Here is a 284,843-nt window from a genome sequence, read left to right as displayed (position 1 = left end):
AGGCATTTGCCTCACCTTGTCTCATGGGTGAGCTGGCCCTGCCACCCTCTTAACTTGCCCAGAGGCATTCTACATTTATGCAGGCTTATATCATGGGCATGTGCCCCAAGTCTTTTAAGCTGACCTCAGCTGCAGGACAGAGCTATGTCGCATATCTCTGTACATTACTTCCCTATATACAGGAACTACTTTTGCCAGGATGTTCAGAACAACTTGTCTCGTCTCCTTGGTGGGCAGAGCAATTCACACGAGGCATGTAACTCCTTGTGTGGTACAAAGTCCCAGCAAATGTGAGATGCATTCTTTTAATCTCGTAAGCGCAGTCAAACAACTCTGGAAACAGCCAGGCTCTTAAAACTGATCACTGTTTGACACTTCTGGTAACAACTGATCACTCTTTTTGTTGTACCTTTTTCTCCCAGCCACCCTTGTGGAAGAGGGACTCTTCCAGTAGAGGGCAATCCCAGGTGTTGAGATTTGCAGGTAGCTTAGAATGAGATGAACTGGTATATACTCCTGCCCATCTCACAACCTTACCTGTAGCCTCCAGTACAAAGGCAGGAATACCCATTTGGCTCATCAAAGCACTTGGCGTTGTTCTGGCAGCGATGGTCTAGGCAGTCGTCATAGTCTACACTGCAATTATCTCCCACAAAGCCGGGCATGCATTCACACCTGTAGGCAGGGACAGGGAGAAGCCACTCACTGGCTGTAGCTGCATCCCTTTCCTATCCACTTTAGAAGTCTATTGCACTTCCCCTGGTTTGCTGTAGGTTTAAATTTTTCTGCTTCCCCCCATGCCACCATGGTAGCTGCTAAATCACTCACTTGGGCCCATCAGGGGTAACCCTGCACACGGCATCATGCTGGCAGGGGCTAAGCTCCAGGGAGCAGACATCCATTAGCTGCTCACAGTAAGTCCCTGCAGGAAGGAGAGAAAAGTAGAGAGAAGCAGGCTCAGGCCCCATGTCCCCCAGGCCCAGTCTGCATTTGGCTGAACCAGCTCCCCCAAGGAAAGGGCAGGGAAGGGAAGGAACGAGGAAGAACAACCTTTGCTGTCCCATCACTTGCATTTGTGCAACAGAATCAACAACTTATGGGAGGGTTTCTATATTTCAAACAGTGAAAATCTGGACCCGCAAAGTTATTGAGCTTTTCTTAGTTTGCCCAAAGTTGTTGAGCTTTCACATGAAGTTTTTAAGTTAGTTTTTAAGAAAATCAGCAAAAACGACACTGCCATCATGGGCTGCCATACGTCCAGATTTTCCCGGACAACTTAGCGGGATGTACTACAATATTCCGGATATGTCCAGGAAATTCCAGACGTATGGCAACCCTATCTTATGGGCAGCCCACTAGAAGCACTGTGAGATAAGGTATGGCAAACTTCCATTCATACAATAGATGCCAAACTACTTTGAGGGGTGGTTTTTCTTTTGACAATACATTTTATGAAATAATTTAAAATTAAATATTTATAGTCTCATGCTTCAGCCCAGAATGCTGTTATTTGTATCTAACTCCCAAACCCATGACTCAGTATTCAACCAGGGTATAGGTGGATCTCATTCTATTGTTCAGGGAAAGACACTATTGTTCCCGGGCTAGATACTAACCTGGCAGGGAAGTGGGAACTACTACTTGGGAAGCTAGAGTTAGTTTTTAAAAAATGCATTGGGGTATCTTCAGGTATTGGTGGAGAAGAGGTGCTACCACTAAAGTAAAAAAAGTAAATGTTGGGCACTGTAGTCAGATCCTTAGGATAAACCTGCCTCTGGCACTGACCAGCTTATAAGTTTGTGCTTTGCTACCTTAGCTCTCTTCTGCTTCTCTTCACGTGCATCCGCCTCCATTACAAGCCTGGCCCTACCTGTGAAGAACGGAAGGCATAAGCATGTGTAATTGCTGGATCCATTAATGCATGTGGCACCGTTCTTGCAATTGTTATTGTTGCAGTTGTTGGTCCTTAGACTGCAGGTTGGACCTTCAAATCCATCCACGCAGGAACACCTGTCAAAAGGGAAATGAGGGTTGTTTAACAAACGGAGAGGCTAGAAACTGCTCGCTTTGGAGCATTTCAGGGGTTTTGTGGGCAGTTTTCCTTTATCATTCTCGAAAAGAGCCCAAAGAAGCGCGAAAGGAAGTCAGGGCTTTGCCAGAAGAACATTCAATGCTCCGCCAATGGTTCTCAATATTGCACTGTCTTGAACTTGAGACACTTTCATCTCTGATTGGTAGGATGTAGATGGATCCACTTTGGAGGCCACTCGACATAGAAGGGGTTAAAGAGATTATTGTTTCCAGGAGAGTTCTGGGGCAGACACCCTTGGAGCATAGCTGTCAACGTTTCCCTTTTTTAAAGGGAAATTCCCTTATTCTGAATAGGATTCCTCGCAAGAAAAGGGAAAAGTTGACAGCTATGACTTGGAGGGGCTTTAAGTTGAGTAGTGGAACAGGCAGGAGAGGGGAGGGGTTAAAGAAGAAGAAGGAAAGAGGACCCTTGGGATGGGCAAGAAAAAGAAACAGATGTGAGAAGTCAGAGGATATGCCACTCAACATTAAATGTGCCTAAATGTTTGTTTAAGTATTGTCACTTAACTGTTTCTTGCTACTCAGAAGTGGTTTCGGGTGTGTTTAATGTATTTTTCTCTGGTTGTTGAATTTTTTATATAAACCACCCTGAAATCCATTTTCATGAAGGGCGGTATACAACTATTTTAAATAAAAACGTAAACCAGCAAACAGGCAAATAAAACCAATTTTCAAAGCTATACCTATGGCTGCATTTGCATGCCCAAGGTAGATCAGTGTGTGTGCTGTATCTACAGTTCTATGCACATAATACATGTGGTGCTATGTATGCATGCATGTGCCTGGTTGTGTACTGCGTGGGTCTGAACTTGATATTCATTTACGTGCACCATGTCACATCTGTGCACACATCAGGAAAGAGACGCATTGCATTCACATATATTTGTGTGTTGGGGGGGGTTGCTGTACTAAAAGCACAGGTGAGTGTGTGCTGCATATGCTGTCATTTCCATTTATACTGCCTGTAGCCTATTTAGCTGGAAGAGGAATCAGAGGTGGAAGAACTGATGACCTTCCGTCTCTGGCATATTGAATTGCTCTGCAGGCTGAGGGTCCTGATATCCTTTCCTGGAGGGCTCATCTCCCTGCCTACTACCTTTCCCCAAAGGCAGAATCTAGTCTGGCATGTGCAGGCAAACAGCTTTGTCAACCCCCAAAGGACATTATGTGCTGGCTTTGAAGATGCTGGGTTGTTATGGTGACGGGATGAGAGGCCATTTAGCATCTTGGCAATTTGGGTACACAGAAAGGGCTAGGGCCCCATTCTCTCTCTACTGCCTGTGGTTTATTTTCAGCCACTAATTATGGTCTGTTTCCCAGAAAGCCACCCACACTGTACTCTGGAGAGTGAAGTGGGGAGGAGCCCTGTGCATTGAGGTCCAACTGCAAACCAGAGCTATAGCTCCCCAAGAGGCTGTATATGTCTTAAAAGGTTTCCCCTGCCGGGTCCCAACCCATTTTTACAGAAAGAAACTGACTACGGCTTCCAGGATTAGTGATTGTGGTGGTGGACAATCTTGGTGGAGGGTAAAGAGTGCCTTTTTGCACAGTATCAACAGAATGCTTCCCAATTCCCCCCCCCCAAATCTGTTACAAAGCACCCCTAAAAACATCCAGCTTTTGTTATGATGGCCTGCACCTCAGAAGGACGTTGGATTTAGTCTGGAGAGGCCTCAAGAGAGACTCCATTACAGAAAGCCAAGCTCACATGTTCCAAGCAAGCTGAGCTGCACAAGCCCCTGGCAAATTCATTGTCTCCTTTCACTGTAAATCTCTGCCATTCCTCCCTTATAATTTGTAAATTTAGAAGTAAACGAAAGAGCACCATAAACAAGGATATGGCCACCAAAATATCACTCTCACGATTACTAATCAAGAAGTTTTGATCGCCTGAGGCTCTTGTCTGCAGAGTCCAAAAGATACGTTAATCTCTTTTCTCCACCTCATATAAGCAGCAGATTAAGATGCATTTGTAAGAAGCCATTTTGCAAACATCTTAGACACCATTTTAATTTCTTTACATTCATTCACTGCCAGGAAGACAGGTTTTGCCTTCTTTGCTTTTATGCTAATTTTTAAGCCCAAGGTAAGCATAAAAAATGATGCTTTTTGCCTTAACAATTAGGAATCCTTTGGATATCAAAGAGACCTCCCTCATCTCTCTCTGCCCAGTAACATCCCTGTGGACTCCCACTTCTCCTCCTCCTCCTCTCCCCTTTTTTTACTGCTGAAGAGGTGCTCTCATCTCCACCACATACCACCAAAGCCTCACAGAACAAGGTATGAAACTCTCTCAAGCCCATCAGCCGGCCAACCCACACTCCCCTTCCCCCTATTTTCTCCTTTCAAGCCCCATCAGGTTCCTCTTTCTTAGGGAGACCTGCTCTCTTTATTCTCCTTATCATGCCCCACACTCTTCCTTTTGCTTTCTTCTAATTCTTGCCCTAAACTCTTCCCCAAAGTCCCTACCGAAATCTTTACCATTTCCCCCCATTTGAGAACCTGAGCAGCCACTCACGTGAAGCTGGCTTCACTGCCTTCGTGAGACAGGCAGGTCCCACCATTCTCACAGGGCCTGCTGGAGCAGCCATCCACAGAGAGTTCACAGTTTTGGCCCTGGAATAAGACAAGGCGAAGTAGCAGCCACAATACAAAGAACAAATGATAAAGCTCTGGCCAGGACGTGAGGTTTCTCAGTCTCAGGTCCTTGCTCATCAGCCATAAAAGAACAAAATAATAATAATAGGAATTGCTGCCTATACATAATGCAGGCTGTCCTTTTTGGGTTTGCTTGTTTTCGCCACCAGGATTTCCTTTATAGCTATGAGTCAAGAGCTGCCTTCCCAACCAAGCGTCCTCTGTAAGTTTTGAAGTTCAGTTTCCATCATGATCAGGGACAATGGGCACGCTAGTGCAAAACATCTGGCGAACGTTCAGATGAAACAGCCAGTTCCACATTCCCCACTCCCACCCCCAGAAATAGTGGCAGCTCTAGGTCCAATCAGTAGGGACTGAGAGTGTATCTCGCCCATTCCTGATGGCAGTGATAAACTAGGCTGGTTGTCAAACTGGAGAATGGGTTCCTTCCACCATGTCTTGGTCCTTCTCTGAGCCTTTTTCTTTTGGTTGACACAAGCTGTCAGAGGCTATGGTCCCCAAAGCAGGGAGAAAGCCCAATCCTTCCCTTTGTCAATGATCTCTTCACCCTCCCTAGTCACCCCTCTCCTCCTCCCCATCCCTCTTCTCACCTTGTAGCCACTGGAGCAGATACAGCGGTAAGAGTCCAAAGGGTCTTGTTGACATGTGCCCCTGTTTTGACAAGGACTGGAGAGGCAGGGGTTACACTTGGCCTGGATGATGAGGGGAGGAGGCCCTGCATAGATGAAAGAAACCAGACAACTAGGAATTGGGGTCAGAGCCAAAGAATCACTGAACGGGAGGGAGGATTTCCACACATCCTCCTGTGAAGACTGTCCCCCTTCTTGGCCAGAATCTTTTGCAAGGCACTTGCCAGAAACATAGAGGAGATCGCAAACGGATTAATGGTGGAGCTGAATATATATTAACAGATGGAGGAGTTCTGAAAGGAGAGCCTGCCCACCCCACTCCGTGGCACAAAGCCAGGTTGTGCTTACTTGTTTTTCTTCTTTAAATAGTAGGCCCTATAGCTCAGTGCTGGGACACATGCGTTGCATGCAGAATTTCCTAGGTTCAATCCCTGGCTCCTTCAGTTTTTAAAAAGGGGGGGCTGGGTGGCAACTGATGGGAAAGACCTTTGGACAATGAACAAACAGTCCAATGGGGTTTGACATATAGAGAGGCCAGGAACAAGCTGGAAGATGCGAACAGTTGGAGTGCTCCTATATAGACACTCTTACCACGTCAGCTAGGATGGATTTGTCTCTAGTGACTCAGCTGGATGAGAAGGCTATGGAAGGAGGAGGCAACATAGCCTCCAGCCTGTGTCCTTCCTCCAGGTTTTCCTTCACCAAGACACTCATCTTACCTTCTCAACACTATGGACCAAACATGATAGGAGTAGCACATGTGTGGGCAATGTGGTGCAACACAGAAGTTGCACAAGCCTCACCACAGTTCCAATCACTAGCATAAAGCTCTTCCTTTCATCTCCCCCCTCCTCGCACATTAACAACCCTCATGCTCCCTCACTATGTGCCTCATGCTCAACCAACAGGCCCAAGCCCTATAGTACTTGGAGTTACCCAAACTGTTCACCTGACCTGCCTTGGAGCTAAGGTGCCTCAACCTCGGTCCCAGTTTGGTTGGGAAAGGGAAGAGGGCCAAAGAGCAACTGGGCAGGGTAGGGTGGACCAGAAAGAGCCATTGTTTGGACAAAGCTGCTCTACAAAATGAATAAAGTATAAAGTATCCTATAAAGTATCTATTCACTTACCTAGGCACTCAAACTTCTTGGCAGGAGTGGTGAGCAGCAGTTTGCCCTCCATATCCGCAGGGCCAGCACAGCGGGCAATGCCAGGCTCTTTGTAGCCAGTTTTGACCCAGCCTGAGAGCCAGCGCATGTGGCAATCACAGTGCAGTGGGTTGGCACCGATGGCTCTGTGAAGCAGGGAGAACCAGAATCTCTACATAACTCCTTAAGGTCTGGAGGGGGACTGTCATTCATTGCATTTGATCTCTCTGGCTGCCTCTAGTGGCCCTGGAACTGATTAATAAGTAAGGTTTCTATTTTCAGACTCTGAAACTGCCCTCATAGAGCAACATAGCTGCAATCTGAGGTAGTCTCTCTCTTTCTTCTTACTGTTCTTAAAGGTATGATTCACACATGCTGGCTTGCAACTTGCTATCTCAGTTCCTGACAACATCACTCAATACGATGCAGCTAAATGTGCAAATTGCGGCCACCGAAATGCAGGGTGTTGGTACCACTCATCACTTCAGGGTGCGGGTGCTGAGTGATGAACACACATAGAGGTAGTCCCTAGGGTTGCCGCCTTGCCTAGAGATGCTGCTTATTAGCATATCTAAAATCTTTTCAGATGTATGTAAATTGAGAAACAATTTACTCTGAAGACTGAAATTGCTCTGCAGGCTGAGGGTCCTGTGAGGGGAAAAACCCTAAACAAAAAACATACCCCAGTCTTCCCCCAAATGTACCTTTCCCCATCCTTCTCCTTAGACTCTAACCCAGGTAGAGTCTGTTGCAGTGCTTTATAGTTCTGAGCATTGGGGTGCTGGTCTACGCTGGTTTCTCCTGCATTATTCTGAAGTGCAGTAGAAGACAAGAGGCACAACGCAACTTCCTCCCCAACTTCCTTCCCCCACCCCACCCACAGTCAACTGGGTATTAAGAGCCAGTACAGCCTGGTGTGTGTGTGTGTGTGTGTGTGTGTGCGCGCACACGCATGCTAACTCCTTTACCTTACTTAAGAGGTGCAAACTACAGGACTGCAAGCTTGGTTACTGCCTCCTGATAAAAGGTGCCAGGAGGAACTTCAGCAACATTGCAAGAAAGCAGAATCAGACTAGTTCCTGCTGCTGTTCAGCATGCAGAGCACACTACGTCTGCCATCATGTCAGCCAAGGCAGCCATCACACCAAAATCAAAATAGGCTTTACCCCTGCCTAGCATCATTCTCTGACCTGGTGGATAAACAACGGGAAACAAAGGATGCTTTCTAGCTTTTGCCTTCCAAGTACTGTCCCACAGAGCATCAGGTAGTAGCGCCAAGCTGGGATTCTCATGCAAGAGGAAAGACTGGGTGTTCAAACTGATGCAACTACTCACAGGTGAGATAGGGAGATGACATCAGCAAATATCCCCTCAGGAAGTGTAGCAATATCATTTCCATGGAGCGACCTGTGCACAAAACACAAGCAGCATTTTCAGTATCCTGGACTGCGGGACCCACCTGTCTTACCTGTTGTGATGGACCCTTTAAGAAGGTTAGGGGAGCATGATCTGCCTAAAACCAGGGAAGTCAGGAACTGGGGTTTATAGACTTAAACTCCTTCCCCCTATACCATCTGCATCATATGTCAAGCACTGGATTACGAACCCGCGGACTTATGATAGACTGCCTCCTCTGTGCCCAGATGATGTGTGGCTGAGCCCTAACTGGCCAAAGAAACAAGGAGAGCAAAGTGGATGTCCATATGACACATAACACACACAAACTAAGAAAGTGGAGGGTTCCTCAGCCCATTGTTCTCCCTCCACTACCAATTGCCTGGCTGCTCACTTCTTAAAGTAACAGTTTCCCAGGAATTAGGCCAAAGTCAGACTCCAGTGAGGGGATTCTCCTTGAACAGGGGCAGAGGGGAATACAGGAACACAAGGTACCTACAGCAGCCGTAGTGAACGGAGACCCTCAAAGGCCAGGGGAGGGATACACTGCAGGGCATTGTAGCTGAGGATCCTGAGGGATGGGGGAGAGAAGGAAGAGTTTGAATCATCACACATTCCTTAAAAAAACCCCAGCCCACATACTGTCTGATATCCCTCCTCTAGCCCCTTATTAGTTAAAGGAAGGAAAGTTTCTTCCCTCCTGCTCCCTGTGCCCATCAAAAATGCTTCTCCTGCAAGTGGGGTGGGTGGCCTCCCTAAAATTGGACTCAGTTCCTAAGGTAAGCTAATGTAAGAAAATTCACAGAAGGAAACCCTCCTGGCCTTTCCTCCCCCAGCAAACCTCTGTGCCCAAACCCCCATTGTTCAGGAGACACCCCCACCAAGCCTACTGACAGGCTTTTTGCCGGGCACAGTAGGGGGGGGGGGACAGGAAAATTTCCTTCTCTGAAGTTCCCTAAGTTAGCACACCTTAGGAGCCAAGCCATTGTTTCTTTCAAGATTCTCTAATGGGCAACTCACATAAACTGGGGCACAGTGTGTTCTTGGGTTATGGTTAGATTCCACTCAATGATGATGCTAACAACCCATGAAATTCATACTCTCTCCAGATTCGTCAAGTAGTTGGCATGAGTCTAAAATTGCAACTTTGATGGCAACACAGAAAATAATAGGGTCTGCTGGCCAATGAAGGATTTTTACTTTCTACATTACTTCTATTCAACTCAGTTCAACTATTCAGTTCAACTTTTTTTTTTTTTTAATGGCTAGGTGTCTTTCAATTAAATAGCAGTGGCATTCTATTTACTGCTAAGATGATTTTAAATATATTATCAATCAACAATATGTGTCACCAGCCCCCTTTCAATTGGGATGACTGAAATCCCACTAAAATCCTGTAATTTCAAGGCTCTGGCTGCCAGAAAACAATTTAATTGTATTTATTGACTGAAGTGTTCAGTCATATATTTGTCTTTTAAATGAAAATAAGTTTCTAGCCCTTCTGGTTGACCCTTAAGCTTGGAACTCAGAAACTGAACACCACAGTCAATAGAACAGAAAGAAACCTCCTAACCTAACGTTTATGATGATGTAGCAGCTTTAGGATTTATAAGCTAATATCAGGATGGGAACAGACGAGTACATGTGTATGGGTCACATGGATTTAAGCAAATTCCAGATTATAAGTAGTTGTTGTCACAGAACACCTTGTAGACAAGAATGAATTGCAGGAGGCATGCATTCCTGTTTAGTTAGCTGGAACCAGCAACTGCCACCCCATCAATTGATGTTCTCTTTGGCCCGGCAGTAGACCCCAGGGATCAATGGCATTTCTACCCTGCTTTGCACAGTATAAGCCAGTATACTGTAACATCAGTCATTTAAAAAGGCATTTCTCTCCCTGTAGAGGAGGCCTCTTTTTGCTGGAGGCAGTAGGACATCCTCCCTTTCTGATCTGCTGTTCAAATGCTGTATTGGGCACTCACAGAGTGGTGAGCTGGCTCATATTGGTGAAGGATGAGTTGCTGAGAGAGCTGATCTTGTTGTTGCTCAGATCCCTGTAAGACAAAAGCACTGTGCAAGCTCACATCACATTTAACTCTCTCTTCCTATAGAACAGACCCTCCAAGTGTCCCTATTTTCCAGGGAAGTCACTGATTTAGAGAAGCCATCCTGGTTTCTGAATTGATCCCAGAATGTCCTGCTTTTCCTTAGGATATCCCTATTTTCATTGGAGAAATGTTGGAGGGTATATGGAGTTATCCAACCTCCAAGCCACTGGAAGGCAATCCTGTACAGGGAAGATTTTTTTTTAAAAATTAATGTTTTATTATTAAATGTATGTTGGAAGCTGCCCAGAGTGCTGGGGCAACCCAATAAGATGTGTGGGGTAAAAATAGTAAAATAATCATTATGGAATGGGATGTCCTTATTTCCATTGGAGAAAACAGGGATGGAACAATTCTGTCCTTCCCAGATTTCTGCATTCAAACTCTACAGTCTTTTGCATATCTAAGGACACTCTCATGTGAACAGTGGCTCCACAGACTGAACATCCAGCAGATACAGCCCTGGTGGCACCTTCAAATCTGCCTTCTCCTTTGGCAACAGCTCTGGGCCGATGACTGCATGATGTCAGCTAATTCTTCTAATCTCTCCTCTGTCTGGTGCTCTAGAAAGGAATCTTGATAAACTGTATCATGTAGGAAGAAGGAAATCTAGCAGTGCACATGCTCTGAAGGCCAGGGAAAGCCACAAGATGACCTGCAGAGCATGGAGTGAATCTTGGAGTCAGTGTACTTAAGACTTAGACTCAGCTGCATTTCAACAGCCAGCAAATAAAATAAACTGTGAAGGGTCCTTTGGCAATAAACAAACATTTGAGATGAAAAGTCAGTGAGGTGGGGTCAATGGGGCAGGGGAAAAGGCTATCATTCAGAAAATTCCAGGAACCACATATGAGAGAGATGCCAGAAGGGTAATCTACCTCTTTGGGAACTGAAATCAGTTCCTAAAGGACTCACAGTGCCTTAGCAGAAAAGCAAAGCTATTCTAATGTCCAGGGAAACCAAAGTAAATAGAGAGATGGATGAACTCCAAATCCCAAGTCAGATGGACTGATGGCATTTTTAGAATTATTTACTTCACCCAATATCCTGAGCTGAGTTAACTGCACCTTGCTCAAGAGAATCCAGCTTTTTTAGTTGTACGGCATTTGCATTTTAGCCTCTTTTGGGAATCTGACCCCATAACCAAGGCAACTAAAATCTAAAAACATTTAATAGTTAATTTTCTTGCCTTACACCTCTCACCTCCTCTTCAGCTGTACAAGCTAATATGTTAAGCATAATTTTATGTAATTCAGAATGGGTCCTATGCCTCCCCTCAAATTCTCCCTTAGGCAAAAATTATTTCTTATCCTCCATGCTAGCTTCTTTGACTATGCTCTTGTTGTTTTTCAGAAGCTTCTCTGCTTCCATTTAGCTCTATGGTATGTGTGTGTTTTAATGAAAAGACTTTTTTGCATTTTGATGGAAGAACCAGGTGGGAGATACAACATCTGGGTGCCACTTGGCCTTTCTGAACCTGCTTTATTCTCTTTATTCTGAAAACAGAATGGTCACCTGATTCCACAAAGATCTCCTGTACCCCCAACCAGCCCCTCTGTACTGGTCAAAGGCTGATATCATGTGAGCCAAATCAGTTGATCAGTGTCCACTAAGGTACGAGTTGCACCACTCCCCACCTAGGCCTGGTCTAAAAATTTCCACAGACATGCTGCACAAATGTCTGAGAAAAGGCCACAGCCCATCTCCTGCCTCTCTGAAAAAAGACTATGGCAAGCTCTCGGGGACCCACGCGAGGCCACTTCTTCTCAGATACTTACACCAGCTGTAGGTAACGGAAGGTGGAGAGCTGTCCAGGAACCAGGGTGAATTGGTTGCCATCCAAGTAGCTGCAAGGACAATGTAGGATGCATCAGAGGTCACAGCAGCAATTCAGGAGAGGACTGTTAAACTTCCAACAATGGTGTTCAAAGGGCTCTAAACCTAGAAGCTATAACTAGGAATAAGCACTGCCCCTGCTCCTCTGTTAATGGTGCCAGCTAAGGGAGAACCATCTGAGTTATCTTGTACTTGCAAATGCCTGTATTTCTAACAGGGTGGCATACGGGCTCTCCTAAATCTGAAACTATGTTTGTCTCAGGCTGCCTTGCTTTCTTCCAGTTTTCCAGATGTTTGATTCTAGGGTATCAACGCTGGGTATCAACATTGGATTCATTAACGCTGCAGAGTAATATAACAGTACTACAGGCCCCTTCCACCTGCCACAGAACTCACTCCCCTAAATAAAAAATCCCTTCAGAGTTCAGTGGCTTCCAGTTTTGAACCCACAGAGAATGTGGCATGCACTGGATCAGTGTTTAGCTTTTGAGGATGATCTGCAGAACAGTGCAAGGTGTAAAGCTGCATGCCCCTCACTTGGCTGTTCCCAGCCCCTTCATCCATGGGTGCAACTTGCCAGTTCCCACATTGCCCCTTCTTCCCGGATGCAGCGTCAGCAGAAGGGCCCAGGCAGCATTACTCACAGCTCTGTGACGTTCTTGGGGATCCCTTTGGGGAGGGATTTCAGGTGCTTGTTGCTGCAGCGAACAACAGTGTCTAGGCAAGTGCACTCCTGGGGACACTGAGGGCGTGGGAAGCAGCTTGTCTCCTCCTGACCTGCCAAGGCACAAGCCAAAGGGTTCACAGTGGAAAGAGACAGCATGGTGATGGAATAGGAGATCTTGAAAGCAGACATTATCCTATGTTTCTCCAGGGAAATCTAGATTTCAGTCTGCCCTTATATCACCATTATAAAGTGTCCCACTTTATCAAAGGGCCAAAGGCATCAGCAGCAATTAGAACTGAGAATATTAATCAACTGGTGTGATTAATTCATTGCAAATAAAACGCAGCTCTTAATTGGAAAGAGTGTGAAAGGTCCCTTTGACATCTATGTCCTCCTATTGATTTACACAAGGGTTTCAATTCTCAGAAGCACATGGGAAAAGCTATGGAGCTGTTAATTCCCCCCCCCCCCACAGCAGCCACCCCTACACACCCTGCATAGATGCACCATATCAGAAGCTGCTGTTTGGACCAGGGCCAACGGCTTAAGATGATTTGCTAGACAGTTAATGATTTACCTATTTGGTAAAGTGGCGCTGTGTTAAACATCTCCAAAAATATTTCCTGCATTAAGATACTGTACTTATTTATACTGAGTGGTTAAATAGCTGATTAAATTGCCTTGCTTTTAACCAATTAATTGACTTTGGGGGGGGACACACCTTGAGACCACTCCTAACCATGGCAGCACAGCCCCTTACATAAGTGGGGACCTGCTGCATCCTTGACAAGATTTGTGCTATGTTTCAGTTTATGTCTAGTTTGAAGCCACCAGGCAATACAAAAACTGCTAGGCATGTCCATGTAATTGCTGCTGAGCTTGACCAGTGCCCATGCTGGGACAACAAAAAAGGCCATGCCAACTGAGGAGACAGTACGAGAAGAAGAAGATTGCAAGACATACATGCATACACACACACACACACACACACACACACACACACACACCCTAAATCTCCCACAACTTTTCAGAATGGGGCGACCACATCATTTCATTAGTGGCTGCAGTCTTCTTTGCCCTTTACAGCAGCCTTTGGGTTTCTCCCACTTCAGCTGATCTGTGTGAGGAAACTCATTTCCATGTGTGAACTGCTACTGCAAGATTTGAGGGCCAAGGCACTTTCCACACACTGTGCAGCCTGGGCTAATGGACATTCAGCGTTTTCAAAATCTGGCTTAATACATGGCATTCCCATTTTCCGTAATGACTTCCTGTGTGCCCTCTGTTGGTTTAAATTCATATTACAACAACTCTGGACAGGGAAAAGGGTTGGACATTTATGGCTTAATGGGAGTATCAACCTCGTTCAACCACAACAGCCTTCCCAACTGGTCTGCTAGTGGAAACTCAAATAGGGCCTTATGTGGGTCTGTGGGGAGATACACCTGCTATACAATCATAGTCTCAGTTTGCTTAATTGCTCCCTCCCCATCCTCCTCATCCCCACTGAGAGCCTGTGAGTTACCTTCCTCACACCTGAAGTCGGGGAAGGCCACATCCTGCAGTGGGATTTGGCGTAGGAAGTCCGGATTATTGCAGCGGGGGTTCCCAGTCACAATCTTCCTCCTACGAAGCCAGTCGCCCAACCAGGCCAGGCGGCAATTGCAGTTGAAGGGGTTAGCCAGCAGGTTCCTGGGTGGGAGGGGTACAGGAGGGAGATAAATAAACTGGGCAAACACAGGAAAATCTAGCAAAGGCTTGTAGGCAGGTAGGGCTCAATCACCTTCTCCCTTTCAAGACATAGGCCAGACAGTCTACGTTTGCAGGAAGCTGATTTATTCTAAGCCAAACCCTCTGATCTGCTTAGCTCAGTTTTGTCTACAATACTGGTAGCACCCCTCCAAAGTCTTAGGGACAGATTTTTCCCAATACTGCTACATAGGAGCGCTTTTGAGAGGCCAAGGATTAAAGTAGGGACCTGCTGTATAGAAAGTGTGGGTTCTACTCCTGAGCTATGGATCCTCCCTACAATCAAGGTGGGGTAGCAGAGTGGCCTACACCGTGCAGACAGCTCTCACCAAGGGATAGAGGACTGAGCGTGTTCACGGGTTAGTTAATAGGTTAGAATTTCCCTGCCTCGCAACTCACAGCGTGGAGAGTGACTGCAACGTGTCAAAAGCCCCAGGTGCGATGGTGCTGATCTGATTGTCGTACAGCGAGAGGAGGCGGACATTGCGCAGTCCCGTGAAGCTGTCGTTGTGGATGCAGTTGATGCGGTTGTTCCTCAGCATCCTGGAAGGAAGACAGAGAATGGGAAGAAGCCCGTTCTACAAACTACCCATTGAAAGCCAAAGGAGCCTGACAGCATTCTCCACCCTGCTACTCCTCCTGCATACTGACAACCCACCGCTGCTGCTCTCTCCTATCTTCCCTACCCCAGTTAGGCCAACAACCCCAGTTAGGCCAACTTACAGGGTCCGCAGCCCATCGAGGCCCCGGAACATGGCGCTGCGCACTGACTCCAGCTGGTTAACCGTCAGGTGTAACTCACTGACTGAAGCTGCCCCTTCAAAGGCTCCATCCTCAATCTCTGACACTTTGTTGTTGCTCAGGTTTCTGGGAAAGCAAGGAACATGAAGTGATAGTAGAACACAGGAGCATGCAGAAAGTTTTCTCAACTCAGTGCGCAGCCTACAAGGAGCATTTCTCTCCAACAGAGACAAATGAAGAATATTTGTAGTAGTTCCAACAGCGCTGGTTTTATTTTGCTCTCTTTAATTCTTCTGCAACCTGCGCCTGCTGCACCCACTTTGAATGTATGCCATATGTTTAGTTTTAAGCCTTTGACTTCCTCTAAAAAAATTGTTTCTGCTTCTGAAGGCCCATCGTGTAGCCCCTGGCAGTCTCGATCAGAATCTTCTCCCTCCTGTGCCTGCTGTTTGCACTGAAAGGAAAGCTCCCACTGATGTCAATGGAAGCTTTATTCTCCTTGTAAACAGCAGTTGAGGTGGCAGGGGGGCAATTCCAGCACTGGGTCAAAGCTCCCCTCACTCCACACCATTGTCCTGAGCTGGCTGGCCCCCCTATGCCAGCTGTTCAACTTTTAAAAATCAACTATGCAACACCAAGCAATGTGGCAAAGGTCACCTCTAGTTTGGCCTTTCCATTCTAGGCATACATGTCAGCCTCTTGCATTAGAAATATCTGGCTCCTGTTGGAATACTGCTGCACTCTAAGCCCTGTTCATATTGCCGCCTCCTTTTCCCCAGATCTTGTGTGCACAAGAGGTCTTTGGAGTATCTCCTCTGCTATGAGAACCCCTTACCCACATACTCACATTTTCTTTAAGTGTGGGAGCTTCTTAAAGATGCCTGTGGCCTCCAGCACTGTGATCTCATTGTTGTTCAGCCGCCTGCAACAGAAATAAAGGATTGTAAGCATACAGCTCGGAAAGCAAAGCAGTGAATAAAATAAAATATATGTGTATTCTAGGCCCATCTCTGAAAACTAACTTTGCATTGCTTAACACATTCTTTCCACTCTGTTCTGAGTTAATCCCTGTGTATAAAAATGTGCATATATTTATCAGAATATAAAGCGTAATGCGAATGGATTGTTCTGCCAGGAGTAAGTATGTGGCTTTGAAAGCCAATACACACCAGCTTTCTAAATCAAGCATCTGCAGCAGAAAGCCACTTGTCCGCATGAACAATGTGCCCTTTTCCTACACACAGATAATTTCAAAGAATTGAATATAGAATAGAAATAGAAGGTGAAATGGCCCAATGAAAGACTCAGTACTGGATAGGGCCAAGGGCCATTCCACTGTGCTTGCATGGAAAATAAATGATTCATATAAAAGGCTTCAGATACCCATTTAGTACACAATATGGGATGCTGGGTGCAGTGCAGTGCACTACAGAAGGGAGAGGCACTGGAATGAAAAACGCACCAGAAATAGAAGTTCTAAGCTTTGTCAGTGCGTAAGATGAACACTGGGTACAGAAGTTAGGAATCTTAGATGAGTGGCTGAGGCAACCCAGTCAGATGGGTGGGGAATAATAATAATAATAATAATAATAATAATAATAATAATAATAATAGAAGAAGAAGAAGAAGAAGAATTGGACATACTGCAGTGATTCAAAGTATGAATTAAGTATGAGGAGAAAAAACATTTAGACAACAAGGAGTTTCCCCCTCACTTCTATTTTCACCTTAAGAAAAAGAACTGCGAGTTTCATAGATTCATGGTTAGCGCAAGTATGTAGGGAACCTTTTAACCCTTACCTCCACTGTCAGAGGCAGCATTCTTCCAAATACCAGTCACTGGGAATTACAAGTGGGAAGAGCACTGTTGTGTCAGATCCTGCTTGCAAGCTTCCCATAGGCCACTGTGAGAACAGAATGCTGGACTAAATGGACATTTGGCCTGATACAACAGGGCTCTTCATATGTTTGTTGGGCTTTATAGAGTTAAAATGAAATCCTGCTTCACAGATGGCAGGCAGACCCAGTCTGGGTGGTCAGGTGTACCTCAGCAGGGGGAGCCAATCAGCAAGTAGGTCCTTCCATCTCACTGCTTGATGGGGGAGGGCAAACCCAAAAACCATAGAGAATGCCTCCGTGTCCCTGCCACAGAGATCAGTCCTCAAAACACCAGCAACCCTACAATAGCAACATTTGCTATCTACAACTGTGTAAATAAAGCCACACGGAAAGCAAATAGGAGTACTCGGTTTTTGATAGTGAGGAAGGAAGTATGGTTCTTAGATATGGCCAAAGCATGATGACTTACAGTTCAGCTGTGGCTTGAGGGAGGCGCTCTGGGATCTTTGTCAGCTTCAGGTTGGAACACTCGACCACGTTGGCTTCACAGCGGCACTTGGGGGGGCAGACAACGTCACTGTGACATTCACTGTTCAACTGGTAATCTTCTGTACCTGCCACCAAGAGAAAGCAATGAGAAAGTGTGCACACAGAGGTGTGTGTGAATACTTGGGACTGTTGCATAAGCATATTGTGGAAGGGGATTCCTTCTTTCTGGGGGCATGAGGCCTCACTCTTCTCCCAACATTCCTGCTCACCCAGTCCCAGACCTTCTCCTGTTGAAGGGATCTTCTACCATGGCTGCTTGAATGTGAGTAGAAGCCACCAGGCATCTGGGAGCTCTGCTTTATCAGGGATCCCAGTTGAATGCAGAACTCATAAATAAAAATATATAAATCCGCTGGCCAGAATAATTAAGCCAGAAATTTCTGTACATAGAGTAAGGCTCCAATAAGTGGCACCACCATCAAGTAGACAGAAGCAGTGGAGACTTGACAGATTGAAATTGGCTGTGGACCACCTGTGGCCTATTGAGTTTGCCACTCCTGTGCTACAGCAAATGGAGAAGGTAGATATAAAAGACAGAGACTGGTTGATCTTGTTCTGAGCCTCTGGAAGGACACAGTGCCTGCAAACAGTCCATGCCACCACTGCTGGATCTAATGCAAGCCATTAAAAATACATCGTAACAGCAATCCTGCAAGGCTGCAACCTCATTCTGCCAGTAGTGCAAACATACACATGCAACTCACGTGCAAATTCTAGCATCTCCATACTGGCTCCCTTACCTGGAATGAAATACTGTTCTTTGGCTGTGAACAGAAATATGCAGTGTTAATCTGAATGTAGCAAACTTAAGATATTAAAGGCTGTGCTGCTCATACCTTCCTCAAACATGTATGAACGAGTATATATACTGCAGCGTGTGAAATTAAAACAGAATGCATATTTCTATCCAGATACATATGCTTAGAAATGACATCATGCATATTAACTTAATATGTATTTCTGATGAAAAATAGACAAATACACCACCAGCCATCAATGTGTGCACAAGATGTAAGAGTTAATTTTTAAAATAAGGGAACAGAAACACTGCAGTTGTTTCAGTTGGGGGGGGGGAATGTTTCTACAATATCTCCCCCTAGATTTCACTGGGGTGCTAATGTCAGAATCCCTGAATAAGTATGTAATGAACTGCAGGGGAACATCCAATATCTGCTCTGTCCTGATCCCCAAATCTATACACAGCCCTACAGAAGAAGATCATTCATACGGGAGCAGCGGAATTTCTTGCTCTTGATCTGTCCGATGCGCTTGTTGGCGAGGCGGCGGGGGCTGGCACAACGAGCACCACTTGTTTCAATAGGATTGGCACGCAAGAAGTCTGCCAGCCACTTCAGGTTGCAGTCGCAAATAAAGGGGTTCTGGGCCAGATGGCTGTAGAGGGAAAGAAACAAGAGCAGCTTGAATTTCAGAGTTGTTCTGATGGCTGCTGTCAGAGCAACCTTAAATCTAGCAACCAAGATGCTGCTTCTAGCTGGCATAATGCTGAATGCTCTTGTAGGCACCCCGAAGGCAAAGTGGTCCATTTCCTTGTGACCTCACTTTGGTGCCAGGATGTTGGGCTCTGCCAATGGCCCTGGGCCAGCCTCTACACTCTAGGGCAGTCTTCCCCAACTTGGTGCCCTTCAGATGTTTTTGGAACAACTTCCTCAGCCCCAGTCAAGTTATGGGCAACCACGTTTGGAAGACAGGCAGTTAAGGAAGGCCGGTCTTGAACATGGTTGCAAAGGCATGGCCTTGCAAGGCTTTTTGCTCTCTTTCTAGAGCTCTGACCCTGTGGTAATCTCCTGCCTTGGCCACGGAATCTTACCTGCCTTCTCAGTGGGACCCCAGTTCTCCAAGGGCATTTCCTCCCTTCCTCCCACAGAACCCTGTTCTCATTGGACATATCGTCAGAGAAGCCAGCACTCACAGAGTCTGGATGGCTCGCAAGGTGGCAAAGGTGCCCTTGGCCAAGGTCTGGATCTTGTTGTCGTACAGCGAGAGCAGCGACAGGTTCTGCAGGTCAGCAAAGGCATCTGCCCGGATGCAGTTGATCTTGTTGGCATTCAGGAGCCTGGAGTGAAGGAGCACAAAACACCATATCAGAGTGCGTGTGTGTGCACGTTGTGATGGTCGTAGTGGTAGTGGCTATCACACACACAAAAAATATTCTTGGCCATTGCTCACAGCAGGGGATTCCGCAGATCCCACCCACTCAACTAACACCCAGCATGTTACTCACACAGCCTAGACCAAGTGATAATAGGTCAGAGAACAAAATGGCCACAAAGAAGACAGGTGAGGAGAGAGGATATCCACAACCCTTCCCTGAATCTGAGGTGGACAGAAGGAAGGATAGTATAGATCAGGGGTCGGCAAGGTTTACCTCGCCTGGGATGGTTCACTCCTGTGGAGATTGCTCCATGGACCAGATCGTGCCTGCGCAGATGCGATTTTCGGCATCTGAATCTGCACAGACGCGATTTCCGGCACAGCAGAAGCAAGTCCCCACTCTGCACTGCTCCAGTTTAGTGCAGTGCACAGGGACTCACTGAGTGGGCAGCTCAGTTCAGGGGCGGCTCATGGGCTGTTTAAACGACCCCTGTGGGCCGCTTGTGGCACATGGGCCGCAAGTTGCTGACCCCTGGTATAGATGAGGAATATAGGCAGATGAGGAGGGAAGCAAAGATTAAAGCTGGGGAGAAGACAGTAACTCTAGATGGGATTGTGGAGTAGAAAGACACAGGGGACAGTGAAGCAGGCTGTGTGGAAGATGAAGGCAGGGAAGAAGAAAAGGCTTGTTAAGTAGTAAGGAGAGTTGCAGGTTCCAGGGAAGAGATAAAGGGCTGTCAGGTTTGCACAGAAGTATGCTGAAATTGTATGGGAGCCAGATGTGAGGTCTGGAGCCCCTTTGCCATCTGAATCAAGGTTTCCACACTGCCACTCGCCCCCTGCTATAGTGATGTCCAAATGGCCCTCTAGCTATCCCTCTCACTTGTGCTTACAGTAGTTGCAGTGCATACAAGCCCCCGAATACCCCTTTGGGCAGCTCTGTGATCTTGTTCCCGTACAAGACTCTGGAAAAGAAACAAAACCAGTGCTTGAATTAGTAGTGTTTCTCAGTGGTTAAGTCCTGATGTGCCTTGAGGAAAGAGGCCATCTTGAACAACTGAACCAAGGCTCACCCTTCATACATAGCGATTGTAACGATAATGAGACTGTGAGGTGCCAGCTGGCTTATGATGCCAGCATCAGGGAATCTGGATTCAAATGTGATTTAAGTCCCCACTGAGGCCCAGTTCGTATATGCAAATGGCCATATGCAGCCACTTGAAACAGCCAGGTAGGCGCAGCTCCACATGGCAAGCTGCCTGTGTCAAGTGCGTAGCTGTCAACGTTTCCCTTTTTTAAAGGGAAATTCCCTTATTCCGAATAGGATTCCTCGCAAGAAAAGGGAAAAATTGACAGCTATGGTCAAGTGGCTCCCTGCAAGGTTGCAGCAGTTTCGCTCATTCCATTGCAAACCTTCGCAAGAGAAGGGTTGAAATGGTGAGGCTGAAATCGCCACAGGACCATAGAGAGCTGCTTCATGCAAACACTCGCCATCTGGAGCTGTGCCTGCAAAATTGCATTTCAAAAGACAACCATGACACATATTGCTCTTTGGAATGGAGCCACATTAACTTGCTGGTGCAGTGGATGGTGGGGGAGTGTGGTGGGTGGGGCAATACACATGCTAACATTATCAGCAGCACCTGGGAATTAGAAAGGCCAAGCAATATGTTGGCCAAGGGGGCTGTGAGTTGGAATTGGCATATTCAGGAAGCCACAGCACATAGCCAGTGGTAGAGCTAGGTGCGCGGAGCTTGTGCAAGGACATTCTCATGCTGCATGCAAGCGGCATTTCACTTCCCCACCTAGACTAATGTCTGCCATGCTTGCTCCCACTGAGGGTACTCACAGAGAGTTGAGTGAGCGCAGGCCTTGGAAGGCATCAGGCGCAATCTCCAAGATCTGGTTGTTGCTCAGGTCTCTGAAAGGCAAAGACAAAGTTAACGCTCCTATGCATGTAGTCACAGCTCCTTCCTTTTCTGAAGGTGCCTCTCCCACCTTGTGTTCTTTACAGAGTATAATAAAGGCTTCACTCCTGTTCCTTAGCAGGACTGAGATGAAGGTGCACATCAGCCAATACAGCTCTGGGCTCCCTCGAGTACACCTTGCAATGCAACACCTGCTTCCCCTCTGCCCATATCACGTCTAGACAGAAGGTATTGCCTTAGGCCTGCACAGACTATGTGTCCATCAAGCCCAGCATTGTTCACTCTGGCTGAAGACACTCACATCCTTCGTAGCTTCTTATAAGATGAGAAGGCTCCAGGTGGGATAGACTTGATGCCATTCAGTTCTAAGCGTCTGCATGGGAAACAGAACACAAGAAAGCAAATCAGCTTGACTGCACCATGGGAGTAACTGAAGTGCCGTCTCTTCCAACAAGGATGCCACAGAGATCAGGCAGGAGGTAGTCCCCAAGAGTAGGCAGACAGCTGTATTCCTGGATAGTTCACTTTGGCACATCTCCCCCAGTTCTCTGGAAGCAGAAATCTCTGATCCTGGTACAGCTTTTAGCCACAAAAGGGACTGGCAAAAACTAGAGTCATCTCCGCATAAGGGAGGAGTGGTGAAGCTTTATGGACCAGTGGACCACATCTTTATCTCCCCCTACCCTTGTGGGCCAACTTCAACAGTCAGTAGGGCCACCCATATGCCAGTCACCTGACACATAATGGCATCAGGTGATCGACACCTGTCAAAGCTTTGCACAGCACTTCCCAAATGCCCAAACCAGGTGATTGTCAGATGTTTGGGAAAGCACTGTGCAGAGTGCTTTGCTAGTCACATGCTTGGTGCTTGGGAAATGCTGGACACACGCCTCTCAAAGTGCTTTGTGCTTCGTTTCCCAGACACATGGCAACTGGCTGATTGTGGGGTGTTTGGAAAGCCCCTTTCAGTCATGCCCTGTCCTCACATCATGCATATGGCTTGAGTGAAATGGCTTGGCAGGCCAAATCTGGTCCATGGGCCAGAGGTTCCCCACCCCTGACAGAAGGTCACAGTTGAGAATTGCCCTATGGTGCTCCTTAGGCAACAATATATTCCCTGTTCCAATACCAGCTGAATCAATACTAGCCAAAGGAGACAGGATCACCCAAGCAGAGTAGATGTGATTAGGAAGGGTGCTAGTGCTCAGGTCCCACCACCCCCTGCCTTCCCACCATGTTCCTAGTATCCACTCACATCTCAGTCATGGTCTCAGGCAAGTTGGCAGGGATGGCTGTCAGCCCCTTGCCGCGACAGTCCACAATGCCATTGCTGCAGGTGCACATGGCGGGACAGGAACCTGATGAAAAGCTGCAGATTTGGGTCCTGGTAGCATCCATCTGGCCTGCAGAGAAGAATGCAGAAGCTTAGTGCATCCTCTTTGCATAGGGCTTGCAACCCACGGCACTGCAGGGCATCCCTAGCCCTGCCTACCTGTTCTTTGCTTGTGGAACATTGTGGTCTCTTGGGGTTTTGGAATGTGTACTTTCTTCAGGGCAGCTAGAGAGCCTTTGGGCCACAGCACGCCCTCCTCTCAGCCCCTCTCCACAGATGTTTACACGTAGAGATAAATACATATGCAGGCATATACATATGCAGAACTGCTACACAGGTTGATAGTTCAAATCAGCAGAGACAAGAAACGGACAGTGTGATGGGGAGGGCAAGTGCACAAATGAGCATGAGACAGAAAGGGCAGCATGGTGCACCATTTCACAACGCTGAGGAGGAAAACTGCATAAAGAGTACAGGCTGGTGCAGGGAGCAAGCGGGCATCTTTCAAGATGGCAGCTTGCAGCACTAATGGTTTGATAGCTTCACACTGTCAGAAATAGAAAAATGCAGGATAAAAGGAGACAACGCTTTTAAAAGAATTTCTGTAGAATGAAAAGCAATTTCTGCAGTCCAGGCTGCAGTCATGCAACCACCATGGCCTGCACACGAGACACAAGAGCTCCCGAAACTAATGTGTCGTGGTAAGAGGGTCTGTGTTCATTTGAGAGACCAATGGTCTCTTGTGGCAGGTTTCACTAACCCTTTGGTTCCAGGGCTGATATGCCTTGAATCTGAAGGCAGAAGGGGCCTCTTTCTGGTGATTCTGGGGGTCTGCAAAGCTCCCTGGAACCCCATAGATGCCACTCACCTGAACAGCTGAATTCATTCTTCTGAATCTCTGCAACATTGAGGCCACGGAGGGCAGCAGGGCCGGCACACTGTGTGAAGAGCCCAATTGTGGGGCGCTGGCGCAGCCACTGGGAAAGCCAACCCAAATGGCAATCGCAGAAGAGCTGGTTGGAGTGCAAGCGGCTGTAGGGACCCAGGGGAGGAAAGGTTGGGGGGGGGAGAGAAACATCAATCACTGTCTTTCCACAGCTACCTCTTGAGACACCTGCATAGATACTGTAGGTAAAGCCATTTCTAGAGAGACAGACTTAGGTTTACTGAGCTGGAATGAAAATGTGGGGACATTTCCTGGGAAGGAGAGTCCAGTCCAATAGGGATCTGAAGCTGTGGGATTTGGGCCTTAGTACTCTGCATTCTGGGATACGGGTGGCACTGTGGTGTAAACCACTGAGCCTTGGGCTTGTCAATCAGAATGTTGGTGGTTCGAATCCCTGCGACGGGGAGAACTCCTGCCAACCTAGCAGTTCGAAAGCATGTCAAAGTGCAAGTAGATAAATAGGTACTGCTCCGGTGGGAAAGTTAACGGCATTTCCGTGCACTGCTCTGGTTTCGCCAGAAGCGGCTTAGTCATGCTGGCCACATGACCCGGAAAAACTGTCTATGGACAAATGCCGGCTCCCTCGGCCAGTAAAGCAAGATGAGCGCCGCAACCCCAGAGTTGTTTGTGACTGGACTTAACTGTCAGGGGTCATTTACCTTTACCTCTTTTTTTACTCTGCATTCCATGGACTGGATTGCTCTCACCCAGTGTCCTGCCCACCACATTAATGCCACCCCTTTCTGTCCCATGATACACCTTGTCATTAAAGGAACCAACAACTCTATGAACAGAGCTGTGGCTCTTTCTGCCATTGGGGGCAGCACCCCACATCTTCATAGGGCCCCAGGTTTTTGGGATCCTGGGCACAGGGTTAGGCATTACCTACTATGAAAACACCAGTGCCAAGAAGGGAGATCTGCAGGACCTAAAAGTGAAAAGTTGCCACCAGGATTCCTTGTATGGACTGGTAGCTCCCAGCCCACCATGCTTTATGAAATGTCCAGTCTGCGGTCTTCCACCCCACCCCCAATCCCACCCCGCCCTTGGGCTGCTTCATCATGTGCTCACAAGGTGCGCAGTTTGGGCATATGGTTGAAGCTGGAGATGGGGATGGTGCTGATGTTGTTGTTGTTCAAAGTCCTGCAGGAAGGAGGAAGAGGAAGAGCATCAGTGAACACTGGAGAGAAACATCTTGTCCTTTCATCTGGCTGTGTGTGCAGTGTACACACAAACAAACAATGCTCACAGAGTGGCATGTGACACTTCTCAGATTGACAGCACATCTTATTTTCAAAATCATTTGCAGCATGGGAGAAGCAAGGGCCAGTTCTAACACACCCCTACAACAGAGGATCTTAGAATGACAGATCAACAGGTAAATTTTAGGGCACCCCTTAGCAAGAAAAGTTACATTGACTAATAGGCCAGCTTCCCCAGGATTGCATGCATATTACCTTCATCTGACCCAACACTCCCCTCAAGCTTGGGAGGAAGGCCCCGCTGACATTAGTAAGCTCAGGACCAGGCTCCAGTGGTTTGCACAAGGGGAGCTACTGGGCTTTGGGTTGTCACTTGATCACTTTTGAAACCAGACCAGGTATAATGTTATTTGTTTTGCTTTGTTTTCACCACTGGGATTTTAAAACCCCTCTTAAGCTACAATCCTATGCACAATTGCATAGTAATATGGTAGGGCAATTATTACTAATTATTACTGTTGTTGTTGTTGTATTGATTTATCACCCGCCCTTTGAAAACAATTTAAAATTCAACATTAAAAACAGTTCAAAACAAATTAAATACTGAAGCTAAAGTGACCTATCAACACTTCTCTAGGGAGGGTATCCCATAAAGTAGGGGCCACCACTGAGAAGGCACTGGTTCCTGGTTCCCACCAATCTAAATGATCTCAAATGCAGGCCAACAAGTAGGGCTTCTGATATCCACCTTAAAGCAAAGGTAGGTTCATACAGGCACAGCTTCTCCTTCTAATAACTTAGCCCCAAACCAATGAGGGCTCTAAAGGTGGAAAACAGCACTTTCAGTTCTGCTGGGAAGCACTGCGACTGATACAGAATCGGTGTAATGCCAAAAGACCTCCATCCTTCTGGGGAGATGGAATGCTACCTGGACCCTGTATGTTACCAGCATGGGTGGGAATCTCAGGATATACACTCTAAGTTAAAAACATTTCTGATGTGGCCTGGTGCCTACAAATGAATAGTGGCCAGGAGTGGGGTGTTGAAGGGGATAAGGCTATGGCCACCTGAGCCAGCAGATCATACACCAGTGATAAAGCTATAGAGAAAAACAGACTCTTTGCCCACATTTAGGGGTGGGCACTGTTTCTTGTGAAGAGTTAGCCCTAACCCCAGGGTGCTTCCAGACCACCCTCCCATCAACTGAGCTGAATTCTACTACAGTCATGCTTCTCTAGGCAGGCTCTCCATCCAGCCCGATGGGACAAACCTTCTACAGAGCCCTCCCAGAGACACTTACAAAACTTCCAGGCCACGGAGAGCACGGAAGGCCCCTTCCTCAATGCAGCTGATGTGGTTCTTGTCCAGTTGTCTGAGTGATGAAAGAGGAGATTAATATACCTGTTCTCAATAGCTGCGCTGGCAGACCAATATCTAGGAATCTCGACACAAAGACCAATCTGCTGCACTCAATGAAAGGAGAAGAAATGCTGGAGGACTTTGTGGTATGCATAAGTAGCACTGGAGAACGGCAAGTAGCCAAGAGGAGGAGAGGGATAGGTATGGGTGGGTGGGAAATATGATTTGGGGCACAACAGGCACTGCAATGTATCTGTGAGAAACGTTCCCACTGCTATTATCCTATTAGTATTTGCTGTTGTAGAAGGAACTTTTGAGATCTTCCTCTACACAGTTGCTAGCCCTATGACCTCAATATGTGCATGCATGAAACATAATGCCAATTTCTCCAGGCCAATGTGGCATGCTGTGCTTCCCTATCCACTGCCCTGCTGGGCCTGGTCACTCACAGGTTCTTGAGATCAGTAGCTCCACGAAACGCCTTCCTGGGAACAGCCAGAAGGAGGTTCTCGCTCAAGTCCCTGCAGATGATAATTTTAAGAGAGCCATCTGTCAGTGGAGAGACAATGAAGTACGGGGGGTTGGCAAGGTAGTGAGGCATCAGGTTATGAGGACTAGCAGGGGAATACTAAGCAGCAATGAATAAATATTCTGCACATGCTCAGATGCATGACCACCCTTATTGTTTTATATGCACCAGAGTGAGCTCTGGCACTGAAGAGGTGCTGTGTGTGGCCCAAAATACTGCTCTTTTCACCAAACACCCCCCCAGGACACTGGCACAGCAAACAGCATTATATTCTGTGCCCCTTTCATATAATGAGTGGTTCATCTCATGCCACTTCTGTCATGGCAGCAAGATGAGATGACTGATTGTGGTTTGAATACCTTAAGCAATTTAAATAAGAATGCATGTTTTCAAACATCCAGTGTCCACCTGATTTACGGCAAGGTACAAAAGCAACCCAGTAGTCCATTTTAAAAATAGCAAAGGAGGTGACCTAATGGACAATGAAGATGCATATTCCAGTCTCTGGCATCTGCATGCAAGAAACAAGGTGAGTCACACCGCGGTCTTATCAGATGCAAAACCTCTTCCAGCTCTTCATTCCACAGCATGCCTCATCCAGTATCCCTGCTGGCCCCTTGTATCTCACCAAGAGTCATGAAGGGGCTGAGAGAAGGGAGTGGACAGTTGACACTTGCCTTTCCCAACCCTGGGAGTAGAGGCATCCTCAGAACAGAAATGCCCAGTGACTGCTGATTTATTAACAAAGATACTTGCCAATTCTATGCATCACACACACACACACACACACACACACACACACACACACAGAGTACCTGAGTGGAAACTTAAAAGAGCACAAGCTGTGATGGTTTTTAATTGCCTTGCTGCCATTTCCTAACTTCCAAATTGTTTTGTGCAAGCCTGTAATGGCTGATGCTTATCAGTGAGGTGCCTTCTGATAAATTTCTGTATCATGAGACTAACACACACACACATGTGCACACACGCTATTGTGGACACAAACACACAGCCTGCTCCACCACCCTTGCAAACCTTTTTTGAAAATAACAGCTGCAATCTAAGAGCAGGAAGAAAGTAGGATTGCCACAGTACAGCTCAATCCTAACCAGGAGAGGGCAGCAGAAGCTCTTTCATTGCTGACTGATGTCACCTCTTCAATCTGTTACCTTTGAGACAGAACAGCGGTTCTTCAGACTTGACACATAGCATTGGGGAAAGGAAGTATGCATGACATCCTGGTTTCTTCTCCACACTTCTGCTAACAACCAACCTCTCCAGCTAAGTGGCATCATTAAAAACCCTCCACTGTTTATAATGAGTGTCCAACACTCCTTTAGACTGGACGTTGCAGCGGCTGTGCAACTTTTGCCCGCAGAGCCATGTTTCTCTCAGAGGACGTGTTTTGGAAGCAACTTTCTTCAGCCTCCCTCCCTCTGGCCCACACCCCAAGATCCCACTACAGTGGTACCTCTGGTTGTGAACAGGATCTGTTCCGGAGCCCCGTTCGCAACCCGAGCAGAATGCAACCCGCATCTGTGCGTGCGCGGGTCGCGATTGGCTGCTTCTGCACATGCGTGTGACGTCATTTTGAGTGTCTGCGCATGCGCGAGTGGCGAAACCCAGAAGTAACCCTTTCCGGTACTTCCGGGTTGCCGTGGGACGCAACCTGAAAACGCTCAACCTGAAGCAAACGCAACACGAGGTATTTTTTTAAAATTTATTTAATCACTTTTTCGATACAAAAAAACCACAAAAAACTACAACAAAAACCATAATAACAATAATAACACAATTTGACAATTCAGATTTAAATACACTGATATACTTATGACTGCCCCCTTTTAACAATATTTTCCCACCTCTCTCTCCGCCCCCACTTCCCTCCACTATCCACCTTATCACTTCAATATTCATTCCAGATTTCTTCATATTTATCCATTCTTAATTTGTGTCGGCATACAATTCGTTCATATGTAGCTAATCTGTCCATATTATCAATCCATGTGCTCAATGGAATCTTTTTGCGGCTCTTCCAATTCATCAATAAAGGTGTGTTTTTTTGCTTGTAATATAGCACGGTACATCCATTAAAAAAAAAAAATTTAATGACTGTACTCCTTTTCTAAGGAGCATGAGATGAAAAGGCTTAGAGCTGAGAATATGTTCATCTTCGTATTCCTCTCCAATTCATCTCTGAAACATCTCTCTAACCCAGGCACTGTGGGGTTATCAGAGGCTTGACAACTTCCTGGTAATATGTGAATGTTGGGGGCGACCAAAACATTTCCAAAGATTGACACATTTATTTATCTATTCATTCAGTTTATTCCACATGCGAATGGTGTATGCTATAAAGAGGCAATTTATTATTAGGAGGTGCTAAAAATAGCACTAGGGTTTTCATATGATGGGATCCCTCACCAATCTCTATGTAGCAGCAGCAGCAGCAGCAGCAGAGACCATGGTGGGGCCTTCCAACAGTTCAATTGCTGCTGCCAACTGGGAGAGGTGAGGCAGTGAGGAGGCTGACGTGGTGCAATCACATCAGCTGTGCCAACCTAGTCCTACTGCTTTGGAGCCAATCTGGGGTTTGGACCACACCACCTGGTAAGCAGCAACAACAATTCAGCTATCGGGAGGTGAGCATCACTGCCCGACCACACCATCTGCCTTTGATATATAGATCTATTTACCTAGGCAATTTAAAAAAGAAAATAAAATCCAGGCTCCATTATCACTTTTCTAAATTTCTTTCAGGATCACCTTAATGGCAATTTTTGACAACTAGCTAGTGAGAAGTGTTTGTTAAACTTATTCCCATGTATTCCCTAAGGGGAATTGTCCCCCCCCCCCATTTTTTTTATTGATTTTCACAAAATTATAGACAAACAGACAAATACACAAACAAACAAACATAAATCATAGCCGTATTAAAATTACACTTATTAACATGGTTAAGTGACTTCCTCGCTTCCCCTTGGTTGAGTTTCCATGCATATCCTTTTAACAGCTTTCCAAACCTAAGGGGAATTGTTTCTAGGGTCTCATATGTCTGATTCACATGTGATGTTTAACATTAACCATAGTTAAAAAAACAAAAACAAACCATAGTTAAAGCTGTTTTGCCACTTTACAACTGCAGATCTGTAGCTTTTGGGACACAATAGCTCCTTAACCATATTTAAGACAGAGGTCTAAGATCACATACAGGACTAAGCTGTGGGTAATTTTAACTAAGGTAAATTTAACTAAGGCTAAAACTACAAACTTTGGTTAAGAAGTGGCCTTAAACCATCAATGAAGCGACTGGACTAGGTTCACACATAACACTAAGCCATGGCTTAATAAACCATTGTCTAATAAATCATGAATTAGCATTGTATATGAACTGGCGCCCATTCACACAATCCTATAAAACATCCATTAGGTGCATTTGGCCCGAGGCACTTGAAAATCCAAGGAAAGAACCTTTGGGAACAGGGAGCCAACATTTCTCCTTTGAAAGAGTGCATGATCACAGAACTGTTAGAACAACTATGCCCTTGTGAAAATGCCAAAGCACAAATAACATTCCCATCTAATGAGGACTTTCAGAGTTCTAGACAACTCAACATTCTGTGTTGTATTGAAAGTTTTTAAAACCCTAGTTCTTCAGAAAGTAGGAGTTCCAATCGCTTCATCCTCAGAATTAAAAATCTGGGAATATTAGAGATTATTAGGAACTTCAAATCTTTCTATAACATTGTTACCACAAATGACTTGGTTGGAGTCCACCAGCTCTTCACAGTGACTGATTCTATCGCTATTTTTATTCACTTTTGGTTCTTTTCTTCTCCATAGTCTGGTCTGTCCCCAATCAATAGGACTAGCAACCTGCTGCACAGATGTTGAGCCAGAGCATACTTTGGAGTAATGTAACCTTCCACCCTCCCTGCCTTTGGAGAGTTCATATTCACACTCCTCTCTTCAGGGAGGCAGCTGCCCTAGAGGTGAGTGGAAATAATGGAGAAAATCACCCTGTTCTCTCCCTCTTGTACAAGTATGGACCTGTTTTCATTCAGTATCACAGTAACTCCAAGGAACATTAAGCTGCCAGTTTCCCCGACACAAATTGCTCCAGTCTTGATGAATGACAGTTTGTAGCAACAGCTTTGTCTGGCTTTAGAGGAACGTTCTGACCATTACTTGCACCATCCTGCCATCCATTTATGCTGAGTCAGATAAATCGAGACCCCCAAGAAAAGCAGCCTTATGAAGGATCATCTCTTAGTGAGTGAAAACTAGGGGACCCCATAACCAGTATGCATACAACAAAGTATGTTTCAAGCAATGCAAATTCTGGTAGGACTACAGAGCAGGGCAAATATCTCCCAGGCTCTTCATCTGACTTTGAACTAAATGCCCTTTAATAGCAACACAAATAGAATATGAGGTTCATAAAACTAAAGTGCTTATGTTACTTTTTACTGCTCAATGTTAAATAGGCAATAAACAGGGGTGGGGGGTGGGGGGGTTCCACATGTGATGGGAATGCTCAGTTTGGACAAGGGTGTTTCAAGACATCTCTTCCATTCTACTGCAAATAATTCCAACAGACCCCCAAGTCACCCTTTTGTTTATATTTCCTGATACAACGTGATGTGCAAAGACTTAAACCACTTTGTCCAGAAAACATGCTGATTTCCTTTAATTACCTCTGCATTTAGTTTAGAAAAGGTTAGCTCATCTCTTTCACCCAATGACTCCTTTAAAACAGGCATGACCACCAGCCTCTCCAGGGCAATCTGACCCAATTTCCAGTTTCAGCTGTGGTCGCATCCCATCACTAAACAAATCATGACACAGAGAGTGTTTTCCCGGCTAGTCTGCACCCTTAACATTGCACCCTCTCTTTTGTCTTTGCCTCAGCCATCCCTCCTCCCCTGTGTGCCTTGGACATGAGCCACTTGGAGGGATCCCTCGCTGGGATTGGTGCCTCGATTATGGGAGCAAGCGAGGCCTCCCAGTGCGAGATCCTGGCCAGCACTCAGCAAGTAACTAAAGCCAAACTGTCTGACATCCATAGGACACAGCTTTCCCAGTGGGGAGCCCACTCAGGCAGACAAGCCAAGCACTTAATCTCCTGCCCTATGGGCCAGGCTGAGCCTGGTGCAAGCAGGGGGTGCAATGGTATTATGAGGCTCTCATTCTCTTGGCTAATCCCAACTTCACACTTTAACCTGATTGAGGCGTGTTTGGCTTGCCAGCCCCTCGCGCTGTTTGAGGGGATTAGGGTTCGCCTCAGCGGGATGGTAATTGCTTCCTACTGCTCCAGACCATCTTGCCCAGCCTTTAGCCATGCCATGGAAAATCCTGTCTTCATTGCCCAGTCACCAGTGGGGAAATAATGAACCTGCAGTGCAGAATTTGCTCCCCAGACTCCCCGCTTCCATCCATACCATAAGGAGGTATGAGGCACATATATATTGCACCCACAGAGGAAGGATCTGCCAGTTTGTCATGCCTGGATTGTGTCTGCTGCATGCTGTATGTTGGTGACACTCAACTCTATCTCTCTTTTCCATCTTCCAATCCAAGAGAGGTTCCTTAGCTTGTCACACTGGGAAGGAGGAGGTCAAGCAAAGTGAGGCTGAATCAGAGAAATACAGAGGTCCTGTGGGATGGAAGACTGACTGCTCTGGAAGGAGGTTTGGAGCTGGTTCTCAATGGGGTGGCGCTCCCGTGAAAGACTAGGTACACAGTACAGAAGCACTCCTGGACTTGGTGTGACCTATGTATGCTTAGGTGGTACTGGTAGATAGGGGTGCATTCTTCGGCTGATATGCCAACTGCAGCCTTATCTGGATAGGCCTAACTCAGCCCAAACATTCTGTGCCCTGCTCACATCCAGGCTTGACAAGTGCATTGTGATCTTTGTGGGACTGCCCTTTGAAACTTAAGTTTTGATAGGGATAAGAATGTCAGCTTCAGTAATATCTTTACCATACCAGCCACACTGGCTTCTGTGACATTTCTGAGTTGAATTTAAATGGCTAGATTTCATCTTTAAACTCTTAAGTGGTTTGAGGGACCACCTGCACCCATCATCAGGCTGCCCACACACCAAGATGTGCAATGGCGGCTCTCATCATGCACCCACCTCCTACATTAGTGAGGTTGGTGGCCGTGAGATGGAGGGCCTTTTCCGTAGTGGCCCCACAGTTTTGCAATGCCCTCCCAGAGGGTCCAGAGAGGGCTGCCATTCATTAAGCTATCTGGAAGTCTTTAAACACATATGTCCTGCTTAGCCTGTTATTGATCAATGCCTTCTGGCTTGGATTGTGGGTTTCTAGTGCTGTGAAAAGTGTTTTAACCGACAGTCTGAGTATGTTGATTGATTTTTAACAAGGATTGAAGGTTGCAATTTTTTTGTTTTGTTGATATTTTGCAAACTTTCATTTGTATACCACTTTGTCCAGAAATATCAGCTAGGAAGTATATAAATAAAATCATGACCAGCCCATTCTCTGTGGAAACATTGAATTCAGAAGAGATAAGCAACCTTACAGATATATAGGGATGGCATGGAAGTTTTAAAACACAAAACTTTTGCCCCTTTACACCACCCTTTCTAAACAGCCACCACAGCGCCTGGACACAGTTCTCTTGCTAACAAATGAGGAGATACCAACAACCGCATTCCTGATGTTCAGCCTCTAAAAACTTCCAGACTGCCAAAGTGATTGCCTGTGTGCACATGACTGTGTCTTTCCCTCTCACTCCCACCTCCATTTCCACCTCTCTTTATCGCCTTCTAGTTATCTCCTTTGCTCCGTTCAGATCTGCTTCTCCTAGAAGACAGAATTAAATTGGAATTCTGATTCCTTATTAGAGTCTACTGTCAGCCTCATTTTCCTCTGGAGACTACATAGATAAGTGCTGGGCTCTCTCACACCACCGTGCTATAAGTTAAATGGCATTAACCCTTCAGCCAAGTGCAGGTTCTACAGATGAAAGCTTGTTGGTGTGACATTCACTAGGCAGGCTTCCTGAGGAGTGTTCTTGCTTTAATTTATCCATGTCACATAAGTCCTGAGCCAGTTGCAATCAACTCCTGGTGCTAAGCCTAAGCCTTTCCCGGCAAACAGAGGTTTTCTGGGACTGAACATGGTGGCTCCCAGACCTATGGTGTACCGGGCCCAGCTTGAAAGCTGCTCTGACATCTGCTGCCACACCTCCAGAGCCTTCCAGATCTGTCTCTATCCCAGCCATCCCTGACCTGGCAGTCTGTGATGTCCTGTGGTGCACTAGACTCCAGCTGCATCTTGCCAGGGTTGGGAGCAGAAGAAACTCCTATGGGGCCAAGAAGGCCCACTAGATTTTAAATGGCACCACAGCCACGCCCACCAAGCTGGTCACCAGCACCACCAACACAGCATGCATCCTTCAAACACCTCACCCCCATCCGTCCCTGTTGCTTGTGGGCAGTAATTAGCACCAAAGTGGCCTTGGATCCAGCCCCTGGGAGTGGCGCTTCCACAGCTGCTGGCCTTGCTGTGCCTGCTGGAGGCATGCAGACAACAGCCAGGAGGCAGGTAGGATCAGCCGACAGCCAGCGGGTGGTGAAAATGGATCGCATTTCCCAGGGGAATACCCTGCACTTGTGCCAAAGGGAAGCACACTTGCAACTCTGCTCCCCTTTGACACACTTATTTAGATTCAAAGCAGAAATCTACACCTGTGGGTTAAGAACATTGCACAAAGCATACTGGATGGCATAGAATCAACACCAGTTGTTTTGTTTTGTTCTGGCCTGCCATGGGATGGCAGGCTCTTGGAGGGCATGTTAAGGATGCCACCCATTGTATCGAACTGACAACACAGACTCTGGAGGTGACATGGCAACACTTTAAAGGTAGAAAGAACCCCCCCCCCCCCAAGGATTTTAAGCATCACGGTATTCTGAATGGGCCTTTAAAAAAAGTAATCTCCCTCTTTCTCCCCCCAAAACACATTCAAAACTGCAGGCCAGCAGGCAGGTACTTGTAAATTCAAATGCAATTTACTGCAGCAGCAGTTGCCTCCTTCCTCTCCCGCTGTGACTGGAAAGCTGAAATGTATTTAGCCCCCTGCATGCAAATGAGATACTCTGGCCAATTCAATCTCTGTGGGATGGAATATCAGGGAAGGATCCTCAGACCTTCACCCATGTATCCCTCCCTCCCCCCGCCATCACTGCTCCATCTAGAAATTAGATGAGAGAGCCTGAGAGTCACAGACAATAAGGGTTCAAATCTGTTTAATGTCTTAAAGAGAAGGGTGCAATGGAATTAGTGCATTGGCAGATACCTTCCCAGGGAGAAGAAATTGAGCACTAAAGAGCGAAGGAAGCACAACAAGAACTGACAGCTGGGAGGTGAAGCATGACACATCCCACTTGGGAACAACAATGGTTATGAATTGGATTAAGCACTGGAATAAGCTGCCCAGGGAAGGGATGCATTTACCATCACTCCTAGGTTGCAAAGCAAAACCAGGAGCTTTCCTAGAGGTGACACGTGTAGCCAAAGACAAGGTTTTTTTTAAAAAAAATATAAAAATAGAATGGGCTTAGTGTTAACAAGAGGAAATTCCCTGGCCTGTGCCAGAAGGGTGGGTGAGAGAAACCCTTCTCATCTTGCAATTCTGTCTTTGTGTTTTGAGACAGCGTTTTGTATATTAATTTGGTTTGTTGTTGCTGTTTTCTAACCCAAGGACAGCTACGTTTTACAGTGTCAGGCTTAGAGGCAAACTTCAAACATCCAGACTGAGCATAGACAATACTGGCTCTGGAATTTGTAGAGGAAGACATTTGCAACAAGCCCTTTGATCATGATTCTAATCAATTCAGGGCTTCCTGGCAGACAGGATACTGCAAGGAATTTGATGGGTTTCACATATTCTCCCATTTCCTGGTTCCCAGATTTGATAAAACCCTACATATTAAGTTTTCTCTGTAATTTGAAATGGTGCAGAAACACACTTGATTTGCTTCCAAAATAACAGGACTCAAGAGATCACTAACTATATACAACCCCCCGCCCACCCCCGCCGTGTGTTCCATGAAGGAACAGCTAATAGGGCGACTGGATCGCACAATACCAGAAGCTATACAGAGCAGATTCAGATGTGACAGAAATGCAAAGAAAATAGGAAGCCTCTGCACCTTGTGCTTCTGAGGCAAGACCAAGACGTGTTTGCATGCTGCTTATTGTACCAAGGTCTTAAGAACACCCACTACAATAGGTGGGGGAAAAGTCCAATACCAGCTGCAGGGAAAAGAAGCAGCACTTTAGTTTCTGTGACCCAGAAGAAATGTCACAGCTAGGCAGTGCTGCACGACAGGTTTAATCCAATATAAGGAATGTCTGAAATTCTTTGCAGGAACTTTATCCACCTCCCTGACCCTGACTGCACGTACAGCCACCAACTAAATTCCAGGTGAATAAACAATGAGTTTCACTTCTCCAAACACAGAACTGCTGTTAGGGACTATGGTTACTGACCATATTATTAAGGAGCAGGAGCTGTCAGAATGGTAAATGTGAGGCCTAAGAAGAGTGCCATGTTCTAATGGAAATCAATAGAGCAATTAGCAACTTCATTAGGAATGAAAACCTCAGAGAGGATAACTTGCTTTTAAAATTTCTGTGTTACTTCTCAACATGGATTTTCAGAAATTCACAGGCCTGCTCATCTATGTGTGGTGTGAAACGTGAAGCATAGGCTGTGGATGTGGCTGCCACCAGGTCTTTCAGGGATGTTTGCATGAAGTGTACCTAAAGTCTGCCCTCTTGCTCACCAGGATCTCATTTTTCATTAAGGATAACATTTAAACCATTGGCTTCTCATGACCTGCCACAGTGCCAAGAAGTTTTCTCACTACATTCTCAACAAAGCCCAATGCACCTTGTCCCTCTGTTTTTTCATCTTGCCAAGAGAGGCAATGTGAGTGGACATGTCCTACCAGGGCCACTGAGACTCATTGCAAACTGTCTGGATCACAAGATTTATAAAATTAGCACACAGAGCAGTTCCTGGTTTCAATCATTTCTCGTTTTCTCCCCAGGGCACAAGTGAGAGCTACTTACAGAAATCAATGGAGAAATCCAGAATTTCAGTGCAGCTGTGACAGAAGACCAACGTGCCACCTCCTAAACAAAAGAGGTACTGCTAACGTACTGCTCTTTATTGCAGTGTTTGGAGGGAGCCATCCTTGCACTTGGGGCCAGGGTAACAGAGGTGACACCTACAGTGGTACATGAACTATCCTGCAATGGGTCTGCCCCATCCAAATCCCATCTGACATGTATCCTTCCTGGTGCATCCAAATCTGGAACAGAAAGTGTCACTGGTGAGTGATTGAGAGAGAGGAAGTAGTGAGCCCATTTGATGCACCTGAAAAAACACCCTAATTTTCCTTTCCATCTACTGCTCCCCTTGCAGCATTTCTCAACATAGGCTGTTACCGGCATAAGACTTCCACCACTGCTACCACTTTGCTCCCCATATGTTAACTTATTATATATTTATATCTTGCGTTTACACCCCCACTTTCCTCCAAGGAGCTCATGGTTTCTTCCTCCCCAATTTACCCTCACAACAGTCCTGCGAGGTGGGCTGCCTAAGATACTGTCCAAGGTTACCCAAAGAGTTTCATGGGGACTGGGGGTTTGAACGCTGGCCTCCCAGGTCCTAGTCCAACGCTCGAACTACTGTGCCACACGGGCACATATGAAACAGTCTTATCCTGAGTCAGACCATTGGTCTGCCTAGCTCAGCATTTCATACTCTTGGCCAGCAGTGCTCTTCAGGATCTCAGAAAGAGGTCGTTCCCAGCCTGCTTCCTGAAACCCTTTAGCTGATTCTGTGTTCAGGACCTTCTGTATGCAAAGCATGCGCTTGAGCCATGGCCCCTCAAAAATTCAGCGCTGTCTTTCCTGACTCCTCACTGCCAATAATCACAGCCATCCATTACTGGGCAGCTGCTGCCACTGCCAATTATGTGCTGAGTAAATCAATGGGCTGTAATTGCACTATTAAGATCTCATTACGCCCCTGACTCTGCAGCCCCAGCAGCTTGCACTGCGCTGTGACAATTTGGCTCCCACTGCCAAGCGGCCACAGCTGCTGACTCAATTGTTTTTTTGTGGTTTGTTTTTTTTTTACCCACTTCTGGCCACCACATTATAAAGATACAAACAAACTGGAAAGGATTCATACTAAAGAAACAAGGACAAATAAAGGGTTTATAGAACGCACAACCTATAAAGGGGAAATAGGACCGGCCACATTTAGCTTACAGAAGAGATGGGGACAAGAGGCACTGTCAAATATCTTAAAAGGTGTCTTATTAAAAGAAATATGGTTTACCAGGGACTGGTTTCATCTTGCTCACGTGATGCAAGGTTAGCTTGAACGACAAGGGAAATATGACTCTGGAGACAGATTCATAGAACTGTTGCCTTCTCTTCCGCACCACCATCACAGTAAATTGTATTCTTCTAATCGTGAAGATCTACTTGGAATAAGGTTTCTTGAAGGACACCCTCCTGTTGGGATCCCAGACAATGAGGCTCCAAAGCCCAGCGCTTGGTGGTCACTTGGCACAACCAAGTCCTTGGTGGACTACCACCACCAAGGGACTGAAAAAGGCTTCCACTCTGGGAAGTGCTCACTATGGGAAAAAGGGGGCGGGTGATTCCCAGAGTTGCTGTGCTTTCTGCCTCTGATTGGTGTTGTTGCTAATTAACTAATTACCCCCTTATCTAAATATCTTGGGAACAGCCATTTAATTATGGTTCTGAGTCATCATGGATATCAAGATCTCTCTCACTCTCTTTGTTTGGGTGTAAATGACTTTCTACATATCTCAATCCATCCATGTGTTTCTGTCTATCCATTTCTGGTGCAGGAGAGGTGAACACAGCACCTCCCATTGGAGATAAGCAGATCGCTTGTTGTAAAGCCAGTTTGGCAATAGAGGGTGCTTCCAGACAGGAGTTTATTGCGAAATGGGTACTGTCATGCATACAAGTCTTTTTTGTGTGATGTCCACATAAAGTTGTAATCATTAAAATACCAACTCATACTTTATTTTTTACACTTAATCTAGATTTCCCCTTATCACATAAAATCCTACAAGTAAAAAAATAACCTGTTATATATCTTCCATCATTGTTGCTGGCAGTTGCTGGGAATCGCAAGTGGGGAAAGTCCTGTTTTGAGGTTCCCATTGGCATCTGTCTGGTCATTGTAAGAAAAGGCTCCTGGATTGGATAGACTATTGGTCTGATCCAGCAGGCTATTCACTGGTGTGTAAGCTCATTCATGTGTTTGTTGTTGTTTAGGTGGACAATTTGTCACAATAACGGTGCTGTTTTCGTAAGCAGACTTTAGCACTACACCCCCTTACTTCCATCTGCTCTTCACCTGAACAGAATAATCATTTTGTTTCTGGTGGCCCAAATGATATTTCCATCAGTTCCTACATGCTGAAAGCATTCTCGAATGTTAACAACCCAGTTAGAGGAGCCATTCTCTCATGATCCCCACACAGTACATGTGGGGAATTACCTTGGAGGCTAGAATGGCAGTACATACATTCGGCTTTCAATAATAATAATAATGATGATGATGACAATTAAGTCTTTCGCAACAATCCCCCTTTGTCAGTCTTGTGCAAGTCTTAGTCAGGTAATTTTCACTTTTGCATAAGACCGCAGTATTAAAAATTAATAAACAAACACAGGAAAATTGATATTGCCCTCCCTCACTTCATTTTGCCCATTGTGAAACGTGGTAACTAAAGTTTTGGCTGTTGGGCTCTTGCACACTTCTTGCAGATTTTTTTTTTTTTAAAGGGACACATGCACAGATTCAGAAATACCTATGTATGCACAAGAGCCCAGATATATCCCACGAAGCACCACCCACTGGTATAGACAGCAACAGCATAATATCAATTGCTATCTATGACTTTGGGACAAAAAAAGGAATGTGTGGAAGTGCCAAACATGCTACAATGCAGTGCATACAGTGCAAGCTACAGTGCCAAACATGCACAAATTGAATCTGAACCACCCACTTTTGATAGAAGGCTCCCATCTAGAAGCACCCCTAGATTCAGTGCTATGGATCATGCCTTAGGCCTGGAAGGCTTTGCACCTAACAGAATCCTCATTTGCCTGACCTTCGCCATCAAAGGGGAAGTGATAACCTGCACTGCTCCAGAATGGGCTCCAGGAGGCACTGTGCCTCAAGAAGACCAAATAACTTTGCACTCTGTGGTTATGCATAATAAGTTTCATCATTGTCTCTTCTTCCAGCCGGATAGGATGGCTGGCACTAGGCATGTCCCTGTCAGCATGGAGCTCCTTGTTTTTATAGACACTCATCCAAGGTGAAAATGAGAAAGCTATGGTCTCTTTCTTCCGTGCTGGTGCTAGTTCCCACAGGGGACTTTTCAGGGATGGTGTTGTGCTCAGAGTTCATTTTACTCCCACTGTGATGGCTTTACTTCGCTAATGAGTGTGAAGTGGGCATTCTCACCTGTGCAGATCTGAGAAAGGTGAAGATAAAGCTAAGCCAAGCTGAGAATTGAGTGCTGTTTGTACTGGGATTCTGCAGTCAGCCCACTAAGAGGCAGAGAGGCACAGGCCTGCAACACTCACTTTATAATCTATTCAGTGTGTTATACAGGCTTGGCTGAATCCTATGGTTTGCAAAAGTACACCCCCCCCCCAATATCTTCAAGGAAAAAACCCTGTGGTGGGGGGAATCCTTCCCCCACAAAAGCCCAATAAGTAATGAGAGTGCTCAGTAACCGCAGAATGCTGACTTACTATTAAGCAGGTGAAATGGAGGGTGGGAAAGGGAATGGATTGGGTTATTGTGGCACTGGCTGGCTGGCTGGAAGAGTGAACAGGAGGAGCAGGATACAGGTCCCACTCATGCAATTCTGTGACTACACTTGCAACATCAGATCACACAGCAACAGAAGACCACAATATCTTTCACTGCAAGCCTATGTCATTCTTATCTTACAATGTGTTATTACGGACTGAGCACAAAGCTCGGGATTTTTCAGGGCATTAATAAAAATTACCAGAATGCACATTTTGTACAAATGAGTTCAGAAACTGCAAATTCTGTCCATAAATTGCTAATTTAGTCACATAAATTAAACATGAGAAATTTTGAACATGTTTAAATTCTCATGTATACGATGGCCCCGCGTTTGAAAATGCCTCCTTTTCAAACTATTGAATTGTTAAGGCTGTAGACGACAAGTGCATTTTCAAGTACACCCAAGTAGGAAATAAGTGGGGCCTGTGGGATGGCTGGGTCAGTGGAATCAGGTTTCTCAACATCATGAAAGCAGAATTTAAATTTGGCTAGGAAGATGGGGAGGGGGAGTTAATGGGTGTTATAATTAGGAATTTGTGGCTTTTGGACATTGGCAGTCGTGTGTGTGTGTGTGTGTGTGACAGATGCAGGGCGTTGCAGGGTGGGGGGAATTGAGTGCAGGATGCAACACAATACAGTTTCTTATCAGCAACAACAAAGATTGGTGGGTAGCTCTATTTGTAGCCTGAATCAGCTGTATGGTGTGCAGCAACCTGACAATGTAACCTGAGAACAAGACGACCTGCATCAGATAACTTTGTCCTCCTTCACCTTGCGGGGACAGTTCCTTTTATGATCCCTCACATCATACAATAGTTGGGACAGAAGAGAGAGAACTGAAATGCACTATAAATGTGAAAGAGAGGCCTTGCTATTAAAATGGTTACCTTCATTGCTTTACTCATATCCAACCTCTGATTAAAACACTCCAGACAAATGTTTTAGATGTGATGAGTTTCTGATTTGCACACAATCTATGCATATCATACAGTTTAAGGAAAGACTCCATTCACCTTCTGCATTACCATCAATGGAAGTCAGCTCAATTTTTTTTAAAGGAAGCCTTCATTTGCACAAAAACCAGAGATTGCACTGAGAATCTCTAGGACCCAATGGAAGAGACACCTTCTCAGAATGAATATCCTGAGAAATGAAAGCCTGGTGGGTTTATTTTTATCAGTTTTGACTGAAGCTGGTTTTCTGTTGACATTTATACTCCTTCCTCATTATCGGCTCCCTGCCTTCCCACAGCCAAGATGAAAGTGAGGAATGAGATTTCTGAATGGTGGGGCCTTGGGTGCAAAAACCTGCACGGAGAAAATGTGTGCCAAATCAACCACACTTACACACACACACACACACACACACACGGAATAAGTGTCTAGGTAATTGCTTGGGTGCAGAGAGGGGTTGCAGGGGACAGTGCTTAGAACTTCTGAAATCAGTGTTAAAAGGTCAGGTATCAAAAGAAACAAAAGCGTGTCCTCCTGCAGAAACTGTATCCTACAATGCCTTTATTCTCCATGTGTTTCTCGTCTTCAGGGTCCTGAGGGACTGTTCTGGAGTGAGTGTCAGAGGACAGGAGCAATTAGACAGTTGGGCACAAGAGTTCCTCCCTTCACTATTACCAGCCCAGGTACGTAAAGAAATGGGGACAATAAAAGATGAAGAGGACACAAGCACATCAGGACCAACTCTCTACTTTCACAACTAGGCTGTCAGCCAGTTCCTGTACTAACAAAAGGGCAAATTATACATTACATGCAAATGCACATAACAACTGCTTTATTAAATGCACAGCAGCAATTTTGAGCAAAGGCATCAGGGTGCTTATATTCTTCTCTGCTTGGCAGCTTTCATGATCTGGAAACTCTACAGGGGGAAAAGGAAGCTAAGGGAAGGAGATTTTTAGTGGAAAAATTAAGCACTCCTTCACAACTGCTGCTCAAAAACTGCAGCTTCCCAGATGCAGTCACGTGGAACATGAATGGCTTCCTAGAAAGAGAGGAGGCCAGCCATGTCTCTCTCCAAATAATTGTAGCGCATGTTACCAGCATCCCAAGGAACGGGCACTAGGCATTTGAATAAGAGCTGGCATTGCATCTCCTGCCAAGCAGACAGCAGTTGGCAGGCTCAGCATCATTTCTTTGAGACTAGTATCATAGCCTCCAGTCATAGGGTAGGTGGCAGCAGTTCAGACCTTGGTATTAGCATGTCCAGTCAGTGCCCGGGTCTCTGCCACCCAGACAGCCAGACAGCGACCAGCCTTTAGTTAACCAAACAATGATCAAAACACTTCCATGTAAGCCCTTACTCTGCTTTCCCCACTACGGCTTGCTATGAGACACACATCACTTTGGACATTTCCTGAGCTACAATAACCACAAAAAAATGCCTTGCTCATGTCACAAAAACTGCTCCTGATTCCTTCTTATTCCTTTGCAATAATCATTCTACAAGTGGCTCCAGTGAAGAGCAGCAGGAAAAGATCAGGAAAGCTAGATGAGCCCATTTCATAGTCACATTTAGTGGTTGCTTCAACAGGAGCTGCCCAGTTCCCTGTGTGTGCAAGACACCACTGGAACTAATAGACGACATCTCTATTCTGTACTCTGTATTCTGTTCCATGCCTGTTGGGATATCAAACATCCCAACAGGCATGGAAGTAAAGAAGAACTCTGCATTCAACATGGGAGCAATGGAAAAAGCAGGCAGGCAGCTAACAAATATATGGCAAGCAATGCAAACCCATGACACAGAAGAAAGGTCATCTGCAGCACAGATATGATCTGAATATCTGAAGGACTCTGATGAATCCAACACTCATGGGGGGGGTAGGATTGCTTCAAACATGAAACGATTTCAGCACCAACAGCACTTCCATCTAGGAGAAAGCATGCAACCCTTGTAAAGACATGAGACGACTGCATATATGTGGCAATAAGAGGCAACAAGTCAGTGAGTATCAGTGGCCAGGAGGGAAGAGCAATGTAGACTGTTGCCCTCACATGTTGTTTGTGGCTTCCTAGAGGCATCTAGTTGGTTGCTGTGGAAATTTATTTATTTATATTTTTCCTCACCAAAGCAACTTACATATTATTGCCATAAGAAATCAACAAGAATGTCAAGGCAGGAGCAGTGGGGCAGAATGCTGGATTAAATAGATCTGTGGTATGTTCTTAGGGTACATGCAACATGTGCTTTCAATGTAGACAAACATTTTTGTTTGAAACAGGCCTCAGATCAGGGATAGGCCATTCTGTGGGCATTCAGTAGCTGTGGAATTCCCAACTCCCATCAGCCCCAGCCAGCATGACCAGGGTTCAGGGATTATGGTGCAACTATATCTGGAGGACTATAGGTTCATGATTCCAGCACCCTACAGCCAGTGCACATAAGTTGTGAAAATGTGTGTGGGTGTGCAATGTGAAAACAAAAAGACTAAGGACACACACACACCTCTACATCAACCAAACTGGTGTAAGTTATCATTTTATCAAAGGAACTCTGGGAATTGTAGTTTTAGTTGAGTTCTCTTTATAGATCACTCACTCCTTCACAGAACAAGTGATGCTGTAACTGGAGAGATGCCCTGATTCATAGGCAAAATTTCTCATTTCTTTTAACTCCTTTAAATATTGATGTGCATGTATTGTACACTTTTGCCACTTTAATTCTCTCTCATTAAAAGTTCATTTCTTAGTGTCCACTTTGGGTGAGAAGAAGGGAAGTTCCACGTCACGACCTAGGAATACTTGGTGTTCTCGCATCACCATAAGATGCTACTATAAGGCGCCCAGTGTGAATGCACACCAGCCCCACAGACATGCAAGACCCAGCTGGTAGGAAGTGGAATACATGCATAGAAATGAGGAAGGGATTCTGCTTTGGGCACCCGCCAGGCATTCATTATGTTCCTGGGTATGAAATCAACAATGTCTAATTAGCAAACACATTTCCTGCCTGGCGCTCAGAGAGCTGTATGCTAATTAAATATTGCAAGGATCTCAAGGCATTTCTGACACTGCGTTAGATACGGCAGGCTCAGCAAACTAGCCCCTTGTCCACTGACACTGCAGCAAGGAAAGCATGTCTTTTTGGCTGGGTGAGCAATCTTCATACATCTCTCTTTTCAGACAGGAAGCAGGGCCCCATCTGCCTTCTTGCAGCCATTTATTAGGGTTGGAGATTCATCAAGGGACAGAAAGTGATCAGCTCGAAACACTACCACATTACACACACACACACACACACACACACACACAGAGTGTTGTAGCCCTGACACAGCCCAGTGAGCTAAGCAAACACAGTGAACTGCTTGGAGTTTGATTCCTGGCCTCAAGCACTGCATGACTATTCTCTGAGGCACAGCAAGGAAGGAGCTGTGAGTGCACCTCAGAGAGCACAGGCGGTTGTCTTTTAGCCTAGCAAGAAAAGAGGTGCCACATGAAACCACTGCAGGTTTACTGTTGTCTGGTACACAAAAGGACCTCTTGGGTTATCACTCACCTCATAGTTCAGACATGCAAACAGGCAATATATGCACATGTGGTGATGCTTTTGACCACTCTAGTTCCAAAGTTTTGTAGCAGAAAGCTGCACTGAGGGAAGCAAGGCAGAAGCATCAGTGAGGTTGGTGGGGGACTGGGAGGTAGGAGAGGTACCCCCTCCTTATTACCCTTCTAGCCTGGCTTTTCAGCAGGGAGCAGAGAATCAGTGCTGAGAAAGAATGCAGTGTAATTGCCTGCAAAGTGATAGGGCTGTGGAAGTGAACCTGGAAGTGGCAGCCTTTGAAAAGCTAAGCTGTTTCATCTCTCGGCACTTCTTCCCTCTCCTTGTCAGGCCCAGGCGAGATAATAAAAAGGCCACGAGGGTTTGAAATTCACACTTCAAAGTCAATATTGGAATAGTCTTGCCCTGTGCTGCCTGCCAGATTTGAGGCAGAGTGAGACTGAAGAAAAGGGGGGGGGGGTGATGGCGGATGGGGACGAGGAAAGAATTAGGCTCTCTGGCCTTTGTGCTGCAATCAATCTCTCGCAGTTTTCCTTCTTTTTGCTGCCAGAGATTGCAGTTTGCTCTGGGCTCCAGCTGCCCCCTCACCCCACCACACACTGCAATTAATGGCTATCCAGGCCAATCTCCTGTATAAGATTTTTAATAGGAAATGCACCATTAAATTCAACGGCATTGCATGTAGTCAAAGCCTGCAGTCACCTTTGCTCCAGCACAGCAAAGCAGAAGCGAGTGGTGGAATAGCCCCAGGGAGCAATTGTCACAGTCGTTAACTATAACTACCTTTATACATTTATCAGTGGTGCCCTGAGTATCGTACGGAACGGTGTGTATGACATGGTCTTTCTCCGTAAGGGTCATATAATATCTGCAATAGACCAAAAGGGCAGGAATGGAGGAAGGCCAATACTATCCATGAGGATGGTCCAAGGGTGGCTCAGATGGCGGAGAAAGAGCAAACGCAGCTCCCCTTCCCAGGTTGTACAGGCAGCAGGGACTAAAATCCTCACACTTCTGACCATGCAGATACATTCACAAAAGCACAGCAATATTAGTACTGTACTTAGCGATGAAGACAAACACATCCAAACCAATTCAGAATAGGCACCTCCATTTAGACTTGCATCTTGCTTATCCAAAGTAGCAAGTTGGCTCCAGTCACATCAAAGTCGAACCATGAAAACACCAACATCAGTTAGGCCATGGCTTCAGTGGCATCAGGGATGGGGGATCTGACACCAGATCTCACTTCAGAGCACTGCCAGAGAGGATATCCAGTCTATGACTCCTGGGATGCCCTCCGAGGGTCATAAGGTTGTGCCACTGAGTTCCATTGTGTGACATTTGAAGGTGGCTGGGTCATGTCTTTTTTACTACCGTACATCGCATTGAGATGATTGCATAGAAGGCAATTAACAAAGCAATAATAAATTATTACTTTTTTCCTTTCATGCCTTTGTCCAGATGATATACATAAGCAAGGTTATTTTTTTCCACAAAGCTGGAATATACCATCCTACCTCCAATTACCATTGTGTAACTCTATATAGCATAACTCATTGGTAGGCAAACTAAGGCCGAATTGGGCCGGATCTGGCCCAATCGCCTTCTAAATCCAGCCCGCTGACAGTCTGGGAATCAGCGTGTTTTTACATGAGTAGAATGTGTGCTTTTATTTAAAATGCAAATTGGGTTATTTGTGGGGCATAGGAATTCATTCTTCCCCTCCCCCCAAAAATATAGTCCACCCCCCCCCAAGGTCTGAGGGACAGTGGACCGGCCCCCTGCTGAAAAAGTTTGCTGACCATAACTGATCGTGGAAGAATGATCAAAATATTCTGGTAGGCATTTCACGAAGCTGCTACAATACCCTGCAGTGAAAACACGGCACACAATACCTTTCCCCCAATGCTCACATCCCATTTCAGACATGCATATATATTGTCACTTAGAAAATAATATTCTAATGAGGCCTGTCTTCAGGGCCAACCTCAATTCTCCCGCTGCCTCCAGAACACACATGTCTCCTTTGCTTATCTACATATTGCTGAGTTTAGGGAGGCAGAACTGCTTTCAGCTACCAGTTTCTACACACTTTGGGGAACCAGGGACACTTCACGTTTAAATATTTACCATCTACTGCATTTTTAAACAACCATAACATTTACACACATTTCAAGAACCACAAAGGCTGGTTTAGATTCTGGAATTCATGGTTATGTACAGAGCAGAGCTGTGAGATTTTGAGCCCAGCCTGCTGGAAACATGGTCAGCACATGAGTGTGCACTGAGGACAGGTCCAACTCCTTTCCCTCTATCCAAAATGTATCAGAAATGAAACAAACGCCCCAGTGCCATCCTGGTACTCACCAGGAAGTTAATAACTCAGCAATTCAGGGGCCTCACATTGGTGGTAGGAACTTGGAAACTATAGGCTCTACCTCTGGTGGCTGATAATAATCCATAGGCCAGGCGTGGGGGACCTTTGGTCCTCCAGCTGTGGCTAAACCACAACTCCCATCAGCCCCAGCAAGCATAGCCAATGGCCAGGGATGATGAGAGTTGCAGTTCAGCAACAGCTGGAGGGCCAAAGATTCTGCACACCAGCTGCAGGCTTTTGGACTGCCCTTGGGAAGTTTTCAGAATTAAGACTCAGAAAGGGAACAAGGAATGACAGGCTTTTGGCTAGCACAAGTCCCAGCGGCGTAGCGTGGGTTGTCAGCACCCGGGGCAAGGCAAGTAATTTGCGCCCCCTAACCCGGGGCAAGGCAAGTAATTTGCGCCCCTAACCCCTAACCTGCCGCCGCTGCCAGCTTCTTGCTGCTGCCTGGGCCGGGTATTCACAGTTCTACAAATCTTTGGCGCTGGCTTGCTCCATTAGTTTAACTTGGGGGGGGGGGGTGAGAGAGAGATTGCAATCGTGCTATGTGCACCGAGAGGGGGGGCACGGTTGTAACGCAGTGGGGGGGGGGGAGAGAAGAAGAGAAACTAGCAGGAGAACCTTGATTTCCCTCTGCAGCTCTGTGGGGAAGGAGGGCGCAGACTGGGCTCCTTCCTCGCCACAAGATCCCTCGGCTGGCCGGGCCCAGGCCCCGCGGGGCTCCTCCGCGCTCCCCTCTCCCGGCCGGCAGCGCCTGCAAAGGCTGCGGGTTCCGCTGCTCCTCCGTCTCTCTTTCCACTGGTAGCGAGAGCGGGTGGGAGGAGGCCACCCGGGAGCCGGAAATGGGCGCCAAATAAGGAGAGCGGGGGCCTGGATCCTGGCCTTGTTTGGCGTTTCCCCTCGGCCGGTCGCCCAGCCATGCCCGCGGCGGCGGCGAGGCGATGCCCGCGCAGGGGGGCGCCCACCCCTCGGCCCCCGCCCGGCACTGCCGCCCCAGCACCTGCCCGCTCCTCCCAAGGGGCCTCCTCTCCCTCCCGCCTCTTCGCAGCAGTCCTCGCGGGGCGGACAGGCTCGACTCTCCCCTCCCTCTTGCGCCCCATCCCGCGCCCGATCCTGGCCAGGCTCCGGCTCCGGACCTCCTTGCTAGCGCCTGCTACTCCCCCTGGTCACCCAGCCCGACCCCTCCTCCCAAAGGAGCTGAGCCCCGAGGCTCTTCGGCGACTCTGGAGGTGGCGAGTGCGCCCCCCCAGATGTTGCGCCCGGTGCGGCCGGCACCCCTTGCACCCCCCACGCTACGCCACTGACAAGTCCACAATGGGCTTGATATTGATACACTGGAGGCAGAGCCAGTGAAGGTATATTTGCACTTGCAGCCTGGGACTTATTTTTATCTGTGTGGTGCTCCCTACCACTTGGGGGTGGGGGGAAAGGATTTAATTACATTGTAATAGTCGCTGTAATTGTAAGGTCATTGTAATAATTCATCCAGGGCTGCTTTCTGAGTTGTGCAGTCTCCAGAGTCATATTACAGGAACTAGTAGAGTTTACCTCTTCCAGAAGCACATACATTGGTGTAGAGAAGGTAGCATGAAACTCTTAATCTCAGGGTTGTGGGTTCAAGCCCCAAGTTGGGCAAAAGATTCCTGCATTGCAGGGGGTTGGACTAGATTACCTTTGTGGTGCCTTCCAACTTTACAATTCTATGATTATATATGTACAAAAGCAGCACACTAGCAGATTCCCTGAGGAATTGCTCCTTCAGACTAGGGAAAAAGCATTTCCACTAGTTGCTGGCTTTCCCTTGGATTCTGAGCCAAATGTGGGCCAACCCATACACGGATGATTGGAATGCCTGCTGGATCTGTCCCTGGATCTGTGCCTTCTTCAAGGCCAGTGGCTGGCCAATACAACCCTTGTATGGGTGGGTGTGTGGGTGTGTGTGTGTGTGTGTGTGTGTGTAGGGGATGGACTGCCCAGAGTTCAAACCAGACGCCTAGTATCATCCATGTTTAGGGAAGTTTTTAATGTATGGCATCTTAGTGTATTTTTGGTCTTTGTGGAAGCCGCCCAGGGTGGCTGGGGAAACCCAGCCAGATGGGCGGGGTACAAATAAATTATGATGATGATGATGATGATGATGATGATGAAACAGCAAGTAGATCTACGTATTCCAAGCTTTGTGAATTCCTGAACTGACATGCAAAGACCTACTATTCCATTTTTCAATTTTTTTACCAGGAGTTGAGGGTTTTATCCACACAACAGCCCTGTGGGGTAGGTTAGAGGTGACAAACATCCAAAGTCATCATTTCAAACTGGGCCTAATTTACAAAGAAGAGACAGACCACAAACCAGACACAGCCTTCTGCTAGGAAATGGCTTTTACTAATAATGAACTCCGCCCACCAACACATCTCCAGAAGGCAAGGTGTTGACCCTTAGCTACTGCAGACAGGAGATCTGAACCCAGGCCTGCCCACTCCTAGCCTGGCACACTAATCACCATACCATGTTGGTTCCTATCCTATGGAAGTGCTTATTCTGACCAAGCCCTGTATTATGACACCACACTCAAGTGAGACACCTGATCCAAACACAGGGATACTGCGTTACAATAGCTTTTGTTGCAGCTGAGCACCAGTGAGAGGAAATCTTCCCTTGGACCACTCTTCCCCCCCCCCCCGCCCCCCACACAGACAGCAGAGGGGCAGCCCAGCACCTTTACCATCCAAGCAGTCTGTCTCTTCCAAAACCTGGGTTGTCTGATAGCTTATCAATAATTCACAGGTACAAATGATAGCTTGAGCTGTCAGGGTCCGGGAGCCACATGCCGTCCCGAGGAGGGGCATTTAACAACTAATGTGCTTCTGAGTTGCGGGAGGGGGGAGGAACAGCGCAGGGGATAAATATTTAACCAAGTGTCGCTAAGCAAATACACCATGACTGAGTCCTGGACATTACCTTGCCCTGAGACGCTCCTGGAGAACTGTTAGTGCAAGTGGCAATGGGGACTCTGCTTCAGATACAGGCAGCGGGGGAGAAAATCAGGTTTTCCTGGGCTATGTAGTTTCGTAGCATATTCTGTTTAAGTGCAAGCAACTCCCCAGGATGCTGAGTTAAGACATAAGGTTAGGATGATTTAAATGCCAAGAGCCAAAGAAAGGAAACACTGAACGTTAGCAGCCTGTACTCTGAACAGTGAAAAAGGCACTAAAAGCAATATTAAGATCTCCATAATTATCAATATAAATCATTCATTAACTGGGTGCCACTTTTAAGGTTTGCAGATGATAGCATAAAACTATGAAACAAAGTTATACAATTTGTCCCCTGCGCCACACACACACACACACACACACACACACAATTGCATGGATTTTAGCTAAATTAAGTATAATACTCTTATTTCCATGTTTCCATTTCAGCAGCTGCCCTCTCTTAATTTGATACAAACCTTAATTTCTTTTATCCCACATTTCATCAATCAGTCTCCCTCTAGTTCCACAATAGGAGATATTCTCATGAGAAAATGCCAGGATAAAATTGGTTTAGTGCTAAAATACATCTGGGACATGAAACCAAATGGCTGTATATTATATGAAAGAACACCTGGCATGCTTTCTAGTAAGCACATTGATTTGACATGAAAGAATGCTCTCTGCAAGAGGACTGCTGGGCAAGAGGATTGTTTGACGCCAAGCGACTCTGTTATGCAAAGTGGACAAATGCCATTCTCCCTCTCCTTAGCCTTGACTGCAGCCTGTTTGTTGATGGGAAACAATGCATAGTAATGGGCAACTGAATACAGCTAGAAACCCTTTGTTCCAAGCATCTGTAACATGCATTGGATGGGGAATCAGACCCATCCCTAAAAAGCGGGTTCCCTAGTCTGAATGTATGCTGGGATAGCTGGAAAATAAACATCTGGGGCTGCATGAAACCAAATGACAATTAAAAGAAACTGTAAGGTAAAGAGCTAGTTTGGATTTGGGAATGCTGAACTGAAATAGCGAAAGAGCCGGTACTGCCAATATGCTTGCTTACCATATATCTCCTTCAACCCTTGAATGCTGAATGCATTTATATAATTTTACTTTCACTGCACTTGAACTTTTACACAGTTAGACTGACAATCCAAGGTGAACTGGCAAACCAGCCAGCAAAGCACTGTAGCCAGTTCAGCAAAAAGTTCTGCAGGTGCCCAGTCTTAAGAGGCTGGGCAAAACAGGGTTGTAATTTGCCAAGTTTAAGGGTTCGAGTGTGTGAACGGTTCATTATATCCATGGGATGGCAGAGCTGGTAAATAGCCTGCCTGAGACAGCTTGGTGCTTAGGGGTCCTGTGGATGAGAGAGTCACAAGCTTGTGACCCCATTGGTTGAGAGCAGGACCACCTACATTCGGGGCTGCAGAAGGGGGATTAAATTAAATGGAGATAGAAACAAACTGGGATATTTCAGCTGTAACCTTCACTTCCTCGAGACTCACATTTAAAGACTTGGGCCTGCCACCATTCTGTGCAGTTTGGGATGGTGACAGGCAGAATGATGACAAGTGAACTCAGTAGCGAAAGAGTGAAGCACTCGTGCCAAAGAAGTGGGGGCTAATAATGACAGACTGCTCCTGTCACCAAGGCCTATGCACTTTAACTTGGGTGGGCAGCCAGGGGCAGTTCATTGTGACAAAGAATTACAAAAGGGACACAAAGGAGCCGCATGCTTCACTTCCTGTGACCTTCCCTGCAGACTGGGTGAGGTCTAATTCTTCTCATGAGCGTAGAGGCTGGGCTTTCTGTGCAAATCCCTTAGCCCGAGCAGCAGAATAGGTGTATTTGTTAGTGGCAGCCTGAGGGGAAATGCCTATCATCAAATGCAAAGGTTTTTGGGAAGAGGCAATGAGGAGTGTGTGTGTGTGTGTGTGTGTGTGTGTGTGTGTGTGTGTATCTGCACACAAATATATGCCCAGGAGGACAAATATACATGAGGACTTCTCAGCTTTCAGAAGCAGCTGTTGGGATAGCTTAGTCAGTAGAGCATGAGGCTCTTCATCTTAAGGTTGTGGGTTCGAGCCCCACGTTGAGCAAAAAGATTCCTGCATTGCAGAGGGTTGGACTAGATGACTCTCACGGTCCTGTCCAACTCTACATTCTATGATTCTACTATGCCAAGTGCTGACCCTAAAAAGTCAGCAGAGGAAAAGGAATACCTCAAATACCTTTTGAGGAATACCTTTTGAGAAAGGTATCCCTAAGGAGAAGAAATACTTGTGCACATGTCCAGAACAGGAAAAGGTAAGTGAATGACAAGGGAGTAGTTACTGAGGTGGGGAGCCGGACCACAGAGCATGGGAACATTCCCCTCAAGGACGGCCCATTGGTGTAAATGGGAAACTGCTGTATAGCTGTGGAAAGCATAGGACTTAAGCTGTGCCTATGTTGAACCTCATATGACAATAGCACAAACAGAAAAATTGGATCAGAATGACTAGCTGCAAGTTATTGCTTTGCCTAGAAGCCCCTTACCACAGACGAACATAGGTAGTAGCAGAAGTTGTCACCTGACAACAACTATTAAAACCACCTTAGAAAGTTCCAGCTAGCCTACCATAGTTTGCACACATAGCAGTATATATTAGTTATTATAGCTAAGAATGCAAACCTCACATTCATCTGTTTACCAGACATTGGTGATGCTCACCACAACTGGGGATGACCAGCTGTACCCTGCCCTAGTTGTGGGTTTCTCAGGTGCATGGAGTGGCCATTGCCAGACCAAGACCAAGACATTTTGGCACCTGAGGTGAACCACAAAATGGCACCCCACTCTCTGCCATGGAAGGAGTGGAGATCTATATCACGTAACAAGGTGGGGGGTGGAGAATAAAGTTCTGCATTGGGAACAAGGGTGGGAAGAGAGCAGCAGCTCCTCCTATTCACCAAGAGGCCACTGTAGAAGTGGCATGGAAAAGGCTGCCCAAGAAAATGGCAGATCTGGCCTCCAAGGAGTGTGCCGCAGTCGTTGCAGTGGCAGCAGTGGGCAATGCATTCCTTGGAAGCTGGATCTTCTGTTCCTGTGGACACTGGAGATGGTCGCCTCACCTTGCCCCATGGGTAGGTCAGCCCTGGCTGCTGCGAAAGACAGAATCTTGAATTAGATTGGCCTATGGACCTGGCCAAAAACTGCTTTTCCTGGGGAGTCCTTCTAAAAAGGGTTTGAGGAGCGATGAGATAATGCTACACAGCCCAGCCCTTCAAAGCTGCCTGACAGCAAATCCAGTTACTCCTGTCACATCTTTTACAACTCCCTTTCATCTGGATTGAATGCTTCCTTCTGAAAGCCTGAGCCAAAGGGCTTCCTGTTTCCGATCCTAATCTATGGCCTTATTTAGCAAGGCAGCACTTATGCTCTTCTTCACAACCGTGTGATGCTCCCTGCCACAGTTTCCCAGTCATGTACGCATGCACCACCTTATTATAATTCTGAATCTATAGAGCACGTTGCAAAAGGGGACAGAGCTTGTCATTGTTTAAAAAGTTTCTTAGGGGATGTAACAAGAGGAGTTCCGTCAAATCTGGGTGGTCGAAGCCTCAGATCTCCGATGCAGTCCCCACATTCCCCCCCCCCGCCCCACGTATATATGGGTTGAGACAGCCAGTGTAAAATCTGAGGAGGCCAATCCAAAGTCATTCACTCTGTGTGGGTGATTACATTTCACTATTACATATACTCAAGGGTTAGATTTAAGTTGGTTTAGTAAGCTGAGATAGGTTTGCATTTCCTCTCCTCAGCTGCCCCCGTAATATCTCAGTAAATCCCCTATTTATGTCAGGAAAATCTGTTTCGCTTCTGCTTATCCAGAAAGCACAGCTTTTTCATGCAGTCCTTTGACCCTGAGCATCAGGAGCTCAAACCTTCACTGGCACTGACAGTCTGTTCAGCTGAGTAGCATACTGGCAGTGGGGGGTGGGAGAGCCACAAGGGCAAGGCAAAGTAGCGACTATGCCAAGAGAACAAGGCTATAAAAATGTGGAGATGGGCATATTCATGATGTGTTCTCCTAGGAGTCGCTCAGCAGCCTTCGAAGGCTCCATGCAGGGCCAGCTGGAGGCCTTGTATCCTTTGCTCTTTGTCACAGATTTCCTGCCTGACTTGAGCATTGCCCCAAAGTAGCCAAGCACCCTCACCAGCCACTGTTGCCTCTCCTAGTCAAAATATCCATCACCCTGACCCTCCCTTGCAGCACCAGGTGGCTCAGTCCTACATCTGCTATACATTACAATCCCGAAGCCAAGAGGCAATTATGTGCACACTATAAAACTGAGCTGGTGTGAGGTCCTGTTCCAACTAGAGTACTGTTTAAGCCCCTCATGGAGTCCTCTTACTTGTCTTTAGTTCTGAGTCAAAGCGTACAGTTTTCAAAATCCTGGGGAATCTCAAGACGCACAAGTGAGATTTTGGCAGTAACCCATTAGGGACTGTCCCCTACCCAAGGGGCGCCTATGAAAAAGGTTCGGGAGTATTTCTTCCAGATGTCCTGTGTCTGAGCAGGTATCCTATTGTTTATTCCTTAATCCAGGATGTCACCACTCTGCAGAACAAAACAGGTTCAATTTGGATCTGACAACCCTGTCAGTTGATTAAGGCACGCCTGAGGCACTCCCAATGATACTAAAAGACATAGTTTAAGCAAAGTATTATGCTCAGCGTAGATTCCTTTATCTGAAAACACTGCTTTCTCCCACTGCCTCCCCATCACTGACAACAACCCCCACCCACAAGGCAAACCTCCAGCTACACCACTATGGAACAAGCCATTATCAGGAGCTGAGCAAATCAGAAAGGTTTGCCTCTCTGGTTAAGGGTGGGATAACTCTTTCTGTGGAGACCACCCATCCTGCAGCCACAAGGCCAGTGCAAGTGCTGGCTAGGAGCGGAGGCTGCACCACCAAGGCGCAGAGGAGAGCGAATGTTTGCTTTTTCTCAGGTTAAGGCCCCCAAGCTGCCATGGAATGTCAGGGGTCAGCACCTGTGTAAAGGAAAATGGGCCGAATGAGGTTGGTAATCTATCTCCTGCTTCACCCCCTCCCCCTAGTCCTCTGCAGCCCTGCCTCTTCATTCTGCACTATTTATTTTTTTATCATTTATGGAAGGAAATGAGAGAAAGTAGGAAACATGAATCCAGGCAACCAGGCAGGCAGCCCAGCAGCAGAATGTCTGGAGAAAGCCAACAGGTGGGCCTCCCTCCAGCCTCAATTCCACCAGCTAAACCAGCCTTCCCCAAACCTAGTGCGCTCCAGAAGCAGAGGCAGACCTAGGGGTTGGCGAAACCACCTGCCACTGGGGGCGCAGGCTGGGGAGGGCCCACAAATGTCACCTATCAGGCATCCTGTATACCTGAAGGAGCATCTCCACCCCCATCGTTCAGCCCGGACACTGAGATCCAGCACAGAGGGCCTTCTGGCGGTTCCCTCATTGTGAGAAGTGAGGTTACAGGGAACCAGACAGAGGGCCTTCTCGGTAGTGGCACCTGCCCTGTGGAACACCCTCCCATCAGATGTCAAGGAAATAAGCAGCTATCTTATTTTTAAAAGACATCTGAAGGCAGCCCTGTTTAGGGACGTTTTTAATAATTAATGCTATATTGTTTTAAACACTCAATTGGGAGCCGCCCAGAGTGGCTTGGGAAACTCAGCCAGATGGGTGGGGTATAAATAATAAATTATTATATTATTATTACTATCAGCATCCTCCCATGATACCTGGAGCACATGCACCCTCAGCTCAGCGCTACAGCACCTGCTTCACCCACAGAAGGAATCCGCCAGGATCTCCAATAGAAGAAGCTGCTGCTGCTGCAAGAGGGGACAGAAAGAGGTCCTTGGAGCAGCTTCCAGGCAGGGAGCAGTGTGGGCACCCCATCCAACCCTGTAGAGGCATGTTCCTCCTGTCCAGGCAAACTCACCTGCTTTTTAGATTTGGGGGGGGGGGGCAGCACAGATATAGCTCCTTGTCAGAGGGTGCAAGGGACCCTAGGTATGCCTCTATCCAGAAGTTTTGGGCTACAACTCCCAACAGCTTCAGGCAACACATGTGTTGGCTGAAGCTGACGGAAGTTGCAATCTGAATCATCTGCAGGGCACCAGGATGGAGAAGGCTGGGCAAGAGTGAGCCAGAACAGATGGTCCAAACCGCCCATTTGTGGTGCTATTTTCTCAGCTAAAAGGCAGAGCCCTGTAGCATCCAAATCAGTCTTCCCAAGAAGGTGGCATTAGCTTCTTTCTTCCACTATATGCTCAACTGTACACTGGCCTACTACCGTGTACAACACTCTGGAATCTGGCACAGGTTTGGCTTCCTGAGATGTTCCGCTTTTATTTATGTCAGGAGTTTGGGGAGAAAGCATCCGAAGCTCAGGATGAGAAGAGCAAGGCATCTGAAATAGAAGGCAGATTCTAAAAAGATGCTCTTTGATGAGCCTTCCATGCATCAAGAAATCATGCAGTGATGCAGTGCTCTATTTCTCCTCATATGCAAACCAACAGAAGCCTAAATCCCTAGGTATCAGCGCAGTGGTCACAGAACAATTCAGTTTGTACACACCCACAGACACACCAGTTATGACTTATGGCACCAGAATGTGAAAACTTTATTCTTCTGCACATTTCAGATTTTGGATTTTCTTGCGGACACAGACTCTGAACAGCCTTGGGCACTGGACCATAAAGGGCTGCCCTCCCCCCCCAAAAAAAATGGGGTGGTGATGCCCTCTACCAATTGGATTGAGATAGCCAATGTGAAGAAGAAGAAGAAGAAGAAGAAGAAGAAGAAGAGGAGGAGGAGGAGGAGGAGGAGGAGGAGGAATTTGGATTTGATATCCTGCTTTATCACTACCCTAAGGAGTCTCAAAGCGGCTAACATTCTCCTTTCCCTTCCTCCCCCACAACAAACACTCTGTGAGGTGAGTGAGGCTGAGAGATTTCAGAGAAGTGTGACTAGGCCAGGGTCACCCAGCAGCTGCATGTGGAGGAGCGGAGACACGAACCTGGTTCACCAGATTACGAGTCTACCGCTCTTAACCACTACACCACACTGTGCAGAATGAGGAAGACGTTCAATGACACACTTTGTATCACCTGGTACTTTCCAACTGGATACATACAAATATGTTCAGCTTGTAGGATTATGTTTATGTGATTCACTAGCAAACATGACTTTATGAGTTGAACACTTCAAAAATACATAAGCAGCAGTTGCCAAGGCAATGCGGACAGCCAAAGATTAATACATGAACCTGTGAGATCAGGTGGTAAGATAGGTGGTGATGGGGTGGTAGGCAGAAAACAAACCAAATGGTGAGCAGCAGAAGAAACAACAGAGGCAGAGGAGATGCAACAGGGGGCTTCTGAGTGCCACTGTTTTGGGGTAGGAATCAATCACATACAGTACTGGCAACCCCTGTTTTAGGTGTGACTGATATGTATGCAATTGCACACATGTGCGCAGCGCCAAACCCAGAAGTAACCCAGAAACTTCATAAAAGATGTCACTAAAAGGGTGGGGCAAGGGCAGCGGTAAGAGCGGAACAGAGTGTTTCAATTGTATGTGATTTCACGCAAGCGCACAATGACCCAGAACACAACCCCCGCGCAAATCGGGGGTTGCCTATAATCGATTGGGAGGGCTTGAGCCAAAACCCACTTTCTCCCAATTTTCTTTTCTTTTCTTTTTCTTTTTTACAGTAATGGAAGTGACAGGGGCAAAGCAGCGGACTTGCTTTGATGCAAAGTCATCTAACCTCCCTGCAAAGAAATCAGAATGAATGCTCATTATATAGTCAACATCGTCTGAATTTCCTGCAGAGAAATAAGGATAAACAAATAGTTCACATGAAAGCACCAACAGAGGCAGGTGAGGTAGGCCAACAGCCTGACAATAAAGAAAAACCCACCAAATCATAAAACAAACAACTTGTTTTTATACTGTAAACGACCCTGTGATGGCAGTATATAAATTTAATAAATAAAAATAATATATACTAAAATACACCACCAAATAAGTAAGGCAGCTAAAAACAACCAAGAAGGTAAAACAATAACCAGTTTACAGAACTTAAAATGCCTGGGCAAAAAAAGCACATCTCATACCCTCCAACATGTTGAGTCCCAAAACTGGGATGTGCGTCTTCCAATCAATGCTCGCACACAAGTCACGTGACCTGCGGGAGATCACAGACCTCCCAAAAGCATGCTTTTTTTGGGCTGGACTGTCACAGTGCCCAAAAACATGTATTTTGGGGTGCCACACAAGATCACAGCCACTTTTTTTGGGGGGGGCAAGATCTTGGCGCGAAATCACAGTACCCAAAATGGCTGCGGTGCTCTTGCAAGAAAAAGCAGAATGTCCTGGTTTTCCTGGGACACTTGCGGTGTATGAAGACTTAACCTGATGCCCTCCATAAGGAGGGAGCGTTCCAGCAACAGGACACCTACGTGGAAGAGGCTCTCTTCTTCACCACATGCTCCTTCTGTAGATGCTCCCCTATGGTCGTGGCTACCTCTCAGAGGGTGTGGATTAAAAAACTCACCCTCTGCAGCCATGGTTCCTCCTTGGATTATCAACAGCTGTTTGACCTCCATGGAGAGGCCCATCTGGAACTACAGTGGTACCTCAGGTTAAGTACTTAATTCATTCCAGAGGTCCGTACTTAACCTGAAACTGGTCTTAACCTGAAGCACCACTTTAGCTAATGGGGCTTCCTGCTGCCGCTGCACCGCCAGAGCATGGTTTCTGTTCTCATCCTGAAGCAAAGTTCTTAACCTGAGGTAATATTTCTGGGTTAGCAGGGTCTGTAACCTGAAGCGTATGTAACCTGAAGTACCACTGTACTTGGTAAGACCTTGTCTGAGCCACCAAGCTTCAGATGTCTACCTTAAAGAGAGAGGCTAGCTTGCCAATTGGATAAATCTTGCAATAATCTGGATTAATAAATATGGCAGGGGGCAAGGGGAGCTCAGGTCTAAACCCCTCCAGTCTCTAACATGACAATATGCTGGAGAAATATGGGGAGGTGAGAAGAAATGAGTAAGATCTTGTCCACCCTACTCCATCTGTCCAATTTGAAGCACGTGAAATGTTCTTCTGACCTGTGGTGTCAGCCCTGAAACCACCTGATAATATTTACAGATGTGGCATTTACTAGGTCACATATTACAGCTTTTTAAAGGGAGAGAATCCTTCTACAGCATCTTAATTTGCAACAACAATACACCTGGAAATTTCATGAACAATGGTTCCTGTTTGCCCTTGTTCTCACTTGCTTCTCTATTTCTTTGTTCCAAAGTTAAGACAGGTGCACATAACAATAATTGTTAGCACCATCCGTGAACAGATGTTGCAGGATTTTCCAGTCCTTTACAGGAAACATAGAAAGTCAGATTACTGATTTACGGCACAGTATTTATACACTGTTTGTCAGGTGGACCTCACAAAGTAACAACAACAACAGCAACTTATTTATACCCCGCCCATCTGACTGGGTTTCCCCAGCCACTCTGGGTGGCTTCCAACAAAATATTAAAATACAACAATTCATCAAATATTAAAAGCTTCCCTAAACAGGGCTGCCTTCAGATGTCTTCTAAAAGTCAGATAGTTGTTTATTTCTTTGACATCTGATGGGAGAGCGTTCCACAGGTTTGCATAAGGTTATTACAACAATAAAAATTGCTTTTAAAAAGGTACAATAAAATGGAAATAACTACTTGTTTGCTGGAAGCTGTTACTACTTATTCTAACTCCCCTCAGGCAAGATGGTTCTGCAGAAGACCTGGTGGTGGTGGTTGGGAGGTGGAGAGGTGGGAGAGTAGAGGCTACTATGGAAGCTAAATGAATCCCCCAAGATTCTTTATTTGCCAGTCCCCCTCCAGGCAAGATGGTCCTTCAGACATCCCTGTGGTGGACAGTTGGGGGAGGGCCTGGTTTTCCAAGGTCTCAGGCAGAGGTCTTTCATATCTGCTACCTGACAGCCTTTTCTCTGGGGAACATGGACCATGCAAGAGCATATGACTGGCTTCGCCTATGAAAGGAAGACAGAATAATGAATTGGATGCAAGTTGAATAGCCCCCTGCCCCTTCCTAGTAAAGAGGCAGAGGGAGGGGAAAAGACTTTGGTTTTTATTCTGTGGCTGCTTTAAATTTCTTTTAGATTTTATGGTAAGTTTTATTGTTATAGTCTTGTATTTTATAGCTTTAATCTCTTATCTTGTGCACCACCCAGAGAGCTTTGGCTGTTGGGCACTATATAAAAATAATAAGGGGTTTGCTTTTCCAGTAGAAGAAAACCATTTCAGGGGCAGGGACTAGGATTGGAAGCTGCCAGATGTGTGCTGAAGGCGGGGGTGGAGAGCCCTTTTCAGCACGAAGGCTGCGTAAATTCTGGGGACACATGACAGTCAGTTGTGATGCCTGGGCAAAAGCAAAAGTGGCCGGAGCAATGAATGGGAATCTTAACTTTGTAAAGCAGGCCAGTTTCTGCACATACATATGCAAACGACAGGCATTATCAGAATTCAAGTATACATTCCAGTCAGGCAGAAATACTCCGTATGTGATGTTCTCAGGGTCCTGGAGTATCTCATCCAGCCTCCAGGCCTGATGTTTCCCTATGCTGGCCTAGGTGACCCAAGAAGTCTACAGGATACAAGCCAGTTACTTGTTTCAGATGAAACAATGGGTCAGTGCACCTGGCTGTTAATCAAAAGGCTGGTGGTTTGAGCCCACAAAGGGATTGGTGAGCAGGATTCCTGCATTGCAGGGGGATGGGCTAGATGACCCTCGGGGTCCCATCTCTACAATTCTATGATTCCATCAGAGGATATCGACAGCAAGGGGAAAGGATGCCCAGCAGTGCATTTGCCATGGGGCCAAAGTGAGCCCAGGCAAATCACACACTGCTCAGGGAGATGTCAGGTGCGTTACCAAACTGGCATAGGTCCCAGACTGGCAGGCAGTCTGCCCAGTCTTTCTCTCTTGAACACACACACATAAACACACACACACAGAGAGAGAGAGAGAGAGAGAGAGAGAGAGAGAGAGAGAGAATTACATGCACAGGGAAAGAGGAGCAGCTGACAAATGACAGAGGAGGACCCAGGACGCCCAGGCAGTTCTGTCGCCTTTATTGCAGCTGACCTAAAACCAAATACCCAGGCCCTTGTCTCCCGGGCGACACCTGAAGGGCCCTGTTCCTTAGCAACCAAGAACAATAGCCCATGGGAAAAACACATGCAGCTGTTTCTTGGCAAACTGCTGGGTCCTGTTCTGGCTCGAGGTCCCTGCTGGCAAAGAATGGGATCCTGAGGACCCGGAACTGTCCTGAGATGAACAAACTAGTCCAGAGAGGCCCTCTTAGGAATGATATCCTCCCGACTCCTGCAAGACATGCTAATCCACTCTTAGGGGCCATAGAAAAGAGTCAGATATGTCCATTAGTTTTTTCTCGCAGCCAAGTGTGCCAAGCGTCTGTGGGTGCAAGGCAATTCTCACGCATAGATGTTTCAGGCACTCCTCAGAGGAGTCACGCAATGCATTTGCAATGTGTACGAGAACAGGCAGAAAGCCAGGACTCCCATGTTTCATTCATTCCCCTATCTGCAAAAGGAGTAGGAAAGCCGGGGGTATCAGTTGTGCAAGAAGAGTGGGCTATTATAATGGATTGGGGAGCAGGGAGGATCAGGAGTCACAACTCCTGCACTGACTTGTTTCTTATAGTTAATACACCTTTGAAGAGAAGCTGCACATTTACTGAGTGTGTAACTAGTCCACCTATAACCTCAATAACTTAATAAATCCCATCCCCTTTTCCAGATTCCAAGTAAAGGGGATGGAAAAATTTGTGTCTGCCAGTCAGCTAGGTTTAGTCACTATTCTGAGCCTACTAACAAGGTGTTAGCATTTCTGCTCCTCCATGTCCAAGGAGGTATCAGCAATGCAACAGAATCCTCCACACAAATATGCACACATAAAGCTTCAGGAATGTGTTGCAGAACTGAAAGAACAGTGCGCTATTTTTCACAGCAGCCATTCTCTTTATTAGCACTACTGTTTATCTCATTCCCAGTGCAAGAACTCTGTACATCCAGCAGCAACTGCTTGGGACTTGGAGCTTTAGTTTACTACCCAGATTTTAAGAGATTCATCCTTATACAGAGCTGTCTATAATCTACACCTCTCTCCCAAAAATCCAAACCCCCTCCCACGAAAGAAACTCACATTTGTACCAGGGGAACTCAAATTCAGCACACAAAATAAATTATGAAAATGGGTAAATATGTAAAATATTTTACCTACGTGCATACACTCTTGAGCTCACTGTTTGAATGGTAAGAGTTGATTGGCAGTGGAAAAGACGCTCACAAGAGGAGGTGGACTCTGCTTCCTGGGAGGTTTTTAAGCAGAGGCCGGATGGCCATCTGTCATATCTGATCTAGCTGAGATTCCTGCATTGCAGGGGGTTGGACTAGATGACCCCACCAGGGTCTCTATGGTTCTATGAATATGAATATATATATGGTTCAATTTCTTTCTTGATGGGAATGATGAAGCAGCAGGAGGAGATTTATGTTTAACTGAGGGAAAACTATTGGTAGAGGCAAACTTGCGGGTCACAGGTTCCTGGATACTAGAGCCTTTTATAAATACAGCATTGACGTTTCAGATGTATCACCATGACCCCAAGGCATTGAAACATGCTACTTTTTTAACATGAAAAATGAGGTTTTGTCACAAGCACCAAATTTTGTATCACATCCTAGATTTCATGAGAAATACTACACATATTGAAAGTACAGGTGTTAAAAAAGTATATTAAAGGTAAAGGGACCCCTGACCATTAGGTCCAGTAGTGACCGACTCTGGGGTTGCAGCACTCATCTCGCTTTATTGGCTGAGGGAGCCGGCGTGCAGCTTCCGGGTCATGTGGCCAGCATTACTAAGCCGCTTCTGGAGAACCAGAGCAGCGTACGGAAATGCCATTTACCTTCCCGCCAGAGCGGTACCTATTTATCTACTTGCACTTTGACGTGCTTTCGAACTGCTAGGTTGGCAGGAGCAGGGACCAAGCAACGGGAGCTCACCCCATCGCAGGGATTCGAACCGCCAACCTTCTGATCGACATGTCCTAGGCTCTGTGGTTTAACCCACAGCGCCACCTGTGTCCCAAAACAAGTATATTATCTGGTGGTTATTCCAAGACAGGTATATATATCCATCTCTTAGGTCCTGAGAATCCTCAGCTACCCCATCTGCCTGAAACAGAAATGAGCAAGTCCCATTTGCACTTACCTGTGTAACCTGCAGCTGTTTGGGGGTAACCACCAGTTCTGCCCATGTTTCCCTGGATCAAACAACAGATATATTCCAAGGATCCAAAAATCACTTGGAATCCATCAGAATGACCACAGATGTGACTGCAACAACTCCCATGATACCGTGCATTTCCTCTACTGCTACAATTACATGAATTGCTGTCAGCCATATCCTTGATGACATGGCAGCACACACATGACATTTGTCCATACAACTGCATACCCAGAGACAACTGGGACTATTTATATGGATGTAAACAGCGATTTGTGTGTGAAGCTGCCCTTAGAATCCAAAATAAAAAAAATCCTTCCAGAAGCACCTTAGAGATCAACTATGTTTGTTATTTAGTATGAGCTTTCGAGTGCATGCACCTACTGGAAGGATTTTTTTTATTTTGTTTCGACTACGGCAGACCAACACAGCTACCTACCTGTAACTTAGAATCCAATTCATGGATAAGCAGGAAATATTACTGAGCAATATGCAAGGATAAGAATGGATAAGAATGGTTTTGAGTTACAAACAGACCTCCAGAATGAATTAAGTTCATAACCGGAGGTACCACTGTATATGGTTTATCACGCTGTTTTACATAGAGCAGAATAGGTCTGTGTTCTGCACACTGTGGTATTAGAAACTCTTCATATTCTGTTCATAAATAGATTAGGTAGAAAAGCTTTACTATGTGCCGCATGTAGTTAAGATATTGCGCTGCCATTGTAAAGAGATGTGCAAGTCTATCATGAAAAGATTAAAATTTGCATGGGGAGACCCCTTCACTGATAATTTGGAAAGGCCCTTAGATTCCTAATCCTGCAGCTAAACCCAGCTCAGTGTGCTAAGCCCAGGACATGCCTTGGAATCCTCTTAGGAATCATGCCACTGGCTTCTGCAGCAGTCTGCCTCCCATCTGAAGTACTAAGAACCCCTTTCCAATGCAATCACATTTTTTTTCTTTTTTACATAGTCCCCTTTGGATTATCTCAACCCTAGAAAAGTCCATGTGACTCTCTGCTTCTCTGTACGTCTGCAAAAAGTTTCTATCCCCAGATCTCTCTCAGACTTTCTCCACTGCCTCCTGTCCTACCATGGGGCTACCAAAGGGCAAAGCCACTTTGTCTCCTTAAAAGCTTCTCCATTAAAAAATACTTCGGGGGGAGGGGGAGTTACTAGTTGTTAGCTAGAAGAAGAGTTTGGATTTGATATGCTGCTTTATCACTACCCGAAGGAGTCTCAAAGCGGCTAACATTCTCCTTTCCCTTCCTCCCCCACAACAAACACTCTGTTAGGTGAGTGAGGCTGAGAACCTTCACAGAAGTGTGACTGGCCCAAGGTCACCCAGCAGCTGCATGTGGAGGAGCGGGGAAGCGAACCTGGTTCACCGGATTACAAGTCTACCGCTCTTAACCACTACACTACACTGGCAATGGCACCTTTCCTCCTGTGCCAAATATTCTTTTCAGGTGGCAACTTTCATTGGGACTACATCACAGGGCAAAAGTTAAACCTCTTCCCTATGCTTCATGATCCTGCTACACTTAAAAGGAAAAAAAGCCATGTAAGGACAAGTTATGTGATTAATTATGTAGCATGGAGTTTGGCCTTGAGAGAAAATTGGGTCAGTTTTAAGCCAGAAAGAAACAGCCAAAGTGAAGCTGTAGTATAAAAATGAACAGAACTCTCAATACCACAATATGCTTCCCCTGTTCCCCAAACACAGGCACATTCGGCCCCATATAACACAGCATGAAAAAACATACACATGGAGCTCCCCCCTTTTAAATAACTTTTTGGGATCTTATAAACAAGGATCATAGCAATAATAAATGACACAAATAAAGAGAGCAAATCTTTTCATGTCATTTGCACATCGTAAGAATAGCTATTAGTGGGCAATGTATAAGTTCCTGGTTTGTGAACTGGTTTAAACAAAAACAAAGGGGAAACAGAGTTAACAGATAACATTCAAGATCACATAGCTAAACACCTAATTAGGAGCCCTTGTGATTGTGCTTAGATTAAGTATGAGTAATAGTCATTTTCCCTCTTATGTTACCAATGAAACGGTATATACACATGGAGCTTTCTGAAGCCTATCCTATTCTGGTGTAATATTTGATTCTCACATGGTAACTTTATGAAACACTCATGAGCATATATACATGTGGGAAATGCATGTACATTTTCTCTGAGTAGGACTCATGGGGAACCTGAGATCCCGTTTATGGAACAATAACCACAGAATTATGTAAACCAGAACAAAACATAATTCTTCTACATCACGGGCTCACCTAAAAAAAAATAATCACATTGCAGACAACAAACATTAATTTAGTATCATATTTTTGTTCCCTTATAAATTTGCACCTGTGTAAAACTACTGTACAAACAGGCATGCTGCCAACCTCCTTGCTTAGAGAAACTGAGATGAAGACAGACAGTTTAAGGTGTGGTGGAAGTAGTTTGAATAAACATGGATACCTGGAGTTAGGGGAGGAAAGATATCACAGCAGGCAGCAGCTTTGCCCCCGTCTCATTTAAAAAGCCAAGCACTGCCTTGACTGTCAGCTCTCTTCCTGGCAAAGTCCAGAGTCAGATGTGAGAGAAGGACAGGGAGGGGGTGGGGATGGAGATTCAGAGCTATATACTGCAACCCATCTCTACTGCTGCTTCCTACCACCCAGTGCACAGACAGTGAGACATCTTTAGTTACAAATGGCTCCCTTGGGCACAGTAAAAATTAATCCAGCTTTTCTTGTCTTTAAGAAAAACATGGGCGTAAAATGAGATTGAAGCCTCTAAGGAGGGGGGGGGGGGAGAGGCAGCCGGTGATGAGACATGCTAATCCAAAGACTGTTTAATTGCTCAAGCACTCTAGTAGACTTTAGGCAAGGGGTGGGGAAGTTAACCACAGACGTCTCAGTCTAGGTGCCTAAGAGCAGATAAGCATGGAATGGTAATTAGCTTAACAGAGACGAGAGGAATGAACCCCCCCCCCCCAATTTTTCTCCCTAAATAACTATGGCCCATGCTGTTAATGACAGGGTGTGTGTCTTTGCACACACATGTGCATGTACCCATCGTGGACAACTCGTCCACTTCTTAAGAGACACTTATTTTCTCAACATTTATTGATAGCCAAAGCGATTCTATGTTCTTATCCTCCTGGGATCCCTCGCACTGCCACCAGCAAAGACAGAAACACGGCAATAGAATGAGAAGCAAAAGCTCACGCAGCGAGACCAGCAGTCACTCCACAGCACCCTGACAATTGGAGGCAAGTAGCTCACGGAGAGAGAGCTACATAGCTCCTGATATTTGCAGGAAGGGCTGGGAAAGGCCACCGTATGGAATCTTTTAGAGCTGCTGCCAGCCTGTGGAGACAATGTGGAGCTAAATGAACCCACAGTCTGGCCCAGCATAAGGCAGTTTCTTTGTGCCACCATCAACTGCCAATTGTGACGTTGCTTGCCAATGGTGCTCCAATATTAGCCATGCACAGAAGACAAGAATGCAATGGTTGCTTCCTGGAGCTAGCACATCCCTTCTTCCAGAGGCAATGCACACAGCCATGCTCACAGGAACAGAGGACAATGCTTCCCATATAATGCATGCACATAGAGGATTCCCAGAAGTCCTGCTGGGGTACCAATGATTCCACACAGCCAATACCAACAATACTGCACACAACACATTTGTACTGGGTCTGAGTGAGAGGGGAAATCTTTACTGAAGGGAGGAAGGACAGTGCTGCATAATGGTTAGAGAGTTGGTTTATGACCTGGGAGGCCAGGGTTTGAACCCCTGCTCAGCCATGAAGCTCACTGAGCGACCTTGGACCAGTCACCATCTCTCAGCCTTACCTACTTCACAGGGTTGTTGTGAGGATAAAACGGAAGGGGGAAAGAACCAAATGCAGCACCTTGAGCTCCTTGGGAGAAAAGGTGGTATATAAATGTAATAAATAAGGCATGATGGACAGTAACAAAAGCAGAGTCATGGGAGGTAATATATTGCCTGGTAACTTAGTGGGAAAGAGCAATGCAATAGGAAACAGAGATGTGGGTGCAACTTTAGAGAGAAAGAAATGTGTCTATCCCAGGACAAAGCTTAACTTCCTGGGGCTCTAATGGCAACAATAATTTTAGGTGGAAACATGGAGAGGGAGCAGGACAAAAACTCAAAGAGCAACAGTTTAGCCATACAACCAACCGCTAACATCTCTGCGCTTGTCCAGAGGCCACATCCACGAGTACACACCACCTGTCACCCGCCAGCTTACCTGTGCATGGAACCAAGAGATTCCAGACCTGTAGTCCAATACCAAAGGAACCCTAACTGGAGCCACGGATAAGTGGAAAAACACAGTGGAAAAGCACAATCTTCTTCTACATGAAGATTGGGGTTCAACCTTTGGTTAAAATCTCACAGGACAAAGTTCTGGGACATGTATTCACACCAAAAAGAGTGAAATGTGATAGGCAACCAGAGTGTCTGGTACATAAACAAATATCCCAAGGTAACCATCTGACTCGTCTGTGTCACAGGAAACCTTTCACTTTGCTAGCCTCCTTCATTCTATTCTGCAACATGCACTTGTTGGGATGACTGCCTGTGCCTGCCTTTCATTTTCCTAGGACATATTGTTATCCATACAACATTCCCCATCCAACCAGCTGCATTGGTTCATCTACATCTGAACAGTATCTGGAGGCAGGGGGTGAGAGATGTCAGCACTGTGCTACTAAGACCTCCATTTTCCCTTGCTAGTGTCCCACTGGGAAGGCGATAGGCAGGCTCCTGATCCCTGGTGAAGTGCCGTGGTAGAAGATTAAAGATACTGTTTCCTATTAGTGCGTCCCATCCTGAGGTGAGAAACATGCAAGTTCCCCATCAGTTAATGAGAACAGAGGCACAGCTAAAGTGGTCACAAGTTTTATTGAAGAACATTGGTTCTGTAGTCTGATTTGGCATCATCACAGAAGAATGGAGGGTTGGCATCCTTCTGTATCTTGCAAGGCCCCAATGCCTTTGGAAGCTGCATGGCAGACAGTAGAGTGAACTGACATACCTCTCTCCATCACAGCATCTCTACCCTGGGCAATGCAGCAGTTTATACATTACTGTGCATTGTACACTTTGGAAAGGCACAGGGGCCCTACTAGAACTAAAAATATGGTAGCCCCACAGAGAAATTTCTTACTGGTTACTGCTGCTGTAGGTTTTGTCTGCCTAGCACAGGGAATCTGCCTCTTGAGTGTGTTGAATAGCTGCCATGTCGCCTGCAGAGAGACAAGAGACTTGAGGATGGTAACAGGCATTAAATTCAAGTAACCATGTGCTACTTTGGGACTGTAAAATGAATAAAGGAGGAGAAAATATCACCCTAGGTACTGTTCATGCCTCACTCTGGTCTCCCCAATTTTCCATTGGCAATCCACTTGATAACTGCATCTGGATGTTCACTTCTCAGGGCAGACAATATTCAACCATCCACTGCAGGGAGATGCAATGAAGTGCCACCTGTAATTTCTGTTTTCTGTGCTCATGTGTCCTGCAAAGAAAAACAAGCCGTGTTTGGCCAGCAGTAGGCAAGAGGCCAAGCAAGAGTGCCTTGTATTCACCAGCAGAGGTAACTATATTTCCCATTGCCCTCTCCAGAGCACGGAAGGCATCCCCTTGCATTTAGGGAATTTAGGAGGAGGGATGAAGGAGATGCAGGTGTCAAGCTTTAAAGCAAGGACCCTGTCCTCCAGGTGAGTCCTCCCTCACTTGCTTACCTGCATGGGGTGCCTTGTCCCAAATGCTGGGGTAGAGGGAAGGATCTTGGTGGATGTTTGTGTGCAGATTCCCAGGAGACAGAGTACCTGTAAGGGCTCTGAGAAGACAAGCGTTATTCATCTGACCTTCCTATATCTGTTGCTAGCCTCAAGGTCTGTGCAAGTACCCATCTGGTAAAGCTTTGTGAGAACAGTACTGTACTGTACTATAGACACATGGGCACAGTGGTGTATCCCTGTGCTGTCTTAATGTATTAGCTCTGCTTCCTTGCTAGAGTTTATCTAGTCCTGCTAATATGCCACAATTGTTTGCAGAGTTAGTTAGAATCCTCCCCTCCATTATGGCTAAGGTGGTGGAGGAGCAACTGTTTGGAGCTCTTGAGTGACTTGGGTGTTTTTAAATTCACAACATCACTTTCACAGGTATTGTGCTTCACTGTCATCAGGTGTAGCATAAACCCTTGTGAGCACATGATCCCAATTAACTTCTACTTGACTGCATGGCTCAGAGGTGAGAGCACTGGTCTTGTAAACCAGGGGTCACAAGTTTGATCCTTGGCTGGGGGCTCCATGTTTCTCCTCAAAACAGCCACTACAGGAGCACCTGAAGGACTACCTTGCCCTGAGGAGGGGAGAAGAAGCAGTAACAGCTCCTTCTGCACAAACATGTTGTCTTACCCATTCTATTGTAACTTTTTAAAAGCATTGCTTATTGTTTTAATAATCTTTTGTAAACCATTTTGTGAGGTCTGCCCGAAAAGTGGTATATAAATACTGCAAATAAATACTACTGCAAAGCCCCCCAACTCCACTCAGTTTCCTTCAGCTAACAGTGTTTTGGGCTCAATGCAGAGTCCTTGTTTGTGCATCTGTGGCCTCTGCCAATGCTAAGAGACTTTGGAGTGACCTTATTCACATCTAGCTAGTGTAAACTGGAAACAGGACCGCATACTTTATCAGGTATTTCTAGCAGTGTGTGAATCAAAACCAGACTGTCTTTAATGATCCCCGCCCCATATCTTTCATCATAATTGTTTAACTACATTAAGAATACATATCACATACACAATAATAATGTAATGTTAGACTGACATGAAGCTAAATCTCTTCCTTTCTCAATATTCAACCATATTCAGTTTTCTAAAATGCGAGGTGTTGTGGGACACAAACCTGCTGCCATGACCACTTGCAATGAGCCCAGACTTGAGCAGATACCCTTGAGCAGTGGAATGCCAGTGATTAAGCAAGCACAATTGATAGGGATTTGCCTAGACACTGACATGAGTCCCATTGCAAACACAGGCAGGCATAATTGGAAATGTCACCGCATGTTCAAGACTACAGGCAGCACAAACAGGGTGGGAAAGAATAGTACAAGCAGGGTATGCACAAAAAGAGACAGCAAAATCAACAAAAAGAAGGGGTTCTTATTAAGGGTCTGCTGGAACAAAGAAGCCACAGGTTTTGCTCATCAGAAGTGGATCCAGCAGAGATAAATCAATGGACAAAAAGCAACTAGGGCAAATGTGCTCAGTATTAACGCATAGCTATAGGGCAGCCTGTCATCTCCGCAAGCTTCATACCTACCAGCCATTCCTAATAATCCCCACTTAAAAGCATCCAGTAATAGCCTTTACTTCTCTATTTTCCACAAATCGAATTATCCCAGATTGATTTGCTTAGTAAACCATTGGCAATTTTATTTACTTCTGTTAATTGCTTTGACTTATTTTTATTATATGGATTGAGCTAAACCACATTAGGAGGATGGTCTTTTTAATTCTGCTAATAGCATCTAAACCCTCAAAAGGATTATTTTCTGTGGCTCTGCTGGTGAAATAACATTGACCAGCTGGATAGATGGAATTCTCAGCAGTGTTCAAGGATAGTACTCAGAGCTCCAAACTTTTGCTTAAAAAAACATGAATTTTGGAAACTGATAAATGGTGGGCTATTTGCACTGACACAAGAAAAGGGCGGGGGATAGAGAAGCTGCCTTTTTCTACGCAATGAAAAACAATAAAAGTTACCTTATCAATATCTGGGAGAATTGCTAGGATCCCTGCCCTTCTTCCAAGGAGCTCAGCGTGGTGGCAAATGGGTATTGTCCAATTTTATCCATTTTGAGATGAGTGAAGCTGAGAGGTGGGCTGCCCAGTGAGCTTCCTGACTTAAGTAGGCATGTCTACTCAGAAGTAAGTGCTAGGTGTGTACAAGAGTGCACCATGAATGGGAATTTGAACCCATTCATGCTCAGCACTCCATGCACTACAACATCTAGGTCATACCCTAGGCCAGGAAGTGTAACACCAGCAGTCTCAGTCCTGGAAAATGTTTCTGCATTCTGTGCTCAGTGGTAGAGTGTCTGACTCGCATGCAGAAGGGCCCAGGTTCAATCCCTGGCATCTCCAGGTAGGGCTGTGAGAGACCCCTCCCTGCAACACCGGAGAGCTGCTGCCAATCAGTGTAGGAAATACCAAATGAGATGGACCATGGTGTGACTCATAATAAAGTTGCTTCCTCTGTTCCATTTGTTGATTGGCTATTCATGCAGAAAATTAATTTCATCATGCACGAGGACACAGTTGAAACTTTTATGTACATAAAGCAGGGGTGCAGATTGAAGCCTCTTCCACCACACAGCCAAGTATAGCTGTCTATTTCATGCCAACTCCTTTTGGACCAAGTACTCTGGTGATCCTCCTCACCCATTAGCACCTCATTTGTTATCACTGTCACCCAGCCACACTGACTCTTTGTTGCTTTGAGCTCACCCCCCCATCCCATCCCATTTTCCTGTTGATCACTGTTGACATTAACCCTGCATCCACAACTCTCCCCCTCCTTCCAGGCTGAGTTGCACAGACCCAGACACACACCTCCCCCCACCCCACCCCACCCCAGCCATTTTGGCAAAGCAAATTTCTCCTCCTTATTGGTATTCGGCAAATCACTCTCAGCACCGGAGCCTCTTGCCTTCTTCCCACAGAAGGGTCTTTTGTCAGTTATGCCATTTAAGCACACACACTCCCCTCCCCAGCGCTGTGGGATTGTGGTAGAGAATTGCAAATGGTAAACCCTGACATGTCTGGTGACAAGACTTGCCCCTTCACCAGGGGGGAAAGCATAAAGGCAGGACAACTCTCACCTCACAGGAAGCACTTTGCAGGAATGTTACATCCAAGAAAAAGAAAACAGGTCAGGTCCAAACCAGCACCAAATCAACAGGTTGTCACTGTTCAACTGGGGGCTGAAATGCCTATTCACTGCATTCCTGATGGCATGAGATAGCTCAGCTGGTTAAAGAGTGGTTGCAGATTCTATCACCATTTGGGAAAGTTGCATATTCCTGCACTGCAGGGGGTTAGACTAGATCAGCGGTTCTCAACCTGTGGGTCCCCAGATGTTGTTGGACTACAACTCCCATCATCCCTGAGCTCTGGCCTTGGTAGCTGGGGCGATGGGAGTTGTAGTTCAACAACATCTGGGAACCCACAGGTTGAGAAATGCTGGACTAGATGATCCTCAATATCCCTTCCAACTTTACAATTCTGTGATTCTACAATTCTAAAATGGGAAGTAGTCATTAGTCTTATGAGGAGCAGTTGAGGGAGCTGGGTATATTTAGCCTGGTAAAAATGAGACCGAGAGGAGATATGATAGCCACCTTCAGAAATCTAAAGGGCTGTCACATGGAAGATGGAGCAAACTTGGATTCAAGTTACAGGAAAGGGGATTCCGACTAAACACCCGGAAGAAACTTTCTGATGGTAAGAGATGCTTAATAGTGGAGCAGACTTCCTTCTTCCTTGGAGGCTTCTTCCTTGGAGGCTTTTAAGCAGAGGCTGGATGCTTTAGGTGAGATCTCTGCATTGCAGGGGACTTGACTAGAAGATCCTCAGGGTCCCTTCCAACTCTACACTTCCATGATTCTATTACAGTGGTACCTCTGGTTACAGATGCTTCAGGTTACAGATGCTTTAGGTTACAGACTCCGCTAACCCAGAAATAGTACCTCGGGTTAAGAACTTTGCTTCAGGATGAGAACAGAATTTGTGCGGCAGCAGCAGCGGTTGGCCCCATTAGCTAAAGTGGTACCTCAGGTTAAGAACAGTGTCAGATTAAGAACGGACCTCCGGAACGAATTAAGTTCTTAACCTGAGGTACCACTGTATTAATTTTTCTCTAAGCGCTCACAAAGAACATAGCTATGATAACATGCTTATATATTATATTATTTATTATATCCTACTTTATCCCTTAATTCAAAGTCTCTTGAACCCAGTGGGTTGTGTTGTTGTTTAAAAAAAGGAAACTTGGTGTAGATCTGATTGCTCCGACAACACATAAAATGACTGACACCTGCTGCTTCCACAGATGGTCCTGATTTGCGGCACTACATGGAACACACTGCTGGGGGTCTGTTCCAAGTTTGGAAGGTGCTCATTGCCTCTTCAAACATACATATTTGCAACCAGGAGAGAAACTATGCATCTCCAGCAAGTACTGAAGGGTGTGGGGGGACGGGACGGACATGCACTGCATCTATCCTAAGACAATAAGTCAAAATCTGCAAATTAGGTCAGTTTGTATGACACTGTAGAAAGCCCTAAACATGCATTGTCAAAATGCAAATAGCCTTTGTTGATAACTTCGTTAATAACCAGGATGGCCAGCAAGATACCGTCTCTTCATCTATTACCTCTTTATTGCCTAGAAGACATTTCATACGTGTGCTATGGAAACTGTATGCCAAAAGAGGATTTGTTATGAGAAGTGATGGAACTGGAGATTAATGGAAAGAGATTCTTAGACTGCTTCCTGAATGAAAGTTGGCAAGAGAATCATCACCATATATCCCATGCTGTTGTTTTTAGTTGAAAGCAGTTGTGGTATTTGGGGGTGGGGAGGCATCAACAGATATAAGATACCTGCCTATTTTTTCCTGCAGAAATGAGGAGATGGGGTTTGAGGCAATCTGCCATTCAGAAGAAGAAGAAGAAGAGTTTGGATTTGATATCCCGCCTTTCACTCCCTTTAAGGAGTCTCAAAGCGGCTAACATTCTCCTTTCCCTTCCTCCCCCACAACAAACACTCTGTGAGGTGAGTGGGGCTGAGAGACTTCAAAGAAGTGTGACTGGCCCAAGGTCACCCAGCAGCTGCATGTGGAGGAGCGGAGACGCGAACCCGGTTCCCCAGATTACGAGACTACCGCTCTTAACCACTACACCACACTGGCTCTTCATTCAGGAACTGACCAGACCTGCTTAGCTTCAGAAAAGTGGCTATATTGCCATGTGTCCCCAATTCTACGATAAAACTATATCCTCTTAATGGAACTGGTGGTTCAGACATTTGGCATTCATAATACTATTGAGTGGCTATAGGCTAAACCAATTGAAATGGCAGCCCAGTGACATTTATAGGCTTAGTTAACCAGGTTTCCTATTTGCTTCCTTTAAAAGGAACTCATTCTGATCACGATAGCGACAAATTGTATGGATTCCAGAACAATAATCTTAGAAGTCACACAGCAGACTGGGTTTGTTTGTTTTTAAAGTAAAAGAATAAAAAGGAGTCACAGGCGGCTGCAATCTTCAGTTAAGATACAGCAAGGGGAGGGAATGCTTCACCCTCTGCCCTCCAGCCATTTTCCCCATTCAAAATTACCTCTCCTGTGATGAAAAGAGGTATCTATGTCCTTTCCCCATAGGTGGCAAAGCTGCTGAGGGAGGGTGAATCTTGAGCAGAGGGAGAAAAGATTAAGCAGACCCCGCCTTGCCAGTCCTTCACTCGAACATGAAGCCTCGATGGTTGATATATCTATAGCTATATCCATTCTGTCTACCTATCTCAGAGAAAGTGACTGTTACGCAAGTTTGTGGTGTAATGTCTAGTTTGATCCTTATTTGGAAGACTGTGAATGTGGACAGGAGTGCTGTGAGTGTCCACAGAGATGGAGGCACGGCATTGTCATTCACATGGTGTGGACGAAAACAGTAATGCTGCCTTGTATAGAGTAGCTGGATAAAACAGCTGTAGAGTCAAGAGAGCAAGGAGACAGACGATCATACTCTGTGGCCAGGCCGGCAAGGAATAACAAGCAACTTGTATCTTGAAACCTACATTGTTTTATCTCCACAATTTTCTCTCCCTGTCACCACTTTTGCCTATCTTTCGGACATCACTGTGGGTCACCAACTATATGCATAGCAAGGAGGAGAGCGATGGAAATGTATTTGGCTGCATGATTGCCAAGGTCACCTTCCCGCCTTGGTAATTTTCCTTGATGGGAAACAAGATTCATTTTTAACAGCTCTTCATTTTCACAGTGACACTGCCCTCCTGCTAGTGTGAGACTGGGGGGAAGTGGGGGAGGCCTGGCCCTTTGTTCCTCCGTCCAGTGCTGACAGTTTAATTAAACCCCATTTGAGGCAGGGTCAGCAAGGTCAGGTGCTCTCCAGCAAAATATCAACTAAGCACCATTTTCAGGCACCAAGGCTACTTAATGAGATACTCTCCAGAGGACAAAGAGCATAGGTTTAAGGACACCTTTGGTAAATCACCACCTCTCAGCCTAACCTATCTCACAGGTTTCCTGTGGGGACAAAATACCGTAGACCTATATATGCCATCTTAAAGGGAATGAGGGATCTAAATCAAAACAACTACACCACACATAAACCATGAAGATAGTCAATGATGCAACAGCAGTTAGGAAAGAGCAACTTCGGGAGAGGCAGCCATGATAGCCTGAGGCATGGAAAACGACAAGTCTTTATAGTGCTATAGGACTCTCTAGCAGTGTCCACACAACAGTTTAAAGTAGATTTGATGCACCCCACATGTCCATATCTTTGGCGTCATCCATACAACGTTGCTCTTATTCAAGTAGTAGTCCATACTCTCCCCACCCCACCCCATCCCATTTAATTTGGATTTTCCTAAGGAGGGAAATCCAACATAAAATTGCATGTTACCCAACTGTGGATGTATGGAAGCACATTGTGTGGGTAGGGTGTTTTCCGTCACCTATCATCACACCCCCTGTTGGTGAGTCACTCCTTTGTAGGCTGTTGGTGGGGCTGGTCAGGACACACACCTATTTACTTTGTATTCTTTAACCCATTATTTTGTACCCATGATACCTGTGTGAATGGACCTCAGCTTTCCAGAACTCAGAGAGGGTGGGTTACTGGTGGGGCCAGGTCAGGCTGAACATACACATGCATACACAAAACAAAACAAAACAAAACAAAACAAAACAAAACTGTAACCCAGTATTTTGGGCAAGTCTGGTATGTTGGAAAACCTGTACCTCAAAAAAATAAATAAATAATAAAGTATAGATGAAAACACATAAACAAATGCCTTCATGCATGCCCACAATGGACCTCAGGTTTTCAGAACTTAAGGAGGGTAGGGAAATACTAATTGAGGGGAGGGAATGGCAACATTGGGTAAATACACCTCATCAAGCACAGTCCACTAGCGCAGAGTTCAATTCAAAGCATTCATGCATATGCAGAGATGAATGTACACAAAGTTCACAGGGAAAAATCTGTGCAACCCACATGGGCATTAGCACTAGATGAAATATGCCTTGTAGAAAGAATGCCCAAAAAGACATGTCCATATCCAAATCCAGACATGCAGACTGGTGAATTCTGAGTTCAAATGCAGGTTACTGATCAGCATTAGCAGGTACCCTTCCTTGGAGCTGATGACTTGAGTCCTGCCTCAGATCATTTCCCCCAAACACCATCTTCTCTCCACACTGTGCTTTTCCCACTGAAACCCTTTAATCTAAACACACCACTGTCTTGCCCATTAGCTGACACAGCCTGCTCCCCCACAGTGGTACAGCCTTATACAGGGTGAGTCCTTTAAAAGAGGCCCTGTGGATACAGACTACACATGTTCCACGGGGCCCTCTTTTAAAAGACTCACCCTGTATATGCACACTTGGAAGGAAGTCCCATTGAGTTCTGGTAAGTGGGTAGTTGACTGAAGTCTTAGTCCTTTTACACAAAGGTCCATGAGGTGGAGAGAGAGAAATTTCCCACTGCCGCAACACGCCCTCTCAATCTGCCTACCTGGCCACAGCAAACAATCACAATTACAGGCCAAAGGCTTAGAGCAGACTTCAACTAACGGGAGCCACATACCTAGGACCAGTGCTTTTTTTCTTTAAAAAATATGTTTAGGGGTACTCTCATTTTCCTACTCATATTGAGGCCAAACTTAGATTCACAAAATGTTTAGGGGTATGTGTTCCCCTGTATTCCCCCCAGAAAAAAAACACTGCCTAGGACTGATATTTTTAAAATGTCATTTGCAAAAGTGATCATTAAGATTACATTACAAATCTCAACAGGTTTTGAACTATCATGATTTCTCCTGTGAAATGTAATTTTGTATAGATGCTGGGAATTCTTCAAGAACACCCCAAAGGTTTCTTGAGGGAAACTGTTACAGTCAAACCAGCTTGTTTGCCACTTAATAATAGCCTTGAGAAACATTCATAACTGAAAAAGGGGGCATCCTTTGTATTCAAAGAGACTGTGAGGAATAAAGGGCCATCCTCTAAAACGAGACTCGTAAAGGGCATGGGAGGACAGCTGGCTTGTAGGGTGACACCACTTCCAGCTGTGCGACCAAGATTTCCCATGCAAGGCATGGTAACCGCAGTTTAAGGCTGTCATTCCTGCTAGTGCTCAGAGTTGATTTAAATGCACCAGGCTCGGTTTCACCCTAACCGAATTCATCATCGTCATGGTGGGAAAATACTATTTGTGTTATAGGAGAAAACAATAAACGGCAAAAGGCATTTTATGACTAGTACAGGATATTAAGGCTGGAATGATCCATAGGAGAGGAGACAGGAGTAAACATCAGAGGAGAACTCCATACACAACTCACTGAAAGTCAGAACACAAGGAGTCACTCCAGGCTTTGAGTCTGGCAGCACATCGGGGTCAGTATTATCCTCCTCATATTATAAATGTGAGTTGGGGGACAGTAGTGTTTCAAACTTGGAATATTGTAGTGGCCTGCTTAACATCACCCAATATATTCATAGCTGGGTTGTGTGCTAAACTAATGAATTTCTGGGCTCGCTGCTCATTTTCTTTACCACGGTCCATGAAGGACGTTGCTGTTCTCCCTGCCCAGCTCTAATATGTTGGACAGCTTGTCCTTATGACCGTCCCAATTCCAAGGAGAATTTCCACACCAACAGCAAATACTTGCAGAAACATTCAATTAAAGGCATGGATACTCTCCATGTAGTCAGGACAAGTCAATATAGAAGTTCCAAGCACTGTACATAGTTGTTCTCTGTAAAAGAACAACACAAAGCTTAAAATGTGACAAGGAACTAAAGGTGATGTGGGAAATCGTCGGAAACTGTGAAGAGCCAGATCGTCTAAGACTAGGACCCCTCCCCTACCATCCACTCCCCCTTGCCTCTGTCTAGCTGTTTTACCTCTTGGCCAACAAAGGAAGGAAATATGAGGGAGTGTCCTAAACATTCCTCCCTCCCACATCCATCTTCTGTTGATGAGATTTGGGTTTACAAGGATGGCATTAAAGACAGAGCCGATTAAGGGAGGGGGCAGAATTCTGCTCTACAATAATTATCTTAATTGTTTTATTTCTAATGTAAAAGCCAGAGGTGACCTTGATGCAGCATTAGTTCCAGCCAGCATATACTTGTGTGCCATTTCCACACACATCTATAACCCAGGACCTATAGAAATGTCTGTAACTTAATTTTAAAGAGCTACCATTACCAGACTGTGGGCATGCTGTCACACAGCTTATGCATTTGGTTTCTCTGACTGGTTGAGCCTATGTCCTAAAAGTGGGAGAGGTGTGATAGTTGTGAGGAAGCTACTCTGTGACCAGCCTGGGCAGTGTTTCTCCACTGGGCACTGTTTCTGGGCAGTGTTTCTCCACAGGCCACTGCCTACAGCATCCCTGGCATCCTTCTTTCCAAAGTGACTCACTCAAGTTCAGTGACTGAACTTAAATATCCCACAGCACCTAAGACACGGGGTCCAGCTAAATATACATCAGCTAATGCACTGGTGTTGCCACCAGGCCTGAAATGCCAAAAGGCAAATACTGCACCACATGAAGACACACATACTCAAAGCCTTTTCTACATTTGAACATATATCATGTTTTTCCATTTGCGGTACTTGAAGGTCGATTCCAAAAGATCCCACCTGAGAAACGTCTTTGCCCCTGTGGAGATCGTAGCACTGAAACAGCGGCAGACGTCCTCCTGTCTTGTACTCTCTACAAAGACCTGAGGAACAAGATCATCACTCCACTCCTACTAACCATCCCAGGGTGCTCAACCACTGCCACAATGTCCTTTCTTCTATCAGATCAAAATGAGCAGGTAACAGCAAAGGTTGCTAGGTTCATAGCAGGGGCAATCAGAATAAGGGCCACTAACTGACAGCTGATTTAGGACTTTAAATTGTGCTCTTATATCAAATTTCCTTTTCTGAGTATACTGTAATGTTATACTGTTAATATGGCCATTGGCTAATGCGAATAAAGTTTTATCTTACCTATTATTAATCTCATTTGGGGATCTAGTTGGACTGTTTATATTAATGTTTAAAGCAGGACTGACGACTTATTATTTTTTGCTAATGTGAGCTAAAGGTGTTGGTTTTTCTATTTGCATTTTTTAAAAGAGAGTTGGGGACATACTTATAAGTCTCTTCTATGATTTCCTTAATATCTGAGACTGAAGCGTATACAAGGATGTCCTAATTTTTTTAACAACTCGCCTCGGATCTGTAAGATTTTTTATTCCAGAGATACCACACCTTAAACACAATAAATAAGGAAGAAATACAACAACCAAGGGAGTCCTTCCAGGGGAGGGAGCATCATGGCCGAATGAACAAAGATTCTCAAAGAGCTATGAATACCCGAAACACCTAAAGGAAAGTACCCATATTTCTGAAAGACACACTTCTGGCAGCCTCTGTTGGGTTTGGAACTTAACAGGTTAAGAAGTTCCCATGATGCCTCAGCATTCTGACGTCAGCTTTAGAAGCTGGGAGGAGTTTCGTTTTCTCTGTTCCTCTCTGGTCTCTGAGGGAAGAGGTCGCAGTTTTTAGTCATGGCTGCGGTGAGCCCAGGAGATTCCTGGGGAATGTCGGAATAAAGATACTGAAATGGACAAACCTGGTCTCTGTGTGTTTGTCGGAAGCTAAGTGAAGCTTACGTGACAGTTTTCGCTGCTGTGTTCAACTCTGCTGAGGCGTGACTGGAGAGCTACTGGAGACGGAGCTGAGTGGCGCAGCTCGGAGGAAGCGCGCCGGGCATAAAGAGCTAATTGTGGATCGTAAATCAATTAGCGGGGGTCACGCCAAACCAATAAATCAACCCACAGGTTATGGGTGCTTAATCACCGATCGTAAAAACTGTCACAGAAATGCGTTTGAAGTCTGCGGTCTGAAGCAGAGACGCTGGCAGGAGTTTTTGCCTGGTGTTAAGAGGCAAAGGAGAGCTGCGGAGCTAAGAGAGCGGCTGGCTGAAAGACACAGAGGTTTGCCTGTGCTGAGAGCTGAGTGCTGGGAGCTGAAGAGCAGCTGGAAAATCGTTTCTCCACGGATGGGTGCCGGAGGAGCTTGTAATCTGTGAGTACAGCTTGGGGCCCCTTGGGAGAACGGAAGACGATGGCAGACAGCCAGGTCTTGGAGGACATTGCGTTTGAACAGCTCACTCTAAGAAGTTGGGCAAGGGCGTAAAGTCAGCAAGGGCTGTCTGGGAATGTGCTGCTGGGATGTGCTGTGAAGCTTCAGCAGGAGGCCAGAGCCCTGGAGGAAGTATTGAGAAAAGCCTGGAGATGGCTGCAGCCCCTGTTCCTGATGTTTTAGCCTCAAGGAGTGCTAGTGAGCAGGTCGGGGGGGCGAAGGATTCCAAAGGCAAGTGTAAAGGCTTGTCCACTGTGCGTGCTGGAGTGGAATGTCAACAAAGCAGGTTCCCAGAAAGCCGCAGTGGGAGCCAGGACAGAGGGGGCGGAGCTGGCAAGGAGTGCTTTACCGGGAGAAGGAGGGCCAAGCCAGCTGGGAGGAGCCCCGGGCAGTGTTTTTCCACTGGAGTTCGTCGTTGCTGCCCATGGAGAGTGGAGACAGCTGGGCAGGAAGGTCCCAAGGTCAACCAGCTGAGTTCCCATGGGAATCAGTCTCGGAGAGGAGGCCAGCGTGGGAACGCAAGGGAAAGACGTGGTTCAGACGCTGGGGAGGGTTGTTTTCTTATCACTGCTTCTATGGCAACTGTGAAGAACAACTCCAGCCAGGACACGGTGACACGCTGGGTGTTGAATACTGCTGTTGGTCAGCACCTGCTAAGCGAGCCTGCTGGCGAAATGCGGAACTGCAGGGCTGTTTCAACAGGACACAACTGTGATGTTAGCAGACGGAATGAGAAAGTCGGTTTCTGCTGTGGCTAACATGTTTTTTTCTCCTTTACAGGAGGAGCTAGAGGTCTACGTTGTGCCGGGACTGAATTGTTGTTTGTTATCCATTTTCAGAGGGGGGAAACAAGTGGCCAACGTGAAAAGGGGGCAGAACAATCTCTTTGTTCTGGAGTCACCTCTGGAGGGTGGTGGGAATGCTGGAAAAGCACAGGCGCAGTGTGCTAAGGTTCCCAGTCATGTGCAAAAGCTGCACAGGTGCACAAAAGGGTACAAACTCCGGAAATGTGGGAGGTCCCTAGGGTGCAGGGCATGCAAGGGTGCACAGGTACATGGTTTTCCCGGGTTTGGGAGGGTAGCCAAAGAGCCCTTTGAGCTCTTTGAGGCAGGTGGTCCAAAAGGTTCAGGACATGATCTTCTGTGGATATGATCCTGCAACCAATGGGTGGAAGTTTGCATACCCAGAGGGTGATCAAACCAAGCTGCTGGTCAGTAAGCAGGCTGAGTTCTGTGAACAGAATGGGTGTTCAAGGCTCAGGGATAGTCCTGTTTTTCTCTCAGAATGTCTGTCTGATTCTGAGGAGGAAAGGGAGGCAGAGGCTGATCCCGGTGATAGGGACCAGGTCCAGGATCAGGGTTCAGAACCCGGTGATGGGGACCAGGTCCAAGATCAGGGTTCAGGGCAGGTCTGGGCATCTCCAAAGGTTGTGAAAGGAGTGTCCAGGTGTGAGGCTTCATCTCCGGTTAGCGTAATGGAGAAAGCTCACAAACAGGGTGTCAAGTCAGAGGGGGAAGGATCTGACGGAGAAGACACAACTGCTGGCCCAAATGGGTCAGTAGGGTTTCAGGTCACAAGTGCGTGGAAAAGTGTCGCACAGTGTGATTCTGGGAGTGTTGAAGGGGTTCAACAGGTGCCTGGGAAAGATGCCGGGAAGTGGCATAAGGCAAAGGGGAAGGTGTTGAACTCAAAAAGGTCTTGTCAGAATGGTTCGGCAAGAGGGGGTGTTGGGTTTGGAACTTAACAGGTTAAGAAGTTCCCATGATGCCTCAGCATTCTGACGTCAGCTTTAGAAGCTGGGAGGAGTTTCGTTTTCTCTGTTCCTCTCTGGTCTCTGAGGGAAGAGGTCGCAGTTTTTAGTCATGGCTGCGGTGAGCCCAGGAGATTCCTGGGGAATGTCGGAATAAAGATACTGAAATGGACAAACCTGGTCTCTGTGTGTTTGTCGGAAGCTAAGTGAAGCTTACGTGACAGTTTTCGCTGCTGTGTTCAACTCTGCTGAGGCGTGACTGGAGAGCTACTGGAGACGGAGCTGAGTGGCGCAGCTCGGAGGAAGCGCGCCGGGCATAAAGAGCTAATTGTGGATCGTAAATCAATTAGCGGGGGTCACGCCAAACCAATAAATCAACCCACAGCCTCAGTTCTTGTACACCACTTCCTAGTGTGATCTGTGTGTCTTTTTGGAAAATTATCAGACTGTGAAATATGAATGTTGAGTTCTACAGTTGTTCCATGGCAGCAAACATTACAAAGTCCTCCAATACTGAATTTGAGTGGCCCTGTGCCAATGACTATGAAAGGATAATGCTTCTTCCTACAAACAAATCAAAGGTTACAGCGTACCCAAGGGAAACTTAGGTATGCGGAAGCTCGTGATACTTAACATTTGTCCCCCCAAACAGGGACAAAATCCCTCCCCCCCAAGTTGTATATGCAATTCTCAGCTTATTTGACCACTTGCATTCCTTCATTCTAGACCAAGGGCTTAAGCGTGCACATCATTTTTTAAAAAGCTCAGAACCAGGCAGACATGGCTGGCCCACCCCAACAATAAGGGAGGGAATCCTCTACCTCCCCCGTCACCATTTCCTTGACACGGGACATCATAGCCACCATCTCCTCTATTTCATCCCAAGTTTTTCAGAGCTTTGTAAATTAATACAAGAACATTGAACCTGGCTAGGTAGCAGATAGGCAGCTTCTGCAGAGATTTTAACAACAGTGTAACATGTTGTCACCTATCTGCCCCCATCAGCAGTTTAGCCACCACAGACGAGGCCCAAGGGCAGCCCCACGTACAGCATATTGTAGTAATTAAGACTTGAGGTTACCAACATATGAACTACAGAAGTCGGCTGTCCCTGACCAGGAACGGCCATACCTGGTGAACCAGATGAAGCTGGTAGAAGGCACTCCTAGCCAGAGAGGACACTTGAGCCTCTAGGGACAAAGATACATCCAGGGGTACCAAAAGAGCCTCCATCTTCTCAGGATTCCAACACAATTCATTAGCCCTCCTGCAGGTCCACCACTGCATCCAGACACTGGACCAGAGCTTGCACAGCCTCATATCTGATTCAGATGTCACCAAGAAATAGGGTTGTGTGCCATTGCCTTTCACTGAAATGCCTTGTGATATAATATAATATAATGAAATAATATAAATATTGTGTGTATCTGCTACATCTAACAGAAGGTTGAAAATTAATCACATCCAGGCCAGATCAGGTAGGGAAGAAGTAGCTTTGCACTGCAGGGTTTAATCCATCCAGAACTTCATAGTTAGTGTGACACCCTGGTTTTATGTGTGGGTTTGTGAGTGTGCACTTGTGTGCACATATGCTCTGGAGCCCCTCATGCAAACTCACAAATGTCTACATTTTTATTTATGGAAATTCGCATCCAACTAAGCCATTCTCTGAGTAGATCCACTGAAATCAATGCACTTGACTTAGTCAAGGACAATGATTTCAATGGGTCTGTTCTGACTTGGGGATACATTGTTCAGGGAGGGGGGGGGATACCCAGTTGTGGGGGCACACTGTCCAACAACAGTGAATAACTGTTTAACAGCTTGAAGAAGCAAAGTCGACAGTCAATGGCAATTAGCTAGATCAAGCCATCAGCTGCCATAGTAACGGCTGCCTCAGAAACCGTGCCTTTTAGGGGGCTTGGCACAGGCCTATCCCCTCTCTTGTCCTTTTATAATCACATATAAAACAGAGGAAACCATCTCCTTGGTACTTCCTTTCACACTCATTCCTAAGGTCTTGCATCTGGATGAGAAGCATGTCCCGGAGAGCAGTGGGAAATATCTTCACATGCCTCCTGTCCTTGTTCTTGGGATTGGAGCCCCGAACAAACCAGGCCAAGCTGACATTCCTCAGGAATCAACCTGGCACTCCTTAAAATGTTGGGAGAGGGAAGGGAAGAAAACACTTATTCTCTGAAACCTCTGCTTCCCTTACACGGCTGTGCTCTTTCTCTAGTCACAGAATGCCACCCACTGGCTGAGGATACTGTGCTGTGATCATGTGGGCTTCTCCAACTGGGCTTTTTACTTCTTCCCAATATAATTCCAGGCACTCTGCAGAGTCTAGTTTGCATGGGTAAAAATGAAATGACAACATTACTGTGTTAAGTCTAATGGCTTGTCTTCCTTAGCTCTGACAGGGGTCCATTTCAGACACTTGATCGGAAGAATATGGCTTTAGACATCTGTACCCTGCCACATATTCATAGCCTCTAGCAAGGAACAATGTAAGTAAGCATTTGAAGCTAATACATGTTGATTTTCTGATCTTCATGAGTTTTTAATCTCTCTAAGAAACCCATATGTCATTAGAAAGGCCATGCGTAAGTGAAGGATACAAAATGAAGATAAAATTTAACTACTCTCTGATGCACTGCAGCCCATCCCTTCCCCTTATAACTCAGGTAGACAAGATGGCGCCTTCCCAATGTTATCATACTCCAACTTCCACCAGCCCCAGCCAGTGTAGCCAATAGCCAGGAATGATGGGAGCTGTAGGCCAGAAATATCTGCAAGGCATCACATTGGCTACTTCTGACACAGTAAGAACCCTCATTCTGTGTGGGTAGGGAGAATGTATACCAGCATATAATTTTTACAAGAACACTTGTGATGATTTAAAATCTTTTCATTGTGGTTGTATGAACTTCTGTTCTTAAATGAGATCTGAAAGTCCTTCCACCAGCCTCTAGAAAGTGGTCTTTAAAAATCAGGCAAGCCTGGATAAGTGAAGATGGGGAAGGGAAATAAGACAGGAAAAAATGAAATGACTCATGGTTATCCGCCAACCTCTACAAAAGCTAAAAAACAAAAAGTATTCCAAGCCAAAAACTCAGCTTAAGTAATTCATTTGTTTCTACTAGTAGTTCTCCTATTGCAAGCTGTCATCTCTGCTAATGCTTCTACCTTCTGTGTTTGTGCCCACACACAAATACACACACACACACACACACACACACACACACACACACTCTTTAACAATGCAAGTGGTTTTTTCTGACTCAAAAGCTTTGCCAGAAGCCCTTTTTGAATCCCTCCAACATGTGATAATGAGCCTTGGCAGGTGCCCACCCCCTATGATTTTGATAATGTTTTGTTAGCAGCTGCCGGTGCACAGAGAAGAAAACATGTTATGCAAGTCATTGTTACTTTTGTATTTATAGAAGCCATAAAGAAATACATAATTATAAACACGTTTTATGGGCAACTGCATATTTCAAGTTATTAGCACGAGCTTTTAAGGAGGCAGGTCTACAAAGGAAATGTTATTTTATACTTCCTTTTATTCATTATTTTACATGAACATTTTATCTTTAATCTTTATTTTTAAAAGACACAGTTGTTCATTTTCTGTCTTTCCTAGCTCTTGGTAATTAGCAAGGGAGGACAGAAGTGATTATATATTGTCTGTTCTACTAGGGAGACAAAATGTTTAGATTCACCATCAACTCAGCAAAGCAAAAATCTAAAGAGCCCTCTTGCATCACCCATCACAGCCCTTTTTTGTGGAGTATACAGGTGTACACAGACACAAATGGATGCTTAATGGTGCCTATGCAATTTGGGACGTAGAAACCTCTGACTTCTGCATGTCTGGAATGAAGTCCACTGTATACAAAGGGAACAGTCACATCCGCTTGCCCACCCACTTTTTGCCTCTGGTCCTGTCCAGCACCAGCAAGCAACCTCTTACGAACATGGCGCTCAAGCTGAAAAATATCCCCCACCTCTGTTTTACAGGAAAGCTTTCTAGATAAATGATCAATGATCAACTTCCATATCTCTGCTGCTATTCTATGTAGGCATTCAGCAGGATTCAGTCCACCTAAAATCTGCAGTTCATGGTGGATTGTGGTCATCTGTGTGCAACACATGACCTTTGAAATGCCCAGTACACATAATGTCCTCAGCTTCCAAGTGATATGTATGAAGATCTCAAGAACCCACTGGTCTTTCCATACCCAGATGGCAATAATACCAGGCTGTGTACACACAACATTTTATTCTAGAATCAATGGAGACTGAGTACTTGTTTCTTCTATGTAGTTCACATACAATCTAGATCTATTGCGTATTCCGCCTTCCTTGAAAAACATTGCTTGAGAAGCTGGTTTAATTCAGAGGGGATCGAGACCTCATTGCAGATTGTTTCCATTTGAAATGCAGTGTGTCCATTTGAAGAGAAATGTAAGCAGACCCATGAATGGGGGAATGTATCAACACCTGCCCAATAACACTGTGGGTGGGTGTATACCAAGGCTGCAGTCACCACTTCCTACTTAATTTACCTGGAGCATCTGCAGGAAGGAAAAGGCATAGATAACCTAATCAAGGTGAGGGTTTTCAAATGTGTAGCAAGTAACCACACACCTCTTGAGAATGGCAGGATCTAGAATCAAAGACTGAAAGCAGCATGTTGATGATGAGGATGAATGATTCTGGACTGAGAAAAACTACATTTTTGTTTTACGAACAGGTTAGGGTGCATGCAGTCTCAATTTGTACCATGCCTTAAAACTCTTGTGACCTGTATCTCAAGATGTGGCAGTTGTGGACTGGACAAAGGTGATCCGTTTCTCATTCTACACATTCAGGGAACACTGCAGATCCACACCTTGATGTTCAGGTAGCCCCATCAGCCAATTCCAGTACACAGCAATTGGTGCACTACACCCAAAACCGTTTTCTTGCTTTCCCATTCAAGATTTGCAGCACTCCCTCAACATCATTCTTCAAAAGGGCAGAAAAAACAAAAGCAATATGCAAGGTATTTCCAGGTACTTACAGCCGAGACAATGCTTGGTTATTCTGGAAAAGGAGCTCTGGCAAAGTGTGCAGCTGGTTCCGATTCAGACGTCTAGGAAAACAGAGGGGAAGGAAGTTTCATAAGCATTCACAGACTCCCATCATCCCTGATCACTGGTCATGGTAGCCTGGGTTGATGGGAGTTGGGAGTCCACAGGTTCTGCACCTTACTATATGTCCTACAACAATAGCAGCTGGGCTTAAAGGTCACTTGGTATTGTTGATGCCACTAGTAGTCTTTGTGCCCCAATGATCTCGCAGCTTAACTAGAATACCTCCCTAAAACCTTGACCGATATTTTTCAGCCAACTATTCCATTTGCTTCAGCACACCCTTACAGATTAAGAACATAAAAATACTTGTGATAAAAGGTACAAGTGTGTATTTTCAAGAGAGAAGAGGGGTACATACCCTGTCAAAGGTACGTAGGAATGTACAGGTAAACTATACAGATGTGCCGAAATAAAAATGTCCGGTAGCACCTTAGAGACTAACTAAGTTTGTTCTGAGTATAAGCTTTCGTGTGCATGCACACTTCAGATGCACACGAAAGCTTATACCCAGAACAAACTTAGTTGCTCTCTAAGGAGCTAGTGGACATTATTTATTTATTTATTCCGACTGCGTCAGACCAACACAGCTACCTACCTGTATACAGATGTGTGCAGTTTTAGGGGGGGGTTAAATTCAGATTGCAAACTACATGTGTTTTAAAATATAATTTAGTATTGTTTTTAAGGAAGGGGGAGAACAAATACTCTGAATGGGCAACTGATACAAAGGACCAAGTATCAAGACACAACTAGATAGAGGTCCAATTGTGGTGTTTGCAGATTTGTACAGGACATGGATAAAGGTCAGAGAGTGGCCACAGATTAATGAAAAGGCAATGCAGCCTAAACTTCCAATAATAAATTACCCATGATGCTTTATGGATGAAGATTGGGGTTTCTGTATGATATCTCTATACTGATGAAAGTCCATTTAGCCTGGCATTTGCCAATTAAAGGGGTAGCATGTTCTGCATAATGCTAGGCATGCCAGTCTCATCCAGGACTGCACTGGAACAACCCTTTCCCCCTGGCAGTGGCAGGACAAGGGAAGGATATATTCAGAGACAATAAAAGCACGTTTCGCAGGTGACAATTTACAGCTGTTGTGTGGAAAAGAGGCAGACACAGCTTGGGTTGATTTGAACACTGCCCCTCGTTGAACGCACACTGCTGAGAATTATTTTAGATCTGAAAGAAATGGTGAACAGACTGGGAAGCATCTGGGTGTAAATGCCAGCCAGGCTGTTCAGGGCTGGGTGTAAAAACACTTAGTGTTCACACCATCTGCTTGTGTCAGCAGGAGGGTGGGGGTGGAGAAGCACTGGTTCTTGGTGTAGGTACTGGAGCTGACTGCTTTTGAGCTGTTCTTTCCACTCCTGTCCCAGTCCCACCTCTGAACTTCCTAGGACCAAGAAACCCACCAAGTGCATGATCCCAAGCCTGTGAATGGCCTGCATGGAGGGGAGAGAGAAAACAGGGTTTCTGCTGGGAAATCTCTACACGCCCCCCCCACCGCGTGCCACACACACATCTTTTCCCTCTGTGTGTATACTTTCCCCCACCCCCAGCTTCTGTAGTTTGATCAGTTCCCTGAGACACTCACAGTCGCTCCAGCTCTTTCATGTCGTCGAACACCCCTCGCTCCACCACGCTGATCTGGTTTTCCATCAGCTGCCTGAAAAAGGAATAAGAGCATCAGAGCTGGGATAGCAGAAGGGAAAAACAAGAGGAAGAGGACAAAGGGAGCCCAGCATCCTAGCAGATGGGAGTTCCTCTTTGTTGGGCTGACTGTGCACAGGATAGGGAAGGGTGTGTGAGTGTTTGTTGAAGGCAAGTTACTGTACAAAGGCATAAATTTGCCCCCTTTGCTCCTGGCCCTGCTCACTACTGGCATGTGGCCCTCAGAAGGTTGCCCAGAAAGAAATGCAGTCCTTGGGATGGAAAAGGTCCCCACCTCTGAATTAAAGGGAACACACACACACAGCAGCCCCACTTGGCTTCAGTAATAACAGGGGTGTAGACATGAGGATAATATCACTTTGGAGGCAGCAGGGAGAGGCCACTCACAGAACTCGCAGCTGCTTCAGTCCAGCAAAGTCATTTTTGTGGATGCGGGTGATGTTGTTCCCATTCAGTTCCCTGTGAAGTGAAGGACAGAAACACTATAAGTTAGGAAGTAGACACATGGTGCTAGGCTTCAGCCAGGACCAGTTAAAACACATTCAGCTGCCTGAGGCAGAGGACAAAATGGCGCCTGCCCACTGCCATGCCATGTAGAGGCTATGACTGGACTAGCAGTTGAATCTTATTCCAAGACTCGTGATGGGACAGTATGCTCAAATGCACCTGAGGGCAGCAACCTAGCTTAGAGGCTGCAGGGCAGGTTATGTGCGCAATGAGGAGCTCTCTCCTCCACTCACTACCTCCACCTGAGGTGGTCGCCGCACTTTACCTAATGGTAGGACCAGCTCAGTGCCAGATACGTAGTCCCAAACGCAAGAGTGCTAGCCTCATATGTACTATTTCCACACAAGCAAAACAGAGTTCACCTGTCCTGGACACCTTACTATGCTTTCCACATAGTTAGCACCATATTTCACAAGAGTTCATCTACTGAGCAACAGGGGGTTGTGAGCCTTTTACATGCATGCACGCACACATACACATAGATAGGCAGACAGGCAGGACCCACCTTAATCTTTTGACTGTAAATTATTTTAACTAATTTTAATCCTGTATGTTATAGCGTGGTAACCCATGCTGGAATCTTGTGGTGAAGGGCAGGTAAGAAATGGAATAAATGGAATAAAAAACAAAATAGCTATTTCACAAACTTGAGATAGGTCTGAATTCTGACATTTCAACAGCATCGTTTTTCCCTGCCTGCTTCACTGCAAAAAACGGGGGGGGGGGGGATATATATTCCTCCTCAATCCTTTGCCTCTTCACTGGTATGAAAAACTAGCTCCATGGCCTCCAGTTGTAGTGCATTGATGCCCCTCTCTGACCTTCAGGTCTCTGTGCTACAGCTATTCAGTTTCAAGTTTCGTTCTACAATTACTGAGGATGAGAAACAAACTAGTCCCCTCCCTTTCCTCCCCCCCCTTTTCAATTGAGCCCCCAAATCAGAACCAAAAGTAGCCAGTGGGAGGACTGGTAAGGTTCACCAACAGAAGAGAGGAAAGGAAAAACCTGACTGGTTTGAGCAGGAGTGAAAACCAGAGCCTGGATAGACTAGGGAGAGATTTTAGATGGGATCTGGGATATACAAAGAGTCTGTGTTGAGACAGCGTTAAATATGTGAAACTGTAGGTGTGTAATGTAGAGTGTGGAAGTGATGGCTATATGGTATGTATTTAGGGTTCTGGGTGTTCAAAGATATCTTTTCTAGCCCAATGTGGTGGCAAAGGAGACTGACACACAGGGAACCACTAATTACTTGTCATGGCTGGAGGAAGCGCCTTTGTGTGCAATGCCAACTCTCTGTCCTTCCAACTGTGATGAATGTGGAGTTTTGGATGCGTCAGAGCAAACATACACAGCACCAGCTTTTCTTCCCACTCTCAGCTTCAACCCACTGCCTACTGATAGGAGGGTCCTGGGACAATTTCTTTGCAATTCCACCTCAGCCAGACTGTTCCACAAACGGATAATTTGTATGCTTGGCTTGCGTAGGGTCAAGACTATGGATATGGCTTCGCCCATGAAACAAGCAAGCATCATCCCTCGGAGAGACCTCATTGTCCAGCTGAAACGGCAGCTAATTGCATCCATTCGATCACAAAGATTGCTGGCCTCCTTTCATTATGAGACTGCTTGGTGCGGGTGGAATGGGGAAGCACGTTTCCAAGACATCAGGAAGGACCACCCTGAATGGATGGGGTGAACAAGCATTGCTCCCTGCCCTTTTGTGTCAGGCTGAAACCTACACTCATTCCTGCTGCAATTATGCAAGCTACAATGACAAACATGCATGGCATAATAAGAACCTGAGGCAGCTAAAAGGCTAATCGCGTACCCACCAGTACATAGTGGCTCCAATCTGGTATACCATCTTCCAGGAGTGCACTTCTGAGCAAGTCACATGACCCACATGACATCACCCCCCCCCAAAAAAACCACTTTTCCCAGGCACAGCACCCAAAAATGCACATTTTGGGGTGCCATGCAAAAGCGCTGCCTCAAAAAGCGCCTTTTCAGGGCGAGAGTGTGGCCCAAAATTGTGCAAAATCGTGGCGGCCAAAATGGCTGCCGTCCTCTCGTGAGAAAATATGGGATGTCCCATTTTTTTCCAGGACAGTTGATGGGAATGTAACTGCTCAGCAACCTGAATGATTTGGAGCTCGATGTTCTCCACAGAAATAGAGAGCAAGATGCAAAAACTTGCATTTTACAAGTCTCTTTCCTTTCAGTTCCTGAAATAGGGAGCAGCTAAAGGTAAAGGTATCCAAAACAGGGATAGTCAACATGGTGCCTTCCAGATGTTTTTAGACTACAATTCCCATCTTCCATAGCCAGCATGGCCAGTGATCGGGGCTGATGGGAGTTGTAGTCCATCAACATCTGGGAAACACCCCCGTTAGCTACCCCTGCTCCAAAAGAGGAAAGACCTCTGTTCCTTTAAGAGTTCTGAGGAAAACATAAGTCAGACAGGTGCAACTTCTCCCATCATTGGCGGGGAAAACTACACCTACTGAATTGTTGCCTCTTGCTTTTAATGGGGAAGAACTCCCAGTTCTTTTAGGGATATTGTCAATCTAGCTAAGGATGAAAACATACAAGTGGAACGTAGATCACCAAAGGAAAGAACAGCCTACGGTTTTTAAGGCCATGTTAAAAATCTAGCTAACCGTCGGCGTTGTCATCGTCCCGTTCCCCCCCTCCCCCGCCCCACAACATTTATAAGGCAGGGGAAACTGCCAAGGTAATCTTGTCCTCAAGCGCACAGGATCATAATAACAGTGTTTTGCTGCTTGCTGGCATGTTGTGAAGAGAAATTTAAACCGTGCCAATAAAAGGCTCAGAACCTCCAGAGACAGGGAATTCGAAAAGGCCATTCAAGAGAACATCACAGCAGTCAAGACAACTGCCAGAAAGAGAGAGAGAGTGAGTTTGTTGCAGCTGTTGAAACTGTTCTAATGTTTATGCGCCTCAGTGGGTGCCTCGACGCACAGCCCTATGCTCAATCACATATGGAAGGAGGAATAGCAGTTAGAAATCAGGGTCATGTGTTCAAGGGCTTTCTGGGGTAAACCAACCACTCCAAACAAAATGACTTCATCAGGAAATTACCATTTATATTGCTTGTGGTGTCTAGGGGCCATCTAGGAGATGTGCCTATTGTCTTGGGTGCCACATGTGAACTCAGCTGCAGGTGTGCAGGCAGAAGCATAGTCATGTACACACACACAAATGCCAGAGTAGATCATAAGCCGCAACGTTAAGAAATTTACATTTTCAATTACAAAAGCGCAACCTTTTGGCTCGGGGCTCCCAGCTCGGGGCAGCCAGTGCTAGAAGGGAATAAAGTGCTTCCTGGTATAGCTGAATCTTTTTGTTTTACCCCCTCAGTGCAGGCTACCCCCACCCCTCTGCTCCAGTTTCCTATCTCAATGTGACTATTAAGTTACTGGTGTCAGAGTGCACTTCTCTGAAAAGCACCTGATTGTCAATTCAGTAAGGATGCCAAGTGAATGCAGCGTAACTCCTTAGTTTTAGCATGCTAAGGGGGAAGCATCCCATCCTACAGCTCAAAAGGGAGAGGGGGTTGTATTCAATGTCACACTAAGGCACGCTAAGGCATTCTGTCACTAAAAGCACTTCTGACCCTCCAGAGCAGATTTGGGGATGACATAGGGATGCAGGGTCCAATTGCACTTGCATCATTGTGCTGGTTTTCACTAATGAAACAATCTGGTTTAATACAGCCCTGGATGTTTTGTTTGTCACTTTCTTTGCACACTGAAATGTCAAAATGAACACCTTTGACAACAGATTAAAAGGTAAAGGGACCCCTGACCATTAGGTCCAGTCATGACCGACTCTGGGGTTGCGGCGCTCATCTTGCTTTATTGGCCGAGGGAGCTGGCGTACAGCTTCTGGGTCATGTGGCCAGCATGACTAAGCCGCTTCTGGCAAACCAGAGCAGCACACGGAAATGCCGTTTACCTTCCCGCCGGAGCGGTACCTATTTATCTACTTGCACTTTGACGTGCTTTCGAACTGCTAGGTTGGCAGGAGCTGGGACTGAGCAACGGGAGCTCACCCCGTCGCAGGGATTCGAACCGCCGACCTTCTGATCGGCCAGTCCTGGCTCTGTGGTTTAACCCACAGCGCCACCTGCGTCCCTAGTGACAACAGATTACATTTTGCCAATGATTAATTAGCTATTTCCCGGCTTCCTGATATGCCAAGGACATACAATCGTATACAGGGATAACCATCTTGCAAAAACAACACAAATCTTCATAGTAAGAGGGTCCCCATCCACACCAAACATGTAAAGCACTTTTGTACCATTTTAACCATTGTGGCTTTCCCCAAAGAATCCTGGGAACTGGGGTTAGTTAAGGTTCTCCTAGGAACTCTCAGCACCCTTAACCAGTTCCCAGGATTCTTTGAGGGAAGTCATGACTTAAAGTGATGAAAGAGTGCATTAAATGCTTGGAGTGGATGAGTCTCCCAGACCTGTAGCCATGAGAGGCACATCAAATGTATTTGCCTCTCTATATAGAAGGCACCTCAATACATTTAAACATCATTACCTCTACAGGCATACAAGAGGGATATAGACTGAGGATTCACTGGCTTATTCCTCCCCATCAGCAAAGAGTGTAGATGGATTAATGATATATTTTAGGCTTCCTCCATATTCTGTGAGCTCAGAACAGGTTACAGTATTTTCAGTTATGAATAGATAGTACCTGCCCTGCTCCAGGCATATATCTTTAGACCAGATGTTTCTGTTTAGATCAAATCCATTAGAAGGGACAGACTCTCCAACCTGTGTACAAGACACAGTTTGCCCTTGAGCTGGCCAGTGTCCCCCCCCCCAGCTCATTCACAATTCTGTGTCCCTCGTATGTGCCCATGACTGCCCTGGATCTGCGGCTCCCATAGCTTCTTTGTTCCATTGAATTATGGCCTTGAGAACACGGAAGGGAGTTAGCAGCAGGTGAAAGCTTATTTGCAATGATGTTACAACAACAGGGCTATTTAACTCAATAGTGGTTCTTCCACCTCCAGGTCCCCATCAATCTCTCAGATATTAATTATAGTCTGTCAAAGTCATACCTCTACCACATCACGAATTCTCTGCCTTGACCAAAGGGGGGGGGGGCAAAGGAAGGGGGGTGGAGGAAGCCTTCTCTCAAAAAACATGTAATGAGATTCAGGAAGCTCAGAGACACATCGAGAGCATGGCAACTTTGGTCTTTGGCTATGAAACGAAACAACAACTTCTCCATAGAAGAAAAAGATGTCAGACTTTGCTGTCACCAATGGTAGAATCTTTGCTAACAGCTTCCAGCTCTATTACGTAGTGACTATATATATATATATATATATATATATAGTCTTTGAGAGTTGAAAATGTGGTCTGCATACTTTTGCCTACTTCTGTGACACAAGCATTTTGTTTAATCCAGGGGTCAGCAAACTTTTTCAGCCATGGGCCAGTCCACTGTCCCTCAGACCTTGTGGTGCGCTGGACTATATTTTGGAAAAAATAATGAACGAATTCCTATAACCCACAAATAACCAAGAGATGCGTTTAAATAAAAGGACACATTCTACTCATGTAAAAACACGCTGATTCCTGGACTGTCCGCGGTCCAGATTTAGAAGGCGATTGGGCTGCATCCGGCCCCCAGGCCTTAGGTTGCCTACCCCTGGTTTAATCCTTGGTAGGTTTGCCAGTTCTCCTTAGGGCTGCAGTTCTTGAGCTGGAGACTGTGATTAATGACATATTAACATCTCCAGGTCAGAGAGGCAGGATTTGGGTATGCTGTCTTCTGTCTCCATGTTACAGGATACCATTGTCCTCCCTGCTTGCTGTTGTGAGCAGGACTACTGTTTTCGCCCCAGAATTAGCTGGGAAGGGAATGGCGAGGCATAGTGGCAGAAGACGCCTTTTCCTAAATGTGGCCTGTGAAACCTGGTACTAAAGAAAGAAGTGTAGCCTCCTGGGCAAGAGCTGGCAATCCTATTAAGGGTGTCTGAAGTCTGAGAGGTGATACATTCAGCAGAACCGCAACGTTTTTGAAAAAGAAAATTCAACAGTTCTGGCTAAATATAGTCAAGGATAATTTAAAGAATTGAACTGATTCAGAAAACTACCTCTCAATATGCTGGCACTGGCTTGGCTCAATCTTTCATGCTCCAAATGGAAATTGGGAATGAGAAGGGGTTGCAGGCTGTAAAAGGAACTTGCCCTTTAGCATATGTAAGTCCATTTCAAAATGCTTTTTGTAGTGACAGCATCATTGCTAGCCCTATCAAACCCTTGTGTATAACTCAGGAAAGTCTTCTTGTAACAACCATTATTCTTGATATTTCTCAAGAATACCAAAGCAGCAACCAGTCAGCTGCTTCCTAAAATATAGATGAGCTCTCCAAAGGGCACTGAGAATTTTCCCATGGATCAATTCCCTCATTATTATTTTTCTCTGATGACGGGGCTGGTTCTTCCTCTCTAATTAACCATCAAGGCCATCTTTCTAGCTGATTTTGATGTAGCCCAATTTGCTATCATCCAGAATATTAATAATTAATAACAATAAATGGTTTTATTTACAGAACAGCCTTCTATTCATGGCACTTTATAAACCCCAATGTAGACAAGTTGAAAACTTTTCAATGCCATTTAAAAAAAAATTTAAATAAGAGAAGGGCACGTGGCACAGAAACCAGTTGCAGTCACAGCAAAATTACCTGATTATCGAGTAATCAGGAAGCGCTGCAAGCATTTCTTCCGAGAGAGAGAAATAAATGAGGCAGAATGGGGGTGAAAACGTGCTTCTCCCAAATAAAACAATATTCACAACATTTGCTCTTGCATTAAGACCATTAGCCCTATAAGCCAGTGTTTGTGGTTAATATCAGAAGCAAAGGCTTCATGATCCAGGGCAGGAGCTTGCAGGAATTTAAGCCCCAGACAGAAAAAGCAAAGATAATAAGGATGACCGTGTGTAAGGAATGAATGTGATGCAGTGAAAAAACTGCAAGAAGGGGGTTACTGGTTTTAGGGGGCTCACCTTTGCCCGCAGTTCACTCACTTGTCAGGGAAGTATCCCTAGTTACAGTGTCCCACCGTCCCACCCCTGTATATTACCAAATTCACAACCTTCACTAGCTGCAAAGTGACAATGGGCAAGCAAATGGTAACTGGCAACCACTGAGTACGAGCACACAACACTCCATTAGGTTTTATGAGGTTATTAAACTGTTCCAGCTCTGCCATAAAACATTAAGCCTCAAAAACTGCACCAAACTGTGAGAGCTATAATGGGAGGCAGGCAAGACTTTCTGGTCTCTACAGCTTTTACTGCCGGGTTTTCCCACTGTGGCTGCAATGCTCTCTGGTGTATAAAGTGACTGAATTAATGACTCTGGCAATTGAGAAAGAGGGGAAGTTGGGGCACAAAAAGGGGGAGTTACTGTCAGACTGATGTTGGCTAGAATTTGTGCACCTGACAAGCCCTGGCGATTGTGGCAGCTCTGAATTCTCCTGCAGGTCCTCCCAAACTCTTGCATTCAAATAGGGACGAGCAGTGATAAGCACAGCACAGACCTTTGCATACACGCTTTAAATAAATCATGAAATTAGCATATTCCAGTTACCCAAACCCATTTAAAATGCACCCTAAGACATGGATGATTAATGAGGAAGGCCTGCAAACCCGGCGACTAACATTACACCTAATATGCAATGAAGCAAAGATCATTCAGAAGTGATAGGTATGAAAAATAGTATAGAGCAAAATAAGATGAAGTGGAGTGTATAACTACAGGAGAGGGAGAAAGGTGACAGAAATTGTCACCACTCTGAGTGACAGGGAGCCAACTTCAACCCCCAAATTCAAGCTATTCCAGCATGATTATTTTAAACTCTGAATTATAACTGTGCAGCTTTTCGTGTGCATACTTTCTATTGTTGCTCTTTTCATCTTAAATTTTTGTAATCTGCCTTCGACTCTTTGGCTATATGGTGGCATAATAATCTTTTCAATTAATAAGCTTCATAGACTCCTCTGGTTACATTGTACGTACAGCTTTCTGCAAACTGAATAATGTAGTCTAATATCCTTATATCATTCACAGTACTCCCGAAACAACATTAGGATCTGTAAAAAGACTAACATTTGTATCAGTCCATGTCATCCTTTAAATGTGGCAGAGAACAATAAGGATTATTAAGTACACTTCTACAATATCATTCCTGGCAATGAAGTTCTTGCCTTTAGCCTTTCTTTGACTTCAGGGCTAAATTAGACACTATGGTGGACTATCCATGATTGGATGGGTGGTTATATGTCCTACTTTCCACAAGAGAGTCCACTATTTAAAGGGTTGTCAGAGGATAGCCAATTTGAAGGAGTGTCTGGCCGAAAATCGGGTTTGAAGATAATGAGCCATAAGAAGAGAGAGCAAAAGATTCAAAGTGGCCCATCAGCCGCTAGCATCTGGACAGCAGATTGAGCAACAAATGAGAACCCAACAGTGCTATACAGTATCCATTCCCCCATAATGCTTGGGAGGGTAATCTTTCTGTAGGAGGATTCCACACTACACTAACTACAACAAATTGATGCATTGGCTGGAGAGAAGAATCCCAATACTGTGGTTTAAAACTCATAAGTGAATACTCAGAAAAGAAGCACTTGATGTCTGGATTCCACAACAACTGTGCAATGATAGGGGGTGTGGGGCCTGGTAAGGCTCCCAGATAATTCTGGAGGACTGATCAATGTGCATTAGGACAAGCTTATTTGATCCTCTAGATGAGGGAAACACAATGTGATGCCTTCCAGATGTTGTTGGACACCAGCTCCCATCAACCCCTGCAAGCATGGTCAACGATAAAGAATGATGGGAATTGGAGGGCACAACATTGGCTGTCCTTACTATAGACATTCCAACATCCAGCACACCAACTCTTAGGCATGTCACTAAGCATCAAACGTTTCTAAAATGTGAATTGGCCAAACTAAACATGATTCAGGAGATTCAGGATCTCCCATCAGATGTCAAAGCGATAAGCAACTACCTGACATTCAGAAGACATCTTAAGGCAGCCCTGTTCAGGGAAGTTTTTAATGTGTGATATTTTAGTGTATTTTTGGTTTCTATGGAAGCCGCCCAGAGTGGCTGGGGAAACCCAGCCAGATGGGTGGGGTACAAATAATAAATTATTATTATTATTATTATTATTATTATTATTCCACTATTTATTTATTTATTTATTTTATTAATTCAAGGCAGCTGAACATGCTTTGTTTTCAGAGGTAGTGACTGACCCAAGATCTCCAATGAGCTTCATGGCTGTGAAGTTCTGAACCTGGGTCTTCCTGGTTCTAGATCAACACACTAACCACTGCACCGCAATGGCTCCCATTTGCCTGGTGCTGAGGGAGGCAATGTTATGTCTTCAGTCTCCAAAGAACAACAAGCATGATAATCTCTCTCTCTCTCTCTTACACACACATTGCTGTCCTATGCTGTACAAGGGAGGCATGCTTTGAAATAGCTACCCTTCCCTTACAGCCCACTGCCATTCTCCCCCAACAAACCCGGGGATTAAACCAAAGGTGTTAACAAAAGCCATTGTTCCTGCTCCCTTACCAAGAGAGGTTGCATTCCAGGAAGTAGATTAAGCAAGATTATATCAGATTTGGTTGTCTTCTTGATCTCCCTACCATTAAGTAACTGCAGAAATGTTTGAACAAGTATCATTCACAAAATGCAAGGAATTTTCAAGACGGCAGATTGTGAACCATTTTTTTTCAAAAATGGATGCAGTTCATAGATTCATCTCGCCAGGATCACTTCTGCAAACTCACTGAGCACTGGTGCCTCTGAAGGAAATTGCATTTGCAGAATAATTTCTACACACAGACACACACACACAACCTCCCTAGCCTCCATCCACACATGCAAGAGTTACTATCAGAGCTCAAGGATACAGACCTTGTGGGCATTTGCAGAATCAGAGTTCACAGACCTCTGCTGAAGCTGAACATTGGAAAATTTGGGGCAGATAAAAGAAAAAACTTCTTCCTGCAGTACTAGGGAACTTGCTCCCACAAGAGGTGGCTTTATAAGAGGATTAGGCAAAGTCATGGAGGACAAGACGATCAATGGCTACTAGCCATGATGGCTATGCTCTACTTCCAGGAACAGATGTCAGATACCTCTGAGCCACTTGCTGGCAACTGCAAGTGGGCAGAGTGCTGCTGCTGCGCTCCATTACTTGCTTGTGGGCTTCACACAGGCATCTGGCTGACCAGGGGACTCTTCTTACATTATACTTCAACCAGGTCAAAGCACTTGGGGAGTCAAGCAGGGCCTGTGAGGCGTGTGGCCTGAGGAGAGTTCCAAGGGCCAGATAGACATGCCTGGAGGGCCACTTTTCACTCCTGGGCCTGAGGTTCCCTGCTCCTAGTTTAAGAGAACAGCAGCTCTACCCTTGTCTCCTGAGGACTGAATGACCCTGTCCCTATGGCAACGAGACCCTAAGAAGAGAAGACCCTTAGGACCCTTGTATGTTTTGCCCTGCATGGGAAATGGCAGGTTCTGTTCCTTTCTCTCCACCTCAGCACATTTTGATGAGCAAAATGGTTCCGGGAGGGCATTTTTTAAGGAAAAAAACAACCCTTCTAGAGCACCATGATTTCAGTCCCCTCCCCAAAACAAACATGCAGAGCGTCTTTGATCTTTTTTTCTTTTGAAACCCTCTCAAGAGATCCTGTTCACATATTTCCTGCTTCACTTCTCCTTTGGCCCTCTATCTCTGTCCATATCATGAGAAAGTGGCAGAGTTAACCCATTCAGTAAGCCTAAAACTATCCTTCCAGAGCTCTCTTTGTTCTTCCTTCATCTCACACATCTTCACAAGGAAAACTAATGCTCTGGTTAGCTTTTGTTTCAGAGCTGGAGTCATCCACAGGCAATGGGGATGCCATCAGTTGAGCCCAGACACACAAATGCTATAAGATGTAATGGGTCTCACAGCTATGTCTCTTTCCTCAGTTGCTCACCTCTGGCAGTTCTCCAGGGAACAGAGAAGCCTCCAGTAAACTCTGCATCTGTTCCTGTCTCCTGCCTAGTGACACCAGATGCTTAAAAGCCATTTGCACTTCCCCATCTGGCCAATGAACTTGTCTTCCCCTTGACTGCTCGAAAAGATTCCACCTCTCCTTCTGATTTTGGCAATTGAGACTGAGTCACTCTCTGCGTACAACGCTACTGCTCTGTTTAACTGGGGTTGCTCTTCTGAAGTGCTCGCTCCACTACCAGAATCCCTAATAGAAAAAAGCCACTGCATGTGACAAGTGTCTGGAGTTGCCTCTTTTATGCTCAGGGCATGACTGAGCAGCAAGGACTTCAGACACTATGTTCAGTTTTTGGTGGTGTTTGACACCAGACAGAGAACCACCCACATGCACCTGGGCCTTCTTATAGAAGCTAGTTGATATCTTTCTGACCAGTGATTTTGTCCTTAAGTTCAAGTAGAAACCACTGCTCTAAACCACATTGCAGCAGACCTGCTCTCAGCCCAATAATTTTTCACTTCAAAACAGGTTGCTATGCTTCAGGTTTGTTGGTCTTCTCAATCTAGACCGAAGCTCCTTTCTACAGCTGGCTGCCTTTTTGTCTGTCTGCTCTGGGCTAACAGCTACAAGTACAGTCTCTAGAAGAGAAGAAGAGGAGTTTGGATTTGATATCTCGCTTTATCACTACCCGAAGGAGTCTCAAAGCGGCTAACATTCTCCTTTCCCTTCCTCCCCCACAACAAACACTCTGTGAGGTGAGTGGGGCTGAGAGACTTCAGAGAAGTGTGACTAGCCCAAGGTCACCCAACAGCTGCATGTGGAGGAGGGGAGATGTGAACCTGGTTCACCAGATTACGAGTCTACCGCTCTTAACCACTACACCACACTGACTCTCTAGCTTTGTCCAAGGGCCTGCGCCAACCAGCAAGTGTCAGAACCCAGGGTTATTAAGAATGACTCCATCAAAGGTAGCTGGTGTGAGGAGTAAAAAGTAGGGAACAGATCACATCCAGTGTGGGAGGGCAAGGGAACACTCTCCTTGACTTTGGAGATATTGTTGTCACCATTCCGACCCAAACTTCTGCCCTTTTTAGAATGTTACCTGGAACTCAATGTCTGCAGGTAAGGAGGGAGCAACACCGCCATGGCAGGCACCAGACCTGTGTGCATAGCAAGCTCTGCACATTTAGCTGCACATGTGAGGCTCTCTGCACATGTTATAATGAACTTATAACAGAGAGCCTTGTGTATACAGCTGCACTCTCAGGAAGCACATTATAATGAACACACCTAGGCTGGGAGAGCTGCCTGCTTCAGCCAGTCATTGTCTCACACTAACCTACCTCACAGGGTTGTTCAGAAGATAGTATGGGGAGAACCACCATTTGCACTGCCCAGAGATCCTCTGAGGATGGACGGACTATAGATAAAATATACTAAATAAATGTCAGAAAGGGGCTTTTGTAAAGCAGAGAGATAAATACATACAGTCATACCTCGGAAGTCGAACGCCTTGTGAGTCGAACGTTTTGGCTCCCAAATGTTGCAAACCCGGAAGTGACTATTCTGGTTTTCAACCCAAATGTCCGACGTGGCTTCTGCAGCTTCCGATTGGCTGCAGGAGCTTCCTGCAGCCAATCGGAAGCCATGCCTTGGTTCCCGAACATTTTGAAAGTCAAATGGACTTCCGGAACAGATTCTGTTCGACTTCCGAGGTACGACTGTATAGGGATTCTACACACTCCACTCCCTCAACATCAAATAATTATATTGTATATTATAATATATTATAATTATTACCCCTGTATTGGGAAGTTTCTAATATTTGATGTTTTATTATGTTTTTATATGTGTTGGAAGCCACCCAGAGTCTCTGGGGCAGCCCAGGCAGATGGGCGGGGGTATAAATAATAATAAAATAATAATTTTTTTATTTATATAGAAGTAGGGAGTATGGTAGGGATAATTGCTTTTCTTTCAACTTGTTATCTCTGCTGCAAGTAGCAGCTAAAGTCCCATTCACTGAGAAGCTCAAAATCATTGGAGAAATGCCTGGTAGTGTTGCTGTAAGAAATGGTGTAGCAAACGCACTCTGCAGCAGAGTCACAAACTGCCACGTCTGGGGACCACAGTATCTGCTTTGTAGGTAGAACAGCAGACAATAGGCCCGCAATATTCGTTAGGAAATCACCAAGGGCTAATTTGGATGAATGAAATGTTTACTGGAGCCATAGGTGTAATAAAATCCATTACTGATACAAATAAAAGTTTTATTATTTGGTAATGGTTCCATACATACATGCGAGCATACACATGCACATGCACTGAGAGACAGAGATTATGACCGTCCACCCACAGAAAGCTCCTTCTCTGTTGGCTCTCCCATCACAGCTGCTTCCCCTTGGCAATCCCTCCCTGGAAAGTGATCACTGTTTCCACCCCTCCACTCAAAATCCATCCAGATCCTCTCTCTGTGCAAACCACACACACACACACACACACACACACCCAGGCTAAGTAGCAGCATTCCCTCTGCCAACATGTGCTTTGACTAGCTGTCTTGAATGGCGCAGCATGGCCAATATAGAACTAACAGATTTTCTCAGTTTGGGGGGATGCAAATGGAGCTGAAACAGGCAGTTTCAAGAACCAAGCTCCTGCTTCGGGAAGTTGAGCTGGGGCAGGTTGTGTGTTTATTTACCTGCCTATGTTGATTTTCTTGTATGTTTTCAGGAAAACTGACAAAACACATTTCAACGAAGAAGAAGTTGGGAAGGCTTGTTGATCTATTCTACAAGCGACTTTTTTTTGCTGAAATGGAAAGAGCACTGAAAAAACATTTAAGAAACAATGTGCGGTTCACTGGCTAAGAATTCTGTTGGCTCATCACTTTGCTCAGCTATAAAACCCAGTGGGCAACCTTCAGTCTATAATCCCTATTTATCAGCCTAGCCTAGCCCAGAGGGTTGTTTGTGGGCTAAGAAAAATCCTGTTCTGAACTCCCTAAAGAATGAAATACAAATAATAACTAAACCCCTTTCACACCTACTCAAAGTACTTGCAGCTAAGCTACATTTACAAGGGCCACTGTGGCACACTTATGGCAAGTATATATTTTAAAATGTGCCATAAAACAGAGGGCAGAATTGTATTTGTAGGGAGCCTCTCGACCTGCTGCTGGGAAGTGTCCCCTGGAGGCAAATCCTGCTGCTTTACTGCCCATTATTGGGGCTTCCTTCATGCCTGGGATGATCCATCCCTGCTAACAACCTCGGCTTCCATCAATACAAACACTGCATAGTTTTTAAACTAATATTTTTCCAGCATGCAATTCCATGGAGAGGCGAACACAGCGTTGCCATGGCAATGCATAGACAGCATCTGCCTGGGAAGTAGCTGAAGGGAGAAACTGGAATAGAATTGCAAATTCCCCACAACCCAGGGAAGGATCTGAAGGAAAGGAAATGCAACATGACTGCCAGTGTGATCCACCACAAGCCTACCACGCTGTTTCAACACAGGAGCACCTTCTGCCAAGCTAGGAAGCTCCCTGGTGGGATCTGAACTCCCATTTCAGCTAGATAAGCTAGATGTACTTGCCTGCCTGCCTTGTCCGTCTGTCTCACTCACTCACTCACTCACTCATTCATTCAATCAATCAAATCCGTTTATTGTGAGGACCATGCCTGTACACAAACATTAACACAACAATAGTTAAAAAATATTAAAATTCATTACATACTACGCCAACAAAACCTTCATCCCACAAAATAGAAAGAGAGGGAAAACAAGCAACGAGTTAAACAGACGATGAAGGGGTCTTTACATTGTCATCCATAAATCTTTCCCTGGCTTTCATGGCCTTCATCACAAAAACCGCTACCACATGGGTAATACGTGGGTTTGCATCGACTAACAAAAATTTTACTCTATCTTCAGGATTGGTTATAGAGTTGGGTATAATTTGCAGCAATGCGTCTCTAAAGCCCGAGTAGATGGGGCAATAGAGGAGGTAATGTGTAAGATCCTCTTTAATTTTCATAAGGCAAGGGCATAAACGATGTTCTACTGGGGTTTTTGTGAATCTACCGGTCAGATATGCAGTTGGCAGTGTTTGAAACCGTGCCATAGTGAAAGCTCTCCGAAGGGTGGGATCAGTGATCTCCACCAAGTAGTTGGCACAGATTTTGACTGCTTTTACTCGGGGAAACCAGTAGGAAAACCCAGAGTTTTTTATCTTTGTGGAGTCCAAAAAGGCGTCTTTTTCAAAGATCCATTCCCGAACTTTATCAGGGCTCCACAATTTAAGGGTATTAAACTCAGGTAGATTGTATCTGGATAGGATATCTAGTAGGTTTTTATGCCAAGTAGTATTATTTTGTAATGATACAAAGGCTTGTTTAGCCAATAAGGTGTTCGGGGCATCTGTGAGGTTGGTGAAAAAACGCAGGAATCTTAAGTGGGCCCTGGCAGACACAGAAGGTAATCCTACTTCCACTCTTAGGAGAGCTGCCGGAGTACTCTGAGGGAGGCCTAGAATTCTTCTGAGGTAAAAATTTTGGAAGATTTCAAGCCGTTCTAACAGCTTCTGATTCCATCCCCAGAGTTCTACTCCATATAGCATCTGGGGAATCACTTTTCCAACAAAAGCTTTTAGTGCCGGGATCACCAGTTGCCCTCCCCTCGAATAAAAAAAGCTGAGCAGAGCACCGATTGTCCTACGTGTTAGAAGGGCTACAGTCTTGAAGTGGGCAAGCCAGCTAGATGTAGCTTGGAAAGTGATACCAAGATATTTAAAAAAAAGACACTGTTCAATTTTGTGTTCATCTAAAGACCATCTAAATGTGTGGCGAGCTCTAGTAAATACCACAATTTTTGTTTTGTCATAATTTATCTTTAGAGAGTTTTGGGAACAATAAGCTGCGAGCCCCTCCAGCATGCTATGTAGGCCCCTTCGAGTAAGTGCCATGACAGCCATGTCATCAGCATATAGTAATATATTCAGGTGTTTGCCTTCCAGGGCAGGAGCTGATGACTTATACTTTGCCATATGTTGAACAATGTCATTTATATAGAAATTAAAGAGGAACGGCGCTAACAAACAGCCCTGTTTAACCCCTTTCCCCAGTGGCAGTGGGTCAGTATAGTTGCCTGACATCCCAGTTCTGATTTTAACTGTGGTGTCTGAATGTAACTCTCTAAGTATTTTGAGAAGTCGTCTATCAATATCTGTTTCATATAGTTTTTGCCATAATTTGTCCCTACAGATTGAATCAAAAGCGGATGTGAGATCTACAAAAGCCACAAAAAGTTTGCTCTTATGTACCTTTGTATACTTATCTATCATTGTCTGTAGTACCAAACAATGGCCTGTTGTACTATGGCCCTTTCTAAACCCTGCCTGTTCCGGATTAAGCAGGTTAGAGTGGTCAGCCCAGTCAACCAGTTTATTTAGCAGGTAGCGAGTATAAAGTTTATACACAATGTCCAGGAGACTTATGGGGCGATAGTTTGAGGGGTCTTGGGGGTCTCCCTTCTTATAGATGGGGGCTACCAGGCTCAGTTTCCAGTTTTCTGGGATTTTGCATATATCATTTATTACCGTAAAAAGTTGGGCCAAAATAGCAGCCCACCACTGGGCATTTAGTTTAAACACCTCAGGAGGAATCATATCCTCACCGGGAGCTTTGCCATTCTTGAGTGTTTTAATTAGCTGTAAACATTCTGATTCGGTAACAGGATCCCAGCCCATTAATAGATCGTTTTTAAGAGGAGGAAACTGGCTCGGTTTAGCAATGTTTGGAGCTGTATATAGCCGGGAAAAATGTTGGTACCATAAGTTAGATGAAATACTGTTGGTTACAATTTTCCCTTTGGGTGAAACTCCCTGAGCAATTATTTCCCAGAACTTTTTGTCGTCCCGCAATTTGATCGCTTTGTCAAGTGCCTCCCATTGTTCCTTTCTGTAGAGGGATTTCTTAAATTTTAGAGTATTTTTATAACACTCATTCATTCACTCACTCACTCACTCACTCATTCACTCACTCACTCACTCACTCACTCACATAAAGTCCAATAGGAAACCAGAGGGCCTGTTATTCATTTGCTACTTGCGATGCCTAGCTTACTGCAATACATCAATGTGAACATATGTGAGAGAATACTGGGAAAGGGGACGTTCTCTTGGCTCCTAACCATTGCAATACAAACTCTCCCCCTCCCCAGTAGTACCACAAAGCAACAGAAGGGAAAAATGAGGAAAGATTTCCCTTGAAATCTGATCCATTTACCTAGGCGCACAATACTAACAAGCACAGAAATTCAGAACTTGCGGGCTGTGGCAGTGCTAGCAAAGCAGGATCCCAATGCCCCTCAACCAACTCTTGCCCCCAAGCGGCTTGTTTAGAACTGATGCCAGCTTAATCCCTAGGCTGCTGGCATGCCACTGGCAATCCTGTGCCCAGTTCCAAAGCAATATGAGGAAAGGGCCAGAAACCTCAATCATCTGGGAGGCTAAATGCTATCCAAGCATGCTCAGCCTTCACACTCCCCTCTCTTATACACACACACACACACAACCTTATTTCTATGTTTTAGGTTGCAGGCTGGAGTTTGATAGCTGCCAAAGCTGTGAAACACTTCTGGGTTTGTTCCAGCACCACACCTACCATTCTGCTCTGTGCAGCACGGCTGGCATTAAATGTGGGCAGAAGGCAGTCTTTTACCATTCCAATTTTACAATCTCATGCTTCCCTTTTGAGCAGCATCCTACACTCTATGGATTTCTTGCCTAATCCACCCAGAAATGCTGGATTAAGGAGACACTCGACCCTCAAAGTCTCTGCAGCAGCCTTTCACTATTCAAACAGCAAGCAACTTGGAATGGAACATACGGGGAACGGTGAAGCCGCACGATAAGAGACAGCTTTACTCTGACAAAAAGGGAGAGCGGGAACATACTGCAACTGTTGCCTAGATCAGGGGATGGCTGTGGCAGCGCACATATTGCACAAGGGAAGCAGCATGCCATGAAGCAGGGATACAAGACAAGAGGAAAGGGTAGGAAAGAGAGCTTCGCTAGACTATGGAAGTGACAGGTGTGAATCTTGGGGAAGAGGCTGCTCAGTTTTAAAGTCTTGAGAACACGAAGTAAGACCATAAGAAGGTCCCTGCTGGATCAGGCCAGAGGCCTGTCCAGTCCAGCATTCTGTGCTCATGGTGGCCAACCAGGTGCCTGTGGTAAGCTTAGCAGCATCATGGCACTTCCAAAGAGCCATCCATTCCATTAGGCAGACTGGGGCAATTGTCCTGGTCAGCAGTCATTTTTCATCCCTCAGACCCCCATTTGTTTGCCTTGCTACCTGCCCATCACTGCCACCCGCTTTTCTTTTGGGGGGCTCTCCAGAGTGCCCACCACATCCCTGGACTTTGCACTGAGGCCACGTGATCCAGAGGGATACATTCAGAATGGAGATGAGTTCAGAAGATACACAACACAGCTATGTGGACAGAGCAGAAGAACCTACGTGCTTAATTGTCTATGGCAGTGGTTCTAAGTACAGAGTAACTAAGTACAGAGAACCCCCTGTTTTTCATAAGCCAAGCCATGGAACCCCTACTTTTGAAAATGCTGATCTCTCTGTGATAGTTTCTGTAATGTGAATGGTGCCACCATACCCTCCAACACATCCTAACGCAAAACTGGATCATGGGTCTTCCAGGCCACATTCCCACGAGTCATGTGATCCTTGCAAGAGCATGGTGCCCCAAAATGGGATATCCTGGCCAGTTGATGGGTATGTGCCACAGACTTCTTGGGGTCCTCAGACCACCAACTGGGAACCACTGGTTGATGGCATAAGGTAGCTTTAGGAGAGAATTGTTCTGTATTTTTATTCTTGCATTATATAAAGAACATCTATATTTGATGTATCCCAAAAAGGTATCCTTTGGTATGCCTGGCCGATTTCAAATGAGAGTCTTTGTTCTGACAAGGCCATCTCTTCTACATGAGGTTTAATTTCCGGAATGTACAAAACCTAATTTACACATGTGGGCCATTTCAACATTTAAATATTCAGGTCCTCTCAGCAGGCTGCCATGATTTAGAGAACAATAGTTCTAAGGCATCAAGAACAGGCCTCAGTTAGACAAACACCTTCCGTGTGAATCACAGTGAAAACTGAAGAATTTCTTATCTTGAAAAGCTTTTGAAGTACACACAGCACAATAATTTACATGAACAAAGACCGTCCAGAGCTGAATAATGGTTCAATGTATATTCTTGCCCTAACAGTATGGGGACATAGGAGTCCCTGCAGCCTGGTCATTTCCCACACCTTTCTGGCAACATGCGAAGAGAAAAAATGTATGCACAGGCCGCCTGAAAAATGGCCACTTCCCATTCTGACATTGCTCTGCTGGTGATGCCCCAGAGGAAAGCTATCATGTCCATTGGCCTGGTTGTTTCCTTTCCACCATTGCCAAAGCAGCATGGGGAGCACCAGAGCACAGTGGGTCTGCCTCCTGTCCATTTAGGTTTTAAAAGAATTGGGCCTTTCACAATGTTTGGGTTTTGTTTCGAACAAGGGTTTGCTTTTCACTTGATAAGTTGTCAACTGACCATATGTCATGCATGCCATACCTCTAAGACCAAAAATACTGTGTCACAGGCTCTGCTTCTTGACCAGAACTTCTAGACTGAGTGTAACTTCCCACACCATCTGTGTCCTGCCATTGTGCCTGTCAGTGGTGGCTAAGGCTGCAGCCCTAGGTCCACTCACTGGGGATTAAGCCCCACTGAACTCAAAGGGACTTACTTCTGAGTAGACATGGATAGCTTTGCACCGTTAAGTCAAAGCTTAGGGTGGCATTCAATGCTACTCCTACTAAGAATAGACCTACTGAAGTCAATGAACATAACTTTCTTAAATACAACCTGAGAGGGAAGAATTCAACATCGCACTAAACCAGTTTCAACAGCACAAGTATTTTTGCTTGCCCAGCAGAAGAACCTCACCTCTCCTCCCCCTGCGCACTGTTCAATGGATTATCCCGACCCCCGCAGGACTGATTTGATGGAGATGGCACACAGGGAGAAAGTGGAAAACCACTCATTTGAATCTGGTCCATAGTGATTAGCCAATAGCATATGTTTGCATTAATTTATTTTCTGTGCCTGGTTCGATGCATGTCAATCTGTGTGGGTACTGGGTACTAAATTTAATTTGGTTTTAGTATCTTGCAGAATGTAGTTTGTTCTGAACGGCATGACAACATCCTGAGATTGTTGTTGCTTCTCACATGCATTGCTTTCCTGCCAAAATATTGCCCTCCACACACCCTTACAAGCTTGAGATTTATTTATTTCTAAAGACAGGCAACATGATGGCACACAGGTTTAAAGAGTGGGTCCCATATAGTTCCATCACTGGGAAACAGCCAAAGAGAAACAAAAATTTATATACGTAAGCGGCACCTAGAGATCTAGCTTCAGTGATCAGAAGCCACTTCTCTCAAAAATAAAAATAAAACGTGCACCGTGCAACGTTTTGGCTGCCCAGCAATATCCAAGGCAGGACAACAGTGGCAATTGCCCAAAGAACTAGAGAAATATAGGATTTTAAATCAGTCAAAAGCAGAATGGGGTGGAGAGGAAGTGAATATTATCTCATAGATGGCCAAAATTAGGAAGTGTCTGCTCAAGGCTCAGAGGCTTTCTAAATGGTGAAGAGCCATTTTTAGTCAAACTTTCAGTTTGTCACCATTAAGGGAAGATTGTTCCTCTACTGCAAAAATGCAAAACTCGGACCAGAGGAAACAAACTTAAGAGTTATTGGTTCCGTTCACATATCACTCCAAACCACTGATTGTGCTTACTATAACTTAGAACTCAAACTGCAGTTCAAGCTTCAAAATGTACAAGCAAACCATGATGTAGAAATGCCTGGCTCCTTTTGTTATCCCACACACACACCCCGACACATACACACAGCTTCATAAATTCCTAAGTTCACTCCTGTCTCCACGGTGCAGCAACCAGACTGATGGTCGTAACTATGGTTTGTAAATATAAATATGCCAGGCCATGGTTTAACAGCCCACTTCAAATCATTGTTTCTGATTCCGGTTGCTGGCAGATCACAAGCCATGGTTTGTCCAGTAGCCGAGTACATGCTGAGGGGGAGCTTTGAAGCCACCATCTAACACTAGTGCTGTTGCTTTTTGCCAGGACAGAGAGGCAGTAAGATTGGGAATGTGTGGCTGCAGCTGAAGCAGTCTGAGATGGGTGGCAGTAGTCTCACTGATGCAACCACATGTCCCCAACCTCACTGCCAACCCACACCAAACCAAATAAAGCAGTAGCAATGCCATTGTCAAAAGGACGGTTCTTCCCCACCACACGACATCAAGACAAACCATGGTTAAACTTCATTAAGCATGGCCTGGCATGATGTCTGAATTGTACCACCATACCTTTAGCCTTCAGCCATCTTTTCATTGCATCAGTCTAAGGGCTGATTTATACAACACATTTGCTTCTCAGAATAAACACCTGCATTCTTTTTTCAAAGTATGAATCTGCATGGGCATTATAGCATGTTAACAGGCCTTTGCAGATCCAACCAGCAGCAATTACAGCAACTGGGGAAAGTGCCACGGTGATCACAGGAATTGCTTCCAGCTGTATCCATTATTACCAAATTTATACTTTACATCTGCCCATGTGGTGGTGCTTTTTGTTTCTGTTTGAGAAGAAAAAATCCTTTATTTCATAAGCATATTACAATAAATTACAATGCATTTAACAGTTAAATATTAGATTTAGCATATAGTAAGAATCTTAGGATGGATTGTATAAATATATAATAAAGTGAATAAAGCTGCTAGACATCATTTTTCATCCAAACCTTTCATGGATTATGAACACCTAATTAACTAAATAAATGCATAAAATTTACACCTTGCCCTGAAATGTGTAATTCTCTCTTCAGATATTGAGTTACCAGACATCATTTGTCCAAAATTGTATGACAAAATGATTTCTCTGCACATACATCATTCCACATCATTCAGTTAACTGTGTTGTGTTTCAGTTCTCTGTGTTGACAAAGGAGCCTTGGAAGTTTGAACATTTGCAGCAAATCAGAACCAACCAACTATAATCCTCTCTTCTATGGTTGTGTACACAAATGTAGCCTTTGAAGTGCACCCCCCCCCCAGTGGGCTTTTGTACATTACGGTTTGCAATTGTACCCACCTTCATACAACAAATGTTATCTAAAGTGGCAGTTATCATCTGTGCTATTTGTACAGTGTTAGAAACTCAAATATATGAGCTAGGTGGCAAATGGTTCCTTAAACCAGGGTTACAGTCACCAAAACGGAATGCCTAGTTGTCATTTAGGGGCTAGACAACTCAAAAGTTGTATTTTTCAATACGACTTTTTGGTTCCTGAAATTCATTCTGATTGGGAAGATAAAATACCGGTATAACAGATAGAATTCTACAGGACGTGTTGCTAGTGTTTGAAAATAGTCATGATCCAATGATTCCCAGGCATGCACCTCCAGATGGTGTAGACGTCAAGAGACATCCTAGTGCCCAGGCACCTTCACTTCGTCACAAGTGGCTGATACCCAGGTGCAAAATGAGCTTGGTGCCTGGCAAATTTTGAATGCTGTTTGTACATGCAGGTGGGCACGTTTTCAGACTAGTGCTCAATAGTGTTCTCTATACCCCTCCTGTCAATTAGGTGTTTTCCACAGACCCTTTTTCAAAGAATAAATATTTTTAACCGCCTTTTGAAAGAGAGGGGCTGAACCCTGGTATGATGATATTCAGAAGATATATAAGGGTATAAAGAGACAGCTAGGTTGCTGTACTGTTTCCTATTTGGTTCTTTCATTCCTAGAGAAGGTGAGCTTGATGAGGGGGAGGCAGCCCTGCAACAGCAAGTAGGCCTGCCCCAACAGGTGACCTGAGAAAGAGCTCTCTTGTGCACACATGCATGCTGCAAGCACTTGAGAAGCGCATTCTTGGTACAAAGCTGTTTATAACCATTCCGGTAGAATGTGCTTTAGGTTGCCATATAGCGTGGGGCAGGGATGGCATTGTATGTGCAGCATAATGAAAAGGCACCAGCATCCAGCACTGAATGCACATTATTGCACAGTGTGTACACACCCAAATCTTTCATTGGCTGGGATCAACAGGGCAAGGTAACGCCTCTGGATTAGAATCACAGACTCTTGAGTATCATCTGGTTCAACCACCTGCAGTCCAGGAGTATGCAGCTGCTACATACGGGGACTGAACCTGCTACCTTGGCATTAACAGCACCATGCTCTAACCAACCGAGTTAGAGATCTAATGGTCAGATTTCTCATCAGATGGTGGAAGGAAGTTTTCAGTGCTTTTGTAATCCTAACACTGTTCCCCATCCCATTTCTTTCTCAAGGAGAGATGCCAGTAAAACTTCTCGGGCAAGTCTATGTGTGGGGTACAGGGAAGATGTATCCCTCTTTATGCTCATACAGAGTGGATAGGTCTTACCCTCTCAATGGGCTGTCCTGCCCACCTGTGAAAGATAGTCCATGGAGGAGTGAGACAGGTAAAGAATCTGGCCCTCTTGGCCAAAAAAATTCCCCACCTCTGAAGTAGGATGACCATGAGAAGTAGTGCTCCAACTGTGAGTGACAATTGAGGTCCCTCTTGTCAAAACAGGAATGGTAGCCCTTCCGGGTGTTCTGGCATTTCAGATCTGAGCCAAGTTCCGTGCGTGTGGGCAGCACCCTCATTCTACACTCACAAAGCAGCTCCCCATGGCTGTGCCATGATAACAACTTCAATGAAGGTAATTAAGGTGCCAGAGAAGGAAATGCTGTTAAAGAAGGTGCCCTTTTAAAGAAAGTGTCCCGCGGTGCTACTGAGTTCACCAAGCTTACTTTGTTGTGCATAGGAGCATCTACAGGGCCCTGACCTAATTAGGCTCACTCTGAGGGCACTAATTGGTTTGTAGAAGAAATGAGAATAGGAATGGGTGGATTGCCTTGTAGGAGATCCTCACGACACACAACGGACCAGGCCTGCCTTAGCACCTGGGATATGGCTTCTGAAACTCTTAGAATCTGCAGTACTTCAAGGGGAGGGTGGGCTGTTGTGCTCCCACTGCACTGCCGCACTTGGAGCTGGGTAGATGGATCATATCCCCATGCCTGGCCCAATAATGAGCTCAGACGAGAGCAAAGATGATATCCAGAAGCAGGAAAGCTTTGGTGCCTTGGTGTGGAGTTGTCTTGAACCATGCTGACCAGAGACAAGATGTTACCCTCACAAGAGACCAGGAAAAGGGCTACATCTAAATCAAACTGCTATATTTACCCGCTGCGAGAATATTCATGGTACTGCCTTTTATGCAAAGTTGCTTAACTTCAGGTTCAGCTTCTCTCTGGGTAGCTAGGGAGGCACCCCCTGCCCACCAAGTTTCTGCTGCACCTGATGCTCATAGGAATCTTCCACATTCACATTTTACACCACATGCCACCCCCATTCTTTTCTAGGTTACCCTGCAGTCAAGCATAAATCTGAAAGAGTATCCTGCACATGAAGCCCCGTCCCAGCCTGTCTGGCGACAGAGGGAGACATTCCTCAGAGGAGATCAAGAGACAGCAAATTGGGTGGTGGGGAGAGCAGTAGGTCAGCCTTCCTCCCCCTCCAGATGTTTGGGACCGCAACAAGCTGTGCTTGTCCAGGGCTGACGTGAGTTGTAGTCCAAGCCATCTGGAGAGCGCCAGGTTGGGGGAGGCTGGAGGGAGGCTAGGAACAGAGACTAAGGGGCTTGAGCAGAGGCTCTGGGGGAGCCCAGACAGCAATTGCACGGGAGCTGCAAGGCAGGCTCAAGGGTCCTGACTCTCTCCTACAGACTTTGTCCGTTCCGTTTCAAGCTGCTTTCTGCGTAAAAGCAGAAAAGAAACGGAAAGAATCGCAAGGCCTTAAGAGGTGCAAGGAGGGAATATCCTGCTTGACTGCAATAAATCCAACCACTCAGCCCCCTTGTTTCCCCCCAGCCTAAACAGCACGTTCCAGTGCTGCATTCTGGTGAATTATTTAGCACCCCCTCCAGCTTTTTACTTCCCTTTGCACCCCCCACCAAAGCAATGGACACCGTCAGGCTGCTGCTGCTGCTGCGGAGGAATGAGGAGCATTCCAGCCAGCATTAAGTAAGTGTGTAATGAGGAGGGGTCTGTGTGTGTGTTAATGATCAGCCCCTGTTCCATTTGAGCTCCCCTTCCCTCCCCTCCCCTCCTGCCTTTATTCTGGATAATTCAGAACCTCACATGCAGAGATGAAAGGCACACAGAGTGCCTGGGCTGCCATTCCCTTGTCTGTCTCTTCCACCCCATGTTCAAACCCCTCCCCAATTGATCTCCCCTTTATCTGCCTGGTATTCTGCTTTTGCCATGGATATTGCCTGAGTGGGAAGGGTTGATCATGGGGAGAGGATTTCTGCCCCCCCCCCCCCATGGATCCTCTTTCTTCACCCCTCATTGAACTGTCGAAAGAGGGGGCAAAGGGAGAGATGGGAAAGGACAGCCACCAGGGCTGCAGGCTTGGTTAGAGACAGCAAGCCCCCTCCTGTAGGGGTTTGGAAGAGGCGGCAAGGGACGCTCAAGACTCCATGGTCCAGATTCCATCTTCCACACCCACCTCCTCCTGCTCCACAGAGCTCCTCTGTCTCAAAGGTCGCATCCACAGTTCAAGCCCATTTCTTCCCTCAAAGAATCCTGGGAGCTGTAGTTTGCTAAGGGTGCTGGGAATTGTAGCTCGGGGTATGCAATTTGCAGTTCCCATGATTGTTTGGGGGAAATAAATGTATAGCGTGGGTGCACCCTTACCGTGTCAAATACACTTACGTGCAGTGGCCAGTTATACAAGGGGTAGGAAAGGGGGCTACGCTCCTAAAGAGGACTTGACCCTTTCCTCTCACTCCTAAGCTCCCATTTCCAAGGAAGGGCCCCCAAAAAGGCATCCATCTAGCTCCACAGAAGAGGAGGCAGTTTCCCCAGAGAGTCTTACTAGAGCGGACAGAACACGAACAAACATACACACACTGCATGCAGATAAGTGGAGAAAATAAGCAGCCCCCGCCAGCCGGCCCACAGGAGATTCACACCCGCGTGAACGCGCCAGCACACACATACGCGTCCACGGTGCGTGCTCCCCGTTTCTGGAACCTCGCCGAGCAGCCAGCTCGTGCAGCTAAAGTTAGCCTGGTCCCGGGCATCTCACGCGCTGCAAGGAGGCGCAGCGCAACGGCCGGATCGCGCCCAGCAGGAATCCCCCCCCCCGACCCGCGCTGCTCTAAACCTGACCCAGACCTGCAGGCCACCGGACTCTGGTGCACGTGTGAGAGGCGGGGTGGGTTGGGGAGACGTTACACACCCACCCAATGGTTTGGGAGGGGGGCACACCCGCACGGGCGCGCGCCGCAGTTCCCTAACAAAGGCAATCGAGTGATTGTTCCCGGAGACTCCGAAGGGATCTGCGGCGGCTGCCTCAGTCCGACCCAACTCCCTCCCCACGTCCCGACTTCCCCCAGAGGGATCATTGTCTGCCCCCCATCTCGGACCGTCTGAGCGCGTCTCGCGGTGGCACATCCTAAGCGGCGGGGCTCCATTGTGAGGGCGGGAGAGGGGGTGTGGCGGCCGGCACCGGCGGAGCCCCTACCCGAGAGAGGGGCCACCCCCAGGACCCCCCGGGGTCGCAAACGTCTCCCCCTCCGAGGCCCGCGATCCGCCCCGCCCCCCCAGCACTTACAGCCTTTCTGCGCTCCTCGGGATGTTCTTGGGGACGCTGCGGAGCCCCAGCCCGTGACAGTCGACGGTGGTGCCGCTGCAGGCGCACGGCGCGGGACAGGCGCTCGCCCGGACCCGGCAAAAGGCCGCCCAGGCCAAGAGGCAGGCTCCCGCCCGCAGCCACACGCCGCCCGACGCCGCTCGCTTCACGGGAGCCATGCTGCCTGCGCTGGCTAGCGAGGGGCTGCCCCGCACATGATCGCACGGTGCGCTCGCCGAGGCGGCGTGGAGAGGCTGCCTTCTGGCGTAGGCGGGCGACCCCGGCTGCTGCTGCTTCCACTTCGCGCCTTCGTCGCCTGTCCGGGTCGCAGGAGGAAGAAGCTCCGGCCGCCCGGGAGGGTTAAGCACAGGAACACGCGTTGCCTTCGCGTCTCGCTGCCTCGCTCTCAAAGACACACATCGGGAGCCCCCGTCTCATCCATCAAGCCCAGACAGCAGGAGCAGCCTTGACTCCGCCCCCGTCCCCCCTTCAGTCTCCTCACCCGCCTCGGGCGCACAGATCTCTCCCCGCCACCGCCACCCAACCACCCACCCTCTTCTCCGACAGAGGGCCGGGAGGGGGCGAAACGGGACAAGAAAGGCGCGCACTGTCTGCCCAGGGAGCAGAGAGGAGGCTCCCACATAACGCACTCGCGGAACCACCAGCCAATTGGCAAGACACTTCCGCGGAAGAGAGAGCTACACACGCGCGTGTACACAGACGTACGTGTGTATACACACACACCCAGCGAAGCACACGCTCTGAGACTCTGTCGTGGAGAGACGCAGTCACGCGTCCTGTAAAGATGCACATAGAGAAATACAGGCAAAGAGCGTCCGAAAGTAGCAGGACAGACACAGAGGCCCAGAGAAGAGGAGTCGCCCTCCGTACTCAGACATACACACAATGGGATTGAGGTGTCCTTTGTGATAAACAGGTTTCTTTGTGTATGATTTCTGTTGATAGGTTGTGTTTTGATGTAAAACTCTTTGAGGTCACAATCTGATCTGTACAAGAACACAAAACAAACCATATTGGCTTTTTCCACCATCTCACCCCATCAGTGAGTCCACCCAACTCCCCTTGAATAAATGAAATAAAAAAATTCCTTCCTGTAGCACCTTAATATTTTTTTATTTCGACTATGGCAGACCAACACGGCTACCCATCTGTAACTTGAATAAATGAGTGCTTTTAAAGGCTTATTAGCTCTATTGCCAGGGTGAAACTTACAGGGTGGTGTAAGTTTCAAAGGAAGACTCTTTGAAAGTGAATTGGCAAGCTAGGGTGCCATGCCCTTTTGGGAACAGAAGGGAATCTGAGAATACCCTGAGCTTTCAGTATCAATGAGGCTGAAAAACAAAGGGATGTAACCTTAAGATACCTGGAATCGCACCAGCTTCTCAGGTGTAGTGGGGTGTGTGTGGGTGTCCAAGCCCAATACTAGGCTACCACTGATTATCTCTCATCTACTCCTATACTGACTGTTGATGTCGATTATAGACAGGTAACACACTCACCTGGGCATGCTGGTGTCCTCCCAATAAGAGTTTCCAAGCACCAGTCTAAGATCTCAACCTCCTCTCCATATTCAAATGGACTAGAATCTGGGTGTCATCTGCTTATGAATGGCACTTCACCAAAAAATCTCCTAATGACAGCTCCCAGAAGCCTCATATAAATGTTAAATAGCATTGGGGCAAGATGAAATCCAGTGGGACAGACACCACAGGAAACCTCCCATCATGCCAGACTGTAGCCCCCCATATCTACTTTCTGGAAACAGCTCTAGAGGTAGGAGTGCAACCAGTGCCCTCAAGCCCCACCTCCTCCCTGAGATGCTCCAGAAGGAAACTATGGTTAACAGAATCAAAAGCCACTGGGAGATTGAGGAGAATGAGCAGGGTCATACTCCCCTCAAATCTCTCCTGACAAATGTCATAAACCAGGGTGATTAAGGCAGCTTAAGTGCCACAAGCAGACCTAAAGCCAGACTTGAATGTCTCCAAGTAATCAGTTTCCTCCAAGCAGGCCTGAAAGTAGACTGGCAACTCTCTATTCTCCATGGCAATAATTGTTAACACTTCTGGGTCCAGGGAGGTCTCCTTAAGGATGGGACAGACCACTGCCTCCTTCATCTACCCCTTCTCCAGTGAAGTCCCTGAACCCACCCAGTCTACTCCCTACGACTAGCTCTAAGAAACCAAGATAGGCAAGGCACAAGGAGGCAGGTGGTTGGCTGCACTTCTTAAAGCAACTTGTCCACATCCTCAGGCTGCAATAATGTAAACTAATCCAGTATAGATGGAACAGGCAGTACTCTAGACATCCTCATTGGACTTGCTCAAATTGTAGCATCCAATTTTGTCCAAATCTGAGCAATTCTGCCTCTAAACAGCAACAATAATTCTTCAAATGCTGCTGATTGATGCCATCTCCAAAGATCCTGCTTGTTTGCCACAAATGTTGGTCTCCACCACCAATCCATGGGTAGCATTCTGCTTACTATTTAGGGTGATTCTGCTTACTATTTAGGGTAGCCCACAATTTATTTGTCTGTTTAGGTGTATATTACATCCCACATACCTATTCATTATGCAAAAAGGAGACTCATTCATTAGGCAGTCTTAGATTCTGACTGGTGGTAAATCTGAAGCCTACTGTACTAGATTTGGCGATTTTGGGGTACATTTTTCTTACTAGAAGCAGGTGCAAATTTGGCAGCGAGGAGGAAACAACTATTTGCATGCAATGCAGACACAGCACCAACTTGTAAGTCTTCCTTAATGACAGCTAGAGAGAGAGGCTAACCATATGCACATGTGTAGGTTGAGAAAGACACAGCCAACTTGGCGTTATCACCTCAGTCAACAAAAAAGCAAATTCTAGATTAAACTTCTAAGTTCTTATTTTGTTGAATATGACTGCCTGATAAGGCTAGCACCATTTTTAAGGTGCTCAAAATACGAATAGTGAAGCCGTTCTACCTATACATCAATATATAGCTTTCTCCACTTTTTATTCTGTTTACTCTAAATTGCTAAGGGCTGTCCATTTATATTTAAGCACATGGGTATCCTAGGTACAATTAAGGTGTATTCAGCATGCATAAAGACATGCATCATTTGAGCAGTAGGCTCACTGTGGAAACATACTCAGTAATTTTTGTTCTGCGAAAGGTACCATTTTCACTCCCAGATCAAGCTCAAAGAAACTCATCACTGTTATACTCTCATAGGTTCAGGGAGGTCTTCTTGAGGAAGGAATACAGCACTGCCTCTTCCAAAGCAGTTGGCACATTCCCTTCCTGAAAGGTGGAATTAGCCACCCACAGTCATTCCCCCTTGACTAGCTCTCACAAGCCAAGTGCAAAGGTTGAGATTTCAGGTGGTAGGCCCAATACTTTAAAGTATCTTGTCTACAACCTTGAGCCTCATCAAGGAAAACTCATCCCAAACCAGATGAGAGCAATACAGACCAGTAGTTTAGACCTTTTCAGGCCCAGGATTCACTTTTAAACCCAACATGCATTTGGGGACGCATTTTGTAATCTTGTACCACATATTTGCATGGTGGTAGAGGGAACCTGCTGCAACCCACCTTGGATCAAGTTGAAGACCAGTGCTCTGGACACCCCACTAGACCTGTCATAAGCTCAGCCCAGATGTGAGCAACTTTGCCATCAAAGTGCCTAGCAAACCTGTCTCAACAAGAGTCAAAAGGTTCCAGTCTATTGCCCTTCAGGGAAGTTCCCGCCAACCCCATCACCTCTAAGAAAAGTTCTGCTGGACAACTTCTTAAGGCCTCCTTCACTGCTATGTGGTAGGCATGATTATGCAATCTTGCCTATGCTTGGTTGCATTTGATACAGTATTTGTACCACCTTAGCCACCATCCTGCCTGTTTCATCCGTTAGAGCTCCTCTCCTCATGAGAGTGCACCCTCATGAGCAACTATGTTAATGTTTCTCTTACCATTACACAGCAAGACCAGGGTCAGTCACCTCCCATAGCATTCAGCATTCCCTTGGCTTCTCCAAGTTTCTGGGAGCAGCCAGTCCTCCACACTGCAAGGGGGGACTGCTGCCATCAGTCCAAACCTTACTAGGAAATAGTCGGTCTATGACACCAAGGTAAAACTTGTGGTAGAGCACCCAACAGCTGCAAAAGTGAAATACAGTATACAACTCCCAGGCCACCTGTTCCTCTGAACCTCAGGTGAGGATGATTTTCAAGGCTATGAGTAATTACTTTGAGTTATGGGAGGAGAGGATGCATCCAGCCTCCACCTGTCCTTCCCAGGGAGCAGCGGAACTGTGACAGGTGTGCAAAGCTTGAGACCAAAGTGATCTAGGCACAGTGAAGGGAGAAAACCATCGAAACGACGAAACATAATTACGACATGCAAAATTATCAACTATTTTAACTATTCAGCTCTTCTTTGACTTACCACCTAGCACTTTCACCTTTCCAAACTAGTTAAGAGCTTTGCTATGCTATGGCTCTATAGTAACTTATACTAAATAGTAAGGAAAGAAAAAGAATATTAAGGCTACCAACCAAGCAGAGGTTCAAAGGAACAGGTTTCTGTGGACTCGGAGGAGTGTTAAGAGATAAATTCTAGATACTTTGGTAGGATCTAGATGAATGTTTTTTTGGAGGGAAAAGTCTGAATAATAAAATGTTTATGTTTAAACCTCACCAGTCAATAAGCAAAAATAAAATAAGAAAATTGTGTATATAAAACTTAAGATTGTTCATAAACCAAAGCCCCAGCCTCATAGGACTAGTTAGAAGGAAAATGGCTACAAGCAGCTCCAAACCTGAAGGGACAAATTTAAAGCAAGAAATCCCTTTTCTTAAAGAGAAGGCAAAACAGTAAATGAAAGGTCATGGGGCAGACACCTGCAGAAACAGGTTTCCATTGTTCTGAGGAACTGGCATGTCTTTGAGCCTTATCAGGGCACAAGGAGACTTGTGAAGGTCACTCAGAGCTGCCAGCTGCAATTGAGTAAAAATATTGTAACTTCTTCACAATGGTGTATTTTCTTAATTTGACTAAGGCCTTGTCAGCATTTTCTATTTCTTAACATCGCAGAAAACAGGCAGAGGACATTTCTGCCCTCAAGACAAAAAATTAGGCCTGCTTAAACCATGACCAAGTTTTGCCTCTACTCCACAGCTTTTTGGGAAATGTTGGGATAGGGTCTGACTGGAATCCTAAAGAGATAAACCACAACATTTTAAAAGAGGTCCCACTACTTATTTAGGAACTTCATAAAAAAGAATGAACACTGTAAAGGGAAAATTAGCATTATATATTATAGGACATCAAATATTATGCTAAATATAAGGTTTTTAATTGGACTTGTAGACTATATTATGTTTTAAAGAAATGTAATCTGAATCCTGGTATCCTCATGGGGGAGGGGCAATTTATATTCAATATTTACATTTATACTATAATCAATATTACTTTTGTAACACAGTTTGGCTGGGAGAATTAAACAAATTATTAAATAAAAAATATTTAGGAACTTCTGTCAGTCAGAATCGTATCACCACAACAGTAAAACTGAGATGTGGGAGGAGGGAAGGAAAGAGCTTGACTTGTTAATTAATTAATTAATTAATTAATTAATTAAATTTTATCCTGCCTTTCCTCCAAGGAGCTCAGGATGGTGTCTGTGTCCCCCTAATCCACTCATGTAATCTTTACAACAATCCTGTGAGGTAGGTCACCCAATGATGGCTTCATGAGTTCTTCCACAGTTAGGTGAGAAGCAAGAGAACATTATTAGCCCCCTTCAGCAATGGCAGATCCAGAGACAGCAGGAGTTAGCCAGGATCTCACCCTCTAATTGCTGCAGAAGGGTCAATGGGGTTTGTGCACTATCTGGTTCCATAGAGACTTTTAGAGGCCTTGCTGCTGTAGAAAATGTAATTCTTAATCATGGAAGTCAGTAACTCTGCACAAGTTCAGTTAGGGTGGGCTAGACTCTTTTTTTTTTTGTCCTGAAGGCAACACAGAGTGACAGCATGAAGAAATACAGCAGGCAGTTTTGGCAGCAGCAAGTAGAAAGCTAGTCTATTAATCAGTAAAATAACCCTGCAAGGCTTCTTTGTTGGAGAGAACCCAACGGAACAAGCAATATAGAGAGAAAGGGACCTGGGAGGCAAGTGGGACTGAAGCAGCTGAAGTCTGAACCATCAGCTTATAGTGGCTCCAGGCCCAAACCTCTCCATGGGCCCTTGGTTTGAATTATTTTCATGGCAAAAGAAAATATTAGAAAGTGTGCACAGGAGTTTGCTGTGTTGGATTTCAGTGCACAAGGGAAAGAACTCTGTTAACTCCTGAAAAGGCTTCTGTTTAGAATATGCTATCTTTATTAAAAGATGCTAAATATTCAGTACTTACCTTCCTCTCTTGGGTGCACAATCTCCTAGCTCAGACTCTAGGGCAGCTCTTCTAACATTAGGCAATTAACTAAGCAACACCTACCCACCCCTTTCATTGGTGAGTAGCTGTGCTATTTTGCTTTCCCTCTTCCATAAAAACGCTGGAACGATATGGAAGGAAAGGTGTATGAGGAAAAGCTGGAATGATAATCCTCCTGCACAATGTTCACAAACACTGCAGGCAAAGAGAAAACTGTTTGGGCCTTGTTGAACCATGTAACTACTACAACACAAAGGTAACACAACTGGCATTCTTTGCTCTTGGCCCCTGGGGCCATCGACAGAAATTTGGGAGTCTAGCTAGTCTATCTTCATATTTCACTGCTTCCTCAACCTTGGGCTTCCTACTTAGATTTCTGCACCCCAAAACTTTCCTTGATAAGGAAAACATCTCAATTCCTACAAGCCAGTTTAATGCTGTTTCTTCCTTACCTGGTACAGTGGTACCTTGGGTTAAGAACTTAATTCGTTCTGGAGGTCCGTTCTTAACTTGAAACTGTTCTTAACCTGAGGCACCACTTTAGCTAATGGGGCCTCCCACTGCTGCCGTGCCGCTGCCATGCAATTTCTGTTCTCATCCTGAAGCAAAATTCTTAACCCGAGGTACTATTTCTGGGTTAGTAGAGTCTGTAACCTGAAGCGTCTGTAACCCGAGGTACCACTGTATATATACACAAGCCCACACCATTCACTCTGAAGGGAGCTAGTTTCCAGGAATATTCACACTATACATTTAAAGCACATGGCTTCCACCAAAGAATTCTGAGAACTGTAGTTTACCTCTCATACAGCTACAGTTCCCCAGCACCCTTAACAAACTACCATTCCCAAGATTTTTTGGATGAAGCTATGTGCTATAAATGTGTGGTGTGGTTGTGACCTGGAAAATGGTGGTGGTGCTGGGATACAGTAACAGTGGACATTATAGAGAAGAGGGAACCAATTGCATTATCATTACATCATCAGCTGCAGGCTGGACAATAGGTTTGGGCATAGACACAAATACTATGCACCTTGAATGGGTCGCTAGATAGGAACAGATCTCTCTCTCTCTCTCTCTCTCACACACACACACACACTCACAAACATCTCTGAATAACTATTTGTATCTGCAGATTAAGCTTCCTCATGCAGTTTAGCATTTTGCAACAGTCCTCCATCTCATTTATCTTTACCCAACCATCTCTCTTCCTATCTGATTTGTTATAATTGGACATGGAGTGCTGTGTGGTTAAGGGGGAGGGAGCTGAGGCAGATTGGTCAAGTTTGTGGGGTACCATCTCCATGGAGACTGCATTCTTTGTTTAATGCTTCTGACACACTTCAAAGGGCTTTGGGTTTGGAGCAGGCCCTGCTATGGTTCTCGACATGTGGGAGGGGAAGCTGTTCATGTGCATATCGGTGCAGCTGGAGTCAGAATAGCAACATGTGGGACAGGCCCCACGGAAGCTCGCTGGTGCTAACTTAGAGAAACAAGGAGTCTGACCTAACCTGGGATACCAGAGGGGCTGGGGCATGTATACCCCCACCCACGCTTAACCAGATCCTTGAGGACTGAGCTTTGCAGTTACCTAGCAACTGTAATACACATTCCCTTGCTGGGCAGCACAGCTTCAGAAGTCAGTGACAGTCAGGACAAGGAAGGGGTGTGTGTGTGTGTGTGTGTGTGTAGAACCGGGGAAAGCAGAGACCCAAAGCTGAGGGTGGGTGCAGAGCTATTTTTCCTCCAGGGCATATAATCCTCTCAGGCCAGCCCTGCCAGATGCTTAGGACTCCTATATTCCTCACAGTGGATCTATGAACTATTCCTGCCTTACCGATTATGGTGGGTGTCCCTGTCTGTTCCCACCAGAGTAAGAGAAGAAGGGGGGGGTGTCACTGAGGATTTCAGGGTTGAAAGTAGGAATGTCAGGGAAGCAAAAAGCATGCTGAAAATAAGAGGCTACTCTACCCTCCACTTTCAGTCAGAACAACAAGCTGCTCATATTGAGATGCGGCCAATGGATTTTCATTTATGTATTTTTAAATTTTACATCCCGCTCTTGGTCAGAAGACCTCAGAGCAGGTTACAACACTAACAAATAAGAACTATCAGAAAACTATAGACCAACAACTTATTAACGACTTCAATAAGCTTTTGGGTTAGTAAGTGAAATTGAGTTTTTTGTCTATCAGTTACCAATTTTGGATTGGATTATTACAATGTAATTGGAAAGCCTTCTGTAGAAAAGCCAGCAAGCCCTGCCAGAAGCTCAGAGAGAGGTCTGGCTACCATTCACTGCACATACTGCACATTTTTCCACTAGGCTAATCCATCATTGCTTCCTCATGTTCAACTTTCAACATGCATAACAAGTGGGTCACAAAACCTCTGCTTGTGATGCTTCATCTGGAGATAATGAAGACCAAGATCCAAAAGTTGTTGAATAACAGTATTAGTATCAAATAGCTCACATGCAGATAGATTAGACACAAGTAGAACTGAAAGTCACACAACATAGCACGTGTTTTCTGCAGTAATGTACCTGGCTGTAGATCACCAAGTCTTGATTGTAGCGACAGACAAGTGGCTTGTTACTGATTTTTTAAACTCATGATTGAAATGCCTTTGCCACTAGATGGTCTTTGTGAAAGAATTAAGATTTGCTAGCCCTTCAGTGTTTTCTGATGCAGGAAGTTTGCCAATAGCAACACAGAGATGAAACATTAACCAAATTGTTAAGTATTTAGTTGGCATGGGGTGGTGGAATAGTTTGAGTGCTGGACTTGGTCTGGGAAGATCCGGTTTCAAATTCTCATTCACCCAAAAAGCAGATTGGGTGACCCTGGACAGGTCACTAGCTATCTCTCAACTTAACTGACCCCCAGGGTTGTTGTGAAAATAAAATGTGTGGGGAGGGGCCCTGAGCAACTTGGAAGGATAGAATAAAAGTGTCAAAAGCAATTATCATATGGAACTAGATCCTAATGAAAAGGAATGTAATGAAATTAATATGACACACCTAGTTTGAACAAATGAGATTATTTTGAAAATAGTGTGTTTTGGAAGACCGATTTAATTCTAGAGAGAGTAAATGTAAGGGCAGATTTCAGACAAGTTATTTCACAAATGTATTGTGTACTGTGCCTTGCCTTGCTTTTTCATTTGCTTCACACAAGACCAGGTACCTGGATCTGTATTGATCGATCAAATCCTTTATTCTCCCACAAGACTAACATAATTCAAAGAGATCCTCATAAACTCTGAGCCCATTTTTCCCATCCCACCAGTCATTATCCACACATTTACCCCTTAGTGAAACCAGGCACCTCCTCAATTGCTTTTTACGACAGAAGCAGAACCTTGCTTTCATATTCAACTAGGGCAGTTCATTATTCCTCTCTCATGTTCCTGGCGGAGGTACAACAATTAAAATTTTCACAAATTCTAGTTCTCTTCATAATTTATTATAGAAATCTCTTCCCACCATTCCTTTCTTACAAAATCTCTTTATAGAAGTTTGAGATGTGTCATTACATGACTATAATTTGATTGCTGCTTTAATGGAATACATCAGGTTCTACATTATATGCCATTAGGAAAGTAATTTCAACAATCATTACCGCTATTCATTTTTTGTCTTGTCACACCAGCACCCTCATGAGGCTGGCAAAATTATTGCACACAACGTTCTCTATAAAGCAGGGGGAGCCCTCCAGGTGTTGTTGGACTATGACTCCCATCAGCCCCCACCAGCAGAGGCAATGATCAAGAATCATGGGAGCTGTAGTTCAACAACATCATGAGAACCACCCCTGCCATAAAGAGATACGGAGATGGAATTTTAGCCATAGCATCCAAGATGGTCTCTGAAAGTCTCTCTCCTGATGAAACAACAATGACTGAGAAAATGCAATGAAAGGTGTGGCTCAAAGTCCTCTTTTTATTTGCAAGGCCCCCTATCATGAGCTCTTTGTGTAAAAGGTTATCTCCAACAACTTTGACTTACAGCTACTAACACAGAGAACCAGAAGATGTCAGGGAAAAGCATCTCTGAGCACTTGTGAGCAGCATGGTATGTGCGAGAAGACAGACCAAATAAAAGGGACTAGAAAAAGCAGGACTTACCTGAGACAGGGATCAGTTCTGGAGTCTTTTTTCCAGTCCTAGGCTGAGCCTTGGAACATGTGGCTAAAACACAAAATGAGTGCTGGACCTGCAGGATAATTTCTCTCATCACCCTGAGCTCAGATATAAACAAGACTTCCAGCTCAGAATGTGCAGCTTCCACAGTTCATGTTCACACTAACAAACATGTTTTAGCTACCGCATGAACCACTTTGCTTTATGGCTATAAGGTGCGGCATATTGCGTACCCACGAGAAATGCAGAGGAAGAAAAGTAGGTAATAAATAGCAGAAAGTCTCTGGGCGGCCCTAGAATTTGGAACTCCCTTACAAGTGAGACCCATCTTGCCTCCTTTCCAGTGGCCTCTAACCACTAGGGGAAGACTTCCTTTCTAGCATTTGGCCTGCTGTGCTCTTCATTTCCAGGTTAACTGGACTCAAAGCCTGTATGGTTGCCACATCTCCAGAACAACTTCTAGAAGTAATTGTTGTCAAAAACGGGCAGATTCAGTGTCAAGACTAGTAATATTTGAGAACACCAGTTAGTCAAGTCACCTGAAGGCCACTCCTGCCATTTCCTTAACTTACAGGGGTCTCTCCAAGACTTATTGCCTTGATATAAGAGCAGCCCTCATGCAAGTGGGCTGTGACAATTATTGCACTCCTGTTTTTGGGACATTGTTGCTACCAATGCTAATTATTGTTTACATGGCAATACAAGCAAAAAAGGCATAGATTTGCTCATGTCCTGCTGGGTTCAGAAAGACAGAGTACATTTTTCAAAATATGACTCCATTCCAGCCATTGGTTGCTGATTCGACATGGTGGCCAACAACATATGCAAGTGTGGAGGTGGAATTTACATATGCCCTTGAAAGGTAGGTTAAAAGCATTCATAGTAGCTGCAAAATACTTGGATTTCTGCCACCTTTAGTTCTGATATTGTCAAGTCAGAGGACACACAACACCTCCCCCTTCCAATAAGGCTTTATTCCAGCCTTTAAAGCCACCCAGAGTTCCATATTGCAGCACATTATTGGTTACAACGGAAGCCTATTTTGGTTGTAGCTTCTGGGATTTGTTATTTGGTCCTACCAAGGGCCTTCACGGTTGTTTGGGTAATTGACTGTAGCAGTCTCCCAGCCCAGAGAAAGTATTTATTTGTAATCTTGATTCTTAGTTTATTTCCTACGGGCAAAAGGAAAGATCCCACCACTTGGGTGGCTCAGGAAACTGGCTTCAACTGCAGGTACGTGGACTTGAGATGGTTATTGTCCTGGAACCCTCAGAGACTCTTATTACAATAGCTTTCCTAACAGATGCTGCAGAATGTGCCAGCTATTCCCCCACCGCATTCTAGCCATCGTTTACACAAAATGGATCAAATTCCACACACATGTGACAAATTTGTGGGAATTTGGTTACTGTTCCATGTAGAATCTCTAAGCCAGAAACCCTGTTTGTACTCACTGTTACACTTTCTCCCTCTCTCCCCCTCTCTGTTCCTTTACTTGGAGAAATTCATTATCCCTCCTCGGGGAAAGAGTGGGATAATTTACTGCTTATTAGGCTAACTTTCCACTTGCTGTTGCCAAGTATGTCTGGCATATTTCTCCATAGTGTCAAACACTGTAGTTTTACTGCAATAAACTCATGCCTCTTTGGAGAGGACTTGGTTCTCAAGGGTTTTTCCTGATTGCCTTGGCTCCCGGAAGGGGGCAGGAAGGATTCAAAAGGAAGTACACTGGGCATTGCATTGCTTCTCTTCAACTCCATTTGATTTTCCTTTGCATGGAGCCCACCAAACCCTTTCCCTGGCCCGACAAGAGAGGGAGGCATAATAGTCCTGTCCTGCTTTATTGATAGAGATGCCAAGGAGTTGTCTTCTCTGTATTTATGGCTAGCTAGAAGGTGGTCCTGGGATGGGAGTCATTAATAACTGCTACAGGGCTGTTGCGTTTCATCTGCATTAGGAACTGCATTACAGCATGTCATCGGGTTGGTGTGTGGGCCCCATTTTGCTTGGCTTAAGGAATCTGGAGCAGTTTGCATCAAGTGAAGGCAATGGAGAAAATAAATCACAGGGCCCCATCTGCTAAAACTGGCCAAACCAAGAATGAGAATAGCAATCCTTTGCTCCATCACCTCTCATGTCACAATCCCTTCACCTACCAGCTGATCATGCTAAGGTGTGTAGACAGGAAATCACAAGGCATGGATGAGCAAATAGCTCCCTCTTGTGGCTCTGTAGCAGAAGTTTTTTTCTCTCTTTCCCAAGAATAAAGTACTGTTTGCTTAGATTTTAATATCGGAGAAAGGGAATTGGCAGACAAGTATCAGGTCCTTCCACCAGTTATAGACAGACACTTGCATGCATGGGAAGGCAACCAGGTTTCACATCCTATCATCACTGTTGCCGTGACCTTTCAAACTGTCACGAAATTTCATTTTCCAGGAAAGATAGCTTTGGGACCTTTTCCAAGGTCAGTCTCCAGGGAAGTAGTTTGAGTTCAGGATCTCGGATTCCCTCAGTTTTGAATGTCAGCACATGGCAACAAATAACTTCTCTGGGTTTTAGCAATGTTAATGCTTCAGAAGTAGCATTGCCTACATGGGTTGGCAGAAGGTAGTTATTGGTAGCTTGCTGGATGATTGCAAGGTATAGCCTCTTCCCCATCACTTTGTTCTGAAATAACTTGGATGTAGAGCTGCCTTGAGCCAGAGAAATGGTGCAGCTAGTCCAGCATTGTCTAGGCTGACTGGCAGTGGCTCTCCAGGGGTTTTCAACAGGGGTCAATGCCAGCAGGAAGCCTAACTATGCCTTCCCCTCTAATTAAGCCTTGTGGAGAAGTGGGGTGGATTCTGACTGCATTGTTGTCTTGGTTCTCTACTCTATTAACTCAGTCCATGAACCTTCTTTCCATAGTGATCATCTAACACAGGCTCCCTCTTTCCCCAAATGTCTTTTCATAAGCCCTTCTACAGCAGAGATGGGGAACCAGTGACCCTCTAGCTGTTAGTGGACCACCATGCCCATCATCCCTGACCACTGGCTGTGCTGGCTAGAGCAGATGAGAGTTGTCCTCCAATAACAGAAGGGAGGACCATAAGTTTGCCCTTCTGTTTTACAATGTCTATGAGGACTAGTGTGATGCGATGCCCACTTTCTATACCATTGTGGAATGCTGGGCCAGTAATGGAAAGAATATAGAATCATGGGAAAGAGCAAGAGGCAAAGAAGTGGGTTGCTGATAGTTGGAAGGGAACAGGCACAGGAGTCCCCTGGTCAAGCCCAGCTCCAGAAGCACACACTTTTAAAGTCATACTTATGGTCACAGACTCTCCGTCTCTTAAATCCGATCTCCATTCTACATAAAAAAATAAAATTAAGCAAGAGCCTGTTAAGAAGGCACCAATAACCACCAGTATTTAATGTAGGATTTTCACATTAACAGAGGGCAATACACCACAAGAAACAACATACTATTTTACTTACATTACTACATTGCATAAATAAGTAAAGGTTGTCCACACAAGGATAAGTTAAGAGAACAGTAAAACATGAAAAACAATGGGGGCAGTCAGAGAACCTGCACAAGCAACACTGACACAACAATTGGGGCAGTCCTGCTTTCACCTACATTGCTGCTAAGATCTGAATGACCCAAGCTTAAGATCTAGAGTAGCTGAAACTGGTTTTGCCCACTATGATTGCTTCCCCTGACATTTTTTTTTTTTTTTTTGGCACTTTTCAGTCTTGCCTATGACCTCCCAAGTGTTAGCAGCTTTCTGCTTCTTTGGCTGAAGCTACATACCAGCTTGGGGGTTGGGGAGATGAGGAACATAGAAGCAGCTAACCTGTGAGTCTCTGGGTGTGGTCGGACCCCAAACTCTTTATCAGCTCCAGACCATATGGCTACTTGTTGTGGGTGACAAGAGGTTGAGTTGAACAACACCTGGAAGGCCACAGGTTCCCCATCCCTGCTTTAACAGGGGTGTATACATCTCTACACATCAGAAGACCATTTGACAGGGTCCCTAACACGGATTTAGGACTGTTTTTAGAATAATAAAAAGAAGCTCAATCCTCTCATATTTAGGAAATTCAAATATACAGTGCCTTTACAAAAGCCTTTGAGCCAAATCTCTCTGAGACTAAGGCAGAAGCCAGTTATCAGGAATAGTAAGTGACCCTCCAGATGTTGTTCAACTCAGCCACATTAGCTGGTGCTGATGACAGTGTACTGGTAATAGGTGGGAGTTTTGATAGGCGTTTTGTCCAACACAACTTGGAGGGCCACAGGTTCACCACCCCTGACCCAGACAGACACTTGTTCCTTTAGGTGCAGGGGAAAGCTTAGCAAATACAGAGCTGCAAATAGCAGTATTGCTATAGCACTGCACCACCCTCCCACCTGCCCTCTTCTCGTTGATGGAAGGAAACAGGAACATTTCTTTTATTCATCTTGACAGCCTCTCCTCCTCTCCAGGGAGCAAGTCAGTTAGCCTTCTGTATTTGCAAGTTCCTCTCTTTCAGTGCATTTTCAGCAGATTGTTAGTCATTAAACTGTCAGCCCCCTGTCCTGCCTGAGCAACGTAGATCAGAGCCTGGGCCACAGACAATGGGAATGTGACAGGTAGGGGGCAGTGAAACAGACTCCATCAGGCAGAGCCTCAGCCAAAACGCTGTCTTGGCAATCAGCGCTGATGGAAGAATAATCGTAGCAGGCGGAAGGCAAGTGTCTGTGGCAACAGAACTGGCGGCCTTTTGAGGGGAGAAAGATGTAATCACATTGCAGGTGATTCACCAGACATGCTAGCATTCAGCCAAGGAGCCCTTGGGCTCTATTTTTTTAAAGGGGCAGTTTGCAGAAATTATTTCCTGCTACCGCTGCTCTTAAATGAGGGATATTGCTGGACTACAATTCCCAATCATCCCCAATAATAGGACATGCTGGCTGGGCTAACTGGAGACTGAATCCAACAACATCTGGAGTGCCACAGGCTCCCCGCATCCCTGGTTTAAGATGTCTAAGTTCGGATACGTCCGACGCTGGGATTTGTGACAGATGAGCCACAGGCCTGAGGGAGATCCCTGCAATCTGGGAGAGGCAGCTAAGAGCACAGCTACTTCTCAAATCCCATCAGTAACCACAACAGAGAGACTTCCATACAAAGAGAGGCCAAGATGAGCCTAGCTGCCAAGGGGATCTGAAAGCTTGACTCTACTGTGGATGCTAATGGGAATTGCAGAGGTAAAAGAAACAGTGTGCGTACACACTAAAAGCCAAAATCAAAAAACAAACAAACAAACACCAGCCACAAAACAGGACAGTGTAAGCCAAGTCCCAAAGAACTGTTAGAAAGATGGACAGCCGAGAGAACAAGGCATACAAAGCAACCTCTCCAAAGAGAGGCTATACTGCAGATACTGTCCAGTCCATTCTCAGGCTAGACAAGTGGTTGAATAGTGGTTTCCTCATGTTCAATGGAAGAGTCTGTTATTCTGGCAGACACACAGTTGTAGGCCAGGCTCCAATAAGTGAGGTTAGAGGGATAAGCGAGTCCTGACTCACAGCTTGGGAGTAGCAGACATTATCCACAGAGCTGCAAGTCTTTGCTGTGTGTAGATATATATTGATATAAAGAGAGAGACCGACCATTGAGTGGATCTTCAAATGGAAGACTCCTTTGTCGAGGAACCATGGAATCGAGTATATTTACGGGAGTCCTGTACCAGAAGGAGAATAATTAGTACATTTGTACTGAGCTGTGTTTGCAAGCATTAGGAAAGGATAGGAAGCCACGGAAACATTTCACCACATTACACCTCTACTTCCTGTTGAGAAGAGCAGATTTAAGGCTAAGGACCATTTTAACCCACTCTTCTAGCTTGGTTGCTTCTCTGCACATCTTCCTTTCATTCACGGATGCTGCCAACAGAAATAGCCTACTCAAGGCAGTTTGAGGACTAACATTAACACTTTAAATCTATTCACTAGTTTTATCTGTCAGATAAAAGTTAACCATCCTGACAGCAGCTTCTTGGTCAATTCTTGGCAATGAGTTTAGGCATCAAGCTACAGACACACATCACACACTTAAAAAGAATCTTTGCAGCCTCTGTGGTGCAATGGGTCAATGTGTCTGGATGTTAACCAGAGGTTGATGGTTCAGACCCACCCAGGGGTGGCTGTGGGCAGGATGCCTGCATTGTATGGAGCTGGACCAGATGACCCTTAGGATTCCTTCCCACTCTACAATTCTATGATTCTATTATTCCAAAAGGCAGTTCTGTAAGTCCATAGGCTTCATACCAAAAAGGAGAACATGAGATTGCAAGCTGCTGCTGCTTATACATGGTAATGTATACATACAGAATTGAACTCCCCTTTCCTGTCCTCAGGGGACCTAAGACTTGCTCAGATCACATTGATGGCTGGAGAGGAAGCAGGTTTCTGTAACTAGGGAAGATGAGAAAACTCTAACCTCTGAACCTTGCTGTCACTCTCTAAGATAGGATGGTTCAGTTGCCAGCAACTGGCCTGCCTAAATTCAAGTCAACTTCTAACATGATCTTACTCATGCTGCATAATTTACTAGCCTGCCGTGTCACACACTTGTCTGCCAAACTTCTCGAAATTAAGCTGCTCCAGAAAAAAATATGGAGCCTTAATTCAGAAGGAAGGAGCATCCAAATGCAAAAATGGCCATCAGCCAATAGGAGCAGAGGCATCAAGTTCAATTCCCCAAATTTGGAAAGGAAAAAAACAGCCTTTTGTTACACTGGGAAAGAAAGAGTTCAACTACCTAAGAGCAGCAGGGCAGATGGGCTTAGGGCTCCCTCCTACACTGGATCAGGGGTTACAGGATTCAGTGGAAACCCTGGTGCACTGGAAGAATGCCACATGTGTCACTGCCATAACAGATATGCTGGCAGAACGCTCAGCCAGTGACATACGTATCTGGAAAGCGTCACAGCTATGGGCAACAGAGACAAGCAGCACTTATGCTGGATCCTGTACCCCTTCAATACACATCCATGTCAACATCAACAGTAAATCTTTATACCAAACATGGCACAGAAAATTTCCCTTCCAGTTGCTCCTCTGTAGGGTTAGCCACTCAGCACAAAAACTCTGCTGGGATGATTGGTCAGTAACCATGTACATGCCTCTTTATCTTTTCAGATCCACTCTATCAGGTGCCATTCAATAAAAAAAATCAATGTTCCATAAGTGTTGAATCAGGTTCAAGTGGCTTTAGGATGCAACTCTTGGAAGGAGGGTGGTAGGGAGGTTGGATGTGACTTGGGTTCCCCCACTTCCTGTTTCCTCTGGCTCCACAGATGGGTTACTGAGAATGCACCAGGGGGCTGAGTGTTGCTGCCAGGGGATATGAGGCAGTCAGTGAGGGATGGGATGCTACCCAGAAGGCAGAGGCCATCAGGCACAGGGTGGTTGGTTCTATGGGCTGCCAGGGATCTGAGGCTGGTGTGCAACTATGTGGGGTGGGGTATTTGAGGTGCTGGATCCCTTCCTACAAGGCTGCCTGGGGCCTCTTGGGAGCCGTGCTACTGAGGCTCACATGTTGGGATGCTGTGTATTGAGGAAGCATGGTGGTAGCTAGCATGGCTCCACTCACAAGCCAGCCAGTGTGGTTTGGCTCCCTTTTTTCTGGGCAGAGTGGGAGGTATCATTTCTACTACATTCTGAAACTGGTGGACAATAGCAGTGTTTCCAAGGAAGTTGGGGTCATGGCTGGTGTGTCTTCCCTCCATTCCCCATTCATGTCCAGGGCTGAGCAGGTACTGCATTTAGTAGCCATTCCAGTCACATAGCAGTGGCATATTCCAGGCCCCAGTACCAACACAGCTTAGGGCTGCTCCATTAGTCATGTGAGTGATGCATCTAGAGCTTTAGGCTTATTCCCAGACTTCCTGTTGTACTCAGGATAATTTAGGGCGCCACATCAGTGCAGACAGATATGAAATGCAGGCAATAGCTAGCAGCAACCCCCTTCATGAACCAACCCCATTATGAGTGCACAGTGATTGTTCTTCCAGCTGGCCTTACCATGCTAACATTCTCCTTGCTGCCGTGCTTCTGCTCTTTCATGCCTGCTGATTCCAAAACTGCATCCTTCCCTTTTTTATCCAAAGACCCTTGACTCCCCAGCACCTTACGCTGTATGAAGAAAAGGAAAACACTGGGATTGTGACTGGGGAACGGAAAGAAAAAGGCAACAGAACAGAATAGGGCTTATTTATGGAAGCCTGAATATGTACACCCCATACCATCAGAAAGCTTATGCATCTGGACAGCAGACAATATGCCCGATATGTACACCAGCGAGAAGTAACTTGAGCAGCACCACTGCAGCTGAAGTTATTGTTAATGGTAGAAAGAGCCATACCTTGATTAAGCCACTGAAGGAACGAGTGCGAGCCCGCTTCTGGGTCCGGGGTGTGGGTACACCTGCCTGAGGAGTGAGAGCTTCAGGGTGCTTCTGAAACTAGAACACACACCTTATAGCATGATTAGTTCTGCAGCATTGCCCATCTGTCCCAAAGATTGATCCTGGTTCCCATTCCAAGCACAAAGCCCCATTCATGCCTCTTTGCTCCAGTCAATTACCCAAGTCTCCCTTCTACCTGTTGAATGAGCTTCTTTTTCTTGGCAGAGTCTGGCATATTATGAACATGGTGGAAGAGCTCTTTCAGTGCTTCTTCTGTATGTTGCTGGGTGTCTTCTTGGTGGGCAGAGGGATCCACCAGTCCTCGCTTCTTGAATTTCAGAAGCTGGAAGTCTTTGAAATTTCGGGGCACAGGCAAGTCCAAGTCATCCTGCAAAAATTCAAAAGAACACTCTGCACTTCAGGCTGTTTTGTCCTATAAAGACCATCAGCACCCCACTCCCAATGATAGCTATCTTGCCTTTCATCACACTAATAAAGGTAGTCTGAGCTTCATAATCAGTAGCAAAGTCAGACCTGGGTGAACAGCTGAGGGCCCAATCTTTTCCTCTCTCCCCAAAATATGCATATGCTATACTAAATGTTGTCCTGTTTTTGATAGTTAAATGAGAATTTGTTCCGTTCTCTAGAATTTTAGCTTAACGAACACATTTTATTAGAGGGGATATGTAGCAGTCCAAGTGGCAAAACTGGGGTCTAACTACATCTTTTCTGCCTTCCTAAGGAATAGATTTCCCCTGAAGAATCCCTTATTGGAAATTCTCATGAACTAGACTGTTTTAGTCATCAGTTTGCTGACCTGCTGGTGCCCATGTTGGGTGCTCCCTTTCATGACCAATGTCATGGACTGCTCTTACCTTTGAGGCATGTGTTCTGGAGTCCAAGTAATGCAGCCTTGCACATTCCCGGATATATGAGGGAGCCTTGGAAGGAGAGTGAAACAGAAGGAGTCAGACACAATTAAGCTAAAGTCTCCCTAACTCTGAGGTTCCATCCTATAGCAGTTGCTCCAGGCACTCACCCCGCCAGACCAGCAACTTCATCTTTGAATGAAATCCATGCAAAATCTTCTGAAGCATGCTTCCTTTATAGGGAGGAGGGTCACCCAGGGCAAACATTCAGTCCTTTATCATCTCAGATATGTTGCATGCTACCAGATGCTTTAGGAGTCTTACTTTTTGACAATTAAATGTGAACCTGCCTAGTTTTCTAGAGATTTTAGCCATTAATAGGGATATTTATTAAGCTAAATGGCAAAGAGGGACAGATGAGGACCCAGAGAGCAGCCTCAGAGGCCATGATAGTAACTGATCAGGAAAGGGGCACTGCCTGGTTAAGGCAGAGTTTGGTATGGTAACTACAAGGACACTCACATGTGCAGGATATCCTGCCATTTAGAATAGGAGGCCTTGTTTTCACATATCAGTGCCACTTGTGATCTACCCAGCAAAGGGAGCAGGCACAGTACACAGCACCTCCAAGGAAGTAATAGATAAAAAGATGTCAGGCTTGACAGTGTCAGGACTGTGCACAGAACATATTTTCCCCCAGGAGGGGACAGCCTGAGACATTTGCTAAGCAGATACTGAAAGAGAGATAGAGATTGTCCCTTCCTTTTGAAGCACCTACCTTGAAGAGCTTCTGTGAGTGCTTGATCATAAAAGCCATCCCGTTATTTAGCTTGGGAATGTTTTCCTGTAGGTCACTGGCAGTCACCTGGCAACAGTGGGAAACACCAAAGCAGAATCGTTAGGAGAGTGTAAGTAAGATGCAAGCTCCCTGGTACAGGTAGGTTTATTTTCAGGAGTTAGGACACAGCAGCCAAGCTGGGATAGGACAGATGAACTCCTTCCCAGCCTGGTTTTTTGTACTGCTGCCTAAAAATCTAACACCACTTACATTTCGAGGCCACAAAATGTGAGGTGAAAACATAAGAGCCAGGTTATGAGCTGACATCTTGTTCCTGTCCTGCTTTTTGGCTGTCTGATAAAGCAGATCCAACAGCAATTTGAGCAGGCTGCGATTGGGGGCTGGCAGGATCAAGAAGAGGAGCTGCAGTGCTTCAATCTGACGCTGCTTATCAGGTATGTTGGTCTTGTTGCCCTTGTCATCAAACTGCATCAGATCTATTAACAGGAAAACATCTCAAGAAACTTCAGCTGCACACACATTTCAGGAAACTATACACTATTTTATCAACTGCCCATTCCCAACTTGCCATCACACTCCTTTGCACTCTTCTTTTCCTCAGCATAAATCAGAAATCCCAAAGGTTTCATGCTTATATATTCCTATTATGACATGGGCAGAGAAAGTAGGCCTTTCTCTGATCCTAACCCAACAGCTTTAGCACTGAACAAGGCAAACCCCAAATTATTGATGCTAACAACCTGTGGGCTGGTTCCCACTTCCCTCCAAGGCTGACTCACCTGAAATTTTGAGGTGTGCATGGAAATGTTTATGGGTCAACAAAGGCTCTGGTAATTCTCCCAAGAACATCTTCAGCAGAGTGGCCACATCATTGGAGTGAAACTCCCCTGAATCCAAGTCAATTTCTGTCCCACTGTTCAAGGCTTCTTTCAGGTTCTGCTGCCTGGTACTGTTTCCTGGCACTCGGAACAAGCCTTCAACCCGCAGATCTGCACCATGAGAAGAAAGACAAAAGGCGTATCAAGAATATGTTAGATAAAATGTTGTCCTCTTCTAGTATATTGACAAAGCTTCTTAACCTTTTATACTTTCCTTATCTTCCTGCCACATTATGTGAACATCCTACAGAGGTCTAGTACAAAAAAATCACTAAACATTTGATGGGGGGGGGGGAGGAAAAGGTTAGTGTCTAGAATCACATAGCTCCTAGGACTTCTTCAGCTCAGAAGTGAGTTAAATCTGTGCCCCCAGACCAGTCCACTATCCTTGACTAAACAAAGATAGAAAGGAAACCACAAACCACTTACTCTTATGCAGATACTCTATCAGTTGAGATATTTGAGCAATACCTTCTTCAGTCAGTGGAGCTCCAAAAACCACCCCTTTCTCTAGAGATGAAAAGGAGGAGATAATGAGTAGCCAACATCATCAACTGTTGTGAGACCCAGAATTAAAAAGCCCCAGTTCACTGTGTGTTCACTTCGACCTTTTCTCTTGCAAAGGCTACTCCTCATCTCCTCAGGTTTTTTTAAAAAAGCAAACAAAAAACTCTTACTGTGATCTGGAAAGGAAAGTATGCTGTAAAACAGATACTTGGGTTTTCTAAACTTGGATCTGTTTCAAAATGACCCAAAGGAACAGATTCCACAGAGGATAGGCAATATATAAAAACAAACTTCCTGGAGCAAACCCAAAGTCCATCTTGACAAGCATTCTGTTTCCAGCAGGCCAAATTGAACATTTCATAGCAATGATGGTCTTCCCTATTTGTCTCCATCATCTGGAATTCATAGGTACACAGCCTCAGCACATGGAACTCCATTTAGATACCTGTAGGCTGATGTTTCTCTTCTCTCCTCACATGCCCCAAATTCTGTTCAATGTGTTCCCTCAATTCTCTGGAGCAGTTCTGGGGAGGGTGTGGGGAGCACATGGCGGAGGAGGGGTGGGAGGAAGCATTAGCAGAACACTGCCATATACGTTTAGCAGCTTTAAAGGGGAATAGAAAGTCCCTGTCTCAGGGCAACCGCTGAGCTCCTTTGTTAATATTAAGCAACACCCTACCATCAGTTTATAGAAAGATTGAAAGAATCAGTCACTAGGCAGATTGATAACACTACAGCTCAAAATGAATTGATGAAAATATTGGCTTTTGAAAATGCAAACACCGATTGCAAGAAAGCGTTGCAGTCAATCATACATCGCCCTAAATATGACCTGGCCGATATGATTCAAGCTTGTGCGGATGTTGGTAGCCAGAGCCATGCGATGTCTTTGCTTGCCGGCGCAATCCAGGCTAGCAATAAGCCTACCGGCAACTGCTACAATTGCAAGCGCCCAGGCCATTTCGCTAAACAATGCAGAGCCCCTGGCGTGGGGGCAAACAGGAATGGAGCTGCCAACAAGGCTAAGCCTTCCAAAAAATGCTCGAAATGCGGGAAAGGCTATCATTGGGCTAATCAATGCAGGAGTCCGGGAAACTTCATAGCGGCCCCACTCTCGGGCCAGGACAAATAGAGAGCTTTCTGCCTTTAGTTTCCGCTGCTGAAATTTTTTCTAAAAATACACCCTCTGAATTTGCCATTGATTTGATCAATCAAGAGACCAAAGACACTGTTTTACCTGGTGAAATTGTGCTTATGCCCACCCAATTGGCAGGCCCACTACCTCCTAAAGTCGCAGGCTTAATTTTACCCAAATTTTCTGCGGCCAAAGAAGGAATCCAGGTTATTCCAGGAGTACTGGATCCTGACTATGTGGGCACAATAATGGTTCAAATTTGGAGCCATATGCCCATGCAGTTAAAGAAGGGTGAGTCCTGGGCGCATTTGGTGGTGCTCCCTTCTCACCCTACTGCTTCTATTATGGATAGTAATTTGCACGAGCTCTCTCCTTTTCCCCCACAGCTGTTAGCTGTAATCCAGCGGATTGGTGAACAGAAGCTTCTTCGTAAGTATATAATCAATGGCAAGGTTCTGGAAGGCTTGATTGACACGGGCGCGGACATTTCTGTAATTTCCAGCAGTTGCTGGGACCCCACGTGGCCCCTTGAGTCTGCCTCTGCAGTTTGGGGTGTAGGTGGACCTCAAACCTCTTCCAAAACTGTACAGTGGCTGCCTGTTTCTCTGCCTGATAGCTCTGAAACCATTGCATATATCCAGCCCTGTGTTCTGAAAATCCACCTCAATCTGTGGGGCAGAGACTTACTACAACAATTACAGGCTACCATTCAATTTAATGAGTAAGCTTGCACTCCCCCTCAACTGCAAATCAACCACCCCGGTATGGCGTGGGGCCAGATAAAATCACTCCCATTTCAGGCTGAACCGCTTAGAAAGGAAAAGCAGCTTGAAGCAACCCCTGAGAATTTGCTTCTGTGCCTCATCTCCTGCCTTATCCCTGTTTGCCATGACCCTTTTGATATACAAAATGATACCTGGTTTTTCTCATCCCTACCCCAAAATGATTCTCTCCGCACCCTTAGTTATTCCGGTTACTATGTCTGGGGTAACCAAGTGCACCGACGCCCACCTCTGGCCATTGACTTATTGACCCCATACGTGGCTTCTTTTAATGTCACTTGCGCTCGTATGGTAAATTGCACAAAAACCAACTGTGTAAAAATGGGCAAGGATAATTTCCACTGCTCTAATTATGTGAATATTTCTTATGTATATAAATACACAGAACTACCTGCAGGCTGGTTCTGGTCGTGTCCTGGCTATACATTTAATTACATTCCAGCAAACATCAGCCATGGAACACCCTGTTGCTTAAGCCGTTTGTCCATCGTATTACCCAAAAAGCATCATTTGACCCGCTCTCGATATCGCCGCTCTATTGAATTGACTAACAATTGTGATGATTCAATTTCTCTTCCCAGTAGGTCTGAATATATCTCTGTTTCTCTCCTAGGAGTCCCTGGATTGGCTGTACACAATAGTAGGAACATTAATTCTTTAGCTTGTTCTGCAGCAAAAGCCCTGAATTATACTTCTCAAGCTCTTCACCTTTTGAATAAAGAACAGAGTGAACTCCAGCATGGCCTTCTGCAAAACCGCGCTGCTATCGATTATTTATTGATGCTTCATCATTATGGCTGTGAACAAGTGGCCGACATGTGTTGCTTCAATATTACTGATAATTCTAAAGCCATTCAAAGCCAAATCTCTCATTTGCAAAATCTTACACACCACATTAAACAGGATGTTGGATTTTCTGGCCTCTGGGATTCTTTCACCCAGTGGCTTACCGCTTGGTTGCCAAACCTGACTTGGCTTTGTAATCTCTTTCAATATGCCATTGTCATAATATGTATATTAATTTTGCTATGTTGCTTCCTCCAATGCATTCCTGGACTCATAAGTCTCGGCTTCTCTCTCCCCCTCAGCCACCCAATAAAATCATTGCTGCCTACTTTGCGAAATGGCAGCACCAACAGTAAACATTAGGGGAGATGTGGACGGACTTATTTCGGGCATGCACTGGCATACCACGTATCCCGAAGTATTTTTGTCCCGTCAACCCTGGCGAACTTATTTCGGGCATGCGCTGGCATACCACGTATCCCGAAGTATTTTTGTCTTATTCACCCAGAACACCTCGCAAACAAGAAAAGAAAGGGGGAGATGAAGGGAAGCTCTGCTTCTGCACATGACTCTGGCATGATGGGAAGTCTTGCTTCTTCTGCACATGACTGTGGCATGATGGGAAGTCTTGCTTCTAAGCTTTTCTCTGCTTCTGCACATGCTGCACAACCCGTTCTAAATACCAAGACATTCCCTCATCTCCCTAGGATGTTCAGTTCATATTAAGTTCATGAAAACATTATACTCTGACCTGTTCTTAATGCATAGTTGACCACATCTACGGAACGCGATTATAATATTATTTCATGTTATGATCAATCATTAGTAATTGTTTTAGTCTTGCTATATCAATCACCAGTTATAATTTAATTAGGAGGTTTCATGCCTGTCTAGTTCTGTGCTCCCTTTCCCAGCCTTTAATCTATTGGTGATTAATGCCTATATGTAACCTTTGCTTTGTACTTGTGTTAACCAATCAGCAACAAGTTGCTTTGTGTTTGTGTCAACCAATCAGCAACGAGCGCACCTGTGGCAATGTTGTAATATTCAATAAAAGAGTCTTCTCGGGGCTGGCTCGAGAGATGCCTCTCACATGACACTTGCTACTCGTCTGTCGTTATTTCAACCCAACAAGCCAAGGTCTCTCCCCAGCTCTCCTATTCCAGATGAAACAAGAGGCGCAGTCTGTTACTATTGCAGCTGTATGTAGTAAACTACCCCCAAAAGTGGATCTCATGTTGTGGGCAGGCATCTTTGCACACCACACCCTCCTCACTCTCTGCTGCTTTCCACCTCCTCTTCCAACCTTCCATAGGAGCACACACCCATGCAGTTTTTCCCTTTCTGTTTCGGTACTTTTTTTTAAACCTGCTTTAAAAAAAATTAAGATGCATATACTACCTTCTAGCATGGGTGGCACCATTATGGCTGCCGAAACAAGAGCTTTGTCCTCCATAAGAATGGAATTGAAAGGGATGATAAAGAAAACCATGGGTGGAGAACCTGTGGCCTTCCAAATATTGATGACTACAATTCCCATCATCCCTGATCATCATTGGCCGTGCTGGCTGGGACTGATGCAACTTTGAGTCCAGCAGTATCTTAGGGCTACAGGTTTCCCACCCCTTGTGTAAATCAAGTATTTAAATAAACATTGTCATTGTCTTACAGGCAATGACCGATTTAGCAGTGTCCGAATGACGCATAATCATGCACACAGCGCCAAACCCAGAAGTAGCCCTGAAGCATCATAAAGATGTCCTGGAAAGGGGCAGAACAGGGGTGGAACAGGGTGGGAGTAGAATGGGCTTGCGCACGCCCCGCCAACACATGCAGGGGTCCAGAACTGAACCCCCATGTAAAATGAGAATTGCCTGTACTGCCCTTCTTATTTTCTTTTAATAAGGAGCTGGTCTGCACTGTACTTGGACCAGAAAAGTTTTCACAGACTTCCTTGGAGTTGTTGCCACATATGTGGGACACTTAGCAGAGGCTGTACCCAGGGTACCAAGGCTTAACATCAAAAAATTAAGGGGAAAATCTTAGCCAACACATCAGGCTCACCTTTGCGTTTCAGAGACATCAGGGAACGGAAAAACCCTGAGGATGTGCCAGGCAACTGAGGGTCCTCCTGTCCCATCAGCTGGGCTAGCTCTGCTCCAGGCAGGTCAATCAGCCGGGTGATGTTACTGACCACAAGCTCTGTGAATGCCTCAGGCTTCTCATGTCGCAGCTTCTCCACAAAGAAGTCTGGATTGAAGATGATCTGATGCCGCTGAAGGGAGGAGTCATTGCAGATAACTAAACTGCAAATGGCATCACTTGGGAGAGAAACAAAGATACATTACTTTGGGAGACATACCTGAAAACAAACTAAAATACTCAGCTACGCAGGAGCCACCTGCAGATCTGGGGTAGGGAATCTATTTCAGCCTGAGGACAGCATTCCCTCATGGACAGTCTTCCTGGGAGCCACATACCAGTGGAGGGTAGAGCCAGAGGCAGGTATGTGAGTTTTTATACAATAAGGTACATCCACCACGTAAAAGTTTCTAAAACACACACACAAAGCCCTGCAGCAAGGCAAGAAAGTGATGTTACAATAATTAAGAATAGATTCAACCCAGATAAAAGCACTTGAGGATGCAGGGCTGGTGACGGGCTTTGGCAGAGTCCTGAGAGCTGAATAGAGAGGCTTGGAGGGCCACATTTGGTCCCCGGGGCCTGAGGCTTCTTATCCTTGTTGTAGATACAAGCACAACATGTATAAATCAAGTCAGGTGGGGCTGACCAGATAGCACATCATTTAGCAATCAATCAAGTACAACCTGCAGGTAGTCCTTCAGCATGGTCTCTAACTGTTTGAGGGATGCACTCACCTGTCATATCAGACCCTACAGAGGGCAAGACCTTATAACTGGCCAAAGTTTGGTATTGAGATCCTAATCAAAATATTTAACAAAAAGACCAACAATTTAACTTACATTCCAAATTACTAAGCATGTATGAAAATAATCTAGAACAGATTTGAGGTAGAGATTGCATCATCTTCTGAGACGTGACATTCTGTGCAAGGTTTCTCTCTATGCAAAGAGAGCAAATTCCTGTTTTATGAGGGGGTTCAGTTGGACTCAACAAATATAATTATCTGTTTTCTTAGAGGTGAAGTATTATGAAAAATTTGTTGCAAGTCAAACATTTAAAGACACACAGGAAGAAAGGCTGTCACATGAATTTAACCAAATTATCTCTTATGCACTTGAATGCCGTGATGCAGTGGGATATTTTTACGAAGATTACCTGAAAGCCTGTAGGTAATACCCTGCTGCAGTGCCAGCCTAGGGGTGAGTTGTAACTGGACAGTAGGTTCTTAATTGGGGCAATTAAGTTGGCAAAATCACTCCAAAAGCAGCAAAGCATGGAGAAGTACTGCTTTCTCCAACCACTTGGTGAGTTGGCTGCCAAGTGCAGTCTGATTCCAGTACTGCTCGGTAGACTACCCTGCAGTTTGACGTGCTTAACAAGCCGAGGACAAGATGGAGCAGTTCAGCTCAAGCAGCTGGGAATGATTGTCGATTGACCTCCCACTTGCAGCACATTCTGCTGTCTTATACATGTCAGCCCAGGCCAGCTCCACCACTAAGTACGTTTTGTCCAAAACACATTGTAATCTAATTAGATCCAACTTTTCTCTACTTGCTTAATGCAGTAGTTAGTGTCTTCACCCAATAAAACTGATCACTCCACAGAATAGCTATGCCAGTTATTCACCCTTCCCTCCCCTGTGTCCCAGTCATGATCTAAACATTAAAGAAAATCCACTGAACTAAATTTGACTGTCATTCATGCAATACCTATTTGTGGGGTTTCAAATCTAAACTTCTAGGAAATCTGATAGCCCCTATTACTTAATAAACACAGAAAGTCAGATTGCTTACACAAGTGCAGAAAGCTTCTGATGAGGCATTGGAAAGCAGAGACACAGCGAGAAGAACTTGCTCCTTGTTTTCAGAAACAGATCTGCCTGCTCCAGCACAGCCTATGCAAATTCCATGCACACTAAACAACACAAAGACTCATTTATTAGCCCTCTTGGCACAAATGCATCAACCTTGATATGGAGCCAAAGCAGAACTCAGGCTAACCAACTTCTTCTCCACTTTTCCTACCCCACAGAAAGTGACAGATGGAACGCTAGGCATGTCACCTGCATCAGACTTGAACACTGAATAGAGAAAAGTGTCCTTGTCATATTCATTGAGACTCTGCCAATGATTTTAAACAATTACTTTTAAGAATTCATCAACTTTAAGCAAACCCTCACAATAGTTTAGACATCGCAGTTGAAAATAGCTCTTGGACTCATGCTGGTACATTCCCCTCATTCATGTCCAGTATATTATGTGTATATGCATGTGTGTGTGTGTGTGTGTATGTGTGTGCGTATTCACACAATATATAAACTCTTATCTCTACTGACTTTCCTTCCACATCTTCTGCATAAAATTCTTGTTTTTGCCTTAGTGCCTCATGACTGTGCCCTACCTGGTGGATCTGATGTCACTCACTGCTGGAGACTTCCAAAAGCTTGCAACCTTAGCACTTAACCCCCAAATTTGTTACTTCTTTCACTGACATCACCATTCCCAGTTACTAGAAACCTTTCATGCATCATCTCCATCTAGACTTACTACACTCCTACTTTTCTTTATGCAGGCCTTTGGTTGAGTGGATATCCTCCCTCCTCTTCAATTACTATCCTGGGCTGTTGTTTTGTCAATTGCATTACTGATGAATTTTGTGGTTAGATTTTTTGAGGTTTTAATACAATTGTACTCTTTTAGTTGTGATATTTTTCTAACCTGCCCTGGTTAGAAGGGCTGGCAAAAGGCTGGCTACAAGTAAAGAACAAAATAATTAATAAAAAGAAATCTTTTTAAAATCTCCCCTTTTCATTTTTTTCACTCCCCAGTGTGTAACTACATTTGATGTACATTGTATAAGAGCATGGGACAGCCTGCCTCCATCATTTGTTGTCTCCCCCCACCCAATTTATTTTTAAATTTTATTTTAGGTACTCTCAAAAACCTAACAATCAAAAGAAAACAATACCATAAATAATTAGAGGTTACATTCCATCTCTTCTTGTTGCCTTTTTCTCATCTGAAACCAGCCTGAAGGATCTTTGGAGTACAGCTTTCCCCTTGTTTTAATTCTTTAATCCTCCATGCATTTGGGGCATACCGTAACAAAGAAATGGGCTTGCAGTCCATTTATTGTCTTGCCCTGACAACTAAAATCCAACCCAATTTTATGATTAGAGACCTCACAGCTGGAAACAGCCCTAAACCCCCTTATTCCGTGCTAAATTTTACTGGCCTTTGTAATTTTGAAAGGTCACTTTATCAGCAACACTCCCCCGCACAAAAATATGCCTGCCTATTATTAACGCTAATTAAATGGAAATGCGAGACAGCACATACAATCAGAACCCTTCTCAGACAGCCCAGTCATACACAATAGAAAAAGCCCTGTACTGCAGCCATGTTAAAGGAGGAGGAGGATGTGTACAGCCCACTCCCCCAGTTTGCATAATATTAGAAAAGAGCAGTTACTGGTGTGGGCAGGTGGAGCAATCTTGTTTGCTTTGCAGCTTGGATTCTCTTCTTTTATCACCGTAGTATTGCAATCACCAGTGCAATAACCTTCAGTGTTGCTGCTTTACCCCCTCTCTATTCTTTGTGTCCAGTTAGAAAGCGGGTGTCCAGGAGAAGGAAGAAAAGATTATTTGGTTTTTGTCACCAAGGTTGAAAAAAACCAAATTAGCAAGGGCAATGTTTTGCTCATGAAGGGGTTGGGGCGGGGGGGGGAAGGATGAGTGACAATGACATGAATGAGAAGACTTTTGTGAATGGAATAAAATCCTCAAGGACTTTGATCTAGTGCCATAGCAAAACAAAGGGGAGCTGGGCTCAATAGAAAGACAGACTAATGGAATTATGTGATCGCTTTAACTGAAGCAACATCTAGGCTTCTTATAGTAGCATATATTTTTTCAGTCATGCACAAGGCAGAGCCTCTGACAGCTTCCAGAACTTTTAACTTGGTGCTTAGGACCCTGTGCTTAAGTACCTAATACTTGGAGCTGAAATATCTGAAGAGCACCTCTAATACGTACTGACTCACCTGGGTGTTAAGGTCTGCAGTGTAGATCCTACAGGTGGTTTGGGCCATGACAGAGTGTGGGAGGGCCTTCTTTGATGTGGCCCCTAGCTTGTGCCATGCTTTTCCTCTAAGATGCATCTGGCTGTATTATTGTAACTACATTGTCAGTGGGTCAAGACACACTTCTTTGCATAGGTCTTTGGGGGTACAGGATTAATTAAGAATATGCATTCCACTGCAGTTTTGTTACTGATGCTGCTTGCTTTGATATGCTTCAATATATGGCAAGGCATGTTAATTGTATGCAATTCAACATGGGATTACAGGGTGGAGTAGGCTATAAAATACATATAAATAAATATAAATAAGGTGAAGAACACCCACAAGCATTCGAGGTAAGGCCACAGTAGAAGATGATTGTTCAGTCACGGCAGGTACAAAGGGATATTAATAAGTAGAACAGTTAATTTAACAATAAAAGATATTGCAAGGAGCAATTGGCCCAGGGGGGAAATATTGATAAGAATTGATTACGCACAGAACAGTGTCTGCTTAACATATAAAATATTGACAATGTAATCTGTGGTTTGAACCATGGTATATTTGTATCAGTGATAGGATGCTTGTGCTATCATCAACTACTGTTTGGAGAATGAAAAGCTAATAATTATTATTGTTCATACTTTTTGCATTTCATTTTCCTCTGATTTTAATCCTCACCAACGATGTGTACATATACCTGCAACTCAGGATAACACTTCATGCATCTGAAGGATTGCAGCCCTTTAAGGTTATGCCATAAAATAAGTGTTAAGAAAACTTTCCTCCTGTAATCTCCAACTTCCAGAGGGTCAATATCAGAGCCTTGCAGCACCATATTTCAAGGAATAAAGGCATTAAAAGTGATTGCAAAGAAAGGCCTTTTAACAGTGAAGGGTGGTCAGAAAATAAACTATGGAAGAACCAACTGCTTAATAAAACATGCCTGTTGTGGAGAAATGAATACTGAGCATTCATTTTGGCATTTCTTACAAACAGTCATGCTGTCTGTATCAAAGGCCTAAGCTAATGGATGACTTCGAAGATTACATTGTAAGATCAAACACAATTGCTCCAACTGCAGCTCCTAAAAAAAGAACTGGTGCTCTCTGAAAAATATAGCAGAAAATAAACTATTAACTCTACAGCAGACTCCATCAAGCTTGAGCAAAGAAGCCATTTAACCTACAGGATGAGAAGAATAAACATGCTGAAGCTCTGGAAAAAAATCAAAAGGTCACAAAGCAAGGAGGATGTTTCTAGAATAGAAATTTTATTTTATTACACAAGGAACTTACCACCTTTCTTCTAGTAGTGGCACAACTATTCATAGCAAATGGTTGTATTAGCAACGGTTGTAGCAAAGTAGCAACGGTTATATTATTAACCCGTTAACACATTGCATTTATTTCTTGATATATTTACATCCAACAATTTCTGCAAGGAGCTAAAGATGGCTACATACTTCTTCCTCTCCCCATTTTATCCTCACAACAAGCCTATGAGTAGGTTAGTGCTGAGAGAGGTTGACTGGCCCACAGTCACCCAGTGGGTCAAGCAGAGATATGAAGCCTGGTCTCCCAGATTCTAGTCCTACACTAACCAGTACACCACATTAGCTCTGCATTAACACTATTCCTTTGAAATTAGGGCAGAAAACCACACTTTGTACTTTAGGCGGGCACACTGGCACATGGAAAGACAGTGTCGCATAGTGGCTAGTGCCAGACTAGAACCTAGAAAACCAAGGGTTCAGTTCCTCACTCGGCCATTAACATCACTGGGTGACATTGGTCCAGTCACTGTCTCTCGGCACTAACCTACTTATAGGCTTCTTGTGAGGATAAAATGAGGAAGGGGAAGAACCATGTACATCACCCTGAGCTCCTTGGAGAAAAAACTGGTACTGTATATAAATGCAATAAATAAAACAAATATCTAGAAGAACCACATGTCAACTAGATTGGAACTTTGACATCCTCTGTATGTCTCCTTCATCCCACCCAACAACCACCCTAAAACCTTTCCCAGTCCCGAATCACTAGGATTTCCCTTCATAAGAACATAAGACGAGCCAGCTGGATCTAGTCCAGCAACCTGTTCTCACAGTGGGAAACGACCGTGAGGCTGCTCTCCCCTGCTGAAGTTTCCAGCAACTGCTATTGGGAACCCTTGCTGCCTCCAACTGTGGAGGTATTGCACAACCACATATTGGCTGGCAGTCACTGACAGCTCTCTCCTCCATGAATTTGTCTAATCCTCTTTTCGAGCCGTCCAGGTTAGTGTCAATCACTGCCTCCTGGCAGGGTGAGTACCATAATTTGACCAATTATGACCTCGTCTTTCATCTATCCTAAATCTTCCAACATCCAGCTATATTGGATGCCCACGCGTCCTAGTGTTATGAGAGAGGGAGAAAACCTTCCTCTATTATGCCACGAGTAATGTTATCAGATTCTTCTGTCATGTCGCCCCATACTCACTCCCATCTCTGCTCCACCCCAGTCTTCCTCCTCGCCCAGGCGCGTCTAGAGGGAGATCTGCCTCCTTCGCTCTCCTCAGCCCCTGGGCAAAGAGCAAGAGCAGACGGGGTGCTTCAGACCATTGCACCTCCGCTCTATGAAACAGCTTGCCCTGGAGGCAGGACCACAGGCCCCACGTCCCAAGGCCACACAAATGCTTGAGGCACCACCGCGAAAGGCTCGTATGCCCTATGCCTTGTTTCTGTCTCAACCCGCCCTCACCTGACCCACTTCAGCTTCTCAAAGATTTCTCGCCACGCTACCTCAGCCCGCCCGGCCGACAGACCAACCGACCTACCTGCCCGCTCGTTTCTCTCCTCCTCTCCCCCTCAGAGCCGACTCCGCCGCCATCTCATATCTGCCGCCTTGCCTTCCGATTGGTCGCTTCAACTGCAAAAGCCTATTGGTCGTTTGCAAAATAGTCCCACCCGCCGCCGCCTCGTGGCCGCGCAGCCATTGGCCTGTTCGAACACGGCAAACGCCTAACGACCATCAGGCAGGCCTGGAAGCGCCGTTGAAAACCGAGGAGAGGCGAGGAGGAGAAATAACCCGCAAAGACAAGTGGGCGGGCGGGCGGGGGGTGGGAAGAGCAAACCCAGAATGGGGCTTTAAGCTTTCTGGGGCTTGTAGTGTTCTCGGCGACATTTCCAACGCCTTCTTGACAGCTACGGTGTTATGCTGTGACCCGGTAGGCGAAAGGAAGCGTTTTCAGCCCTTAGAAGCGACAGCTCTCCCCATGTCCCTCGTATATTTCCTGCGCCCTTAACGAAATAGGTAGTAGTTGTCGCAGAGATGCAGAGCTGGTGTGGCAAAAGGTCCACTTGTGTGAGCTCTCTGCCCTTCCAAGTTGGTAGGTGTCCTAATAAGATTGCCAACTAACCATTAAAATAAGCAGGCCAGGACTGCTCTTGCGCCTTCCCTAGAAAGTCGAGACACAGAAATCAGCTGAAAAAGCACAGCTACAGGGACCAGTTCAACAAATTTGTATTCTACTAGAGTTACGGTCTTTCCCCCAAAAGTTGAACATATTTTAAAACACCGTGCAGTGCAAACCTATTGCTACTTGCACTATAAAAAGGGATAGAGGTTCCCCGCCCCCAAGGTATTTACAACTGCACATCAGCTAGCAGTGTATTTGAAAAAATAACAAAATAGCACAAATTAATTTGATTTCAAATGCCTGGGGAAGGGAAAATTTGTGTTTGTTGAATGCATTTGCATAAGATGTAACTGTTAAATGGCAAAAAAAATACTATGTGCTGCTAGTCAAGGCCTACTGAAGACTCATCTTTTACCAAAATATTAGAATTAAAATAGTGTAAACTGATATGCTTGTTTCTGTAATGCCAGTGTTAGTAGTTTTATATTTATAGTACAGTGGTACCTCGGGTTAAGAACTTAATTTGTTCTGGAGGTCCGTTCTTAACCTGAAACTCTTCTTAACCTGAGGTACCACTTTAGCTAATGGGACCGCCGTGGTGCGATTTCTGTTCTCATCCTGAAGCAAAGTTCTTAACCCGAAATACTATTTCTGGGTTAGTGGAGTCTGTAACCTGAAGCATCTGTAACCCGAGGTACCACTGTATAGCTTTTAGGATTAAGTCTTCATAAAATCATAGAATTATAGAGTTGGAAGGGACCCAGAGAATCATCTAGTTCAACCCCCTGCAATACAGAGATCTCAATTAAAGCATCCATTACAAGCATCTACAAAAGGAGGGATTCTCTCCTCAGCCTTCACACCAAATCTGCCTGGCTCTGCTTTGCTTTGAAAAATGTATTGTCTCAAATGAAATGTCACTGTTGCAAACTAGATATTAAATGGCAACCCCATCACTGACTCACATGCATCAAAACATAGTTTGGTGCATTATGGCTTTTGTAGATCTTGTCAACCTTTGAAATAAAGGGTTGGGTATTATTGCTCTGGTCAGTGACTCATGAACTGCCATGCAAACTTTTGCTGAGGTTTTCCCCCCCTGACATCTGCCTTGCGAGTGTACTCACGATCCACCCCCAGCTTGTATTGACAGCTTGTAGATAAGGAGATAATGGCTCCTGTTGCTTTGTCCCTGCTGCTGCCAATCCAGCAGTTTGAAAGCATACCAGCTCGAGTAGATAAATAGGTCATGTGGCCACGTGACCCGGAAAAACTGTCTGCAGACAAACGCTGGCTCTCTTGTCCCAAAAGAGATGAGCATCTAATTCGACTGGACTCAACTGTCCAGGGGTCCTTTACCTTACCTTTACCTAATCAATGAAGGAAGTTAAGGATGCTCTGTGCTTTGTTGATTAATAAGACTTATGAGCAGCGGGGGGGGGGGGGGATTCAAACTGACTGTGTGAAGGGGTGTGTGTTGTTGCTGCCTGAGCAACTGGGACTGATTGCAGGAACTATGGCATGATTTTGCATGTGTGTGGCGTGGACATTCTCCTCATTGTGGATTCACTGGCTCTGTCACTGTGCATGTGTTGTGACTGGTACTCCTTGACTGGGATGTATGTAGCAAGAGAACATATAAAATGGGCACATGGAATTTGGTTCAGAATTTCTCATAGCTTTCTGCCTCTGACTATAATACTACTATTTTCTAATTTTCACAAGTACCAACCAGTCACTTTCCTCATAGAATAAATCCTGAAATGCAGAGAAATGTTAAACTTCCTAGAAAGTTTAGCATAGTTCCCAACAGCACAACTATGTTGCTAGTTCTGGCACTTTTCAAGCCAGAAAAAGTAGACAGATGTGGACAGCAGCTTTTACACAACCAACTTCCATTGGTTACATTTATTGCTCAGAAGTTCATTACACTTCTCTCTCTTGCACAAAGTTCAAGGCTAGATGAAGCACACATAGTTGTGCAGAAAACAACAACCATGGCAGTAGCATCTGGTGAGAAGAGCCCTACTGCGTAGCTCCATAAATAGTAGAAGGGAGTCTGGGCTACAATACACATCTTCACCGTTTTTTGGCTGAGAAAAGTATACACTGCAACTGTGTGGAATTAGTGATCTCATTCCACTTCCAAAGAGCAGCTCAGGTTGTGAGGTGGCAGCAACCAGATCCAGAGTCAGGTTGCCTTGACAGGAACTGCACCCTAGAGGAGGGGATCTGTCTTCTTCAGACTTGGGGCTGCTTCTTACGATGCCTCTTGCCTGCTTGGGCACCACGTTGGGCCCCCTTCATCAGGCCCTTATACTGTCCCTGAAGTTTTGCGTTTTTCCTGCCAGAAAGAGAGAGGAGAGATTAGAATGAGTACTGCCACAAGCACAGCAGGTACATGTGTAGTTCTCCCATGGAGGCTTTAGGTGCCCTGCTTCTGCAGCAAAAGCAGGCCTGGGATACCAGTGAAAAAGGAAGCTTCAAATCTGAGGAATATCCAGCAGAGTGCTTGAGATAAGAGAACATAGCTGGTTTCAAGCACACACAACTCCATGGCAGCATTTTACAGATAGAGAGAAATCCTGAACAGTGACACTGAGTTGCATCGAGTTAAGTTCTACTCTTAGTAGACCTATTGAAATTAAGGGCCTAAGTTAGTCAAGGCCATTAATTTCAATGTGTCCAAGCAGAACTAACAATGCTCTCCTATGCTCTCCCCACAGCATCCCCATATCATACCTTCTGTTAAGTTTGGCTCTGTTCAGTGGGATGTAAGCATAAGGATCCAGGCGGCCCTTCTTGATATCACCTTTGCCTTTCTGTAGAAATAGAAGGGAATCAGTGCTTAGTGACTGGAAGCAAGACATGGAAAAATGTAGACTTCCACCAAAATGGGCATTCAAATCAGCTTTCACAACGTCTATCAATGCCTCACATTCAGATCAATTATTCAAAACAGGATCTAGCTTAGAGATACAGAGATTCGTCTTTAAAAGGGAGCCAGCCTGCAGCCCTGTGTTTAGGGTGAGAGTTAATAGATACTATGAATCTGTACTTGAGTTGCTTGGTAAGTCCAATAAACAAGGCTTCCTATGATGTGGGGGAAAGTGGCTCTATATAAATAATCAACTTCTGGGAGTTATGACAATGCCAGGTCCTAACTAATCACATCACAATCTTACCTTTGCCTTGTATGCTTGCCTAGGTGCTGCATTCTTGCCAATAGGCCGATGGATTCCGACACCTCCAGCTGTGAAGAACAAACAATAATGGAATAGTTTCTAGGCTTCTCAGCTGTACAAAAATGTTTCTGCCCAGTCCACCACTGGACCGTCACAGGCTTGAAGTGCAAACACTTCCCCCACCACATTATTGTGCTTCAGCAGCACGAGAAAGCATACTGCAGATGGGCTATCTGTGTTAAGGTTTAACTGAGAGCAAGGCACAGCACTGAGTGGTTTTGTAGGATAATCACAACACATTATCCCCTGTTTCAGAGGTCCAACTGGACTTGAGCAGAAGTTGGCCATGGTGTGGAACACTCTTCCAGCAGAGATTTGGCAGGTATCCTTGCTTTTGACTTTCAGGCATCTCTCATATGTGTGGTGTAGTGGTTAAGAGCGGTAGTCTCGTAATCTGGGGAACCGGGTTCGGGTCTCCGCTCCTCCACATGCAGCTGCTGGGTGACCTTGGGCCAGTCACACTTCTTTGAAGTCTCTCAATCAACCCCACTCACCTCACAGAGTGTTTGTTGTGGGGGAGGAAGGGAAAGGAGAATGTTAGCCGCTTTGAGACTCCTTAAAGGGAGTGAAAGGCGGGATACGAAATCCAAACTCTTCTTCTTCTTCTTCATATGCCAGCAGGCCTATAGAGCTGATCGAAATGATTATTTCGTACTCTAATGGTGTTTTATGTAAACATTTCATTGTATACCATCCTGAAATTTTCTGAGATGGTGGTATATAAATAACCTTAAGCAGTAGCATCTCATTCTCTTTCCCTTCCCTATTACAGGGATATGTATCCAATGTGATAAGGCAGCTAAGTCTACACCACCAGCCCAGAAAAAAGCACTTACCCTTATACTGTGGTTTTGCATCAGTGCCCAGTTCCTCATCATCTGCTTCTTCCCGGAATCTGCGCTTTTGAGCCTTTTTCTGCAACAGAGTTTCCAAGCATCAGCACTTGCTACATGAATGAGGCTTCTCACTAGGGTCCAAGGCCTTCTCCCTTTCCTGCATTATCTGCTTGGTAAATAAGAACTGTATTTGACAGTCAAGCTCAGTTCCCCTTTGATTTCAGCAAGCAATTCACCTTGGCAACTGCGTGGGCCTTTAAAGAAAATGCTTGAAATTCCTATTTCCCCCCTCCTGCCCATGTCTCAGTACTTACACTTCGGATCCCGACTTCCTGCATAAGATCTGCCATCTCTTCATCCACTCCTGTAACAGAGAACAAAATTCAGCTTGAGAACAATACATAAAACATCTTTGTAAAATCTTTTGCATTTATAGTTAAAAGTATGCATTTCAGCTGTTCAATATGTTTTTACACATTGAAATGATAAAACTTTAATCAGAAGCAAACACCAAAGTGTTCAAAGGAGCTTACTCCCAGAAGAATATGGACAGGACTGCAATCATGCCACAAGCACACCAGAACACTCTTTGAAAAACTGCTAGTGCTTCATTTTTGTAATAATCCACACACATTTTGGTTGCTGTTTTTTATTACCAGGAAACAATGTAAGTTGGGTTAACATTTAACAGCTGGTAAGCCCTGAGCAACATATTTTAGATGTTCCCTAAGATATTTGGAGGAGGCACTGCTGATTTGCGTCGCATCCTATGGCACTAACTCCATTTGTGATTACATGGAATAGTGCTTTCTCTGTGGTGGCACCTACATTGTATTGTATGTTTTATTGGACTGCTTTATGTTTCCAGTAAATTATTATATTATTACATTATAATTATTTAATTATTTTAATGGAAGGGCAGTATAAAAATAGTTTGAAGTAAATACATATTTAAGCACATTATAATTTTACGTGAAGACAGTGAACAGTCTTAATTTGAAAGGGCTAAAAGTGTCAAAAGCCCTGGAGTGAATCACATGTTGAAAGTAAAACAAATAAATCACATGTTTACCAGCCTACATAAAGCCCAAGTTATCCAACTTCAAACAATTCCATCAAACAGTATCGGGATCATAAACGTATACAATATTGATACTATCATAGTGGAACTGGACTTCACAGCTGGTTAACATAAACTACTGCTTGGATACCAAGCCCAGTCATAGTTTGTAGACCACTGATGGCCAGTTTTCAGCTGAATACATTAGACTATCCACCAGTACCTTTAGCCCCTTCTTCTTCTTCCTCCTCCTCTTCACATATAATGAGACGGCCATCAGCTGATACCTTGAAGTCATGGCTGATTTTAGCAGCCTGGCCTGTGCCTGGTTTGGTAGCTGCATAAAAGAAGATCACAAAAGACTTACAAGGAGATAGGACAACTCCTTTATCTCAGCATAAATGATCTCCCACTTTCCCCAAACTGAAAAGGCAGATTGTGCCACTGTCAAACAGCTCCTTACCCAGAACCCTTTGGGCCACATTAGGGTCCAAGAAGTTGAGGGGCTCATCGCCTTCTCCCTCCTTAAGCCAGGCCTGGCTTTGTTGCCGTAGCACTTTCCTAGTTTCTTTTCCTTTGTGCTGCTTGATGTCATCTTCAAGATCAGAGTCCGAGTCTGCCAGGACCTCCTCCATACTGTAAACAAGAAGGCAAGAGGCAATGCAAGTAGTACTTACTGAGGGTGCAGAGGAACATAAAGAACACTTCACCTTCTAACGCACTTGCCATGGCAGACACCCCTCCTGCTCTAGCCTTAAAAAACTGTAGCTTTTAGGTTCAACAATGGCATGACATGAAGACAAAAGACCAGCACTACATCAATACCTCTCCCCCATGGGACGCTGTGATGGTCCTCCCTCTTCTACAGAAGTGGCTGCTGCCCGTTTCACAGCTTGCCGCTTGCGGTTCCTTGCCTCAGCCTTGCGGATATTCAACAGCACCTTGCGATACGACTCAGGAAGCAAAGCCTGCAATGGCTCAAACCTGGGAAGTAAAGATGGAAGACCAGTGTCACAGAAATCAGTCTCTCACGTATCCCCCACTACCAGTCATAGAAGTCAGACAGACATTAGACCAGTGCTTAACCTGTGGCCTTCCAACTGTTGGAACTAAAATTCCAGTTAATCCCAGACCTTTGGCCATATTGGTTAGAGCTAATGTCAGTTGGAGTCCAGCAACATCTGGACTACTATCAAGTGCTTGGTCATCACTCTCAAGGTTTTGTGTGCATGAAGCTGTATCCAAGATGGCACAGTTCAAGACAAGCACATCTAGGAAGCAAGTGCTTTGGAATGAGCAGTGTTTGAGCAATGTGATATAGATCTTAGAACTTTTCCTTCCTGAGCATCACAACACAGGATCTCCCCGGTCCTCCCGCTAATCCCAGAACTTACCCAAATTTGCGGATCATTTTGGAGAGGAGGTTTCGTAGCTTCATGCGGAAATGGCGTCTCATGTCGTCTGTCAATCCTCCTATGGCTTCTAACTGTAAGCAGAGCACAAGCTTTAGAATTTTGATGCCCCCCCCCAACCACACCTTGCATGAAATAAATTCCCTTGGTTCTCTCTCTCATGCATGTGTGCAAACCTGCCCCTCTCCCTGGGCTTCTACTGCTTCCCAACAGCACGATAAGTGGGACAACACCTCACCAAAGCTGGGGAAAGAGTGGATCATTAATTCCAATATATACCCATGAACTCTTGAGTCAGGAACTAGACAAGACAACGGGCAGAAATAGGTTCCAACAATTCAGGCACCTTTCTGCGTCACTCCCTTTAAGTTACGCAAACTAAGCTACTCTTATTCCCAGAACCTTCCTTCCTACAGGCTGCCCTAGTGTATTCCCTCTTCTCACCATGGTCTCCAAGTGCCGACTCAACAGTGCCGTGTCCAGGAGCAAGAGTGCGACCTTGAGGAAGCCCAAAGCTGACTTGACGACATCCCGCGTCCGTGAGCCTACCATGAGGCAGACATGCTGCATGAGCTGCTCCAGGGCATCTGACCCAACGTGTTCTGCAGTAGAGTAAAGCTAATCTTAGACATACTTCAATTCTTCAGATTCTACTGAGAGCCAGACAACACAGGGCTCGGGTTACTTTCAGCAAGTTTTCTGCTCAGCAGCAACCCAGCACAGGCCTCACAGTGCTTACAACTGGTGTGGTGCTTGGAACCCCAAGGGCACAGAGCTCTCTGCTCAGGATAGTGAATACAACCATTCATGTTACCCTTGGACATATCCATTAGCATGTCCATCCATGCAATAAGCTCAGTTCAAATAGCAGTCTCTAAACTCTGTTTGGTGCCTGCCAATTGCAGAAGAATTCTGTACTAAACTACTGAGGCTATAAGCATTATCCAGCAAGTTTTTGGCATTCAGATCTCTCACCTTTGAACTCAAAGAGCAAACGGGCAAGAGCGAGCACCGTGCAACTGATCATGGTGACTGAACCGGTCAAGCCCGCATAAACCAGGAGGAGATAACGCTGCATTCCATCTAGAGGGAATAAATGCTGGGGGTTATTGCACTGAAACTGCTAAAAGTAAGATACCAACTATACCACACAGGTGGCATTGGGGCTGAAGAGGCTCCCCCAGAAAATGGCTACAATGATGCAGAAAACCCAGTGTGAATGAAAGGTTTTCAAAAGAGGAACCCAGGCACTATGGAGACAATGCTAACATCCAGGTCTCTGAGTAAGCTGGAATATCAGAGACCAAAAAGACAAGAGTACAGATATCAATAGTAGATAGGCAATATTGGGAAGGGAACAGGCAACAGTTATAAGACACTGAATTAGGAAGGACAGAAAAGTCCCCATGTTCTGACTACTGAAAACCCTTCTTCTGAAAGCAGGAACCAATCTGAAATGTTAAATATGTTCTGCTTTATACAGCGCAAGGGTGGAAGACTGGGATATTCAAAGCCTCAGGCTAGGCTAAGTGAATCCTGCATTTCTTTAATTACTGTGGAATTTAATATCAGATGCCAAATTTAAAATTCTAGTACTTATGATTCAAGGATAATCTGAAAAATGTGTAGGCACTATCTGATGAGATCTCTGAAACAGGAGATTAAGGAGGATTTCTAGTAGTCAAGTGGTTAGACTTCAGTACCCTGCATAGAGATTGCCCTTTGCTAAACAGAATTACACAAAAAAATCAATATGTACAGATTTTCAGTTTGAACAAAGTTCATCCAGGTCCCAATTCAGCAATTAAATGCAAAATTTGGCTAATTTGGAAAAACTCAGAAGAGGTTATATGGACCAGTGATAAGAGGAGAGTTGACTAAAATTACTGGAATAAATGAAGCAGAGATGGAAAGCAATGTAAGGTAGTCAAAAATAGAAGGGGTGTACATAGGAGCCAGCACAGCTTTTGACAGGACAAAAAAGTCCATCTCTTTTTGGTAACAGCCCAATGTAGGCAAACCAGGACTCACCTTTTGGTGTGGGGCCAAAGCGCAGGAAAGCATGACCGATCTCTACAAGTAAGTTGTAAGCGTTCTTGCGGGCACCCACCGACACCTCCTTCGTGCAGAGTATGACCTAAATACAAAGGTACCTGTCATCACCCCATACCACCTCTGCCTCCCAGTTTTCAACATCACTGTATTATCAGCATCAGCTTTCAGAGAGAACTGAAATATAAGCCATTGGTCTAAAATGTATTACCAGAGCTCCAGCCAATCTATGACTTTCCCAAACACAAAAACTATAGCCATCAAGTTGACCTATTTTTTTTAAACGTGTGACAACAGACAAAACACTTTCCGCAGTAGGGAACTTCTTGTTCTGAGGATTTCACAAAGGCAGTCGCTATCTAATCCAGATTCAAGGAGGGAGGAAACATTTCTAGTTCGTTGCTTTTAAAAAAGAGAGTAAATCAGGTAAACCTGAAGATGGAGCACTGCAGAGCAGGCAAGTCAGAAACTGGCAGTAACTTCTAACTTTCAAGGACTAAGGCAAAACTGCTTAAGCCCTGCCTGTCCAAGTAAGTGGGAGCAGCAACCAACTACAGGGTATCATCTTCCACTGATGGGAGAATATATTTATTCCCTCATCGCAAAGTAGGAGAAGCAAAATTCCTAATTCTGAATTACAACAGCTTATTCACAGCATGAGAACAAGATGTTTGTAATGAAAAAGAAACAAGGCAAGCAAGGAATGAGAGAGGATTACCATGCTGCATAGCTACACTTGCCAAAGGGCTTGAGTTTGTTTGCAGCATGCAGGAGAGGAGAAAATTTCATTTATGGGCCAGAAAGATGTGGGGATATAGCAGAATTTGTACCATAACTTGGCTCTGTTTGGAGATGAAGATTTAGTTCCATGCATGCTCCCACCTCTAGCCCCAGAAGTACTATTTCTCCCCATCTTCTGCGGACACAAATGCCCACCTACTTTCCCCATTCCTTCAGCACCCTGCCTGCCACTCCCTTTTCTGCTCACCTCTGGCACCAGGGCAGTAACGAAGTCCTCATGCTCCACTGCGAGCTGCTTGACAACATGGAAGAGGCACTTCAAACGGGGCTGGGAACAAAGAATGGGAGTGTGGAGTTAGAGGCAGGCAGGGACAGCAATCTCTTATTTCTATCACCACCCGTGCTTCAGCACCCTACCCAAGTGTCTTCTCCCCAGACACCTTCCTTACCCTCTTGGCAGGTGAAGTGGCACTGGGCAAAGAGCCTAGCAGGGCACTCTGTAGCTCCTCCAGATGACTTCTAACAAAGTTTTGACAGGCAGGCCTGTCAGAGGCACATATTTCCTCCAGCACCCGATAAGCCTTCTTCTGTATCCTGTGGTCTTTGTTCTAGGATGATTATACCAGACAAATTAGTTAGCAAAAACAAACTGCATGCACACAAGAACAGAGGCTCTCAGCCTGCACAATATGGAAGTTGGGGGAAGAGTATTCCAGAAACCAGGTAGAGGCCACATCTATAGAATCATAGAATTACAAAGTTAGAAGGGACCTGAGGACCATCTAGTCCCTTTTAGATATTTTAGTTGCATAGGAGCTGAATATCTGTCAGTGGTTTCCATGTGGTTGAGAGACTGTTTAAATGTCACAAGCGTATGGAATGTGAGGGTCAATTACATGAGTCTTTTGCACAGAATCAGCATCAGTTGGATCATCTGAACATTCTCCTTGCTACACATAAAATGTTCAAGGATAAGCAGCTCCCACACAGCTGGGAAAACACCTAGGAGGTTACCCCTGTGGCCAAGAAGATGCAAGGATAGGCACTCAACATGAAACAAGGACCATAGGGTTGCCCAAAGCAGACAGCTAGGTTATTATCTGATTATGCCTGACCAGGATAGCAATGGATCATAGACAAACATGCCCTACTGATTCCACACAACTTTGGGAGCAGAAGCCAAGTAATATGGATAAGGTCAAACAACTCTGCAGCCTCCTTCTGAACAGATTAAGACACTGTCTCCCTAAATATAATAGCTAAACTGATTTTAAGGATGTCAATATGGCACTCTCAGGAAGAGCAGGGATCATGGTGGTCAAAGCTAGCAGGCCTGGAGCTTGCAATGTTTCACAGCATACACTCCAACAGCCAACTGAAAGGCAGCTCACCTGTAAGGAGGATTGGATGGTGCTATAGAGATCATGCAGAGATGGCTCATCTGCATAAGGGGCCATGGCTACAACAAGGTCCAACACAGAAAGCCTGCAACAGGGAAGGCACAGTTAGCAAGCGTGAACACAAAAGCTAATCTTTAGGACTCTGCTTCTCCCTGGGAATAGTACAAAGCCAACTACTTATTAATGCAAACCTACCAGATTCCACAATTACTAGGGCCAGGTGCATCCCACTCTCTCTGCCTTCTCTGACTTGCAGGGAGAGGGGAGCACCTGGGAGGAACAGAGGAAAAAATCCGGCCTCCAATGAGGTGCTCTGGAGCTTAACAGGAGTGGGGCAGAGAGGGGCTTACTCCACAGAAAGATGAAAACAATACTGATTTACATAGGCCTATGCACATAGGGTTAAACCACTGAGCCTAGGACTTGCTGATCAGAAGGTCGGCAGTTCGAATCCCCGTGACAGGGTGAGCTCCCATTGCTCGGTCCCTGCTCCTGCCCACCTAGCAGTTCGAAAGCACGTCAAAGTGCAAGTAGATAAATAGGTACTGCTCCGGCGGGAAGGTAAACGGCGTTTCCGTGCGCTGCTCTGGTTCACCAGAAGCGGCTTAGTCATGCTGGCCACATGACCCGGAAGCTGTACGCCGGCTTCCTCGGCCAATAAAACGAGATGAGTGCCACAACCCCAGAATCGCTCACGACTGGACCTAATGGTCAGGGGTCCCTTTACCTTTATGTAACAGAAAAGTGGGTAACCCATCTGAGGATACTCTTCTCCACTGTATGGAAAAAGATGGATCCAAACTCTGAGGTGTCCTTACCTAGTGAACTCTGAACTATCAGAGCTGGTCAGTTTTTCACTAGCTTTCTCTAGGAAAGCATGCACCATCTGCAATAGAGATAAAGAGAGTGTCATCCCCAGAGCTTTCCTTTTGCACCACACATACATTGTTATATTTGTATGCTGTCTTTCCATAGTTCAAAACATGCGCAAGGCAGCTCACAGCATGGGAAAACACATAATTACAAACATAACCAAACGCAGTCATAAACAATAAATAAAACATCAAAAAGTACACAAATTGAACAATTTCCACATAAATGCTATTATAAAATCTTTAAAAGGATACAAAAAAATCAGTATCAATAACAGTAGCACCCTGCCCCAACAAAAACCACTGAACTGAGCAGCCTCAGTTTTTGTAGGTGTCAGCAGTCATAGCCCCATTCTCCTAGCCCTAATGGGGAAAGGCCTCCCCCCACATGTTTGAGATCCACCCAGCTACAGACACCTGCCCCTCTCTCTCTCCTAGCACTGGCAGACCTTAGAGATGTGACCAGCTTGTATCCAGTTGGTCTGAAGCAAAAAGAAGTGCAACCATATTGGATCTGACAAGGCCTAAGAGAACTCAACTATAAAACCTCCTGCGTGAACACTTCAGGGTTAAACAATATTTTGATTTGTGCTTTTGGAAGCCATACTAGCAAACACTGCAGTCTTTCAGTTCTCTGCTATGACCTTGAAGAGTGAACATTCCAAAGTGGCAGATGAGAAGCCTTTCTAGCAAAGGGCTTTTCATTTTGAGATGATAGTCAGTGTTCTGCACATCCACCCATCTGCTTTTATATTAATATGTGGGACTTACAACAGAAAAAGAAAATGTATCTTATGTGTATAGACTGTTGCCCATTGATCCATCCTGTTTTATCACTACAAAAATATGTTAATTATATTAAGAGGCTAAAATAAGGAGAATGGCCCTTGTCTGAGGTCCAGCTTCGAGGGCCTTCTGGCAGTTCCCTCCCTGCAAGAAGTGAAGTTGCAGGGAACCAGCAGAGGGCCTTCTTGGTAGTGGTGCCAGCCCTGTAGAATACCCTCTCATCAGATATCAAGGAAATAAACAACTATTTGACGTTTAGAAGACATTTGAAAGCAGCCCAGTATAGGGAAGTTTTTAAGGATTGATGTTTTACTGTGGTTTTATAATTTGTTGGAAGCTGTCCAGAGTGGCTGGGGCACCCCAGTCAGATGGGCGGCATACAAATAATAATAATAATAATAATAATAATAATTATTATTATTATTATTATTATTATTATTCCTAGCAATGTTGTTCACTTATAGAGCTGGCCCACATGAGGTGATTGATATTGCTATTACAATCTATTACTCACCCTTCATTCCAAGGTCCCAGGGCAGGTTACAACAATTAAAACACAATATTAAAAAAAGTTTAAAATAAGCCCTGAAAACCAAGTCTTGAGAATTTGGAAACTAGTAACCCTGCTGGCTTCCCACTTTCTAGAGGAAAGGTGGAATGACAAAGCAAGTGGTGATGATCTCAGAAGTCTGGTCTTGTTCACAGAGCTTTGCTCACCCCTGGCTCCGTCACAGTCAAGTAGGCCCTTATAGTGTCCAACACAGAACGCCGCTGTACAGGGCTTTCGCTGGCACCACCCTCCTGGCTATAGGCATTGAATAGAATGGGCAGGAAGTTCTTTGCAAAACGCCCAACTTCAGCACGCTCGGCCTCTGCAAAGAGAAGCAAATATAGAGAATGGAGAGAAAGAAAGAAAGAAAGAAAGAAAGAAAGAAAGAAAGAAAGAAAGAAAGAAAGATGCTGCTGGTAAAGCATGCTTCAAAATGTTGGAATCGGCAGAAGACTCCTGCCAGGCACTCTACCCTTCTTTCTCCCCTCTTGCATCCTCAGCAAGAAGCAGAACTAGCACAGAAACAGCTCCAGCCACAGTGACTTAGCCAGAGTAAACTGAGCAAGGGTCACTTCCACGGACAGATCTTACCTGTTTGACAGCCTTTGTTAATTAGCCTGCGCAAAGCTTGGCACACAACGAGCCGCAGATCAGGGCGATCGCTGATGGCCATGCCCAAAGTACGTGCCAGTCCTTTGAAGGAGGATACCACATCGGTAGGCTGGCTGCAGAAACCAGGCAGAAGGGTCCAGATCTGAAAGACAGAGAAAGGAGCATTGTTACAAACCACAGTTACTCTCCAAAACAGGGTGCCAGACCTAGATGCAGAAAACACGCAAAGCAAAACTGTTGGGGTGCTGCCTCACCTGCCACTGCAGTGTATCATAGATCTTGGCTTCTAAGTTCCGTTTAGCCTCGTCAAGCTCTGTGGCTGGAGAAAGGTAAGAGAGAGGTCTGTGACTGTAGCTTAGTATATATGAAGAAGTTAACCTAAGGGGAAAATCAATGCACTCTGCCTGTAGGACACCTGGAGTTTGCACATTATATAAAATCTCATGAAATTTACAGGCAACTGCTGTCATGATGCACTCCATACAATAGATGACCCATATATTTGTGCAGATCTAACCCGTATCCAAAGCCACAATTGGTGCAGACACAAAGGATGAATTTCTGCTTGCTGAATGCAAACAGTACTGGTATGCAACAATAGACTATAACTAAATCCCAAGATGGAGACTTCAAATGTGGAGCTTTAACATCTGTATTTTTTTTCATTCTGTATTCCCAAATACCCCAAATCTGGTACTTGCTGAAGGGTAGGGGAAATCTCATTAGAAGCTGGATTTTGTTTTGGGATGTCTGGTGTGGTAGATTTTCTGATGGATTCTCCAGGCGGAATGTACCACAGCTCTACTGCAATCTTAAACACTAGAGATGGAGCTGTTGTCATGCTCTTTTAAGGTCCAACACTCAGGTCTGCTGGTATGTGCTCATGGTCTTGCCCATCTACACTGTCAGTTACCTCTGTGTTTTAGAGTGGCAGCCAGTGGCAGGAAGTAACTGGAGAAGAAGGCAAGGGGTGCATCTCGGATACTGTCTCGGAGTACAGGAAGGAGCCAGCTACGGGGGAAATCCAGTGTCTCCCTTGTGGAGGAAGCAGAAGAGAGAACAAATGACAAAATTAAGAGGATTGGGGAAGCAATGTACCTGGGTATGTTGGATTTTGGTGCCGATGTTCCTTTGGGAGTACTTTCAGCTACAACAATGCCGTAAGATAGTGGAGGTGTGAAAGCCCCAAGTAGTAAACAGCCTACAATCCTGTCCAAGAATTTCTGGTCTTGGAGCATCCAACTAAATGGCAAAGGCAGATTCAAATGCGATTTTGCTAACCCATTCTAAACAAGAGTTTGCAACATGCAACAGTATTCCTAATTAATGGAAGAGTATGGGATCCCAACTATTCTTTTCATATGAACCCTGATGCAGATGTCCATTCAGACAGTCACATTTCTATCCTATTCAGGTGGTAGCGAAATCCGATTTGAATCTGCCTATGGCCACAGTTAGAACAGGATGTTAAACTAGATGGCTTGATCCAGCTGGGCTTGTCTTATGGGAAGGTATAGAAACATCAGAAACCCAGAAAGGCAGAGATTATACTCACTCTGTACCATCAATATCTAGGGGCACAGCCTGTAGAACCACCTCGGGGCCCATAGTGGTCACTGCAGCCCCTAGAGTCTGGTCGAGCAGCACGGTGTGAGGAAAGTGTGGGGAGCCACGCAGGTCAGCTAAGGACTGTAAGCACTGCAGAAAAAAGAAAACGAAAGAGAGCATCACACAAGTAAGCATGTGTTATAAAACAGCCTACCCTCTTATAATGACTCCTATCACTGACTTCTTTATATCCACTGTATAACACACATTTATGCATCCACGAATCTCCAGCTCACGATCCTAAGAGCTCTAGAAAAGTTTAGCAACAATGCATCTCAGAAGTTTGCAGGGCCTCAGTGTCCAAATGTTCTTTTGCCATGGGGATCCCTTCTTGTCTCTGGTGGAACAGGGCTGTCACCACAGAAACTCATTTACCTTACACATGGCGAGATGGCACTGATGCCCACACACTTCAAAGAAAGTCTTCAGAACCTGCAACACGGAGGCCCATGCCGCATGGAATCGGTATGTCAAGCCCTCTTCCACTGCCCTGCAAGGAGAAAAGCAAATAGCTATTCAACACACAGCCTTTCAAAACCAGGATTTTGACCTCTTTCCCTCAACCCGCTGGGCCACTTCTTCTACCTGAACATCTTGCAGACGTGAGCAGCTGGTCCAGAGGGGGTGGCAGAGGAAACCAGCCCCAGCTCTGCCATGTGGGGGGCCACGCATTCATTGAGCAAGACCTACAACAAGAGGCAAACACACACACATAGACCTTTAGCACTAGCCCACTCTCCTTACAGCAGGGGTGGGCAAAGTCCAGCATGTGTCCCAATTGGGCCCACAAGGCAGTTTTCCTCAAACCATGCCCTCTTACCCACATGGTGACATAGATGCCAAACAATCAGGAGCATGAAAGTGCTCCAGTTATTCCTTGCCAAGAGAAACTTGTGCTGCCAGCTGACTGGCTATACAGCAAGCCTGCAGTGATGGACTGTGCTAAGGAGTTCCCCACCAGCACAGCTGATGCCTCCTTAAAGCAGGCTTTCGGTGAGTGCCAATCAGTGCTTGCAGCAAGCTGGCTGTAGGTCCAAGTATCCTGTTACATCACGGGGTTGAACTGAAGCTGGCAATGCAAAAGTTCTCTGTAGGTGTCTATTCACAAAGAGGACTTTTGGGGAGAGTGGGGTCGCTTACTTTCACTGAAATGCCAAACAAATCTTTATTTCAGCAGCACACAATTCTTGACAGCCCTACATGGTACACTTGGGAGAAAAGATGGGACAGTACCTTTAGGGTTTGAGCAGCAGCCGCCGCCACCTGTGTGTGAGGAGAAAGGAAGCAGTTCATTGCCGCACTGAAGAGGCGGGAAAGGTGAGCCCAGCAAAGATCCCACTGCAGCCTAGAGAATGGAGAGACCTTTTGTTATGGACCAGCTGGGGAGTAGACCCAACACCACCCATCCATCTTCCCCACTGCTCTCCTCCTTACTTTGCCAGATTGACATGTGCCCGCTCCATGACAGATAGCCAGGCCAGCAGAGGCTGCAGGTCATTTTCACTGGGTAAATAGTCATATAGGGCCTGGTAAAGCAGAATAGAGAGCATTATTGGTTGTTTACTGAATCTGCATTGTTTTAAAGTTGTATTGATACTAGCTCGTGAACTGCTTTGAGAAGGGTTTTTGCCTTGGAAAGTAGGATATATATGTACCAAAACGAGTAACTAAATATTTGAGCCCCCAGGGCTGGTTATGCACCTCCCACTCATCTAGCCTGACTCTTACAGTACTCACCATGATGATCTGGGCATTGAGTTCAGCTGGCAGGCAGGATGGGGGCGGCTGCGCAACGAAGAGGCTGTGGAAAGCTTTCATAGCACATGCTGTCACTAGCTGGGGGGGTGGAGAGAAGATGTGTAAAAATAAGTTCTTTTAAAAGCACCAGATACATTGGCTCCCCCACAAAAGCCAGTGTGCCAAATATGGTAATGGAGTGTCCCTCCTAAAGTGACAGGGCAATTATTTCCCATCCTTAAGAGGGACTTTAGGTACATAGGTAATTCATACCAAGCCCCCATTGGTAACAAACAAAGACTATTCATGCTTTCATTCTTACTGAAGCATGTTGGCTCTCCCCACTGGGCGGTGTGGCATCCCCTGAGCAGAGGCAGCACCACAAAGCCACTGTTAACCAACAGAAGAGAGCTCACCACATGGCTGAGGGTCATAACTCGAAGGAGGGTCTCGCAGCAAGATTTGACAGATGGGGCAGGCAGGCAGGGCAGCAAGTCACGCAGCAGAGTGAGTACATGAAGAGTGGTTGTGGCCTCTTTGGCACCTGGAAAACCAAAGAGGTCTAGCACTGCTACCTTCTCCAACAGAGTTTATTATTATAAAACTCACACCCCACCCTTCAGGGAGATTTGTTCCAGAGCAGCTTGCAAATATTAATAAAACACAACTCATGAATCTCCCGTCTCCAGTACCTCCAGCTTTCTCAATCTCTTGCACGCAGAACTTGGCAGCAGAAGATGCAGCTGGGTGATGCGAGGGAGCCCCATCCCCAAAGAGGAATTCGCTACCTCTCAGGATGGAGCAAACACCATGCTGAGCAGCCTTGCGAACCTGCAACCGAGGAAAGGGGAGGGAGAGAGGGTGGTGAGCTGGGCTGTTTACTTCATGCCCAACTCCAAGCAGTTACATACTGGAAATGGGCTGCATCTCTTATTACACTTTATTGTTAGCCCCCATAGACATTCCACATGGAAAGGTGGGACATACAGTTAACAGATGAAACAAAAGTGAAAGTTACTGTGGCAGCGTTGGGGTGCATGCTGCCAAGTGCAGTGAAACTGACTGGTTTGTGCTGAGCAGGGTAGGTGATGTGAACTCACCTTGGGCTTGACATGGACAGTAAAGCTCAGAATGCCATGAAAAACTTGCATTGTCACAGGGTAATTCCAAGCTACCAGGTTCTGTCTTCGCAGCAATGTAGCTAGGCAGGAGAGTACCTGAAAGGAGACAGATTAAGGATGGACATAGAGTGCTATCACTATGCCAGGAAACATCCTTCCATATACACGAGTAAGCCCTTAAGCCAGGGGTTCAGTTTTAAATTTCTGATGCATCTGACACCACTACCTACGCCCTTTATCTCTGGGCCTATCAACAGGATTCATTCAACCCAGCACTGCTCCACACACCTTGCTTGTGGGGGTGGTGGGGTGAAAAGCAATAAACCAAGAAGCTATGCAGAATGGCCCCTGACTCCGGGACATGCATTTTTAATTTATTTATATTTCATTTCTGCATTATTTCCCATGAAACATCACAAAGGGATTTCACAATACAATCACAAGGGCACATCACACTACATAAAGGATTCTATTAATCACAACAGCTGCCTACACCCAATATCCAGATGTCCCTCCTGCCCCACAGTTAGTCTTCTCCTGAAACACTTACCCAGCGCAGGGCCGAGGTGGAATCTCCACAGGCTTGGGAGCCTAAGATCCCCATAAAGGCCTTTGATGTATCAGAGAACTTCTTGATCAGCACAGGACCTGGTACCCTATTTGGGAGTTAAGAGATAGGAGGAGGCATCAATGTTAGGCAAAAACAATAGCAAGTACAGTCATACCTTGGAAGTCGAACAGAATCCATTACAGAAGTCTGTTCAACTTCCAAAATGTTCAGAAACCAAAGTGCGGCTTCTGATTGGCTGCAGGAAGCTCCTGCAGCCAATCGGAAGCCACGGAATCCCGGAATGTTTGAAAACCAGAACACTCACTTCCAGGTTTCAATCATTCAGGAGCCAATTTGTTCGGGAGCCAAGGCATTCAAGATCCAAGGTATGACTATATTCCACTACCCTTTGCTTCCAAGGAACTTTACTCTCTTGCAGCTAGGCTTAGTTTGGTAGCACCCTATACTTCTAAACTCCCAGTACATGAATCACCCACTCTATTTCAAAAGACAAGAGAGTCACCAAAGGCCCAGACCAGCTCTTGCACTTCATCACTTGCACAGTTATCCACTGTCAAATGTAAGAGCAACAACATCCACACTTGGGTCATGTGGGGGAATTCTGGTCATCTTATCTAAACAGAGATATCGTGAAGTGGTAAATGTACACAGAAGTGCTTGAGTGATGAGGGCTGCAGAAAAGATACCAGAAAATGAATGTCTAATAGATTCAAGATTTTTTATCATTAAGGACAGTTTAAAAGGTCAGGGACAAAAAATTGCTAGGGGACTTTTATTTCAGTAACACATCATATTAATGTGTCAATCAATTAAAAAGCAACAGCAACACAAAGTGGAAGGATAATTTATCTTGGGGACTCATTGCCAAAATACAAGAAAAAAGAGGTCAAGAGTGTAAATGGATTCACAACAGGGCCCAACGCATTCAATAGCTACATCCAGATCAGCCTTTGTCCAGGAAATAGTCAAGATAGCACTGAAGGTTATGCTTGCATCCTCAACTCTTCTAATCCTTTTCTAAAGCATCCTGATGTGGGCTACTGGTTTGGTCCAGAAGTACTTTTCTCATGTTCTTTGAACTCACCTCTTCAACACCAGATTCAGCAGGTAAGCAACAGCAGCCAGGGACTCTGGAGATTCCACAGCTTCCAGAGTAGTCATCTGAGGAGACATAGTATGGTGCAGGAAGTAATTAGAAAGGATGTTGGACTCCCTGGGATTGCATCTTGAAGTCTAACGGAGCACCTTTAGGTTATTGGTTTGTTTTTGCTCTTATTATGTTTATATTACCGTATTTTTCGCTCGATAACACGCATCTGACCATAACACGCACGTAGTTTTTAGAAGAGGAAAACAAGAAAAAAAAATATTCTAAATGAAACAGTGGATGTCTGATTTTTGTGGTTCATGCTGTGGCCACAGACATGTGATCTGACGGTGAGTCTGGGGTAGGCCAATGCAAAAATCCTGAGGATCCATGTGGATCCATGTTTGTAACCACGTTTTTGCACCACTGCGGCCCCAGGCAACAGTGGGTGCATGATTTTTTTGGTGCAAACTGTAGCCATGGACATGCTATGTGATCTGATGGTGAATTTGCGGTGACCCAGTGCAAAAATCCTGAGGATCCATGTGGATCTGTGCTTTGTAAAAACGTTTTAAATGGGGAGGGAAGGAAAACCACTCCAGGGACAAGGAGCACGCGTGGAGTGTGTGGAGAAGGATGCTGCTAATAATGCAGAAGAGGGGTATAAGGGGAGAAGGCTCCTCTCCTCTCCCGCTTTGCTCCTTTAAAGCAAGCAGTTTCTGCTTCTCTCCTCCTCCCCCCGCCCCCCAGCGAGCTGAAAATCTTTCCTGCTATTTCCAGCAAAGCGGGAGAAGAGCCGCTGTGTGGGGAGGAGAGAGATACAGAGAGCCTGCTTGCTTTAAAGGAGCCAACCAGACAGGAGCCGCTTACACTCGTGTAAGCGGCTCCTCTCCTCTCCTGCTTTGCTCCTTTAAAGAAGTAGGCTCTCTGTCCCTCTCTCCTCCCCATTCAGTGGCTCTTCTCCCGCTTTGCTGTTTCAAAGCGAGCCACGGAGGAGGGAAGCAATCGCTCCATAACACGCACAGACATTTCCCCTTACTTTCTAGGAGGAAAAAAATGTGTGTTATGGAGCGAAAACTACGGTATGTACTTTGTGGTTTTATTCTGTATTTTTACGCTATGAAACCACCCTGAGATCTTCAGATGAAGGGCGGTATCCAAATTTAAATAATAATAATGGCAACAACAACCTGGCCATATGCTGGCTCATGTGACAATCTTCCCCCACCTCCCATATTGTTATGATAAAATGCAGGATATGCTGCAGGGAGCACCCAATCATAGCATGCCACCACCAGTATATGAGTGTCAGAAATATAGACGAGGGCTGTGTTGTGGGGCTCAATTATTATCATGAGTTCATTGGCTCCCTCTGCAGTTGCTACCATGGATGCACCATTTTGCAATTTTCTTAGTGGTATATTTCCCTGTTCCCTAGGCTGAGTGCATATCCAGTGGAGCCTTATCTCACCACCACCACTCCGACTGGTGTTTGGAATTGTTTCATCCAGTGGGATTGGTGTTGGTTGTGCTTACTGAATTTTATTTAAGCTTCCCTGAAAATTTTCCTTGAAGGGCAAGATGTAAACATAGTAATAAAATAAATAAGTAATAAGCATGAAGGGAAGCAAGATAAAATGTTCATGCAAATGCTACAAGGTCTTGCCATTACTTCCTGTCTGCTATTTGCCCTATGACGGTCAAGTCTGTTTGTTTATTGGGATTATTGATGGGTACTGCGATCACAGCAGTAACCACACTCAACTGTACATATTAACCACACTCTGTACATATTAACTGTACATATTAACCACACATAGTAACCACACTCAACTGTACATATTAGTGACCTGAAACTTCCAGGTAGCTCCTGCCTGCTTCATTTCACAGTACTGGTACTTACCAATGCACCAAAATACTCTGTCTCACTCTCTACGCCACCCTGTGCTCGGATCACCTCGGTGACAGCAGCCAATACCGCACATATCTATCAAAGAATACAAGTGTGAGAGTTCAGATTAAAGCCCAAATTAATTTAACATTCCCTCACAACATGCCACCCCAACACCTACATGTAAGTATTGTTGTCCATCCCTATGAATGCTTCCCGGAGAGACTGAAAACTTCACCACTGATTACTGGTCAGCATGATTTTGACATAGATAAGCAAATAGCTGGAAGAGCAGATCAGCTATCTATAACCACTGTGCTGGGCTCTTGAGCTGACATGAGAGTAGGAAGGTTGTGTCTGAACTACAGATCCAGGGAGATGAGCGGTAGATTGACATTCATTTCACTTGCTCCTTCAATCTGGAGATGGAGGCACAATGCCCACTTTTCTAATTCTTGCAATCTAAGTATGAATTCAAGTTCTGCTTTAAATTTCCAAAATGGCATAGCAATTCTTTCTCCATTTCCCTCAGAACAATGAAGGCATCAAAGTGCCCCCAATATGTAGCAGGAAGCCAGTGCATTCATAATGTGCCTCTGAGGGTCCATCTCTTACATTATTACCAGACAGCCATCAACTACAAACTGTTCAATCCGGAATAACAAATATAGTGCACACAGTTCTCAGTTACGAACGGAGAGAGGCAGACTGGCAACTCTTATGAATATGATTACAGTGGTACCTCAGGTTAAGAACTTAATTCGTTCCGGAGGGCCGTTCTTAACCTGAGGTACCACTTTAGATAATTGGGCCTTCCACCGCCGCACAATTTCTGTTCTCATCCTGAAGCAAAGTTCTTAACCTGAGGTACTATTTCTGGGTTAGCGGAGTCTGTAACCTGAAGCGTCTGTAACCCGAGGTACCACTGTATTACTTATTAATATTGTAGCTTTAGGGCAGTTAACAATGAGCTAACAACATAACTGCTGCTTGTGTGACACACTGTCAGTTGACTGCTGTAACTTCTTTTAGTCTATCACTTTGGTTGCTTGGTATCCACTTTTCTGCATTCCTTCTAATGTATTGTTTACCCACTTTCTTCTCTGCTGGCCTCTCTTCCACTCCATCTCCTCTTACAGTCAAAAACTGACTTTTTCCTCTGCGTGCTTTCCCCCAATATTCTTTGCCCCTCCCTTTCACTGCCCTTGTGACTTCCTAGGAGTTGGCATTCAATTACCTCCTTGTGAGCCGCAGAGTTGGACTCCCAGAAACGCTGCACTTTATTGAAGGTGAGGCTGGTGCAGTCACTCAGTCCACTCAGGAAGGTGGCTGAAGATTTGTGGGTCTTAGCAGTTTCGGCATTGTCATCCTCCTCCATGCGCAGCTGACTCCCTTCCCCATCCCGTGAGGCAGGCAGGGGTCCTGATGACTGCAGTTCATTGTGCAGTTTCAGAGCATCCACAGTCAGGTTACTGTTTTCTGTAAGGGAAAGACAAACCTTCAATCAACACTGGGGAGGGAACACACTTCATAACAGATTGCTATGAGGTTTCTGTCCATATAAGGCCTACCAAGAGAGTCGCAAATGACAAGCCAAGTTGTTTCCAGGCAATCCAGAAAGGAGATTAATCCACAACAGGCTGGCCACGGCTTTAGATAGCTACTCACTGGCTTGGTATCAAAGTTTGCACAAGTATCCTTCCACAACTATTATTCCAACTTAACCATCAATGAACAAGCACTACAGACAGCGGTACTTCACCCATAGCAACAAGGGTGGCTGCGGAAAATGAAATGTCACACTTAATAGGAGAAAATATATACTTCTTGTCTTTTGTATTGTGTTATGGGGCACATAAGATGCTGACACCAGCTATATCACACAGGGTGGGTACAGGAATTCATTCAGCTCGGAAAGTTCCACGGTTTTAACGTTCAATAACGTAGGATAACTAAACAAAGTACATTTCTCCGGGTGAAGAATGCTTTTCTTCAACCCCATGATGCTATAGGCCCTCGTAGCAGATTTCTCTCTCTCTGAAGCCCTTCTATTCCGATCCCCCCTCCTTCTCTAAGTGCTTCCTATTCCCCCACTTATCCTGGCCGCACATACCGGATCGGGGAGCGAGCAAGCGACCCCGGGCAGCCAGGCGGTAGCGTCTCCCCTCCGGGTTACTGTCGCTGCTATGCCCCTTGCGCCAGCGCTTGAGTTTACTGGCAGAGCCGGAGCGCAACTTGCCCGAACGCCCCATTCTGAACGGCGCAGGCCACGAGAAACCCCACGTGCGGCTCCTCAGTTCCGCCTTGTTTTCCAAGCGCTTCCGGTTATCCGCGTCCGTGCGGAGAATCAACTTCCGCTTTCCCTCTAACGTTTTCCGCCCCTATCCAAAGAGGGAAAGGGGAAAAAAATACAACATCCACTTCCGACCTCGTTAATAACCCTCCATATGCGACGAAAGGGTAGTGGGCGTAAAAGGCCGGGAGTAGAATCTTAATGCTGCCACAAGTCCTTGACTCACTAGATGAGTCTGTTTGTCTGTTATGGCAGCAGAAGGTGTTTTCTTTTTTTTAAAAAAGGTGGTTAAATTGTTCACGAGCGTGGTGAGGATTGATAGCAAAAAGTAGATATAAAGCGGATTTCGAACTTGTTTTTTTTAATTAACTAAGAGTTAAGAACTAGTGTTTCATGCCATACTCGTTGATCCCATTCCTTCTTGACAATTATTCGCAGAAAGGCATGGGTTCCAACTCCATCTCTGCCCCGTGTTGGTGTATTGACTACAAACTCCCAAATTTAGAATCCCCTCCGTACCAGTGACAACGTTTTGCAATCGTTTTGCAGAGTTTTTCAGCCCAAACCTTATGTTTTGCAGTGGCCCCCGAACTGAGAAATTGATACATCAAACCGGGGGTCACGGATATCACCCCCAAACCCAATGTTGTTCGATACTCTCCAAACCAGTGCCAAAGTTTTGCAGTTGTTTTGCAGCAGAAACCCCAAGCTTTGCAGCACTTCCCGAAAAGCACAGTAAGAGATACACCAAACTGTGGTTTCTAGTTAACAGCACTCAAAATCCCACCTTGTCCAATTTACTCCAAATGGATAGTTTGATGTATCTGTTTCACAGTTTGGGCGATGTGGCAAAATGCCTAAATAACTTAGGCACCGGTTTGGAGGGGATCCCAAGTTTTGGGGTTCATGGTTAATGAAGCTAGATGTAGCACTCAAAAGTGCTACATTTTGTTTTCAAGAGCAAGGCTGGTGGGAAATATAACACCAGTTTGTCTTGTATGTAAATTGGGTAACCTGGAGGCACAGTGCCTTAGGCAGCATTGATTAGTGTCAGCACTGTGACCAGGTGCCTTGGAGGCCATTTATGGAAGAGTGTGCCTTTGGGGGTAAAGTCAAACCATTGGAGAGTTACAGCACCTGCTGTGTCTGTAGATACCAATACAGTAAATACCGTATTTTTCGCTCTATAACACGCACCAGACCATAACATGCACATAGTTTTTAGAGGAGGAAAACAAGAAAAAAAATATTCTAAACAAAACAGTGGATGTATGATTTTTGTGGCTCATGCTGTGGCCACAGACATGTGATCTGACGGTGAGTTTGGGGTAGCCCAATGCAAAAATCCTGAGGATCCATGTGGATCCATGCTTTGTAACCACATTTTTGCACCACTGCGGCCCCAGGCAACAGTGGGTGCGTGATTTTTTTGTTGCAAGCTGTAGCCATGGACATGCTATGTGATCTGATGGTGAATTTGGGGTGACCCAGTGCAAAACTCCTGAGGATCCATGTGGATCCGTGCTTTGTAACCATGTTTTAAGTGGGGAAGGAAGGAAAAGCACTCAAGGAACAAGGAGAACACGTGGGGTGTGTGGAGAAAGGATGCTGCTAATAATGCAGAAGAGGGGTATAAGAGGAGAAGGCTCCTCTCCTCTCCCACTTTGCTCCTTTAAAGAAAGCAGGCTCTGCTTCTCTCCCACCTCCCCGGCTTAGCGAGCTGAAAAACTTTGCTGCTATTTAGCGAGCTGAGTGGGGAGGAGAGAGGGACAGAGAGCCTGCTTGCTTTAAAGGAGCCAACTGGACAGGAGCCGCTTACACTCATGTAAGCGGCTCCTCTCCTCTCCTGCTTTGCTCCTTCAAATCAAGCAGGCTTTCTGTCCCTCTCTCCTCCCCACTCAGCGGCTCTTCTCCCGCTTTGCTGTTTCAAAGCGAGCCACGGAGGAGGGAAGGAAGGGGAACCATGGATCCTCTGCTCACGACTGCAGCAGATCCCCCCGCCATCCGTAGGCATTCACTCCATAACACGCATAGACATTTCCCCTTACTTTCTAGGAGAAAAAAAGTGAGTGTTATGGAGCAAAAAATACGGTATATGTTTTATTGCAGGTGGGGCACTGGAAGCAGGAGTGCCAACTCGGACCTGTCACCATGGGTGCCCGGGCCCATGGTGCCATGCAGTGTGCATGGCTCAGGCACCAACATTTGTGGGTGCCAAGCCCCTTCATGGGGAATTTTGTGGGTGCTCATGTTGGAGTTGGCACCTATGAGGGGAAGACATCCATTACAGGTGCACCGTGATGTTGCTTCTCTCTGTGCTCCTCCCAGCGGTCATTCCTCCTCTGGTCCATGCTGTGGATACACAACCTGTCTGTCTCCAGGCACTGTGAACATCTGCAAGGGATGCCCACACTGCAAGATTAATGTTGTCAACCTTCATATCGTGTTTGTGGACATCTTTGTAACACAGAGTTGATGTAGTGTAGAGATCCTTGGGAATCCTGCCTGGCTGGTCATGTGTACATGACCAAGGTTGCTAAGACAGAAGTGCAAATAGGCTGCGAATGTGGGCTTGGGAGAGCACATCTTTGTTTGAGACTGTGTCCTGCCATGTGATGCCCAAAATCTTCCTGACGCAGCACATATGGCATTGGGGTGTCACTCCTGCCCATGACTCACTTCCACAAAGCAGCATGCTCAGCACGCAAGCCTAGAAGACCTTCACTATGGTATTGGTTGTTAGCCTCACATTCTCTCAAACACTTTTGTGAAGATTTTTTCAGGCCAGTATCACTTTAGCTGGGGTGGGGGTCAGATATCTGCCCTGTTTTGAGCACGACAGGAAGAAAATAAGGTGGGACTTTCATTCCTTTACACTCTAGCTTTCTAGAGGCAGAATTCCCTGCCACACAAGAGGAACATTCAAGCATGCAAAGTTGCAACCCCCTGATGCCTGGACTGGCTATGAGCCTGTGCTATAGGTGTTAAGTGTCTACTGTTCACTAGCATGTGGCTGTTCCGAGCATTCATCCTATGGAAGCTGGTGCTCATTTTGAAGGCCCCCATCTGGAATTTATGGCTCCCCTTATGATACAACTCTAACCTGCCCAGTCTGGCTCCTTAGGGATCTATCCTCCTTGCTGTGTTAAATAACATCTTGAATTAAGGGTGAAATTTAAAAACAGAGCATGCCGCGGGAATGAAGGGGTAGCACCTGATGAAACGGGGGAGAGGGGCAGAGAAGGAGCAAAGTATATTTCTGGATGAGCAAGTTGTATCCTCACGTTAAGATCTCTGGCAGAAAAATTACCGTAATGTTAATGTCAGGTGTCTAGCAGCTGAAGGGGATGGAGTGAGGGCGAGCTCATTAATTTTTGGGGGGGGGCACTCCCCCCCCCCCGCGCCCCTTCTAGCACCGCCTGTGTGGAATGCCCAGGCACAGTGCAATGGTGACCATCCCAGCGGATGAAGGTCACGTTGCCCTTCGCGTGCGCTTCGTGAGCGCCGTGCCGGAGGGAGCGACCAGGCGCCTCCTTCTGGACGCATGCGCCAAACCTTCATAGTTCCTCCTAAAAAACGCACGTATGAATTCCAGTCTGAGACACCAGACGGAAGGACCGAAAACCAGAGCATGCGCAATACTGAATCCGGAGGGAGGGGTTGAGTGGGGCTAGAATGCTCATAGAGATTGTAAAGGTGCAGAGTTACAATTCAACTATCTGGAGGCAAACTTCCTGGTTCCTTTAAAAGCTGTTTTAGTTTCTCCTGGGACGGAAGAACTGCTCAGAGAAGTCAGTGAATGGAGATATTAAGAATTTTTATGTAGCGTGCTCCTTTGTAATCCAGATCTTATTTTGTGCGGCAGATGCTATTTAACACAGTTTCAATACACTGACAAATTGCTCGGCCACTAGCCAGTTATTTCATATGGAGCCCACTTGCAAACTAGAGATGGGCCTGAGCCTTGCTTCCAACAACAACAAAAAGCCCCATAGAAAACACTCTTAAGGTTGCCACAAATATACTTTAATTATCCTCTCCTCGGACTTGTTCACAGCCGAAATTGGCGATCAACTCTGTTGACTTGCATAAAGATGCGCTGGGCTTAGCGTTTAGAAACATGTCTTAAATATGATTTTCACACGAAAAGTTCTGCACACCTATCTTGGCTGCTGTGTTTGGCGAGGGGGAAGCTCTGCTGCCCAATCACAACTAAGCCGAAACCTTAGATTTCTTTCTTTCTTGATGGGCAGCTCTCATTTCTCTTGGGTAGAAAAACGTTATGCGAAAAGCGAGCCCGGAATTTGTCCGCTGCCTGTCTGAAGGGGATGCCTGAGATGCGCCACCACGGAGGGCTGGTCTTTGGGCGCACGCCCCTTGCCTGGCCGAGAGTCTCCCGGTCGGTGGCGTCGCAGTGTGCAGAGTGCATCCGCGGCGCTTGCATCGCATCCCAGCTTCTAGGTTCCCGCCATGGCTGCTGCTTACAGGCTAGTTTTGGTTCGGCACGGCGAGAGCGCCTGGAACCTCGAGAACCGCTTCAGCGGCTGGTACGACGCAGACCTGAGCCCGGCAGGGCAGGAGGAGGCGCGGCGCGGCGGAGAAGCGCTGAGAGGTGAAAGAGACCGGGGCGCGGCGCGAGGGCTGGGGAGCCGGGAGGCTGCAGCAGGCGGAGCGCGATGGGGATGCTTGGAGGCTCTCATCCCGGGGGGAAGGGGGAGGCGGGCCGGAACTCAGCGCAGGGGTCGGGAAGGTATCCGAGCAAGGCCAGAAGATCTTGCGGGTCCTCTTTGGACCACGGAGGGTCCCAGTAACTGGCGATGAAGGAGGTTTGGGCATGCGGGTGTTCCCTTTCCCCGGCTTTAGCCACGTGGTGAGCTTCCGCGTTCTCTCCGCGCAAGAATTGGGTGCCTTGCATTTTTCTGGGACTGGTCTCCCGCTAGATGCCTAACCACGTCTACAGTACAGTGGTACTTCGGGTTACATACGCTTCAGGTTACAGACTCCGCTAACCCAGAAATAGTATCTCGGGTTAAGAACTTTGCTTCAGGATGAGAACAGAAATCGTGCTCCGGCAGTGCGGCAGCTGCAGGAGGCCCCATTAGCTAAAGTGGTGCTTCAGGTTAAGAACAGTTTCAGGTTAAGAACGGACCTCCGAAACGAATTAAGTACTTAACCCAAGGTACCACTGTACTCGGAAGTAAGCCCCGCTGAATTCCGTTTCACTGGCTCTCCAGTAAGCATGCATGGAATTGGCAAGGATGCTGGGGGGGGGGGGGGAGGCTTACTCATGTTGGGAGGGAAATGGAAAGCCAGAATGGGTTTCTGGGGTTTCGAAGCGAAACGGAGAGTTAGACACGTTTCTGGAGGCACAGGCGTGTTCTCGGGCATTTGAACGGCAAGCCTCTAGCTCGGAAAGATGTAAAGTAGGACAAAGGAGAGGTTTCCTGAAGCTCGCGCATCGGCCTCTCTGCTGAAGAATCGAAGCGCAGCTCCCTGCAGCCGGCACTGGGGTGGGGGCGCCCTAGGCTAGCCGGAACTCCGGCCTTACTACTTTCAGAGATTGTGACGCCTCTTGGCCCCGAATAGCCTCGGGCTAAATCTGTGCCAAGCATAACAGGGATTGCATCTCACTCCTCTGGGCGGCAGGATGAATTGACTGAAAACGTGCCGCTTGTTCACTCGCCAAAGGCGTCACGGCCTACATAGAGAGGGTGGCATAGGCTGCTCTCCCGCTGTGAAAAGGGGCAGCTACCTCTCTAGCTATGTCCCCCCACCCACCCCGATCCAGCTGCACGACCTTGGCCAGGTCACTTTTGCGCATTTTGGGGTCACTGTTTCGGTCTGAATCGAAACATTGCCTCTCAAGGAATTGCCTCTCAAGGAAATCTCCACAGCAGCGTAATGTTGTTTATTGAATTTCATCTAATAATTGCTTCTCATGGAACATCTCAAAGCTCTTTTGGAATAAAAACAACAGCAATAATAAAGCAATAAAACTACAGCAATTTAAAAGGCCAATAAAAAAAATTACTGTCCGATACAGAGTGAGATAAAGATGAAAGGCTTGCTGGAAATAGGAGAAGCCTTAATATGGCATGAGAGTATCTCTTCCCTGCATTCCTTACACATGCACCCTGCGTGGCCATCCTGCGGGATTGCATTGGCAGTCTTGCTGGGCCTTTGATAGGGAAATTTAGCAGGAGCTGCTGAGTCATTCTGTCTTGCTGAGAGAGAGAGCAGGAGAGCAGGCTTGTGCCCATTATTGTTACAGGAAATGGGGGGAGGGAAGAGCTCCAGGAAGCAACTAGGGACCGCATGTCTTCTGCAGGCTCAAGAAACAGCCTGCCCAGTTCCAGTTTTTGTGCATTATCTCTCTGGGTGTAAGGAAAGAGAACAGAGTTCTACCCTTCTCTGAGAATTGCGTAGAGCGTTTGATGTAAGCAGAATAAAAGCCCTGCATTTAAAAGTGTCTGTTATTATTCATTTCTAATGCTGTTATTGTTAATTTCTGATGCCCTCTTAAGGGGTCATCCTGGGTTGAGTGGGTGTTGTTTGCATAAAACACATTTGCATGCACTGGTGCATGACTTGCCCTTTGCTTGCCTTTGTCCCGTTTCATCTTCCGTGGTGCACAATTACTGCTTTCCCCACCCTGACATTGGTTGGCATTATTGCACAGAACCTCTCTTCCTTTCTACAGAATGGGACAATCAGGCACATGGGAGCAGGCAAATGATTGTAAGGACGTGTTGTTAAGGCTACACTACAACATAACCTAATTTAGATAGAGGTGACTAGTTGTTTCCTCTCCTCTTGGTGAGCAGAGAGAGCGGCTGCTGTTCAGATTCCTCCCCCGCCCCAATGATTACATAAGCATTTCATCTTTCCACTATACTGGGTTTCAATGTAGCTGGCCAAACCGAGCCAGCTACATTATAAAGTGGAAGATGCGATACGCTCAGTTTGCTGCTAATTTCAACACTGGAACTTGGTAATGGTAACCTCAGGGCTTGCAGCATATGATTAGTTAACCTACCTATTTGTTTGCTACCCCTGCTATTCCATCTTCACTTTGTTGGGGGAGTATTTGCTGGATTATCCCCCCACCGCCTGGATTTAGTGGGTGACTACCTATGTCAGTGAAACATTGAGGGGCTTCCACACTAAGGTGTTAATGTTTTACAGAGCGTTTGGGATAAAGCATGCTTCAAATAAGTTAAGCACTGTACAGTGGTACCTCTGGATCCGTTCCGGAGGCCCATTCGCAACATGAAAGGAACGCAACCTGCAGCGGCATGTCTGTGCACGCGAGGGTTGCGATTCGCCACTTCTGCGCACGCACGTGACATCATTTTGCATGTCTGCGTATGCGCAAGCGGTGAAACCCGGAAGTAACCCTTTCCAGTACTTCCGGGTCACTGCAGGATACAACCTGAAAAAACGTAACATGAAGCAAACGTAACATGAGGTATGACTGTACTCTCTGGGCCCTTCCAGATGCTGGTTATGAGTTCGATATCTGCTTCACATCTGTGCAGAAGAGGGCAATCCGCACCCTCTGGACTGTGCTGGATGTCATCGATCAGATGTGGCTACCCGTAGTGAGGACCTGGCGCCTCAATGAGAGGCACTACGGTGGCCTGACAGGCCTTAACAAGGCTGAGACGGCGGCTAAACACGGTGAGGCCCAGGTGAAGATCTGGAGGCGTTCCTTTGACATTCCGCCACCTCCAATGGAGCCTGATCACCCTTTCTACAGTACCATCAGCAAGGTGAGCTGGGAAACTCTAGTCCATTAGTGGTGTGTGGGGCAGGGGGGATGGATCATTTGGAAGTTGTCATGACTATAATACCTTCCTGTTTCTGCCCATTGTTGCCCCAGAACCATGGATTCATTGGACTCCCATTTTCATCCATCTTCTCCATCCATTGCTTGGACTTTTGCCCTTACGTTACTCTCCCTTTGTCCAGTTATTTTGGGAGTCCTACAGTTGTCTTTGCTAATTGCTGGTTTTATACGGGATATCACTCCTGAGCTGTTTTGACAATTTAATAGAACTTGCCCCTTTCATGTAATTAATCATTTACATTGTGCCCTTTCATGGATGTTTGTACTGCATGGTGACAACAGTCAAGGTTATTCGTGGAGGGGCTGGAATCTTCCATCTATACAACAACATGTTTGTTAATGGTTTTACCACGCAAGATGGTCAGATTGCAGGCTCTAGAACTTGTTTCATCTGATCACAGTTGTGTGGATTATAATACCATCTGCAGGCATTGAAAAGCTAAAACAGCTGTGTACAATAGGCAATGAAATTGAAAATAGGCAATGAAATTAAACAGGTCAATCAGGTTAAGAACAATAGGCAATTAAATTGTGATTATGGCTGTAAAAGAGGCAACTTCTGTAGAACACGTTGCTGAAGAGCCAAAGCAATGTGCAGAAACTGCAGAGAAGCGGACTTTGGCTAAATGTTAGGAGAAACCTTCACACAGCACAAGCCGTTTGACATTGCAACAGATTGCTATGGGGAAGTGCTGGATTTGCACACCCTGGAGGCATTTAAGCAGAGGCCAGATGGCCATCTGCCAGAGATACTGCAGTGAGCAGTGAGTAGGAACTAGATTATCTTTAGGGTACCCTTCAGCTCTGTGCTTCTCCAAACATTAATAGTTTCATACCGCATTTGGGAGGACGAATAGAAAATGTTGGTTTGGGCAAACAATTATTATTTAAGGCCTAGCATGCTGTTGATATGAGAGGTAAGGAAGGGCCACTGACCAGAGACCAGAGGAAAAACAAATGCTTAGATGGGCTCCTGTAAAGTGCCTATTTTAAAATGTCCAGTAACACAGGCAACCAGCGAGCATGGTTCACAGCTGGAGCATGTGGTAGCACAGGCCAAAGAACCAATTCTTCCAAACAGAAGGTGCTTCATAGATCTCCCTGAGCATCTCCAGGATGAAGCAGAAATCGTGTCTTAAATGCTACTCCATATTCTTCCGCAGGATCGTCGCTATGCCGACCTCACTGAAGATCAGTTGCCTACCTGTGAGAGCCTGAAAGATACCATTGCTCGGGCCCTGCCCTTCTGGAATGAGGAAATTGTTCCTCAGATCAAGGAAGGCAAGCGTGTGCTCATTGCTGCCCATGGCAACAGTCTCCGAGGCATAGTCAAGCATCTAGAAGGTGAGTCTGCTTGTGACTTAAGACACCCAAGGCCGCACAAGCCTGGTCAAGTCTAAAGGCAAACTCCAAGAGGGTTGCCTACTAACAGTCTTTGGGATGGGCACTATAACCAAGCTCCTGGTGTGATTCACTCCTTGCTCTTTGCAGGAATGTCTGAGGCAGCAATCATGGAACTGAACCTGCCCACTGGAATCCCCATTGTCTATGAGCTGGACAAAAATCTGAAGCCCATCAAGCCCATGCAGTTCCTTGGGGATGAGGAGACTGTCCGCAAGGCCATGGAAGCTGTGGCTGCCCAGGGCAAGGTCAAGAAGTGAAGGCAAACCCAAGTACTCCGTAGAAGATCTCCCCCTCCCTCATCCCTTTCCTTCCCAGCACATGCCTGCCACAGCCTGAGTGACTGGGCAGACGAGCCAAAGGAGGTGAAGCTTCCTGGGGCCACCACGTTCTTTCCTTCAAGACCAACGTCCTTCCACATTCACTTTCCCCCCAGCAGGATATGGCTAGATACACTAGGGATGTGGACCACAGTCCAGCACAGGGGTCTGGCAGATGAGCAAGCCCTAGCGCCATGGAATGTGATGCTGCTAAAGTGAAGGGGGGAATCCCCAAGCATTCCGGAGAGCCCCTCCTGCCTTCTTTCCATTTTATGTGGCAGCTGTAGTAGTATTGCTCGATTTGGTTTGGTCACTGGTGATTAAGGCTAGCTAGGGGTGCTTCAGACAGCACAAGAGGGATGCTCAAGGATCATTTATTTTTTATGGGTCTTTTTAAAGAGAGCATGTAATTTTGCTAAAGAGTCTTTTTTATTTTTAGTTGTCCCTGGAGTTACATCTGATTCTGTGTTAGGTAACAATAGCCAGCTCGTTATTTCATTGCCTTCAAAATGATTGTAGGAAGGAGTGAAGCTAGGGGAAGAGAAAAGGGAACAGCACCCACCCTGGAATCTCCAGCTGCGATCCCGTAACTTTGCTGTGTAGTGCCAGTAAGCCCAGATACTGTGTATCATCATGTGTTGCTTTTCTGCCCCACAGTCTGTGTGGTATCCCTGCCTGATTTAGGGCAGGTTTACACTGGAGCTCACTTCACTGTACAATGGCTGCATTTGCCCTAATCTCAGTAAAATAAAGGAATTATGTGCAATAGCTCCTGTGTCTGTACAATCTTATTGATTCCAAGAAATAGTGTTACTTGTTGCCCCCCCCTATGCTGACTCTTCATCTCTCCTTTCCCATTTAGTCATAGTATCTATCCACTGCAAGCAGGTCTGAAAAGGACCCAGGACATCTTTTGTTCCATCTTAAAACTACTGGCTGTGGAGCCCATGTAGGTAAAGTCCATATAAGGACAAGTCTTATGTTCTACTCTAGCTGATCCCCAAACCACTCCCAAGGTGAGCACTGCAGGTGGTTGGTGTCCCTGTTGGCTTACACACACACAACTGCTACTGATCAACAGGGAAGTACAGTTCCCAAGTACGGGATTCCCCTTCCATGTGGCCCTGCTGGCAAAGAGAGCGATTCAAACCATTATGTTTTCCTTTCCTTCTTTTTTCAGATTTGGTTACTAGTTTACATGGGAATGTCAAAACATTTCAATACTGTGGATACTAAACATAAGCCAGTACTGTATACAGAAAATGTGAACACAAGAGTAATAGGAGGGAACACAAAGGTCAATCCTGGTTTACTTACATTCAAACATTAATGTTTAGATAGGAACAATATCAAATTTCCTTTGTTTGTGAGTAGGCATTCATTCCTTTGGTTCTCCCCCTCGAGTGCCTTGGAGCTATCTACTCCAGAACTTGGGCACTGCCTGGGATCCTGCACACCTAATCACCACCCTTGCTTCTCCAATAACATATCCTCCAAAAAGGGCAGGGGGTTCACTAGATCAAACTATCTAGGACTGAATGTAAAAAAGGTAAAGGGGCCCCTGACCGTTAAGTCCAGTCGTGGACTACTCTGGGCTTTATTGGCCGAGGGAGCCAGCGTACAGCTTCTGGGTCATGTGGCCAGCATGACTAAGCCGCTTCTGGCAAACCAGAGCAGCACACATTTATCTTCCCGCTGGAGCAGTACCTGTTTATCTACTTGCACTTTGACGTGCTTTTGAACTGCTAGGTGGGCAGGAGCTGGGACTGAGCAACGGGAGCTCACTCTGTCATGGGGATTCGAACTGCTGATCTTCCGATCGGCAAGCCTTCGGCTCAGTGGTTTAGACCACAGCGCCACCCGCGTCCCAGGACTGAATGTATCCAAGTTCAAAGGAGGAAGTTAACCACCTCTAGAGAAAAGCTTTTATATTGCCTATAGGTGGTATTTATTAAAAATAAAAAACAGTACTGCTTATGGCTCAGAAAGGAAGAATGGAAGAGAGTTTTATTTGTCCTTTACCAGGTGTTAAGATTAAAATCAGGCAGAAAAGACAGGGACAACAGGGAAGAGTTGGTTGGTTTATAAAACAGTAAGAGGAATCCGGAGTTGTCATCTACTTTTCTTTCTCAGACCATTCTAGAAGCCAAAGTAGCCCAGCTCTGTTTTGCACACTCATAAGGTCCATTCACAGCAACAGCAAAGGAGGCTGCTTCCATGCCCCTCTAAGCTTGCAAGCTGCAGCAAAGCCTTTCATGTACTTGCTGTGCATCTTTGGGCATACACCAGTCACTACGTCTGCAGAAACTGGGGCTGTACTCTGGCTACCTTGCGCAGTTCCTTGCTATGTGTACTGGGGCACTGCATTTCACACCAGCTGATTGGCACCATCTGTACTCCTGAAATCAGAACATCCATAGTTACACAGACACCCTTCCCAGGGAAAGAAAGATTCCTCCACTCATTAAAGGTGCCTTGCGACCACACTGAGACCCCCAGATATAGGGTGGTATATAAATAAAATAAAATACCACTACCTGGCTCTCTGAAATTTAGTTACTGCATCCATAAACTGCCCTTTTCACTTTACACAGTTATGGTAGAATAACACCTAAGTGGATATTCTATATTACAGAATGTCTTCCCTCAGTAGTAATGTTACTAAGGCTTCTTCCTTAACCATACATTTAAGCGGTCCAGAATATGTTGGCATGTTCAGTAGACTTCAGCATTATGTACAACCGGCTTGGAACGAGACTGGTCTTACCTGCTTCACTGTGAGCCACCACTACCCCCAGCTCATTTTCCGCTGTTGTCAGCAAATAGTTGGACTGTGCATCACCCAGAGAGATCTAGCCCCACAGGTTGAGTTAAGGTGCAATGCCTAAAGATTTCTCTTCCAGCTAGCACATACATACACAGCACATAAAGGCAGACACAAGAAAAGGATACAACTTTGGCCAAAACAATATCTCCTGGGCGGAAACTCTTGTAAACCTCTACCTGTCACCATGCATGAGGTGGGAAGGAAAGAGAAAGTGTGAAAAGCAAAATACTGAGACAACTTCGAGGGAAAGTGTGCAGTGAAACATGGCCGATATTGAACATGAAGAGGACATCCATCAGATCTTGTGCTAAGATGTCCTTTATCCAGAAATCACAAGCCTTTTCTTCAACAAATGTACAAAAAGAGGCATTGCTAAATGTCCTCTTGCCCCCACAAGGTTTTGCTTTTCCTCAGGTAAGTTTCCCCAAGAGCAGTAGTGATTTTATTATTTTTTTATCACACGGTTTTCTCCAGTGAGCTCAAGGTGGCAAACCCACTTGTCCCCCTCTCAATACTGTCTTCACGGCAACCCTATGAGGTAGGTTAGGCAGAGAGATGGTGACTAGCCCAAGGTCACCCAGTGGGCTTCAAAGTCTCCCATGTCCTAGTCCACCACACACATGTATGTATTCATGCCAGGAAGAAATGCTCCTGGCTATGCGCATTAGGTATACTACCTATTCCCATCACATGTAACCAAAATGTTTATTCCACTGACCTTGTCTTTCTCTGTAGCTCTGACATCTTCTCTCCTGCAGCAGGAGAAAAGAATGTAAGAGTTCACCCTAGTCCTCCTCTCCCTCCCCTAAAAGAAAACTGACTATACTGACTCGGCTATGAGCGATTGCCAAAGAAGAAGCAGCCTTTGGAGGAAGGGTTAGCTAGTTTAGTTGAAAAACCAAAAAGTCTGAACATGAGGCCAAGCACCTTACTGAATGAAGTAGATCTGGGTCTTGCTAGTGCCTAGATGGATGACTGCCAGGGATCCAAACACTGCCTTGGGTTCCACAACAAAATTATATAAATGAAAGGAACATAAATATAATAAAACAATTCCCACTAGCACTCAAGTGCTAATGATGAGAGTAAAACAATATTTATAAGGGTTGGCCTTCTCTCCTCTCTAAAAGTTCAGACATCCAACACCTCAGAAGAAGCCCCCACAAGAAAGTTGTCTTCCTACCGGATAGTTCCACGGAATGGGGATTTTAATGGTGTAGAGCCGACATACAAGATGTGCACCTTGGCAAAACGAGAGTTAATGCTGCAAACCTGGGTGGGAATATTGGGGGTGGGAAAAAGGGGAGAGAAAACCATAACTGAATTTCAGATTAAACAAATCTAACAGAGTACAGTGGTACCTCGGGTTAAGTACTTAATTCGTTCCGGAGGTCCGTTCTTAACCTGAAACTGTTCTTAACCTGAAGCACCACTTTAGCTAATAGGGCCTCCTGCTGCTGCTGCGCCACCAGAGCACGATTTCTGTTCTCATCCTGAAGCAAAGTTCTTAACCTGAAGCACTATTTCTGGGTTAGCGGAGTCTGTAACCTGAAGCATATGTAATCTGTAGCATCTGTAACCTGAGGTACCACTGTAATCACAGGGAACAGTAACTTCAATGCCTCAGCAATTCCCCCTCCCACTTTTCTAAGTAACAAAAGTAATTTTAGGATTGCAGTCGATGATGCTTTCTGCTCTGTGGAGAAAAAAAATGAAAGCTAGTTTTTGAGATGAAGTACGTGTTTCTTCCTTTCCATCAACAACACTTTGTTCTGGCGAGAGCAATGCTTGCAAGGTTTATACTGGACTCGCTAATGAAGGAACTTGGGCTTCTGGTATTCGGGGGCTGAACAGACCAAGAGCCCTGATATTTATTACTAGGGGCTGAGCTCCTGCTCACTGCACTTGCCAGCTGCACCCACCCACTTGTCAACCCCCCTCCTCTTATGCCTCACCAAGTCAACCCCTCCCATTAGAGCACATCAAACCACCACTACCTGCTCCCATTAGTTTGCCCTCAGCTCACCTAGGCTTCCCCCCCCCTCCAATTCTCTTATCCTCTGATGTTGCTAAGGCCGAAATGGTGTCACTGGAGAGACAGGCAGCAGCAGAGCAGGATGGTTGCTGGGCTGCTGCCTAGCCCTTCCTGGCCATTCTTCCATGGTTCGACTGGGCCAGACACCTGCCTCCATCTCTCTCCTCCTACCAGCTTTGTCTCATCTCCCAACACTGCTGTGATGGGCAAGTAGCTCTCAGAAGTCTGTTGTCACACTGTAGTTTGCAGTGCCACAAGCCAAGCAAACTGCTGTGTGAAAACATCCATGCCATTTTATTATATATCAAGACATTTATATCCCACATTTCCCTGCAAAGCTAGTCAAGGTGGCAAACATGATTCTCCTCTCCATATTATCCTCATAACAACCCAGTGAGATAAGGGAGGCGAAGAGTTGGTGACTAGCTCAAGATCACCCAGTGAACTTCATGCCTGAGTAGGGATTTGAACCCTGGTCTCTCAGGCCCTAATCAGACACCACATAAAAAGATGTGGAAAACATTGCTCAGCTGCAATTGTCAGGCTTGTGGCAAACAGCTTCTATATCTGGTTCACAGCCAAACCTGTTGCTTTCCTTGGCCCACCAGTAGATGAATGAAAGACAATTCTACTGTGCCAAGATAGAAATGAGGTTACCTTGCACGTCACTGTAGCTCCCACATCAGGAAGAAGCTGAGATTCCACGTCCCTCATCACAGAAACCACTGGGAGCTAAAGAGAAGCAAAGAAGACTAGTAATGATTTGACGCATTGCTTTAGAGCAGTGCTCATCAACCACAGGTCCTCAGGTGTGGATGGACTAAAACTCCCATCAACCCCATCCAGTTTAGCCAATGGCCAGGGATAATAGGTGTAGTTCAACAAATCTGGGGGACTCATGGTTGAAAACTCTGACTTACAAGTGTTAGGATGACACTATAAGATAACCATGTCTCAACACTTCTTCTGGATTACCAGCTGATCATACACTTGTTGTTGTTGTTGTTAATATTTATTAAATTTGTATATCGCCCTATATCCACAGGTCTCAGGGCGATTCACAGGAAAACATAAATGTAGGCATCTAATCACTACAGGTGCCACAGGATACATTTCAGGCTTTATAGGGTGTCATGATTATGCACCATCCAGTTCACATGACATGAAGCTCACCTGCCTTCTTGCACAGACCCACCTCCAGTCAAGAATCTGTGAGACCCAGAACAGCTCCACAGCTATTCACAGAATCATACTGTAGAGTTGGAAAAGACCCTGAGGATCATCTAGTCCAACCCACTGCAATGCAGGAATATGCAGCTGTCCCATATGGAGATTGAACCTGTAACTTTGCCATTATCAGACCATGCTCTAACCAACTGAGCTATGTTGACTCATCCAGGGTCACAGTTATGCACTCCCCACCTCCCCAACTTGGTTCCTCTCTTGGTCCTACACTATGAACTAGCACTGCTCACATCAAAGCATTCAGTCCTTGCAATTCCCACTACACCACCCCCTCATACTGTTGCCCAGAGGTTGCTTCAATCTCACCATGCCATTCTCACTTTTCTTCATGAGACAACCAGCCAGGGAGGCATAGATCGAACCATGACGGGTGTAGGTGCCGCTTCCAGGGGTTCCTTCCTCTAAGCTGCAGAGTCTCTCTCCTGCAGGACAGAACGCAAGTCAGACATCTCATTGCCTAGAGTTGACTGTCCTTTCAGACAGTAATAGACACAGCAGGAGAAGCTGTCATAGTGAAAAGCAGGACCAATTCATGTACCCCCAGCCCTATTTATTGACTCTCATCATGCTGTTAACAGGTGTGTATCAAACATTAAAAACTTTCCTATGGTTTAAAAAGGGGGCAGGAGGGAGAGGAGGCACAAATCCTAATATTACCCGGCTGCACAACTGCGTTGCAGTTTGCCACTGTTGCCATCCTGAACACGGACTGTCCTGATACCTCTCCCATTGAGCTATCTGGAGTTATAAACATGGACCACTTATAAACGCCATCTCCAACTCCTCGAAAGATTCCATCAATGGTGTCTCTGAAAATTGTTACACATCATTTGAGAAGACAGGCGAACTAATGCCAGTGTACTGGAAGAAGCAAAGATCACCAGTGTCGAAGCAATGATTCTTCAACATCAACTTCGTTGGACTGGTCATGTTGTTCGGATGCCTGATTATCTTCCAAAGCAACTGCTCTATTGCAAACTTAAAAATGGAAAGCATAATGCTGGTGGTCAACAAAAGAGGTTTAAAGACTCTCTCAAGGCAAATCTTTAAAAATGTAGTATAAACACCCATATCTGCCCAGCGCCCCCACATTACCACTGATGGGGGGCAGGCGAAGCTGAGCACTGCCAGCCATGGGGGGGGGGGGAGCGCAACTCTCCCCCAAGCTGCTGCAAGAGAGCAATCCCCACAGAGGCTTGGGAGGGAAGCTGTGCACCCGCCAGCCATATGGTTGGCGGGCACAGCTTCCATCCTAAGCCTCTGCAGGGATCGCTCTCCTCCCGCTGAGGTTTGGGAAGCAGGCTGCACGCCCGCCAGCCATATGGTTGGCGGGCGTAGCCGTCAGGCGTGCAGGGAAAGGGGAGGCCGCTGGCAAAGCCACGCAGCTCCCCAACTCGCTGGGGCACCCAAGAGGCCGGCACCCTGGCACAATGCACCACTAAGCCCTATGGGAAAGATGGACAACTGGGAAACACTTTCCTGCCAGCGCTCCAATTGGAGAACAGCCTTTACCAAAGGCGTCATGGGCTTTGAAGACACTCGAACTCAGAACGCAAGGGAGAAACTTGCTAAGAGGAAGGCACGCTTGGCAAACCCTCACCGTATCAACTCCCGTCCGGAAACCAATGTCCCCACTGTGGAAGGACGTGCGGATCCAGAACTGGCCTCCACAGTCACTTACGGACTCACTGTTAAAACCGTGTTCATGGAAGACAATCACACTCGGCTACGAGTGATCACCAAAGAAGAAGAACTTCAATAGCGCGACCTCGTTTTTGCACCCAGCCAGGACGCCTCCCTCCTCCCGCCCCGGCTTTCCCAGTCACCCACCAGGGACGCAATACCGCGCGGGAGCCATCCTGCCCCGGCCGAGTCTGAGCAGCGGCCTCCCTCGCCTTCCGAAGCAAGTCTCCCCCACCGAAAAGGGGGGCTGAGCCGCTTTCTCATTGGCCGGCTCTGCTGTCACATGACTTCCTCTCCGCGCGCATGCTTTCCTCCCTGGGCGGAAGAGCTATTAGAAAACGGGGCGTGCGGGGCACAGAGAGGGAGAACCATCGGCTGACGGCCCGAGGAGACCGTGCGAAGCGACGCGCAGTGGATGACGGGAATCGTAGTTCCGCTTGGCGCTCGCGGCGTGGAGTCGCGCATGCGCAAGGGTGAGGGTGGTCAAAGACAGGGAGCAGGATGCCTTGGTGGATGCGGTAACGCGGGGAGCGGGTTGTAGTCTCGGTTTGACTACACCCTGATCATGGCAGCACCAGGTAAGGCGAGGGGGATCCCTCTGACGCGCGGTGGTCCTGCGGTGCATGCTGGGGCAGACCTCGTTTCCCCTGCACGCTTCGGGAGAGCCGGTGCTCTTTCGCCGCCGGGTAGCTCCTCTTCTCCATTGCTGCTTAAGGGCTTCGCCTGTTTGCTAAGGCTGCCGTGCCCGGTCTGGGCAACAAAGCTGGGGCTCGGTGCTCTTCGCTTTCCCAGATATTGCTTAGCAGCGTCCCGAATGACTGCATCCTTGGAATGCACGTTGGAACAGACCCGCCCGGGAGGCATGGCTAGAGAGAGCCGTGAGCCGCTGAACTCGGTAGACACGCGCCTTCAGGTCCCCACGCCTCTACAGAGCTTTCGTGGGATGCATACGAATGGTGCTTCTTTTCCTGTCCCCACTCCTCTCTGGGGTTTGTTCCCGTGACCGCCTCTGGGGCCGTTATGCCTAGAGCAGGCGAGCTGGGGCTCACGCGGAGGTGGAGCTTTAACCTCAGCTGATCTCTTTTTTTCTTAGAAAATATAGTGGAGAGAAAATCCCTTCTCCCACCCCACTGGGAGCCCATTGACTCACCCACGCAGGTCTCGCTGTCTCATAACCATCTCAGTGGTTAATCTTCCCTTGTGTGACTTCTGCTGTTGCTGCCATCTGCTAGAGGGGCAATGCTGCCTTCAGAAATCACCCTTAATCCGCGCTCAGGAAGGATGCCAGCTCTGCTCAACTGGCAGAGAATGGGCCGAGCTCTGGGTGCATGTGACTACCGGCAGAGACAATGTCTCTCTATCTCTCTTTCTCTGTGTGTGTTATTTTCTGCTGTAATGTCAACACAGACGGGCTGCTGTGTGTGAACACTTTTATCATCTAGCTGCATATGAGCTGGTATACTTTCCCTGAAAGCTCTAATTTTGACTCCAAATGTATTGCCTCATGAAAACTAATTATGTGATATTATTATTAAATAAATCTCAAAGTGGTTTACAACAACGCATTCTGTTGTGAACCAAGTAAAATAATCTGTTTGCCTTGGGGGTGGGGGAGAGACTTGGAGGTGTGTTTGCTATTTATTTGGCTACTGGGCAGAGCGCTGCAGGAATTCTGCAACATGTTGCTCAATTTTACCAAAGTTTCTACAGAAGCAGAATTAAGAAGATCCAGAACTATGCTGATCCTCTCCCCTCCCATCCATGTGAAAATACATTCATTTGTGAGAGGCTGCGAGGTATTGTCCCTGTTTAATGTGCAGCTATAACTTACCCTAGGTAAAGGTAAAGGAGCCCCTGACCATTAGGTCCAGTCGTGGCCGACTCTGGGGTTGCGGCGCTCATCTCGCTTTATTGGCTGAGGGAGCCGGCGTACAGCTTCCGGGTCATGTGGCCAGCGTGACTAAGCCGCTTCTGGCGAACCAGAGCAGCGCACGGAAACGCCGTTTACCTTCCGCCGGAGCGGTACCTATTTATCTACTTGCACTTTGACGTGCTTTCGAATTGCTAGGTTGGCAGGAGCAGGGACCGAGCAACAGGAGCTCACCCCGTCACGGGGATTCAAACCGCCAACCTTCTGATCGGCAAGCCCTAGGCTCTGTGGTTTAACCCACAGCGCCACCCGCGTCCCATACCCTAAGATGAACCAAAATAGGGTCACTTGTGTTCAGACTAACTACAAGGAATGTACTCTGTTGAGAGCACCAGAACACCTTTTTGAGGCAAGTAGAATTTGACTGGAGTGAGAGGTTGCTAGTACAGCAAGATGTAAGTGGAGATTGGGCATAATGGTTGCTGCAGAGTATAGGCCTACTTCCCTAAGTTTCCATACGCTAAAAATAATAATTTGATCTCTTGACAGTGGTGCCAAATTCCTTTTTAGGTCTCTTTGTTTCATTTCTGCACTGTGACCCCCTTACTAAGTTCCACCTTGCTGGTACTGTCACCACCCCTGAGGGGTTCGTAGGGTCACATTCTCGGTTAATATTAATTGGCCAAGATCAGCTTTCTCCAGAGCTGGCCTAGCTCAGGTTCCCTCTTGCTCTTAGATTAGCTGCAGCTTGATGCTAGAGTTCTGCGAGCAGGTAAGTGCCATCATTTCGTTCGTCCTCTTTTATCATTTTGGCCTCCTTAGCCCTGCTAGCTTTAGTAGACAGGTCTAAATTGGATATTTTCCCCAACTGAGGCAGAGATGTCAAGTGGATATGCTGAACTCTCTCAAGACCAGGACTGGGTTTGGCAAGGTATCCCTGTTGGCTCCCTTTCACCAGTCAATTCTTTCCCAACCCAGAAATATTTTGCAGAGATGAAAGGATGCATGGCAGCAAGGATTCAGTCCTCTCCTTCCCTGCATGTCAGCTCTCTAAATCTCTCTCTTTTTTTTAATATAATTTTTACTAATTTCTTTTTTAAAACAATATTTCAGCATACCAATAACAAAACAAATAAATTCTTTGCTCTACTGAGCTCGTGACTTCCCTCCATCCCTTCAACCAGTTTTTAATTTTCAAATCTTTGTGTTGCACTTTATATCCTCTACTTCAGACCTTTATATCCTTATGATCAACTCTGTCTCAGTGGTCTATAAAGTTTTGAGATTTACAGTTTTTTTGATGCAGAATTTATATCAATCCCGCTAGTGTCTTCACATTTTTACAATAATTATTCATATACTCAATAAATTTACTCTCTTTGAAACTTTTGGTCGTCTTGGTTCCGGATCCTGCCTATCAGCTTGGCCAGTTCTGCATAGCCCATCATCTTTGTCTGCCACCCCTCAATCATTGGTAGTTCCTGCAATTTCCATCTCAGCTCTCTAAATCTCATAGGTGCTCAGCTCTATATGGGCTTGTCTTCTGTTTTGGAAGGGTCCATCCCTAACTCAAAAATTCTGGACTACACCACAGCAAACAACTTTGGGGAAAAGGCACTGTAATCCCGCCACTCATGAGATACCTGGTTTCCTCAGTCATTCTCTCCCTTTGCTATGAGAGCTGAAGAAGAGCCTGCTGGATCAGGCAATGACCTGTCTAGTCCACCATCCTGTTCTTACAGAGGCCAACCAGATGTCTGGGAGGAACCTGCAAGCAGGACCCGAGCGCAGAAGCACTCTCCCCTTCTGCAGTTTCCAGCAACTGGGATTCAGAACTGGGGGCAGAGCATAGCCATCATGGCTAGTAACCATTGATAGCTGTTTTCTCCATTATGCTGGGAAAGGAAATCCAAATGCAAACTTCATAGATGTGCCTCTTTGGCCTTTGGGGTGCTGTGTGTGCTCTGGGCAATCTCTTGCCCTTTGAACTCAGTGTATATGCATTCACACAAGGAGCCTGGGTATTCCATCTCGGAAGATAGGCAGGAGAATTGGCAGAGCCGCAGAGGGGACACGTTCAACTCTGGGTGCATTCTACTAGCTGTCATTACTCACACGGACAGCAGTGGGTGAGCAAAACCTTTCCACCAATGCTACACTGGAGTCATCTGAAGTGAGAGTGACTCCTCACCCTCAGCACTGTCCTATGATCAGCCGTGACTCTTCCACCATCCTACATCCCTTAGCATCCTGATGCTGGAGCAGCATACTCAACCGCTGAGTATTTGGCACCAAGCCTTTGCCTTCCATCTAAACCCAATGTCCAGTATCTACTTAACACTGCTTCCTCTCTCCACAGGCTCTGAGTGGCAGGGATGAGGAGCCGCCAGAGGATGTATTCTGCTGTCATGCGCTTCTTCCTGAAATGCCTGCGGATAGGTCAGCGGCGTCGGTTCTGGCTGACTAAGCATGTGGGGCAGCTCTGGCTGTATGGGCGCCTCTGTTTGCGCTCCCTGGTGTACAACTCCTTTGCTAATGGGGACACTGCTCTCGACGCCCTCTTTGAGCCCATCTACTGGCTGGTGGATCACGTCACCCGCTGGTTTGGGGTGGTGAGTATCTTGGGAGGAAAGGCAGCGGAGTGCAGCTTCAGGCCCGCTGGAGACATTTTCAGCTCTAGGAAATAAAGAGTTTGAGCCCCGGGCTTCAAGCCACCATCAAACATCTAAGCTGGGCAAGGAGATACATGACCTTGCAGATGTGGGAGGAGATGGCGCTGATGCTTCGCTGAATTCTTTTGTGGTCCCCCAGCGCTGCTGTTTTCTTCGGACTATGGGGAGACCAAGTTGGGTTTAGCATGGGGATCCATCCACTGGAAACATTCCTCCATCGAAAGGGCTGAGACTTGTCTGCAGTGTGTTGGTGGCTCAGACCCTTCCCTCTTCCCCCTCAACAGGTGTTTGTGGCCCTGGTGATCACTCTGACCAGCTCAGTGGTGGTCATAGTGTACGTCTGCCTCTTGCCACTCGTCTTGCAAACCTACCCCCTTCTTTGGATCTTCTGGCATTTCATCTATGGTCACTGGAACCTCGTCATGATTGTCTTCCACTACTATATGGCCATCACTACTCAGCCTGGTTTTCCTCCGCAGGTAGGTAGAGGCACCAATATCTCTGATTTCACTTTTATTAAGTTTATTTTTTAACACTGAGATCCATGGTAGGACATGATTTCCTACCACTTCTTCTTTCACTGGTGACTCTTACGCAGAACGTTATGGACAAAGGGCTGATCTCGAGTTGCAGCTGTGTGCATGCTCCAGAGGGCCCATGTCCAAATATGCTTGACCCAGTGTGTTTTGGGTTAGTGTAAGGGCAATGGCACTCTTGCAACCACGCTAAAGGCTACCAATGTTCCTTCCAGCAGCAGTTGAAGAGCGATGTCGCTGCTGTCTCCATCTGCAGGAAATGTATTGCCCCGAAGCCTGCCCGGACCCACCACTGCAGCATCTGCAACAGGTGGGCATTTCCCTTGTATCAGACCAGTGTCACGTGTGAAAACCCGAACCCTTTAAAGATGCTTTATGGGCAGGCAGGTAACCAGGGTCATTTATCTTTCACATTGTAAGTGAGCATGAAATGTCTTGTGGTAGCTGGTGTAGAATCCTGTGTCTGGCAAAGACTCCTGAGAATTTTAGAAGGCTTTGTGAACCCCACATTCCCCTCTTGGCATATACTTCTTGTGATTCTTTCTTATATTTCCCCCAAATATCCAAATACTTGTTTCAGAATAAAACACGAGAATGCAGGAAGCCTAACTACTTGACTTATTGCACACTTTTGTGATCTTCATAATTTTGGATATGGAGTGAGAGTTTCTTCTGATGCAGAATTGCGATGACAATAATAATCTGGACATAGATGAATTGTTGTCTGTTTCTCATGCTGAAGTCTTGGAATCCCTCTAACTCTTTCAGCTGAGATATAACCTGTAAGAACATCAACATAGTTTCTCTGCACTGAAAAAGAAAGTACAGTAAATAGAAGAAGGGCGGCATGGGAGGGAGGGAAAATAAAATTGTGTGGTTTTAATAAATCAGGCAAATATGTTCAGTCTGCAAATGTCTGTTTTGCATAATGTCTGCTAACCTGTGGGATTAGGGATAAAGGACTATGAGGAACATCAGAGCTTGGGAAATGCTGCTTAGTCCTCCTCCTCTTTGAATTTTCTTTGCTTTCCCCACTCACTTTAAACCTTTGGTTTTCTTTCCCAAGCCATAAACGTTAGAAACTTGCCTTTTTTAATGAAAGGAAACATGCTCAAGAAGCTAAATTCTGCCAAATGCTGTGTAGCCTTGGGGGTGCATCTGTGTATCTATAGACTATATGCATCTCTACCTTTAGGAACACCTGCAAGTTTGTGCAGAAGTCTCCTTACACTAAGGTAACATTGCCAAAGAATGCAGAGGGCTTTGCATTGAGGCCAGTGAGCAGCCAGTACCCAGCTCTCGCCAAGCAGCCTTCAGCCGGTCTCTTGCTTGCATGCACATTAAGGGATCGAGTGGTGACTTGTTCTTGTTTTTCTTGCCTTGTGTTGCTGCACCGTGTCATGTTCCATAGCTGCATCATTTCCTTACTATTTAAGCTGCGCTGCGCTGTCAGCACCCCCTTCTCCTTCGGTCTCACCTCCAGTGTGCAATAGTGCCCTAATACAAATGCTGTTTCCCTTCCACAGGTGTGTGTTGAAGATGGACCATCACTGCCGTATCCTTCTGCAGGCCCATAGCTGGACTGACTTGGGGGTCTCCTGTAAGGTCACTTGTCCCAGGAACGCGATGATATATGCAAAGTGATAATATATCTCCCCAGGGAAAGTAAAGGATGTCTTGAGATTAACTGGTCCAAGGGGGTAAACGCGCAACATTGAAGAGGAAAAGGAAAATTATTTGTGCCGATCTCCTGTGAGGCATGTCTCAGTAAATGATTTGGGAACAATCAGCTGCATTTCAGAGGGGCATTCCTGTTTCAGCACCAAAGCGAAATGGTTCTTAGGCCAGAACTGCTGTTCCTCCTATGTGAAGCATCATCCCCTGTTCTTCTTGCCTGCTGGGTTATGGCTTTATTAAAGTGTGTCCTGAGTAAGCAGATCTCCTCACTCCCCCAAATTGAAAGGAGCAGCAAAATTGGAAGGAGTCCCACCAGGTGGCATGATATTAGGTGGATCAATTAAATCACCAGTACGGTTTGGGTGGAGATCCAGAATTGGCTATCCTGTTACACGATGAGGAGGGTTGGGGATTTTTGCCTGCCGTTACAGACCTTTAACCCCAAGGGACAGCATGGCTGAACAACTGCGTGGGGCACTTCAACCACCGCTACTTCTTCTCCTTCATGCTGTTCATGACCATGGGCTGCATCTACAGCAGCGTCAGCGGCTGGGACCTGTTCTGGGAGGCCTATGCTGCCATTGAGGTGAGGTTTCTGGCGTCTGTCTGGGCACATGGTGGCATGGGAGTGGGGGTGCTTTCTCAGTGGAGGGGGGGGGGCTCTTCCTCCTGGCCTGGATAACTGCACAAGGAGTTACATAGGCCGAGGAGAACTGAGTGTGTGTAACTGGCAGCCTCTTTTCCATCCGATAGAAAATGAAACTGCTTGACAAGGGGAGACTGCACGTGACAGCCAATCAGGTGGGGTACCTGCTGCTCCGCTGCTCAAGTCAGGGACAGGGCAGAGCATGGCAGGGGAGCTTGCTGCTCTGCCCCAGCAATTGACTCTACAGCCGTGGCTGTGACTGCTCAGATTCCCTTTCCTGGGCAGAATCACTCCTTCCCTTCTTCCTCCTAAGGGAGCCCGAGCCCATTCAGCTGCAGTTGGTTGTGCCATCGAGGGGAGGAACTGTTTGCACAGCTGGCTAAGTGACGCTGTATTCCAAAAGATAATGTATGAATGGGGAGTAAGGGAAGTGAGTATTGAACCCCAGTACCCATGCTCTGCCCCATCGCTGATTCATGATCAAGACCCTTGCCCCTCAAGAGGTGTCTGTCTTGTGCTGTGCTGTCCATCCACCCATTTGTCCTTGAAAGACCTCCACATCTCATTGGTTTGGGGTCACAGCATCCTCCGCTGCATCCTCGCATCTCTGGCCACCGCAACATCTGCTTTTTCCTTGCAGACTTACTCTCAGACACCACCACCCACCTTCTCCTTCCGCCAGCGAGCTTTCCACAAGAGTATAGTGTATGCCTGGGTCCTCTGCAGGTAACTGATCTGGTTGTTTGGTGCTCATGGGGTAGAGGAGGGGCAAGTCTCTCTGGAATGCTTTGAGAAAGCTGCCAAGTCAGCCTCCGGAGCACAGAGCTTTCTAGCTGTCTTATTCTCTGCTCTCTGCAAAAGCCTCATCCAGCTGTCAGTGAGAGATAATAAGCGACTTGCTCCAGCTATTTCAGCTACGTGGTGTTTGCCCACCCGCTGCAACATTCCTCTGTTCATTTCCCTGCAGTTCAGTAGCCTTGGCACTGGGCGCTCTCATGCTCTGGCATTCTGTCCTCATCACTCGTGGTGAGACCAGCATTGAAAGGCACATAAACCGCAAAGAAAGAAAGAGACTCCGATTGAAGGGCAAGGTGAGGAGGGCAAGGCTCAACCTTCAAATGGGGGGGGGGGGGAGAAAATGGAGGCAGAACAGCTGAGCTCACCTATTTGCTTGATGTGTGTGTCACGCTAGAGTTCCATCAGTTCAGGGTGTTTAGTTAGAAAAATAGCTAAAACAGGGCCTTTTCTCCTGCAGCCCCTTCCTCGAGTTGACCCTGTTATTCTCCGGCTTCCAGAAAACACAAAACTATTTTTAATCAGGCATGCATTTGAATATTTTTTTCTTTTAATATTTTATTTGAATTAATTTTAATACATTATATAGAACTCAGCTACATAAACAGGGAGACTTTTTTTTAAAAGGGTATAGTTCTGTCGCAGTTATTTTTGACCATTTGAATAATTATGAAGTTTGACCATAGCCAGATTTTCCCAAGAGGGGTTGCTATGCAGAATGGAAGAATGAATAAATATGCTAGAACCACCTAGCAGAATATAATTTCATGCTACTTTTCCATTGGCTCTAGGTCTTCCAAAACCCATACAACTATGGTCCTTTGGGAAATTGGAAGGTTTTCCTGGGTGTGGAGACACAGAGGTGAGAACGGGAAATGTGCAACTGGTATACTCTACATCTGCCCTGTCTTTTGGATAATAGGGTGGCTGGGATTGGCTGGATCTTGACGAAGCAAGGTACTATTAGCACAGCTGAAGCTGCTTATTTTGCATTCCACAGTAATGCTGTAGCCCTCTAGGTCCTCTGTAATCTGGAAAATGCTTGGGCGGAATATACTAGCAAGCCTGTAAATGTCTTCCTGTGTTCCATTTATTCATTGAAAGGTGTTCTCTTTTCTAGGCACTGGGTCACCCGAGTTCTACTACCCTCCACACACACACCCTATGGATCTGGCCTGAGTTGGGACACACCACCCTGCATTGTGGAACAGAAGACTCCTCTCTTGACAATTTGAGTTTGATAAAGGGCAGAGTTGACCAGCTGCCGGAAGACGGGAAACCACAGGCTGCTTTCAAGGGGCAGCATAATGGACAGCACAGTTCCCCGAGGTGCTGGTGACGTCACATGCCACAATTGCACCAGCTGCAGCAAACTGCTCCAGCAGTTTTAGGATGAAGGTGGAAGAGCCCCCCCCCCCAGCTGCAGGCAGCTGTAGTGAGACAGCAATGTCTTGCCCACATAATCCAGCCTATGTAGGATGAAGTCTTGGTATTCCTGGTAGTGGAGGAAGGCGCAATATGCCCCCTGCCCCACCTCAGGACCCTGGCTGGTATGCCAGGGTCTTGTTACTCTTCCACTACATAGGCAGGGATTTTTTAAACAAAAATAAAAATCATTTTAATATGGTGTGGCATCTGTTCCTCTTTATCAGAAGAGAAGGCACAATGCTGGCAATATCTTAAGAAACTGATTGATCTCCTTGTAGCTTACAACTGTCTTTTCAGAACAGATCCAGGCAGTGCTGCTTTTACAGATAGTTGTAGGTCTTAAGAGATTTTGTTGGTCCCGGCCATTAGGTGTAAGGCCTTGGGTTGAGGTCTAAAAATATCTTTCAAAAGCCACAGATTGTCCCTACTCTTGTATATGTACCACTGTCTATTTTCCACTCTGTTGACGTCTCACCAAACTGCAGATTTCTGTAGCCCTTTCAAAGCAGCAACATGAGAAGCTGACACTACCTCCCAAGTGTTCCGCCCTTCCATGTTTGTACAAATAATTTATGAGTAGTCCAGAGCTAGTGGTACATAGTAGGATTAAAGGGGGTGGGGTGCTATGCAGGACTGGTTTTGTTTGACTACCTGAAACTCAGCTATGGAGCATGTATGAAAAGCAGCCCTGAGAAGTGTATGTTGAGGGGTTCCATTATAATAGCCATGGGACATATGCCATTAAGCACTGCTTTCTTTGCAACCATCTACTTAATAAGAGTAATTAGGCCTTCAGCACAAACCCAGGCCCCACCATTAATTCAAGTTAAGGTGTGGTCAATGGCTAGACCAGTGTTTCTCAAACCTGGATCCCAACTGTTGGTGGACTACAATTCCCATCGCCCCTGACCACTGATCCTGCTAGCTAGGGATGATGGGATTTGTAGTCCAACAACAGCTGGGGACCCAAGTTTGAGAAACGCTATTCAAGAGTAGGCACCTTGCCAGCAGAAGTCTTATACCTAGGAAGGGTAAAGCATGGACTCTCTACTACTGAGGCTCAGCTGTTTCCCAGCACGTACAACGTTCTATGTCATGGCCAGTCATGTACTTTCATCGATTTTCAAATGCAGTTCTACTATGGTCATTAATGAGGGTTGTCACTGGAAAGACACAGCAGAGGAACTAGGGAGCTGTAACCTTTAATGCCATGTATAAATTTCAGATGGGCAGTAGTGGCACTCTTTAAAAACTTTATTTGTAGAACACTTTCCAAACAAGCAAACTACCACCTCATTGCAGAATGCCACACAGGGGCTCAGGTAGATTTCTGAACTCATTTTACAGCCAAAGGCAGCTGCAGCTTCACCAATTTAATACCAGTGGCTGATAATCAAGAAAGTAAACAACCAGCAGCCTGTACTTACAGAAAAAGGCATAGCAGATCAGTCAGTATCTTCCTATGCTAGTTTGCTAGATTTCTCCAGCAGGTATCACATCAGACAGAACGTTCCTAGACACCTAGGCTCAGCTCTTGCAACTTGTATTCAGAAATATTCTGTATTAAAGTAATTCACTGTTTGATCTTTGCATGAGAGGTGCTAAGTTCATGCAGTAGGCTTTAGTTCTATTAGCATATGAAAAACCTCTCTGTATGCAGACACCATTATGGCAGGAAGGTGGGGAAGCTGGACTTAATAGAAGGTGAAGGCAAGACCCTTATTTCTACTACTTCCCCACAAGAAGCACTTTTGCCAGAGGCTGTTAGCAAACAAGTTTTTATTCTTCTGGCCCCATACATACATAATATATGGGGGTCCTGCCACCTCCACTCACTACCGCGCTGCAGCAGGAACAGGGGCCGGCTGTTCCTTCCTACTGAACGCTGATGTTGTGATTAGGAAAGGGCAGTCCACAAAAAAGTCCTCTTCTGCCCAGAGCCTTGCTGCTCTGCATGGAAATCTAGGCCCCAGGACATCAAGGCCGACAGCTTACCAGGTGAGTGGGGGCAGGTGAGATTGTCAGTCAGGATTTGCAGTGTGAACCTTCACCTGGCAGGTGTCCCAAGCAGAAACCTGAAGAAAAAGACCACCACAGCAGGCTTTAGAAGCAGCAAGGCATGAACAAAATGAACCCTTTTAAAAATGTATTTATAAATAAATAATTACCATTTTCATTTTTTTTACAAATTTAAACACAACTTTACATCCAAATATCCTTGACTTCCCTTCCCCCTCCTCCCCTCCCTGGTTCATTTTATTAACTCTTTTATGCTACATATTCTATCCGCCCCCCCCCCCCATTCTCGTTTTCCCAGTTTTATATCAAAATATTTCTTACTGCTGAATTTATTCTATTACTGTTAATATTTGAATGTGTTTACAATAATTCAGATATTCTACATTTCTTTTCAAGTCTTCCTTATACTTTTTTTTCATCCTGATTGCTTAATCAGAACCCAAGTTATTAATCCAAACTTCTACGCTCAAAATGGCTTCATCACATCTGTACAAGGATATGTTAACCTACCTCCAATTTAATTACAGTGAGTCTCAAGGACAGCCAAGTTGAGCAACTACAGTGTATTTACCGTATTTTTCGTTCTATAGGACGCACTTTTTCCACTCCAAAAATGAAGGGGAAATGTGTGTGCGTCCTATGGAGCGAATGCAGGCTTTCGCTGAAGCCTGGAGAGTAAGAGGGGTCGGTGCGCACTGACCCCTCTTGTTCTCCAGGCTTCAGGAAGCTATCCGCAAGCCTTCGGAGCCTGCGGGAGTTCCCGCTGGGCTCCCAAGGCTTGCGGATAGCAGCCTGCAGCCCGAAGCCCGGGGAGCGCCGCGCACCCCGGGATTTGGGCAGCTATCCGCAAGCCTTCGGACCCGCCAGGCTCAGAAGTCTTGCGGATAGCAGCAAGCTCTGGGAGCGAAGGCGAGGTTGTGCGCAACCTCGCCCCCGCTCCCAGACCCGTTCTGGGGGCTGGAGTCGGGGGAAGCTCGGGCTTCCCCTGCCCCAGCCCCACGGCTAAAAACGCTTGCTGTCTTGGCTTCTGCCAAAGCCGCGTGCAGCCTGGAGAGGTTGTGCGTGGCTAAAGAGGAAGCCAAGACAGCCAGCAGGATGGATCCCGCTGTCTGTCTTAGCGTCTTTGCTCTTTGGGGCTGGGGGGGGGGATAATTTTTTTCCCTTTATTTCCCCCCTAAAAACTAGGTGCGCCCTATGGTCCGGTGCACCCTATGGAGCGAAAAATACGGTAAGTTGGTACTGTTTTTTTCTACGCTTTCCCCCAAGAGAAAGAGTCCTGCTCACCATTCTCCTCGTGCTGCCACAGCTTCCTTCCGCACCAGCCGCTTCTTGTCATCCAAGGGTTTGGCCAGGGCTCGAATCACTCGTGGCTTGTAAGGTATCACCTGGTAGCAAGCAGAAGCCACCATCAATGAGGTTCCCACAGTTCCCATGGAGGTCTTAATATCGGTTTGTGCTAGCAACAGGAGACAAGTAGATCTTGGCACAAGTAAGGCAAATGTTGGAGCATCTGGCAAGCTATCAGGCAGATCCATTACTTACCACTGGAGTGGGGAGGGAGGCAAGTGCATGGAGGCACTGTAGCGCAGCAATGCGGATTGCCTGCAATATAAACGGTACATTTAGTCTTCTGCTGACCATCCAGGAGGAAACCAGGAGTACCCAGCTGCATAAAGAGGCTACCCAGTACTCACCATAGCAGGGTTGTCTGTCAAGCTGATAAATTTGCCCACGAGTGTGTCAACGTGCAGGCTCATGACGTGTGGCGCCTCGAGCAACAGGGGTTGTAGGCAGTGCAAAGTTGAGAGCTGCACCGCAAGGTCAGGACACGACAGAGCTTCCAGCAGGAGAGGTAGCAACTGGGGTATAAGAGGGTAGAGTCATGAAATCAACAGAATTATAGAGTTGAAAGTGACCCTAAGGATCATTTAGTCCAACTCCCTGCAAAGCAGCTGTCCCACACAAGGATTGAGCCTGCAACCTTGGCATCATCAGCACCATGCTCTAACCAACTGAGCTATCCTATCTGAAAGAGGGGGGCATCATTCTTCTCCATAATACGCCCCACCCACAAAATAATTCCCGAGTTCTTAGGGCCTGGTGCTTGGCACGACTGCACACTCACCGTAGGCAGCTCTGTCACTAGCACTGGTTTGGGCAGGTGGTTCAGTATGTGAGACAGGGCTTTCAGGTAATTCGCCTTCACATCTAGGAAGAACAGAAGGGCAAGGCTTAATCCTGTGGCTCCGAGGAGACTCATCGACCTACAGTGAAGACCACCTCTTGCCAGTAAAGAAAAGCCATTTGTTTGTCCCATGTAACAGGCAGGGTAGGCGAGCTCACAGTTCTGAGCTCTCCTACCCAAAATCATCTCCAGAAACTCCGAGGGGTCCGGGAAGAGGAAGAAAAAGGCGAGAGGCTCGGACTGCTCCTCTTGTTGTCGAGGGTTCAGAAGCTCCTACTATCCAAAGAGGGCTACAAAAGGCAGGTCATGCAAGGAGTCCACAATTTCTGCAGACAAAAAAAATGCTAAAATGCTGCAGTAGCGTCCTCATTTCAATTTGACCATTATTCCAACTGTGCTCCTCCTGTTAATTCAGATGCTTTCCGTAAGGAATGGGACAGAGGAAATTCTTACCAGGAGCCGCTGTGTGGAAACCCTGCACCAACTGCGGCACACACTCTGTGAAGAAGCGCTGGCGGAACATGAGGCGCACCTCAGCGTGGCAGCTCTTGCCCAGCACATCTGGGGAGTCGGCCATGAGCAAGGCAAGGCCATCACCCACCGCAGGGCCAAGGACCGTGTCCCCCAAAAGCACGAGGAGCTGTAGGGTAAAAGACAGGAGCCATTGAATGTGGTAAGGGCACAGTGGCCTCCCTGAGGGTCCCAGGCCTTTCCCAGAAGCTCACCTTGTCCGTCAGGTGTGTGGTTAGCGGGTGGTAGCGTAGCAACAAAGCCTTGCTCACCTGCAGGGCAAAAAGAAAGGAATACTGAGCTCTGTTTCTGGCAGAGACGGGAGGGATGGGGGATGGCGGAAACTCACCCACAGCAGCAGAGTGAGGGCTTGGCTTTGATGAGGACCCTCATTCAGGCCATGCTCCAACTTGTTCATGGCCAGCTCCAACAGCTCATCTAATTGAGGCCCTGGAAAGGGTAAAGAGACTGGCTGTTGTTCCGGGCAACTTCTTGCATCAGTCAAGCAGGGCATCACTTAACACAGCCCAGCTCTGAGGTTTCACGAGCCTCTGAACAACATCCCCAGCCCTTCTAGGACAGACACAGGCTATTACTCTACTGGTTACCTGCTGGGTGCTTGTTAACCAGTCCTGCAAAGCATTTGGCAGCAGCTGTGGCAGTGAAAGGGCAGTCACAGGAGCAGCTCAGGGCTAGCAGTTCACGTAGCAGGCGGTCTTGCTGAGGAATTGGAACCTGAAAGGAAGCCAGAGCGTGGGGAGGCATGGAGGCAACAGCAGAGCTTCAAGCTGCCGGTTCCCAGCATCACTTGCCTAGGGATCAGGCACACAAGGCAGGATGGGTAGATCCATTCTCTCGGCCATGAGGCAACCTCCCCCCGCCCCCAAATCTTCCCCAGGACTCACATTCCTTGGCAGGGAGCAGACAAAGGCCATGAGGAGAGCAACAAGCCTTCTCTGGGCTGCCATCAGACACTGCCCATCCTGTAAAGGAAAAGAAATATTGTTTCCACTACCAAAGTCTCTGGCCACATTTCCCCAAACGTAGCAGCAGCAGCAGCGCCTCACTCATACAAGATACCTGGAAGGGCTGGAAAGTGCTGGGAAAGGTGATTCCAGGTTGGAAGGAAAGCTCTCCATCCAAGAAGAGGGGAACCACTTTGGAGACACTCTGGGCAGCCTGCCTGCCAGGAAGAAGAAACAAGAACACTGGTTTACAGCACATAATAATATAACAATTCATTATTTATATGCTGCCCATCTGACTGCATTGCCCCAGCCACTCTGGGCAGCTTCCAACAAATTAAAACATCAAACATTAAAAACTTCCCTATAAAGGGCCTCCTTCAGATGTCTTCTAAAAGTCAAGATAGTTGTTTCATTTCCTTGACATCTGACAGTAGTATAAAAACACCAAGGAGGGGAAGGGGAGATTGCCTGCACTTCTGTTCGCAGAGTCATGCTAGAACCTGACCTTATTCAAAAGCACAAAGATTGTGCCTCCCTACTTGTCACTCTGCAGGGACAGAGATCACAGGATGACAGCAGCTGCTACTCACTCTGGTCTTAAGTGCGTACACGCACTGCTGATGACCGATACCATGGCTGATAAGGCTTCTTCCTTCAGCAGCACACTGCCTGGCAAGGTATGGGAATTCTCTGAAAATAGTCATGAAAAGGGGGGGGGGGATAAATGTGAGGGGATGGAGACAGTTCCTGGAATCCCATCAGCTGCCTTTCAGTTTGCCACCTGCATAATGGACACCTGACAGGGACACTGAGATTGGCCCCAAGTGGGTAAAGGCCAGCCCAGCACAAGGGAAAGGTCCCTCCCTTTCTCTCAAGGTTCGAAAGTATACAGAACTGCACCTGAGCTATGGGTGCTGGCCTGGTTCGGGGAGCACAAGGTCTGTGCTCATCTCCCCACCTTACCTTGCATTGCAGCCTTGACTGCTAAGCCCACCAAGCAGGGCACCACAGCCTGGTGGAAGTACCAGTAACTCTGAGCATCTTGCTGGCACTGGAATGCTACCTGCTGCAGACTCTGGCACACAGATACCACAGAGTGGGTATCTGCAGGTATACTCTCTGCAAAATAAAAAAAAATATCAAAAGAGCATTCAGGGTGGAGACTACCAGTTCTAAGGTGTTTTTCTTTTTAAAAAAATTACTAATACATTATCACCAGGGCCATTTAAAGGCATCAGATTGTGTCAGAAATAGGTTATGGGCCAAAACAGTCAAAGACTGATGGTCCTAGGCTTCCAACAAGCTGTACTTCTCCCACTAATGACAGAATTATGGGATTGTAGGCTCCTAAAGGTTACCAAGGCTCAGTGTACAAACAGCTCTCTACTAACCCCTTCCATAGAAACAAGGAAGCTCTGCCTTACAAGGAGTCAGGCCCCTGGGTCCACCTAACTCAGAGCTGTCTTCACTGACTGGCAGTGGCTCTTCAGTGTTTCAGACAGAAAGTCATGGAAATATAAATTGTAGGGTTGGAAGGGACCCTGGGGATCATCTAGTTCAACCCCCTGCAATGCTGGAATACGCAGCTGTCCCATACAGGGATCGAACCTGCAACCTTGCCATTATCAGCACCACACTTTAACCAACTGAGCTATCCAGTCTTTTCTGAAGATGGCAGGGATTGAACCTGAGGCCTTCTCCATGTTTAGCAGATGCTCTACTACTGAGCTCCAACCCTTCCCAATCTTACACATCCTATTAATGACACACAGATGCTGAGCCCTTTTGTTACTGCTGTCCCAAGCACTGGACTAGGTTCCCCACTTCGATAGTTTATCACATACAATTCTTACACTACCTTGCTGACTCTGCTGGAAGTGCTGCAGGAGGACTGGAACTGTTTCCCTCACTATACTAGGGTGCGTGGACACAGCTGCTAGAGCCTGCAGGCGACGTTCCTGCTGGGATGGATTGCTGTCCTCCTCAAGCTCTGAAACAGCACACAGAACACAACAGCCAGTCAATGAATTTGTCCCTAGGGACAGGGCCATGGAGGTACCAACTTCTACCCCTCCACATGAACATGGATTTGGGAATGGTTGATTCTTGGACCTGGAGCTAACCTATCCGTCTGCCCATTTGGCCTTACTCATGTTCCTCAAGGCACAGAGACCACGCAGATTCAAGTCAAAGCCCCTCTGCCTACAATGCAGCTAGCACTCAGGTACAGACACTGTGAACTTCTGCACAAATGCTTAGTAAAGGCAGCATAAGAGAGGACACCCACTTCCCCACAACCCGCCCAACTTGCATGCTGTACCTGATTGCAGCCCTTCTGAGAACTTCTGAACCAAGCACTTGCTGAAGGCTTGTGGATAGAGGGGAGCCAGGCGTCCGGCCGCCTCCATAGCTACCATGCTGCAGGGATAAAGGAGTATGCAAGGATGGATGAACTTGTTGATCACTCAATACCATAAAGCAACTCACAGTTCTTTCCGTGGTAATCTAATTTTATAATTGTAATATTGAGCTGTGTGTGCACTACATTTTATAAAAATGTTCCCTTGATTACAAGAGCTCTTTGGACAAGAACACAGCTTAGACAGCGATGCAGACTGCCCAGGTTTTGTTAAGCTCACTCCGCCCAGGTTCATCTAAGAACTTATCAGAAGAGGGTGGGATTCTCACATCACTATAGAAACTATGAAAAGGTATCACTGGATTTGTTTGGGAACTGTCCTGTGACTCGCAGGTTTGGATGCACTGCGCACTGAATAGGAAATGCAGGAAGGCCAGAGGAAAAGATACAGCACTTGAAATCTTAAAACAAACAACAGGATGTTACCAAGCTAGACATTTTTTTTTTTAAAAAAAAGGATTTAAAGAATATTACACTATGAGGGACATTTTTATGGAAGAATGTTTAACTACACTATTGGGTTCAGACTGAAATGAATCTGTGCTAAGAGAACGAGGATATGAGCTCTATTCACACATTAGAACAAAGCATGATAAACCAAAGGATGTTTTAGTACAAAACTTAAGCTTGAACAAAGATAATAAAAGCAGTATTAGTAAAGCCCTTTTCTTAATTAAAACACATGCAAACCTTAACAGATCACTGTAAGACAACACCAAACAGAAGCAGAATTTTGGATGAAGAAATGAGTAATTCATGAGACTGTATTAGAAACTTTGTCATTTGCCATTTACAGGTAGTGGACTAAAAGAATGTAAACATTTTCAATATTTAGAAAGAGATAAGCCCAAAGACAATTCTGGGAAGTTCAACAATGCCTACTGTTTCCCTTGCACCCACAGGGTCCAGCCTTGTCTCCACCCCTCACCTGGTCTGGGAATCGTCCTCATGCAAGATTAACTTTGTAAGGTGATCCACAAACATCTCCACATCTGAGAGGGTCAGGAGCCCTGAAACGCAAGAGAGACTGAAGTCCAAAGCCTTTCCTTTCCCTGGTAGTAACACTCTGCTATCAGTGCCAGTTTTACTATATTGCATTCCACTTCCTAGAGGCTGCCTGCAGCCCATATAGTCCAAGTTATGCAAGGTGGGGTGGGACAGTACCTAATCTGATTCAAGTCCAGCTGTCTGGCTGCACACACATGATGGAAACAGGTCTGTGTGCACGCTAGATGGATCTGTAAAGGAATGCACACCAAGGGGAAAATCTCTAAACAAGCCGTAATTCTTCCATGACTCCTGGGAGTAACCCACAAATCAACACATACCTTGCAGTGATCCTAGAAAGGTCAGAACCCGGATGCCAACCAACTGAAGTTGCACACTGGACTCAGAAAGTGCAGAGAACACCACGGAACACAGGGAGTCTTTGAAGCAAAGCAGTGGACTCTTGTCTGCAAGGGAGGGAAACAGGCACACAGGCAGTGTCATGAGACTGACTATCCTGGGCACGAATCACTAGAAATTACAAGGTCCCTGGTAGGGGCGCTTTAACTTTCTAACCCGGAGTCTGAGAGGATTGTGATCAGAATTTAGATAGTGAAGAATGAGAAACCTCCTGAAATTCTGAGTGGTCAGCAATGGTACCTGGATAAGAAAAAAACACAGATGGATTGCTCATTAAGAGCAGTCATCCACCAAGGTTACTCAACTGCAGTCACCATGTCATCCTGCAAAAAGCATTTCTACTTGGTCACTGAAAGCCATGCTCAAAGAAACTTTGGTTCTGGAATATTTGGCTGAGGTCCCAATTGCATTGCATTTAAAGCACTCTCATGCCACTTTAAACAGTCATGGCTTCCCCCAAAGAATCCTGGGAACTGTAGTTTGTTAAGGGTGCTAATAATTGTTAGAACAGGGATTGCTTGTTAAACTACTCTGGGAATTGCGGCTCTGTTGTTTAAGGTGATATGATACTGCTTTAAATGTGTGCTGTAGTTGGAACCCAACTCTTGTGCATACATTTTCTAAGACTTCTCTCACCAACCACAAGGGCTAGAATTTCTTCTGGGAAGCTATCCTGTCAAACTCTTTGTTTTTCAATTCTGTTGTCTCCGCATTTCTCTTCTCCCTATTACTGCACCCATCTCACTGCCCGCCCCCCTTCCCAGACAGGCCATTGCTAAATCCTATAGATTAAGGCGACTCTTCTCTGCAAACAACTGCTCTGGGCAAGACAGGAACATTGGAAGCCCAGGATGCTGCAGAAGGGCAGCCTTGCTAGCAGGAAACAAGAAGAATGGAAAACTATCTCACCGTCTTCCTCAGGCCCCCACTGTTGCCGCAGCTCCAAGAAACCAAGCAGCACTTCCAAGATTGTCCTGTGCTGGCTACTCTACAAGAGATCAAAAAGGGCAGAGGATGGGTTGAAGGGACTAAGACACAGAAGGAGAGACAAGATCTGTAGGCCATTGTCCTACATGGAATTTGAGCCCAAGCGTATGCCTGGGGCAGGTATATGCCACTAAACGTCCCTTAATATGAGATTGCAGTCACCTAAGCCCCTTTCACTACTCTCCACCACAAGCATATTCCGCTCCCATTTGTCCTCACCTGCTCATGCTTGGTGTACTGTTCCACCAGCAAGGGAAGTACACTGTATGTGATCCGGTAATAGGCTCGCAAAGAGGCCCCTGCAGCCGCCTGCAAGAGTTTGGCACTCGGCCACACCAGCTTCATGTCAGGCTCACAAAGATGGTGCCTGCAATCTGAAACAGGTAAGAGCGCTTGGGAGAAACAGTATCACTCCCAATGTCACTGCAGAAATCCCAGCAAGAAATAGCACTACATAATTCCACCAGCTTGCAAACTGCAAACAGTTTCAAAGCTTAGTGGAGAACTTGCTGCCTTCCCACAAGTCAGCTCCAGTTCCCACCCCTTCCCTCCAGTCCTGTAAGCCAAATCATGGCTGCAACAGCATGACGAGGTATTTTCCCCTTGGGGAAGTGGTCATTTCCTCCAAGCAGCAGTTTATGAATGAGAAATGGAAGTTCTTTCACAGGACTGGAAAGATGCTAGGAAAGGGATGTTGCTCCAAAGGTTACCTCGCAGAATGCCTGTAAGGAAGGAATCTAAAAGATCCTCATCATCGGAACTGAGCACCAAGCGGGACAGACATGTTGACAGAGCACGCAAAGCAGACAGACCTTCTGCTTCAATCTTCTCGCTTGCTGTCTGGAACACCTGTTGAGGAGCAGGAGGAGAATCAGACAATCGGTGCAGTGCAGACAATCCTGCAAATAATCCAGTCAGTGATCCCGCAATCCAGCAAGTAATCCAGTGATCCAGCCAGTGATCATAATGAAGGGGGGGGAAGGGGGGTTATTTGCTTCTTTACAGATCCATCAAATATTACAACAGCCTGATAATTCACTGTAATGAAACTATTCTATTGGCCCGAATATAAGCCGCGCCTTTAAAATTCAAGGGGGGGGGGGGATATCCAAATATAAGCTGCTTCCTTAAAATTCTGCATGCACTCACACCCGTTCCGTTTTACCGTATATCTGTTTCAGCAGCAATATCGTAAAAGCCCATTTTTGAAGGTCACAAATGTAAATTTAAACCACACTTTAACTTTTCACGTTCACAAAAAAAGTGAGGCTTATATTCAGGCCAATGCAGTATACAGTGGTACCTTGGGTTAAGAACTTAATTTGTTCTGGAGGTCCGTTCTTAACCTGAAACTGTTCTTAACCTGAAGCACCACTTTAGCTAAAGGGGCCTCCTGCTGCCGCTGCGCCGCCGCTGCACAATTTCTGTTCTCATCCTGACGCAAAGTTTTAACCCAAGGTAATATTTCTGGGTTAGCAGAGTCTGTAACCTGAAGTGTATGTAACCCGAGATACCACTGTATAATGTTTCAAGCAGTCCCCAGACACAGAGAGCAGGAACAATGTAATGGATGCACTTTCACAGGGCACCAGAACCACCTCGCTTTGGGAATCCTTGATCCTCTCACCTCCCTACGCAGGGATGACCAAAGGCTGGGTAGGAATTCCTTCAGCTCCTTCTCCCCATAGATCATGCAGGCAGCATTCTGCAAAAGAAAGGAAGGTGGGGGGGGGGGGGGAGAGAGAGTCAGACAGGAGTCATCTGGGGTGTGCTGTTAATTTGCAGTCAAGATGCTGCATTACCTAGAAGCAGCACCAGAGCCGCCGCCACCCCTTAAATCAGCTTGAAGGGCACATAAATCCCAGTGCAGGGGAAAGAGAAAAGTGCATGCTTGCTTTGAGGAAAGCTGCAGGAGCAGAGAGGGCTGCATGGCAACCTACTGTGGAGCCTTGATACCTTTGCTCAGTGCTCTTACCAAGGTTTGCAGGGAGTCCAGCTTGGCACTTTGTACGTCAGAGTCCATTTTCTCAATGAGCAACGGGATCAGGAACTGTAAGGAGAGAAGATCCTGGAAATCTCAATATACTTTGCTCAGCATAATTTGGGGTTATAATATACCTCAGAAGATCAGACCAGCAGGCCTCACAAAACAATGTAAAACCCATATAAAGAGCACAATGCAATACTCCCCACTGACGCCACCTTGGTGATGACTGGGTATTTGTGTTAGAATACTGCACAGTCTGCTATCATCTTAGCCAAGAGGGGAGTGTCCATCATTGTAGAGGGCCTAGATTCACTCATGCAGGCAGGAAGCTACCACTGGTGGTTTTGCTGGCAGTAGCCACTGGAAAGCTCTGAGAGGATCATCAGGCTCTCAGCTGCACCTGCCTGGAGCTAGTGTAGCAAAAAATGAGGAAAAAACACTCCCCACCTTTTGCCTGGCAGGGCTTTGGATATGATGCTCAGGTGCTTCAGCTCTGCCCACTGCTGCCTGGCCAGGGTTAAGATTGCTCCAGCAGTTTCATAAATTTCTGATTTTATTCTAATTCTATGAGGGGCAAAATATACCTACCACGACAGCAATTTGTGTAGCATATGGGCCATTTCAGAGAGCCATTAATCCCAGCTTTTTTAAATAAAAAAAGCAAATATTTATTTATATCTATAAATCAAGCTCTCTGTCCAAAGTCTGATGGTAGTAGCAGTTTGAAAGATCAGTGTTGGGAAATGCAAAAGGACCGAGAGTAAATTTACTCCCCAACTCTGGTGACGGAAGAATTTAAGATCGAAAAAGGGACACGAAAGGGGTGCCCAATCTCCCCACTGCTTTTTATATCGGTCCTGGAGGTTCTGCTGAATATGATTAGAAGGGACCGGTTGGTTAAAGGCATACAGGTCGGAGCCAAACAGTACAAACTGAGAGCATTTGCAGATGACTTAGTATTGACGTTACAGGAGCCAGAATCTAGTACTAAAAGGGTTTTAGAACCAATTCAAGAATTTGGTCAAGTGGCAGGATTTAAACTGAACAAGTTAAAAACTAAGGTTTTAGAGAAAAATTTAACACCGATTGAAAGAGAGAGGTTTCAGAATGAGACAGGTTTGACTGTGGTTAAGAAAGTGAAATACCTGGGGATTAATATGACAGCCAAAAATGGGAACTTATTTAAAGATAATTATGAAAAATGTTGGACGGAAGTGAAAAAAGATTTAGAAATTTGGTCAAATTTGAAGCTTTCACTGTTGGGTCGTATTGCTATGATAAAAATGAATGTATTGCCTAGAATGCTGTTTTTGTTTCAAACATTGCAAATTGTGGACAAGATGGATTGTTTCAAGAAGTGGCAGAGAGATATTTCTAGATTTGTCTGGCAGGGCAAGAAGCCCAGAATAAAATTTAAGATATTAACTGATGCAAAGGAAAGGGGTGGATTTGCCCTGCCAGACTTTAAACTTTACTATGAATCAGCAGCTTTTTGCTGGTTGAAAGAATGGCTACTTCTTGAAAACACAGACATTTTGGACCTAGAAGGTTTTAACAATGTATTTGGATGGCATGCATATCTGTGGTATGACAAGGTCAAAGCACATAAAGCATTTAAAAACCATATTGTCAGGAAAGCATTGTTTAATGTTTGGATAAGATACAAGGATTTATTGGAAAACAATACCCCAAGGTGGCTGTCACCGATGGAAGCGAAAGCTCTGAAAAGGCTCAATATGGAGGCCAATTGGCCGAAATATTGGGAAAATTTGGAACAAGATGGAGATAGACTGAAACTGCAGAGTTTTGAGAAACTAAAAAATAAAGTGCGAGACTGGCTTCATTATTATCAGATAATGGAGGCATATAATTTGGACAAGAAAATTGGCTTCCAGGTGGAAAAATCAAAATTAGAAACAGAACTGTTAGAACCCAAAACTAAGATTTTGTCAAAGATGTATAACTTGCTGTTGAAATGGAATACTCAAGATGAAATGGTGAAATCTGCTATGATTAAATGGGCACAAGATTTTGGACATAACATTATGTTTGCTGACTGGGAACAGTTGTGGACCACAGGTATGAAGTTTACGGCATGTAATGCTTTAAGAGAGAATATTATGAAAATGATATACAGGTGGTACATGACCCCAGTCAAGCCTGCAAAAATTTATCATTTGCCCGATAACAAATGTTGGAAATGTAAAGAAACTGAAGGTACATTCTTTCACCTTTGGTGGACGTGCCCAAGGATTAAGGCTTTCTGGGAAATGATATATAATGAACTGAAAAAGATATTTAAATATACCTTCTTGAAGAAACCAGAGGCCTTTCTCCTGGGCATAGTCGGCCAATTGGTGCCAAAGAAGGATAGAACCTTTTTTATGTATGCCACAACAGCAGCAAGAATACTCATTGCAAAGTATTGGAAGACACAAGATCTACCCACTCTGGAAGAATGGCAGATGAAGCTGATGGACTATATGGAACTGGCAGAAATGACTGGCAGAATCCGAGACCAGGGAGAAGAGTTGGTGGAAGAAGATTGGAAGAAATTCAAAGACTATCTACAGAATTATTGTAAAATTAATGAATGTTAGAATGATGTTGGATAGAAATTAAGTGGTTTCCAGCTGTAATGCTTTAAGGCATTATGAAAAATGGGTTGTTAATAGGTAAAAATTTAATGTTACTATTTTAAGACTAAAGATTAGGATAAATAAAGAGGGTAAGGATTTGCTGAACCAACAAATTGAACTGGAATACAAAAAAGGGAGGTATGAGGAGGTCCGAGAAACAAGCTAAAGGAAAACAAGCAATGGAAAATCTGTGTGTTTTTAACTATTTTTATTTTGTATTTTTGTTATTTTTTTCATTTTTATTGTAATACTTTAAAAAAGCTTAATAAATATCTTATTAAAAAAAAATTACTCCCCAACTCATATATCTGCAATAGACTGAAGTCTCAAAATTAAGGGCAAAATTCTCTCTACAATATGCTTGTTCTGGGATTAAATGCATTGGCTTATCCTAATGAAGGCTCTGACAATGTGATGCTCCCATCAAGAGAAGAAGGAATTTTCACCTTGAAACGGCTTTGCCCTTCAAAAATCTTGTCCAGAGCAGCATGAGAGGTGGTGCAAGGGGGAGGGAAGATCTGCAATCAACGTTCCCTTCCCCAACACCTATATATTCATGGAGGGCTTTTTAGGATCCAAATTGTTGTGTACCACTACAGCAACATCTTCTGCTGATGAGGATAAACTATTACAAATGGCTGCATTATGGGCCCCAGTAAGGGAAGTTTTTAATGTTTGATGTTTTATTGTGCTTTTAATTCTGTTGGGAGCTGCTCAGAGTGGCTGAGGAAACTCAGCCAGCTGGGCAGTGTATGTATGTATAAATATTATTATTATTATTATTATTATTATTATTATTATTATTATCATTATTATGTGTCCATCCCAACGCTGTCAATGTATTATTGCTCAACATGGTGTATCAGGGTGGGAACCAACTCTGCTACAGGGTCTCAGGAAGAACCCACAGGGCACAGAAAACAGACCAGCCATGATACACAATGGCCCTACCTCAGCAAAAATGGGAGTGGAGGTCAGCACTGCCCGCAGGCTGATGATCAAGTCTTCTCTCTGGATTCCATGAGGATCATTGGAGGGCTGGAACAGAAGCAAAATCGAATGATTTGGACATGAATGTGCTGAATAAACCCATCTCCATATGGACACCCCCGGTTCCAGGCATTACACAAACTATCCTGCTCCAACACCCATATCCAAGCATTATGAAGGAGGGACAAAGACCCCGATTTACTCACTCACAGGGGTAAAGTCGATGGGGAAGTAGCAGGAAGTCACCTCAAACAACTCCTCTGCGAAGGGCCCTGAGAGGTGAAGACAGCAATATGAGTTCTTTGGGTGACCAAAACAGTCAGTCGCAAGTCTGGACATGGACTATTCATTTGCATCCTATTTAGTGCTACCATTCTCACAGGCCACAAAGAGAGAGAGAGAGAGAGAGAGAGAGAGAGAGAGAGAGAGAGTGTTCCATGGCCTCAACAGCAGATATAACCTGTGGTTCTATGTTCAATGATTCCAAAGCTAGGCACGCTTTAACAAGCTCCCCATACAGCCTGCATCCTCACACACTGCAGGCATGATAAGAAGTTTAACCAACCAACCAACCACTGCCAACATAGGCTTCCCCACACTGACAAGGACTTGGACATACCCAATGAATAGCCCTTCACAATGATGTCTCGTACAATCTGGAAGGCTATTAACAGGTTGCGTGGGTCCTTCTCTCCATCCATCACCTGGATGAACCCGAAGGTGAAATCGGCACCCAGACCTTTCAGTTCTGCAGGAAAAAGCGTCAGGTAATGAAATTCCCAGGATTTTCCAGCAGGGTGTCCGACTCGGCCCCTTCCACAGCCATCCATCTTACCTGCCTCTCGGCTGCTCATGAAGTTAGTAATGATACTGTAGATTGTATGGCGATCCGCTTGCAGCAAAGACTGGAAGATAAGAAAAGCATAGCTGGGAAATAAAGCAGTAATACGTGAACCTGTTCCAAGCCTTAGAGATTTATGTTTTTGTTATGATCCTCTCCAGTTCATGCCATCATACTCTGGTCCATAGATCTGGGTGCCTAATTTGCCAGAAAGACAATTAAGATACTGCAGGCAAGTCAGAAATCTACACACACCCAGCTGAAGGCCAGAACCTTCCATAACATCCTCTCTACCTTTATTTTTAGTCTTGCTGAGAGTAGCTCCAATTCCCTTAATGTCCCATGTGAAAATCAAGATATTCACACCGGAGCTAGAGGCATTTCACAGCAGAATTTGCATACATTACCACACACAAAGGATACATGTGTCTACTCCTTTTATATTTTTTTTTCCTCTTTTTTTTTTTTTAAATGATATTTATTAAGATTTTCAAAAATACAGAAAGTAAAGATTAAAGTACATTCAAAGCCTTATTTTCATACATTCACTTTCCGGGACTCCCCCCTTCCCCCACCCCTACCATATTCCCCTTTCATATTGTTGGCTCCACAAGCTCTCAGTTCTAATTAAAACTTAATTTGTTTAGACCATTATTCGAATTTAAAATTTATACACTCCTCATCAATACCCTTAATAAAAGACAAAAGTTCTCTCCCCAGGGCCCACCCCATTTTCATTCCACAATTTCCCTTTTTTTTAAAGATACACACAATAGAAATATAAGAAATAAGAAATAAAAAGTATAATAGGTGAAAAAGAGCCAGTTCAGAAAAAAAAAGTTGACAAGCCTTTGGATTTTAGTTCTCCCCCCCCTGTCCCCGGTTTAATTTCCCCCTGACCACCAAACCATGTTATCTGCCTGGAATTCTTAAAGTCCATAAATCACCTATTTCCCCCAACTCCTTGCTGGCTTTTTCTTCTTATAGTTATTTTTTAAAACATTTAACTTCAAATCTTTAATAAAACTCCCCCCATTGTTCTTTCCAAGTTGTAGTCCAATTTCCTCTTGTTCCGCTGCTGAAACGTTCTAATTCAGAAGTTTAGTAACTCTGCAGGGATTATTGTTATTCAGGAACAAAAACTTGCGTTCAGTCCCTTCCTTTCTTCAATAGAAAATTCTATTGTCTCCTTTAGCTGAACACCCTGTAGACAAAATATTATTTCCGTTTTGCAGCTTTCCCAGAAGATAACCAGTCCTGTAAAATTCCAATGGTATTTTTCCACTTACGACCATCTTTGTAATGTCCCGAAACTCCTCTAGGGGGATTGTTGTAACTTTGTTTTCTCTAGTCCAAAAGTCCGATTGTTATCCATGTTTTCGCCATTTTGTATCCAAGTTTTAACGGGTTATAACAAATTGTAACAAATTTAACCAGCAAAGTTCTCATAATAAAATCCTGTCTGCTTTCCGACTTTGACAGCTACTTTGACAGCTGTCAAAATCTCCGACTCTTTTCACCAGGCTCTCTCTTCAATCACCCCGGTTCCCAGGGGGGGGGGGTCACATTTCCCTTCTCCCTCAATTCTTCCTCCAGCACAGTTCTTGTAGTTCCCCATCGTGGAATTCTTAGTATTTATCAGCAATACAAATCTTTTTGGACCTTGGTTTCCCCGTCCTTGTTTTGGAAGGTTTACAGTAGGGAGGGGGACTGACTTCCTTTTTGGATCCCCCCCCGCTCGTGTCCAATCCGAAAGAAAAAAAAATTTTTTTTTCTCCTTTTGAACCCGGTTTCCAAATTACTCACGGGTTGTTGTTAAGAAGTCCGAATTTTCAATAGAAGAAGTCAGCGCTCTCCGCCGGATGGCATGCGGCTGCGCTCGGCAGGGATAGCAGAGGACTCAAAGCACCACGCTTCTCCCCGGCACCCGATCCGTAGCCTTTAAAAAGGCTCCTTCACGAGTCGGGAGGGCGCTAGCGGTGCCAGCCGAGTCTCCATGTCCACGGCCTCCGTGGCCGTGGTTTTTAAGGGTCCCCGCATCGCCGGTGCGGTAGGACCCAGCCCCTGCCGAGCAGGCTCCCTCCGGAGCTCGGAGGGAGTCCGCCATTCGGCGATGGCGCCAACCCGGAAGTCCTTACTCCTTTTATATTTAATTACTCAAGGCTCAGAGAAGTTGCCACAATCTCATCTTGTCCACCCACCCAACTACTCTTTCAAATAAGGTTATTAATAAAGGCAGTGGGGAGTTGGTAAAGAATGGCAGCTAATATAGTTACTTGCCAAAGGCAACTTAACAAGTCATGATAAATTTGAACCTATATCCAACTCTGGTGCACTATTCCCCCAGGCTGTGTTTCATAGTTTTATTTATTTATTTATTAAAGAACTATTTCTAGCCTGCCTTTCTGGGCAATGGCCATCCAAGATGACTTACAACAATGGCCCATTACAAAATATCAGTAATACAGCCATAAAACCAAGTCTCAGATTTTCTAATATCGTTTAGACAGTGTCAAAGAGCAGGGGATATGATTCTCAGAACTTCTGCCATGACCCAGTGCTTCAATTCTCTTGACAGCAAGAAAATTTTGATGAGCAGGTCTTAGCCAAGAGAACTACTGTCTATTGTCCACCAAGAGGGACCACAGGAGGTACAGGATACTTCAGGAACTAGTTTAATAATAATAATGAGAACAGAAAGGCTGAAGCATGAACGTGGAACGCAAAAGCAAAATTAGAGAGTCTATCAGGGCTTCTCTGACTTACCTGGACATGAACCTCCTGGAAAATGGCCTTGAGAACAGACACTGCCAGACCTGGAGCCAACGCCACACACATACTCTAGAGACAAGGAAAGTAATGGTAACAACTCAGTACCCATCTACATGTAACGATGGCTACTGGTTAGCATGTTTAAGGCCTCAGACTGCCCTGTATGGCATATTATCAGTCAGTGCAATGGAAACAAACAAAAGGAGCCCATCATTTAATCAGTGTGACAGTGACCCAATCATTAAGAGAGAAAGGGAGGAAATTCACTGTTAACTAATCCCTATAAATCCCAAGTAGATTCAGAAAAGATTCTTTCTACACCAGCACCTACTACCTTAATCAGCCTGTCTTGTAGCAGCTTTCACTGGTCTCAGTTAAATGAACCAGAGCTGTCAATCTGCTATCCTTTGGGCACCCCAATTTTATACCACTGAGCAGACGAATAGAGAGTGTCCCCAGTTTTGCCACAGACTGCTATCACTTGATTATTTTTGCAAGGCTTCTTATGAAAATAATTTGCTTTTTTGTAATAATCGTATCAGGTGATCCATTCTGTATTTCTGTTTCTTTAATATATTTTGCTCCGATTTTATTGTGTTATGATGTTTTGGTTTTAACCAAGATCTAGGGCACCACATACATACACTTTTATATTAAGTTGCAACACAGAAATAAATAAACAAGGATGACTACCATGAAACCATTCTCACCAGAGCTTTGAGTCCCTGCAGCACAGAAGAAATGACCAGGTGATGATCTTTCAGCCGGGTCTCATAGAACAAGACCAGGTGGGACACTGGAACAGACAAGCATTATCAGAAACTAGGGCTATGGTGGTAGATGGGCTTAGCTACCACAAATAGAGATCTCCATGGGGCAAATTGGCATCCACGTCAGCCTCAGTAGATTTGAAAGGATGAAGGAAAATGCAGAATCATTAGAGGTCACTTGGCAATACAGGCATTCTCCCCCTACTCTTGGCTCCTCAGACCTATTTTATAAAATTCATCTGACGACTGATAAGTGGTTGCACACAAGCATAAAATGCCTATCACTATGACCAAAGAAACAGCAAGAGGACATTCTGAAAGGGAAACTGCAAGGTAACTGAACACTTAAGATCTCCAATGTCATAGGACATTCTGTGGTGCAGAACCATAGATCAGACCGCCACTAATCATGTGTTTTTGGGATTGCAGATATTACTATGATTATTGAAAGTTAACAATGAATATGCTACCCACATAGCTCTGGACCACAGCATGGTAAGGAGGTTCCTGTGAAGCCACTCAGTGATGGGCACTGCTAAGGCTCTGAAACTAGCTTATACTGTACACATTTGGGAAAACTCAGGCAGGAGTCTCAGTATTCCAGGGGAGTCATACCATTAAGTCAAACCCTCCCTCTATGTGTTACCCTAAAATCCATTATCCTCTTCAAAGTACAAAATACGTTACTCCTTACTGCTTCGATAAGGCATTGCCTTCCATCTTCACTCTCTTCCAAACATTTAACCGCTTTCTAACAGAAAGTTAGAGCTTTCAATAAACCTGAGTTCACCCCAGTTACTCAGCAAAGAAGCATATGGCGTGTCAAAAACCACTGAGTCATTGAATCCTGCCTGCCTAACCTCCTGCTGCTAATCACTACCTCGGGCATGATCCCTTGAATGCTGAGGCCAGCTCCTGAAGCAGCACTCTCCATGGTTGCAAAAGAGTGAGGACTGAGCCCATATGTCCTACCTTCCCGCTCTTGAAGGAGGGAGTAGCACTGCAGGAGGACTTCAGAAAGCGTTTGGATGCCCTGTGCACGCATTCGAGGATCTGCATTCTTCAGAGGAGACCTGTATTTATAGACACAAAATGAAGATTTTACAGGCCATAGAAGGAAGAGAAGACAGTGAAATATGTTGTTTTAGCGAGTTTGTTGGTAGGGGGGCAAAGAGAGACAATATTCTGATTTAATTTGACAATTCAGTTAAGTGATCAGTTTCCCTTCCTTTTGCTCAGGGCTTCATAAATTATGGGCCAACATAAAAGTGATTAGGAGAAAGGCTGTAGCTCGGTGGAAGAGCACTTGCTGTGCAAGCAGAAGGTCCCAGGTTCAATCCCCAGCTTCTCCAGGTAAGGCTGGGGAAAACTCCCTGCCTGAAACCCCAGAAAGCCAATGCCAGTCACTGTCAACACAACTGGGCTAGATGGACCAATGATCTGACTCTGCCCAAGGCAGATTCCTATGTCCCTACATTATATGTTTGGCTTCCTCCCTTTTGTCCAGGACATCATGATTTATTGGCTGGTTTGGGCTAGTGTAGCTTTAGGGAAATGGAGCCTAGGCCCCACCAGGCTCACATGCTCCATCATCTGACCATTGTCTGGGCAACAGGAGCTCAGAAGCTTTGGCTTCTCTTCTTGATTAACTACAAGCTTGCTGCATCACTTAAACCTTGACAAACTGTGGTTAATCTTCACTGTGAAAAGTGGAAACAAGCCAGCTTCAAATCACAGTTAATGAAGTTGGCTTGTTTTCACTAACTATTAAGATTAACTACAGTTTTGGGTTCACATGACATACTAAACCATGATTAATCTAAAACTGAAGTGAAAGTTTTCAATCAAGTGGTGACCGTGCCGAATGAGGCGTGGGGGGCAGGTAGTGTGAAGTCTGTGGGGAGGCTAGGCTCAATCTAAATTGATTTGCTTATTTATTTTTAATTTGTACTTACAGCCCACTCTTCACCGAATGGCCCCAAAAGTATCGCAATTAAAGCAATATCTGAATGCAACCTATGACTTGGATTTTGTAGCCAACCACTTTGTCATGGTAGCTTGTGCTGATGTCTAACCCTGCCGCAATATGCTCAGCATCAGCTACTGGCACATTACTGCCGATGGAAGACTGCTATACAGTTTAAGGTAGGGATCAGGAACCTGCGGCCTTCTAGTTGTTCTAAGACCTCAGCGCCTACCAGTCTCAGCCAGGATGGGCCATGGTCAGGGATGATGAAGGCTGCTGTGGTCCAACAACACTGGAGAGCCAAAGGCTCCCTATGCCTGGTTTAAATTCCAAGGAATTAAAGGTTGGTGGGAACCACAATAATGAACCCAAAGCACAAATTAGATTAATGGTTAAAATGCTTCTTCACTATCTGAGATATATACACAAAGAACAATGTTTGCAGTTGTTTAAAGAACACCGACGTGTCAAGATATTCTTCTTTGCTCTGTTCTGGTCCACCACAGAGGTGCTCTTCACTCAACAGACTGCATCCTTGCAATGAGCAATGACTACATCTGGCAGTCTGACCATCAGGATAAGAAAGGGAGTTTTCATTTTTCCCTTTCAGGCTGATTCCCACCAGAGCAATATACTCATATTAGGAATGTGAAGGGAGTGTGGAGGGAGAGCATTTGAGAGAATAATTACTTGTCTAGTAAATTTGTAGTCAGGGTAAAATTTAACCAATGATTTCCTGGCTTGCAATCCAAATTTAACTTCTATGCTACATTGATAGGAGGGCTCATCACCACCATTTAACGTAGCCATCAGCCTAGGCCAAACATCTACCCATAAGAGTGCCCTGCAGTTTATCTGGTTGGCTAAATGGAGGCGCTAGCAACTGCTCTGCCAACAATATGTACACCTAACTGCCATGGAGGCACTCTCCTCCCAGATTGCAAGGGAAATACTGGGAAGACCTGAAAGCATGTAGTCCAAAACCTTGAGTTATGCAATGAAGCTGAAATTCATCCCAATGTCAGGGTAGCAAAATGCTACACATTATCACCACCAAACCCATAATGCTATTCCAAAGTTTCAGGATACCCTAATCATGTAAGTCATTTTATCTGAATGGAATTTTGCCCAGCATGGACAAAGGACATCCATCAGGCAGGCATTAAGCACTGAACAACAAAATTCTAATGCTGTTGCAGTGGTGCAAAGAGTCATCCTCGACACTGGCACACATACATCCCAGAGCAGTAAGCTGTTGCACAATCTTCTACTTACCCCAAGTTTTCAACAACATCTAAGATGGTGCAGGTTCCAGCTTTTACTCCTAAGAAAAAGGAAGTATCAAAAGGTTAAATCACGACAGGTAGTTAGTTACACCAAACTAACCAGCACTTCTTAAAACAAATTTAGACATGGGAATCCATGTTTCAGGTACAGTGCAACTTGCCTTTCTTGTTTGCACAGCTCAGAGGCAGAGCACATGATCTGCATACAGAAGGTCCCAAATTTCCTTCCAGGCATATCCACTTAAATGGACCTTTTCCTTGTATGGAACAATGGCTCAATTGGTATAAGGCAGTTTCTTATACTTCTTATCACAAATTGAAAAGCATTTAATCTACAGGAAAAGGAGTGGGAAGATGCATTTGCCTCCACATCTCTGCTTCCCCACTACTGTGCTCTTCCCCCACCACGCCCAAGAAACACCGTGCTAGTCTGTCTGTCCTAGTCTTTTGAAAATGGAAGGGTTAGCTAAGATTCCTTGCAGTGCTTCTTCCAGCCAGGAAAATGATAGCCAAGAAGCATACTGCCTCTCTTGGCTAGCGGTAGATAACCATGTGGTCTCCAAATGTTCTAGACTAAAATTCCCATCACCCCTAACCATTAGGCATGATGGATGGGACAGATGGAATCCAGAAATTTTAGGAAGTGTCAGGGTGCCTACCCCTGCTCTAGGCCCTTAGTGAGACAGGCAACCTTTCCCAACTATTTGTAAAGCGATCTAATTGCAAAAGTGAATGTCAAAGGAACATCAGTTCTCAAGCTAGTACTGACACATCTCTGAGATACTGTGCAGTTAATTTAATTAATATGCCTTGGACCAAGTAAGACTTAATTAAGCAGGTGCTCATACAGCTACTTAAAAGCTTATCGAGTGCTACAGAAATCACAAAGACAGCATACAGAAGCAGAGCAACAACTGCTGGCAGTGAGCAAGGCACAGTTGACTTAGTTAGCTTTTCGTCTGGGGACGGTGCATTCTCCAGGGAAAGTAGCCTGCCAGATCACTATTCAAACAACCTCTTACACAAGCAAAAATGTATACACCTGTTTGAAAGACTGGGATACACAGGTGACTCAAGGCAAACATTGCTTAACCCTGTCCCCAACCCTAAACAGTGGCATAATACACTTTCTTTTTACACCAGAGGAAAAAGCCCCGGTCAGCTTCTGTCCTAATCAACCTTGTGATTAGCAGTTTATGGGTAGCTGCCCTCCTTTGCTCAATTCAGTTGAGCACTCACCTGCATTCCCAGTGACAAAGAGGAAAGGGCACCTGTCATTATACTGCACTGTGTTGCTGCATCCCTGCTGGCAACTCCAAACATGAGGACTTTGCATCCCTGCAGGAGTCCAGGAGCAGTGAGTTGGCTGCATCGGGAGAGCCCTTATCGCAAAAGGCTGTAATGAGCCTGAAAAGGCAGTGGCTGCTTGGGTCTATGGAGCTGTATGTCTTTGCCCCTTGAGTGCTCACTTAAGGACAACAGCTGCTTGACCTCAGATTACGGCTGTGATGATAAACACACTTATTAGGAAGTAAACCCCAAAGAGTCCAATGAGACTTATTTCTGAGTAAGTTTGCTTAAAATTACACTATATAGCCAATACATTTTATATCTAAAGCTTCCCAAAATTTCAAATGACTTTAGTCATCTGCTCTCCTAGTGACATTATGTATGTATGTATGTATGTATGTATGTATCTCTGGACCATTTGCCTATGTTGCACAGACAGCTTAATTTGTAGAGTTGCACAATACATTTTAAATGATGCAAAATTTCATCCAGATGCAGATGATTTATTTATTTCATAACATTTATATACCACTTGATGGCAGAAAAATCTCAAAGTGGTTTACAAAAAGAAGTTCTACCACTGAAATTTAAACTGCCACCCACATTTCACAAATTTCGATGTTTAAATTTAATTTTGAAAACTTATTTTAAGTTATTCCAAAGTTTAAGTTCAGAAACTGCAAATCAAGAAGTCAGTGGCAACCATCCCATCCCTGCTGAGCAGTTCTCAAATCACCTCATTAGCAGTGGGGAGAGCTGTCCAGCAGCCTCCTTCATTTTCGCTAGATAAAGGCATGAAACAACCTGTCGCTTGAAAATACTATCTCTCTTAGAATTAGAATGGGGAGGTGGGAGGAGACAGCATGGGAGTACAGAATATCTTCAATCAAGTTTGGCACAATTTGTTAAAACAGCTGAAAGAGTACTGAAAGAGCAGCGTGAATGAACCAATTATAAATCCTGCATTCTATTCTTTTTATCAGCATCTCACTCTCAAAAGTACAAGGCGTACTAATTAAAGAGCTGCAAGATTTATTTTCTTAGGAAGCCGTTCAGAAAGCCAGGAGAACCATATTTCCAAGAACACCTCTATACTTGAAGGCTGGTCCAGAACCTAATTTGGAGAGCCTGTGTTGCTTAAAAGGAAGGTTGTTTAAAAGTTACTGCACTCCTGTCCTCTTCTCAGAAGTATCTGGGGCAAGTTCAGATGTGTTAACTATGTTCAGTATATCATTATTCCCATTAGTAAAGGTGGTGTCCCGTATGCATACACATTGGATGCCAAAATGAGCCCAAAGAGAAGGCAGTGACAGGTTCTTATATACTGGGGGACCCTAAGATGTGCAAGACAATATTGGGTTTGTCTTTAAAGATCCTCAGCTCTTCCAAAACACAAGCAGGGTTCAAGGGCTGCACATGCACAATGCCCCCATGCTGCTCTGCAACACTGGCAAAAGAAAGCAGCACACAGAAACACAATGCCCATAGCCTCTGGAGTTGGGAGTTAACTGAAGATCTATCTGTGCAAGCATAATTTCTTGGTTCATGAAGTTGGAATAAATAGTACAAACATCTAAATGCAGATGACATCTACATGTGGATGTCATCTCATTCACACAGTCCCTGATCCAGTGCGAGTTAGAGATATCCATGTGGATCATTGTTTCCATACACAGATCTCCTTAGTTAGGTCAGGATGAGGAAGCATGGATGATTGACAAGAGAAAAGTTTAAAACTTCACTCTTTGTTCTTCCATCTTCTTCCATTTCCATGAATGTTTTTCAGAAGGCCACAGTGAGTATTTAAATGAAAACAATGTGTTTAGTTTGTTTTTTGGTCCCTATTTATATTACATGCCTTACCATAAATTATCAAATTTTGTTGCAGGTCTACACTTGCAATACCTATTATGAACTTCACTAATGCTGCTAAAGTTTGCAGCATTGGCAAAAGCTGTAGCTGTGCTACAAACAGCCTTACAAGTACCACTCACCCCTCAGAAATCTAGGAGTCCTGAAATCTAGGAGTCTCCTCAGAGAGTTATATGGGTTAACTTGCCTTCATGTGGAAACATGGTAAAGCAGCTTTTCATACAGCTGCAGCTACATCATGATGAATTCCTAAGTGGCTATCACACCACAAATAGTCATCTGAATTATGATAAACCACCCATATTTTCTTATAAAACGTTAAGTAAACAAGCCAGTGTTTCCAGGAAGTATGCCTCTTCATGATGATGGAAACTCAAGAAAATCCTTTAACAGACTTTAAATGATTCGTTCTTCTCTTGTATTTTTAAGGTGATTAAGGGTTAGGTTTCCCTATCTTTTCATAGTTTTACAGTACAGGCAAAGGAAATAGATTAATGAATGGTAGAAAAGAACAGGTCAAGGAAACAGGAAATTATATTGAGTATGCCCAGGTCGGGCTCTCTGCTGATCTGATCCCCTGGAAAAGTACATTCCTGCAAACAAACATATGCTTTTATCTCTAGTCAGCCTTGCCCACAGCAGCCTCCTCATACCCAACCTCAACACACGCGTCCAGCTCATTATCGTCTCTGAAATAATCTTCAGGAGGCGAAACAGCTCGTTACTTTGCCCCTAATTAATGCCGTGCGTCACACTGCCTCGCCCGATCAACACCCTGCATGCGCCCACCGTTACCGCATGCCCGACTAGCCCTAATTAATGCCAGTACGCATGATCCCGATGTGGGTGGATGGAATGAAGTTAGGCAGAGGCACTCTGCACACGCCCAGAGAATCTCGTTTGCATTCCTTTACACACTCTCCCGAATGAATTCCGACAGTGAATTCCGATCCTGAGCACAGATCCAACTGGGCGATCTTTCTCCCTGACACCTAAGCTCACCTCCTCCTCCGTCCCCGCAGACCACCCCTCGAACCGCCGTTTCGGTTCCCCTCCCGCCCCGCCCGTGGCACTGCCGGAGCCCGCCGCCTGCTCCCCGGCCCCGGCCTCTGCCCTCCGCCCCATCCCCACACGCACCTTCCGCCGCCTCTCTGGCCGCGCCTTCCCGCTCCCAGCCCGGCAACAGGGACGCGTCCGCCCCCACGTCCACCTCAGCCCCTCCGGCCGCCATGATAAAGCGGAGAATAGCAAGGCAGGCGAGAAGAGCACAGCGCGCGTGCGCGTCCCCTCTGTCACGTGTGAAAACGACAGGGGCAAAGTGGGCATCACGTGGCAAGAGGCCACTCCAGCAACGGGCGCAGTTCGCGGGGAGGGCCGTGGAAAGGCAGGGGCGCAGCCCGAAGGGAGGCCTGTCAAAGGTCAGGGCGGGCGCCTTAGGCCGGGTCACGGAAGGGGTGGGTGTCGCTTTGCGTTAAGAGGGCGCGCAACACGCGGGAAGCGCAGAAGTGAAGCTCGATGCGGCTTCACACAACCATCCCTCCGATGCGAACAGGCTTCCACGCGCTCGAAGGAGGGGGAGGGGAGCGCTGCGTTGCGTCTGCTGGAGACGTAGAGGCTCTTCATTCTCGGAATGCCATCCCCGGATATACAAAGAATGCCGCACGCACTTTTATGATTTTGTTATTAGAAACGGCGGCTTAGTGCCAAGATGCAGAATTGTTTTCCATTTGCTTTAGGAGGCCTAAAAATACCAGGCAAGCGGGCAAAACACGTGCATCCAAGGAAGGAAACACTCAGACCTCTGGTTTCTGTGAGGAAATCGTTTTAGCGATCCACGCTCCAAGTATAAATTATGGCAGCGGTTCTCACGCGTATCCGCCCACCTACCCGCGAACTGCAATGCACTTGGAGGAGGAGGAGGAATGCAGTGATCAGGACAGGGATCATTGTGGTTTGGTGTTAGTGGTGGAATGGATAGATCTCAGCATCCCGCTCCACCTATTTATCTTTCAGAAGTCTGCTGTCTTTGCTGGTTATCATTGCCACCTTCATAAAGAAGTCCCATCTCCAGTGCTAAAGAATGAACAATTACAGTACATTTCCAGGACATTTAATGTTTACAGTGTGCAAATGATTAGGGTGTTTTTCAGTAGGATAAATATGCACATCTAATCTTTTCCCCTGAGCAAAGGTCAGAGAAAACTTGCCCTCTGAACTAATGCAAAGCACCAACACTAATGTTGTCTTGGCATTTACTAAAAACTAATTAATTTTCTCAGACCTTTGCTGGTTATTTATATATGTTGGTTTTATTTTTTTAAGTTATGTCTGCCCTGGCCTATCAACTGCTGCTTTATTTTATACTGTAATGTATTTTTCATGTATTTTTAAAAAATACACCATCGTGGTTTCAAATTAAAAACAGCATGTAAAGATTTTAAATAAATAAGGACATTTGTTGCTTTTAAAATACATTATCCTTTTCTACAACAAAACTGCTTATTTCCTAGCAAATGCATTCTGCATCAGGGCAACACTATTCCCATAGTTATGATGGTGCTATGATTTAAGTGCTCAAGTTTTCAAAAAGCAAAACTCTGCATGCTCTTTTTTATTTCTTTTTAGTATCTGGATTAGCAAAGTTTTCTCTCTCTTGCTTCAACATCATAGCAGTTGTAAGGCACTGATGGCAGTTGGGTTGAGAAGAGGCACGTTAATTGTGTACTTCAACTGAGGTATATACACAACTATCTAAACCACACACGCAACTCACACATACTTCAGAAAGGTAATTAAGTCCAAAAGGTCTAAAATTACCTAGCTGCACCATTTGCCAATGCAGCATTACCTTCAAAGGAAGAGTTATAAGATAAGAGATATAATGGAAGAAGTAGGATAGGTATGACATATCCAACATTCTTGATGGCACTAACAGCCTGAGAAAGCGACATCTGGATTTGAATGTGTGTGACCCCATTTGGGGTTGGCCAGAATGGTAATTGACACCAGAGATCAGAACAAAATCCTGAACTTGCCAAGTCCTCTCTTCATAGCATCCAGCATTATTATGTAACCATGGTCAGCTTTCCCAGTGGACACCTCTGCCGCACTAAGCTGGCTTCCCAGTGATAATCAAGGCCTAAGACTGACAGGTCTAAGAGAGCATTAGTTCCATCATCACTCCTCAAAAGCAGATACACAGAACCCCTCCCACGCCAGGCTGTAGCTACCTAAATTGTTCAACTAATACTGTACTAAATTATCGTTAATATGTACATCGATATAACACGCTGCTTTACAGAGTAATAAAAGTAAAGGCGCACCCTTGACCAAAGTATTTCCCCAGCCCCATCATAGTAAATTGAGGGCTGAGGGTTGAAAAGCTTCATGAAAAAGGCAGGTCTTTTTAAAAACAAAAACAAAAAACCGAGGGATTGGGAGGAAGGAAGGTGGCTCCCTTTCATGTTTTGAAAGGGAGTCCTATGCACCCAGGGCAAAGTCGAGGCCATTCCACTGCCCATAGGGTAGACTGCCATGTCAGTATTGCTAAATCCAACTCCCATTCAGTACAACAATAACATTGCCTGCTACAGATTATTGCTGGGCAAGCCGGCTCCTCTGCAAGGTAACAGGACTTTGGAATGCCAACCCCAGCAGGGTCGTCCAACTGCTCTGGCATTTGTTGGCATATAAAAAGCCAGCCTTTGCAAATTATTATTATTATTAATTTCATTTCTATACCGCTTTATATTTTAAAGAAAAATCTCAAAGTGGTTTACAGACTATTAAAGCATCAATAAAACAATCTGAAGAAAGTCAAAGATAGAGTATACAGTCAAAGCAACGTAATTAACAGAAAACTAAAATATTATCTTAAAAGATTTCAAAATAAAACATTACAAATCTGGCTGCCCTAAATTGGGCCTGGAGGTCGCGCCTCGTGAGAGTTTAGGAGACGACTGAGGAGCAAGTGAGCGGGGGGGGGGGCGACGGCTAGCAGCCGCCCGCTACGAGCCCAGGCCGGCTCCCGCTGCTCCCGCTGTCGGGGGCGCTGGCCCTGCTCGCTTTCTCCCGCCCCCGCCCCCTGCAGAGTGGTAGCCCGGGTCACGGACGATCCTCTTCCTGGGGCTGGCAGAGAGAGGGCGGAGTGGAGGCCGGGCTCCTGCCGCCGAGTCACGTGCTCACCTGGAGAAGGAGGAGGAGCGCGAAGTGTCTCCCAGGGCCGGGGGATCCTCCCCGGCTCAGATCCCCAGCTCTTCGCGGAGTAGCGGCTGCAGCGGCGGCGGCGACGGCGGAGGCAGGCATTGGAGCCGCTGGGCCGGCCTGGGCTGGATCCAACCTGAGAGGGCAGCAGACCTTAATCGGCGCCTCCCGTTCCGCAAGACTCCAAAGCCCCGTCTGGAGAGAGGCGGAGGCGGCAGCCGCGCCGCACAAAGTTTGCGTGCTCGTCCGGAGGGCGGATTGGGGATCCGGCTCCATGCGGAGCGGCAGAGCCCGGAGCCGGGCTCAGGCGGGTAGATCCATCGCAATCGCAGCCTGGGGTTGTCGCCATGGGCAGCTGCGTGGGGAGGCAACACCGAGAGCGGCCGACCACCCCGGGGCACCCGCGCAAGAGAGCAGGTGAGCGCCGCCGGTCAGGCACCCTCTCCGTGCCGTGGCAGCCGGAACGGGCAAGGGAATCTGGGCCGCTGGAAACACAACCGGGGTTGGGCCCTTGCAGACACTCCCCTGGGGGCTCTTTGCTGGAGAATTAACTTGTCTCAGATCCCCCACTCCCAACTCCCACCATAATCGGGCACCGAGACCACTGCCAAGACTGGGAATAGGGTGCCACTCTGTGATTGTCTTGAGTGGGCATCGGATCTTTCAGGATTGGGCCCAGATGAGGGCATAGCGGAGCGGACGGTAGTCTATGTGCTTCCCCTCCTGTTAGCGACGGGAAGATTCGGTTTGGGAGGATTTTTAAATGGCCTGGATCTACTGGGCGGTCTGTGCTTCCTCGGGGAAGCGTGTGGGATGTGTGTTAGTAAATGTATTGGTGGAGTAAGGCTCCCTGGAGCAATTTGGGTTTCTACTGATCCCTTAACTCCGTGTTTAGGAAGAGTGTGTGGGATGTCCCAGAAACTCGCCTACCGGATTTATGTAAGAGCCAGTCCGGCCCGTCTCACCAGATGGGTTGGAAGTGCAAACTACTGTTTCCCCACTGGCTCAGAAGTACAAGTTTGGGCTTGGGGCTGCTCTGAGGTCAGTGGGCTGCCACCTCAGGTTTCAAATCAGAGTAATTTTATTTATTATTGCAGATTTACTAAAAGCACTTTTATGCAGCTTTATGTGTTGTTGCGGAAACAAGTAGTGCACAAATCGTAATAAGATGCATTGTAAGCCATACAAAAATAAAAGAGCAATATAAAATCCAAATGATACAGTGTGCATAGATGTGTGGCTAGGTCCTAGCAAGAACATTTCCTTTGCCCTTGCTGCTTGATTGGAAACTTGTCCTGCAAACCATCATCAGGTACTCTGGTCCATGTGTGGGCTCCAGGACAGATACCTTCACAGCTTGTGCTAAGGCCACATTTGCTGCTAGAGAGATTGCAGTCTTCTCTGATCCTAGGTGTGGAAATTCATGTCCATTTCCAGGTTCAAGGGCCCTCCCTGCTAAGTCTCCTGCAAAATGATAAGAATTGAGCTAGCTTAGGCTTTGCTGCCAGAGTCTGTGCATGTGACCCAGTGTGGTGTGTGCCCATGTGCGCAAGACCTGCCCTGACTTTTCTTAGTCCAGGTCAGTCAAGAGCACAATTGGTTCCCACCCCAGACGGCTCAGATCAGCCTCACTCTGCTGGAGCTGCATTAGTTGGATCAATAGCAGAAACTGCTTTAACTCAACAAGCTCATCAGCTGTATTTGGCATCTGCGGTGGTGCACACACACATTGATGCAGGGTTTCTGGAGACAGAACAGTCGACTTCTCAGCAAGAGAGAGGCCTTTGTGGACATGAGAGCATCTAAGGTACAGTCTCTGTGTACGGCTGCTTCAGGTTGATTATGGTTTTTCATAAACTTGCAGATTATTGGTGGTGCTAGAGCCCTGATTAAAACCATGCCCTTGCACTGCCAAAGTGATAGGTGACACCTCCTCACATGCTTCCTATAAATGGGTATTTTGGGAGGTGTTGTTTAGGGGCTCCCAGGCAGCCACTCTGCAGTTGCTACTCTGATTTCACAAAGAATTGTGTCCTGAGGTGTCCCTCCACGATGCCGTGAGACTGGATTTAACTTTGCTGAGCCCTGCACATACATCAAGACCGAACCCCACCAGCAGCACACACTGTCTGCTCTGATCTATAGTCCATGGTGGTCTGAACAGGGTATGCATCTCTGCATGTTCCCGCTGGAGAACTTTACCCACTCTAATAGAGATTGGGCTAATAGGACTCCTTGGCAGAAACCCTGAAATGCTTTGGCACCATAGTGGCTATTTCACTGTGTGGCACGAAGGTTTATACTTGACACCCTGCTTTATATGATACTTGAAGTGCTCACTTCATGCCTCGGGTATAGGAAGCTGTTGTCTATGAAAGCACAATAAACTAGTCTTGAAAGTGCCATGGCACTTTAAATATATATATATATATATATATATATATATATATATATTGGTGCTACTGACCTAAATGCTTCCAACTACACTTCTGGAATTTATTTTTTGGAAGACCTGAGCATGTACTTTAAAACCAAAAGTAAACACTTGGCACAGTTTGTAAGTCTTTCTTGGCAAATCGCTCTGGGCAGGAATGCCTAGCTTTTGCTTGTGGGGAGCACTGGCTGGAATTTCTATTGCTGTTGGGCTGGGTTGTGAGAAACAGGAAACACTAGCTTCCTTGTAGAGCTCATGTTTGGCATGTAGAAGGTCCCAGGATCAATCCCTGCTATCTCCACAAAGAGCTGGGAAAGCCCTCTGCATGAAATCATGGAGAACATCTGACAGTAAGTGTAGATAATAGTGAACTTGATGGAGCAGTGCCTTGACTTAATACTTAGTTCCATGCTGGGAAAAGGATTTAAGATTTTGTTAGTCTAATATCTTATACAGCAGGGAGCTGGCACCAAGAAGCAGGATCTTCTGGGAAAGGATACACTACTCAAAAAGAATAAAGTTTACCCTAATGCATTTAGTCCTTTTGTTTAACTGTTTTTGCAAGCATGTCAGACTCCTGCTTTTGTTGGGCTGCAGTCCTACCCACTCTTACCAGGGAGTAATCCATATTGAGCACACATTGGGACTTGCTTTGAAGTGAAAATGCATAAAATTGTGTTCGTTAGGGAGCAGGCTATCTCCCTGCCGCAGAAATCTTGAGCGGCTCTGAGGCTTTGTGGTGGTGTTTACCTTAAGTGCTTATGAAAAGTTGGGCTGGCACTCGTGGTGATGTATTGCTGGCATTTTGCAAACGCAGGCAGTGTGAGCTGAGCTGAGTCTTCAAGAAACAGCAAAAACATGTCCCTGATCTACTCATCCAAGAGTGTGAACTGGAAACTGTGCAGTCAAGTGCAATGCAAGCGTTTTGGCTGATGGGATCTGCTGAGTTCTGGACTAAGCAAGTGTGGACTTTAAAAATATTTGGGGGTGTGAGTTGCACCAGAAGCTTAGAGACCAACAAAGGGAAGCTCTTACAGACAGACTCTTCTTTCACTAGGGAAAAATAAAAGGAAAAAGCCCTGATTGGGTTAAGGGCATTGCAGATCCCATGGAACTATGAAAATAATTTGGAGCACTGATACCATTGCTGAACTCCAGCACAAGAATGACTTTTTGCCTCCAATTATGACATAGTGTCAACTTAAAGGCTATTATCTTGGCTTCCGGTCCTAAATTATGGGTCCGTTACTATAAGTCACTGCACTTCATCCCAACAATGGGCTGGGTGGAATGATACTTAAGTTACCCTATCCCAACTCTCTGAGGCTCAGGCTGTTTTGGACACTATGTTCTTGCAGCTTCAGGGTTGTTTCTTGTGTCTGCATGCATGGGTAAACATAATATATAAATTGCTAACACATGGACCTGCTTTACTGATAGGCCTATGAAATCCCATGATGGTTTGGGAATTCTGGTTGTCACAGGTCTTTTGATGAGTCAGACCCATATGTTACCAATTTACACATTCAGTTTGCCCATGCATGCACATGACGTCACTGAAATGATTCCTACATATGCCACGCAAGTGTAGCGTGTGAACCTATCCTGGAAGAAACTCATCAGCTGGTTTGGGTGTTGTGCAATGTGCAGTTGCCTGGCATGCTTCTTTCTCTGAATACACCCTATCATAATCAGAAACTGGCCCCACCAAGGGACTGCAGGACTGACTCATGGCTTTGCTCTGCTCATGCAGCCACGGATTGCAACTGCCTGCGTGTTGCTCCCTGCAATAATTACTGTTTTGTAGGAGGCAGAGAAAGGGAAACAGGAAATGGGGAGGGCTGGATAAGTGGGCTGAGAGCAACACTTGTAAGTTACACCTTCCCAAAGAGGAGGCTGACTGCAGCTGATCCATAAAGAACAAGCAGGGGGGTTGGATATCATATGAAGAGGGAGAGAGTTCAGAGAATCATAGGGCTGGAGGAGAGGTGGGCTTATAGGCCACCAGGTGTAATCCCTGCTTGAAGAGACCACCACCACCACCACCTTCCTTGATAAGAATTCTTCCTTCTGTCAACACAAGCGTATTGCTGTTGAGTCTCTTTCTTTTTGCTGGTCCCTGCTTGCCCTGCCTCTGTCGATGTTATTGACTGATTTGCTTTGATGCTGTAGGCAGGCAGGGAGTTGACCTGTGCAATCCAGGAGGTCATACCTACCTTGGCAGCTGTTGGCTTACCTACTCTGATGTCACAATGAGGCTTGCCTGGCTTGATTGTTTGCCGAGGCCTTGGAATCTGTTGGGTTCTGTGGACTGCAAGCGTCCTACGTGAGACCAAACTGCTCTTCTGTGGCGGGATGGTCTTTCACGTGATACCATGTGGGTGCTGAGTGAGATCTGTTGAGCCATCCTGGGGCTTTTGAGAAAGAGGGACTTGTGGTTTCTAAGGTAAGGGAAAGCTAGAATGTTAAATACAGTGGTACGTCAGGTTACATACGCTTCAGGTTACATACGCTTCAGGTTACAGACTCCACTAACCCGGAAATAGTGCTTCAGGTTAAGAACTTTGCTTCAGGATGAGAACAGAAATCGTGCTCCAGCGGCACGGCAGCAGCAGGAGGCCCCATTAGCTAAAGTGGTGCTTCAGGTTAAGAACAGTTTCAGGTTAAGAACGGACCTCTGGAACATATTAAGTACTTAACCTGAGGTACCACTGTACATGTGATTGACTCGCGTGCAACCGCATATACGTGTGGTGCCGGGAAATAATTAAATCGTTCAATTCAAACTTGGAAATGGTGGGAGAGCTGGAGAGTCCTCGTGGCTCAGGAGGATACCCTCCCTGGAGCCTGAAAAGGACGACAGTGAAGGCGGAGGAAGCCCCAAAGAGACTGGAGGTGCAGTGGCGCTTTGTTTACACTGCTCAACCTCCCCACCTAACAGCTGATGTGTGGAGTAGCGCAGCAGCAGCAGCTTTCCCGCATGTCCTCCAGCCTCCTGCCGGTCCCAGAGCTTCAATTCTAGTTGTGGATATTTCTGGTATGAATTGAAGAAAGAGTGGCAGAGAGGTTGTTTAGAGGGTGCTCCCCACTTTATGCGATTTCACTTATGCACATGAGGGCCCAGAACGTAACCCACACATAAATGAGGGGGATGCCTGTACTGAACTATGCTATGGTGGTACAGTATTTTAGAATAAATGGCACTGTAACGACCCTACCAGCCCTGCTGGGGTAAGACTAGTAGACTGGAAATTTTTCCGAACTGGCTGAAATTATGATAGTGGTACCAACATAGTGTGAGCTGACCATTGTGTTCTGATAGGGCCCAGCCCCTGGGTAAGCAGGTATTCTAGATTACTGTCTGCCTTCTGCCCTTTTTCATTTGTGTCATTAAATTCCCTGTTTTGGATTGAGCTTTGGTTTGGATTTATTGCCTGGTTCAGTTGAAGGATGGGTGCAGGCCCATGATCCTGGTTATCTTTGTGTCCCACAGGTCAGATTTTAACCCCCTGGTTATTTAGTGGAAGTCCCACCTGTCTGTCTCTGTTACTACAAGAACATCTTGCAAGGTTGGAAACTATGCGTCTCCCACCCTCTTTCTTCTTTGCATGGTTCAGGTTTTCAGTAAGCTAGTCCTGTTACCTTGCATGCAACAGTTCCTCTGACAGGTTTTAATCTGTGCCCAGCACCCAGCTCCCAGGCCTGATTGTTTGCTTAGCTCAGAAGGTGTTGCCCAGATGCCTCCCTGCAGAGCAGCTTAGGCAGGAATTCACACCTGGGAGCCTAAGTTTACACTTACTGCTGCTTGAGGGTGTGGCATCGCCAGTGGCCTTCAGAACCGGCAGGGAACAGATGTGCACAGGCTGTCAATTTAAAGGGGCAGATTCAGGGTATCTTATTGCAATGCCCCCTGCCTTGAGATTCATTCCTGTCCTGCTGCATCCTCAGTGTTGGTGAAAGACAAGATTGCCTGCAGCTGAGCCCATTCTGTGTTGACCAGATCAAAATAGGACAGGATTTCTGCACCTTTAATAGTTGTGTAGAGGAGGAAATTTTGATGGCTACAGCTTGTCACATTGCAGAGCTGAGAGAAACTGCACCCGGTAGAATTCTCCTGTCTGCTCAACTGTTTTGGGGCCATATCCTGAGCTCCGTTTGGTTAGCCTAGCTGACTCACAAAGCTGGGGTCCTTATTTGCTGACAGGCTGGCGCGCCACTGCCTGTTCATTGTATTCGTAACCCCCCCCCTCTTCTGCACCATGTGGCGCTTCCCTAGAGTGCACAAGGAAGAGCAATGCCAACATGACTTCAGTTAATGTGGCTTTTTCAGCAGACTTCTTTATTTCTTCTACTGTTTGGGCCCTGGAATCAATTTTGAAGGCTGGTGCTGGGAGACCACTCTAGCTTTGTCCAGTCGAAACCAGAATACAGTTCTCAGGGAAAGAAATGCCCTTTGCGACATAACCCAGCATGGCTCATAAGAACATAAGAAGAGCCTGCTAGATCAGGCCAACAGTCCATCCAGCGCCCTGTTCTCACAGTGGTCAAACAGATCACTGTGGGAAACACACTAGCAAGACCTGAGCACACCAGCACCCTCCCCACCTGCAGTCCCCAACAACTGGTATTCAGAGACTTACTGCTTCTGGCAAAGGAGGTGCTACATAGTTACTGTGGCTAAAAAAGGTAAAGGTAAAGGGACCCCTGACAATTAAGTCCAGTCGTGAACGACTCTCGGGTTGTGGGGCTCATCTCACTTTACTGGCCAAGGGAGCTGGCGTTTGTCAGCAGACAGCTTCCGGGTCATGTGGGCAGCATGACTAAGCTGCTTCTGGGGAAACAAGAGCAGCGCATGGAAGCGCCGTTTACCTTCCAGTTGGAGCTGTACCTATTTATCTACTTGCACTTTGACGTGCTTTCAAACTGCTAGGTTGCCAGGAGCAGGGACCGAACAACGGGAGCTTACCTCGTCGCGGGGATTCGAACCGCCGACCTTCCGATCGGCAAGCCCAGGGCTTAGTGGTTTACACCACAGCGCCACCCGCGTCCCTAGTTACTGTAGATAGTAGTCATCATCAATTTACCGTCTCCTCCATGAATTTGTCTAATCCTCTTTTAAAACCATCCAAGTTGGTGACCATCACTGCCTCCTGCGAAAATGAGTTCTTTCTGTCCTGAATCTTTCAATATTAATTGTATGCCAATGAGTTCTAGTGTTGTGAGAGAGGGCGAAAAATCTTTTCTCCATCCACCTTCTCCACACTGTGCATAATTCCATGTCACCTCCCACTTACCTTTCTCTAAACAAAAAGTTCTGGATGGCCTCATTAAAGAAAGAAAAATCTTGGATGATCCCGCAGCCAGCTCTGACATTTTCCAGCACCATGTAACATAATTCAGTGGGCAGGACTGTCCTTGGCTAATGCATCATTCATTTACCAATCCTGGTGGTGGTTCCCTTCAGAAAATGCTGATCCCTTCTGTTTTCTTGCAGAATGCCTCTTTTGTGCACAGGCAATTTGTCATCCAAGGGCTCATGCGGGGCAGAAGGGAAGAAAGAGAGTGGGCACAGCTGTGTCTGAAGGGCATGTCCAGGCAAGAAACGACGGAGCTGTGTTAACACAGTGCATGGGAGCATCTTGCTTCCAGCAACACAAAAAACAAAATGCTTATGCCCTATGTGTATCCCTTTCTGTGACCACAGATGCTACGTTTATGCTGTGTTGTCCCCAAATGACTTCTGGATGTGCAGTATTCCAGCCTCCTCTGTTCCTGTCAGGGTGCTTATTAATGTGTGTTGCTAAGGAGCAGTGCCTGCCCACCGGCAGAATCCCAATGCTGGGCAGTTGAGGAGTTGCGATTTACTGCATTCACACAAAACAGACAACACTTGACTTGTAGGGAGAGATGTTCGGGATCCTGAGGCTTAGTCGTCATCTTCTGTTCCTGGTTCTCTGCCTTGTCCTGGCAGGAACTCTTTCATACCCAACTCATTTCCATATTAGCCACATGTGGTTTTATGAGGCTCCTAAATCATCCCTCCCTCTCCGCGTTTCTCTGTGAAACCTCTTCACCGGGGCTTAACAGACTGTTACTGATTGCTGGCTGCACACCAGTCTTCAAGTCCATTGGGCTTTCTCCCTGCCTTCTGCTTTTGGTGCAGGAATTGCTCTCTTGTTTCCTTGTGTGAGGGCACACATGAAGCATTTTGAAAACAGTAGCGTGCTATATGGAAACCATTGCTGTTATGAATATTTTCAGCTCAGGAATATCGCTGGCTTAAGAATGGCAGGAGGATTAATGTTCAATGTGTGTTATCACATGCAGTCTCTACCTTCATAAGGACCTAATAAGAGCCCTGCTAAGTCAGACCTAAGGCATCTTTAGCCCAGCTTCCTGTTTCCCACACTGGCCAACCAGATGCTTATGGGAAGGAATCCCACAAGAACTTGAGAACAATACAGTGGTACCTCGGGTTAAGTACTTAATTCATTCCGGAGGTCTGTTCTTAACCTGAAACTGTTATTAACCTGAAGCACCACTTTAGCTAATGAGGCCTCCTGCTGCCGCCGGGCCACCGGAGCACGATTTCTGTTCTCATCCTGAAGCAAAGTTCTTAACCTGAGGTACTATTTTTGGGTTAGCGGAGTCTGTAACCTGAAGCGTATGTAACCCGAGGTACCACTGTAGTCCTTTCCCACTGTTGTTTCCCTGCAACTGGTGTTCAGAGGAACCAGAAGCACTATATCCTGGTGTAGCAAGCAGCCATCACGACTGGTAAACTGTGAGAAGCCATGAATTTATTAACACCCCTTTTAAAGATTTTCAGCTAGTAACCATCACCACAAGCACCAGGAAACGAGAGTTTCTTAGGTTCTGCCAGTGGCATCCACAAGGGATCCTAACATTGGCTTTGAGGGTTTTGGCAATGATATATGGTACACCCTGAAGCAGTAGAGAGCATGTTGCATGATAATGGCCCACTGGGTTGAGCATAAATCCTGAGCTCAGCCTTGCCTGTCCTCTCCTTACTCCCTGTCCTGCCCACATCTTTGTGGCCTTGGTGTTAAACAGCTGGTTCCTATTCTGTGCTGCCACCTTCCTGATTCAGATATTTCAGTTGGATCCAGCATGTATACATTCCCTTTAATAGTTTGCTCTGTTTTGCTTCTGGGTACTTGGTTTCCAAAGGAATTAAGAACCACATATTCCTACATTGAAGCAGATGCCACGCGACTCAGGAGAGGCAATGGCAGAAAGACCACCATAAGTTGTCTTATGTTTTTTCAGACTGGCTACATGGTTCCTTCTTTTTTCAGCTTGCCTGATTTAGAGTGAGATTTGTATCCCACATTGCCAATGCTCAGTTTCAGAGGGGTAGTCAGGTCAGTCTATATTGTAGCAAAAGCAGCAAATAGTCCTTTTTGTGGCTGTTGCCTACATATTTGGTAAGAGTCTGCCTCAGTTGTGTGCATTTTATGGTTACAATAGCAGGTACATGACTATTTAAATATTTTCTGACCCGAGATCCTTAGTCCAGCAGACCACAAACATTCATTTCTTCCCAGGGACACTTGTTTCTTGATTCACCTGCACAGAGGAAGAAAGACTTTTAAAACAGCCTGGGTGGGTGGGTGGGTGGGTGGGTGTGGTGTGGGTGTCCATGTCCCCAGCATGAACTTAGTGTAGCTTATCTCTTTCCTGTGTGCCATTTCACACAGGGATTCCATAAATCTAATATAATGGTTGTCTTGATATACGATCAAATGTTTTAATTCTTCTTTGTGAGGCTAGCGTAGGAGAGTCACTTTATCAAGTCATGAGCTGTTCCTTCCTGTCTCAAAAAGGTAGCTGAAATCATTTTTTAAATGCCATAGTAAAACCAGTCTAGCAACTTGAAACCTGGCTTCCCCTCACCCACAGAGGAACACCTTGCTTCTGTAGTCAGCTACTGAACCTGCCTTCTGATTCCTTTGTCTAATGATTAAGAGTCCATTGCTTCCTAAGACAGTCCTAAAGACTGTCATGTACTGTATACGTTTTACATTTGGCTCCCTCCTTCACACAGCCTTTGGGATCACACCCTCCCATAATCTGAGTAACGTTAGACATGCCATCATTTGTTTTGCACTAACAGGATGAACCATTTTAATATCATACCCCCAAGTAACCCAGAAATCAACATGTTTTCTTTGTAGCGTATAATTATCTCCGTAATTTTGGTCTTGTTTGCTGCAGAAATGACTGGGCCAGGTGCAAACATAAGTCCGGGGTGCTCTAGGTATAAAGCAGGACTGTCAGGCTTGAGGGTGCTGAGTTTAAAACATGGCAGATTAGAGATCTTGCCTGATTCCCTTCTGGCATGTTGCAAACACAGTGCATGTGCTGCCTGTACAGGTGAGCTCCTGACGGTAGAGCTAGAGATTGTGTTTCTGGGGAATAAAGAAGAAAGTATATTGAAGTGGAGATGGGGGGGCGTTTAAGGTTAGGCTTGGCAGAGCAGGAGGGGAGCTCAGCCCATTGTTCTCTGAAGAGGGAGACAGCTGGGGAGTGGGAGGCAGCCCATCCCCACTTAAGCTGGGGAGAGGGAAGTTTGGGGGGGGGTGCAGACTCAGGTCAACATGTGATAATGTGTCACTTATCTGAAAACACCCGATCAGGAGTTGGTGCGAAGGCCGTGTGTGTGTGTGTGTGTGTGTGTGTGTGTGTGTGTGTGCAGTCAGTGCCCTTCTGCCTTGGTGAAGGAGCCCCAGTTCCTTTGAGACTTGATAGTGATAGACAAGCAGGCTCCGCTGTGGGGAATCGAAGAATCGAAGCTTGTTACAGGGCACAGACAGAGAGAATCTGACCCACTGCTGGCAATTTCAGTTATCAGCTTGGCAAACTTGATCCTTCCACACTGCACGAGTGCTGGCTGGGCCTAGCAGCATCCCTAGTCTTAAAAAATGTGGTTAGTTTTGCAGTACAACAGGTTCTGCAGAGTGACGATTCCTTAGCATGTTTTTTATACCTGTTGTCTGTTGATCTCCTCGGATGCCTCCCAGCTCTTATGATTATGATTATGAGATAATAATAGTTGCCTCCACAGGGCTGATTGCAAGTGGAAGTTAGGTAATGTGGGGGGGGGGTAGGCAGATCTTGTTGTCTTTTCACCTGGGTTTGAAAAGGACCTAAATATTTCATTAAAGAAAACCAATAAATGGCTGCTGGCACAGATGGGACGAGGCTTTTTCCTGAGAGTCTCTAGGTTCCCAAGAAGTTGAGGGTAGTGCCTATGCACTTGCACTTCTGCTGGAAATGGTGATGAAATATTTGGCTGGCCGGATCCGTAACCTGATACAATAAGGCTTTGGATATACTCCTCTCTGTAGTGTTGCTGCAACAGCCATGACTCAGTGGTAGAGCACTTCTTTTGCATGTTAGAAAATCCCATTCCCTGGCATCTCCACACAGGGCCGGGTTTGTTCTCTGTCTGAAACCCTGGACAGCCAGCAGACAATGCTTAGCTTGATGGTCCAGTAGTGTGACACTGAATAAGGCAGCCGTTTCCTGTGTCCTTGTGCCTTCTAGGAGGAGACACCCCAGGCAGGATATTTTCTCCCCAGACTCATCAAATCTGGTACTTGGGGAAAGGAGGAAGGAGATTTCACACCACCTTCCACACACAACTGCAGTGTCAGGAATGAGTGGTCCGCATTGAGTTATTGTGGGATTTTGGGGGAGCAAAAATCTACACAACACAAAAGGAACATCTTGCAGCAGGGTAAGGTGTCTAGAACCTGTGGCTGAACTGGCTGGACTTTGGTGGCAGTGTCATTAAATAGCAGCAGCTTTGGGCTTGCTACCTGAGGTTGGTAGTGGTTGCTGCTCACTACTTCCCTCTCTGCTTTCTCATCATGGATTGAGAGGCTGAAAACAGTTGTTTGAGATGGATTCCTGTGCACCTTCTGCCTGGTTCTTGAGCTGAGCACCGACTTCATGAAAGACAAAGCAGGGGTCCTGGGTTTGGAAGTAAACTGGATGTCTCCTAGCTCCTTCTCTGAACCAGAGAAGGGCAGACCCAACCTTTCTTAATCTTGAAGCTCCTTCCGATAGGGACCACAAAGCTGCCTATCACTTTAAGAGCTGAGAGAAAGCAAGAGAGCCTGTGCCAGGCAGTGACAGTGCTTCCTGGGCAGAGGGACCATAGCTGCACACTCTCACTGCCTTCTGTCTTTTAAAGTAGCAGGCGGAATGGCCAGAGTTGCTCTGATCAGTGCCTGATTGGCAGGTAGACCTAGAAGCTGTCTCAGGGTTGTCCAATGGGGACCAAGCCTGCTCTGAAAGCAGCCTTTGTACCTCTTCAGTCAAAGACCATTTCCTCTGTGTGCTGAGTTGCCTGGAGCCAAAGGAATGGTGTCTCTTGTCTATGGAGGTGGCTGCTGCCTGCCTCTTCCTCTGCCTACTACTGAGCTAATTGTTCCCAAGCTACTGGTAATCTCCTTGAGAAGCTTAACTTAGCTGGGGGCTGGGAGAAGCCAGGAGACTCTACCTATGGCCTGGTAATGCCAGCGGCTTGCTGTGGAAAGCAGGTGGCCAAAATAAGTTCTGATTTTGCGGCGCAAGTAGAAGTTATTTCCCTTTGCTCCTGTATTGCAAGGTGCATAAAGGAAACTGTTTGCCCTTGGGGTTCAATAAGCTCCAGCAGGGGGCCTTGCTAGCTCCCCCATCCTTCATTGCAGACGTTGTCTGCTAAAGATGCCACATAACTCATTTTAAACAGGCCTGACCTGTTTTTACTTGCCATCTGCCCAGGTTTTTGTTTTAATTCAGCTTTAATGCCAGGCACCAGGCCATTTAAAAAGCAATTTGCGTATTAAAATGGCGCAACTACAATAGTTCATATGCAAATAAGCCACAGCTCCTTTTGACTGTGTAAATGTGGGAACCCTATTGCCAGGCCGGCCTCAGGTGCCCCTCCTCCTCCTCCTCCTCTGCAGGTAAAGGACCTCTAACCAAAGTATCCTGGTCCCTTAGTCATGATGGCAACTCCCCCTTCCTATCCGGGGCAGCCATAAAAGGTTGCTACCACCTGTAAGGTATTGGTGGCGCCATCCTCAATGATGCAATGACCATGTTTGGGGACAAGGGAAGGGCCACCCAAGTTTGGGACTTGACTTGTCTCTTGCTTTTTCCAGCTTTGTTCTCTCTTTCTGAGAACATGTCTTGCCCCTGGCTTTTCTCTTCATCTACCCACCCTAATTAGACTTAAACCTGCAGCACAAGCTTCTTATACAGCTGACTTGAAGCTAAATCCCCTTGCAGAGCCAGCCTGGGCAGGGTCAGCTCAGGAAGCTGGCCTTCTGCTTCCTCCACAGAGAGCGCTGAGCAATGCACCTCTGTGAAATGCATGAGGGGCGAGTGGTGTGGGGAGGCCTCCCCTCTGCGCGCCCCTTGAATCTGGAGGACATTTTCCTGGGGAATGAAAGGGCCACAACAGCATTGGGGGCAGGGTAAGAATTATTGTCTGGAAAACGATGTTTACTCTGTGTGCCTATGATTTCATCTTGCTTGCACTCATGGAATCCGTCACAGAATTTGGCACCCATAAATTCTCCGTTTTCCTGTTAAAACCACACATCTGTTGCTGTTACGGCTGTGAACAAAAGCTGGGACACGTGGGCAGTGTTGGGCGAATTCCTCGACGCCAGAGGACCCTGTGCAAGACTTCCAGCTTCAGGGGCGGGTGTGGGGAACAGGGACAGGAAGGTGTTTGGGTCTTCCCTTGGGTGTGTTGTTCCTATCTCCCTTGCGTCTGACCATTCCCCAGATCAACTCATTTGAACGTTTCAATCTTGGAAGCAGAAGACAGTATGTGCACACACAAAAAGCAAAATACGTGCATATTTTGCATGATTTCCATAATTTATTCAGGTCACCGAATTTGAACCTCCTTGGTGCAGAAATATACACAGCCCTCATTGTTCGTCTTTCCTCCCAAGTACCAAGGAGAGGTTGTTGCGAGATAAGAGTCAAACAATATTGCATTGATTTTTCCAAAACAATTAGTCTCTATGATCTCTTCTGCTGCAGATAGTGACCCCACAACCCATGAGCAGCTGCTCCATAAAACCTACTTCCTGGTAACCTAGTGGTTACAGATTCTGTGCTGTGGTGCTTTTGTGGTGGGTGGGAGAAGTCAGCTGGGAATGAGATGGCAGCAGAGAGTCAGTATTTGACTTTGTCCCAATGGGATCCATGCAGGACTTGCTCCCTTTGGAAACTGCTAACGTGGCACTTTTACCCAGGATGGGAGGGGGTAGCTTTTACTTTCCCAGCTATTTAGTGGTCTTATGAATATTGCATGAGAATTACAGGCTCCTAAGAAGGGGAATGGCTCTATATTTCGCTCCCTGTTCCTTGGGAGCCAGGCTAGTGGCTAGCTGTCCGTTCTGGGATTCAAGGGCAGCCATTTCCCCCAGCAGTGTGTGTGACTTTCTGACCTGTTCCAAGGTTGTCATTGGCTAGCAAACTCTCCGTACAGGTTTTATTTCTGCAAATGGTACTGAAGCACTGCTCTTTCTCACTGCTCCCATTAAACTGCAGCTACTTACCCCAATCAATCTCTTCCTGGCCATCTCTAGTACCCCTAGAGATTGTGGCTGGTTAATTACATCCTGGCGGCAGATATTCCAGTCACCGCATCTCGTGGGGTTGGGCTGGATCAGAGTGCTTGCTTCCCGCACATCTCCCCCTCTCCCCCCACTTTCTCCAGACTGAACATGGCAAGGAGGCTGAAATCTACAGTGAAAAGGACACCAAAGTCTACAGCAAGCAGCAGCATTCTGAGGGGCTGCTTGGGAAGCAGAGGAAGCCTTGCAGTGAAATCAAACCTTTGGTCCATCTGGCTCAGAATTACAGAGGCTGATTAGCAGCGACTCTCCAGGATTTGAGAGCCAAACTGCACATGGCACTGAATGTGTCGCTTGGAATCGTGTCAGGGGTGTTGCTGTTGTTTATTTAATATTGGTGCAGGGCCCTAGTTTTCATCAGGACCACAGTGCAAGGGGTGAGGAGGTTGAACCCAGTTCACACACCCCCACACCCCACTGTTGTTAGCCTAGTAACAACCAATGGTTGGGAGGGGGGGGTTCGTTGGGAATGTGGGGAGGGAAGGAGCCTTCTTGCACTTTACAGTCCTGATAAAATCAGGCCTCCTTGTGCCTGCTTTAAAAAAAAAAAAAACAACCACCACAAAGTGTTTCCAAGCGATACATTTGGCATCACATGCAGTTTGGCCCTTTGACAAGGAATGTTTTCCAGCCCTTCCTGCAGATGCCAGGGGCTGAACCTGGGACCTCCTGCAGGAAAAGCATGGGCTCTGCAACTTGAGCTGCAGCTCATCTGAGGTCCTGTGCCAAAGAAAACCTCAGGAGACCTTGCTCAGGGCTGCCCTCTGGTTGTATCTAAGATCCTATTCCTGCTGCTCCTTGGGACCCATTATGGACATGACGTCTGACTGTTCACCCATGAGTGTAAGATTCCTAAAGACATGGCAAGGCAGGCCTGCTCAGTTGGATCTTGTATTGTGCTCAGCCTTTGACCCCCTGGTCTTATTTGTCATCCATAAACTTTGGTCTCCAGCTGTTTGGGACTACAACTCCCATCATCCCTCGCTACCAGGACCAGTGGTCAGGGATGATGGGAGTTGTAGTCCAAAACAGCTTGCGCCCCAAGTTTGGGAAACTCTGATACTCACTCTTGCAGGCATGAGGAACATAGGATACTGTCTTGCACTCAGTCAGACAAATGGTCTATACAGCTTAGTATTGTCTTGTTTTTGTTTGTTTGTACCCTGCCCACCTGACTGGGCTGCCCCAGCCACTCTGGGTGGCTTCCAAAATATGTATAAAAACAAGGTAAGACATTAAACCTTAAACAGCTTCGCTATACAAGGCTGCCTTCAGATGTCTTCTAAAGGTTATATAGTTACTGCTCCTGGATTAACATCTTCCCAATTAAAGCTTTTATAACCCACTTTTTCCTCCAAGGAGCTTAAGGTTCTCCCCCTCCTCAGTTAATCTCCACAACAGCCCTGTGAGGTAGGTTAAGCAGAGAGGCAGTGACTGGCTCAAAGTTACCCAGTGAGCTTCCTGGCCAAGTGGGGATCTGGACCCAGATCTCCCAAGTCTTAGTCTGACACTCTAGCCCAGCCTTTCTCAACCTTGGGTCCCCGGATGTTCTTGTACCACAACTCCTATCATCCCTGAGCACTGGCCATGCTGGCTAGGAATGATGGGAGTTGTAGTCCAACAACATCCAGTGAACTAAGTTTGAGAAAGGCTGCTCTAACCACTACACCACACTGACTTAAAAATAAAAATCAGCATTTTAAAATTCTGCATTTTTTAAACTATTCCCCTCTCCTTTTCTCACCCTCCTGTCCTGCCCCACTCCATTCTCTCATGTGCCCATTTATTTGAATGGTTAAATCAGACAGCTTTAGAATGGGATTGTACTTGTGAGCCACTGTGGCAACTGTAGCCAAAAAGGTGGGTGCAAATATCATCATCATCATCATTATCCACACTCTGAGGCACACTTGAGTTGGGGACTTTGTCTGAATGCACTGCCATGTGAGAGATTGTCATGTGACTTGGCATTTTCAAAGGTTCTCTCTATATTCCCCTCATACTCTGGAGCAGAGAACATGACTCACAATTCCATCTCTCCCCCCACTAATTACACTCTTAATGTTAGTGCTCCTTGGCCCCATCATTATACTCAGTGGCGGGTGACATTCACTGGGTTGTTTTGCAGAGCGCCAGTTATATCTTGAGTCTCCAATGTAGTATTCTTATTTGTGGTTTCTGTGTAGACCCACCCTTGGGCTATGTGCCTCTGCTCATGAGAGCTGTGGAAGTCTGTAGAGCAGGGGATTCCCAAACAGGGGGCCATGGTCCACAAGCTTCATTCAGGGAGCTCACGGTGTGTCTGTGGATTTGGGCTGGAGACAGGAGCTGGCCCACCCATCCCATAAAACATTGGCATTGGTTTTTAATTGTATGTTCTTGCTTTTTTATTGCAGTGGTTCCCAATTAGCTAAGTACTGCAGGCCCCCTGTATTTCAAAAGCCAAGCCACGGACCCCCTACTTTTAAAAATGTTGATATCTCTATGGTAGTTTTTGTTATGTGCATGGTGCCATGGATCCCATGGGCGGGTTATGAACCACCAACTGGGAATCACTGTTTTATTGCATTATCTTTTGAATTCTGTGGAATTCTAATTGAAACACTGTCGACTCGCAACTCACGTGCATTTAACTTGTGCGATCCCAGCTTTAACTGGTTGACTCCCAAAAGGCAGGGGGGCGGCAGAGTGGGGGGGGGGACCTTTGGCAACCCCACCTCCCATTGCACACACCTTGGGAGAGCCTTTCAGAGGTGCAGGGAGAGTCTGTAGCTGCCTTGGAAGAGAGGTGCAGGGAGAATGCTGCGCTGTACTTTTTATGGTTTTAAAATGTTGTTTTGACTATACACAATTTTGGCTTTATGCACTATCCCCCAGAATGTAACCCCTGCATAAATTGAGAGTCAACTGTACAATAAAATGCTACGTATAAGAGATTAACCTTCAACATTGCACTGTTATCCTCCATCAGTGCAACCATTTCTGGATAATCTTCCCTGTCTTCCTCCTTTCTCCGATTCTCCAGAGCAGATTTAGGGGAGGTGCAGGGGGCCTGTGGAAGGAGGAAGGAATACCCCATCCTGCTCGTGGGATCGTTTGCGTTGGCTTCCGCTAGCACACCAGGTTAATTGAATTTGGGCTAGAGGGTTGCATTCAACTAAGTCTTACTCAAAGTTGAGCCACTGAAACGAATGAACCTAAGTTAGTCATGTCCATTAACTTCAGTGTGTCTGCTGTGAGTAGGACTAGTATTGAATACAACCCAAAAGAAGAAATAAAAACCATACAGCATCTAGCACAGCACATTTGCTGCAACGGGCGAAAATAATAATTTAAGTGCTGTGCCGTGACCCTCAGCAATTTCGAAGTGGTCCCTGGGGGTTGGAGTTTGGGGACATAAGATGAGCCTTCCGGATCAGACCAATGGCTCTTGTAGTCTAGCATCCTGTTTTCACAGTGGCCAAACAGATGCCTGTGGGAAGCCTGCAAGATGGACTGTTCCAGAAAATGAGCTGAGGAAGGGATGTGCCTGCCTCTTGGAACATGCTCCAAGGGGTGTAGCAAACACCTTCCTGTGTAGCCCAGAACATTCCTGACAATTTCACATCTAGCCCAGTAATTAGGCTCGTAATGTTGGTATTGCTTGCCACATCATTATCCCCAATAGTAGGTTGCAATCCCCGTATTATTTTGCAGAGCAACAGTTATGACCTTCCTGAGCTTGGATATGTTTGTTAATATCTCACACGGCATTAGCTTTTTGTGCCAAATCATCTCAAAAGGTGGCTCATGCTTGTTATTCTGTACACACACACACACCAAGACTATCCACACAGTGCTGCTTCGGCAGGTTCTCTCTTCTTTATAGATGTACATTCTTGCAATCTTTCCTGTGTTATGCTCCGTATGTATCCTATTAAATTTCTTTTTTTTTTATAAGATATTTATTAAAGTTTAAACATTACAAAGAAAAGAAAAGAGGAACAAAAGAAAAATACAAGCAATAAACAATTACAAAACCTCAAAAACAAAAATAAACACAGTAATACAAAACATCAACAATACAAAAAAGGGAAAAAAACAAAAAACAAAAGCATTTAAAAAACCCAAAAAAGAACAAACAAAAATAAAAAGAACCCCATATTTTCATATCCTTATCTTTCATTTGCTTATTTCCTCGACTTCCTCACACCTCCTTTTTTGTATTCTAGTTCAATTAATTATTCCAGCAAGTCCTTTCCCTCTTTCTCAAATTTAGTTCCATAATTTATCTTAACACAATTTAGCCTTAAATTTACACCTTTACCCAATGTCAATCTATTCATACTTAATTCTTTATAATATTTCTACTAAAGTCATATAGCTTCTTTCCAGCATCCTTCTAACAGTATCCTATTAAATTTCATCAGTTTGTGTTCTCGGCACAGATCTGCCGTGTATCGAGAGCAAAAAGAAAGTTTGTCCTCTCCTCCATGGGGCTTTTAGCCCCCTCCAGTTCTATACTCAATTAAAAGAAAACGTTTCATAGCCTTCTCTGTTTAATGCTGAGTTATTATTTCCCGAGACAGCTTTCCACTCAAATTGTGAGGCTCCCTGCTTTGTATTAACTGTTCCTCAACTTGGTTGCGTGCACAGTTTTTGGATGACACATTTAGAAAATATTTGGAAGGCCAAAACAAAGCTAAGATGGAGAATGCAAGATTTTGTGCAGAGATAAAAACAGAGGAAATGTGTCTGTTCGGAGTGGGAGATTGAGGATAGACATGGGAAGTATTGAAATGTCCCCCTTTTAAAACACTGTTAATAAAAACGAGTTTCCTTTAGAAGGGAGGTATAGGGGTGTTTGTCGGCAGATATGCACCTGCTGGCTTTGTTTTGGGGTGCCTCATGGATCCTGCATCTGGTAAAGGAGCAGAACTTGAATAAGACACTCAAGAATCCATGCCACAATTAGGAAGAGAACCCCAATGAACTGAACTTTTCTCAGAGGAGCCCCTGCCTTGCTGTAGCTCATCCTTTGCCAGCCTTGCAACTCACCAGACTCCAGCTCCCTGGCTTATTCTCTGGCTAATTCCCCGTGCTATAAATACTGCCTGGGGTGACAAACTCCCTAAGGCTCCGGTCAGGGCGGTGGCCGTGCAGGAAAAGCTCTGCCAGTGGCTACGTGACTCGTGCTAGGCTGTGAAAAGGGCGGGGCAATGGCTGGCAGAGGAAAGGGTCTGGCTAGGGTGAATCACTTGCTTTGGGACCCCCCCCCCCCCATTTGAAGCCTCCCTCTCCCTCTGCAGGTCGCAATGAACCTTTGAAGAAAGACCGTCCCAAGTGGAAGAGCGACTACCCCATGACCGATGGGCAGCTGCGGAGCAAACGGGACGAGTTCTGGGACACGGCACCGGCCTTCGAGGGCCGCAAGGAGATCTGGGATGCGCTCAAGGCTGCTGCCTATGCAGTGGAGGCGAATGACCACGGGCTAGCGCAGGCCATTATTGACGGTGCTGGAGTGACCTTGCCCCACGGTATGTGATGCGGGGTGGGAAGGGGGCAAGAGAAGAAATGACACAGGGCTAGTTCTTTCTGCCTTATCTCTTGCCAGAGGTAGAAATCATGCCCTGTGCTGTGAGTGTAAAATGGGAAGTTCTATCCAGGCAAAAATCATAAAGATGGAATAGGCAATCGGTGCTCCTCTCCAGGTTTGTTGGACTGCAATCCTATAATCCTTGCATGGCTGTTGGCCATGTTGGCTGGGCTGATAGGAGCTGGGAGCTGCAGGGCCAGAGATTCTCCCATCCCTGTCTTTAGGGCCTGAAATCCCTGTTTGAACCCCTTGCCTGCCTGCCACAGTACAAGCACACATGTGCACATGCAAGCCCAAGATAGCAGCAAATGTGTGTTTCTCACCATGCATATTATGCAGGTTAGACACACACGGAAGTAATAATTGGCCATGCCTCCCTGCTACTTGTCTCCACTGTGAGAAATGTGTTTACTGCCACAAAATATATGAAGTGTCCTCAGAGCTGGTACTTCCAGGATTCTTGAGCTCCTTTTATCCCTTCTGTACGCATTTGTTCCTGGAATAAGGACAACATTCTCCCAAGACCTGAACAAACTGAGACAGCTTTGCACTGTACCTGCCACTTCACCTTCAGGAGGAAAGAGGAAAAGTGCCAACTTCATCCTTGTTACCCTGTGTTAGTCTCCGTATGGATGAAGCATTTATTTATTTGTTTATTTATTAACATTGTATCCTACTCTTCCTCCCAAAGGGGCAAACATCAAAATGTTAAAACAATACAATCTTAAAAACAGGAAAAAAAACATGTACAACTTTTTGAAACAATTTAAAACTGTCTAAACACATTTAAAAGCAGTCACATACCCTCACAGCTACTATTTTCAATGTTTTCATGTCCAGTACCCATCAAATGCCTGTATAGTGGCACCTGCCCTGTGAAACACCCTCCTACCAGATGTCAAAGAGAAAAACAACTACCAGACTTTTAGAAGACATCTGAAGGCAGCCCTGTTTAGGGAAGCTTTTAATGTTTAACAGACTATTGTATTTTAATATTTTGTTGGAAGCTGCCCAGAGTGGCTGGGGTATAAATAATAAATTATTATTATTATTATTATTATTATTATTAATTAAACAGGGAAGTTGTAAATTTCTCCTGAAAGCCAATAATGAGGGAGACAGATTCACTTAATCCTGGAGGGGCGTTCTACAAATGGGGAGCCACGAACAAGAAGGCCCTGCCATGGGTCAAAATACCAACTGGGCAGCAGCCAGAGTTAGTATGACTTACAGGGCCTCACCTGCCAATCATAGGGCCTGGGGTGCTTAATGTTGCGGGAGATGCGCCTTTAAATACTTGGTTCCCAAGCCATTTAGGGCTTTGTACACCAGCACTCATATCTTGAATTGGGCTCAGTAACTTGCTGGCAGCTCACTGGCAGCTGGGGTGTGATAGGTGGCTGGGCAAGGTTGTTTGGTTAGAGAGTTGGACTAGGACCTGGGAGACCAGGGTTCAAATCCCCGCTTGACCATGAACTCACTGAGTGAGCTTGGGCCAGTCACTTCTCTCAGCCTAGCCTACCTCACAGGGTTGCTGTGCAGATTGAATGAGGAGGTGGAGAACCATGTACACCACCTTGAGCTCATTGGAGAGGAAAAAAAGGAAATATAAATAAATTAAATAAGGAGAGAAAATGGAAAGCTTACATTTAGTTTGGTTTAGAACCGAGGGGAAGAGACTGGGTTCCGTTCCCCCCTGTAAGCCTCTCACGCCCCCTGCTGGCGCTTTCTTTCTCCTGCAGGCTCCCTCACCGAGTGCTATGACGAACTGGGTAACCGCTACCAGCTTCCAGTCTACTGCCTGGCCCCCCCTGTCAACCTGATCATGGAGCGGAGCGAGGAGGAGGGCGTGGAGCCCCCCGAGCCAACGCCCAACACCCGGCGCGAATTCCCCCTCAAAGTCCGCCTCTCCACGGGCAAGGACCTGCGCCTGAGCGCCAGCATGACAGACACTATCGGGCAGCTGAAGAAGCAGCTGTACGCCCAGGAAGGACTGGAGCCCGCCTGGCAGCGCTGGTTTTTCTCGGGCAAGCTCCTGACGGACAGGAGCCGCCTGCAGGAGACCAAGATCCAGAAGGACTTTGTCATCCAAGTCATCATCAACCAGCCGCCTGCACCGAGGAACTGAGCTGGAGGGGGGTGGTGCGGCGCCCGGCCTTCAACCCAGGGACTGAGATTGCAGGAGGCTGCTCTTGCGCCTGGAGGGGGGCCAGCAGGTGGCGCCCTCGGAACCAGAGCCAGAAGGTTCCCCAGTGGCCCCTGAGAAATTGCACAAACGCACTCGCTGCAAGAGGCAGCAGACTGAGTTGACAGCGCAGATGGGCAACATTGAAAGTGGTTTATCCCCGTGGTTTGTCTCTCGGGGCCCTTTGGGGCCAATTTTTTTAAACTTCCCAGAACCACAAGGATCGGACCTCCCCCCTCTTCCCAAATTATCCAGGCTCTGGGCTCGGCTGGCACCGAAACACATGCCTCCCCCCCCCCTTGCTCAGCTCCAGTCCGGGCTGAGCTGCCTGCGCTTGAGCCTATATGACGGATTGTGGACGCTGTCTCCTGGGCACAGCTCTTGTCGTTTGGGCACTGAGAAGCTGGAGACCAAAGCGTCCCTGACACGAGGGACCAGGCTGGGCCCAGGGCTGCACTACGTGGGTCAGAAGACCCTGCCGGTTCTGGCTCCCCATTTCCAGGCCACTGAATGAGACCTTGAGTAATGCTGCGGTTGGCCCTCTTTGCACAATTTCATGGGATGAGCCCAGCGAGGCAGCTGCTGCTCATCCTGGTTTTATGGGCAGCCCCTCAACCAGATAAGGTGCGATACGGGGGAAGATGGTTTGTATGTATAGGTATCAGTGTAATTTATCAATAAAGCCTTTTCCAACTAGCCTGGAGCCTGATTTCAGCTGGGAACTTGCTTTGGGTGCCTTCGCTTTCTGCAAGCGTCAAACGACTTAAAGAACCGGCCTTCTGAACTTGGTAAGCTGGATTTGCTTTTGAAGGAAGAGGTTGTCAGGCTGACCTTTGCAATGCAATGCCTGAGCATCTCCAGAAGGGCAATGGGCAATTTGCATGAGGCAAACCAGGTAGGAAAGGCTGTCGCTCAGTGGTAGAGCAATTGCCTTCATGCGGAAGGTCGCAGGATTAACCCTAAGTGGGGCTGGGAGGGATTACTCCCTGAAGCCGTGGAGAGCCTGTCAGTGTAGACAAGGCTAAGTGAAGTAGACCAATGGTCTGTCTCAGTATAAGGCACCTTCCTGTCTCCCTAGGAACCGGAAACTCAAGTGAAATCCAAATTTTAATGTGGAACTAGAAGTTGCCTGGAGTAATGTGGCTGTTAACCAGAAGGTTGGTGGTTCAAGCCCGCCCAGGGATAGCTGTGGACAGGATTCCTGCATTGCAGGGAGGGGGATGGACTAGATGGCCCTCAGGGTCCCTTCCAACTTACAGTTATGTGATTCTGTGAACTACATAGTGGCCACTATAACAAAAATGGGGGGCTGATGCAACATGTGGTGAACCCTCTGCAGATGAGAGGAATGGCTGCCTATTTCCTCCTGTACTTCTCCGTTCCAGGCCTTTTTCTTTCCTTCTTACCTTCAGCTGGTCTTGTTTCCCTTTTCACAGCCTGGCTGGAAAGGGGAGAAAAACACACTGCCTGCACAGAGGCATTTGCACAGAAAAGGGCCAGGGAGCGAAGTTTGTGCACCACTTGTGCCCTTAGCAAGGGGAGGGAAATGTGGGTTGGGAGCCCCCAGGCTCCCCTTGTAAGATCTAGCTTGACCTTCTGATCCAAGCTCTCTGGCCACATCTAGTCAAGAGGTTTTTGAGACAACACACCAGACGAATACGTTGAAAAATGGTACCACTAACACGTCTTAAGCTTATCTTATTGCTACAGTGGTCTTTCTGTTTTTAAAAAGGATGCACGCTCTCTGTGTGCAAGTGCTAATTGGCCACCTGCAAAGCACAAAGGAGAGAGGGGAGGGCAAGGGAAATGAAAAAAGCAGAACCCGTGTGGAAGATCCACTTGGACAATCTGCTTGATGGAAGTTCAAGCATGGACAGAAGTGCTCAGCAGTTCACATGACATGTGTACAGCACTGCCTCTGAACATTTACACATGTGGTCTTCTGCATTACTATTTAATACTATTATTACTATAATCTGTAGATCTCAGGACAATTTACATCATCAAAATCTTCATTATTATTATTTGTATACTGCCCTATACCTGCAGGTCTCAGGGCGGTTCACAACATAAATATAAAGAATACAGAATGCATAATAAAAATAGGAACAACAATGAATCCCAAATCCCCACTGTTATTCAAAGGCAAAGGTAGTGATGGCCACCAACGTGAATGACTTTGGAAGAGGATTAGACAAATTCGTAGAGGATGAGACCATTATAGCCACTAGCCCTGGCGGCTTTGTTCTCCCTTCACTGCCAGAGAAAGCATGCCTCAATACCAGTACTTACCAGTTTCTCCAAAGCAGCATACAAGATTTTGTGTGAACCAGCATCCACATCTAGTTATTAAGCGACTATCAGTTCCCATCAGATTCATACATTGGTTTTGTTCTGTGGCACTCGTACAGCTGCCATTCTTTAAAAACAACATGTGACTAAAATAATACGCATACTTGCTCTCCTTATAGGTTGGTTTGGGGTCAGGACTGTCTAGTGCAGGGGTCTGCAACCTTTAAGACAAAAAGAGCCACTTGGACCCGTTTCCGAAGGAAAAAAACCTGGGAGCCGCAAAACCATTGCGACATTTAAAGCATGCGCGCCGCTGCCCTCCGATCTGACAGCGGGCGGGAAGGTGACATCGGGACGGTGCGTGACTAACGCACGCACCACCCCCATGCGACGTCACAGCCAGTAGAGCGCCCGCCACAGTGGAGAGTGTTGGGGCACACAATGCGCCTCCTCCCCTCGCTAGTATCCACCCCGGAGCTGCGGCAAAGGTGTAAAAGAGCCACATGCGGCTCCGGAGCCGCAGGTTGCAGACCCCTGGTCTAGTGAAACAGGGCTGGTGAAAAAAAGAGCACCCACGGATTTGTAAGATGGGCCAGGATATATTTGGACAGGTCCTCCTCCCCGCTGCTTGACTGCTGTGGCTCATCCTGGCCTCTTATCACCTCGGAAGCTGCCTTGCAGGCTTGGAAGGCGTCCCACGTCATTAATTCTCAGACTGGTTATTGGGAAATGGGATGTTATCTCCATCCTGTTGTGCAGAAGAGCACCCTGGAGCTCAGGAATGACTTAAGTAGCACTGCTGTCACGGTACAATTGGGGGCTATGAGACTGAGAGAGATAGACTGATGTGTCTGTTGCCATAAATAACTTCCAGCTCATCCCTTCCTGGTGTCCTCTCACCTGCCCCCACCCTCCCCAGTTCACCCGATGTTATTCATCCTGTTCCACCACACTTTCTGTTCCAGGCTTTGTGCCTATGTTAGCTGCTTGGCAGGTTGGTAAGTTGTTTCCTGGCAGAGACCAGTGGCTTGGGCTAGTGCCCTCGCGAGCAGGCCCCTCTGGAGATTTTGGCACCCACAGCAGAGGGCAAAAATGCCCTTCGGGTATCATGTGTCTCATCACAGAGGCAGGAGTTCTATGCTGGGGGAGCAGCAGCCACTAAGGCTAGTGATGGAAGCCTTTTAGAAGAAGGTTGGTTGGTTGACTTAGTTGATTTACCTGCTGCCTTCACACAATGAGCTGTGCCCAAAGTGACTTACAAGTTACAACAAACGTTCACTTATCAAAATACAAAGCACTGGGGTGGGAGTGGGGAGAAAGGCCAGTTTACAATATGTATTGATAAATTCAGATACCTCTATTCCCAGGTAGCACTTTAAAAAAGGAGTGGTCCTTGATTCCAGAAGCTCATAGTCATCGCAGGATGGAAACCCCTAATTTTCACACTGGAATATTTATCATTTATTACATTTATATACCTTTATCTTCCAGGGATTTCAAGGGGGTGTACATGGTTCTCTCTTTTTTTTTTTTTAAATATTTATTAGGGTTTAAAATAGAAATAGATATAATAAACAATATAGCATATGTCTTAACATAATTTCACATCTTCTTTGGACTTCCTCACATCTCCCGCTCCCACTTTCATCGTTATAACTTTTTGCCAGCAATTTATCATCTTGTTTGCATTCTTATGTCCCATCTGTTTATTTATAATCTTGTAATTCTCAAAAAAGTTTATATTTTCTCAATCTCACTTATTATCTTAAATCATCTAATTTAGTGGTGCTCAATTGTTTATGATCTAGCATCCTGCTTAACATTCACTCAAATTACAGTATTTTTGTAAATAAATCTTGAATTTCTTCCAGTCCTCCTCCATCCTCTCCTCTCCCAGGTCACGGATTCTGCCGGTCATCTCAGCCAGTTCCCTATAGTCTATCAGTTGCATCTGCCATTCTTCCAGTGTGGGTAGATCTTGAGCTTTCCAGTGCTTTGCAAGAAGTATCCTTGCTGCTGTTGTTGCGTACATAAAAACTGTCTGATCCTTCTTTACCACCCCTTGGCCAACAATACCCAAAAGGAAGGCCTCTGGTTTCTTTATGAAGGTATACTTAAATACCTTTTTCAGTTCATTATAGATCATTTCCCAGAACGCCTTCACTTTAGGGCAGGTCCACCAGAGGTGGAAGAATGTTCCTTCATTCTCTTTACATTTCCAACACTTATTATCATGCAGGTGGTATATTTTTGCAAGTTTGACTGGGGTCATATACCATCTATATATCATTTTCATTACATTTTCTTTCAAAGCATTGCATGCAGTAAAGTTCAACCCAGTACTCCACAACCTTTCCCAGTCCTCAAACATGATATTATACCCAATGTCCTGCGCCCACCTTATCATAGCCGATTTAACCATTTCATCTTGTGTATTGCATTTTAACAGCAAGTTATACATCCTTGAAAGTACCTTAGTCTTTGGTTCTAACAGTTCTGTTTCTAGTTTCGATTTTTCCACCTGGAACCCTAGTTTCTTATCATTTTTAAAAACTTCTTTAATCTGAGCGTAATGTAACCAGTCTCGCACTTTATCCTTCATTTTCTCCAAACTCTGCAATTTCCAGTTGGTTCTCATCCTCACAATAACCCTGTGAGGTAGGTTAGGCTAAGAGATGGTGACTGGCCCAGGTTCACCCAGTGAGCTTCATGGCTGAGCAGGGATTTGAGCCCTGTTCTCCTAAGTCCCAGTCCAACACTCTAACCATTATGCCACACTGAACCAAAGGTGGTGGACTCGCCTCTGCTAGAAGTTTTAAAGCAGTGGCTGGATTTTCAGGGATGTTGCTGGAGTGGTTTTCCTGCATTGACAGGTGGCTGAACTAGAGGAACTTTGGAGATCCCTCCCAACCTGAAGGTTTTATTACGGCCATATTTCAGATGCTACAGCTTTTGAAATTATGATCGGCAGCTCTGTGCAGGGACCACCACTTTTGGAAACTCCATGTGTATGTGGAGTTTCTGGGATGCATGTGCGCATGACAATACAAATCTCCCAGGAGTGACTCATAGGACAACTTGGGAAGCTTGCAGCTGGGCAGAGAGCCACAATCCCTGTCCCCAGTGTATCCAGGAGAAGGACATCAGCCTATATGGAATGGACAAATCTTCCCCGGGAGTCAAGCGGGAAACTCAGTGCTCACCTCCCGATTGGGAGGGGGTGTCTGGCTACTAATGGGTCGTTTTTAGGAAGGTGAGCTGTGTGCAGTTGGAAAAGGAGAGATTGCGACAAGCTGAGCTCACGGCAAAGGCCTTTGGGGTGGGGAATGTGAACAGGGTCACTTGGGCAGGATGCACATCAGGTCTTTTAAGTCAGCGGCTGTGAGCGGACAGGAGCAGGTCCACAGAGTCCTGCATAAAGCTTGGAAAGAGAGCAGAACCAGAATCGGGAAGTGTTGGGGAGGACTCAGAACTCCAGGATAATGGCAGAGAAGACGGCTGTGGACCAGGGGGTGAAATGGGCAACAGACCTGATTGAACAGAAGCTGGCACTGGAGGAGGAGGAAGAACAGGTGAGTTTTGGGGATGCATTCCTGGGACTCAGGAGGCAGACCCAGTGGCTGTACTGGATGGGGCCTGGATTCCTGGATATCTACAGGAGGGAGACTTGACCCACGGAGAAGGATCTCATGTTCTTGCCAACCACAGGAGATGGGACAGCTTTACTATGAAGTGGTGTGAAATGGTTGTTTCGAAGCAGCCGTTTTATTTCCTGTAACCTCCTTTCCATGTAATTAGCAACTAATATATTGGAAAGGGGGTCACCATTTTGACTGTTCGAGTAAGGGATGTTTAAGGCTGGCGCTGCTATCTCTGCCCCAAACGAAAATGTAATAGAAAAAAGACGGTCACGGAACTGAGAAATTGTACAAAACAAATGAAATACCATGAAAATCCCTGAAACGAGAAGTAATCGACTATAAATATTATCTTGTGGAAATCAACTAAATAAAAAAAAATCAAAAAGCTTAAGGAAAAAAATTAGAAAAACCTAAAATAGAACAAAGCCTTAACGGGATGCCGGCTACAAACCTCGTTTCACTGAACTATTCAGTTTCCTCAGAAGGAAATAGAAAAATCATAAACTTTAAATGACCAAAATTCAAACAAGGGTAGAACCCCAACAATTCTGACCTATTTATAATTCCTAGCTTGACCTAGGTAAAATAAAGCACAGTAATAAAGGATTGAGGACTCAAAAGTACAGTTTCTAATACTGAATTTACAAAAAAGGTTTGAAAACCTAAATAGCAAGTTTTAAACAAAGCTCACTTGAAGAGTGGCTTATTTATTTGGTTGCATTTATTTCATGTGCTTTAGACAGTTTGTTGTAGGCAGCCTAGTAATTATGCAGTGCTTATTCTGGGCAGCTTCAGAGAGATGCCCCACCAGAGACCATGGGGAGAAGAAGAGGGAAATAAGGATAACAATGATAAACTACCTCTAGAGACTGCGATCTACTCCCACTGTAAAAAAACTGGCAGTGATCTACCCATTCGATTTACCAAAGTTGTTGAGCTTTTTTTTAGGGAGCAAAGTTGTTGAAGCCAAAGTTGTTAAACTGTGTGTGTTTTCTTTGGGGGGAGATCATGTGATCAACCGCAATCGACCACGGCCCCCCCCCTGCGATCGACCAGTAAATCGCGATCGACCTGTTGGACATCCCTGCTCTAGGGCCTCAAAAGAGACTGATGTGGAACATGGATGGCTCTGGGAGAGACCATTTTGAGGCTGACAGCAATTTTCAGGAAAAGGGTCTCTCATGAAAACCAGTCTGCTTATCACTGTGATCATAGAATACATCTAATTTTTAAAAATGCGTGGAAAGAGAAGCCACAGCTCACTACACGGTCAAAAGAAAAGAGGTGCGGGATGTTGCAATGCTTTTCCTGTCTCCTGTTTGCTTCACCCAGAAACACCGTTCCTGCCCCCCCGCAGAACCGCCAGTCGTGGGCCGGCTAGATACTCCACTTCTGGAGGATGAGAAGAAGCACGGGCCTCTCAACAAAGGTCTTGAGGGGCTTAAGGTGAGAGAGGCTGCAGCCCTCAGAGAGGCTCCTGTATCCTACTCTGTTGGACACAAAGCTTTATAATGTATGAATTTATAATACTCCTGGGGGTATCATCCAGGATCTCTCAATCCAGTAGTCACAAGGATCCAGTGGAAGCGTCTTAAGTTGTCTTTCCTGGCATTATAAGCCATGCCATGTTAACGGCCTTTCCAGTGTAGTGTAATGGTTAGAGTAAAGCAGCAAGGTTGGGTGAGGCCTGGGTTCAAAAACCCGCTTAGCTCACTGGGTGACTCTTTGGCCAGTCACTCACTCTGAGCCTAATCTGCCTCCTCGCAGGGCTCTTGTGAGGATAAGGTGGAAAGGAAAGAGACAGCCTAAGCTCCTTGGGGGAAAGGTGGAATAAAACAATACTAACAGATATTACGCAGTCAGGAAAGACCAATTACGGAGTATGCCTGCTTATGGTTTCTCTTCCTTTCCCTGGGCGTACATTCCAGATGAATTCCCAAGTGCCTTTTCTGCCCTCTAGTGGCTAAATACTTCCACCGTTCCCTAATATTGGTGTAATATCAGTGTTCCCCCCCCCCCAAGACAATATTTAGGGGTAGTCTCATTTTCCTACTCATATTGAAATACTGCCTCTCAATGAGGCCAAAGTTAGATTCACAAAATGTTTAGGGGTATGTGTACCCTGTGTCCCCCCCAGAAAAAAAGCACTGATAATAATAGCCTTCCCAGGTACAACGCCCCTATCCTGACTCTAGCCAGTGCTGGCCCATCTGTGAGGTAAAAGCCGGTGACCGCCTTGGGAAGCAGGATCTACAAGGGTGGCAGATCCAGCCTCTAATGGGTTATCTAGATCAGTACAGTCTACACCAGGCATAGGCAAACTCGCCCTCCAGATGTTTTGGGACAACAACTCCCATCATCCCTGACCACTGGTCCTGTTAGCTAGGGATAATGGGAGTTGTAGTCCCAAAACATCTGGAGGGCTGAGTTTGCCTATGCCTGGTCTACACTGACTGGCAGAGGCTCACCAGGATTTCAGAGAGGATGAATCTCTCCCAGCCCTACCTAGAGAGGCCAGGCATTGAACTGGGGCTTTCTGGGTGCAAAGCAAAACACCCTTCCACCCAGCTATGGTCCTTCCATAAATCTCTGTATCAGTAGGACTTGGGTTCCTTCAAGCTCAAGTCGGACCACCAGCCATATATTGCAGCCTGCCCACCAAGTGCTTGACAGCCCCCCTCCTTGATTTCTGCCGTTCCCTGACAGGCAGCCAAGCCAGGAGATTTACAGAGCCCCGGTGGGCTGTCATTCAAGATCGATGGACGGCCAGCATGCAGCTTGGCAGGCCACAAGCTACGCTGAGTGTGTTTTTTCAGTGCAGTACTAAAAATAAACCCAACACGGTAATATAGTAAAACAGTACATAAAAGTAACGTCGTTTGATCTGGCACCAGAGCAGGAAAGTTAATGTTCTGATAGCTACATAGGAAGTTCTGGGCGACATGTGCTGTTATTAGGTACAAATTCTGCACACACCACCAGCAAGGCCCACATGGTAAGAGAAAAGTCGTGGATATTCCTTTTATAATCTCCATTTCCTGCAGGAAGTTTCATTTCATAATGAGACAGCTGGGACTCTAGTTGGCCTGGGAACCCAGTTCTCTCATGCCTTTGGGGGACAAAAGAAACACACTCTGCATATGCTCAGATATGCTCCTGCATGCTCTAGGGCTGAGCTCTCTTTTTAAAAAGGGCTGAACCCATTGGCTCCATTGCAGAATGCTGCTGTTCCCAGACTCTGCTGAACTCTGCTCCACTGTCCTCAGCCTAGCAGGATATCTTGCTTGGAATCTGGAACAGTCCAACCACCTCCCCCCACCCCCACCCCCTTCGAGGATCTTTCAGGCAGGCATTCAAAGGAAGTTGCTCTCTTGGTGAGTGAAAGGGGAGAAGCCAACATGAGTCAGCAGGACTTTACGTTGCTCATCACACTGCCAATTTTAAATGTGAGGACTGGAGTAAACAAAGACAAAAATATTCCATTTGATCAGCAAGCCCTTGGTTACAATTAGCTGGCCGAGCCCGGCCCTGCCATTAGGCAAAGGGAGCATTGTTGCCTTGGACAGGAAGCAGTGGAAGGCAGAGCTGTGTTGATGACATTGCCTACCCTGCACCTCCTAAGCTCCTTGGCTGTGTTGGGAGCAAGATCAAACTTCCCATCCACTTAGCAGCTGCACATGGAAAGAGGGGCACCATCTCATCCTTCGCCTCTGGGCAGGGCCTCTTGGGCCAGCCCTAAATGGAAAGCAAAAGAAAGGGGTGGGGCAGAGTGGATTTGCTGCTAAGGGGGAAAATAAAAGCAGGGATTTAGTCCTAAGCAAGAGTTTTTCTGTATAAATCTCTCTCCTCCCACAGGGCCAGGAAAGGGTGCGGAAGAGCTCTGTGGACCTGAGACGAGAGATCATCCAAGTTGGAGGCACACAATACCTCTTCGAGCTGCGCAAAAAGCCTAAGAAGAAAAAAGAGGAGAAGAAACCAGAGCCTGAGCCAGAGGAGATTGTAAGGGGTGGGGAGAGCTTCTATAAGTGGGAGGGGGGAAAGGGGCTATGGAGGCGGCAGCAGGGAGAGCCTGAGATTCACCCAGGAGCAGCAGAAGCAAGATGGCATAGCTCCAGTACAAGGGAGTTGCCTTATACTGAGTGGGCTTCTTGGTCCACCTAGTTCAGTATCACCCACTCTGTCTGGCAGCATCCTCCCCAAGTTTCAGACAGGGGGACATTCCTGGTCCTGCTTGGAGATACCAGGTGCTCAACAGCTCTTCCCCCAGGGAGGAGTCCTCGGGCAAGGTCCCATGAGTGGGGCCCACTTTGCTGTTGCTGTTGTTGCCTCTGCCCACTTGATTGCCCTCTCCCTTTGGCCACCATCTACCCAGCTGTCTGGAGGGAGAGGGCAGAGTGTGGTGGGCCTCCTGCTCTCTTGTATACTGGCAGCGTCAGTAAGGAGGAAGAGCAGCAACAGCCACAGAGCCCAGGGGCTCCAGCGGTTGTGGGTGGTGGAGGAAACCCTGCTGGGGGGTGGGCAGGTGCTCAAGGACCCCAATCTCCAACGCTCACCCTGCAGAGAGCTAATCGTGCTTCCGGGGCCCTCTCAAAATGCATACCCCATCCCATGTGCGTGAGGAATCAGGGATGGCTATGCCCCTGCTCCTTTTTTCGGAAAAGCCTTTGTGATGAAATTTTATTCATTTTTATGATTCGTTTCCTACAATTTATATGCCACTTGATTGTTTTTTAAAAAAGAAGCTTCTAAAGTGGTCCAAGCCCCTCGCCGTGGGCTTTCAGAGCTTTTGCAAGACCCATTGCAGCGTCGACCCTTTCCCCTGCAGACGGGCCCTGTGACGGAAGAGGACTTCTTGAAAGCAGCTGTGCAAGGCAAGGTGCATGTGGTGGACAAGTTCCTGGCAGACGGGGGATCCCCAAACGCCTGCGATGAGGTATGACGCAGGGAGCAGAGCTTGTTCTTTTCATGAAATGCCTTCAAATGCCATCACCCTGTTCGGAGAACCAACCATCTCCACCCTTGGGATAAGGCTTACAGCAGAGCATTGGTGTGTGTGTGGCTTCTGCAAGCAATTCAGGATAATAATAATAATATTATAATAATTTATTATTTATACCCCGCCCATCTCGCTGGGTTTCCCCAGCTACTCTGGGCGGCTTCCAACGGAATATTAAAAACAATACAGCGGCAGACATTAAAAACTTCCCTAAACAGGGCCGCCTTCAGTTGTCTTTTAAAAGTAAAAGAGTTGTTTATTGCCTTGACATCTGCTGGGAGGGCGTTCCACAGGGCAGGTGCCGCTACCGAGAAGGCCCTCTGCCTGGTTCCCTGTAACCTCACTTCTCGCAGTGAGGGAACCACCAGAAGGCCTTCAGCACTGGACCTCAGTGTCCGGGCTGAATGATGGGGGAGGAGACACTCCTTCAGGTATACAGGACCGAGGCCGTTTAGGGCTTTAAAGGTCAGCACCAACACTACTCAATCACTATGTCATGTGAAGAAGCCCTAATTCTGTCCTTCACTTAGTTCCGCAGGACAGCATTGCACCGTGCCTCACTTGAGGGGTACGTGGAGATTGCAGAGAAGCTTTTGGCCCATGGAGCCACTGTCGACTTCAGAGATCGAGTAAGATAACCCTTCATTGCATCATTCTGTATCTATGCCCGCTCATTCCCCACCACCACTACCCTGCTATCTCCATCTAGGCCCATATATGCTTCTTCTAAGCTACTACTATCAGTTTTCTCTCTCTGGTACAGGGGTAGCATTTACTGGGTGCTCCAGGTAAAAAAAAAAAAAAAAAGACTGGCATTGTGTTGCATTCTGAAAGCAAAGGAAGGACTGGACCTTGATTAATACAATAGACACGAGGCTTGACCAGCAAGACCCTGGGAGAAAGTGCACATCCCACTCCCTGGCCCAGGTCGTTTTTAGTCACAAAAGAACTTTAACACAGCATTTGTAAGAACCAATCAGATTTCCTCTGAGCATTTCAAAAAATCCCTACGTGGGGACAAAGTCAGATCAGAGGAAGCCTCTTAACTACAAAGAACTATTTACTATAGGAGCATGCATACATGTTTAGGCTAAATAAACAGGAACCAAGGAGGAATGCATTTAGCAAACCCCAGAAGTAAGAACCCACAGTAAAAGGAAATGCAGGCATTTTACCACCTCTGTTATGTACTGAGTTGAATAGGATCCAAACTGTAGCAGTCTGATTGGTCCTAGAACAATAGGATCCAAAAGGCAGCAGTCTGATTGGTCCTAGAACAATAGGATTCAGAATGCAGCAGTCTGATTGGTCCTAGAACAATGCAGCAGTATGATTGGTTGGCAGGAACCACCCAATCCTGCTCCAGATAGAAGTGAATCCACAACCTGATTGGCTTACAGTAGAATTCCAGAATTAGCCAATCATGTGCAGCCCATTGTGTAAATAATGTATATAAAGCAGATACTGTGAGGGGACATTCATTCATTCCTCCTCACCACTATGAGCTGAATAAAGAGCATGAAATCACTTTGCGACTCTGAGTATATTTCACTGGCGACGAAGGTGGGATCCCGCTGAGCTGACTGCCACACACAGCACCGCAGCACCGCCAACTGCCGCACCGCTGCCTCGCACCGTGTATCCAGGCTTCAGCTCCGGGGCACAAGGAACTCAGAATGGCAGCCAACAGCAGCTTCTCGCCATTCAACCCAGCATCTGGAGATTGGGAAGCGTACGCCTCCCGTTTCACCTTCCTCCTAGAAGCCAAAGGGGTCACCGACGAAGAAGACGCCAAGAAGAGGGCGATATTCTTCAGCGTCTGCGGAGAGGAGACGTTTGAAATCGCCCGGGCTCTCCTTGCGCCTGAAGACGTCGCTACTGTTCCATACAAAACAATAATGGAACAGCTGAAGGGGCACTTTTCGCCGCAGCCCTCAGTGGTGGCTCGTCGAAATGCCTTCTACGCAAAGCGGCAAGCCCCTGGGGAAACCATAACTGGGTTTGTGACCTCTCTCCGCCAAGCCGCCCAGTTCTGCAACTTCTCAGAGCTGGAGAACATGCTTCGTGACCGCCTCGTCGGTGGCCTGAAGGATGAGAAGCTGCAACGACGCCTCTACGCTAAGAAGGACCTAACGTTCCAGGTCGCTCTGGAGGAGGCCCTGGCAACAGAAGCTGCCGAGAGGTCGACCCAAGAGGCACGGCCGAGCCTGCCATCCCAACCGAGGGTCCACCATGAAGACCTCACCGACGACTCAGGATCCGACAGGGAGGAGGTGCACCGAGTACAGCAGCGCACTCAAGCAGCGCACAGACCACAGCTGCCTCGACGAGAAGGAGGGAACTGCGCAAGCTGCGGGGAGAGTCACGAGAGGAGGACCTGCCGTTTCCGCAACGCAGAGTGCAGGCAGTGCAGAAAATCGGGACACATCGCCCGGGTGTGTCGGGCTCGGCCCACCCGACACCAGGCATCAGATGACCAATCCAAGAGCCCCAGGTCCCGGGGCCCAACGCACCAAGGCAACTCGACGGAGCTCACGGACTTCCAGGTATACCAGTTGCCCCACCCCAACGTAGAGAAAATTTATGTAGAGGTACAGATAGAGGGGGCCCCATGCCGCATGGAGCTTGACACGGGTTCAACTCTATCCATAATCTCGGCAAGGACCTTAAGGAAACTGTGTCCCACTGGGGGTCCCAAACTCAGGCCGGCCCCATTCACCCTCCGGGACTTCCAGAAACGTAAGGTCCCCACAATGGGGGTGGGGACCTTCAGGGTGCAATACCGAGGGCGGACGCGGCAACTGGACTTGCTTGTGGTCAAGGGCCCCTACATTAGCTTACTGGGATTGGCATGGTTTGGACCACTGGGGCTAGCTGTCACCGGGGTGAACCACACTAGCTTACAAGTGGACGTGGACGCCATATGCAAGGAATTTCCAGGGGTTTTCGATGGGAAATTGGGACAGTATACGGGCCCCCCCATTGCGCTACAGCTTGACCCCGCAGTACGACCGGTCAGGCTCAAGGCCCGCCGGGTCCCGTTCGCCTTGAAACCCCGTATAGACGAGGAATTGGACCGACTCGTAGAGCAAGGAGTGCTGGAGCCGGTGCCTAATGCTCCCTGGGAAACCCCAATCGTCACACCCGTCAAGCCTAATGGTTCGGTCCGCATCTGCACAGACTACAAATGTACCATAAACAAGGCCCTCACGGCCCACGCATACCCAGTGCCAGTGGTCAGCCATGTCCTTGCCACCCTGGCTGGGTCGAAAATTTTTGGCAAGCTGGACTTGGCCCAAGCATATCAACAGCTGCCAGTAGATGAGGCCACAGCAGAGGCACAGACGATTGTGACGCACAGAGGAGCGTTCAGGGTAAAGCGGCTGCAATTCGGTGTCAGCGTGGCACCAGGCATATTCCAGAATATAATGGACTCTCTCCTTAAAGGGATTCCTGGCGTCACCCCCTTCTTCGATGATGTGTTGATTGCCGGCCCCACACCAGAGGAGTTTGAGGACCGCCTCCGCACCGTTCTGCACCGTTTCCAGACGGCGGGTCTCAAGGTGAAGCGGGAAAAATGTCTACTAGGAGTGCCTCAGGTGGACTTTCTGGGATTTATGGTGGACGCAGAAGGGGTCCACCCGACTGGGGACAAGGTACGGGCCATTTGTGATGCCCCAGCGCCCAAGAGCAAGACTGAACTTCAGGCCTTCTTGGGACTATTGAACTTTTACCATTCCTTCCTTCCCCACAAGGCGGCGGTAGCGGAGCCCCTACACAGACTCCTGGACAAGCGGGCCCCTTGGGTGTGGGGCCAGCGCCAGGAGGCCGCATTCCAGGCAGTCAAGGACTTGCTTGTCTCAAACTCGGTCTTGGCACACTTCGACGAGAGGCTGCCGGTGGTGCTAGCATGCGACGCCTCACCCTATGGCATTGGAGCTGTCCTGGGGCACCAACTCCCGGATGGAAGAGAGGTACCGGTGGCGTACTTTTCCCAGACACTCAACACAACCGAGCGGAACTACTCGCAAATCGACAAGGAGGGTCTGGCAATCGTAAAGGGAGTAAAAAAATTCCATGATTTCTTGTACGGGCGGCCCTTCACCGTGGTGACTGACCACAAGCCGTTGCTTGGCTTGTTTGCCCCCGAAAAGCAGACCCCCCAAGTGCTGTCTCCTCGCGTCCTCAGGTGGTCAATTTTCCTTGCCAGCTACCAGTATGCACTGATTCACCGACCTGGGAAGGCGATGGGCCATGCGGACGCCCTCAGCAGGCTACCACTACCGGAAACAGGCCCTGACCCAGCACCTGCACAAGAGGTTATGAGCCTGGAGCTGCTTCCCGACCGCCCCATTCAGGCACAAGAAGTTGCACACCATTCCAAGAAAGATAGGGTCATCTCCCGGGTCCTGGACTGGGTGTGGAGGGGATGGCCCAGCAGCAGCCCCGGGCCAGAATTCGCCGGCTACACAACCCGCAAACATGAACTGTCGGCCCACAAGGGGTGCCTGTTATGGGGAAGCAGAGTCGTTGTTCCCCAGCCCCTCTGCAAAAGGGTCCTCACAGCCCTACACGAGACACATCCAGGGGTAGTAAGAATGAAGGCCCTTGCCAGGAGTTATGTGTGGTGGCCGGGGATCGATGGAGAGATAGAGGCCTGGGTCAAACACTGCCAGGCCTGCCAAGAATCCCGCCCAGATCCCCCAAGGGCCCCAGTCCAGTCCTGGGAGTCCGCCCGAGCACCATGGTCACGCCTGCATGTGGATTTCGCTGGCCCCTTTCAGGGGAAAACATTCTTCATAGTGGTGGACTCCTACACCAAATGGCTGGAAGTCGCACTGGTACCGTCCACTTCCACGTCCGCAGCCATCCGGGTACTACGCAGGCTGTTTGCAACCCACGGGCTCCCTGACACTCTCGTCTCAGACAACGGGACTGCATTTACGTCAGGAGAATTCCAAACCTTCACAGCGCAGAACGCCATCCGCCACATCCGTTCGGCGCCGTTCCACCCTGCCACCAATGGCCAAGCAGAACGCATGGTGCGGACCACCAAGGACACCCTTCGCCGCATGACGCAAGGGGACTGGGAGTACCGCCTTGCCACATTCCTTCTAGCACAGCACAGCACCCCCAGCTCAACGACTGGCCGGAGCCCCGCTGAACTACTAATGGGTCGGCGCCTTGCAATCAGATTGGACCGCCTTCACCCCGATAGAGCTCAGGATGAGGTAGTGGTGGGGGAAGGCAGGAACCCCCGGACCTTCGAGGCCCAGGACCCAGTGTACGCAAAGAATTTTGGGGCAGGCCCAGCATGGGTACCCGCCACAATCACCAGGGTCACTGGCCCCGTGTCGTACGAGGTGCTAACGGATGGGGGGCAATGCTGGCGCCGCCACTGCGACCAGATACGGCGACGATTCCCGGGAGAAAACCAGGAGGAGGACAGGTCAGAGGAGTCCCAAGGGAACAGCGGGGCAGTGAGGCCCATAGAGCAGGAGGGGCCAGCAGGAGAGGCAGAATCAGTAAATACAGAGAGGACCCGTGAGGCCGAAAGGACACCGGAACCAGAACCACGACTGAGCGAGCCGGTTGCACCAGACCAAACAGCCGCATCACAGCCAGCATCCTTGGAACACGAGCCAGAACCCGGAGCCCGGACCAGGGAACACCCCAGGCCACAACGCACACGTAGGCCGCCGGCATACCTTGAGGACTATGAATGCGACCTCCCGGGCAGGACTGGAACTTAGAGGGGAGGGGTGTTATGTACTGAGTTGAATAGGATCCAAACTGTAGCAGTCTGATTGGTCCTAGAACAATAGGATCCAAAAGGCAGCAGTCTGATTGGTCCTAGAACAATAGGATTCAGAATGCAGCAGTCTGATTGGTCCTAGAACAATGCAGCAGTATGATTGGTTGGCAGGAACCACCCAATCCTGCTCCAGATAGAAGTGAATCCACAACCTGATTGGCTTACAGTAGAATTCCAGAATTAGCCAATCATGTGCAGCCCATTGTGTAAATAATGTATATAAAGCAGATACTGTGAGGGGACATTCATTCATTCCTCCTCACCACTATGAGCTGAATAAAGAGCATGAAATCACTTTGCGACTCTGAGTATATTTCAACCTCCATGTGAATTCTGTTCCTGGCCCTATGATCTACCTAAAGATTAACAAAAGCTACATCAAAGCTACCTCCTTCAAAGCTGCCTCCTTATTTTTATGTACCCAGGATGCCTGGTAAGCAACTGGTCTGTGCAGAATGCTTTACATGTGACTGCCAGGCATAGAGAAAATGGGGCAGAGATGCAGAGGCTTGTGGGATTGATCAGAAATCATGTTGATGACCCAAACCCAGTCAAAGCGATGCTTTCGCCGCTGACACAATGGCTTGCTTCATTTTTCATAATTCCTCATAGCAATCCTACATGACCACTACAGCTTTGTTATTTTAAGTAACGCTAGGAGATGCAGTTGCATGAATCTCAAAAGTGTTTGGGGCAGGGAAGGAAGGGAGTGAACACAGGTGCAGGAGGGAGAGGTTCTCCTCTTCTGATGGATGTGTACTGCTTGCCAACAGCTGGACTCCACAGCCATGCACTGGGCCTGCCGAGGAGGACATCTGGACGTGGTGAAGCTGCTGCAGGAGAAAGGATCCAATCTCAATGTCAAGGACAAGGTGAGGAAAGTGGGGAGTCCAGGATTTGGTTCATGGTGGGAGAACAGCACTGTGGGAGGAACTCGGCAAGCAGACAATGGTGGGGGAAGGAGATTGCGCAGGAGGAGTGGAAAGAAGGAGGTTTTAAGGGACTGTGGGATCTTGCAGCTATTCTGGGTTAACAGGAAGGTGGTTCTGTTCTGGAGCAATGCAAGGTCCTTCCAATAAGAACATGATGAAGCACAGGATGGAAGCAGGGGCACTAACATGAAATCATGTTTCCCCTTTCTCGCTCCTGTCTTCACCACTGCCCAAATCCAGCTTCTCAGCACTCCTCTGCATGTGGCCACCCGTACTGGCATGGCGGAGATTGTGGAGCACCTGATAAACAATGGGGTGGATGTCAATTCCCGTGACCGGGTAAGAGGCACATTGTGTGGATGCTTATTGCAGTGCACCCTGCTCATTTAATTCCAGAAACTTAATGTGAGTCTAGGCAGTAGACTCACATCTAATTCCAGAAACTTAATGTGAGTCTAGGCAGTAGACTCACATCTAATTCCAGAAACTTAATGTGAGTCTAGGCAGTAATTGTACACACGCACAGGGTTGTGTAGGAATCACACCAATCCGTGGAAGGGCAGGTTATAAATATAATACACAATACATGGATATACAAAGTCCTTTCTATAGGGAGGTGCGTGCATGCACACAAAACAAGAAAAGGTAAAAGGGAAAGATCAAGTTTTAAAAGGTGGTATATTAACTTAATAATGTCAATAATATCCCCTTCCTTACTGCCTTCAGTTCCTGAGTCCTAGTCCTTGTTTCTCTTCTTTTCATTGAAGGCTGAGCTGCCCTGTATACCAGCAGTTCTCTACCTCTCTAGTAATTTTTAGCTAGGGATGCACAAACCGAGAGATCATCCATGGATATTCCCTAATCCCCAGAGTTAGTACCTTCCATCCATTAGAATGGGGAAATTGCAGCCTACTCTGTCGATGGCACGCAGAAAGGCTTTACGTTCAGCTGGCTTAAGTCTTTTGTGGTACAGTATTTGCCATGCTCTTCTCTCATTAGCTCACCAACTGATCTCTGTCCACAAAGCTATCTATACTCAGTGCACCCAGACTCTCGTTTCGAAACACTTGATCGATCTGAACTGGAAGAGCAGGCGGGTAAACTAACACTTTCTGCTAGTCTTATGAGCAGTGAGCGTAAGTGTTCTGGTGGCTGCCTGTCCTTGCCTTACACTTAATGGTGCTGCCATGTCTGTTGCAGGAGGGAGACAGTGCCCTGCACGATGCTGTGCGCCTCAATCGCTACAAGATCATTAAGATGCTGATTCTGCATGGGGCGGACATGATGGCCAAAAACCTGGTGAGTGTTTCCCCCTTGTGGCTTATGCATGGAATAACAATGCAAAGTACTAGATTCAGGTAGGTAGCCGTGTTGGACTGATATAGTCAAAGGAAATAAAAAAATTAAAAAATTGTCCAGTAGCACCTTAGAGACCAACTAAGTTTGTTCTGATCTCTAAGGTGCTACTGGACAATTTTTTAAATTTTTTTAAAATTTAATGCAAAGTACATCTGCTTCTTAAGGGACATGGGTGGAGCTGTGGGTTAAACCACAGAGCTTAGGGCTTGCCGATCAGAAGGTCAGCGGTTCGAATCCCCGCGACGGGGTGAGCTCCCGTTGTTCAGTCCCTGCTCCTGCCAACCTAGCAGTTCGAAAGCACGTCAAAGTGCAAGTAGATAAATAGGTATTGCTCCGGCGGGAAGGTAAACAGCGTTTCCGTGTGCTGCTCTGGTTCACCAGAAGCGGCTTAGTCATGCTGGCCACATGACCCGGAAGCTGTACGCCGGCTCCCTCAGCCAATAATGCGAGATGAGCGCCGCAACCCCAGAGTCGGCCACGACTGGACCTAATGGTCAGGGGTCCCTTTACCTTTACATCTGCTTCCCAATATGTCCTTTTGATTCATCATGGTTTGTGTCCTGGCATAGGCAAACTCAGCCCTCCAGATGTTTTGGGACTACAACTCCCACCATCCCTAGCTAACAGGACCAGTGGTCAGGGATGATGGGAGTTGTAGTCCCAAAACATCTGGAGGGCCAAGTTTGCCTATGCCTGGTTTGTGCTCTTTGATGTCACTTTCAATTCTGCTTTTGCCTGCAGAAGTTCTGGGACAGTCATATGGCTTTGTTTCCAGTTGGTGCATGTCTCATGGTCTCCTGCCATACCCCAGATGCTCTTGGTTTAGGGCTTCCCCCTGCTTTCGTTGTGCTATAGTGCAAGGGTGCCCTCCCAGTGGCAATGTGATATCATTGTGGAAGCATTGCAGAACAACTACAGCAATAAAGTGGAATGATGTGGATGCTTCAGAATAAATCCACCACTAAGGCACTATTATTGTATCAATGACATGTTTCAGACTACATTTGCAAAAAAATAAAATAAAATAAAAATCTGTCTGGAGGAGACCCCAGAAGCATGCTTTCTTAATTTCAGGTGCTGCCTGTGTCAGTTTTTTGGCAGTCTGTTGGTTAGAAGCTGCAGTTTTGTAACCCAAGGATGCTGGTCTTTCCACAGGCTGGGAAGACACCCACCGACCTGGTGCAGCTGTGGCAGGCAGACACGCGGGAAGTGCTGGAGAAGCGAGAGCCCGAGGCAACAGAGTTGCCAGCATGAGCAAACGGACAAAAGATGGAAGTCCAAGCAAGGACGGTTCTGGACTTGGGAGAGGCTGTGCCATTAACACTCAATAAAGAACCAAGCAAACGAAAAACCCGCGGGAGTCTGATGTCCTCTTTGGGTTGCTGTGAAACAGGAGGTGACTAACTTGTGGCTCTGCACATACTGTGGGGCTCCAAGGCCCATCAACCCCAGACAGCATAACTATGGGAAGTGGAGTTCAACAACTTCTGGAGGGATGAAGGTGACCCACTCCTTTAGAAGTGCATAATGGGCAGACATTCAGCAAGTCGTTGCTCCTATCAGCCTCATGTGTGACATTTTTGCCAGCCCCACAGCTGTTACAGGAGCAGGGACTTTCTTAGGTAAACAAGTGCTAATTTTATATCCACTAGGTCCAACTGAGCTGAGCTATCCACAATGCCTATTTGACCCAGCTCCATATTATTCAGATAGGTGCACGATGGCAATTTTGCCCATGAGATGCTACAGTCCAAAACTGTTTGCACTCTGTTGCATGGGGGTGGGCATGTTAGGATATTTCCGTTCCACCTTAAAAGGGAGCAGGCTATGAGTCACAGAGTCTGCGTATTTCCTGTTCACAGGATGTTTATGTTTTCTGTTGCTTTCGTTTTCTCTGTGTGTCACAGACACTAAAGCAGGCAGTCATGTTTTTCTGTGTTCTGATCAACGCTGAATAAACTTGTAAATAATGCTCTCCTGAGTGCAACTTTTGGCTGTGCTTTATCTGCTGATAGAGCATGCATGAGCTCTGGAATGTGGCAAGATATTTTCTAGAAACTCATGTCGCTGCGTGCCTACGGGAGGTCGATGGATCGTCCGGAAGCCGGCTTGGGGGCCATGATGGACTTTATCTCCCTGGCAGTATCCCAACAACAGGTTTCGGGCCCAGATTCACAGCACTTACAGGAGAGTAAGACTGCAACAGACTGCTGAAAGGTATGTGGAAGAAAAGCGAAGGTGAGGCTTTTCTGTTTGCCGAGGCAAGGGCCTTTGAACTCCGGCAGACTAATGGATCTGGGAGCCGCGCCAAAGGCCTCAAGATTTATGAGCAGCCGAGATAAGACGTCTCTGAAGTGAATAAGATTCACGGCTCAAGTAAAAAGCTGGAATGGAGTTTTTCCAAGCTTCTGAGGCTGCTGAGTGCCCAAAGTTAAATCGGCACAACTACCAGACCTGGGCAAAATGGTGTGAGAGTTTGCTGCGTCTGTTTGGAGTGTGGCATACTGTGTGTGAGGCCCCTCCAGTTCCTCTGACAGATAGATGGAAGGCCGAAAATTCAAAGGCGATAGACGTAATAGTCTTGTCCGTCTCTCTGGAGGAAATAAAAACGCTTGCTGGCAACACCACTGCACGTAAGATGTGGCATGCTTTGAAGATAGCCCATCTGCCAGTCATCCCAGCCCAGAGTTTGACTGCATCGAAGGTCCTGGCTGTTTCCCAGAATGCGAGTGAATGCAGGGATGCTGAGGGCACCGGTTGCAAGCTGCAGGGGGAGCTGACTGTCACGTCATCCCAGGCAGCATTCCAGCCTCCAGGGGGAGCCAAGGAGTCGGCAGCTGAGAGCTCTGTTTCTCATGGGAGCCAAGGTCATCGCCTTTGCAGAGGCCGGAAGGGCAAAGGTAAACAGAGGCAGACGCCTGCAGATGGCCAGAAGCAGAGGGAGAGTGAAGAGCCCACGCCAGTGGAAAACAAGGTTTTGTTTGCTGGCACAGCTTCACCAAAGGCTAAAGGCAAGTCTGATGGCCAGGAGCAGGGGGGCAAGCTGCAAAAGCCCACGCCGGTGGAAAACAAGGTTTTGCTTGCTGCAAAGGCTGCTCCAAAGGCCAAAGCCAGGTTTGTTGTTGATTCAGGCTGTACCCGCCATGTCTCAAAGGACCGCCACCTATTTATCTCCTTCAAACCTCAAGAAGGTGAGATCCACCTGGCTGACGGAAAGACGTTGCGAATCGCAGGAGAAGGGACTGTGAGACTGGCAAGTCTGCACACGACCATCAAAGATGTACTATATGTTCCAGGTGCTGCAGACAATTTGCTCAGTGTCCCACAGCTGACTGGGCGTGGTTTTGAGATTTCCTTCAAGAGGAGCGTCTGTGTCATCAGAAAAGGCAAAGAGGACATTTTGCATGCAAAGTTTACGGATGGCTTGTTCTGTATAACTTATGATGACAGTGCTGCTGTTGTGTCTAATGTTGATTCTTGTTGTGTTGCACAAACTAACAAAGTTCTTCATGCAGGATGCATTCACGATGCACACAGGAGGCTTTGTCACCTCTCTTGGAAGGCACTGGCCAAGATGCCAGAGATGGTTGAGGGTTTGAACATCAAACCCTGTAAGTTTCACATGAAATGTGTATCTTGTGCAGAGAACAAGGTGAAGGTTGCTCCAAAAGGCAAGGAGTCTAGCAGGCAGGCTTCCAAACCCTACCAGCTAGTGCACGCAGACCTGGTTGGTCCACTTGCGCCCTCTTTGGGTGGAGCAAGGTACTTCATGGTTCTAATTGATTCTTTTTCCAGGTACATTCATGTGTTTATGCTCGAGCAGAAATCGCAAGCGTTTCCTAAGTTCAAGGCATTCTGTGCTTGGTTGGAGAATGTTCACGGTAAACGCATTGGCTGTCTGTTTACTGATCGAGGCGGGGAGTTCACTTCTCAGCAGTTTGAAGCTTTCCTGACTGAGAAGGGAATCCAGCATGACTTGTCAACGCCTAGATCGCCATGGATGAATGGGCTTGCGGAGCGAGCAAATCAAACGTTGCTGCAAGGAATGAAAACATTGTTGCATGATGCCAATCTCCCTGATAAGTATTGGGGGGAGGCTCTGTCGAATTTTGCTTACACTTATAATCGCAGATTGTCATCACCATTTGGTTGTACCCCCTATGAGAAGATGTTTGGTAAGAAACCCAACATCAAACACATGAGAATCTTTGGTTCTGACATGTGGGTACACACCCCACAGAGCAACAAGCTTGGGAAGCGTGGGGCACATGGTTTGTTCATGGGGTACGAAAATGGTGCATACAGGGTGTGGATGACTGACTCTAAGTCCATTAAGTTCACAAAGAGTGTTGAGTACAATCCTAAGTGGGGGGGAAATGTGGGAATTTTCCAGAGTTACCCAGAGGAGGATGAAGGTGATGTCAAAGAAGCAGCTAAAGCTGAGGAAGCTGCTGAGGAGGAGGATGATGATGATGATGATCAGAGTTCGGATTCCAGCTCAGTGGGCGGCGCTGCTGCTGATGTCGGTGACAGTGATGACACAGCAGACTACAAGAGCGCAAAGGCCTCAGTCAGACCATCTGATGCGTCTGACAATGAACTGGAGGAACCACTGTTCACCATTGGTCACTTTTCTCCTAAGAAAGAGGAGATGAGTCCAGAAGACTTGCGTCTAGTACGCAGATCTGAGAGAGCCACGAAGGGCAGACCTCCAAAGAGATTTGCTGATGAGTTTGCTAAGACAGCAACTGCTGTTCTTAGTAGCTCAGAGAAGGTATGGGAACCTTCAAGCTTCAAAGAGGTTCAGGAGTTAACCTCTAAAGATGCTGAGCCTTGGCTTAATGCCATGAAGGCTGAAGTTGATTCCTTGAACAGGAACCAAACTTGGGAGTTGGTACCAGTAGTCCCAGGAATGAGACTGGTTGGCAGCAAATGGGTCTTCAAGGCCAAGACAGACCAGAATGGCAAAGTTGTCAGACATAAAGCCAGATTGGTTGCCAGAGGTTTTTCACAGGTACCAGGACAGGATTACCACGAGACCTACTCTCCCACAGTCAAGTATGAGAGCATTCGGCTGATGCTCAAGATTGCTGCGGAGGAGAAACTGCATGTTTCCCATCATGACATTAATACAGCTTTTTTGTATGGGATTTTGGAGGAGGAGCTGTTTATGCTTCCACCTGATGGGATGCAGATACAGAAGGGAATGGTCTGTAAACTGCGGAAATCCTTATATGGTCTCAAGCAGAGTGCCAGGTGTTGGAACACAAAACTCACTGAGACGTTGCTTTCTCTAGGTTTTCACCAGGGCAAAGCTAATCCATGTGTGTTTGTCAAGGAGGAGGGGCAAAACAAACTGTACTGTTTATGTTTTGTTGATGATCTTCTGATGTTTTGGAAGAATCAGGCTTTCTACCAAAGCACCCTAGCTCAGCTGAAGGAGCACTTTGACATGAAGGATCTTGGTGAGGTATCCAACTATCTTTCTCTGCAGGTGGAGAGGGACCAAGCAGGTAATTTTCTGGTACACCAAACACAGAAAATTGCTGATGTATTAACCAGGTTGAATTTGGTTCATGCAAACCCAGCAGACACACCGATGGTGACAGGTTACCAGGTAGACAGTACTGCTGAAGCGTTTTCTGACACTACGCTGTACAGGTGCATTCTAGGCAAGTTGAATTTCATTGCTAGATGCTCAAGACCTGACATTGCTGTAAGCACTAACCTGCTTAGCAGACATGCTAACAATCCTACTGTTCAGGATTGGAAAGCTCTGAAGCGCATAGCCCGCTATTTGAAAGGGACTTTGCACTACAGGCTGAGGTTCACCAGTCAGAAGACTGGAGGTCTTGAAATCTTTGCAGATGCAAGTTTTGGAAGTGACACCACGGATAGTACAAGCACTTCTGAGTATGCTACATGTACAACCACTGTCTGTTTGACTGGTTGTGCAAAAAGCAGACGACAGTGAGCCTAAGTTCCTGTGAAGCAGAACTCAATGCTCTGTCATTTTCACTCATGGATTGTGAATGGTTGATGCAACTGTTTAAGGACATCAGAGTTTCTGTGAAATGTCCTGTACAAGTGTATCAAGACAATAGATCGTGTTTGGCTTTGCTGAACTCAGAGAGTTGCAAGCAAAGGACCAAGTACTTGCAGATTAAGCTACATCGTGCAAGAGAGTGTATTGAGAAAGGACTCATTCAGGTGTCCTACATGCCAGGAAATGAAATTCCTGCTGATCTGTTGTCTAAGGTTGTTAACAGAGAACAACTTAAGGTTTACGTACAAAGGTTGCAATTGGGTTGAACCACAGGTACTACAGGTTACACGGAAAGGGGGAGGATGTTAGGATATTTCTGTTCCACCTTAAAAGGGAGCAGGCTATGAGTCACAGAGTCTGCGTATTTCCTGTTCACAGGATGTTTATGTTTTCTGTTGCTTTCGTTTTCTCTGTGTGTCACAGACACTAAAGCAGGCAGTCATGTTTTTCTGTGTTCTGATCAACGCTGAATAAACTTGTAAATAATGCTCTCCTGAGTGCAACTTTTGGCTGTGCTTTATCTGCTGATAGAGCGTGCATGAGCTCTGGAATGTGGCAAGATATTTTCTAGAAACTCATGTCGCTGCGTGCCTACGGGAGGTCGATGGATCGTCCGGAAGCCGGCTTGGGGGCCATGATGGACTTTATCTCCCTGGCAGTATCCCAACAGGGCATATGTGGAAGTCAAGATTCAAAGCATCTCCTAGGGATTCTAATGTAACAGTGCATCTTTCCTCAAGTAGTGGGGAAGGCTCGGAGCCTGAGCAGCAGCAAAAACCTCAGCGTGGGCCTGATCTGAGCTGCTGTGATTGAATGACTGGAGATGAAAACTGGCTGCAAATCAAAAGCTATTCCAGCAAGGAAGGAATGGTGAAAGAATCAATGGAGGCCCGGCAGGCTCAGATAACCATCTACATGCAGATCTTTGCAGAGTCTTTCATTGTCTATACCCAGAACCTCCTTCCTGTGTATCTACTCGCTAACTACAGTAGCTGGCAATAATATATCTGCCCCAAACCCCATCTCCTCTACCTGGCACACATGCAATACAAACATGTGGCACATTAAATACCAACTTCTAGGGGATCTGGGGTGAACAGGGCAACTAATGCCAAAGTGGCTCAGCAAATGGAGATAAGATCTGCTGTTCAAGGTATAGAAATTCCTGGTTCCTAATATTAGGACAGCAAACTCCTCTAAAGTATGTTCCACACACATACATAATAGATATAACACCACATTTCATAAAGCTGAAACAGCGCATTAACGACGTAGTCCTATGCATGTCTACTCAGAAGTCTTAGAGTGTATAATGAGGCTTTCTCCCTAATAAGTATTTTTAGGCTTGGAATCTAAAACGTTCAAACAGATGGATCAATTACCAAAACCAGAATTCCCAACAAACCCACAGCCCCTCCCATCCTTCACCCTTGCTAGCTGAAAGAAAAGCAGATGGGCGGGGGGGCGGGATTTGGAGCCCCTCCAAACATCCTCTTATTATGCATTTATGCTCAGGGTGGCATGGGGCAGTCATGAACAATTCCACTCTCCATACTGTCTGCACCTGCAAAGTTTGGGAACAGGGCATACGACTTGGCTTCCTATCAGGATCCAGCTGACGAAGCCGCTTCCACTCCTCTCTTCGAGTTTGATAAGGGTTTCATGGTGCGGCGAGGCCGATCTGCTTGGACTCCCACCCCACGCCGACGGGGCGGACTTCGCCAACTCTCCCCGCCCCCGATCAAGCCTTGTGCAGCTCCCACAGGGCGCAGCGCTACGCCGCGAGAGGGCCATGGTGCGGGTGGCTGTGGCTGCGCGGCTCCTGCGCCTGCAGTGGCAGAAAGGCCCTGGCCTGCGCCCCGCGGGGATTGGGGCGGGCAGCGCGCCCAGGAGGTTTGCCGCGGGGGCCTCGGCAGCAACACCTCCTCGGCGCCTCGACCTGCGGGGCATCTACCCGCCCCTGGCCACCCCGTTCACCTCGCAGGGAGAGGTAGATTACAGCCGGCTGGAGGAGAACCTGCGCCTCTACTCCGGGATTCCCTTCCGAGGTAGGGTCGCCAGGCGGGGCAGAGCACAGAGTGGAGAGGGCGGATGGCGCAGCCACTTTGTACTTTCTGGAGACGGATGTGGGTCGCAGTTTGTTCCTGTGGGGTTCCGGGGGCGTTGGCAACGCTGTTGACTACACATCCACACCATTCATTTAAAGCGCTATGATGCCACTTGGAACAGTCATCGTTCCCCCCAAATAATCCTGAGAGCTGTCGTTGGCTAGAGGTGCAGTGAGTGACGGGCAGCGCCTCCCGTTTAGTCATTTGGGGCGAAAGGAGACATTCTGCCCTACCCCACTGGCACCGATTTTGGGCAAAGCCGTGCCAATTTCCAGCAAGATCTGGCACAAATTGTATGAGATCTCACACAATTTCAGCGAGATCTTGCCTGAAATCTGTGCAGTCTCCTCCAAAGTCTGCACTGGTGTTGGTGCCACTTCACTGACGGATGGTGGTGGGACAGACCCACAAAGATGCTGCCTCGGGGCTTTCACTGCCTGAGGCAGTGACCTCACCCTACCCAATGGCTGTGCAGGTCTTCCTAAGAGTACTTAGGAGACCCCTGTTCTCCTCCCAGAGCTACTACAGTGGTACCTTGGGTTACAGACGCTTCAGGTTACAGACTCCGCTAACCCAGAAAATAGTACCTCGGGTTAAGAACTTTGCTTCAGGATGAGAACAGAAATCGCGTGGCAGCAGTGAAAGGTCCCATTAGCTAAAGTGGTACCTCAGGTTAAGAATAGTTTCAGGTTAAGAACGGACCTCCAGAACAAATTATGTTCTTAACCCGAGGTACCACTGTATTTCCAGAATGGTTTAAGACAAATCCCTCTTCATGGGGGAACTCTGCAAAGTGTAGCTCTTTGAAAGGAATTGCTCTTCATACAATGATAAGGTAGCTAGGGATAAGGACCCCATTCTTGGAATATCCTCTCCAAACAGATTTGTGGGGGTCTTGTTGCATCCTGGAAGGCAGATTCACAGTGAACTA

At 46.2% G+C, this 284,843-nt stretch overlaps 10 protein-coding genes and 1 long non-coding RNA gene across 19 annotated transcripts in view; 6 read left to right on the top strand and 5 right to left on the bottom strand.

The window, feature by feature from the left end:
* The window catches only part of SLIT1 (slit guidance ligand 1), a 123,343-nt gene extending 5,308 nt beyond the window's left edge, over positions 1-118,035 (bottom strand). The window contains exons 1-31 of the mRNA XM_081007573.1: positions 117,488-118,035; positions 90,464-90,535; positions 90,000-90,071; positions 88,324-88,395; positions 26,737-26,808; positions 26,229-26,300; positions 24,798-24,869; positions 23,649-23,812; positions 22,703-22,850; positions 21,749-21,820; positions 21,369-21,440; positions 20,413-20,484; positions 19,338-19,481; positions 18,636-18,799; positions 18,148-18,171; positions 17,328-17,472; positions 15,867-15,941; positions 15,002-15,145; positions 14,678-14,821; positions 14,055-14,221; positions 12,507-12,639; positions 11,805-11,873; positions 9,904-9,975; positions 8,418-8,489; positions 7,859-7,930; positions 6,506-6,669; positions 5,340-5,464; positions 4,610-4,707; positions 1,871-2,010; positions 829-922; positions 538-675 (exon numbers count right to left, since the gene is read on the bottom strand). Coding sequence (XP_080863699.1) covers positions 538-675; positions 829-922; positions 1,871-2,010; positions 4,610-4,707; positions 5,340-5,464; positions 6,506-6,669; positions 7,859-7,930; positions 8,418-8,489; positions 9,904-9,975; positions 11,805-11,873; positions 12,507-12,639; positions 14,055-14,221; positions 14,678-14,821; positions 15,002-15,145; positions 15,867-15,941; positions 17,328-17,472; positions 18,148-18,171; positions 18,636-18,799; positions 19,338-19,481; positions 20,413-20,484; positions 21,369-21,440; positions 21,749-21,820; positions 22,703-22,850; positions 23,649-23,812; positions 24,798-24,869; positions 26,229-26,300; positions 26,737-26,808; positions 88,324-88,395; positions 90,000-90,071; positions 90,464-90,535; positions 117,488-117,684 — 3,341 coding nt within the window. The 5' untranslated portion in view covers positions 117,685-118,035. The remainder of the gene's footprint in view (positions 1-537; positions 676-828; positions 923-1,870; positions 2,011-4,609; positions 4,708-5,339; positions 5,465-6,505; positions 6,670-7,858; positions 7,931-8,417; positions 8,490-9,903; positions 9,976-11,804; positions 11,874-12,506; positions 12,640-14,054; positions 14,222-14,677; positions 14,822-15,001; positions 15,146-15,866; positions 15,942-17,327; positions 17,473-18,147; positions 18,172-18,635; positions 18,800-19,337; positions 19,482-20,412; positions 20,485-21,368; positions 21,441-21,748; positions 21,821-22,702; positions 22,851-23,648; positions 23,813-24,797; positions 24,870-26,228; positions 26,301-26,736; positions 26,809-88,323; positions 88,396-89,999; positions 90,072-90,463; positions 90,536-117,487) is intronic.
* A 13,436-nt stretch (positions 118,036-131,471) lies between these two features.
* On the bottom strand, positions 131,472-151,457 carry ARHGAP19 (Rho GTPase activating protein 19). 4 transcript variants are annotated; one of them, XM_081006742.1, is made up of 13 exons: positions 151,308-151,379; positions 146,975-147,178; positions 146,222-146,322; positions 144,348-144,604; positions 139,503-139,583; positions 138,975-139,184; positions 138,445-138,671; positions 138,175-138,261; positions 137,403-137,468; positions 136,724-136,915; positions 136,486-136,584; positions 136,146-136,256; positions 131,472-133,801 (listed from the first exon to the last, which is right to left on the bottom strand). In XM_081006742.1, exons 3-13 carry the CDS (start codon positions 146,248-146,250, stop codon positions 133,745-133,747), a joined length of 1,416 nt encoding a protein of 471 aa, XP_080862868.1. In that variant the 5' UTR covers positions 146,251-146,322; positions 146,975-147,178; positions 151,308-151,379; the 3' UTR covers positions 131,472-133,744. The 4 variants fall into 4 exon arrangements, with proteins under 4 accessions (XP_080862868.1, XP_080862870.1, XP_080862867.1 ...); XM_081006744.1 differs by lacking the exon at positions 146,222-146,322; XM_081006741.1 differs by lacking the exons at positions 146,222-146,322; positions 146,975-147,178 and having other exon boundaries at positions 151,308-151,457.
* Positions 151,458-151,526: 69 nt separating this feature from the next.
* On the top strand, positions 151,527-168,375 carry LOC308477811. 2 transcript variants are annotated; one of them, XR_013986716.1, is made up of 5 exons: positions 151,527-151,697; positions 155,390-155,456; positions 166,382-166,557; positions 167,031-167,190; positions 168,238-168,375. It is a non-coding gene; the product is annotated as an uncharacterized lncRNA (long non-coding RNA). The 2 variants fall into 2 exon arrangements; XR_013986715.1 differs by lacking the exon at positions 155,390-155,456.
* RRP12 (ribosomal RNA processing 12 homolog) lies at positions 153,765-175,792 on the bottom strand. The gene is made up of 34 exons (XM_081006737.1): positions 175,584-175,792; positions 174,708-174,949; positions 173,483-173,566; positions 171,577-171,653; positions 170,472-170,577; positions 169,901-170,017; positions 169,493-169,631; positions 169,217-169,344; positions 168,801-168,899; positions 168,498-168,589; positions 168,297-168,408; positions 167,649-167,749; positions 167,439-167,553; positions 167,011-167,153; positions 166,369-166,490; positions 165,710-165,774; positions 165,435-165,597; positions 165,011-165,165; positions 163,454-163,521; positions 162,627-162,720; positions 161,685-161,843; positions 161,483-161,563; positions 160,474-160,579; positions 159,418-159,525; positions 158,887-159,044; positions 158,425-158,516; positions 157,856-158,014; positions 157,494-157,666; positions 157,254-157,367; positions 156,285-156,334; positions 155,971-156,049; positions 155,075-155,142; positions 154,632-154,711; positions 153,765-154,233 (listed from the first exon to the last, which is right to left on the bottom strand). Exons 1-34 carry the CDS (start codon positions 175,720-175,722, stop codon positions 154,131-154,133), a joined length of 3,891 nt encoding a protein of 1,296 aa, XP_080862863.1. The 5' UTR covers positions 175,723-175,792; the 3' UTR covers positions 153,765-154,130.
* A 4,346-nt stretch (positions 175,793-180,138) lies between these two features.
* Positions 180,139-186,101, top strand: PGAM1 (phosphoglycerate mutase 1). The gene is made up of 4 exons (XM_081007580.1): positions 180,139-180,375; positions 183,261-183,535; positions 184,776-184,956; positions 185,104-186,101. The coding sequence occupies exons 1-4, from the start codon at positions 180,234-180,236 to the stop codon at positions 185,271-185,273; spliced, it is 768 nt and encodes a 255-aa protein (XP_080863706.1). The 5' UTR covers positions 180,139-180,233; the 3' UTR covers positions 185,274-186,101.
* A 1,213-nt stretch (positions 186,102-187,314) lies between these two features.
* Positions 187,315-193,424, bottom strand: EXOSC1 (exosome component 1). The gene is made up of 8 exons (XM_081007583.1): positions 193,271-193,424; positions 191,747-191,862; positions 190,853-190,927; positions 189,344-189,432; positions 188,879-188,912; positions 188,286-188,336; positions 188,101-188,185; positions 187,315-187,732 (listed from the first exon to the last, which is right to left on the bottom strand). Exons 1-8 carry the CDS (start codon positions 193,296-193,298, stop codon positions 187,626-187,628), a joined length of 585 nt encoding a protein of 194 aa, XP_080863709.1. The 5' UTR covers positions 193,299-193,424; the 3' UTR covers positions 187,315-187,625.
* Positions 193,425-193,553: 129 nt separating this feature from the next.
* Positions 193,554-202,946, top strand: ZDHHC16 (zDHHC palmitoyltransferase 16). 3 transcript variants are annotated; one of them, XM_081007577.1, is made up of 11 exons: positions 193,554-193,701; positions 197,353-197,605; positions 197,950-198,144; positions 198,420-198,511; positions 199,728-199,756; positions 200,331-200,464; positions 200,632-200,679; positions 201,165-201,250; positions 201,492-201,615; positions 202,111-202,181; positions 202,440-202,946. In XM_081007577.1, exons 2-11 carry the CDS (start codon positions 197,369-197,371, stop codon positions 202,552-202,554), a joined length of 1,131 nt encoding a protein of 376 aa, XP_080863703.1. In that variant the 5' UTR covers positions 193,554-193,701; positions 197,353-197,368; the 3' UTR covers positions 202,555-202,946. The 3 variants fall into 3 exon arrangements, with proteins under 3 accessions (XP_080863703.1, XP_080863702.1, XP_080863704.1); XM_081007576.1 differs by having other exon boundaries at positions 198,417-198,511; XM_081007578.1 differs by lacking the exon at positions 200,632-200,679 and having other exon boundaries at positions 198,417-198,511.
* Positions 202,947-204,509: 1,563 nt separating this feature from the next.
* MMS19 (MMS19 homolog, cytosolic iron-sulfur assembly component) lies at positions 204,510-230,960 on the bottom strand. 2 transcript variants are annotated; one of them, XM_081007575.1, is made up of 31 exons: positions 230,793-230,960; positions 226,483-226,531; positions 224,214-224,314; positions 223,182-223,267; positions 222,466-222,540; positions 219,694-219,763; positions 219,478-219,606; positions 219,069-219,130; positions 218,820-218,906; positions 215,218-215,292; positions 214,870-214,947; positions 213,953-214,091; positions 213,462-213,616; positions 213,165-213,243; positions 212,177-212,302; positions 211,777-211,858; positions 210,750-210,847; positions 210,288-210,419; positions 209,393-209,548; positions 209,020-209,119; positions 208,542-208,644; positions 208,367-208,444; positions 208,070-208,196; positions 207,811-207,911; positions 207,677-207,733; positions 207,405-207,591; positions 206,892-206,974; positions 206,461-206,625; positions 206,309-206,368; positions 206,051-206,151; positions 204,510-204,822 (listed from the first exon to the last, which is right to left on the bottom strand). In XM_081007575.1, exons 1-31 carry the CDS (start codon positions 230,884-230,886, stop codon positions 204,795-204,797), a joined length of 3,063 nt encoding a protein of 1,020 aa, XP_080863701.1. In that variant the 5' UTR covers positions 230,887-230,960; the 3' UTR covers positions 204,510-204,794. The 2 variants fall into 2 exon arrangements, with proteins under 2 accessions (XP_080863701.1, XP_080863700.1); XM_081007574.1 differs by lacking the exon at positions 230,793-230,960 and adding an exon at positions 227,733-228,101.
* A 2,917-nt stretch (positions 230,961-233,877) lies between these two features.
* Positions 233,878-257,419, top strand: UBTD1 (ubiquitin domain containing 1). 2 transcript variants are annotated; one of them, XM_081007581.1, is made up of 3 exons: positions 233,878-234,275; positions 254,252-254,479; positions 256,281-257,419. In XM_081007581.1, exons 1-3 carry the CDS (start codon positions 234,206-234,208, stop codon positions 256,664-256,666), a joined length of 684 nt encoding a protein of 227 aa, XP_080863707.1. In that variant the 5' UTR covers positions 233,878-234,205; the 3' UTR covers positions 256,667-257,419. The 2 variants fall into 2 exon arrangements, with proteins under 2 accessions (XP_080863707.1, XP_080863708.1); XM_081007582.1 differs by lacking the exon at positions 233,878-234,275 and adding an exon at positions 238,590-238,738.
* A 4,740-nt stretch (positions 257,420-262,159) lies between these two features.
* Positions 262,160-277,109, top strand: ANKRD2 (ankyrin repeat domain 2). Its single transcript, XM_081007362.1, has 9 exons — positions 262,160-262,587; positions 263,989-264,102; positions 266,512-266,655; positions 267,482-267,589; positions 268,183-268,281; positions 274,241-274,339; positions 274,640-274,738; positions 275,600-275,698; positions 276,914-277,109. Exons 1-9 carry the CDS (start codon positions 262,498-262,500, stop codon positions 277,010-277,012), a joined length of 951 nt encoding a protein of 316 aa, XP_080863488.1. The 5' UTR covers positions 262,160-262,497; the 3' UTR covers positions 277,013-277,109.
* Positions 277,110-283,579: 6,470 nt separating this feature from the next.
* HOGA1 (4-hydroxy-2-oxoglutarate aldolase 1) overlaps positions 283,580-284,843 on the top strand; it is an 8,067-nt gene continuing 6,803 nt past the window's right edge. The window contains exon 1 of the mRNA XM_081007579.1: positions 283,580-283,852. Within this exon, the coding sequence (XP_080863705.1) occupies positions 283,597-283,852 (256 nt within the window). The 5' untranslated portion in view covers positions 283,580-283,596. The remainder of the gene's footprint in view (positions 283,853-284,843) is intronic.

Source organism: Podarcis pityusensis, assembly GCF_964106645.2.
Source record: "Podarcis pityusensis genome assembly, chromosome: 5".
Lineage (NCBI taxonomy): Eukaryota > Metazoa > Chordata > Lepidosauria > Squamata > Lacertidae > Podarcis > Podarcis pityusensis.
Note: the sequence above shows the minus strand (reverse complement) of the source record. Positions and strands in the feature narration are given on the sequence as shown.

Excerpts from the sequence above, each read along its gene's own strand:
- RRP12 (XM_081006737.1), bottom strand. The coding sequence starts at position 175,722 with ATGGGGCGTTCGGGCAAGTTGCGCTCCGGCTCTGCCAGTAAACTCAAG. Across the intron at positions 168,590-168,800 it reads TCAATGCCCAGATCATCATG|GCCCTATATGACTATTTACC; the intron begins GTGAGTACTGTA and ends CTGCTTTACCAG. Across the intron at positions 161,564-161,684 it reads CCACTTCACCTGCCAAGAGG|CCCCGTTTGAAGTGCCTCTT; the intron begins GTAAGGAAGGTG and ends CTTTGTTCCCAG.
- PGAM1 (XM_081007580.1), top strand. The coding sequence starts at position 180,234 with ATGGCTGCTGCTTACAGGCTAGTTTTGGTTCGGCACGGCGAGAGCGCC. Across the intron at positions 180,376-183,260 it reads CGGCGGAGAAGCGCTGAGAG|ATGCTGGTTATGAGTTCGAT; the intron begins GTGAAAGAGACC and ends GGGCCCTTCCAG. Across the intron at positions 184,957-185,103 it reads CATAGTCAAGCATCTAGAAG|GAATGTCTGAGGCAGCAATC; the intron begins GTGAGTCTGCTT and ends TGCTCTTTGCAG.
- ANKRD2 (XM_081007362.1), top strand. The coding sequence starts at position 262,498 with ATGGCAGAGAAGACGGCTGTGGACCAGGGGGTGAAATGGGCAACAGAC. Across the intron at positions 264,103-266,511 it reads AAGGTCTTGAGGGGCTTAAG|GGCCAGGAAAGGGTGCGGAA; the intron begins GTGAGAGAGGCT and ends CTCCTCCCACAG. Across the intron at positions 268,282-274,240 it reads CTGTCGACTTCAGAGATCGA|CTGGACTCCACAGCCATGCA; the intron begins GTAAGATAACCC and ends GCTTGCCAACAG.
- EXOSC1 (XM_081007583.1), bottom strand. The coding sequence starts at position 193,298 with ATGGCTCCCGCGCGGTATTGCGTCCCTG. Across the intron at positions 188,337-188,878 it reads GAGCTACAGAGAAAGACAAG|GTAGAGGTTTACAAGAGTTT; the intron begins GTCAGTGGAATA and ends GCATGGTGACAG. Across the intron at positions 188,186-188,285 it reads ATATTGTTTTGGCCAAAGTT|ATCTCTCTGGGTGATGCACA; the intron begins GTATCCTTTTCT and ends CTGTGGGGCTAG.
- ZDHHC16 (XM_081007576.1), top strand. The coding sequence starts at position 197,369 with ATGAGGAGCCGCCAGAGGATGTATTCTGCTGTCATGCGCTTCTTCCTG. Across the intron at positions 200,465-200,631 it reads AGGCCTATGCTGCCATTGAG|AAAATGAAACTGCTTGACAA; the intron begins GTGAGGTTTCTG and ends TCCATCCGATAG. Across the intron at positions 201,251-201,491 it reads TATGCCTGGGTCCTCTGCAG|TTCAGTAGCCTTGGCACTGG; the intron begins GTAACTGATCTG and ends ATTTCCCTGCAG.
- MMS19 (XM_081007574.1), bottom strand. The coding sequence starts at position 227,865 with ATGCAGCCAACTCACTGCTCCTGGACTCCTGCAGGGATGCAAAGTCCT. Across the intron at positions 213,617-213,952 it reads CCTTACAGGCATTCTGCGAG|ATTGCAGGCACCATCTTTGT; the intron begins GTAACCTTTGGA and ends TACCTGTTTCAG. Across the intron at positions 207,912-208,069 it reads GGTTAACAAGCACCCAGCAG|GGCCTCAATTAGATGAGCTG; the intron begins GTAACCAGTAGA and ends TACCCTTTCCAG.
- UBTD1 (XM_081007581.1), top strand. The coding sequence starts at position 234,206 with ATGGGCAGCTGCGTGGGGAGGCAACACCGAGAGCGGCCGACCACCCCG. Across the intron at positions 234,276-254,251 it reads GCACCCGCGCAAGAGAGCAG|GTCGCAATGAACCTTTGAAG; the intron begins GTGAGCGCCGCC and ends CTCCCTCTGCAG. Across the intron at positions 254,480-256,280 it reads TGGAGTGACCTTGCCCCACG|GCTCCCTCACCGAGTGCTAT; the intron begins GTATGTGATGCG and ends TTTCTCCTGCAG.
- ARHGAP19 (XM_081006741.1), bottom strand. The coding sequence starts at position 151,360 with ATGGCGGCGGAGTCGGCTCTGAGGGGGAGAGGAGGAGAGAAACGAGCG. Across the intron at positions 139,584-144,347 it reads GATGTCTCTGAAACGCAAAG|AGAAAGGGGTGGTTTTTGGA; the intron begins GTGAGCCTGATG and ends TTTCATCTCTAG. Across the intron at positions 133,802-136,145 it reads GCAAGGAGAATGTTAGCATG|GACTCCCGTAAATATACTCG; the intron begins GTAAGGCCAGCT and ends CTTCTGGTACAG.